General features: G+C 46.4%; 1 protein-coding gene across 1 annotated transcript; it reads left to right on the top strand.

The window, feature by feature from the left end:
- The first annotated feature begins 116,860 nt into the window (after window positions 1-116,860).
- On the top strand, window positions 116,861-274,051 carry WSCD1 (WSC domain containing 1). Its single transcript, XM_055001680.1, has 8 exons — window positions 116,861-117,281; window positions 130,850-130,964; window positions 133,123-133,307; window positions 165,019-165,140; window positions 238,486-238,663; window positions 264,911-265,075; window positions 272,107-272,307; window positions 273,699-274,051. The coding sequence occupies exons 1-8, from the start codon at window positions 116,861-116,863 to the stop codon at window positions 274,049-274,051; spliced, it is 1,740 nt and encodes a 579-aa protein (XP_054857655.1).
- The last annotated feature ends 14,307 nt before the right edge of the window (window positions 274,052-288,358 follow it).

The raw sequence follows: 288,358 nt of genomic DNA, 5'->3' as shown, positions 1-288,358 counted from the left end.
TAATCAACAAAGTGACTGTTGCCTTGGATTTACCAAAGAACTTACGTCACGTGCATGATACCTTCCATGTCAGTCTGTTAAAAAAGGCTCCCTCTGCAGACCAGTGGCACACCCGTGCCCCTCCAATCCCAACTTTAATTGATGACCAAACCCACTACGAAGTTCAACAAATATTGGACTCTAAACTAAAAAGAAATCAGCTGTTTTACCCTATCAGATGGAAAGACTTTGATTCTGGGTTTGATGAGTGGGTGAATTCTATACATGTTCATGCTCCTAGACTAGTCAAAGCATTCCACTCTCTCTACCCACATAAACCTGGGGGGGAAGCATCTTAGAGGGGGCAGAATGTCAGGTCCAGAATGCTTTCTTGTATGCCTTTGCCTAACCGACTCCATTTTTAATCCTTTCAGTGTTTAAGTGCTCTCTTCACAGGTGCCAAGGTTCCCAGGCAGCTATCTCACAGAAAAAGGATTGTTTTGGCTACCAATGTTCCACCATGAACCGGCCTTGAAGAACTTTCGCTTTCCTAACTTCAAAGGGGTTGTTTTGAGAACTGTGGGGGGAGGTTGGGCCTGCTGTGATCTGTTACTTTGTACCTCATGCTTTGCCTGTCATTGGTAATAATGCATATGTACCATCCTGAATATTGTATTCAGGCTAGTGGACTATAATGAACTAATTCTTCAGTAAAAACCTTTTGGAAACAATGGACTGTTGTCTGATTGCAGAAGGTAGTCTGGAGTAAGGACATTATCTAGTCACAGTTCTGACACATTAGACCTTCATGGATCCCAAACCGGAAGTCGCGTCTACAGATGTTGTCAGTGCAGAGTGCCTACTTCAATGCATCTCTTTTATTTAAAACAGCACGTTTCCAGCCTTTAAGAAAATGATAGCTGTACAAGTCTGTGGGCCATGCCTGATTAAAACTTAGTAAATAGGACTAAGTAGATTTTCCTTGGAGTAGAGCATCATAATCTTTATCTAGTAAAATCTTTCCCTCTTCTCCTTTATTTTGGCTTGGAGTAAGTTCCATGCATACTAGATATTCTTTTCTTCAGAGCACACGTCATCTTCCATTAAACCTTCTATTTACACAAGATCAACATTTTTCATGGGCTCTTGTGAAAGTGGAAGAGGAAGCATACACAGGAATCATTCATAGGATATAAACCAACATGTTTAAGTTTTTTTTTTTAAAAAAAATTGTACTACTTATGGGGAATGGAATTTCTTTTTCTAAAATTCACTTTTTTAGATAAAGACTTTGAATCTTCTTATTCTCTTTTTCTCTTTCAAAAGAAGAATTTCTTCTTAATTTGTCTTTGATTTTTTTTTATAGTTTTCTGTTACATTTCTATGCACCCCTTTGTAACTTCAACCCTTACAGATTGTTACATACCACAGGGTACTCTAGAAGGAGAGCAGGAAGGTTTGGGAATACACAATGCTTCTGGCCTTCTGCAGAGTGAAATTCTAAAATTCTGCAGAACCCCTTTCCTGTTCCTCCTTCCTGAATATCTCTGTGGGAAAGATTCACTCATTGATGATGCTGTTCACTGCTGGTTACGGGTTACCCCTCAGTAGGAAGGAAGGAAGGAAGGAAGGAAGGAAGGAAGGAAGGAAGGAAGGAAGGAAGGAAGGAAGGAAGGAAGGAAGGAAGGAAGGAAGGAAGGAAGGAAGGAAGGAAGGAAGGAGTATTTAATGATGTTCCTTTTAGTGATTTTAATGGTCTTCATAAAAAGAAAAACTGGAGACTGTTTCTGGCACACAGCTTTGTTGCTTTTGCTTTAATTTTATTTTATGTTGGTTTTTAATCTTTTTAAATACATCTTGAGGGTCAAAGGAGAGACTGGAATGGCAGGATATAAATAGCTGAAAAATAAATAGGTTCTTTGAAGATGCAGATTTTTTCCTACAATGATCTAATCAGACTCAGCAGAAGCAATTCTTTACTGTGCTAGGTAGAGGTGTTAATTGAGATTCTTGAAAGGCAGGCTAGCCTCGTCCATTTCCTCATCAGGTTATCTTCTTGCCAACCAGTCGGTGCCCTATGCTGGGTTTGCTATGAGCATTTTTGTCACCTACAATTTTCTGAGAATTAATGGAATGGATTGTATGATGAAAATGCCTGCTTCTCTCTTTTGGTTCAGGAAGCCATTGTGACAGCTGCTTTATAAATGCAAGAGACTTTCTTACTCATTCGGTTTTGCCTCTGAAAGATTTTAATGCTTATTGAAGGGTTGTAATTAGGGGTGTGCAAGCCAAAAATTTTCGGCTATAGCCGAAAGTAGAAAGCCGAAAGAAGATTCTCTATCGTTAAAGCCGAAAGCCGAAACAAGAATCTCTTTCGGCTTTCGGCTTTCGGGATTCTTTCGGCATTATTTCGGCATTCTTTCGGCTTTTTTCTATGGGAAAATGCCTCCGTCTTCCAGGACGCCTGGAGGAGGCATTTTCCCACCGAATAAGCCCAAAATTGGTGGGGATCTTCCTCTAACCCTTCTCTAACAACCACCCAAGTTTCAGAGAGATTGGACTTTGGGGGGCCATGTTATGGCCCCCCAAAGCAGGTCCCCCCATCCTCCCATAAGAAAGCCAAGGAGCAACATATTGTTAGCATGCTGCTGCTGATCTTTCTTCATTATTTCCTATGGGGAAAAAATGAAGAGGCAGGCTTCCTTTGCCAGAGGTGGCATTTTGCATGCAAAATGCCCCCAAGCCCTCAGGGGCCCTTCTCCCACCCCTCCTCCCACCCCCCACCAAGGCTCAGCCTGCTCCCACTTGGGGGGGCCATTTCATGGCCTCCCCAAGTAGGTGCTCTAATCTCTACCACTGACAGCTGGGGGAGGCTTGTGTTGCCAGGGGTGGCATTTTGCATGCAAAATGCCCCCCCAACCCTCTGGTGCCCTTCTCCCACCCCTCCTCCCACCCCCCACCAAGGCTCAGCCTGCTCCCACTTGGGGGGGCATTTCATGGCCTCCCCAAGTAGGTGCTCTGCTCTCATCTCTACCACTGACAGCTGGGGGAGGCTTGTGTTGCCAGGGGTGGCATTTTGCATGCAAAATGCCCCCCAGCCCTCTGGGGCCCTTATCCCACCCTTCCTCCCACCCCCCACCAAGGCTCAGACTGCTCCCACTTGGGGGGGCATTTCATGGCCTCCCCAAGTAGGTCCTCTCAGCCCCTAAAGTCCACCCCTTACAGCCCCACACAAACCCAATTCCCCCCCAGCTGCCACACACAGACCCAAATCCCCACATTAGCCCCTCACAGACCCAAATCCACCCCCACCTGCCCCACACCCATAACCCCAGGAACAGGCTGGCAAAGGCCAGCCCTCTCCCTTTGTTCCCTATGCTGGGAACTTCTAAACTCTCTTTCCCTGGGCAATTCTGCACAGCCCAGGGGTGCCACAATGGTGGGCACACTTCTGAGTGCCAGCTGGTCCCTGTGAAAGAGCACCTGAACCACAGACACGCTCCCTCAAATTCCCCCACCACCTACAGAGATGGCTGGCCAGCCAGCCCCATTGTTCCCTATGATGGGAACCAACTGCACAACAAAGAATAAAACAAGAACAACACAAAATAAAGTTTTAAAAAAATTATATTCTCCCTTCCAAAGTACAAGTAGGCAAAGCATTATGACACATTACACCAGCAGTCCCCCACACAGAAAAATTAAAACAAAACTCACTTAACATCAGAGAATCACAAAGCATGATTCCTGTCAAAAACACTTTATTTCTTGAACAGCTTTAGGTTACACAGCAGGGGGGAACACCAAAGGGCATGGCAGCACTATCTTACACAAAAATAACACAACTTACTTAACATCAGAGAATCACAAAGCACAATTCCTGTTAAAAACACTTTATTTCTTGAACAGCTTTAGGTTACACAGCAGGGGGGAACACCAAAGGGCATGGCAGCACTATCTTACACAAAAATAACACAACTCACTTAATATCAGAGAATCACAAAAACACAATTCCTGGCAAAAACACTTTATTTCTTGAACAGCTTTAGGTTACACAGTAGGAGGGCACAACAGGGCATGATAGCAATGTACTACAAAAAATAATACAACCCACTTCACCGTTTTTGACAGCAATTGTGTTTGTGTGATTCTCTGATGTGAAGTGAGTTGTGTTATTTTTGTGTAGTACACTGCTTTCCTGCTCTGGGGGGCATTTTGCATGCAAAATGCCTCCCCTGGCAACACAAGCCTCCCCCAGCTGTCAGTGGTAGAGATGAGAGCAGAGCACCTACTTGGGGAGGCCATGAAATGCCCCCCCCAAGTGGGAGCAGGCTGAGCCTTGGTGGGGGGTGGGAGGAGGGGTGGGAGAAGGGCACCAGAGGGTTGGGGGGCATTTTGCATGCAAAATGCCACCCCTGGCAACACAAGCCTCCCCCAGCTGTCAGTGGTAGAGATTAGAGCATCTACTTGGGGAGGCCATGAAATGCCCCCCCCAAGTGGGAGCAGGCTGAGCCTTGGTGGGGGGTGGGAGGAGGGGTGGGAGAAGGGCCCCTGAGGGCTGGGGGGCATTTTGCATTCAAAATGCCACCCCTGGCAAAGGAAGCCTGCCTCTTCATTTTTTCCCCATAGGAAATAATGAAGAAAGATCAGCAGCAGCATGCTAACAATATGCTGCTCCTTCGCTTTCTTATGGGAGGATGGGGGGACCTGCTTTGGGGGGGCATAACATGGCCCCCCAAAGTCCAATCTGTCTGAAACTTGGGTGGTTGTTAGAGAAGGGTTAGAGGAAGGTCCCCACCAATTTAGGGCTTATTCGGTGGGAAAATGCCTCCTCCAGGCGTCCTGGAAGACGGAGGCATTTTCCCATAGAAAAGCCGAAAGAAAGCCGAAAGAATCCTGAAACGTTTCGGCTTTTTTCTTTCGGCTTACCGAAACGTTTCGGCATTCCCCGAAACGTTTTGGCATTCCCCGAAAGAAGCCGAAACACTTTTGTTTCGGCATTCTTTCGGCATTCTGAATGCCGAAACGCACATCCCTAGTTGTAATATTATGGAAGGGGACTTCTGTCTAGCATCACTGAGACTTTCTTGATGGAGGAGAGCTCCCCCATCCATCCAATGATAATCTATTTTGACATTCGGTTTCGTTTTCTCGGCCATGTCGGATGCTCCTCTCCGCAGGTCCGAGAGGAAGCGCCCGAGCAGCCTGACCGGGCGGCTGATCTGCGAAGATTAGCCCCCAGGACTCCCAGTGAGGGAGGCAGGGTCCGGGACGCAGCGGGAAGAGCCCCCTGAAATCGATGCGGGGGTAAATTGCCCGTTTGTTCCTATGGAGGCCGGCAGACGTGCGTGGCACCTCGAGTGCTGCTGGGCCATGGAAAACGGCAAAGAGCAGAACTAGGCGGAAGCCTGTAAGTAAGCGAATCCCTTCTGTTATTACAAGCGCACGCGAAGGAGTGGTGGGATCTGAAGCTAAGAAGCTAAGAGGGGGAAGTTTCTTCCCCCTCGCTGAGTTTCAGAATTTGGTCAGCGGTCCCCCCCCCCTAAAATGGCAGCGAAAAAGCAGAGTCACGCTTTGGGCAAGTCAATCTCGGCTGCCCTGCAGGGGAAAGGAGAGTCGCTCGAGGACTTGGTGAAGAGGTCGGTTATCGAAGCCGTAAAGCCCTTTGTTGACAAGCTGAATGAAACAGATCAAAGGGTGGGCTTAATTGAGAGTGAAGTGAAAACCATTAAAGAAGCAGCGGGGGGGGGGTAGAGAAGTCTGCTCGGGAAAATGCGTCACTCGTGAGGGCAATGAATAAAGAGTTAAAGCTGGTGGAGAACCAGCTGATCGGGCTACAAGTGGAATGAACACAGATAATTTTGCGCCTCCAGAATGTGAAAGAGGAGGAAAATGAGGATTTATGGGGTCTGGCCTCGGAACTATTGGCGACACCCGCGAGGGCAACTAAAGAAGAGGTAAAAAGTGCCATTTTGGAAGTCCGTTGGGCTTCTTCAAAATATGCAATGAAGCGTCAGCTGCCTCGCGAGATCATCATCGATTTTTCATCTAAGAGGGATCCGAGACACTATCCTATACAACTCATACAATGCGGATCTGGACTTTCTGGGTAATAAAGTTAAGATACTGAAGGACATCCCATTCCTAGTTCGGAAAAGGAGATTTAAGTATAAAAGGTTTGCAGCTCTTCTGAGGGAACGTGGAATAAAGTATAAATGGCTTTTTCCGGAAGGTATCTGATTTAGTTACAAAGATCAAGCTTACAAGATAACATCAGAAGATCAACTAAGGGATTTTAAGGACAAAAATCAAGAATTTCAGCAAGACACCAAGCAAGAAGAAAAGGATTTGAAGTCTGAAGGGGGGGGGGAGGGAACGAGCACTGCAGTTGCAGTTGCTCAGAGAGAACTGTGTCCGAGGCCCGGGGGGAGGAAGACTTAATTTGGATTGTAATCTGTATTTTGCAAGGTCAACCACTCCATCAATATTTTACAAAGTTTTAATTTTTTAATAATGGCAGTATTATTTGTAGTGTAGTGTTGTTATATGTTGCTGTTTTTTTTTCTTTCCTTCCCCTGCCCCCCTTCTTTCCCTCTGTATTGTTAGTTAATGTAGGTAATAAAAAATAAAAATAAAAATAAAAAAAGATAATCTATTTTGACATATATCACAGTATGAACTATATCAGAGAGGCAAGAGGATCATCTTCAACTAAAAGATCTCAGGTAGCAAGTGTTGGGAAATGCCCTTCTCTGCTTGAGACCTTGGAGAATCTTTGCCAATCAAAAGACAATGCTGAGCCAGATGGACCAATGGCATGACTCAGTATTAGGCAGCTTTCACTTTGAAGGATTGTCTCCTCCTTCCACATGTCCTTATGTACCAGCTATGGTTTTCAGGCAGCCATCTGTTGGTTATCCCACCTTTGAAGGTGGCCCATCTGGCATCAACCAGAGCTCAGAGCTTTTCCATTGTGGCCCTTGCTCTATGGAATGAGCTCCCTGAAGAGATGAGGGGATCTCCCAACTTGAAGCACTTCTGGAGGCACTGTAAAGTCTACCTGTTTGTCAGGGCTTTTGTGGGGGTTTGAAGGACAAGCATCTTTTAAGGAGGGGAAGGGAGGGATTTGGGGTGGTTGTTTTACTTTGTTTTCAACATTAAATGTTTTAATCTGTTATTGTAAGCTGCCTTGAAACACAAGGAAAGAGAGGGTTAAAATGCTTTAAGAAATAAATCTGATAAATATGTGTTCAAGTAAGGAGGGTCCCACGGTTCTGGTGTGAAGCACATGTCATTGCAAGCTGAAGGTCCTGCTTTCATTTTCTGGCATTTCTATTGAAAGGACCGGAGACCCTTGAGAGTCACTGTCAATTACAGTAGAACATATTGATCGAGATAAATCACAGCCACAGTCCGAACCAGCACCATGCATGGGGGAATTGGGAATAACTCCCAAATCCTGCCTGACTGTTACATAGGACACCCTAGGCCCAGCCTGGGCATTCTGTAATGTGTAAAGAGGCTGTATGAAGCTTGCTGGGTGATGATGAGTTAGTCTTCCTTTTTCAGAATAACTTACCTCACAGGTTTGGTGCAAGAACAAATGAGGAAGGTGGAGCCATGTACACACAGCTTGGTTCTCTTTGGAGGAAAGGTAAGGTTCTAGATATATAGAAAATTAAACCAAACCAATTAGGTGTAGAATCGATGTGAAACCCAACCTCTTGATGTGAATACTCTCCAGAGATTATGGAAGTGACTCCAGTGAAAAGAAGCACTGGAAGAGTTCCTTTTCACTTGAAAGACAATTGATCTGCTCTCCAAAGGAAAAGGAGATTTTAAATGAGTTTTACTCCCAGACAGAAAAGGCCAATGCTTTTTTAAAAAGTCTTTCTGAGCCTAGATGTGAAAGGAGAAAAAAATAGGAAAAACATGTATCTGAAAGAAGGATTTAAAAAGATATATACAAAATGATCCTGAAAGAACAACTGTTTTTTCCACAGGCATTAGTTTGGAAAGCTTCATTGAAGAGAGAGACATTTTTGAAATGTCACGGCCAGTTACCAAGCAACAGCCTCTCTTTCCCTGATGCAGTGGTAGCAAGATTGTACTTTGGAATCTGGGAACATGCATCAGAGAAGGGGAGGCAGTTAAGGGAAAAAAGCGATAATACTACCCTTAGAAAATGTTCTGAATGGCAAAGGATGGTTTGGAAGAAAACATTAAAATGTGAGCTACCTCCACTAGCATTCTTTAGCACTTTTCTAACATTGCATTTGATTTCTAAATTCGTTCTGATTTTTTTCCATGATCACTATTTTTGTATACTGTAAAGTGTCTTGGCCCAACGTTTGTTTTCTAAGACGATATAACAATATTTAAATACATAAGTATTTAAATTTAAAAAATGAATTAACTAGTAACTGTTCACATTTTTTAAAGTTTAGAGGTCTTCTGAAAGCTACAGAAGTGGAGGAGAAATAAGAGAGAGAGAAATTTTGAATTCAAATTAAAAGATAGTATAAACTTCAGGAATCTCTTTATTCAAAAATCATTGGAAAATCACCCCCAAATGGATATGGGAATAAGAATGAACAGGGGAAGAATCTGACTTCCAATATGAACACTAAGGAGAAAAAATGTTTAAAGTCCCTGTATGAGCAGCCATTTTCCTTATTCAGGGACGTCAGGAAAGCACAACTGGCTGGCTGTTCATTATACTTCTCTAATGCAATGTAAAAACATTATTTAGTGAGATATTTTTATTATCATATTAGCATATCTATCTGGATTTTTATTGTGACATTCAAAAGATGTTGCATTAGAGATCCTTCATGAAAATCTGGATAATTTTTAAAGGGCTTTAAAGGATCTTATGCTCAATATCTACACTTAACAGCCACCAGAGAACTGCAGTAAGCCGTTCTCTGGTTGCCCTTTTCCAGTGACCCATAAATTGCAAAACCTCTGGAATGCACCCAAAGACATTTTTAAAATTATCTGATGTTTTGATGTTTGTAACCTATGTTGACATTGGGGGAACTGGGGGTAGAAATTGACAACTGGTTTAGGCTGCTCAGTACAAGTTCCACAGATCAGTTTTCCAGTTGATGGGTTGTCCAGGAAAGGGGAAGGAATGACCCAGATTTGATTGTAGAATCCAGTAGGATTTCAAAACCTTCCCTTACACACTCAAGCATGCATACACACACAAACCTCCCCCCTTTCTGTGCCTGTGTACTTTACAGAGTACCATAAAGCAGATCTCTACCCCAAGAAGCTTACAGTCTAACAATTTAGACAAGGAAGGTGTTCAAATGTCGTTCATACAAGCTCTCCAGAGAGAGAGGGGGAGAGAGAGAGAGAGAGACTTCTCTGCAAACTTGCTTGCAAATTTGATATCTGCATATAATAATAACATTCAATTTATATACTGCCCTTCAGGACAACTTAACACCCACTCAGAGTGGTTTACAAAGTATATTATTATTTTAGATCATGGATTTGAATTTGGATTATTTCACTTACATGTTTTCTGATGGTTTTCCATTGTCTCACCCCCCTCTGCATGCACTTTACTTATGTGCTTTCATAATCTTAAAAAGGCTTTCTAATTTCTCTGTTTTTGACTGATTCCAAACTCCATTCTTCTAATTCTGGGTTATACAGAGTCGTAGTCCATTTGTTGGGGGACAGCGAGGAGGAGGAGGAGGAGTCCTAATTGGTATGACTGTCTAGTGCCCTGGAATACTATGCTAATGAAGGTGAAATTCGCTAAGTTAGATTAATTGCTGTGCCTTGACTACTTCTCCTTCAGATGCCAGGGAAGTGGGGAATGGTAACAACAAAAGCTGACCCATGAAGGAGCATGGCACACTACTATCTCCCTCATTTGGGAGTCTGGATCTGTATGATCACTGTTGCTCTCAGTGTGTCTGCAGCTTGCTAATTGCTGCTGTCAGTTCCCAATAATGAATGACTCATAGTCAGCCCTGGTAACAAAAAAAGGGCCCCTGATTTAATACCATTCACAATGGCAACTTTGTTCTGCCTCTGCCTCTGCAAAAGGGGGAGCGGGTGATTTTTTCCCCCACAAGATGCTGATGTGTTTTAGCCTCTGTTTCTGCAGTGGGGACTATGGAACTGTGATTCTCTCAGACCACTCTTGGGAGCCTACTGAGCGGCACATTTTATTTGTCAAGTTGCTGGGGCTGCTTTCACAAGAGACTCTTAAAGGGATGTAGATTTCCTACATCTGAGCTATTATGCTACTGTGATACACATTATGTGCAGTCAAACATTAGCAGTTTTGCTCTGTTGGAAACAAGTGGGATGGGCCGATTCTCAGCCTCCATCTCTCTATTCTTCCACTCCATGCTGCATTTTGCAGCTCTGTAATTTCAGAAGAACTGGGAAAATTTTGAAAATGAATTCTAGAATCAGAGCAAGCAAAGCCTTCTGAATTTTTTCTCTGCTCTGTGTTATTGATATACACATGTACTGCAAAAAAGAGAGGAAAAATCTGATCGTACATAATATTGCACAAAGATTTTTTTGGTACAATGTTTTATTGATGCTCACATGTACTCCCATGCATCGGTAAAATGCTGCACATAGAAAATTGGAATAGCACTGTGTATACTCCCAGATCAAGAGCATTATCAATGTACATAGGTGGAAATGACAAGGCAGGAGGGGATGCAGGAACAACAAATGGAACACTCTGGTAGATTGTGGAAGCAAAGCACTTGGTATAAAATACAGAAAAACAAATGGAATGATGGAGGTTTCCTAATAGACCTGCTTGGGGAAGCAAGACCTGATGATCTGGAACTCTAAGGACCAAACAAAATCCTCAAGTTGAGGGGAATGATGTATACCAGACCATTTCTATGCATGATCAGAAACTCCTATTTGTTCACACATGCCAAAGCTGGATAATACTCACATTGCAGTATTTACACAATGTGGTGACTGTGTGCATCAGGATTGTGATCTCTTCCACCTTATTCATGGTTTGTGCACAAAGTTTGTAGCAATTGAAAAGGGTTTTTGTGGCTTGCTAGAGCTAGGAGTTAGTCCTGGGAGGAAGGTCAAGAATTGGGTTGGAGGGGAAAGAGTGCATGATCCAGTAAACTTTCTGAGGCTTAGTAGGTCTGGTAAATACTTGGATGGGAGACCTATCAAGAAAATTTCTAAGACAAGCATGATATAAAAGTGATAAATAAATAAAAATGACGATAAACAGTGAAATCCTAAGTACCCTTCTAAGTCTGCAGAAGTAAATTGGCTTAGTTGGGTGTGATTCTGCTTAGGATTGTACTGGAAATTTCCCATGGAATTATGAGGGCCTGAACAGATGCAGGACAATGGTCTTTAAGGATGTCAGCCAGTGCAGTCATTGGGAAACCCTTCCAGGCTTGATGGAAGGTAGCTATGCATTAAAACTAGTCTGCCTCAATGCAAAATGCAGGGACCCTGTGAGCTGATACAGCAGATGCTTTGTGAGTAGAAGGTCCCAGATTCAGTCCTAGAAAACTCCAGTTAAAGGATCTCTGTTAACTGAGCAGGGAAAGGACCCTTTGCTATCTGAGACTGTGGTCCCCCACTACCAGTAAACAGGATGGAGCTTCAGCATAAAGCAGGAGCCTTCTTATATCTGTATAACTGTCTGTCTGGCATCAAGAAAGCTAATTATCTCCTGGACTTCACTGTCATGGCTTTTTGGACCTTCATGAAACACAGTCACTCATTCCTGCTATTTGGCAGGAAGTAGTCAATGCCTTTTGAGCTTTTGCTAATGATATTGATTTCATCTAAGCAGAGAGGGATCCATTGTCATCAACAAACCACAATGAGGCAGGCAGGTCAACAAAAAGCTCACATGAAGGAGGTAACCTCAAGCAACAGAAGGACTCCAGGCTAAAGGACGTACACCTCAGAATTCACCCTGGCAGACATCTGTGACAGTCTGTGGGATTATTCCTGATGATTTCATTTGCTCTCTGAAGTGGATATTTACAATTGTTGGCAAACATTGTAGCCCAATTGTGGCATTATAAAGAGAAAAATCAGAGAAAGGCTGAAGCACCAGTCAAGATGGTGAATGCTGAAAAGATCAAAAATAAAAAAGAAACTGAATAGCCTACTTGCCTCAATTAATCCATGTGAGGCTCATCTCCATTCCTTGTTTTCCCTGATCATGAAACTGCTGGATGAAGCTTGAAACAGCAGGCGTCTCGTGGTGCGGTTGCAGGCGCCTGATCCAGCTCCCTTGCAGAAATGAAGCAGGCCTTGGGGCTGCTTGAGTGGGAGAAATCCTGGGGAGCCCTTCTGTCTGCCACTGTGAGTTCCATGATGGAAGAAAAGTGGGATAGAAATTATATAAATAAAAGAGAAGATCTGTACTGTATCAGACCGAAAGTCTGTGTCTAGGCTAAATCAAAAAGAGTCCAGTAGCACCTCTAAGACTAACCAACTTTATTGTAGCATAAGCTTTCGAGAATCACAGTTCTCTTCATCAGATGCATGGAGGGCAAGAAGAAACTGGTCAGATATATAGGTGGAGAGGGGAGGGCGGAGTAGATGCAAACAGTAGCTTCTGATATGGAGATCAGTTTGCTTCTGTTAAGGAAGTCAGTTACTTCTGATAATGAGATAACCATTCATAGTCTCTATTCAATCTTTGTTTCGGTTGTTTTTAATATGATTGAATATTTTTCAGATGTTGCCCATGTAAGGATTTGTTCTTCCAGCTATTTAATCTATTCTCAAACTGTTTCTTCTTGTATTCAGCCTTTGTTTCGGTTGTTTTTAATATGTTCTCTGTTTTCACAGCCTGAAGTAATTTTTCTGTACTTCTACTGATGTAATCATTCAGGCCTCTCTTTTCTTCTTCTACTACCTGATGTACTTGTAACAGTCCTCTTCCACCAATTTTTTTGTGGTAAATATAGCCTGTTAACATCACTTTTTGGGTATAAAGAGTGATGCATATTCATTAGTTTATGCATTTTTCAATGATGATGATGATGATGATGATGATAAAATCCCATAAAATCTTTGCCTGCCACTCACTTCATGTGCCCTGGCCTGGATAGCACAGGTGAGCCTGATATTGTCAGATCTCAGAAGCTAAGCAGGGTTGGCCTTGGTTAATAATCGGATAGGAGACCTTCAACAAATACCAGGGTTGCAAAGGCAGGCAATGGCAAACCACCTCTGTTAGTCTCTTGCCATGAAAACCCCACCAGGGGTGGCCATAAGTCAACTCTGACTTGAGGGCACTCTCTACCACCACTACTTCACATACTGGTTATTTTAGCATGCTATCTACTCCTTTGGTGCATTTTAACTAACAGTCTTTGACTTTATTTTTCAAGAGCTATTTGTTTCTGTAGTAAGCCCCATTTGGCTCTACAGCTGCTGGTTGCAGACCCTGTTCCAGTGTATCAAAAATGAAAATGACTAAGGATTTCAGCAGCTAAATAAGCCTACATCAGCATCATGTTCAATAATACTCTGAAAGAGTATTATTTTGGGAAAGAATACAGCAACTTTATCAGATTGCTCATTGAGTGTACCATGGATTGGAAGCCAGTTTGAGAGGCAAAAAAAAAAGAGGGAATGCTTGATTCAGTGATGAAATCTCATTACATCCCAAAATAGCTTAATACAAATTAGATTAGCAGCATCTATAACCATAAAAGCAAGTAATAAAAATTCCAGCAGGAGAATACATGTGCTATTTAAAAAAACTACTAATCACCCAAAGGACTTGGAAAACAATTACATTTTGGTCTACTGCCCAAAACTCAGAAGATGAATGGATGTGAGGAGGACAGTCTCCATCTGAGAAGGCCCTGCACCTTGTAGGCCCTATAAAAGGTGGGGTTATAAGGATGGGACTTGGAGATCTATTACATTGTGGACATTACAAGAAAAACATGGAAATAAGACATGTGCATCCTGTCCCTATTCACTCATCAATACCAGTCTCATTTCCAGAAGTTTGTGTGCGGATTGTATGGGCAGGGAGAGGGGGGTAGACAGAGAAGAAATAAAATGGGAGATTTTTCCTAATGCATCCATTCTCCTTTTGAAATCAGACCAGGTCTCTTGGTAATGGTCAGCATTCAACTGAACTTCAGCTGTTGTATGGTACGGGGAGATGTTGGTGGGGCTCAGCCCCTCTCGGCAGGAAGTAGAAGAATAAGTTGTCAGAAAGGGTTTTTCTTGCCACTCTCATTTGCACAATGGCATCAAAGAAAGATGATGATGATGATGATTTGAAAAAAAGAAAAATAGAACAGAGAGAGCTGTATGGATCCACAACATGGTTTGAGTTTTTTAGAAGACAATTAAAAAACAAACAGATTACTCACTGTCATTTCTAAAATTTTCAGTTGGAATGCAAAGCAAGTCTGACTGTAGTCTATGAGACATTCTCATCTGACACAGCCATCTGTAAAAATGCACTGATGGGGACCCCCCCTCTCCCCCCAAATCAAGGGAAAAATTACATGAGGAAGACCCTGAAAACATCTCTAGTTCATCATGTCTGTAGACCCAACCTCATAAGAAAAAGCTGAATGCTTCACAGGGCAAACTGGAATGTTAAAACAGCCCTTCCTCCCCAGGTCGTTGTACTATGATATCACACTTGCTGCATGATTGACAGTGCAATTCTAAGCAGAATTATACCCATCCAAGTCCACTGCATCCAATGGACATAGAATGGTATAACTCTGATGAGGATTACTTGATAGGAATAAGGAACGGAGAAAAGCCCTTTCTTCTTAAGCACAAATCCTCCCCCCCCCACCTTTGAACAGAAAACATCAACTTGAGTGTGAAAAGGCTGGGAACATTGTATATAGTTTACATATCATCTAGACACTACGGAAGGCACCAGATTAAGCTGCAACATGAAACAGTTACAAGGTCGAGGCACTAGGAGTTGTCGGGGAGGAGAGAGAGAGAAGAGAGAAGATGCCTGTAGAATGTCTGTGGCAACAAAGCACTTATGGTATGAATGATGTGATATTAGGGCACAGCATTAACAATGGTTAACTACATAGAACAATGGCATGGATGTAGAGGTACAGACATGACAATTACACTATAGTTTGAAAAGCTGGGGGAAAGAATCACTCTCGTTTTTAAAGGATGGGCAGCACCAGAGCAGCAGCTGAGAGTTGCCATGTACATGAACAAGGGGAGCAATTTTAGACAGATCTTTGGAAAATGTCTCCAGAATTACTTTTAAAATGTTGTGGAGATGACATGGTTTGAAGTAGATATTCAGAAGCTCCTGAAACCTTATGTGCTAAAAACATTCACTTCTGACATTTTTTCAGCACTTATCATAATTTGTTCCTAGCTGTTGTTTGAAAGGGTTAGTGTTTGCAAACGATTTCACTCACTGTGCCAACTTGATGCCTGGGAGGAAGTGTTTTTTAAGTAACAGTAAGTCTTTATACTGTCAGACGATGGCATTCCAGACACGAGAGTCTGTCTTACTCCCTTCTGCAGGAAGACAAGGTCTTTTGATTTCAAAAGGTTTTATTTTGAAAGACAGCATTCAGGCCCAGATGTCCATATTCCAGGATTTGAGATCCTAGCTGAACAAGGCATTGTAAGGAATGAGATACAGTACAGAAGTTGTTACATTTCACACTCTCAGCCCATCCTCCCCCCAGAGTTCACATAGCAGGAGAGTTCTCTGTGGGAACACTGGCCAAGGTCGACTCGGCTCGAAGAAAAGATAAGACAGTGTCTTGTCCCATGGAAACGGCTCCTCACAGGTGGGGCCTGGAGGGAAAAGAAGACTAAACACTAAAGAATTAAACATGGTGTTACTTAGGTTGCTTCTTTTCAGGCAACATACACACAGACCCTGACATGTAGGACTGGCAGATCCCCTTACCCTTCTGGCAGGGGTGTGAGGGACCCAGCACTTACCTCAAGGACATCCTCTTGCACGCACTCCTGGCATGGCCTGATGATGCCAATTCTGGGAGTGACATAATCCCACAGGCCCTAGGAGTGCTCTGGGCCAGTTGGGGCCCCCAAATGGGCTGAATCAGCCCAGCACAAAGCCTGGGAGCACTCTCAGGGCTTGTGCAATGATATGACAGCTGCTGTAGCACAGCAGTTAAGTGGTTTGGCTGCAAATATACACTCTCATAGAATCATAGAATCATAGAATCATAGAGTTGGAAGGGGACATACAGACCATCTAGTCCAACCCCCTGCCCAGTGCAGGTTCAGCCTAAAGTATCCCTGACAAGTATTCATCTCACGGTCAGAGTAGTTCAAAAGTGGAATCAGCTGCCTAGGGAGGTGGTGAGCTCCCCCTCACTGGCAGTTTTCAAGAAGAGGCTGAATGAATACTTGTCAGAGATGCTTTCGGCTGATCCTGCACTGGGCAGGGGGTTGGACTAGATGGTCTGTATGGCCCCTTCCAACTCTATGATTCTATGATTCTATGGTTGTCCCGTGGGAAGCAGTACTGGGCAGGGCTCTGCGGCAGCAAAGACTCCCCCTCCCCAAAAATCACCTGTGGGGGCTGTGGAGGAGTCCAAAGAGCTCTTGCCACTGGGGGAAGAGGAACTCTTTCAAATGTTTGAGGAGGAGGAGGCTGAGGGATCCATGGAGGAATGGTTTGGATTCAATGAAACATCCATTCCATCCCCAGGGCTGGATCAGGGGTTAGGGGGCAGGATAGTCTGCCCACGGCGCTGCCAGGGAGGGGGCACCAGGAGCAGCTGCCAGCTGCCAGGAGTGCATGGGTGGCAGCATGGGCAGCCTCTCAGCCCCCCGTGCTGCCTTTCGCCTGCCCCGAAGGACAGGGGGCGGCCAGCTTGCCACACACCCCTTGGCCTGTAGGGCAGGCAAAAGGCAGTTTGGGCAGCTGTGAGGCCACCCACGCCATTCGCCTGCCCCACAGGTCAGGGGGCGGCCGGCTTGCCATGCCTGCTCCACGGGGGGGGGGGGCAGGTGAATGGTGCAGGCGGCCTCGCAGCCCTCCATGCTGCCTTTTGCCTGCCCTGCAGGATATGGGGTGCGGGGCAAGCTGGGTGCCCCCTGTCCTGCAGGGCAGGTAAAAAGCAGCCCAGGGAGCTGCAAGGCCACCCGCATCATTTGCCTGAGGGGAGGTGAATTGCATGGGTGGCTTTCCAGCCCCGCACGCTGCCTCCATCTCTCCACCCTGCATGATGACATCACCAAAATGATGTCATCACGCTGCACCGGGAGTGCGTGCACACTATGCACACACACAAGGGGTCAGACTAGGGTTGCCCTGGACACCAGCAACCCTAGATCCGGCCCTGCCTGTCCCCATCCCAAGTTCCTAGTGCTGTCCCTGTCTGCAGTCCACCCTTCACTCCACCTTCCATTGCCTGCTTCGCAGCACCGCCAGCAACCCTTCATCCTCCCTTCCCTGGAAGAGTTAGCAGGCCACAGTTCAAATCGGCCACATGGAGGCACTACCGGGTTCTTCCAAATGACCCCCGTGTGCTGTGTCTGTGATGGGCTGGTGCGCAGGGGTAATGACCCGAAACACCTGTCATCGACAGTCCTGACCAGGCACCTGAAAACACACCACCCAAGCCTGTGGTCTCCATCCTCGGCCAGCGAAGCATCCGTTAGGGGGAGACAGAGGGATACCAGCTCCTCTGAGCAGGGATCAGTGGGATGATCACCGGAATCTCCCTCCAGGTCCAGATGTTATTTTGACCGCGCTTTTCATGGGAGAGAATACTCTTATCTATTTCCCCAGCCAGAGACCTTGAAGAGGTCTTCTCACAGCAAAGTTCTCATCGCCCTGGAAGATGGGGGGAGGCTGGGAGTGAAGGGTTTGATGTATCATATGTTGTGCTTTCTTTTCCCATTCTCGACAATGACTGTGTTCAGCTAAGGTCCATCCTGGGCCTTGTAATATGGATACTTGTATCAGAGCCTAGTCATTCAATAAAACCTTTTGAAATCAAGAAATTGTGCTTCTTGCAGAAGGGGGAGATGAACTCTAGATAACAGGGATTCTATAGTCTGACATTTTGTCGAGAATCCCACCTTTACTCCCCCAACCCCTCACCCAGGGAGGATGGATACCAGTGGGAACCTGACTGATCTGTCTGTGCCTGGACAGGAGGGTGCCGGGACTACTGAACTGCCTGCCGGTGGTACCGGGCAGGATCGAGCAACTCGAGAGGGAGCTCGCCCTTGAATGAGTGGGATCCATGAACGTGAACAGCTGATTTAATTGCCAACTCCTCGGCAGTGGGGCTCCAGACCCCGGGAATCCAGGGAGAGGTGAGCTGGCACCATGTTCTCCCGCTCGATGATTGATCTAAGTCGGACCGTCGGGTCGACGGAGCAGGGAGCAATGGGAGGACCTGTTTGGGAAACGGGTCACCTATCCACGCTCTCGGCGGGCGCTACTCGGGCCAGCCCCCAGCAATGGTTTAGATGGGATGCGCAGGCTGGGCATCTGGCGGAGGATTTCCAATGGAGGGAGGCCAGTGGGCCTCAGAACTGGGAGACTATGCTCAATGAACTTTTAAGTTGGGATTACACTGATGTGGGCTCAACTGGAACTTGGGACATTGGTGCAGGAGCCCCAGAGGCAGACCCACATTGGAACCGATTACAAAATCAAGCTCATGTGGTTCAGTATGGAATACTGGCCGTTACAGGAATGGCTAAGGGCTGGATGGCTAGTGCTGTGGAAGGGCAGGAACCCCCAAGGGAAACCTTGGCCAGTGAAGATTGGTCACCAGGAGTTTCAGGTGACGCTGCGGAATAAGCGGATAGACAGCAGTGCGACTCAGAAGAAACCCTACTCGGGCTGGATCAGACCGGGCCAGCCGAGGGGGAGGAGGTGGATTACGGCACTCCTGCTTATTACCGGCGGCTAGAAAGCCGGCTGAGTGCAATGGAAGGAGACCTGGCCCAAGCTGTCTATCTAATAGGCCTGCTGGTGCAAGGAGATGGCTCTTAAGTCAGGCAGGCAGGAGGGGCGCATGCTCAAGCGCAGCAAGGAGATGGCTCTTAAGCCAGGCAGGCAGGAGGGGCGCATGCTCAAGCGCAGCCGGCCCCGGCGCTGCCTGCTCCAGGACCCCAGTCAACAGTTCAAGCCCAGCCGGGACTTCAACAACCGGTGCCGCCACCAGCTACTCAAGTTCCACAGCCGCAGCCACCCCCGCCGCCACCTCCGGCTCCAGTCCTGCAACTGCTGCCCCAGCAGCCGCCGGTGCAACCTGCACCAGCCCCTCAAACTTTGCCGCCACCGCCGCCACTGCCGGTGCAGTTAGGGCCAGCCCCGCAGCCTCTGCCGCTGCCGCCACCTCCAGTGCAACCCGTACTGGCCCTGCAGCCTCTGCTGCCACTGCCACCTCCGATGCAACCTGCGCCAGCCCCTCAACCTTTGCCGCCACCGCCGCCACCGCCGGTGCAGCCCGGGCCAGCCTCACAGCCTCTGCCACTGCCACCACCTCCAGTGGAACCCGTGCCGGCCCTGCAGCCTTTGCCGCTGCCACTGGTACCCACCTTGGGTCCGCTGCCACAGCCTCCAGCAGGGCAAGTAGGGCCTCCAAGGAGACCGGCTAGGCCAGGAGGGCAGGCGCCGGGGGGGGGCAGCGAGACCAGCCCCTAGACCTCAACAGATCCTGGGGTGAGTGCCAGCTACCCTCCGACCCCAGCCGCAACAGCCACCACAGTTTGGCCCTCCGCCACTAGCCCAGGGACGGCAAGGTGGAGCGGAGTTACCTTTGGGATGGATTAAGTTGGAGGCTACCTTTGACGGAGATACCCACAAATTGGGATTTTTCGTGGTACAAGCCCTCCAGTTCTTCAATCGATGGGGCTATTTATTCCCAGACGAGGAGAGCCGAGTCACCCATCTAGCATCCAGACTAGAAGGCAGGGCAGCAGAATGGTAGGTGACTCTATATTATTTGGGGGCTCCAGAACTGAATACTTTACAAGACTTTATTGCTGCAATATGAAGATCCCTTGGAGGAGGAGAGAGTGCGCACCGAGCTACAAACCCTCAGACAGGGATCTCAGCCAGTGAGAGAGTATGCAGCCAAGTTTCATTAACTTGCAGCCAAATGTCCCCATTGTGAGGAGGGGACAAAAATAGTGATGTTCCGTAATGGGATGAATCCCAGGTTGCTCGATCGAGCCTTAATGCAAGATGATCCCCCCCACCTTGATGGGATGGATACAATTAGTGTGTGAGGTGGAAAATCGCACCCAAGTAGTCCGCCTTGTGGAGCAACAGCAAGCAATGGCAAATAGAAGACCCCCGGGCATAGCGAGAGGGGCTCGTGGAGCACAGCCGGCTAGGGAGCTCGAGAAACCCGGTGGAGACATGGCCTTTGTTTGCAGTGTGGGAACAGCGGGCATTTCGCAGCCCAGTGCCCTCTTCGAGCGCAAGCTCAGCCACCTCCCCCAGCTGCTCGCCCAGTTCTGGCCCCGAGAACCAGTCAAGGCAGAGGAATGCCCAGATGGAGCCGCCTAGATAAAGGACTGGAAGCCGAAGAAGTGCAGATGGAACTTGATGTCCATTTTGTGGAGGAGGATACGTCCAGCCCGCAATCGGGAAATGAAATGGATCTGTCGTGAGAAGGCCCCAACGGCAGATCACACAGGTGTCCACCCCAGCAGAGGTGAGAGAGAGAGGGGCCATTTTATTCGTTCCAGTAATGTTAACCAACCCAAGAAGGGGAACTCATATCTGGGTGCAAGCTCTAATTGATTCGGGATGCTCAAGAGACATTATTGCACCCGCCCTGGTAAATGGCTTGGCGTTAGAAACCCACGAACTTAAAAGCCCAATTATTTTTGAACAAATGGATGGGTCCAATATGAACCCTGCTCTCCGAGAAACGGAGCTGGTACCCACGGGAATGGGCAAACATCGGGAGACCCAGGCCTATATTGTCAGCCAAGCGGCCAAATATCCCCTCATCCTAGGTAGCAGATGGCTGTGGGACCATAACCCTTATATTAACTGGGCCAAAGGCATGATTGTGTTTGATCGGAAATATTGCAGCAATCATCATTGGCAAAAGGACTGGGGGGAAGAATCCTCGCTGACCTCAGAAGTAGTGTTGCTCTCCGTGGAAGACCTTAACCTAATTCCGGTGGAATACAGAGATTTGGCACAAGCTTTTAGTCAGGAGGAGGCGGATAGCTTACCACCGCACCAGAAAACTGATTGTGCGATTGAATTGATCCCAGGAGAAAATCTGCCAAAAGGAAAGCTTTATTCCATGAGCCCAGCCGAGAGAGAAGAGCTCCGAAAGTTTATAGATAAAAACCTGGAGAGAGGATTTATCCGACTGGCTAGCTCCCCCCATGCTGCCCCAGTGCTATTCGTGAAGAAAAAGGATGGGGGGTTGAGACTTTGCTCTGATTTCCGCGGCATCAATGCTGTGTCCATGACCAATGCCTACCCAATTCCCCTGATTCGGGACCTGCTAAGCGTGGTGGCGCAGAGTAAGATCTTTTCAAAGGTGGACTTAAAAGATGCTTATTTACATGTTAGAATCAAAGAAGGGGATGAATGGAAAACCGCGTTCAATATGCCATTAGGCCAATATGAATATCTAGTTATGCCTTTTAGCTTATCTGGAGCACCTGCTGTTTACATGTCAATGATCAATGAGGTGCTACATAAATTTTTATATAAGACTACCTGGGCTATCGCATTTCAGGACAAGGCTTAAAAATGGATCTGGCTAAAATCCAAGCCGTGAAGGAATGGCAAGCCCCTACTACCCGAAAGCAACTACAATCTTTCTTGGGCTTTGCCAATTTCTACAGACAATTTATTAAGGGGTTTGCCCAGATCGCCCTCCTGTTAACAGATTTACTAAAGACAAAAGGGAGGGGAGAGCAAATGGCTAAACCCATGAGCAAGCTTAGGTGGGGGCCGGAAGGCCAAGCGGCATTTGATAAACTGAAGGACCAATTTACTTCTGAACTGGTCCTCCAGCACCTGGACAAAAACCAAACCTTCATAGTGCAAGTGGATGCGAGCGATGTGGCCATTGGCGGAGTCCTCTTGCAGAGAGGGGAGGACGGAAAAGTACGGCCCTGTGCATACTTGTCTAGAAAGTTCACTGAAGCTGAGCGTAATTGGAATATCTGGGAGAAGGAGGCTTTCGCGGTTAAATTAGCCCTTTCTACGTGGCGGCATTGGTTGGAGGGGGCACATCAGCAGTTCGAAGTGTGGACGGACCACAAAAACTTAGAAGCTTTGCGCACCCGCCGAAGTCTTAATGCTAAACAGCTTTGGTGGGCTGAATTCTTCTCAAAGTTTGATTTCACCCTAAAGTTTCTTCCAGGCAAATCCAACTTCTTAGTGGACGCACTTTCGTGCATGCCCCAATTGCAAAGCAGAAGGGAGGAGACTATTGATACTGTTTTCTCTCCCTGTCAGTTGGGAGGTGTGGTCACCACTCGTAGCCAAGCCTCCAAACAGCAGAGTAAGCCAAGTGGGTGAAGAGCTAAAGTGAAAAGCGAGGTGGAAAAGGAGGGGGAGCGAGCGCCCACAGGAAAAATATCTCAAACGGCAGCGGGAGACTGGATTAAAGAAAACAAACTTTATATTCCCGCTAGCCTCAGGAAAGAGGTGTTACAGCAATGTCATGATGCCCGCACCGCCGGCCATTTCGGTTATTTAAAGACTTTACACTTGGTTCAAAGGCAAATTTGGTGGCCAGGAATGAAAATGGATGTGTCACAATATGTGTCTTCCTGTCCTACTTGTATTATGGCCAAGCCTAGAAGGGGGAAGCCTCCTGGACTGCTACAGCCCCTGGAAGTTCCCAATCGGCCTTGGGAAGTGATCTCTATGGATTTTATCACTGATCTACCCCCCTAAAAAGGTTGTACTTGTATTCTAGTGGTGGTGGATTTGTTTTCCAAACAAGCTCATTTCATTCCATGCACCACCGTGCCTACAGCTAGAAAGCTAGCCAGTTTGTTTATGAAACTTATTGTAAAACTGCACTCTTTTCCTTCCTAGGTGATTTCAGATCGCGGTGGACAGTTCGTTGCCAACTTTTGGCAGGGGCTTTTACAACTAGCGGGCATTGAACAAGGATTAAGCTCCGCCTACCATCCCGAGAGTGATGGGCAGTCGGAAAGGCTAAATCAAGTGCTGGAGCAATTGGAGCAAGGTGTTATATTAATTTCCAGCAGGATAACTGGACCGACCTGATCCATTTAGCAGAATATTTGTATAACAATTAGATCCACAGTTCCACAGGAGAAACACCTTTTAAAATTGTGCATGGCTATGAAGGAGTCGCATTTCCATTCGACATACAACCTGAAAGCAAGCAAGCAGGAGACTTAGGAGATTGGTGGACCTCCATCTCCAAGCAATGGACAATAATTCAAAAGACTCTGGCCAAAGCGAAAGCAGATTATAAAAAATATGCTGATCGCCATCGTGTGGAGCAGTGGGAATTGCAACCTGGAGAAAAAGTCTACATCTCCACCAAAAACTTTAAAACAGAGCAAGCCAGCAAAAAATTAGGTTTGAAATATTTGGGGCGCTTTAAAATCAAAAAAGTCATAAACGGGGTGACTGCAGAACTTGAACTTCCAAAAAATCTATGCCATATACACCCCAGGTTTCACATTAGCACCACCCCCAGATGAATGGCAGAATGGTGGTGCCCAGAAGGCACCACCCCCAGATGAATGGCATCCTGAACAACCGATACCCCACCCAACTCTTGTTGATGGCCAAGTACACTATGAAATAAAGGAAATCTTGGACTCAAAACGCAGACATAATAAGCTCTTTTACCTAATTAGGTGGAAAGACTTTGAGGAGGGGTACAGGGAATGGGTGGAAGCTTCTCAAGTCAGAGCCCCAAGGCTCCTTGCTAAGTTTCATACTAGGTACCCTGACAAGACGGGAACAGGAGGGTGAGAGGAGGAGTCTTAAGGGGGGCAGAATGTCAGGATCTGTCATGTTCTTAACCTGAGTTACGCCATATTAAATGGGTAGTTGTTAGTCTTTCTCTCCCTCCAGGTCCAGATGTTATTTTGACCGCGCTTTCCATGGGAGAGAATACTCTTATCTATTTCCCCAGCCAGAGACCTTGAAGAGGTCTTCTCACAGCAAAGTTCTCATTGCCCTGGAAGATGGGGGGAGGCTGGGAGTGAAGGGTTTGATGTATCACATGTTGTGCTTTCTTTTCCCATTCTCGACAATGACTGTGTTCAGCTAAGGTCCATCCTGGGCCTTGGAATATGGATACTTGTATCAGAGCCTAGTCTTTCAATAAAACCTTTTGAAATTAAGAAATTGTGCTTCTTGCAGAAGGGCGAGACGAACTCTAGATAACAGGGATTCTATAGTCTGACAGCCCCTATCCGTTGTGGAGGGCATGGGCTTCCAAAGGCTGCTTCAGCACTTTGCCTCATGGTTCTCCATGCCATCATGGTGCACCATTAAGCATCGAGTCCTGACTGCCCTCTACCAGTCCATGCGAGACATGTTGCTAAGGGAGCTGTCAGCCGTCAAAGGCTGTACCGTCTACTTCATGGCCGACGTCTGAAATGGTTGCCATCATGGATACCTTCCATCAACGCCCAGTGGTGGCAACCAGAGGACCTCCACCGCCCCCAACCAAGAACTGTCACCCAGAAAAAGGTGCCATGCTTGACACCAGGCTACCGGGTGGTTCCTCTCCAGGCCCAGGGGTTGGACAAGGTCCATACAGGGAAGAACATCACCACCACCATGAAGGTGGCTCTGAGGGAGTGGACGGCGGGGGTGGAAGGGTTTGTCCGTGGCTTCATGGTGATGGACACTGGAAGCAACATGTTGGCATCCCTGAAAGAGGCTTCCCTAGCTGGTCTGGTGTGCATGGCGCACAAGCAACACCTGGTGATGAGGGACATGCTCGGACTGGGGAGCAAGCCAAGGGACAGCTGGGACAAGGGAACCTTGTGGATGCGCAATCTGCTGGAGAGCTGCCGCCGCATCGCTTCCCACTTCTCCCGCAGCATCAATTCTTTCCATGAGCTGTTCCAGAAGCAGGGGGAGGGGGAGGACCCTGAGCACCAACTCTTTCAGGACCTGCCCACCTGCTGGAACATCACCTATGACATGATCTGTTGTCTGGTGGAACAGAGGGGCCCGTTGCAGGACATCCTATCATCCACAGACGTTCTGAGGAGGGGAGAGGAGCTGAGCCCCAGCTCCATGGAATGGAGAGTCCTTGACCAGATGTCCCGGATGCTGAAGCCCTTTAAGGAGGCCACCGAGCTCCTGTGCTCCTACGAGGCCAGCCTGGGTCAGGTCATCCCCCTGATCCATGAGCTCGATCAGTTCCTGGCCAAGGAGCTCGAGCGCAAGAAAGAGAGCTGCTCCCCAGGGTCCGGGATTTTGTGAGGAGGATCCAGGCATGCTTGGCCAAGCACTTGCATCCTCTGTGTTACAAGGTGCCGTACCAAATGGCCTCCCTCTGTGACCCACGGATCAAGGGCAGCATCGCCATGTGGGCGAGTCAGATGCTACTCTGGAAAAAGGAGCTCTGCAAAGTGGTGCTCTGTTACCAGAAAGAGAAGGCCGGCCTGAGGGAACCGGGCAGGGGAGAGGGGCAGGTGGCAGAGAAGGAGGAGGAGGAGGAGGAGGAAAGGTGGGGGGAGTTGGGAAGAGAGCCATGCCAGGAGAGACCCTCCCAAATGGCCCCATTTGATCTCTGGGCCTCGTCGGTGGGCTGCGTGGTTGGCTGCAGCACAGTGGGCGCATCGCTCGCAGTGGAGGACTCGGCGGGGGCTATGGTGCGAGAGTACCTGACAGAGCCCACCGAGCCCCCCCACTCTAATCCCTTGGAGTATTGGGTGAGCAAGTCTTCCATCTGGCCAGACCTGACTATCATGGCAACCAACATCCTGTCCTGCCCTCCCACCAGCGTGCAGAGCAAGTGGGTGTTCTCCCACCTGGGAGACCTCCTCCATCCCTGCCATGCACGTCTGCACCCGGACCTGGTGGACATGTTGACCTTCGTGATGGTCAACCTCAGCCTCCCAGGGCATCCCTCCTTGGACCTGGACCTATCGTCCTTCTGAGCTTCCCCAAGTCTACTGTGGCTCTTGGCCAAGGTGCTGTGCAGCGGGCTCCTGCACTCCTCAGTTCTCGGGGCTGCCTCCATGGCTGGCAACCCCTGGTCCTCCTCTCCCAGACAAATTCCCTGACAGCCCCTCTGTCCACCTCTCCCTCTCTTGATGGCAACTCTATGACCCCTCCCCACAATATGTCCAGCCCATCCTGTCCTCTAGCTGACAATTCCCCTGACGGTCCCTCTTTCATCTTCGCCATCTGCGGTTGCAACCACTCCAACCCCTCCCAACTACCTCTCCTCTCCTCTCCTCCCCTGCCCACCCCACCCTTTCCGCGAAGGCCAGATGGTGGGTAATGTCAGCTGCCACCACTACCCTACTCTGCTGCTGCTGCTGATTGTGGTAGGGTAACACAGCATGGGGCCCCCTATCTATGGGCTCCTGCTGACCCCTCTGGGCATGGGGGGGATGGGTCCCTCCCACCTTTTCCACGAAGGCAGGAAGGTGGGTGATGGCTGCTTCTGCTGCTGACAAGATCAGTGGCTTTCAAAGATGAAGGCTCCCAAATCTTTGGATGTTCCCCAGTCCTGCTCTGCAAGGCGGCCAGGAAGTGGTAACCCTTTGTCCCTGTCTCCCTGACAAGTTCACCATCCCTCTTCGAACCTCACCCGCTCTTGAACCACTCCAACCCCTCCAAAGGACATCTCCTCTCCCTCCTGTCCTCTCCGCGAAAGCAGGAAGGTGGGTGATGTAAGCTGCCGCCGCTGAACACATCAGTGGGTTGATCGGAAGAGGCATCACAACTGTCGGGATCTCCCAGCTCCCGGTCCTTCTTTCGACTTCTCCCTCTCTGGGACCAGTCCAACCCTTCCCAACGAGCTCTCCTGTCCTGTCCCTCCCATCCTTTCTGCGAAGGCAGGATGGTGGGTGATTGTCAGCTCAGCTGCCGTCGCTTTTGGCCACGAAGAACAGCTCTGCTGCTGCTGCTGCTGCTGCTGCTGATACTGCCCTGTGTTGCTCTATCTATGGGCTCCTGCTGACACCTCTGGGCATGGGGGGGGGGGAATGGGTCCCTCCCATCCTTTCCGTGAAGGCAGGAAGGTAGGACGTGTCCACTGCTGCCACCAGCCCATGACTCAGTTACTTTCTTGGCTCATGGCTCTCCGAGGAAGGGTTATTCCCAGTCCTGCACCATGATGCAGCTGGTGGCTACCCGTTGTCCTCTGCCCGGCAAGTTACTGGATGTCCCCTCTTTTGACCTCTCCCTCTCTGGAACTGCTCCGACTCCTCCCAATGACCTCTCTTCTCCTGCCCACCCCATCCTTTCCGCAAAGGCAGGAAGGTGGGTGATGCCAGCTGCCGCTGCTACCTGACTCTGATGCTGGTGGTGGTGGTAGGGAAACAGCACAGGGGCCCCTATCTATGGGTTCCTGCTGCCCCCTCTGGGTGTGAGGGGGAATGGGTCCCTCCCACCCTTTCCGTGAAGGCGAGAACATGGGTGCTGTGCTGCTACCACTGCTTCTTGGCATGAGGGGCAGCTCAAAAGCTTTTGCAGATACAGTTTTGCAGAAAGGTAAGGTGTGCCCCCATCCATGGCACCTGCTGTTGGCCCTGTGCATGGGGGGAATGGGTCCCGCAACTCACTTACTTTCCATGAAGGCAGGAAGGTGAGTGATGCTGGTGATAGCCTCCACTGCGACACAGGAGGGGAGGAGAAGCCTCTCCAGCAGATGTCTGCGCAACCCTTCAGGGTGGATGTTGGGGTTGTCCATCCCAGTCATGCTGCGCAATGCGGCCAGGAAGCCTTTGTCCTTTTCTCCACATCAACTCCCAACTTTCCCTCTATTGACCCCTCCCAACCACCTCTCCTGTCCTGTCCATCCCATCCTTTCTGTGTAGGCAGGAAGGTGGGTGATGCTGATGGGAGCCTACACCACTCATTTGAAGTGCCTGTCCTGCCTGTTCAGGAAAGGTATCTCTGAGTGGTGTGTGGACTGCTCTATCACCACTTAGTTCCTGGGGCTGCTGGTCCCTCTTTCAACCTCTCCCTGTCCGGAACCCTGACCCTGACCCTTCCCAACTTCTCCTGTCCTTCACATCCAGCCCTTTCCATCAAGGCAGGAAGGTGGGTACTGCCTGGTGCTGCTGGTTTTGGCCATGAGGGGCAGCTCTGAAACAGTTGCTGTATGTTCTGAGCAGGGGGGAACGGGTCCTGTGCCATGACAACCATCCTTTCTGCAAAGGCAGGAAGATGGGTGATGCGGGGGGCAGCCTACAGCTGCACACGTGGGCACCTACCTGTTGTCCCCCATGATGGGGGGAGGGCATCCTCCACCACCTCAATGGCCAGCACGTGAGCCTCCACTTCTACACATTAGGGGTGGGCCCCATCTCCCACCCGTGGTTCTTTCCTTCCAACTTTCGAATGACGGGATAACACAGACAGTAATGCGATCCACCTGTCTCCCCAATATCCCTGAACATGGTATCGGTCTCTCCTGTCTATCCAATACAGGTATTGGATAGTTCCATGTATCCATGCATCCCTTTATCCTATATGCCTAGCCCGTACAGCTATGCACCTATCTATTGAGAAACCTATCTATCCTATGCACCTAAACATCCAGTGCTCCATGTCCAGCCGGTGCGTTTGTATGGTGACAGCCTCTGCACCACGTGCGGTGTGGACAAGAGCATTGGCTCCAATGCCATAATGTCCCCATCTGGTGGATGTGTGTTGGTGTCTCTGACCCACCAGGGTGTGTGTTTGTGTGTGCAAGGCCTCCGCGCATGCCATCATGTCTTGCTGGAGGGTTTTCTTTGCAGACTGTTGCTGGGTCATTTGCTTATGCGGTGGGCAGCTGCAGGCATACTGCCTTGGAGGAAAGTAGCCTCAGGGAGGCCTGGTGGGCGGGCACATGGGGGTGCCACCGGCCAGCGGCCAGACCCCCTGCCCATGAGAGGGGAGGCAGCCCACCTTCAGATCCACCGCATGGGGCCAAAGTGGACTGGGGAGGGTCGCTCTGTTTGTATTGATTGGGAGTTTCCTTGGGGTGTCTAATTTGGGAATGTATAACTCCGAGATCCAAACTGCAATCTTGACCAAACTTGGGTGATGGCTGGAGGAGAGCCTGCTGCATATTCCCTGTGAATATGGGCTCTCTAAGTGCTAAGGGGGGCACTCTGGCACCAACAAACACCAAACACCAAATACGTTCAGGAATGGGACATGTTCGGGTCCAGTTGGCTGTTCGTGTTCATCGTCGGGAACAAACACCGAACAGCCTATTTGGGTTTTTTTTCCCATTCGTGCCCATGTCTACTGCTGCCTAGACCTGAGGGCCTTCAATAAAACCAGCACCAGAGGAGCTCAGCTTGAAGTGTGATGCTGACGATAGACAAAAACAACAAAGACAACTGTATGCTGGGGAAGGGCAGAGCAGGCAAATATGCCTTTAGCTCTGCCTATCCAGCAAAGCCCTCGGATGCCTAGGAAACGCCCAACTGCCTTTCCTTCTTCCGGCGCTGCAAATGCGGCCCCTGTCCAAGCTGCGGTGCTGCCGTCCAGGTGGGCCGAAGTATTCTCGCCACTGCCTCCTAGGCACTGCCGCTTCTTGAATAAGCAGAAGGGGGGAAATGTTGGAGGGGGGGGAAATGTCATTAGCATGTCACTATCACTTCTTGCTAAAACCTGACAGTGACATCATTGGTCTAGTATTTCCCAATCTCTTTGATGGTGGCATTTTCAGCTTTTAGCCAAACGTACAGCAACAACTGTCCGGCACTTGGTTGGAGGGTCTCCTCAGGGGTTGGTTGCTTGACCACTTGGCTTGTGAGGGAGTGTGGAGCTGGAGCACAAGGCCTGCACAAAGTGAACTGGTGGATCCAACACTGAAGCTCTGCCAAGATTCAGCCTAAATGATGGTCTCTGAGGCAGGTGGTTGGGACAATCTTGCAGGCTCTGGTGGAGAGATCTCAGGTGCTGCTTGGTCATGGTTGGCAGGGGCATCACTTGCAGACTCTGGTAGCATGGTCTCTGGTGCATGGCCAGCCAGTGCCTCTGCAGCACCAGGCCCATCCTGGCCTTGCTGGTCCTCAGGCTCTTCTTCTTTTTTAAAAAAAATATTTTATTAAATTAATAAAGCATCCATATACAATAAAGTTGAAGCAGAAGAAGGCTATAACACAAATGTATAACATACAGCTAAATACAGAGATTTTCTGGTAAATATGTTGCATCAGATGGTTAACCCTTAGTTTGGATATACCAGTCTTGACAATGTGTTGTACTCATATATAGTTAGTAGTCATATATATTTGATGTCATTGATCAAGAATATCATGAATATCATGATACTGAGGGCTGCAAATCATTTTTGCTAATAAACTCAAAAAAAGGCATCCGTTTTGCGTAAAAGTTTGTTTTTTTGTTAGGTGTGTCAGATAACTGAATCATGTCAGTTATTTTTTCAATAATAAACTGGTCTCAGACCGTGAATACCACTGTGGAGTTTGTTTGTTCCAATTGTGAGCAATCAATGTCTTTGCTGCTATCAAAAGGCTTGTTATGAGATGTCTACGTATATTTGGAATCTTAACTTCTTGCCAATAATCTAGAAAAATTATTTGTGGACTCATAGGAATTTTATATGACGTTATATATTCAATCTATTTTAGTATGTCACCCCACAACTTGTTGAGTTTTCTACATTGCCACCAACAGTGGACATAATTACCTATTTCTCCACATTTCTTCCAGCAAAGGGATGAATGGGACGATGTGATCATTGAAAGTTTTTTTGGTGTATAATACCACCTTGTTATGATTTTAAAAGTTTGGAGTCTAGCATTAATTTTATGAGAGTTAAATAAAGAAGAAGACCAAATTTAAGCCCATTGGTCTTTTGTTATTACTATATTACAATCTTGCTGCCACTTATCTTGATAAATATATTTTTTTGGCTTAGTATTTTGTATTATGATGTTATATACCTTAGAAATTAGCCCCTTTCTTAATTTGTTACTAGAGTCTAAATGATTTTCAAATTCTGTTTTAGGTTCTTGTAGTATATCAACTAATTTTATTTGTGATGCCATATGTGAAAGTTGAAAATAGGTGAACCATGGTATAGAGGCTTGAGTTTTTTTGTTCGAATTCCTCTTTTGTTTGAAGACCTTTAACTGTCGATAAATCTGTTAGTTTTGTTAAATTTAGTTGTTTCCAGTAATTTCTTATTGTTTGAGGGAACCAGTCTTGAAGTAAAAATGTAGAGTAGCGTGATATTTTGGTAGTGAATTTTCCTTTGTAGGAGTCCCATGTTTTAACTAAATGTGTTAAAAACATATTATTATTAACTTGCTGTGACTGAGAACTGCATTTACTCCATAGGACTTCTTGAATTGTCATTGAAGAATGTAAATGTTTCAAAGTTTGAGTCCATTCTAAACTTTCATTATCTCTTAATATCTGTACTATTTTAGCAAGGTGAATAGTATTAGCATATGTTATGCTAAATTACTAAAAAGGTGAACAGAAACACTTTGTCGGATTTCTGGGAGAAATTCAGCAAAGAGGAATTAACAGAATTCCATTTAACAACCCTTGAATTTAGGGGATGAAACACCTGGCTGTAGACTGGCCTCTGAGTTCTGCTTAGGCACTCCACTTCACCTCACTTGCCACAACACCTAGACAACACTGATACTTGGGGAGCAGGCAACATATGCCCTCATGGTCCTCACCCCAGTGCCTTTCCTCTACTTTTCCTGGGGTTTGCTCCCTCCCTCTCTCACTCTGTATCTTCCCCACACCATGCCTTTTGAAGACTCTGCCAAGTGTACACCCTCCTCTAAAAAGCTGCTTTCTGTGATTCGACCCATCCTCCCTCTCCCTCTGACTCATCCACCAAATTCAACTGCTCCCTAATTCACAGCCTGCCAGTGAGCCTCAGCTGCCTCAGACCCTCTTCCAATCTCTGGGTCATTGTGCCCTGCCACACTCCCCGTCCTTCTCTCACCTACCCAGTTTGCCTCTGCCCTCCTTTGTCTTCCCCTCTTTCTGCTTATAATGCTCTGTTCACACACACAAGTGGATTTCACCGATGGATGGAACACAACTGAATACTGCAATTACTGAAGTCCTGCACTGAACTGTATTTTAAAGTCCTCTCTCTCTTCATGCCTTTTCCATACTTTCCCCCAAACATCTCTTTCCCCCTACATGTTAGTTCAAGAGATGCATGTTTACACAGATGTAAAAAGTCCTGCCTTTCAGTCAAGGGAGAAACATGTGTGGACAGTATGTCACCTTTGCTTCATGGGTAATGTCACCTTGAATTATTGAAAGTTCCCAATCCTACTCTCACACTCTAAACAGGGATGCATAGCAGGGTGGATCCCACCTCTATCCTACTAACTCCACTGAGCAAAGTCTGAAGTCTTTCTTCATCTTAAGGAGTCTTCCTCCCACAGAAGAAACTTTTCCATTGGAAGTCTCGTTGGAGGATGCTTGGGCCCACCCTAGCATTTGGCAGGAGAAGACTTGTCAGACTATGGAATCCCAGTTATCTAGAGTTCGTCTCCCCCTCTTGCAAGAAGCACATGGTCTCTTGATTCTAAAAGGTTTATTGAAAGACTATGCTCATGATACAGGTGTCCATAATCCAAAGGTTTTGGAGGCCCTTGGCTGAACGAAAGCTTTGTTGAGAATGGCATGCAAAGCAAAAGTTACAGTACTTCAAACACCCATTCCCAGCCTCCCCCCAGTCCCGTCTGCGAAGGCATGAGAAGACAAGGACATCAAGGTCGTTGGCTGGACTGGATAGATAAGGACTCTTCGCTCCCATGGGTATGAGTGGCCTGGACGACACCTGGGCCTGGAGGGAGGAAAACTATACAACTACTGATTATAACACAAGTTAATATGGCGTAACTCTGGTTAGAGAACTGACATCCTGACATTCTCCCCCCTTAAGACCTCCCTTCACCCCTCAGCTCCTGCTCTGTCAGGGTACTTTTTATGGAACTTAGTGACCAGTTTTGGGGCATTTACATTGGAGGCCTCCACCCACTCTCTGAACCCCTCCTCAAAGTCTTTCTACCTGACCAGGTAAAAAATCTTGTTATGCTGGCGTTTTGAGTCCAAAATCTCCTCTATTTCATAATGTACTTGGCCATCTATAAGAGTTGGGTGGGGCACCGGTTTCTCAGGATCCCAGTCATCTGGGAGAGGTGCCTTTTTGAGGAGACTGATGTGAAAAGTAGGATGGACTTGACGGAGATTCTTTGGCAATTCTAATTCCACAGTCACCTTATTGATAACCTTTTTTATTGGGAAGGGCCCTACATACTTCAGTCCCAATTTCTTACTGGCTTGCTCAGTTCTGAAGTTTTTGGTGGAAACATACACTTTGTCTCCAGGGCATAATTCCCATTGCTCCACATGATGGCGGTCGGCATATTTTTTGTAGTCCGCTTTAGCTTTGGTTAAAGTTTTTTGGATTACAGCCACTGTTCCGTGAGGGAGGTCCACCATTCTCCTAGATCCCCCAATCACTTCGACTCTGGGCTAATTTCAAAGGGGAAAGCTAAACCATCATATCCATGAACGATTTTGAATGGAGTTTCCCCCGTTGAGCTGTGGATCAAGTTGTTATACACGTATTCGGCAAAATGAAGAAATTGAGTCCAATTATCCTGTTGAAAATTAATATAACATCTGAGGAATTGTTCTATAACTTGATTAATTCTTTCCGATTCTCCGTCACTCTTGGGATGATGGGCGGAGCTTAATCCTTGTTCAATTCCAGCTACTTGTAAAAGCTCCTGCCAGAAGTTGGCAACAAACTGTACTCCCCTATCCGATATTACCTTGGAAGGAAAAGAATGCAGTCTTACAATATGTTTCATGAACAAACTGGCAAGCTTCTTTGCTGTTGGTATTGTTGTGCAAGGAACAAAGTGAGCTTTTTTGGAAAACAGGTCTACCACCACTAATATGCATGTGCAACCTTTTGAGGGGGGTAGATCTGTGATAAAATCCATGGAAATGACTTCCCAGGGCCGGGAGGGGGTTTCCAGTGGTTGCAGAAGCCCTGGGGGTTTGCCTCTTCTGGGCTTTGCCATTATGCAAGTTGGGCAGGAAGCTACATATTGGGAGACATCTTTTCTAATACTGGGCCACCAGAATTGCCTTTGTACTAGGTGCAGAGTTTTTAAGTACCCGAAATGGCCTGCAGTTTTGGCGTCGTGACATTGCTGTAAGACGTCTTTTCTCAGGCTAGCTGGGATGTAGAGTTTGTCTCCTTTAAACCACTCTCCGCCTGCAGTTTGTGTCATTTTTCCTGTGGGCGCTTCCTCCCCCTCCTTATCCACTTCGCTTTTCACTTTTCCTTTCCATCCCTCGAGGATTTTCTGCTTTCTCATTTACTCTTTGGTTGCCTGGCTGCGTGTAGTTACCACACCTCCCAATTGGCAAGGAGAGAATACAGTGTCAATAGTCTCCTCCCTCTTGCTCTGATGTTGGGGCATGCACGAAAGAGCATCTGCCAGAAAGTTAGATTTGCCGGGTAGAAAGTTTAAAGTGAAATAGAACTTTGAAAAGAATTTGGCCCAGTGAAGTTGTTTAGCGTTAAGGCGCCGGGGAGTGTGAAGCGCTTCCAGGTTTTTATGATCAGTCCACATCTGGAAGGGGTGACGGGATCCCTCCAGCCAGTGGCACCAAGTGGTGAGAGCTACTTTTACTGCAAATGCCTCCTTCTCCCACACATTCCAATTCCTTTCTGCTTCTGTGAATTTTCTGGATAAATAGGTGCATGGCCGTATTTTATTATCTTCCCCCTTCTGCATGAGGACCCTGCCAATGGCTGAGTCACTGGCATCCACTTGCACTATGAAGGCTCGATTCTCATCATGGTGCTGTAGGACCGGCTCTGTAGTAAATTGGTCCTTCAACTTTTCAAACGCTAGCTGACAGTCTGGGCCCCACCTTAGTTTTGCCATCGGCTTAGTGGCTTGATCTCCCTTCCCTTTCGTTTTCAGCAGGTCAGTTAGAGGGAGTGTAATCTGGGCAAAACCCTCGATGAACAGTCTGTAGAAATTTGCAAAGCCCAGGAAGGATTGCAATTGCTTCCGGGTTGAGGGCGTCTGCCATTCTTGTACTGCTTTAATCTTGGCAGGATCCATTCTTAGCCCTTGCCCCGAGATACGATAGCCTAGATAATCCAATTCCTTCTTATGCAATTCACATTTAGACAACTTGATTGGCAGTTTGTGGTGCATAAGGGCTGCCAATACTTTCCAGACCAATTTTACATGAGATTCTTTATTTTCTGAATAAATTAAAATGTCATCAAGGTAAACAACTACTCCTTTGTAGAGGAATTCATGCAAAACTTCATTGATCATCATCATGTAAACTGCAGGGGCCCCTTTTAAGCCGAAAGGCATTACAAGATATTCATATTGGCCTAAGGGGGTGTTGAACGCGGTTTTCCATTCATCCCCTTCCCTTATTCTGACATGAAAATAAGCATCTTTGAGATCTAATTTCGAAAAGATCTTACCCTGCGCCACCACACTGAGTAGGTCTTGAATCAAAGGAATGGGGTAGGCGTTGGACATAGACACAGCATTAATGCCTCGGATATCCGTGCAAAGCCTGAGTCCTCCATCCTTCTTCTTCACGAACAACACTGGGGCTGCATGCAGGGAGCTGGCGGGGCGAATAATAATAAGAACTTTCCAAGTTCTTATCTATAAACTTTCTGAGTTCTTGCCGTTCTGCTGGGCTCATGGAATATAACTTTCCTTTGGGGAGCCTTTCACCCGGAACCAGTTCAATGGCACAGTCTGTGTTGCGATGGGGAGGTAATCCATCTGCCTCCTCCTCACTAAATGCTCGGGCCATATCCTGGTATTCCGGTGGAATTAGATTTAACTCCTCGGTAGTAAGGAGAGCGACCTCCAAATTAGCTGAAGCTCCCTCGCCCCATTCAGATCTCCAGTGATTCTTTTGACAATATTCTCAGTCAAATACCATCATCCCCTTTTCCCAGTTGATGTAGGGGTTGTGATACCACAACCATCTACTCCCCAGGATGAGCGGGTACTTGGCTCCTTGGCTGACTACATAGGGGCGGTTTTCCCAGTGCTTGCCCATCCCGGTAGGCACTAACTCTGTTTCCAGTATGGCTGGGTTCATGTTAGAGCCGTCCATTTGCTCGAAAATTATAGGGGGCTCTAGGGCATGGGTTTCCAACCCTAACCCATTCACTAGTGCCAGAGCAATAATGTCTTGTGAGCACCCAGAGTCTATCAAGGCTTGTACTCGCACATGCATTCCCCTTTTTGGGTTAACTAATTTAACGGGGATGAATAATATGGCCCCTCTTTCTCTCACCTCCTCCAGGGTGGTTCTCTCTTTGATCTCCCGCTGGGGGCTCCTCACGACAGATCCTCCTCATTTCCCGACTGCCCGATGGAGGTTTCGTTGTCCTGGGTCAGGACTTCAAACTCCACTAACACCTCCTGGGCCTCTAATCCAGTATCAGGATGTCCTTTTTTGGCTTGCCCTCTACCCCTTCCGGCCCATGGCACGGGGACTGGTCGTGCCAGTGGAAGCTGGGGGATCTGCGCTCGACGAGGGCACTGCGTGGCAAAATGCCCACTACTCCCGCATTGTAGACATAGCCCTTGTCTCCACCGAGTCTCTCTGGCTCCTCTCATTACGGGAGTGCCACATCCTCTACCCTGGATTGGAGGGAACCCGACGAGACCCAGTGGCCTGCTGCTGCTCTACCAGGTGGACTACTTGGGTGTGGTTTTCCACTTCACACGCCAGTTAAATCCAGCCTAGGAGCATTGGTGGTTCATCTTGCATTAGTGCCCGATCTAAAAGTTTAGGATTCATTCCGTTACGAAACAGTTCCACTTTCACTGCCTCTTCATAATGTGGGCACTTGGCGGCTAGCTGTCGGAACTTGGCTGCATACTCTCTTACAGATTGCTACCCTTGCCGAATGGTTCGGAGTTTGGTGCAGGCCCTCTCACCTTCCAGCGGGTCTTAGTACTGGGCTCTCGGTGCCGCTATGAAGGCTTGTAAGCTTCTCAATTCTGGGGCCCCCATATCGTAGAGAGTTACATACCACTCTGTCGCTATGCCTTCCAGGCTGGCCGCCAAATGTTTTACTCGGCTTTCCTCATTCGGGAAGAGGTGCCCCCATTGATTGAAGAATTGCAAAGCCTGCACCACAAAAAATCCCAGCTTACGCTGCTCCCCATCAAACATAGCTTCCAGCTGTATCCATCCCATGGGTAGCTCTGTTCCACCAGCAGCTAACGCTTCGAGGGGTTGGACCAGTTGATGGGGCAGCAACTGTGGTGCTGGGCCTCAAGCTTCTGGCAGAGTGGGCTGTTGTGGTTGGAACAGTACCCCCCACTTTTGGCACAGGTCTCTGCAGCACCCTCAGGTTCCTGGTGGCGGTTGAGGTTGGGGGGGAGGTGGTGGCCAGAGAGGGGCGTGCGGGCGGACATGTGGCCCCGCTCCCCCAGGTGGTGGTGGAGCCCTTGGCCACGGCAGGTGAGGCACTGGGAAGTGGGGCAGAAACATGCGAGGTGCTGGTGCCGCCGGGGTGGCCGGCCTGGTCCCACTGGAGCAGCTGGTGCTATTGGACCTCCTGCCGCCGGCACCACTGGGCCTGCTGGTGGAATCACGGGGCCTACTGGCCCGGCTGGAGCTGCTGGCACTGGACCTCCCAGCACGGCGGTAGTGGCTGGACCCGGTGGAGGTGGTAGTGGAATTGGTGCCCTCGAGGCAGGCGGGGGCAGGTGGCTGGACAGGGGCTGGTGGAGCCGGCAGGGTGAGGAGCAGGCGAGGGGCTGCTGGGGCCAGCCTTGCAGGTTGCACCGGTCCGGCTGCACTATCAGGACCCTGAAGGCCTGTCGCCCCTGTAGCATCTCCCAGTGCCAAGCTCGTATCTCCCGTAGACCCCTGGACCATCAGACCTATGAAATAGGTGGCTTGTGCCAGATCCTCTTGTATTGCATCCATTTGTGCCTCCAAGGCTCGGTAGCGGTCTTCTTCTTGGCCATTCGGGTCCTCCTCAGCATCCTATCCAGCTGTCTGCAGTAAACCCTCCTCCCAGGCTCTCTGTACACGATCAGCCCACTGCACCCCCTCCTCCAGAAAGTGGAAGCCTCCAACCTGTGGACCTGGGGCTGCGGGGGTCTCAGAAGCGGACGGACCAGGCCTCTCCGAAGCACTCATGACCCAGCTTTTGACGATCCTGGTCACGGCAAGCAATTCATATTGCAGCACCTGGGCTTGGTCTTTCAGGGTGCCCCAACACTCCTCACCCACCAGGGCTCCCGACTCACTATCCCAGGTTCCGACCGAGCCCACATCGGCATAGTCCCAGCTCATTAGCTTTGTCCGGGGTGCGGTCCAGTCCTGGAAGCTGCCCCCCTTGCCCGGCGGGGAACACTCCACTAAGCAACCCGTGGCCTCGTCCCAGTGATACTGGGGAAGGGTGCTGATTCTGGCAGCTCCCGCGGAGAAAGTGGACATCTGGCCAGTTTCTCAAACCGGACCTTCAGTAGTCCCCAGGCTCTCCAACACTGGGGCTAAACTCGAGTCAATCATAGATCGAGAAAACATAGTTCCATGACGTCGTTCCTGGCTATCCCGGGGTCGTGGACCCCACTGCCGGGGCGTAGGCACAGATGTCACAGGGATGAAGCCTCTCCCCGCGCTGACTCTGGGTCGTGCTCCTTCCCAGCTCTCTCTTGCCTGCACGGTCCCACCGTCAGGCAGCATTAAGGGCCCCACACCCTCCGTTCCAGGCTCAGACGGGTCTGTCGTAGTAACTCCAGTATCCATCCTTCCTAGGTGAGGGGTCGGGGGAGTAAGGGTGGATTCTCAACAAAATGTCAGACTATGGAATCGCAGTTATCTAGAGTTCATCTCCCCCCTCTTGCAAGAAGCACAGGGTCTCTTGATTCCAAAAGGTTTATTGAAAGACTACGCTCATTATACAGGTGTCCATAATCCAAAGGTTTTGGAGGCCCTTGGCTGAACGAAAGCTTTGTTGAGAATTGCATGCAAAGCAAAAGTTATAGTACTTCAAACACCCATTCCCAGCCTCCCCCCAGTCCCGTCTGCGAAGGCATGAGAAGACAAGGACATCAAGGTTGTTGGCTGGACTGGATAGATAAGGACTCTTTGCTCCCATGGGTATGAGCAGCCTGGATGACACCTGGGCCTGGAGGGAGGAAAACTATAAAACTATACACAAGTTAATATGGCATAACTCTGGTTAGAGAACTGACATCCTGACAAGACTGTTGTTACTGGGATTAGTGTCCTTGTGAGTAGGGGATATTAGCAGCAAGGAGGAAGGCTATACAAGAGGGGTAACAACAGGATAACTACACCAGTATTTACAGGGTTCCTCCCCCAAGGTAGCAGACAAGACTTGGTGCTTTAAGGTGAAAGAGTATTTTTATTTAAAGAGGAAAAACCAATATACACACTAGAGGCAATTAAAAATGGTTCACACACACACACACACACACACGGAGTCCTAGGAAGCTAGCCAGCAATGGGAATAGAGTGAGGGGGGGGGAGTATCTTTACCAATCTCGGAGAGTAGTCCACAGAGGAAGAGCTTCAAACATCCCATGTTCTCTGCCAGGAAAGAGAGAGAGAGAGAGAGAGAGAGAGAGAGAGAGAGAGAGAGAGAGAGAGAGAGAGTCTTAGGGAAAGTGGCCCTAAGGGAGCAGCAGTTAGATCCAGGAAAAGTGCACAGTTTGAATGGGGCAAAAGCCCTGGTTCTTATAGGGCAAAATGTATTTTGAGGCTGGAGAGCCCCCTCAGCTATTGGAGCAAAGACCCTAAAGGTCAGTTCCTGGGAATTACAAAGGTTTGATTACTTTGATTACTTGCTGCTAGGGTGTGTAAAAAGAAATGCAAAGTCTCTCCTGCTGTCTCACAAAGGGGCAGTTTGCTAATGAATCTTCCTGGAGCTGGGTTAATGAATTTAGATATTAAAATGCATGTTCTCAGAGACAAATTAAACTTATCAGTGCTGGTTGATTGATCCTCGATCTTAGGGTGGGGATTCCATCAAGGAAGGAGGGTATCGGAACGTGCTAAGTGGGGTGACACAACAAGACCCTTGCTTATCACAGCTCATGCCTGCAGCTGGGTAGGCAGTAAATCAAACCTCAGTCCCCTGCATTAGCATGAACATTCCTTTCATGCCTTAATCTCCCAGGTGGGACTCAGCAATGCTGGCTGGAATTCCCCCTGCTGCAGATCAGGCTGCATTAATTCACAGGCAGCAATAAAACAGCTATTAAATGTGGTGGAGGCCGGGGACAATTGCTTACACTGCTTACATCTTGGGAGTAGAACTACCAAAGAGAGTTAAACCAGTCCCCAAGAAAAAACTAAACATTGCGATGAGTAGAATCTGAGCATATGGTTTCTGCCAGGTCAGATCAAAGGTCCATCTAGTTTGGCATTCCAATAGTGTCAATAAAAGGTATCAAGGAAAGACAACAATTTTGCAGCTTCTGTGCAGATTGAATGAAATTTTGCACTGTAACATTGCTGTTGAAATGGAGGGGAGGGGTCTGTTTTGTGACTGGTGTTTTTAGTACATGAAATAGAGATGATGAAAAAGGAATAATAAATGCGAATTTGGCATTTTTTTAAAAAAAAATAATGGCACCATTATGCTATTGTTTTTATAACCTGGATTTCTAAAACAGCTTTGTGGAACATTGTCAAGTGATGCAGCAAGATTTTTCATGAATCACAGAAGTAAAGATGGGTGCAGGTGGGTATCTGGGGAGAGAGAATCTTAGGTAGGTCTAAAGTTGAAATGAAAGTACATCCTGGAATCTATGTTGAAAGCTTTCATTCAGCTCTGGGCCATGTAAAACAAAGACACAATGCCTTTGAGCTTATGCAGAGTATATTTCCCAAAAACCGTGCATTTCCCAGATACATTTCAGAAATCATCACAAACTTTTAGATTTGTGATCAAATTGTTGTTCTTTGGAGCACCTTTCCAGAAATCCTCAAGAGCTGCTGAAAACTTGTGGAGAATTAGAGGTCTCAAAAGGAGGAATTTTTAACAGCTTCCCATTCAAATCCTTGACATGACATCAAACCAATCCAAGCCTGAAGGGTGGATACAGTTGCCCACCAAACTATCTTCCCTTTTCTGGAGCTTAAAAAGAAAAAAGAAAATGGTCAAGGCACCGATCATTTCCTTGGACACTGAAATAATTGCCAGTGACATTTTGCATCTGGTACTGCTGTGCTGAGCCATGGCCGAGTGAGTCATTTAGGACCCTGGAGAGCTCCGGGCTTCTTCGTCCTTTTTTTTTTTTTTGCTGGCCTGCAATGGGCATGTGCAGAGTAGGTCTGCTCTCTCACAGCTTTGTTAGTTACTGATATAAACAGCTGGAGGTATTCAAGTGCACTGCTTAGAGACAAGCAAGGCAGCGATGGGGGAGGGAGGATGCGGGAAGATTACGGCTTCTGTTGACTGAAATCTGGGTGGCAGAAGGAGGATTAGCTGCGAAGGGCACCAGGAGATGGATTTATCTGTTTTCCAGTGATGCATTACAATTTGGGGTGATGTTGACTTGGCTTTCCAGGGACTTTTTCCTCACTGGAATTGATCTGCAGCTTGACAAACCAGAGGTGAGTGTTTCTTTGGTTTTTCCTGGCGCATGGTAAAGCCTTTGCAAGCCATCATTCATCTCCAGAATGGGAACGAGACAACTTTCCCCCCCTCTTCTTCTCCATCTGCTGCAGTTACCCAGCTATTTGTAAGAGTATCTGGTTTATTCAAATGGCATATTAAATATGTGGGGTTCTGCAGTGTTGCCAGACTGGTGACTGAGATATCCATCATAGAACAGCTTGAATATACCAGATTTGGGGGGGGGGGGGGGGTCACTGTTATCTCTGTGTGCTCCAAAAATGGCAAACATAGTATGGTGCTTCTTTGAAGCACCTCCTTCCTAACATGCAGAATCATCTCCCAATACTTTATAAATAGCATCTATTTCATTTTTCACTTAGTGGACATTGCAGTCTTTCCCAAGCACCAGACAGCCTCTGGAAAGATACCTTTGTAATGATACTGTTTATACCATTCAGAGAATCAGGTCCTTCAAAGCAGCTGCGATGCAGAGCCCCTTCCCATGGTTGTCTGTTGGGGAAAATAAACTTCTTTATGCCTGTAGCATCAGAACTATATTGGTTTGCAAAAATAAGGAGAGGGAATGCATTGTGACTCTCAAGACCTGGCATTCAAAATGAGAAACAGGTTTGCTTTCTGGGATTTTATTTTCCTAGGCTACAAGTTTGCTATATTTCCCCCTCCCTTCTCCTGCTTTTTATTCAAGGATAGAAGACAAAATCTCCAGGCACCAGAATATATTTACCAAAGTACAACTCTGTGTGTATGTCTGTTTCTCTCTATCCCAGTATAGAGAGAATACCAGTATATTTGCTTCACTCCATAATATGGTAATTTTGTTACTGACCTAGAAAAAATAACGTCGAGTGCATGGTTAAGGCAGGAATATATTTCCACATTGATGCACTCTACTAAGGCTTTTCTTGAATGAATGGATAAAAAAGAGAGAGACTCTTCTAAAGTCTTCCGCTTCTTCAGCCTGTGGCACTTGCTTCTCTTTATTTCTTCAGCCATTCCTGTTTCTACCAGGTGAGCAATAACTGTGGTAGTCTTAAGAGTGTTTCAGAGAATGGATGTTTGCAATTCAACTTTTCACAAAATGAGTCAAACAAAGGGAGGTTGGCCTCAGATTTTTACTGCTTAGTAGCTGGTGAGCAACCCAGGTTCATCTTGATGGTCTAAGCAAAGTACTCTGCAATCACTGAGAGAAGGACCATTATGCAAGCTGGGCATGGGGGCAGGGAGTGAGGGTTGTAACAGGCTTAAGCCGGCAGCTTTGGAGAGGAATAAGTGTCTGAAGAGTTAGTCTGAACATAGTAGGGGTGAGGTAGGTTGGCAGCTTCCAGCTGCAAGTACAGGATTATTCTGTTCACCATTTTCTCTCTCTCTCTCTCAATGGAATGCCACAGCCTCTGATGAGCACCCTGTTGGTGTTTATCTGGCCCATTTCTATGTTGCCTTTCTGCCAGTGCATCCAAGGTGGTTTACAATCCAGAATATTTGCTTACATCATAATGTGCCCCATGTCAAAGGGAAAAGAGGACATGAAGGTAATTGGGAAACAAGCAGACTTTGGGAACAGCTCCTACATCATTGCAGCATATACCTTTGACGTTTTCTGCTTTCTTCTTTGGCACTCAGGTCTCTCACTGAGACACAACTGTTGCTTCCATATTCTTTGCTCTGCTATTTCAGTGTTGCCCTTGCACCTTCCTCAGGACCTCCCAGAGTCTTCTGTACTGCTGCAGTCTCCCTCTTCTCCAGTCACTCCCATTGAAAGTAGATCCCATACCAGCTGTCAGATGTGGATATTTTTTTAAGTGCTTCAGCTGGAATGAGGAGTTAGGAGTAGCTGCTCTGAATGTGATGCAAAACAGACAAGGATGAAAATAAGCACCAAAGACCATACAATATTTTCAAAATTATTGAAATATTTTGGGGAGAGTATAGGAAAAATTAAACACTTCAGGATGGGTTTTGCTAGATAATTATCTTTTTCAGAGGTTTAGAGAAGAAAGCAAACCAGACAAAGTTGGGGGCTATTTTGTTTACAAGTTAAAAGGAGGATGTGAAAAAGAATTATAAAATCAAGCATGGTCCCTCTCACTCTTCCTCCAAGCAGGTTGGGGTGGCATACGTGGTTCTCTCCTCCTCCGTTTTATCCTCATAACAGCCCTGGGAGTTAGGTTAGACTTGGAGAGAATGACTGGCCAGATCATCCAGTAAGTTTTATGGCAAGTGAGAATCTGAATCCAGGCCTCTCCAGTCATATTCCAGCACTCTAACCACCACACCACATGTGTGTGTGTACAATTTCATGTGATAGGTACTAGCCTAGATGGTTTTAAATTCACGGAGTTGATCAATTAGACAGTAACATGTTTAAAAATGGTGCACCTCTAAATACCAGCAGCTGCGGGTTAATGCCTTGGTTTTTGGTTCCCCAGGGTGGCAGTCTGGCCACTGTAAGAAACATAATGGGCTTGCCAGCTTATGTTGAACTTTTCTTAAGTTCTTATGACACTGTCAAAACTTGTTGGTAGGATGATGATTTTAGCCTAACTATCAAATATATTCATTTAACTTAAAAGTAATTTGGGGTAGGGAAGAGGAGAAAGTTGGAGATGCTGCAGTAGCAGCCAGTAAGTTTTCTGCCCAGCAGTTTAGAAAAAGAGAACTCAATCTAGAAAGGTCCACAACCATTCTCAAGTTGTTCTGGCGCTGAATCCTATAAGCCATAATGACTAGAGAACCTCCATGCTCAGAGGTACAGTTTCAGGTGGCAACATCAGAGGAAGGCCTTGGTCTCTCAGCTGTTTTCTGGCCCTCAAGGGGGCAACTGATTGGCCACCATGCAAGACCGGAAGCAGGACTAGAGGGACTACTAGGGACCTCAGCAGAGCACTGCTCATGTGCTTACAAGGGGTCACAAACTGGGGGGAATCTGTTCTTGGTGTAGCTACAACTAGTAAAATGCACCATCTTCTTCGGGGGTATGTTCCAAAGAGGATCTGTCACAAGGGCTTCTGTGCCCCTCCTCCTTTCTCCCATTCTAGTCTCTAGGATCACTGAATCAGTGGGGCAACAATGCTAGCACAGTTGGAGGCAGGGTAAAAGCACTGATGGATCAGCATTCATTTGGGCAGACCAGCACTCAGTGCAATGGACAAGCTGAGCTAACCCACCCAGTTCTCTCCGTTCCCATTGCTTTTTGCAGTGTTTAATTTGAGAACACACTGGGTGGGGTGGGGTGGGGAGGGAATCTGTGTTTGGAACACTTGGAAAGAATGGACATCAAGAACAGTATAAGTCATGATGCCTCCCCCCAAAAAGGTGAGTTGACTCCCTGGTCCCTTGCCTTTGCAAGAAAAACAGGAGTGGTCCAAGGAGCCAAACCAGCTTCAGATCTAGAAAAGAGCAAGAGTCCAGTAGCACCTATGTGGTAAGGTATGAGCTTTCGTAAGCCATAGCTCACTTCTTCAGATACTGAACATGGCTACCCATCTTGATCCAGCTCCAGATCTGAATGCTTTACATTGAACTCAGGATACCATTTAGAGAGATGGACACAGGGAAAGAGAATATGCACATCATGTTCACCCTGTCTTTTCTCTGAAGCACTCAGGGCAGCATGCATGGCACTTCCTTCCTCTGTTTCATCCTCACAACAACTTAGTGAGGTCAGTTAGGCTGAGAGAGTGACTGGCCCTGATGAACTTGAACCAGGTTGTCATAGACCCTCTTCCATCTTTCTTTCTTTATTACAGTCAGCGACCAGAGAGGAATGAGATCAAAACGACTAGAATATAGCATATATAAAATACAACAAGAGTGTAACAAGTCTATATGTGGATACATAATTTCATAACAAACACTAACTTGCAAAATTAAAAGAAGTCCGTCAGGACCAATCAAAAAATTAAAATATACTAGTGCAATGCTACTAAAAGGCCAGACTATGCCAACTAACATCTAACAATTTAAATCAGGACTTACTATAAATGGAGATAAGGGTTTGCACAACACCAGACAAAGTATGGCTAAAATGACGTGTTAGATATTACAATCAATTCTTCATCAACATTGCCAGGCAAGATGTGAAAAGATCGAAGTTTAATTGCTTGGGAGCAAATCTTGGCTACCTGCCGAGTGGTCTCCATACTTTCATCAGACAGAAGCCTTCTTATGTTGACCAAGTCAGAAGTGTCTGTAGAACGCTCCAGTAATGGAAGGATATGCACAGCGTGGATCACATTATAGAAAGGACAGCAAAAGAACATATGGGCCGTCGTCTCTGTCTCACCACTATTGCATGGGCATAGTCTCTCTGCCCAAGGGATCTTACGGTATCTGCTCTCGATGATTGCAGATGGCAGAGCGGAAAATCTAGCCAAGGTGAAAGCTCTTCTTTGGTTGTTATTTTCCCTCTTCCATCATTGTTCTGGCTTTCTTATTGCAGTTATCAGCTAAGACTCTGAAAATGGAGGAGGGAAGAGGGTAGTGGGAAATGAGAGGAGATGCACATTGGGGTTCATGAGACCCTCCTTCTGAGGGTTGGATCCAGTACAAAGATCACATGAGATTGTAGATCTTCCTTAACAACGCTTCCCTCCAGCAGCTATTTCCTATTGGAAAAATTATTCCTGGGGTCATATGGAGGAACAGCCACATGGCTCAGTACCCTGCAGTGAGAAGGGAGAAGAGGGCAGACTTTCTCCTGTCTTCCTGAGATGGCAGGAAAGGCCATCCCTTTTCCCATTGTAGCCTCCCAACCCACCCAGGCAGCAAACTTTCCTGGCATCAGAAAGGACTGTGGGGCAGAGGGTAAGCAAAGAAGTTCTGTAATTCATAGCACCTTCTGCTTACAGATCTCTGGATCCAACCCTGAATCTTGGAGGGTCTGATGTTGCCTACAAAGCCTCTTCAGGCTGGGGGAATTGAAACTACGAGATCATTAACTTGAACTCTGTCACTTTGGGTCAACGGTATCTTCTGGTCCCAACAATACAACACACCAGTTGATCGAGCTCATATAACTACTTCATTCATTTCTGTAATGTTACTTTTTATTTCAAGTAAGTGAATCCAGTTCCTTGCTCCAGTGCTTCTAATGTTCACGTAGCAATCCAGATTTGCACATGAGCAGAAATTCTGTTTACTTCCCCATGTGCTGCATGGGTGGTTTTATCCTTTGTGCTCAAGGACATAGCTGTCTGATTCAGGAGTGCATATTTTCAAGCTGGGGTTTCAAATAAATACATTACTGAGAATCTACAATTTCCTCATAACTAGGGATGAGACTGGTTTGATTAAAATATCCTCTTTTTTCCTACTTTTGCATCTCCTGTGTGAAAAACAGATCAGTGAGTTTTAGTTTTGCACCATTTTCCCATTCTCATATGTTGAACCTGACCCATCAAAATGGATACATGTTTCAACTATATTCATGAAACAATTGCCTAAAAGGGGGAGTGGCTAGATTGTGTTTCTCCCTCCCATCCTTCAAGGAGATCAGAGCAGCATACACCCTTTCCTCATTTTATTGTCACAACAACCCTTTGAGACAGGATAAGCTGAGGAGTGATTGACCCAGTGAGCTTCATGGCAGAGTGGGAATTTGACCTCAGGTCTCCCTAATTCAAGTCCAGCACCTTGACTGCTATACTGCCCACACTCACTTAACAATGACAATAAGAAAAATGAAGTGGACTGAAGCTCCAACTAATGACAATACATTCATTCATAAAAACATTCATTTAAAAATCAGCATAAAAATCAGCATAAAATCAGCATAAAAATCGATTCATCCTTACTCATACCTCTTGTCTGTGTACTTCAGTGCGTACGAATTGCTCATAACACAATGGCAGAAGTTCAAGGAGAACATTCATTTTAAGTTCAGAACCTTTTCCTCTACTTATAAAAAGCATACCTTGAATAAGTAATGATGTTGTGAATTTACTGGAAATGGTTTTCTGCTATGGGTTTGGTCTACAGTGGTAGGCCTTGTGGAAGCCAGTGACAATGAAAAAGACCATGTTGAATGCACCAGGAATTTCTGATGAAGAAGCGAAAAAGAACTTCCATGCCTCCTTCTCTCCCTCTGCAGCCCCCAAATGCTTCCCAAACTGGGGAACCACCAAGAAGAGCATAGGGGGTAGTAAGAGATCTGCACTGGAAGGGGCAAAAATCATCCTCCCATCCATTAGTACTCATCTAGCACCTGATCCACCCCAATGTTTCTTAATGATGTAGACATATTCTTAATTGAACTTCAATGTAAGGGAAATGGCTCAGTTCAAGCATCCATCAAGGCTTTGGGGAGGATGGAAACTCTGCCCTACCCAATTGGAGAGAGTGGGCAGGCATGTGTCTGTGTGTGCAAAAGAAGACCAATTTAGATTCTGAACAACACAGAGAGAGGCAGACAGATACTGCTGTGAGTTCAAAGAACCAACTCTGGGGTACAGGATCTCCCCTCTGGGGATCTAATGTGGAGGTGATGGATCCAGTACCCTGTAGAAGTGTCTCTTTTCTTTAAGAGTTTCTCGCTGCTACATGTGGGGTGTGTGAGACAAGAACTTAAAGTTAGAAGTGTGCAAAATGAAACAAATGATCTGGAAATACACCCAGAATTCACTGTTTCATTTCCTTTAAGTGGCTTCCAGAACAGCAAACCAAATCCAGGAAATTAAGTTATAACAGCACCCTCCAACCCAAAAGTTTGTGTCTTTCATTTTGGTTCTTACCTGCACAGTAGTACCACAGGCAGGCAGGCAGTGGTGGGCCGGCAGCATCCTGCATATCTTAATGGCAAGTTGACCAACCAATCAGATTCCAAGGAGAGACACTAAACCTGTAGTGTTATATCAATTAACAATGTTGGCAGGAAGGGGGATGTGCATGGTGTGCATGAGTGCATTTTTTGTTCTCTGCTTCCTGGGAAATGGCATTGTCTCCCTATCCATCGGGATTCAGAGGAGCACTGTCACTCCTTTCCACCCATCAGCTTCAGAAAAGTTTGTTCAACTTCATTGGAAGGGAGGGCAGATGGGGCATCTTGCTCTCTTTTGGGGGGGGGGGGGCTTCTCGGGCATTGTCTCCCTGCAAATCAAGTCCTAGGGATATGATCCTTCCTTGCCTATCGGTTTCGGAACACAGGGAAAGAAGACACAATTAAAGCAGTGGAATAGTTGGCTCAGCATGTTCTCACCTTGTTCTTGCATCTGTATCAGTGAGTGACTGCTTGGAACCTGCGGACTGGAGCTTTTTCACTTTCAGGTATGCCCTTTCATCCCTGTTTCCTTTCCTTTATTTTTATTTTTCTTTCTGAAAGTGGGTGGTGGTGATGATTCAGTTAGGGGATGCTCAGGAGGAGGGAAAGGAATTTCCACCCACCCACCCCCTCATTCAAATCACCATCACAACACAATACTCATGTGGGCCTGGGAGGAGGCCATAGGGTTGCCCATCTTGCCACTCTCTGATGCATTGCCTGCCACATCCCCTGGGGAGCCCAAGCCAAACTCTCCCAACTGGAGTGGGAGAAATCAGATACTGTGCCATGTAAGGGGATAATGGGCCGTGGTGTAGTCTACACCATGGTGACTCTTCTATGTGGTTAACTTTTGCAATTGGAAAAGTAACATTGTGTATCATGGTGGGCATATACTGGAGTAATTTTATACTGTTGGGTTGCATGCTTGCCATAAGGAGGATGGCTTTGCTGATGGATTTCACAGTTCAGGAGGAAGAATAGCAGAAAACAAGGTCGCCCAATGACTGCCTTATGCTATGTACGTGAGTCTGTGTGGGCCTTGGACTAACATCTTCTGTTGCCCTGCAGGGGTGACACTGGCAGACAGCATGGGAGCATAGTCTGGGTTTGACCTCCACTGTTGGCTCCAACACCTCTGGTGAGCTGGAGTTCATGGAGGGGTAGCTCAAGGTTTATGCTTGGGTAGTTTAAAGATCAATGTGTCTGTCTTGCTTTTAGGGCCCTTTGTTATTTGTCATGTGAAGAAGTACTTAGGAGGACTCACTTTGAAACAAACTGGTCTCCTAAGGAGTACCGTAGCAATGCTGTTCAGCCCAGGGAGTGGTCAGTTTCTCTTGGTTTGAACATTCAGTAGACAGGACCATCACATACACATTAGACAGACAACACTGCAGCTGAGGTGTACTTAGACTTTAGCATCCTTAGGTCGCAGGAGTACAGTGCTGTTCTAGCACACATAGTGAAGAACGACACTCCCTATGAGCAGCAGGCCACTTAAGAGGGGCCTTGTGGTACAGTAGTTTCTGAAGGATGCTAAGAGAGGGAGGGGTCCAGGGAGGCAGAGGGTCTTCCATCTGCCTCTGCACAGAACCAAAAGTGGAGCAGCCTGCAGGCACCCTTAGGGGTGGCCAAGAAGCATCGGCCCCTGAAATGGCATTGTCACTACTTGGCACAACTGAGACTGCTGCTGCTATGCCACCTGCATGGGCTCTACAGAAAGCTGGCACAACTCAGCACAGGCCTTCCACTGCCCCAGAACCTCTGGCATCTGTTGTGACTCAGTAGCAGCTGGAGGAAAAGAAGAGCAGTCATCTGGTGTGATTTTGGTGATGACATGGAGGAAGTCAAGCCAGCACTCACAACAGTGGAACAGAGGCTTCTGGAGGGGCTGGAAGAGAGTTCAGTGACTGGTGCCCCTTCTCATATTCCTGTGGGGTCCAGCAGTCCTGAGGTGGGGAGGGAGAGGAGCCATGGGTGTGTGGAATAGGAAGAGGTGGAGCTGTTTCTTGAGGACATGGCACCTCAACCCCTTCTTCTGAGCAATCCCTCCTGTCCCTTCCAGGCAGACTGGGTCTTCCCCAAGTGCCTCACAGGGGGTAGCTTGACAGACACTTGCTGACATGAGTGGGTGAGGTGGCGGCAGCACAACCTCTGCAGGATGGAAGTACTTCCATAAAATAGAGGACCCTTACTATGCCCCGTGCCACCTCTGCAGAGTGAGGGTCAGCCAGGGGACAGATCTTGCTCATCTCTCCACTTTTGTTCTTAAGAGCCATTTGGTGCTTCTTCAAGCAGAGAGAGTCATGATGTTGGTAAGGTGGATGCCCGGCTGCTGGCCACAAGGGTGAGGACTGGTTCCCCAACCTTCACCTCCAGTTCTCTTTTGTCCAGATCTCCAGTAGCCAAGAGGTACCAAACATCCCTGACCTTGCAGGTAGGCAGCCTCTGAGTGGGCTCAAGTAGGCAACCAAGAGGGTCACTCACCTCAATGGTGACATGATCACCCTTGACAGCAGACCCATCAGCACAGTGGAGGACATCAGCTTCCACTGGCTTCTCTGTGATGTGTTCCCCTGGTACATGATCCCCACTTGCATGTCAATGAGCCAAAACATAGAGCCTACCCTTTATAAGGCAGCCAGGGAGTATATGAATACACAGTTGTCCCAAGCTTTGGAGAGAACTATGCACTTCACATTGGAACTTTGGACAAGCACAAATGCTCAGCGTGCACACCTCTCTCTAACTGTGCATTGGTACCATCCCCTTAGCACTCAAGGGCTTGGGTATCATTTGCATTTACTGCACATCCCACCTTCTTCTCCTTGTCATGAGAGAAGCCCCACTCATGCCATGCTTGAGCACCTAGTGGCTAAGACTAACATCACACAGAGGATGAAGGAGATTCTCACCCAAATACTGTTTGTCCTGAAGCACTTCCAAGACTTCACTGAGGCACTCTGTGATGACATGAATAGCCTGGGTCATGTAAATCCTTTGATGCAGGAGCTCCAGGGAAAGCTAGACAAATTCTTGGGTGGCCCAAAGCAAGACCATGCTCAGCTGCTTCCAGTAGTGCCCAACATGGTGAGAAGGCTGGAAGATAGAGTCAGCTGTCAACTCCAGCCTCTCACCAAGGTAAGGGTCTACATTCTGGCTACCATGTGTGAGCCCCGCTCCAAAGGTGTGGGTGCCCTTGTAGCCAATGCTCACTCCCTTTGAAAAACAAGCTCTACAGGGAGGTGAGGCAAGTGCAGGCCATGAGGGCTGTCCTCCCAGGGACAAGGACAGGGGTGAAGGAGACAGCCAACCCATGGCATCCCTTTATCCAGGGGAGTCATGCTCCCTAGCCATCACCTTGCAGAAATTCTTCATGAATGTCTTGAGATGGGCACATGACTCCAGTGGGAACTGGAGGAGCAGGAGCAAGATTGGTCAGAGGACATGGTTAGGGACTGCCCTGCAGAGCCCTACAAATTGCCTGACACTGATCCTTTGGAGTACTGGGCCAAGAAGGAAGCAGTCTGGCCAGACATCTCCCTTATGGCATGCTGCATGAACAGGTGTTCTCACAGAGGGGCAACATTGCCACCTATCACCGGTCATGGCTACTCTCCTGGTGTGTAGAACAGGTGGTCTTCCTCAAGGTCAACCTCCCACTCACTAACTTCACATCTCTGGACTTGAGGGATGCTTAGGAGAGTGGCAGCAGAATCAACCTGCCCCCCAAGCATCCTCCTTGTCCATTGGGGCTGGGAGGGGAAAGCTTTTCCCAATTTTCTATGTAAAGGAAAAACCTGTCCTGTGTGATTGGCCTTGGAAGCCAACTTGGAAACAGGAATCCCAAAGTAGCAAAACATACACCAATGTGGCTTGTAGGCTTATAGGACAGGTGGAAAAAATCCCAGCTCACCCAAAAGGAGGCCATTTCCACGTATCCTTAAAGAGACAGCCTATTAACCAAATGCTGGCAGCTTTCCCTCTTCGCCCCTGACATCTCCATTTTCAAAATGGTTGCAGGCTGTTTGGCTTCTGTTTTTTCAGCACCTTTTAGGGGACCTTTTTGGGGATAGTGCATCCCCAGAAAAGGCATTGAACGTATTTCATGTTTGTTTGTTCAAATATGTTTCACACCAGTTCATTCAGCAAAACTGCATTATCACTAAAGGCTCCTCTTCTACGTGTTGTGCTATGTTGTTAACACTTGAATCTTTCCTTCCCACTGCAGATCTCTCATCAGTGGCAAAAGAAGCATCCCCCTCCCACTGGAGATACAGGTAAGGGATTCTTTCTAACCACCATCACTTCCCCCCTTCATTGCTGTGTCGCTGAGAGAAGCCTCCTGAATATTTAAGCAGTGGTGGTGATGAAAAAGACTCCTTATTTATTTCTAGGCAGATGATCCAGGGGCTGCCCTGCAGAAATCCTCCTCCATCTACACCACTGAGTTTCACAGAGAGGCTAGCGAAGTGTTTGTTTCCAACATTCACTGTAGTTTCCCCCTTTCCCCTTCCTCTGGAAACAGACACAGATAGATGACTTGCTTTCTGGTTGACAGTGACTGACACATCTGCTGACGGAGTTCCCTTTCACATTTCAGACTCCTGTCACAGGTTCCTTCCACAGAGTCCAATCCACACCAGGAAGCACAGGAGTGATGTTGGCCCAATGTTCAGGTCTGAAGGTGAGTATGGTCGGTCAGCCAGCCGGTGTACGACTCTCTGGGGTTCTGCCACCGCCAGTGACCATCCCACAATTGGTGCTCCACCTCACCCCCCCCCTAAGTTATTGAAGTAATGCTTCCCCATCCTTTGTCACCTCTATACTTAAGATTACAGCAGCAGAAACTTACCCAGACAAGGAAAGATTATACGAATCCAGCTGTGTCTTTTTCTAGTGGAGACCGTTCAGTTTTGCAGGCAACAGGATGGGAAGAACATAGTTGGGAGGCGTTGGTGCAAGGGCCGTATATGGGTGAATACACTTCTGGTTTGGAAATCTGCCCTCCAGCACAGGCTTGCACTGCAACAAAGGGCAGGATTTCCAGCTGAAGATACAGCACTGAACTCAATGTTTGTTTCCCAGCAAATGTCCTGAAGAAGTATCCTACAAGGAAATGGGGCCTGTCTCCTGATCAGCTGTTTTGGTTGTTGCTGGACTGCTGCCTTACTCATTCTCTGTTCTTTCCTACAGGTTTCTTTCCTGACTGGCAGTGAACTGCTTCAAGGAACTGCAGCTGGATGTCAAAGAGAGGGTGGGCTGGATTGTTTGGGGTCATTGTCATTGTATCTTACGTTCCAAAACCTAGAATGTGTCATATGTCTATTCCCAGGTAACTTGCTGAGTGTACTCCTTAAAAATGTTACATAAACCACTACTGAGTGTGTAAACGCTTAATTTTGTGACTCGTCTGCATTAGGAAGCATTTTGGAAACAAACAATATCTTTAATTAACAAAATTGCAACAAGAACAACAACACAACAACAACTAGACCACCTAATCCAAATCTGTCATCTTCCATCCCAGTCCTATTACTTATTGGAAAAGTTCGTGACTATGAGGATGGGGGTGGACCCAGAATGTCTATAAAGGTGGGGATGCATTACTCTTGGTAGCCTGTGCTGCTTCTGGAGGCGGTAACATCCCCAGCTTCCCCACCACTAGCCTCTGCAACATTGCCGAATGCCCTGCCTCCTGGAGGAGTAGCATCACTGCTGTCACTGTGTACCCACAAGGCAGGGCCCCCAGTGCTCCCTAAGGAGGGCCACAAATCATCCTCATCCTCATCTTCTTGAGGCTCAGGTGATGCTGCTTAGTTTAGTTTATTACATTTTTATCCCACCCTCCCCGCATGCAGGCTCAGGGCAGCTCACAGCACATTTAAATTCAAAAATTTTAATATACAATTAAATCCCAATAAAACATATAAAACCAAATCAGAAGATACTGGCATCAATACTCACATAAGCGGCTGTACTGAAACTACAAAATGCAGAGAGTAGAAAGAAGGATTGATCATACTCCGAGCAGCACAGCAGGGGCACAGGCAGTTAGACACCATCTAGCCTCAGCCATAGGCCTGGTGGAACAACCCCATTTTACAGGCTCTGTGGAACTGTAACAAGTCCTGCAGGGCCCAGGTCTCCAGTGGGAGTTCCCCCAGACTGGGGCCAGGGCCAAGAAAGTCCAGGCTCTGGTTGAGGCCAGATAAATGTCCCTGGGTTGGGGACCACCTGCAGCTGCTTGTCAGCCAAGTGCAAGGCTGTGTACATATTAGGAAAACTGTGGCATACATTTCCAGTGCACTTTCTTTCCCATGGTCACAAGCCAGAGGTTACTGGGAGGTAAAAACGGGAAAGGGTAAGGTGAGGTTACATCATAAGCACAAAGATTTGAATGAGTGCTGTAGTACAAGGCATAGGTGGTACAAGAAAACATGCATGGGCAATGGGCATCTTGAGGAAAGGCCAGCCCCCCGATGTTCAACCCAGTGAGGAGCCCTCCTTCCTTTCCCTCGACCCACAGAGCACACACTATGAAAAAGGGAATTTTGAGGGAAAGGGATTTTTGTCCCCTTTGTGAAATCAATCAAAAATTAAAAAAGGACTTACTCCACAGCCATTCTCTGGCTCTGAGCACCTTCTCATGGACTATCTGCTGGGCAAAGTCCCTCCTCGGCCTGTCCCCTGCTGGAATAAACAAACCAACATACAATTTCAGCATGAATACATGCTGCAAATCTTGAGAAAAAATATACAGTACATAAGGAGGAAGGTGAAGAAGGAGGGGTTTCATTGGCGGGGGCTTATTGTCTGGCCCTGTGCCCAGTTTTAGGAAGGGGAGTATTCATTTACTCCATCCAGCAGTCAGCAGCCACCATCAGGGGTTTTTTTTGGGAGGGGGGAGCACCAGGCATCACTGGGGAAGGTAGCAATAAGTTCTAGTTTTTACTGCATGGATGAGACCCTGTAAATCCCTCACAGAGGATGTCTGCGTCCGCCAGCTCCAGGAGGCTGTCTAGTATTTCCCTAATGGCCTGCAAGTCTTTGTCTTTCCAGCTGTAAAGGTTCTCTGGGAGGAAAGGTATTGCTTACTCCTCATTGCGGCATCCTCCTCCTCCTCAGCAACTGCTAGTGCTGCTCTTCTTTCTTTGGGCACCGTTGCTGCTGCCAACTGCCTCCACCAATGCCTCTCTCCACATGGCCCCTTCATCAGCCAGTCGAGGCCTGGTGTCAGGTCTTGCCAGGTATTTTCCCCAAGCTCTTCACTGCATCACTCAGGTGTGTGAGTCAAAGTTACTTTATTAAAGAAGAATACCAGTATCAAGATGGTCAGACAGGATCATCGGCTGAAGTGACGCAATGGTAGCATTGGGAGGAGTAGCGAACACCCAAGAAGATAGAATTAAAATTCAAGAAGACCTGAATACTCTGGAGAAGTGGGCAGCTGCAAATAGGATGCAATTCAACAAAGACAAGTGCACAGTATTCCATCTGGGCCACAAAAATGGGAAGCACAAATACTGAATGGGGGAGACACTTCTGGGCAGTAGTATATGTGAAAAGGATCTTGGGGTAAGAGTGGACTGTAAACTAAATATCAGCAGTCAGTGTGATGCGGTGGCAAAAAAGGCTAATTCAATCTTGGGTTGTATCAAAGGGGCCATAGCGTTGAAATTGCATGAGGTCATAGCCCCTCTCTATACTGCCTTGGTCAGGCCACACCTGGAGTATTGTGTGCAGTTCTGGAGGCCTCATTTCAAAAAGGATGTGGACAAAATCAAGAGGGTGCAGAGGAGAGCAATGAGGATGGTCAGGGGTCTGGAGACTGAGCCCTACGAGGAAAGGCTGAGGGCCTTGGGAATGTTTAGTTTGGAGAAGAGGAAATTGAGGGGGGACATGATACTCTCTTTAAATATTTGAAAGGCTGTCATTTGGAGGAGGGCAAGGAGCTGTTCTAGTTGGCAGCAGAGGGTAGGACCTGAAGCAATGGGCTTCAATTACAGGCATTAGGAAAAACTTTTTCATGGTCAGAGTAGTTCAAAAGTGGAATCAGCTGCCTAGGGAGGTGGTGAGCTCCGCCTCACTGGCAGTTTTCAAGAAGAAGCTGGATGAGTATTTGTCAGAGATGCTTTCGGCTGATCCTGCACTAGATGGTCTGTATGGCCCCTTCCAACTCTATGATTCTATGATTCTATGAAAGCAAGGTTAATTATAGGACAAAGTCCACCCCCCCCCCCAAGTGGGAAAGAAAGTCCATTAGGATTTTGGCACACTGAGTCAAGGAGCCCGGAGAGAGGGGAGGAGGGAAAAGATGAGCTCTGCTCTGTCTCTTAGTTGGTGGAGTCTTGGCTGGAACTTCAAGGCCATGTTCACAGGCCGGCCAGGAAACGGTAACCAAAACACCTGCAAGATAAGCAGCTAGCAACCAGTCAGCAAAACAGGTTCCCTCTGCATGTTCTCAGACATACACTACACACTACAGCAAGAAATTCATAACACATGATAGCAGGGCTTTTTTTCAGCTGGAACATTGTGGAATGGAATTCCTGCACCTCTTGAAAATGGTCATATGGCTGGTGGCCCCGCCCCCTGATCTCCAGACAGAGGGGAGTTTTGATTGCCCTCTACGCCACTGGAGTGGCGCTGGAGTGGTGCGGAGGGCAATCTAAACTCCCGTCTGTCTGGAGATCAGGGGGCGGGGCCACCAGCCATATGACCATTTTCGCCAAGGGTGATTTAAACTTTAAAAAACTCCCCCCTTGTTCCAGCTGACCCAAAGTGACATCATTGTATGATCCTGAGTTCCACCACCTCTTTTACCAGAAAAAAATCCTTGCATGGCAGATATGCTGGAGGTGTATCTGACACCTGGGACACATGCCTGCTTGTCAGTTCATCACCTTCCCTTCACTTGGTGTGTTATGATCTGGTGCCATAAGCAAGTGGCTGGTAGAGGGGTTTTGGGAGGGAGTCGGAGGCTAGAGTTTAGGGGCCATTGCATTCTCAGAGACATGAAATGTAGAAGGCCAGAGCTTTTACAGGGCTTCTCCACTGTATGGGGGTTCCTTATGAGTGTTTCTGCAATTCTGCTGATTGCTCACTGTAATGTTGTAACACGAGGAGTGGAGGTCAGCTGAGTTTGCGTGGGACTTTTTCCAAGCTGCAAGGATCAATATGATTTTATTCTGGTCTTTTTGGAGGAGTGGCTTGGAGCAGCAAGTGTATTTGCAGCTTGGGTCTCTACCCAGCTCAAGTTTCTCCACTCTACCCTCATAAATCTCTCCACTCTAGTCTCAGGTTAACACACAGGAAAAGGTACACAATTGCACCTTCTCCCATTTATCAGTGCAATGATAGGGGGGAAAGGGGGAAATACATGGAAACGACTTCTTCCACAAAGCAATTACATCCCCCTCCCCAGGGAAAATAAATGTTTGAAGTCCAGTACCCCAAGCACATTCCCTGCCACCATCCTAAAGTCTGGAAAGTGGGGATTGCAAAAGGTTTTCTTTGCACCAAGGAGGGGAGCAGATGGCACTGTTGGCATATGGCCAATTCCTTTCTGTTCACTTTTACACATAATGCAAGGAAAGGCCAGCAACCTACATCCAAAGCATATTCTCTTTGTGCAGGTTTGAGCGGGGAGGGGCATCTGATTCCTGGGCTGCTACAGAGGCTCATGTTATGCAGATTAGGGTGAAAATTTGAAAATAATAAATAATTGTAAAAGGAGAGCTGCAGTGAGGAAGACCCAGCCATGTGGAACAGGTGCCTGATTTAGTGGCCTTCTGCTGCAGCACTGCAGTTCTTCGTTAGATGCCACCACTGTGATTAAAGAAGTCTTCCTAAAATAACAAGCTGAGGACCGCCAAGAGGAACTTCATCCTGCTCAGAAAGACTTCCAGGCTTTTCTGGGCTTTTCTGATTAAAACCATTAATCCAGCATTAAAGAAAGGGAGACAATGGAAGTGCCACATGAGTTGTACACACACAAGTCTTTTCAGATCAGTATTCCACATTGAAGGACTGATCTGGTCAGATTTTAAGACTTGACGGCAATCAGACCACCATGTTAGCATTACCTCCTTCGATTCCCATCAATGCTGGGTTGACAGTTTAATTCAAAGTGGAGACTAGGAGTGCTGGGCTAGGGCTCTAGCCTCAGCCTCCAGTTCCAGGGCTGCTGCCAGGCCCTAGGGCCAAGCTCAGTGGGCACCGCAGCCGAGGGCACACAGAGTCATCACCTTTTCAGTCCTCCTTAATTCTACTTTGGAGGCACAATGAGTCTTCCTGTTGTGGTGGCCACCACAGGTGGTCATGGGGTGAAGTGCAAATGCAGTCCTCCTGGTTTACTTGTAGAAAGCAGTACTTGGTGTGGCTCAGGGGCAGCAGAGAGTACTTTTGCTCCCCCAGATTCAGCTGTGGGGGCTGAAGACACAGCACCCAAGCCTGTGGTCTCTGTCCTCACCCAGTGAAACATCCATTGGGGGGAGAAAGGGGGCGACCAGCTCTTCTGAGTGGGGATCAGTGGGAGTGTCACTGGAATCCACCCCAAGCAAGAATCCTTGCCCTGAGCGTGATGCTGTTGGGAGGGGAGCACTCAGGCAGGCCATGCTCGCGGAGGTTGTCCCCTCGGGGTCTGGGAATTGCCCATATCCATCGTGGAGTGTGTGGGCTTCTACAGGCTACTAAAGCATCTTGCCCCTTGATTCTCCATGCCATTGCCACGCACCCTTGCCCGTTGATTCCAGCAGGTATCTCGAATGAAGGCTGCCACATTTGGGTCAGGTTTAGCCAGGCCTACTCCCACTGCTAACAGGCTTCTGAGGCCTTGCTAGGCCTTCCTGGCACAGCCAGATCATCATGACACCTCCTTTCTGCAAAGTCAGGAAAGTGGGTGATGCTGGCGGCAGCCTCCTTTGGGCACTTGCACAACAGCTCAGGAGCTGTTGCACATGTGGTTGAGCCACACGGTGCCCCTATTCATTGCAAACACTGTGCCCTCTGAGCAGGGGGGAATGGGTCCCTCAACTAATGTCCTTCCTGCAAAGTCAGGAAGGTGGCCGATGTCAGCTGCTGCTGCTGTCCCTTTTCTGTCTCTCCCTCTCTGGAACCACTCTGACCCATCCAAGCAATGTCTCCTGTCCTGTCCATCCCCTCATTTCCGCGAAGGCAGGATGGCGGTTGGTGTCTGGCGGTGCCGCCCAAACTGTTATGAGTAGTGCCCGTACTGCCTGCACAGGTGAGGTATCTCGGAGCGGTGTGGAACTGCTCTGGCCCCCCTCATTTCTCGGGGCTGCTGGTCCCTCTTTCTACCTCTCCCTCTGTGGAACCACTCCAACCCTTACAAACAACCTCTCCTCTCCTGCCCATCCCCTTCTTTCGCCAAAGGCAGGACGGCGGGTCATGTCAGTTGCCACTTCATGAGGGACTATCCTATTACTGCTCCCTCCTTGGTCACAAGGGGCAGCTCAGTTGCAATCGCACAGCCGAATGTACTGTATAGGGATACAGTCGGTTGCACAGCATGGCGGCTCCCCTGTCAACAGGACTGGACCTCTTTGAGCCGGGTGGGAATGTGTCCCGCGACTCCCGTCCTTTCCACAAAGGAAGGAACATGGGTGATGGCAGCTGCTGCTGCTGCCCTATTTCTTCCTCTCCCTCTCTGGGACCATTCTAACCCCTCCCAACTACCTCTCGCTTGGGAGCTTTCTAGTTACCAGTCCATACCTCTCCCTCTCAGGTACTGTCACGAGTCCCTTCCCCACCACTTGCACCACCCCATCCCCTCCTTTCTGTGATGGCATGGAGGTGGCTGATGCCAGCAGCCACTGACTTGGGGTCTTCCAGTTCTTGTTGCACAATCTTCCAGGTGCAGCTCGTCGCCATGGCCAGAAACCCTTGGTCCCCCTCTCCCACCCTGACCACTTTGTGTTCCCTCTTTCCTCCTCTCCCTCTCGGGTACGAGTCCCTTCCCCACTACTTGCACCACCCCATCCCCTCCTTATTGTGATGGCAGGGAGGTGGTTGATGCCAGCAGCCACTGTCAGATCAGGGTCTTCCAGGCCAATCACAGAATCTTCCAGGTATGGCTCGTTGCCACGGATGGAACCCTTTGGTCTCCCTCTACTTAACCACCCAGCAGCCGCAGTCAACAACCACCTTGCTGCATAAGTGGATAGTCTGTCTGCCTCTGACCCAGAGGCCTGGTGGGCAGGCACATGGGGGGTGCTGCTGGCAAGCAGCCAGACCCCCGCCCCCTGAGGGGAGGCAGCATGCCACTGCCACCCTGTACCCACCAGGCCTGGCTGCCGCAGTCATCAACCACCTTGCTCCATAAGCTGCTAGTCTGTCCGCCTCCAACTTGGAGGTCTGGTGGGCGGGTACATCAGGGGTGCCTCTGGCAAGCAGCCAGACCCCCCGCCCCCTGAGCTGAGGCAGCATGCCACTGCCTCCCCATGCCCATCAGGCCTGGTGGCCGCAGTCATCAACCACCTTGCTGCATGAGCAGATAATCTGTCTGCCTCCGACCTGGAGGCCTGCCAGGTGGGCACATGGGGGGTGCCGCCAGTGAGCAGCCAGAACCCCTGCCTCCCCGTGCCTGCCAAGCTCAGCAGCCGCAGTCATCAACTACCTTGCTGCGTAAGCGGATAAGTGTCCGCCTGTACATAGGCCTGGCGGGCGGGCACACGGGGGGTGCTGCCGGCCAGCAGCCAGACCCCCTGCCCCCAAGAGGGGAGGTGACCCACCTTCAGGTCCACCACCTTGGGCCAAAGTGAACTAGACTGGCTCCATTTGTATTGAATGGGAGTTTCCTGGGGGCATCGAATTTGGGAACGTATAACTCCGAGATCCATACTTCAATCTTGAACAAACTTGGGTGATGGCTGGAGAAGAGCATGCTGCACATTCCTGGTGATTATGGACTCTCTAAGTGCTTGGGGGGGCACTCTGGCACCGACGAACACCAAACACTGAATACATTCTGTAATGGGGCATGTTTGGTTCCGGTCGGCTGTTCGTGTTAATTGTCAGGAACAAACACCAAACAGCCTGTTTGGGGTTTTTTCCCCCTTCGTGCCCATGTCTATTTTGGTGCCACTGTCAGTCAATCACTTTCTTCCACAGATTTGTCTGTCTGACCAATCCACGGTGACAGACAGTGACGATGCTGAGAATAAGGCCTTAGGCTGATATAAACCTCATTTTAAATTATATTAAACCCAGAATTAGTTGTCCTCTCTTTCTGGACTTTTCAGTTCTGAAGTTCAAAGTAACGAGCTGAGAGGATAGAGCTGAGTCTGATCCCACTGGCTCCTTCTCCTTCCTCAACTAATGGGTTCACTACTTAGTAAAACAGAAACTGGGAAATCTCCAGGATGAAAGGAGGATCATTGGAAGGGGGATTTGTAGCTTGAAAAAAATCATGGCCTGCATCTTCCTAGAGTGAAGACATGGGTTGGCCAAAGAAATGCACCAGTCCAGAAGCACCATCTTCCCCTTCCATCAGGGCACATGGACAGTTGGTCATTGTAAAATTCCACTTGAAGGGATTGAAGAAGTGGTCTGTTAACTAATCAAACTTCAACAAAGCCCAAGAAGACTTCAATCATTGTCTTTTCAGGCTTGCTGCTCTCTTTCTGTGTAAATGGTAAACATTGGTAAACAATGAAACCCCAGGTAGTTCAGTTCCCACTAATGTAGGTTTATCTTCAGGGTTGTATAATGCCAACACACACACACACACACACCCGTTTCGACTGCCAAGACACTACTTTTAAAAAACCAGTTCTCTATAGACTGCTGTGGCAGGTCTTTGGCCTACTCACCCCTGCCTGCTCACACAGCAAAACAAAAAGTTATGGGAAATAGAGGTCCATTTGCATGGGGAGCGGGGAGGATTGTTGCTGCCTCTCTCCCTGCACTTGGATGGTGGAGAATGGCTGTGATTAAGGTGACAACACCCTGTTTTGTAACAGAACCCTGAAATGGAAGGATTCGCTGCTGCTACCCCTTATTATGTGACTGGGAACAAAACTGCAAAGAAGTACAAGGAAACATGATAGCCGTTGCTCTGCTGTGCTGGTTGGACTTGTGCCACACTGCTGCTACTGTTATGCCAGCCTGTTTCCTGCCATATAGTAAGTCCAGCCACCAACATTCACCTTCCTTGGGAGTCCATGGTAGTCTATGTGTAGTGTACTTAAGGAAAAATGTGGGGGGTTAGCAGTTTAAAGGGAGGTCTATGCTTTGTGAAATTTTGGTGCTGTTGGGTGAAAAAACAGCTGCCCTAGAACTTCATTTTCCCACTCACTCTTTGAAAAGAACAGCATGCACCTTGCAGGCACGCAATGGGCAGAAACTCATGATAACAGAAAAAAGCAAATAGATTCAGTCTGAACCGGCAACAACCCACCCAGAATAAACCAATAACAGAACAGAATTCATTTGGAAACCCTGGATCCGGAACTGAAACAAAAATTCTCTCAGTGCACACCTCTACTTAAAGTTACTCCTTTCTTTTCGCCTTAAGCACTCTGCATGCTGCCATTTACATTAGATAAAGGGAAATCCAACCCTCCAAACAACATTTAAGCTTCATAAGAATGCTCTTGAAATGTCCCTCCAGGGGTTTCTTGTGTAGGCAGAGTTGGTTGGATCAGAAGGGGAGCGCTTTGGGGAAGGGGCATCAGTGACCAATGATTTTGTTTAACTAGCTTTGCCTGGTTGTTTTGAATCTATCTTGATCAGTTTTGGGGTACTTTTGAGTTTTACAGATTTATTAGGGCCAGATTACATTTCTAATTAGTTGAGTCAATGTTTATTGCTCATACAGCCCTCAAGGGGGAAAATAACACTCCCTGGAGCCATGTTAGGTTGTGGGAAGGCTCAAGCCCCTCCCCACATGCTATGATCCTGGTCCGAATTGGGCCCCTATAGTGACTGGAGAATTAGTTCTCAGCAGCTGCTGTGTGTCTGAGGAGAGTGAGAGTCAGGTGGAAGGAACCCCTCCCGATGTGTTCAGAAACGTTACCTGTAGTGATAGTTCAAAATTGGATTTTAGTTTTTGCAAAGCACTGTTGTACTTGTCGAAGGCTTTTTGGTGCTACACCTCTGAAGATGCCAGCCACAGCTGCTGGCGAAACGTCAGGAACTACAATGCCAAGACCACGGCAATACAGCCCGGAAAACCCCCAACAACCACTGTTGTACTTGCTGCAAGTTGCTTAGGTGACCTTTTTAGGCGGATATAAGTATGTGCATGTGTAGATGTCGTCAAATTGCAACTGATTTATTGCAACCCCAGCAAGGGGCTTTCAAGGCAAGTGAGAAGCGGAGGTGGATTGCTACTGCCTTCCCCATCCAAGTACCAACCCTGCTTAGTTTCTGAGATCTGACAAGATCAGCCTAGACCATGTTGCCATCCTTTCCTTCTAAGTGGGTAGACAGCTTAAATAAATAAAATGAGAAAATACAAAAGAAGCTTGTGTTCTTTTAATAGAAACACCTCTTATTTTTAAAAGCCTTTTTTTTTTTTGTAAAGTTGGGGTAAGTCTGGAATGGGAGGGTGTACCACTGACATCATCCATCATCTAAGAAGAGGGGGGGAAACAACTCTGCCTGTATCTTCCCCACTCCCTTCTAGGGCTTGTCATAACAGATATATGTATGCACGTATAACGGGGACTGCTTTTGATCAGAAGATGCAATCAAGGAGAGAGTCAGTGTGGTTTGGTAGTTAAAGTTGTGGATTAGGGTTAGGGATACTTGAGTTCAACTCCGTGTTCTACCAAAAAACTTGTTAGATGACTGTTTCATGCACTCTTTCTCAGCTGAACAAAACCTCATTGGGTGGTTGTGGAGATAAAATGGAGGAGGGAAGACAACTTTTTTTGCTGCTCCTTAGAGGAAGTGTGAAACAAAAGTTTGGTTGGGAAATAGATAACGGAGGGCTAAACCCCTGCACTTTGATCCAAGTACAAGCCAGTGGACTGCACAGCTGCTGTTGTCCTTTAACAATGCCTGGGAAGCCCCATGCATAGTTTTCCAGGTATCCTGTTTTGGTCTTTATACTTTAAGAGATCAGCCTCTTTCATTCAACTAAGCAAGCCTGTGTCTGGTCAGTGCCTGGATGGGAAATCTCTGGGGAATATTGTTTGTGCCAGAGTGATGCAGTGTTTGAGAGTCAGACTAGTTTACACTACCTGTTGTGCCAGGGAAGCTTGCCTAGGCCAGTCACTCTCAACCTAACCTGTCTCACAGGGATATTGTGAGGAGAAACTGCAGGAGAGGAAAACAACGTAAGCTGCTTTGGGCCCTAATGTGGAAAAATGTAGGGTACAAATATCAAATTAACTAAATAAATAAGATCCAGAGGAGTTAGCAGTGTTAGTCTGTAGTAGCGAAATCAAAAAGAGTCCAGTAGCACCTTTAAGACTAACCAATTTTATTGTAGCATTCTCGAAAGCTTATGCTACAATAAAATTGGTTAGTGTTAAAGGTAAATAAATAAGAGAGATGGTGCTGTGAGTTCCATGGAACTAAAACCAGAAAGTAATCTCTATTAGAAATGGGCACGAACAAAAAACCCCAAACAAATCGCGAGGTTTGAGGTTTGTTCAGTTTCACGAACCACGAACTTCGATGAACAGCCAATTCATGAGCCAGTTCATGGGAGCCCAGGACGGACCCCTTCATGCTCAGAGAGCCCAAACTTGGAGAGAGTTTTCAGCAGGCTCTCCTCCAGCCACCCTCCAAGATTGGACAGGATTCCAATACAGATCTCCTAGTTATAGACACCCAAAGTTGGCGCCCACAGGAAAGTCTCATTCAATACAATTGGAGCCATCAATACCAATTGACTTACGGCTCCATGTCAAGTGAGGAACCATCAGACATGGGTAATGTCGGTGGCCACTCCCTCTGTGAGGGCTCGTGGAGGTGGTCAGCCAGTAGCCTCCCTTCTCGGGGGCGGAGGGGTTGGCTGCCAGCTGGTGGCACCCCCATGTTCCTGCCCGCATGCCCCTATGGGCAGCCACTGCGTACAGAATGTGGGTGATGTTAGTGGCCACCCCCTCTGTGTGGGCTCGAGGGGGCGTTCAGCCAGCCGCCTCCCTTCTCTGGGTGGGGTTTGGCCGCCAGCTGGTGGCACCCCCTTATGTGCCTGCACACGCCCCTACGGGCGGCCACCACATCAGGACAATGGGTTTTGTCGGTGGCCGCCCCCTCCATGCAGGCCCATGGAGGGCAATCCTCCATGGATTTCCTGTGAGGAAATAAAGGAGAGAATGATGTAAGATGCTTTTAGACCCCACTGCAATTCTGCCAGCGCATAACTATACCCATCCCCGTGCTAGGGAAGAACAGTACCCATATCCTGAACATGGGGACATCGACAGATCCCTGTCCCTGTTTGGACAGAGAGAAGTGTTAGTCCTGCTTATGGGGTGGGGGCACCTCCCCCACCCCAGGACAGTGGAATAATGCAATAGAATCATGTCCACAAGTTGTGGAACCGACAGAAGCCCTCCACACCTTTCCTGGCAGACCGGTGGACACCTCCCCCATAACCCATGGTCCGGCCATGGAGGACTTCTCTGTGGGCAGAGAAAGAGCAGCTGCCTGTCAAAACACCCTGTGGAGGATGCGGCCTCCAACAAAGCCCATGGTCCAGCCGTGGCAGGCAGCTGGCACTGATGCAAACCTTTCCCCTTGCCATTGGGAAGACTGAGTGATGGACCCGGCACCAGATGGGACAGGTTCACAAAATAAGGGCCCCACACAGAGACCAGGCATCATAGCCTCCTCATCTCACACATGGGGGCCATTAAGGATGTGGCCACAGACTAAACCCATGGTCCATCCATGGTGGGCAGCTGGCACAGATGCAAACCCTTCCCCCCAGCTGTTGTGGAGAGTGAGTGATGGACCCAGTACCAGATGGGACAGGTTCACAAAATAAGGGCCCCAAACAGAGACCAACAGGGACCACCAAAACCCACCTTCTGGATGTGGCAGCACCGATGGAGCCCCTGCCTTTGGTTGGGGAAGGGAACAGATGGTTCCCTTTTCCTCCACATGGAGACTGCAGGGCAGCAAAGCTGAACTACGCTCATGCCCCCTGCCAGGGAGGGACCAAAAGGAACCAGAATCCACCTCCCAGATGTGGCAGCAGGAACAGGGACCTACTGAACCCACCTTCCAGGGAAGGGAAGGGACAGATCGACGGATCGACAGATGCCTCTGTCTTTGGGCATCTCCCTCACCCCGGGATGTGCATGGAAGGGACAGAAGGAAGGACAGATTGATGGATGCCTCCCCCATAACCCATGGTCCAGCTGTGGTGGAGTCTTCTGTGGCCTGAGCAAGAGCAGCTGCTGAAACACCCCGGGGGAGTGGCCGCCAACAAAACCCATGGTCCAGCCATAGTGGGTGGCAAGAGTGACTGGCACAACATCACTGAACATGATCAAAACAGTGTCAGGCCCCCCACCACCCTAGAAGACATGACCTCCGACAAAACCCATGGTCCAGATGTGGCAGCAGTGAAGGATGCCTTGCCCAACCAACCAGGAGGGACAGGATTCAGCATCAGGACAGGGGGTAGGGAATCCTAATAGTTGCATGCAGCAGCAAAACCTATGAGCTGGCCATGGCGGTGGAGGGCCATTCTAAGTCCCACTGATAGGCGGCCCTCCCACCATCCTGGACAGCTTCATGCTGAGGAGCGGCTGCCACCAACATAACTCATAGGCCCCGTGCCTACTGCTTGACTCTTTGGCCTAGCTTAATGTGTTCCTCAGCTGAAGGCTCACAGCAATCCTTTTTATTTTGTTTCTTAATTCTTCTTTCTCTGAGCACCTGTCCCCCTTGGGAAGGTGTGTGGATGGTAGGTTAGGGGGCTTTTCTCTTGCCAGAGGAATAGTAGCTGTTAAAACCTTCCATTGGGGACTGAATGACGAACTTAGTCCCACACATGGGGCCCATGAAGGTTGCAGCCACCGACAAAACCCATGGTCCGGCTGTGGCACGCCGCTTGGGTGAGTGGAAGACCGTGTCCCATGCTGGGGGATCATGGCCCACTTATGCATGGGGGCCATGAAGGATGCGGCCACCAACAAAATCCATGTTCCGGCCGTGGTGGGCAGCTGGCACCAACGCAAACCCTCCCCCGCATTAGGGAGAGTGAGTGACGGACCCAGGACCAGGCAGGGCAGGTACAAAAAAAATGGGCCCCCAAACGGAAACCAGCAAGGACCTACAGAACCCACCATCCGGGCATGGCGGGTGGGATACATCAACAAAATAAGGCCTCCACAGAGAGAACAAGGAGCAACACAGCTGAACCAGGCCCTTCCCCGCCCCCACAAGAGACTGACAAGGGCAGACAAAACTCACCATCTATAGAATCATAGAATCATAGAGCTGGAAGGGGCCATACAGACCATCTAGTCCAACCCCCTGCCCAGTGAAGGATCAGCCTAAAGCATCTCTGACAAATATTCATCCAGCCTCTTCTTGAAAACTGCCAGTGAGAGGGAGCTCACCACCTCCCTAGGCAGCTGATTCCACTTTTGAAGTACTCTGACCGTGAAAAAGTTTTTCCTAATATCCAGCCAGGACCTTTGGGCATGTAATTGAAGCCCATTGCTTCGGGTCCTACCCTCTGCTGCCAACTGGAACAGCTCCTTGCCCTCCTCCAAATGACAGCCTTTCAAATACTTAAAGAGAGCAATCATGTCCCCCCTCAACGTCCTCTTCTCCAAACTAAACATTCCCAAGGCCCTCAGCCTTACCTAATAGGGCTCAGTCTCCAGACCCCTGATCATTCTTATCGCTCTTCTCTGCACCCTCTCGATTTTGTCCACATCCTGTTTGAAGTGAGGCCTCCAGAACTGCACACAATACTCCAGGTGCAGCCTGACCAAGGCAGTATACAGAGGGGCTATGACCTCCAGCAATTTTGATGCTATGGCCCCTTTGATACAGCCCAAGATTGAATTAGCCTTTTTTGCCACTGCATCACACTGACTGCCCATATTTAGTTTACAGTCCAATCTTACCCCAAGATCCCTTTCACATATACTACTGCCCAGAAGTGTATCCCCCATCCAATATTTGTGCTTCCCATTTTTGTGGCCCAGATGGAATACTGTGCACTTGTCTTTGTTGAATTGTGTCCTATTCCCAGCTGCCCACTTCTCCAGAGTATTCAGGTCTTCTTGAATTTTAATTCTATCTTCTTGGGTGTTCGCTACTCCTCCCAATTTGGTATCATCAGCAAATTTAATGAGCAGCCCTTCCACTCCTTCATCCAGATCATTGATAAAAATATTGAAAAGTACCGGGCCCAAAACCGAGCCCTGCGGCACCCCACTGGACACCTCCCTCCAATTTGATGAAATGCCATTGACCACCACTCTTTGAGTGCAGTCCTCTAACCAGTTCCGTATCCACCGAACTGTCCTATAGTCCACTCCACAGTCTTCCAGTTTGCCCATCAGAATGTCATGGGGGACCTTATCAAAAGCTTTACTGAAACCCAGATAAATCACGTCAACAGAGTTCCCCCGATCCAGTAAGCTAGTCATTCGATCAAAGAAGGAAACCAGGTTGGTCTGGCAAGATCTGTTAGGAACAAAACCATGCTGACTTCCCCGGATCACTGAGCAGTCCTTCAGATACTTACAGATTGATCCCTTTAAAATCTGTTCCAATATCTTCCCAGCAACAGAAGTCAGACTGTCAGGCCTGTAGTTTCCCAGGTCATCCTTCTTCCCTTTCTTAAAGATTGGGATAACATTCGCTCTTCTCCAATCTTGTGGCACATTCCCAGTCCTCCAGGAGGCCTTGAAGATGATGGACAGGGGTTCTGCAAGTTCTCTAAAAAGTTCTTTCAGCACTCTTGGGTGCACCCCATCCGGCCCAGGGGATTTGCATTCATCCAGTGCAGCCAGATGCCTCTCCACAACCTCTCTGTCAATGTCAATTAGCCACTCAGGTGTCCTGCCACATTTTCTACTATCTCTAGATGTGCCTGAGTTCTTCAGGGAGAAAACAGAGGCAAAAAAGTCATTAAGCCTGTCTGCTTTTTCTCTGTCCTGCATCAGAGTTTCTCCATCCACTCCCAACAGCGGTCCAATTGCCTCTTTTACCTTGTGTTTGCTTCTCACATATCTGTAGAAGTTTTTCTTATTGTAGCGAGCCCTCCTGGCCAGACCCAGCTCGTACTGAGCTTTGGCCTCTCTGATGGCTGATCTGCAGTACCTAGTAACCCTCATATACTCCTCTTTAGAGGTCTGCCCTTCTCTCCATTTCCTGAACATTTCCTTTTTCTCTCTTAGCTTATTCTGGAGCGCTCTGTGCATCCACATCGGTTTCTTGGAGCCCTTACCATATTTCCATCTTGCTGGGATAGTGAGGGCTTGAGCTTGCAAAAGCTCGTGTTTGAGAAGGGCCCACCCTTCACTCGCTCCTTTTCCTTCCAGCACACTCCCCCACGGAATGACTCTCATCAAGCCTCTGAGTTCATCGAAGTTGGCCCTACGAAAATCTAACCTACGAGTCTGGCTATGAACTTCCTTGGCCCCCTGCAGCAACTGGAATTCAAGAAAAACATGGTCACTTCACCCTAAGGTCCCCACCACCTTCATCTCATCTACCCATTCTTCCCTGTTGGTTAATATCAAGTCTAGTATGGCCGAGCCCCTTGTAGCTTCCTCCACCTTTTGAAAAAGGAAGTTATCGGCCAGGCAGGTCAGGAAATTGCATGATTCATGACGCTTTGCTGAGCCTGTCTCCCAGCACACATCAGGGAAGTTGAAGTCACCCATAATTACAAGGTTCTGATGTCTGGATACTCTACCAATCTGTTCAAAGAGGCCAGCATCCGTTTCTTCTCGCTGGTCAGGTGGTCAAGTTTTAGTTAAACAAAATTTCCTCTTAGTTTAACTAAAACTAAGAAGAAACTTGATTCTTGTCCCGCAGGTTATTTTGCAGTAAAGGAAATACGCTTTACACCAAGAGTTTATTTGTGGCTTCGCAAGCTGTGAGCCTTGCGAAATGGGACAATTTAGCCAGGCAAACCCGTTGCCAATCTCCTGCCGGGAGCAGCCGGAGAGAGTGGGTGCTCCCCTGTCCTTTTGATTTGACCCTCGGCATTTATGAATAAAGCTTTGGATTGCAGCAGCGGTCTTTTGGCGTGTCCTTAGTGTGCCTTTGTCTTGGAGTTTGGGACCGTTCCCCCTGTATTTTTGCCATGGGAATCATCCCACCAAGTCTCAGTAATTCCTACTATAACATAGCCCTCTGTTTGCAATAGAAGCTCAAGCTCTTCTTACTTATTGCCCATACTTTGGGCATTGGTATATAGACACTTGTAGCCTTGTACCTTTGTTTGACCTGTCCTACCCAGGTGGGTCCCCACTGTTTCCACTTCATCATTGAAATCACCATGTCGATCGTCCCCTGCCCCTTGCGGCATCAGTTTAAAGCTCTCCTGATGAAGTTCTCCAGGTTCGTTCCAAAAGTTTTCTTCCTTGCCCTTGAGAGGGGAAGCCCATCATGTGCTAGAAGGCCTTCTCTAAGAAAACTTATCCCATGGTTCCAGAACCCAAAGCGCTCCTGCCAGCACCACTAACTCAGCCAACGATTCACCTCAAGTATGGTCCGCTCCCTGTGTGTTCCTCTTCCTGTGACCGGAAGGGTAGAAGAGAATACCACCTGAGCCCCCAATGTCTTCAACTGCCTTCCAAGAGCTTCATGATCTTCTTTAATTCTTGCAACAGTATTCGCAGCTGTGTCATTCATTCCCACATGAATCAGCACAAACGGGTACTTATCAGCAGGCTTGATGAGTTCCGGCAGCCAGTCGGTAATATCCTGAATTCTGGCCCCCGGCAAGCAACACATCTCTCAGAATAGGGGATCTGGCCCAGAGACATGGTGTTCCATACCCCTGAGCAAAGAGTCCCCGACGACTACCACCTTCCTTTTTTCCCCACTTCCTTGTGGCCCCATTTCTTCTGCACACCCTCTTCCAGATCTTTGCAGTTCTCCTTCCACTCTCATCTCCGTCACCATCTCTAGCACTTCAAAATGATTCTTGAGCTCAAGTGGACCAGAGCAACTTCTTCATTGATGTCTTCGGGTTTGTACTGTAGATCTGAGAGGAGGCTCAGAAGGGAGATCGGCTCTTTCCCCTCCTCCTTGACTTTCCTCTTTTTGGCTGCGCATTGATCTCCTGAAGGGTGGTGATCCTCTCCTCCAAGCTCTGAACCTTTTCTTCCAAAACTCTGACCAGCTTACACTTCTGGCAAGTGAACTCTGTCTTCTCTTCTGGGAAGAAAACAACCATGGCACACTCCATGCAGGTGACTGCGAAGGGGGCTTCAGTAGACATGATTGCCTTCCAAATATATACCTAGAGTACCAGCAGAACAAGTATACCAGCAGAGTTTCAGGTCCCCCAGGCAGATCCCCAGGCTAAGAGCCACTGGCCAAGAGCCCTTTAGCTCTCACCCTCTGGCAAGGAGGAGCCTTTTGTTTCAAAAGGTCACTTCCTGCCTAGCCCAGCAGGGCCCCAGGACAGTAGGGGGCGGGGCTTGTAACCAAGAGCAACAGCAACCAGCAGCAAACATCAGCAATTCACTCAGCCCCCAACAGCCCCACACAGAACTTAACCAGAACCACTCTCTAGCAAGCTACACAGAACCCACTCACCCTCAGCTTCTCACACAGTAGCTAGGAAAGGCAAAGGGCAAAAGGCAGAAAGACAACAACCCCTTACCTTCTAACAGCAGCTCTCCACCATGTGCTCTTGCCTCAGCCCAGGTGCTTCTGCTCTGCCTCTAGAGAAGGGAGGGACAGACGGACAGATCAACGGACACCTCCCCTAAAACACATGGACTGACCATGGTGGCAGCAACAACAACAACATTAGATTTATATACCGCCCTTCAAGATGATTTAACACCCACTCCGAGCAGTTTACAAAGTATGCCATTATTATCCCCACAACAAAACACTCTGTGAGGTGGGTGGGGCTGTGGGGTGGGTGGGGCTCTCTCAGCCCAAGGTCACCCAGCTGGCTTCAAGTGGAGGAGTGGGGAGTCAAACCCGGCTCTCCAGGTTAGAGTCCTGTGCTCTTAACCACTACACCAAACTGTCTCTCCAAGGATGGAACCCATTCCCCCCGTGGAGAGGAGACAGTAGGTCCCATTAGGGGCCATAGAAGGATGCAGCCACAGACATCACCCACCTGCTGGCTGTGGCAGCAAGGATGGAACCCCTTCCCCCCTGATGCAAAGGAGACCGCAGGTCCCATGGATTGGTGTCCCTCCCACCATGCTCTACCATTTTACATGTAAAGCCACCCTTTGTGTTGAGGAGGAGCAGTGGTCATGGACATCATCCAGCTGCCGGCCTTGGTGGCAACAATGGAACCATAGGTCAAGGGGAGGAATAGACCAGGTACCACGAGAGGGGAACCTCCCACCATCCTGCACAGCTATATGTGCAACACTGTCCCTTGTACTGAGCAACAGCGGCACCAACGGAACACTGACATCACCTATCTGCCGGCCATGGCAACAAGGACAGAACCCCTCCCCCCCCTCTGGGGGTGAGAGATCAAGTCCCATGGATAGGGGCAAGTTGCTCCCAGAAGAGACAGAGACATCAATACCCGTTGCGTGGGAGCCCTATACTACCACACACAGACACATGACCTGAGCTGGCAGGACAGTTGCACCAAATAAAGAGATAGTAGCATCAGGCCATCGCTGGAATGGCACCATGACACATAGGAGTCATTCAGAAGGGTCTGGAAGTACTGCCAGAGTGGGAGACTGAAAAAAGGGACAGGTAGCTAGGGAGATCTGATTACTGGCCGAGCTGTGTTGGGCCTGGAAGACAGTGTGAGGGGTGAAAAGTGGTCAGGGACAGATCCAAGAGGAGGAGATGTTCAGGGGTTGTTGCTCCAAACCCACACCATTCCTCCTGAGATCGCTAGAGCACCATCCCACCACACACAGAGAACTGGCCCAAGCAGGCAGAACAGGTGCACCTAATAAAGAAATGGCAAGCAAATAAAAAATAAAGGAACCAGGTGTCAAGTCTGTTGCCCACTGTCCCTCCATATTGTTGCCCAGTGTATGATATGTTGCAATAGCCTCTTGCACCTGCTTCCCTTGTTGCCTTCCAGATTCCAGGACAGTCGAGCCCTTATCTCGGATGGCTCGCCGCAGCGGCCTTGGGACAGCTCCTTCCATCCCACTACTGATTGTGTTCAGCTGGGAGAGCCGGAGGGGTGGAGGAACATGCAAACAGGTTGATATAATGTATCCTGTACTCAATGCGTCATTCTTAACAAGAGACCTGTGTACAGCCAGACGCCTTTGATAGCTTCTGTGTGTCCTATGGACATATGTATTGAGAAGCGTGTGATCTCTCAATAAAGACCCATTTACTCAAGAGAGCTTGGATTTCTTGCTGCAAGGGTTGGGAGTCACCTTCAACATATCCTGTCTACCATAGACTGACATATTGTTAAGAATCACCTTTACCTCCGAACCCGTAACACGGAGAGATGGCTACCGGCTTTTCATCGACTGAGCCGCTCGACCTGGGAGGGATGGATGTGGAGGACATTTCCCTTCAACTGGTCTGGCCCCTGGAACAGGTGCCGATGGCCGGGCATACTTCTGTGGGGACTATTCCCTGGAGTGGGGCCACACACCTGTCATGGTCCACCTTGTCCACCCGGAGACAATGGACCCCTCGGCCGAGGGAGAAGGAGCGGTGTCGCAGGACTTTATTTGCACACTACTCCACGGGAAAGGGGCTCAGCAGCGGTCTGGACCCCCAATTATCACCCATCTCGGAGACACAGCCGGGGCGAGAGGCCAGGGTGGATTACACTTGGAAGACGTTCCAACTCTCCATGGATGCGGAGGGTCAAGTGATAGCCAGCGGCGGCCAGAAATTCTGGTGGGACGAGGCGGTGGGCCATTACATGGAGGTGCCCAGTCCGCATGAGAGCTCGGCCGCCAGAGGCCTGGAGCCCCCTTTCCAACTCCTGACCGGCGCGAGCCAGATACCATCGCAGGAGCTCCGGCGGTGGGAACGGGTGTATCTGGAGCAGGGGGTACCCAAGCCAACCGAGGGTGCAGAGCAGCAAGGGGGGACTGTTTGGATGCCCTCATGGAACAAGGTGATGTGCTACGACCTGCTAGCAGTGACTGGCCTAACAAAGGGCTGGTTGGATAGCTTCCGTGGCGTCCAACACCCCCTGGCTTCCGACGAGTTTGTTGAGATCGGAGACCCAGGAATATACCCCACAGCTCCCAGGGAGGGTGAGGGGCCCCCGGCAATCCTGTGCACCCCCCTCTGGCCCCATTGGATGCAGCACAACTGGTGCTGCCGGATGTACAAATCCCCAGAATTGTGGAATATGCGAGCGAGGGGTCCCAGGAGTCTCGCTCCGCCGGCTTGACCGAGTATCACGATGCCTCTGGGACGCCCATTGGGGAAGGGACAATGCAGGACTCAGGGGCCCCCACTGAACCCGACTTTTCACTGGAGGAGTGGGAATGGGCATGGCAGATGTAACATGACTGGGAAGAACAACTCCACTGCAAAGCCCTCCAAATGGCGGGAGGGCCAGATCGTGTGGAAGAGGAGCACAGAGCCGCCCAGGCTGAAGAGGCGTGATACGCCGCATTGGAGGCCCAGGTGGTGGCGATGATGAGAGAGTTGGCACAGGCGGCGCACCTAATGGGACTTAAGATGACCCAGCCAGTTGGGCCCCCCAAAATTACCCATCCAGAACTCCCCCTGGAGGAATCATAGAATCATAGAATCATACAGTTGGAAGGAGCCATACAGACCATCTAGTCCAACCCCCTGCCCAGTGCAGGATCAGCCTAAAGCATCTCTGACAAGTATTCATCCAGCCTCATCTTGAAAACTGCCAGGAAGAGCTGTTGCTTCCACCACTGCCCCCCACCACCATCCCACCGGCCCTGAGTAGCGCCCGAACCTACCACCACCCACTGGTGTCAGTGGGGATCAGCATGAGGGGGCGGCTGGACCCAGGCAGGGACCACTACCAGGGCTGCCGCCCGGCCCCACCCCCACCCAGGGACACCAAGAGACCAACAGGTGGCCCCCCAACACGTACTCAACATGGCAAGGGGGGAACTGGGACAGCGCCCCGATCTTCCGAGGGACGCACGCAGGAGAACCCAGCCTGTAGCTCCAGCCCCAGCACCTAGGGGGCCACCCAGAGGACCTCAACTCCCCCAGGGCCCCACTGGACTACAGGACCACTGGGCCGTTGGGCCAACCCGCACCCCCCCTTACCAGGTGGGGGGGGGGTACTCAGACAAGAGAGCAAGGGGAATGGAACTGCCATTAGGCTGGATTAAGCTGGAAGCCACTTTCGATGGAGATCCTAGGAAACTGGGATACTTCATTGTGCAAGCGCTGGAATTCTTCAACGAATGGGCCCATCTGTTCGCATCAGAACAAAGCCACGTTACCCATCTGGGGTCCAGATTGGGGGGAGTGGCAGCGGAATGGTATGTGACCCTGCACGACACAGGAGCCCCTGAGCTCTACAATTTGCAAGCATTCATTGAAGCATATAATTCAGAGTGAAGTCGAATTTGGAGAAGAATTCTGCCCACCGGAGTTGCTCAGCATTGAGCCGGCGGGGAGTGCGAAGTGCTTCTAAATTTTTATGATATGTCCAGACCTCAAAAGGGTGGTAGGCTCCCTCCAACCATTGCCTCCACGTTGTGAGCGCCACCCAACTATTGACGGCTTGGACCTTTGCAGGGTCCATTTTCAGCCCTTGACCTGAAATGTGATAGCCAAGATAATCCAGCTCCTCTTTGTGGAATTCACACTTTGACAATTTGACAGGCAGTTTATGTTTCAATAACGCCTTTAGTACTTTGCAGACTAACTCGACATGGGACGATTTATCTTGAGTATAAATCAAAACATCATCTAGGTACACCACCACGCCCTTGTACAGGTATTCATGTAGCACCTCATTTATGAGCATCATGTACACGCTTGGAGCGCCTTTCAAGCCAAAAGGCATATTGTCCCAGGTGCGTATTGAAGGCGGTTTTCCATTCATCCCCCTCCCGTATTCTTACATGGAAATAAGCATCCTTCAGATCTAATTTAGAGAAGACTTTACCTTAAGCCACCACGCTGAGCAAGTCTCTGATCAGGGGGATGGGGTAAGCATTGGACATGGAGACGGCATTAATTCCCCAAAAATCCGTGCAAAGTCTTAATCCCCCATCCTTTTTATTTACGAACAACACGGGAGCTGCATGGGGAGAGCTGGAATCCTCTTTCCAGATTTTTATCAATGAACTTTCTCAATTCCTGGAGTTTCGCCGGGATCATAGAATATAGTTTGCCTTTCGGCAGTTTCTCCCCTGGCACAAATTCAATGGTGCAATCCGTGGTGCAATGTGGAGGAAGTTCATCTGCTTCTTCCTCACTAAACGCTTGGGCCAGATCTCTATATTCCTTCGGGATGCTTACTAGCTCTTCCTCAGTGAGTAATGTGGCTTCCAAAGGGGAGGGTGCCTTCTCACCCCATTTTTTATCCCACTCATGGTGTCGGCATTGGTCCCGGCTGAAGATCACCATCCCCTCTGACCATTTAATGTAAGGGTTGTGGTCCCAGAGCCAGCGACTGCCGAGGATTAAGGGGTATTTGGCCACCTGGCTGACAATATAGGGCCGGTTATCCCAATGCTTTCCCATGCCCGTGGGTGCAGGCTCTGTTTCATAAGCTGCAGGACTCATGCTGGACCCATCCATTTGATCAAAGACTATGGGGTCCTCTAAGTCATGGGTTTCCAGACCTAACCCATTCACTAAAGCTGGTGATATGATATCTCGGGAGCACACTGAGTCTATGAGGGCTTGCACCTTTACGTGTGTTCCCCGCTTCGGGTTTACAAGTTCAACGGGCATGAATAGTATGGCCCCCCTTTCTCTCACCTCTGCAGGGGTGAATTCCTTATCGACCTGCCGTTGGGGCCCTTTCACGGCAGATCCTCCTCGTTTCCCGACTGCAGGTACTGCGATCCCTCTTGAACTTGGTAGATGGTCTCCCAGGGTATTTCTTCTGCTTCCAGCCCCATGTCTGCCTTTCCTCGCCTTGCGGGCGGCTTACGCTCAGCTCTGCCCGTGCGAGGGGCTGGGATCGGCCTAGGGGCTGTTGGTTCCGCTGAAGCTCTAAAATGGCATTGGGTTGAGAAATGTCCACTATTTCCGCACTGCAAACATAGGCCCTGCCTCCAACGGGTATCTCGAGTCCCTCGAGCTATCCCTGTCTTCCCTGGAACTCCTCGGCCCCTTCCAGGGGCAGGGGCAGACCTCTGGGCACCGCCTAGTTGGTGTTGCTTCACAAGGCGGACAACTTGAGTACGATTTTCAACTTCACACGCCAGTTGAATCCAACTGAGGAGTGTGGGTGGGTCGTCTTGCATTAACGCTCGATCCAGAAGGTCTAGATTTAATCCATTCCGGAATAATTCAATTTTTACTGCCTCATGATAATTGGGGCATTTGGTTGCTAGCTGATGGAATTTAGCCGCGTATTCCCTCACTGGTTTGCAGCCTTGTCAAATGGCTCTTAGCTCCATATGAGCCCTCTCGCTTTCCAGGGGGTCTTCATATTGCGCCCTCAGAGCAGCTATGAAAGCTTGCAAGTCCCAAAGTTCCGGTGCCCCCATATCATAAAGGGTCACATACCATTCCATCACTATCACCTCCAGCCTGGAGGCCAAGTGAATGACCCAGCTTTGATCCGTGGGGAACAAGTGCCCCCACTCATTGAAAAACTGCAACACTTGTACAATGAAAAATCCTAACTTTCGTGGCTCGCCATCAAAAGTAGCTTCCAACTTAATCCACCCCATTGGCACCTCCACCTCCCAGGCTCGAGTTTTGGCTGATAGTCCAGCAGGGATCGGGTTCACTCGGGGTTGGGGTGGGTGTAGGAGGCCTTGTGGAACCTGTCCATTTGGTACATGCGAGGGCACCAGTGGAACTCGCGGTGCCGGGGCCAGTGTTGGTGTTTGTGCAGGCCTCGGATGGGGAATGTGTGGTTGTCCCGGAGGAGCAGCTGAACCCCGTAGCTGATCTCTCGGCCGACCTGAGTAGGGAGCAGGGGCCGCTGCTGGCTGTCGGGGCTGTGGAACTGCCACACTCCTCCCAGTAGAGGGCCCCTTAGCCCCTGTTTGAGTGCCCACTGGCATGAGCGGAGGCAGTGGAGGCAACATAGGGGCCAGCGCGGAGGGCCCTCGGGCTGAGCAAGCATAAGTTCCATTAGTTGGGCCACCTGGGCTAGCTCCTCTCTCATGGCCTCCACCTGGGCCTCTAAGGTGGCATAACGAGCCATTTCCGGTGCCACCCTTTGCCTCCTATCCCCTGGGGCCATCATAGCTGCCCGGCGGAGTTCCTCCTCCCAAGTTTGTTGCATCTGCTGTGCATGCTCCCAGTCTTCGGCCAAGAAATCAGGTGCAGTCCCTGCAACCAGCGTCAGTGTGGTTTGTAACCCCACATTTTGAAAGTCTCCAATGTGGGTTCCCAACACATCTTGGTAATCGCTGGAACGTGATGAGGCAGACCCCAAAGAACCTTCTAAGGGGTCCCCCCCCAATTTGTACATCCCACGGAGCCGACTGCACCGTGCTTAGACAGCCGGCTAGGGCCTCCTGACTCAGTCCTGCGGCCTCTAAGGGTATTAATGGGTGTTGAATTCCCAAAACACTGTCCAACACTTGGTAAGGCCAGATACCGCTAACACATCGTAGCGCATCACCTGGACTTTTCCCATAAGAATATCCCAACAATCCTCAGGCTGGCCAGGTCCAGCCTCCAGAGTTGACGGATCAGCATGGCCTGTCTCCACGCTGTCCCAGCTCTGAAGTTCTTGCAGTGAAATCCATAAAACATGAGATGCTCTCATCTCACTGTCGAGCAGGCCCGGCTCCTCCACAAAACACCCCACCACCTCGTCTCAAACTTAATTTGGAGCCACACTGAGCCTCATGGCGGGAATTGCCGCCGTAGCCACTTGTAGCATTTCCCACACCAGATCCCTTCCGGTAAACCTCCCTTGGGCTTCTACGATGGGTGGAAGGTGTGGATCCACGCTGCTGGGACCCATTCCAGCTGAATAGCATGTAAACATCGTCCCTAAATGCCACTCTCTATCCTCTCTGGTCCTTGGGCCCCATTGTCTTGGTGTAGGTATGGAAGTCCACATCAAATGGGATGCTCCCCCCTGGAGAATGGCTCCTAGCTTGGCCCAAGAGACATCTCCCGCCAGTGCCGATTGATAGCTCCCAGAAGGCAGAATAGAAGGGGTCTCCCCAGCCACCGCTCCCAGAGCAGATGGTTCAATTGGTGTATACCCGGTAGCCATCCTTCCAGGGTGCGGGGTTAGGGAGAGATGTGATTCTCAACAATATATCACTCTATGGAAGGCAGGATACTCTGATTTCATCTCCCACCCCTTGCAGCAAGAAATCCAAGGTCTCTTGCGTCAAAGGTTGAGAGCATATATATATTCAGAAGGTACAAGTGTCCATAGATAATCCAAAGGCTAAAAGAAGCTTTGGCTGTACACAGAACTCTTGTTGAGAATGACATGTTAATGGCTGGTTACAGTATATCAAACCCTCCAGTCCACCCCACCCCCACCTGCCCAGGGAATGTGAAAGTAACAGCTACAAGGTCGCTGCGGTGAGCCATCTCAGATAAGACTGCCTTGGGAACCAAAGCTGCTACTGTGAACCTGCACATAAAAACAATACTGGAAAAGTATAGCAAGTGAGAAAGCAAGATGGAAGTGCTGTGGGTCACAGTCCTGACATAAAAGACCCAATAGTATTCGAGCAAATGGACGGGTCTAGTATGAAACCCGCACCCTATGAAACCGAGCCAGTCCCAACAGGGATGGGGGAACACTGGGAAGCCCAAGCCTGCATAGTCAGCAATGTCGCAAAAGGCCCCTTGGTGTTGGGGAGCCGCTGGCTCTGGGATCATAATCCCTACATTAAATGGTCCACCGGAATGATCGTATTTAAAGGGGACAAATGTGCAGCACATGCATGGGCGAAAGTATGGGGAAAGGAATCCCCCTCCCCGTTGAAGGTCGTATTGCTCACGGAGTAGAAGGAGAGGTCCACCCCCCTCGAGTATCAAGACCTCCGCTTAGCGTTTGATGATAAGGAGGCCGACAAGCTCCCCCCGCACTGAAATACAGACTGTGCTATCGAACTAGACCCTGGAGAAAAGCTTCCTAAAGGCAAACTATACTCAATGAGCCCAGCAGAAAGACAGGAGCTGAGGAAATACATTGACAAAAATCTGGAGCGCGGTTTCATCCGACCAACCAGCACCCCCCATGCGGCGCCAGTCTTGTTTGTCAAAAAGAAAGATGGGGGCCTGCGCCTATGCATGGATTTCAGGGGAATAAATGCCATATCCATGTCCAACGCATACCCATTCTCCTTGACCCGAAACCTACTAAGCATGGTGGCCCAAGGACAAATCTTTTCGAAGTTGGACTTAAAAGCTGCCTACTTCTGGGTCCGGATAGGGAGGGGGGATGAATGGAAGACCGCATTCAACACCCCCTTGGGACAATTCAAATACCTGGTCATGCCATTTGACTTGAAAGGCTCCCCAGGTGTGTACATGAACCTCATCAATGAAGTACTGCTTGAATACCTGTACGGGGGGGGGGGGGGCGTTACCTAGATGATGTGCTTGTCTATACAGCAGATAAGAAAGCACATGTAGAGTTACTTCGGAAAGTGTTAACTGCTTTGATGAAATACAAACTGCGGTGAAACTATCAAAGTGTGAGTTCCACAAAGAGGAACTAGACTTCCTAGGGTACCGCATTTCCCATCAGGGGCTAAAAATGGATCCTGCCAAAATCCAAGTGATAGTCGGGTGGGTGGCACCCCAAACCAGAAGGCAATTACAATCCTTCCTAGGATTTGCCAGTTTTTATAGGCCATTTATAAACAACTTTGCCCAAATAGCCCTACCCCTAACAGATTTACTGAAAACCAAGGGTAAAGGACTACCAGACAAAAAACCTAGCGCAAAGTTACACTGGATGGAGGAGTGCCAACAAGCCTTTGAGAACCTAAAACAAAGGTTTATCTTGGAACCGGTGCTACAGCACACGGACGAGAACCGTAAATTCATAGTGCAAGTAGACATGAGTGATACGGCAGTAGGCAGGGTCTTACTACAGCCCGACGGGGAGGGAAAGCTACGCCCTTGTGCCTATCTGTCCAAAAAGTTTTCAGACACCGAATGCGACTGGAGTGTATGGGAAAAGGAAACGTTTGCTGTAAAACTCACCCTCACTACATGGAGGCAATGATTGGAAGGGGCTAAAAACCCGTTTGAGGTCTGGACAGACCATAAGAACCTGGAAGCTCTACATGCTCCCTATAAATTAAATGCCAAGCAACTGCAGTGGGCAGAGTTCTTCTCCAAATTCAAGTTTACCCTAAAATACCTCCCGGGGTGGGCTAACTTCCTAGCTGACGCCCTCTCGCACATGCCTCAGCATGACAGCCAAAGGGAGGAGTATTCTCACCCACCCAACTAGGGGGAGTGGTGACAACATGCAGCAAAACAGCAGAAATGCAAATCAGCCAGAAACCTGATCTCTCAGAGTGGAGGGAGAAAGTAAAAGCAGAAGTGGAAAGGGAGGGGGGAAGCACCCCCATGAGCGAGCTAACATAAACGGAGACTGGCTAATGGTACCTAGGCAGTAAACTCTGTTTACCACACAGCTTGCGGAGTGAAATCCTACAGCAATGCCATGACTTCAAACTAGCTGGCCACTTCGGCTACTTAAAGACCCTCCACTTAGTACAACGACAATTCTGGTGGCCCAACATGAGATAAGACGTCTCTCAATACGTGTCCTCCTGCCCAGTATGCATCATGGGGAAACCCAGGAGGGGAAAAACCCCAGGGCTGCTGTAACCCCCGGAAACCCCATCCAGACCGTGGGCAGTGATTTCAATGGACTTTATCATGGACCCACCACCTTCCAAAGGGTACATGTGCATCCTAGTGATAGTAGACCTATTCTCCAAACAAGCCCATTTCATACCTTGTACTACTATCCCCACTGCCAAGAAACTGGCTAATCTGTTTATGAAACATGTAGTAAGACTTCACTCTTTTCCTCTAAAGGTAATCTCGGACCAAGGAGTGCAATTCATTGCCAACTTTTGGCGGGAGCTCCTCCAAACTGCAGGCATTGAACAAGGCATAAGCTCTGTCCACCATCCGCAAACCGACGGATAAACCGAACGCACTAAGTAAGTGCTGGAGCAGTTCTTATGTTGCTATATCAATTATCAGCAAGATAATTGGACAGACTTTATCCATTTAGCTGAATACGCATACAACAATGTGGTCCATAGCTCAACCGGAGCCTCCCCCTCCAAAATAGTCCAAGGATATGAAGGAACAGCCCTACCCTTTGCAACCAACCCCGAATCCCAAAAAGCCAGGGATCTAGGGGAATGGTGGTCTACATTAACATCCCAATGGGAAGTGATACAGGAGACCCTGAAAAAAGACAAGGAGGATTACAAGAAGTTTGCCGACCAGCACCTCACTGAGCAATGGAAACTACTGCCCGGAGACCAGGTGTATGTCTCTACCAAGAACTTCAAAAGCCATGCAAGAAACTGGGACTCAAGTACCTTGGCCCCTTCCCCGTCAAGGGGGTAATCAACGATGTTACCGTGGAACTAGAACTCCCAAGAAACCTATGCCAAATCCACCCAATTTTCCACTTTAGCCTCTTAAAGAAAGCCCCCGCCCTGGATGAATGGCATCCAGAAAAATGAGTTCCACATCCTACCCTGATAGATGGTCAAGTCCACTACGAAATAGAGGAAATTCTGGACTCCAAACTTAAGAACAAAAAACTTCATTACTTAATTAGGTGGCATGACTTCGACGAGGCATTCCGGGAGTAGGTCGAACACTCCCACGTCAATGCCCCCCAACTCACAACCAGCTTCCACAAATGATACCTGGACAAGCCAGGACCTGGGGGGTGAGGGGGGCCTTTGGGGAGGCAGAACTGTCAGGTCTGTTGCCCACTGTCCCTCCATATTGTTGCCCAGTGTATGTTATGTTGCAATAGCCTCTTGCACCTGCTTCCCTTGTTGCCTTTCAGATTCCAGGACAGTCGAGCCCTTATCTCAGATGACTCACTGCAGCGACCTTGAGTCAGCTCCTTCCATCCCGCTACTGATTGTGTTCACCTTGGAGAGCCGGAGGGGTGGCGGAACATGCAAATAGGTTGATATAATGTATCCTGTACTCAATGCGTCATTCTTAACAAGAGACCTGTGTACAGCCAAATACCTTTGATTGCTTCTGTGTGGACATATGTATCGAGAAGCCTGTGATATCTCAATAAAGACCCATTTACTCAAGAGAGCTTGGATTTTTTGCTGCAAGGGTTGGGAGTCACCTTCAACGTATCTTGTCTTCCATAGACTGACACCAGGTGAGCCCTCAACTGAGGTGTCCATTTAGATTGGCCCCAGTGACTGGCAGTGGCCCTGAGACCGGGCAGGGGAGGAAGAGCCCTACCACCCCACACAGAGAGACCTGACCTGAGCAGGTAGGACAGGTGCACAAAATAAAGAGATGGAAAGCAAACAAAAGCAGAAAGAACAAGGTAAGCCCTCAGCCAAGGTGTCCACTTAGCTTGGCCCCAGAGCGAGTTGGTGGCCCTGAGACTTTGAGCCCGCATCAGAGGTGCTTGGACCTAGAACTGAAGACCCTGATAGACTGGGGTGGCTCAGAGCCAAGATTAGTCCAGGTCCAGGGAGGGATAGCCAAACAGGTGTCAGACTGTGGCTAGATAAGGCGCTCTCTGCAAGGTTCCCTTTAAAAGCAAGAATAAGTCCAGTGTCTGGCAAAAGAAGTTTTATTGCAGATAAGGTCCATTATAGTCCACTGTCCTGAATAGAAGACTCAGGATGGTACATGATCATTGTTACCAATGAAGAGCAAGCATAGGATACAGAGTAATAATACCCATCTGGAACAGCCTCCCCCCACAGTTCTCAAAACAACATCTTTCAGTCCTGGGAAGCTGCTCTCCTTCAAGGCCAATGCTTGGTGGAACGGTGTTAGACACAACAATCTCCTCTGGTGGGCATGCTGCATGGGAACTGGTGCACCTGGGGAGAAAGCACTTAAACACTAGAAGCATTAGAAAATGGAGTCAGTACAGTCTAGATATATACTGGACCTGACATTCTGCCCCCCTTAAAATAGATCCCCCCCTGGCTTATATGGATAGCGAGCATGAAAAGCTTTGGTTAATCTAGGAGCATGAACATGTGCAGAGTTCACCCATTCATCGTAACCAGAATCAAAGTCCTTCCAGCGAATGAGGTAAAAAAGCTGGTTTCGCTTGAGCTTAGAGTCCAAGATTTGTTGTACCTCATAGTGTATTTGGTCGTCAATCAAAGTTGGAATGGGTGGAGCTTTGATGTGCCATTTGTTGTCGGTGGGAGCTCTCTTTAGAAGGCTGACGTGGAACGTATCATGCACATGGCGCAGGTTTTTGGGCAAAGTTACAGCAACAGTTACTTTATTTATTATTTTGCGCACAGGAAAAGGTCCCAGGAATTTTAGAGCGAGTTTGCGGCTGGTTTGAGCTAGCTTTAGGTTCTTTGTGGAAATATACACATGATCTCCAGGTTGTAATTCCCATTCGGCCACACGATGGCGATCTGCGTATTTTTTGTAATCCAGTTTGGCTTTTTCAAGGTGTTTCTTAATAAGAGTCCACTGCTGCGCCGCCTCCCCCCACCATGAAGATACATCTGGCAGTTTAGAGGAATGGAGAGGGGGTGCGTCTAACGGGAAGGGATCGAAATGAGTCCCGTACACGATTTTGAATGGAGCCTCTCCCGTTGAAGCGTGTACACTGTTGTTATAGGAGAATTCGGCTAGGGGGAGAAGGTCCACCCAATTATCTTGTTGAAAATTAATGTAGCAACGAAGAAATTGTTCTAAAATTTGGTTAGTCTTTTCGGATTGTCCGTCGGTTTGTGGGTGGTGGCTTGAACTGATGCCTTGTTCAATATTCAACATTTTCAAAAGCTCCCGCCAGAAGTTGGCAACGAACTGTCCGCCGCGATCCGAAATCACCTTGGACGGAAAAGAATGTAATTTCACGATGTGTTTTAAAAACAGATCCGCTAGCTTTCGCGCGGAGGGTATAGCATTACAGGGGATAAAATGTGCTTGCTTGGAGAACAGATCTACCACCACTAAAATACAATTATGTCCTTTTGAGATAGGTAGATCAGTAATAAAATCCATGGATATTACTTCCCAGGGTCTGTTTGGTGTTTCCAATGGTTGCAGGAGACCCGGAGGCTTCCCTTTCCTGGTTTTGGCGCTGAGGCAAACAGGACAGGAACTAATGTATTGGGAAATGTCTTTGCGCATGCCCGGCCACCAGAATTGTCTTTGGACGAGATGCAAAGTTTTTAGATACCCATAATGTCCAGCAGTGGGAGCATCATGACAGCGCTGCAAAATTTCCAGTCGGAGGCTGTCTGGGACATACAATTTGCCCCCGGCCAACCAATCCCCTTGTGGGGATTGGGTCAGTTTGCTCCGCGGAGCTCTATCCCCCTCCTTCTCTATTTCAGCTTTAAGTTTCGATTTCCATTCCTGGTTGGCTGGGAGGGGCTGTTTGGCGCGGCTGCGAGTAGTCACCACGCCCCCAAGTTGCTTAGGCGAGAAGACCGTGTCGACCGTCTCCGCCCGTTTGCTCTTATGTTGGGGCATGCGCGATAGGGCGTCCGCCAGAAAGTTAGTTTTGCCCGGGAGATAATTTAGAGTGAAGTTGAATTTTGAAAAGAATTCCGCCCACCGCAATTGCTTGGCATTCAGTCTGCGTGGGCTCCGGAGGGCCTCTAAATTTTTATGGTCTGTCCAGACCTCAAAAGGGTATCGTGCCCCCTCCAGCCAATGTCTCCAGTTAGTAAGAGCTGCTTTTACTGCAAAGGCCTCCTTCTCCCACACATTCCAATTCCTTTCCGCTGCAGAAAATTTTCTAGACAAGAACGCACAAGGACACAATTTCCCATCCTCCCCCTTCTGTAGCAAAACCCCCCCTATCGCCGTATCGCTGGCGTCGACCTGTACTATGAAGGGGGATTGTTCGTTGGGGTGGGAGAGGATGGGTTCTGTTACAAATTGTTCTTTTAGGCAGTCGAAAGCTGTTTGGCAATCGGGGGTCCATTGTAATTTGGAAGAGGGTTTCTTAGCTTGGTCCCCTTTATCTTTGGTTTTCAGCAGTTCTGTTAAGGGGAGCGTGATTTGGGCGAAATTTGCTATGAAGTCTCTATAAAAGTTGGCAAAACCCAGGAAGGATTGCAGTTCCTTACGGGTGGTGGGCGTTTGCCAATCTTGTATCGCCTGTATTTTGGCTGGATCCATTTTCAGACCCTCTTGGGAGATACAATACCCAAGGTAAGTGAGTTCTGTTTTATGGAATTCACATTTGGACAATTTGATGGGCAGTTTATTCCTCATCAAGGTGGCTAGGACCTTTTGTACCATTTGAACATGTTCTTCCTCGGTGTCCGAATAAATTAAAACATCATCAAGGTACACCACCACCCCTTTGTACAGAAATTCGTGTAGAACTTCGTTTATCATGGACATGAATACAGACGGGGCTCCCGTCAATCCAAAGGGCATAACTAAGTATTCATATTGTCCGAGGGGCGTATTAAACGCGGTTTTCCACTCATCCCCTGCCTTGATACGAACGTGGAAGTAGGCATCTTTTAGATCTAATTTCGTAAAGATCTTACCTTGGGCCACGACGTTGAGAAGGTCTCGGATGAGCGGTAGAGGATAGGCGTTGTTGGTGGATACTGCGTTCAGTCCTCGGAAATCCGTGCAGAGTCTGAGTCCTCCATCCTTCTTTTTTACGAAGAGGACCGGAGCGGCGTGGGGGCTAGAAGCTGGGCGGATGAACCCACGTTGAAGGTTGGTGTCGATGAATTTCCGGAGCTCTTCGCGCTCATGGAGACTCATGGGGTAGAGTCTCCCTTTGGGTAGCGAGGCTCCTGGTAAAATTTCCACCGCACAGTCCGTTCGTCGATGCGGGGGTAGAGTGTCCGCTTCCTCCTCCGAGAAAGCGTTTAGAAAAGGCCAGTAAGGTTCGGGTATTTGGTTGACTTCTTCTTGGGTAAGGAGGGCCTTTTCTTTCTGAGTAGGGTCTTCGCCCCAGTTTTGATTCCAACGGTGATTTTCACAGTTGGCGTGACTGAAAGTAATGCATCCCTGTGCCCAGTCTATGTAGGGATTGTGATCACATAGCCATTTGCTGCCTAGGATTAACGGGTACTTGGCAGTAGAGCTGATGACAAAGGACCTCTTCTCCCAATGTTGTCCCATGCCTGTGATCACCGGGATGGTTTCAGTTGTAACAGGATTCATGTTGGTACCATCCATTTGTTCAAAGATTACTGGATTTTGTAAATCCCGAGTTGGTAAAACCAGTCCATTGACTAGAGCAGGGGCTATGATGTCTCTTGAGCAGCCCGAGTCGATTAGAGCTTGCACCCGAATGTGCATTTTTCTCTCTGGGTTGATCAGAGTCACGGGCATGAATAAAATGGACCCAGGTGGCCGGTTCGGTGCAGGAACGGGCTTGGGGCGGATCTGTCGTTTGGGCCCTTTTACGACAGATCCATCTCGTTTCCCGACTGGGGGCTCTCTGGGTTGACTTCTGCGTTTGGGGAAGCGGGGTCGTATTCCATAACTTCTTCCGCTTCTAGTCCCCTCTCTGAGGCGGGCCTTTGGGAAGCGCCGCGGCCTCTGTTCGCTCGAGGTGCGGGAATCGGGCGTTGGAGAGTAGGAAATGGAGCAAGGGTTGGGCGCCTTAGTTGAAGCGGAGGTCTTTGCACAGGCCGGTAGGGGCATTGTGCTGCAAAGTGACCGGCTTGTCCGCATTGCAAACACAGCCCTTGTTGCCATCTAGCATCTCTCGCTCCACGGGTGGCGTACCCAGCTCCCCGTCCTCCCTTCTGCAAAGTCAAGGGTCTTCTTTGCCCCGTTTGTTGTTGTTGTTCAACCAAACGGACTTCCAAAATGCGATTCTCAACTTCGCATGCAAGTTGAATCCAACCCAACAAGGTAGGGGGATTGTCCTGCATGAGAGCTCTGTCCAAAAGTCTCGGGTTTAGTCCTTGCTTGAACAGGATGATTTTGGTGGACTCCTCACACCTAGGGCATTTGGCAGCCAATTGTCGGAATTTCGTGATATAGTCTCTCGCTGACATGCTGCCCTGTTTAATGGCCTGCAATTCTGTTCGGGCCCTGGTTTCCTCTAAGGGGTCTTCATATTGTGCTCTAATAGCATCTACCAACCCCTGGAGAGTATCGAGTTCTGGGGCCCCGATATTATATAGTCCTACGTACCAGTCCGCTGCTTTCCCTTGTAAGCGGGAGCCGAGATGTTCAATTTGGCTGGCCTCGCTGCCGAAGAGATGTCCCCACCGGTTGAAGAATTGCACAACTTGCACTAGGAAAAAGCCCAGTTTGGAGGGATCCCCATCAAAAGTGGCTTCCAGTTTCACCCAACCCATTGGGAGGTCTTGCCTCGGAGCCGGTGCTGGGTAGAAGTCCGCCGGAAGCATCAATGGCACTTGAGGTATGGGGGGACCCGGTTGTGCTATCGGTGCTGGCTGTGCTGGCGGTGGCATCACCGGTTGAGCCGGGGGTAGCGGCCTCGGCTGGGCTGGCGGTGGTGCTCTCGGCTGGGCTGGCGGTGGTAGTCTGGGTCGAGCAGGCGGCTGCAATCTCGGTCTGGCTGGTGGCAATGCAGGAGGTGCTGGCCGTAGCGGTTGAGGTGTTTGCAGTTGAGGCCGGTGCGGCGGAGTAATGATCGGCCGCTGAGGGGTGGGTTGGTGGGGTCGTAGTGGTGTAGGCCCCATCGGTTGGTTCGGAGGTGGTCTTACGGGCTGCTCCCGTGGCAAACGTATCGGCTGCAGCGTCGGGGTTAGTTGTGGTCGAAGCGGAAGGGGCCGCAGCGGCGAAGGCTTAATGGGTAGTGGGCCGCGCGGGCTTGCCCCTCTTGGCGTCGTGTCTCTGGGACGCACAGGCTGGTCTTGGGGCGCCGGTAGAATTTCCCCCGAGGTTTGCTGAATAGGAACCACTTCTAGCGGTCGTTGCGGTAATTCCTCCTCAGAAGGGGCCGGGAGTTCTTCCGTCTGACCCGGCCGAACTGTTGTTGGAGACGCGGGAGGGTGTATCACTGTCGTCTCGGTTGGACGGGTTGGTCCCTCTTCTTCTCTTGGCTCCTCCGCTGGAGTCTCCTCGGGAGACGGATCCCCGTCCAATTTAGGGGGTTCCGTTGGAGTCTCTCCGGGCACCTCAGCTGGAGTATCCCCGCTCGGCGGAGTTTCGTTCAGTCCAGGGTGTTCCGCGGGCGATTCTCCCGGTTCTTCAGGGTAGGCTTCCTCCTCTCCCGAAGGTAGCGGCTGCTGCGGGTCGCCCTCCACTGGATAGGACATGACACTTTGAAGGGTGGCAATTTGTATCGCCATTTCTTCAGGCGAGATTCTCTCTCCTGCCCCCATTGACGAGATTAGGTGAATGGCATGAGCCAAACTTTCCTCCATATCGATTAGCCTAGCTTCCAACTGTTGCATTCGGCTAGGATCCGGTTGCCCCATCACGGAACCTCCCTCAGTTGTACTCACCGGGGAAAACGGCCCCCAGGGCGGAGGATCGCCTTGATCGACTCGCGATCTCGCTGCTAGAATTCCTTTGGCTAGGCCCGTCACGGCCGAGATGCCGGAGTCTACAGCATGGGTACGGCTTTGTATTTGCACCCAACTTTGCTCAGGAACTTCCGTTGGCTCTTTCCACGGGGCAAGTTCCGAATAATCCCAACTCAGGGCGCCGCGGTGAGATGTATTCCCGTCCGTCCGTTCGGTCGTCCGGTTCCAAAACAGCCACGGTTGGCTGCTGTCCAGCTCAGGGACCGTCTCTAGGCTTCGGCGCCCGTCCATCGAAACTCTTGGATGTAGCCCTCCGGCCCGGCGTTCCCGTGTTTCTCGGGGTCGGGCTCCCCACTCCGACGGGGTGGGTAGCGAGAGCAAGGGAAGAGCTGTAGCCCTCGGCCTTGTCCCCTCACTGCTGAGGTCGATGAGAGGCGGTGTAGGCGTCGAAGCACCAGCCCCGGCCGGCACCTGCGATTCTTGGGGTTGCACTGTTTGACTGTCGGGGGACGCATACGGATCAAACAAAGGATCCCTGTCCGGGACTGCCTTGGAATCCGCTGGGCCCGACTCAGGCATGATTGGTAACAAAATGTCAGACTGTGGCTAGATAAGGCGCTCTCTGCAAGGTTCCCTTTAAAAGCAAGAATAAGTCCAGTGTCTGGCAAAAGAAGTTTTATTGCAGATAAGGTCCATTATAGTCCACTGTCCTGAATAGAAGACTCAGGATGGTACATGATCATTGTTACCAATGAAGAGCAAGCATAGGATACAGAGTAATAATACCCATCTGGAACAGCCTCCCCCCACAGTTCTCAAAACAACATCTTTCAGTCCTGGGAAGCTGCTCTCCTTCAAGGCCAATGCTTGGTGGAACGGTGTTAGACACAACAATCTCCTCTGGTGGGCATGCTGCATGGGAACTGGTGCACCTGGGGAGAAAGCACTTAAACACTAGAAGCATTAGAAAATGGAGTCAGTACAGTCTAGATATATACTGGACCTGACAACAGGTGGAGGTTGACCTTGACGAAGGACAACATGTTTACTAGGTCTGGGTGTAGGCATGCATGGTGGGGACAGAAGAGGTCTCCCAGGTGGGAGAACACCCACTCGGTCTGGACACTGGTGGAAGGGCAGGAGAGGATGTTAGTGGCCATGACGGAGAGGTCCAGCCAGATGGCAGATTTTTGGGCCCAATACTCCAGGGGGTTCAATTAAGCGGGCTCGGCGAGCTCAGCAAGGTATTCGTGCACCATGGCCCCCGCAGAGTCCTCCACCATGATAGACGCACCTGCTCTGCTGCTGCCAACTGCCCAGCTGACTGACAAGGATCAGATTTCGAGTGGGCCCATTTGGAGTGCGCTCCCATAGCCTAGCTCGTTTGCCGCCACCTCCTCCTCCTCCTCCTCCTCCTCGCCCCTGCCTCTTCAGTCTGGAACCTGTGCAGCTCTCTGCGGAGCTCCTTCTTCCACTCATGCAGTTCACCCTCCCGCATGGTGATGCTGCCCTTGGTAGGGGGGGGGGGGTCACAGGGTCAGGCCAGTTTGTACGGTGCCTCCTGAAAGAGAGGGTGCAAGCGGGCGGCCATGCCCACCTGCAACCTCCTGATCAGGTCCCTGACCCTGGGGAGAAGAGCTTCCTCATGCTCCAGCTCTTTGTTCAGCACCTGGTCCAGCCTGTGGATCAGGGAGATGACCTGACCCAGGGTGGCCTGGTAGGAGCAGAGGAGCTCGGTTTTGTCCTTAAATGGTTTCCGGACACGCAACATCTGGGACAGGACAAGCCAGTCTGCAGAGCTGAGACCGAGCCCTTCTGCAGCATGGCCACCAATGACATTATGTCCTGCACTGGGCTTTTTTGCTCCACCAGATCATGTTGTAGGTGGAGTTCCAGTGGGTGGGCATGTCCTGATACAGGTAGTGCTCGGGATCACCCCCCTCCCCCTGTCTCTGGAGCAGCTTGCACGAAGAGTTCACACTGCGGGTGAAGTGGGCAGCCACACGCCAGCAGCTGTCCAACAATTGGTGCATGGCCAACGTTTCTTCGTCCCTGGCATCCCTGGGCTTGCTACCTAGCCCGAGAGCATCCCTCATGACCAGGTGCAGCTTATGTGCCAAGCAAATGAGGCCCAGAAGGGAGGCCTCTTTCAGGGCCGCCAGCATGTTGCTTCCTGCATCGGTGACCATGAAGCCATGCACAACCCTACCCCCACCCCCGGCGCCCACTCCCTCAAACTCACCCTGATTGAAGATGCGATGTTCTTCCCTGTGTGAACATCATTCATCCCCCGTGCCTGGAACAGAATCACTCTGTAGTCCGGCCCCAAGGGTGGGGGATACATCTCTCCCCCCCCCCACATACACATATGTATAAAACCTTGCAAAAAGAAATCTTCATGTGATTGCACAGATGGTTTTATAACAAATTTCTTGATGTGTCAATAGTTTCTTTGTGTTAGAAGTTGAAAGAGATCACTTTATAAGCCAGTATGGTGTAACGGTTAGGATTTCAGCGGAGGAGTTGGAAGGTCCACATTCATATCCCCTCTCTGTCATGAAGCTGGCTGAGTGACCTTGTTTGTTTGTTTAAAATATATATACTCTGCCTTATCTCTACAAACTCAGCAGAAGATGCAGGATGCAGAGATCGCAAATGTCCTCAATTTAAAACCAATACAGAATTAAAATATGGGCTAAAAGCTGGTATACAGAGTTAACACAACCACAAAAAAAGTTTACCTTTCCACCCAATGCCCCCTGGAACAGATCAGCCTTGCACCGAGGACGAGTCTTGACTGGGAACCAGTCACTGTTTCTCTGCCTAGCCTCCCTCTCAGGGCTGTTGCAAGGATGATATCAATTACACTGCCTTGAACTCCCTGGAGAAAAAGGATAAACATAAAATAAAAAAGGAACACATCAAACATAAAGGACCCTTGATGCAATCATATCTATAATCACATGAAGGTCTTGTCCTTGCTTTGCAGAATTTTCTCAATGGGCACAACGGTAATGCTGAGGAGGGAAAAGCTTAGAGCATCCTATAATGGAGGAGACAGAATTTGGATGCAGTTCTCATACATGGCGTTCCACCAGTATTCCATTCATCCCTCTGCATACCACTTTAGGGTCTCAAAAAGGCCAACCCCCCTCCTAACTTTTTCTTTTGGAGAAAATCCTCAATATTCCTAATGTCCCAACATTCCATCCCAAGCGAAAGTAAGCTTGCTCAGTTCCATTGGTCTGTTCAGTGTAGGTGTTTCTTTTCTTTTTAAAATTCATTTTTCTCCATCCCAAGAATTATGTGAAGATCATTGCTCTATTTGCAGGTGGCCCCATTTTTTCTCCTACTGTTAGGCACAGGAGACCTTCAGCTTTGCTGCTGCATGGAGTGGAAATAGCAACCCACCCATAATTTACAGGAATGGAACATTTTTTTAAAGGGAGGAAATACTAAAACAAAGCAGGTCCCTAAACATAGATGTCTACAGCAGTCTTTATAGTTTGCTTTTGGCTTGCTACCCAGGACTCTGCTTGTATTATAGTAATCCAGACTTCTCTCCTTGAAAAACTGCGCAGAGGGGAAAATGAATGTCTATATCCAGAAGGCAGGCTGTAAGCCAAATTCTATTTTGGTTAAGTATTGAAATTATTTTCAAGCTTGAATACATTTGTCCTCAAAGAGAGCTGGCAGAGGAGAAAAGCAATATTGAATGGATCCACAGGATTCTTTCCCCCACAAAATTGTTCTTAATCTTCTTTTTAATTCAGATTTTGCCGCAGCCCAGAGATTTAACTTCAGTGACAAGGATTAAAATTTAGTAGATTTTCTGGGCCTGGGGAGGAGATGGTGTGGTGTTTGGGGGGGTAGAGTGTTGGACTAAGAGTGTGGAGGCCTGGGTCCAACCCCATGTGTGGTCACACAAACCAGCAGGTGGTTCAGTTATCTGTGGGCTAAACCATATCTTTAGGTTCAGTTAGTTCTAATTCCATTTACTCTCCAAATTACTTACAGAATTCATCATTAAGACAAAAAGCATCTTAAACCAACTCATCCACACTCAATCAGTGTGTGAGAATTTTGCACATGTGCAAAAAGTCAATGGCACTTTAGTGGGCTGTTACAAAGGAATATGATGTTGCAATCTGCCAAATAGCAATGAACCGTTTAATGAGATTGCACTGTACATTATGTGCAAAAATGAAGAATGCATATTGTACATGCATGATACACCCTACCATACAGTTTCACTGACCAGCCAGTTCTTCACATGGATATATATTGACTATAAGGAAATTGCTGGTTTTTCATTTTTGAATTGGTTTTTTCCAAGTGCCTGGGGGAAATGCATTCCTACTAAGCATACCATTCCTTTGTGCAAGCATGCACACACATACTAGAGATGCTTGAACACCTGCCAATTCAGCTTTCATCTCATTCGTCAGTCACAAAGAGGGAGCTGTTTTTTTGATAATCAGTTTGGCTGTTGGTTAAGCCATTTGTGGCTGTTTAGCAGGATGTTTCACTGTATTCTTTCCTGACCATGCAGTACAGCACCTCAGATTTCTATGCTCCTCACATAGCCCAATTGAGTTCTATTAGCCCCTCCCCATCCTTGCAGCCTAACTACTCCCCTCAGCAGGCAATTGTGACACTGAGAGATCTCTGTCTTTTGGTGCTACACCTCTGAACGTGCCCGCCACAGCTGCTGGCGAAACGTCAGGAACTACAATGCCAAGTCCACAGCTATACAGCATGGAAAATCCGCAACAACCATCGTTCTCTGGCCATGAAAGCTTTCGACAATACAAATTGTTTAAATAGACAACTAGATCACTCACAGATCATAGGAATTAGTCATAAACAAAAGCTGTGTTTCAATAAAATTCTACCCTTCAGTGTGTGGACTAATGCCTGCTGATTGGATTGAATTGGCAGCATTTTTGCACATGCAGTTTTGCAAAAACCCCATGTTACCAGAATTGCAGATCACTCGTGCAATAAAGAGGTGATACTAATAAAGATAAAACATGTTTTACTAATAGTGTTGCGTATGCCTAAAATAACACACACAAACAAGATACATACAAGGAACTAGGAAATAAAGAGTTGGAATAATAGAGCCGGTTGCATTAGCAGGAGAGCCCACTTGAGGTTGACGGAACTGGGTATACTCACCTGGTCACAGCGTGGAAGAAAGATGTAGCAGCAAAGCTTGGTGGTATCTAATGCCTGCACTAGACCCGTAGAGAGAGAGGCAGTGGAGGTTCAGGACGCGCACCTCATGGCTGGGGAGGCCGGCTTAAATACCCCAAAATGTACCCTGGGGCAGGTGCCTTTTCCTGTGGTTCTCAAAAGGGGAACAAAGGCTTAATAGCTCTACAACTACCCTTGATGGGCCACTTTAGTGTCTGATTGTAAGACTGTGACACCTTGGGAAGAGGGGACAAAAGAGGGGAAGGGAGTGCCAGGCAAGTTGATTGGATCGGCCAGGAAGCCAGCACTGTCTTGACGGCATCAGCTCTGGAATGCAGTGGCTGCATTGAGATGTGTCCATTAGCTGTTCTGGACCGTCAGCACTTAGCTTCCATTCCGGGGCAGCTTCCAAGATATGCAGAGCAGGGTGAGGTCGGCCACTGAGGACGTGACCGGCTCGCTTTCACGAAATGGCAGCCTCAAAGTAAACTGTTCAAGCTGGCTCTTTACTGCTTGGGAGATGGCTTCTTCCTTGGCATGGCTTGGGCTTGCTAGCAGGCTGCCCAGTGGCGAGGGCAGACTCAGTGACTGGCCTGCAAGGGGCTCTCCATGGGAACTGACCAGGGGGTGCCTGGCCAGGCTCATGGAGACTCCCTCCAGCTGGCACTGTGCTGCTGGCAGCGTGGCTCTGGGCCCAGGTGAGATAGGTGCCCAAGGAGGCAGGAGGCAGACATGGATGGCACAGTCCATTGCAGCAAGGAGAACAGGAAATAGGCATGGGCAATGCTGCCCCAAAACAGAGTCTTTAGTAGATCTTTAAACAGAAACACAGGAAACTGACACAGTTCATGGCAGGCGTCATAACAGGAGGAGGAGGGGGTCCTTGGCAACACCCAATGCAAATATGTTCAGCAGGCATTCATGGCTATTCAGCAGGAACCAGACAGGCTGAGTGACTAGCATGAGTCAAGCTTATTGGGTTAAAAGTTGTCAGTCAGATATGAATCTGACTGACAACTTTTAACCCAATAAGCTTGACTCTTGAACACTTTCATGGCAAAATTTGCAGTGTCCCTTACACTTCTGGATGATGGAACAGTGTGAGTCTTCCATGTTTGTTTAAAGCCCATTCGTGCTGTCAAAGAGTGCATGAGAAGTTCATACTTCCACCTGCCTCTGCCAGCAAAAAAATGAGAAATTACCAAGAAGGTACCTCAAACATCTCAGGGACCTCTGGTTCTAACCTCATAGCAGCAGAGCACGTGTTCTGAGGAGGGCTATCTGTCAGGCTAAGGCCATAGGTAGATGTACCTCAAAACATGGTATTCCTAGCTAGTGAGGAAAGATTACTAAAGCCCTGAATGGAACAGGTTGGATTTGGATTCCTAGATTCAAATCCATCTTGTTGAGCAGCCTGCAACAGTTTTCATAATAAGAACATAAAAAGAAGACTGCTGGATCTGATGAGTGGTCCACCTAGTTCAGCATCCTGTTTCACACAGTTCCCCTTGAGGGCCAACGAAAAGGATACATGGGCTAAGGTCTTCCCTTGATGTTGCTTCCAAGCACTGGTATTCAGAGGCTGACTGCTTCTGAATATGGGTTCCATTTAGGCAGCAAGACTATGAGCCACTGAGGGAAATACCTTGTATGAATCTGTCTAACCTTCTTTTAAAGTTATCTATGAGTGTGTTCATCACTACATCCAATGGCAGTGAGTTCCACAATTTAATAATTTGTTGACTAAATAAGCATTTACTTTTGTCCATCTTCAATGTATTGTCCATTGATTTAATTGGGTACCCAGAAGTTCTAGTATTATGGCAGAGGGGAAAAAAGGCAGGCTGGGTGATCAGCTCATGTCTGACTTACAACTTCTCTATCCACTTTCTGTACCCAGGGCCGTCTCTTCAATTGAGGTGCAGCTGGCCCCTGCCTTGGGCACTGAACTCTGAAGGAGGCACTGTGCTCCCCCCCCCCCCAAATGACCGGAGTTCCCTGCAGTGTGCGCATTCCCATGCACTCATGCAGTTCTCCTCTCTTGGCGCAAGGCATTTCTTCTGGAGTGCAGAAGGGCAGTCCTGTCTTCCTGCTCAGCCAGTGCCTGAGGAGCTTTGAGTTCAGCCCCATCGGTGGGGACATTTCTCTTTCTGCCTTTCCCCCCCCCTTGGGCAAAGCTTCCGGGAGCAAGAGACACTCTAGCTAGCTGGGGAGCAGCGAGCTCCCATCTGACCTTTTGTCCCCCTTGTTCCCTTCTTTCATTCTTGCTTTCCCCCCCTTCCATGTATTAAAAGGAATGACAAGGGGATTGCTCATTGGAAATAATAGGAGAGGCTTGAAGGCCCATTGGAGATAATGGGAGCCAGGGGTGCCAATTTGCTTGCCTGTGCTCCATTGAAATGCATCACAACACAAAAAAAGTTGCAAAGAAAATGTGGAATGGATTTTCCGTAAAGGTCTCTGGGACCAGATGGAATACTCTGGAAGTGGAATGACAGCCCCCAAAGTGCAATTATGGTCCCTAGCTGTACAGTTTGTGCTCCAGGACCAGAAGGACAGGTTTCAGAGTGGAATGACAGTCCTTGAAATAGGCTCAGTGCTCTGGGACGGGAAGGATAGCCCCCAGAGTGCAGTGCAATGACAGCCCTTGGGAGTAGAAGCAGCATTCTGGGACTGGAATGATAGGCACCAGATTGGAATAACAGACCCTGGGAGGAGCAGAAGTGTTCTGGGACTGGAATGACAACTCCCAGAGTGCAAAGACAGCCCCTCAGAGCAGAATCTGTGCTCTGGAAAGGAATGACAGGTTGCACAGTGGAATGACAGCCCCCAATAGTAGAACTTGGAGTGGAATTACAGGCACCACAATGGAATGACAGCCCCTGGGAGTAGCAGAAGTTTTCTTGGACTGGAATGACAACCCCAGAGTGGAATGACAGCCCCTAGGAATAGAATCTGTGCTCAGGGACTGGAATGACAGGTCAAAGAGTGGAACAACTGCTCCTGGGAATATGGTCAGGGTTCTGGGACTGGAATGACACTCCCTGTCATTCTGCACCCACTGCCATTCCAGTCCCATTCCACTGATTCTTCTCCCAGGGACTGTCATTCCACTCTGGGGTCTGTGTTGATAGATCAAGATGGGTAGCCGTGTTTGTCTGTAGCAGTAGAAAAAAGCAAGAGTCCAGTAGCACCTATAAGACTAACAAAATTTGTGATAGGGTATGAGCTTTCATGAGCCACAGCTTCACTATTGGACTCTTGCACTTTTTTTGGGTTGTAATGCACTTCAATGGAGCCCATGCACGTAAATTGGCATTCCCGGCTCCCATTTTCTCCAATGAGCCTTCAAGCCTCTCCCATTATTTCCAATGGGCAATCCTGTCATTCCTTTTAGTACAACCCTTTCCCTCTCCCCAGCTGGCATCAATTCTACTTCTCACCTTTCCTCAGGCTTTTGGGGGGGAGCTGCTTTTGGTGGAAAGAGTGGCTGGTTGTGTGTGCACTGCCACAGAGGAAGGAGAAAGTGATGTAAGACACACACAATTCCCTTCCAGTCCCTGTGTGACAGGTAGGAGCAAATCATTGTTGCTGGGTTTAAAGTTGTTGTTTGAAATTCTATTACTTTCCTGCCCCCCTCTCCCTTTCGTTCTCCTTCCCCCTTGCTATTCTCTGATCTCAATGCTGTTCCCCCTTCACTCCAGCAGAGCAGCACCCCGCACTGCACCCCCCTCTTTATCGCCTTCCTTCTCTCATTCCCTAGTTTACATATATCACCCCACCTTCCCACTCTCCCCCAATAGTTTATTTCAATATTTATACACCACATGCTTAGCTGTCAGCTGCCGTTCACTTCAAACCCAAGGGTGGGGGAGAAGGATGAGCATGGAGGGTAGTTCCTGAAAGGGATCTCTGACAAAGGTGATCAATATTTTAAGGCTTGGAAAGGGTCGGAGGGAAAGAGAAGGCTTCAGCTCAGTCCCCCTTCCAAACATCTCTCTCCTCCAAGTGGGCCCTGTAAGAGAAGCCCTCCTTCTACTGCCAAGAGTCTCTGGGTTCAGAGAGAGGTGGAAAGAAAGAGAGAGGGAAACTTTTCTACACACACACACACAAAAGGAGGTGTGCTCAAAACTTCAATGCAAGTTGCTGTTTCTGCTCACAAAATAGATTTTTGGGTCACAATAAGAAAAACAAAGATTGTTGTTATTCTCACGTGTATTTAAAAAATTAAAATTTAAAATTTAAATTAAGAAATAAAAATTAAATTTAAAATGTAAAAAGTTTCAAGTTTTGTGCTTTTCATTTGTCCTACATTTCTTCTGTTTTTAAAAATTGGTTAGCCAAGGGTGTGTGCAAGTAGGTATCTCACCTCAGGCACCAGAAACCCTGGCACCGGCCCAGTCTCTACCCTATGCATCATTTTATAAAACTTCTATCACATCCCCCTAAACTAAAAAAATCCCAGATGCTTTAGTCATTCTTCATAGGAAAGGCACTCCAAGGTACTTCATTGTGTGTGCATGCCTGCGTGCCTGCATGTGTGTGTGTGAGAGAGAATTGCTGAATCCACACATCCCTGCAATACAAAGGGAGACGTCCGGATAGTACTACTATGGAACAACACAAGTCCGGGAATATACGTACAATACAACAGTGCATAAATATTCAAATTTATATTTGTGTAAAGTGCCAAGTGCAAGTGAATAAGTAAATAATCAATAAATACAATTTCATAAATAAATAAATATGTAAACGAGATTCTGTCCGAGTCCAAGTCTGAGTCTTATTTTACAGAAATCCTTTATCAATCATAAAGTTCACAACCATATGAGCGAGGGTCAAGAGGGTGACTTCCAGTCCAAAGCAGATGGTAACTGGGTGTGCCGACGGGCTTATGCATGCATGTTAAACATTCCCGTTTCGCATCTTCTTCCAGGACACAATTTATTGGAAAGTCACCAATAGCATGATTCTCCTCTGTTCTTCCTCAAACCACATGCATTTGAATTTTCAAAATGTTGTATATCATTGAAATAGCTAAACTATTTGAATGATAGTGTCTTCCTGGCACAATTTCGGACTTCATCGTGCCATGATTCTGCACTCATGGCGCGATGACATCAGAAATTGTGCCAGGAAGAGGCTATCATTCCAACAGTTTAGTGCTATGCTGGGACATGTGGATTCAGCCAATGAGAGAGAGAGAGAGAGAGAGAGAGAGAGAGAGAGAGAGAGAGAGAGAGAGAGAGAGAGAGAGAGAGAGACTGGGCCACCTGAAATAAACTTTCTCTACTCCTGTGAAGAGAGCACCTTTCTCAGATTTTCTACCTTTCTTATATATCCATGAGAACTTCCATTCATCATCCCATGTACAACCCATGGAGAAGTCAGATGCAATGCTTTTAACCATCAATGGTATTTTGTGTTAATGGCAATGATGTTTTCTTTGCTAAAAGAGATACTTAATTTTTTACAGGCCGATATTTACAGCAGTCACTCCAACTCAGTGTTTTTGCAATTGGACTACAATGCACTTTAATGACAGCTGTTTCAATCCTAAATACATGTGAAGATAATTTACTTCGGTCCCTGTTAAATTGCACTAATGGAATCTGGCACTTTCCCATCAACAATTCATTCCATTTGTTCTTTGTAGGGGGGGGTTAGAAAATATGCTCAAATGGACACAAAACAAGAGTCTTTTATTTCAGAGCCATTAAATGTCTTTCAGCAAGGTGGAAATGAATGTTTGTTCTGAATGGAGAGGGGAAAATGATTCATTATTACTGTCCCGTTTAAGTGTCTCCTGCTAGAAAGGGGATGGTTTTTGATGCTGTTGCAGGCAATTCTGTTTATAGCCACCCAACACTTCTATCTTATCTGTGCTGTTAATTTTACTGTGGGTCAAGGCCAAGTCAAAATTATTTGTAGTCTCACCTGAACCATTAACACTGAAGCATTTGGGAATGGACCTAGCCAAAGGTGCACTTAGAACAATGGCTCCCTCTGTGTTCCTTGTCCCTCCGTTAAGATTCAATCCACATTAATTTTTCCACCAACAGAAGGCACTTCTGTAAGGGGAAAAGGACTTTCATGTCTCACCCCCTCTCACTTCAGTCGATTGATCTCCTCAAAACACTGCACCTGGGGAAGAAGGGAGGCCAGGAATGGCAGGAGGGGCAAATTGAGGGTCTGCAGTAGGAAGAAAAAATTGGCAGGAATTACACTTCCCTTTCCATTAGTGCAAAATTAGTCCAAACCCCATCTCTCCATGATTCATTGGGTACGTCCTTTTTCCTGTGTCTCCTGCTTTCTTATGCCCCAGAGTGTATTTGCTTTGTCATTTCTTCCTATTTATTTTTAAGTTTGTCAACCATTTGAGTTCTCAGGTTTTTGCTGCTGGTTTTCCTAATTCACTTGTATTGTGTGTGCATGCTATACAAATTTTTATAATTTTATATTTAAGCAGTATGTGGATCTACAATTTATGGCGGGGTAGGGGAATCAATCCAAGGTAACAGATAGTGACAGAACCATACAGAATCACATGGGCAGCAGGGAACAATTAAAATGTAGTTATCCAGGCTGCTATTATATGACACTAGCAACAAAGCCCGTTGTGGGGGAAAATACAACAGGCTCTAGAAAGGGGAGGGTGGGCAGGCAGGTATTCCCTCCACCTCCATCATTGATCCTGGCTGGATGAAGGCAGGGGGAGTGGGCATGGCCTCCTCCTCTGCACCTGATCCTGGTCAAGTGAAGGGGGGTGGGCATTGCCACCTGCTTCACTCCTGACCCTTGCCACAATGGAGGACCAGGGAGTGGGCGAGGACAATGAGAACAGAGAGCCCAGAGATCTGAGTGGAGTGTCTGACCTACAGCAGATGCACAAGGAGATGGAGGAGGTCAGGCAGATGGTGTTGGAAATTACGGACAGAATGTCTGAACTGTACCTAGCCATGTGGGCTTGCAGAGGTGGAGGGGAGGGACCGGTGAGGCTTCCCAACCAAGGAGTGGCCCTGGGCAGATTGCCTCCAGATCCAGTCACACCTGCTCTCCAACTGGGCCCAGCACCACCAATTCTCCCAGTGGGCCCAGCACCACCCATCCTCCCAGAGGCCCCAAGACCATGAGTTAGAGGAGTGAGGGTCCCACGGGACTGGAGCCCACTGCATCTGGCTTGGTATAAACTGGAAGCCTGTTTTGACGGAGACCCTAAGGAATTGGGCTATTTCATGGTGTAAGTGGGGGAGTTCCTAAGTGAATGGGGCCACACTTTCCTAGACGAAATGAGCCAAGCAAGCTACACAGGGACTTGGTGGGAAGGCTTAGCAGCTAAATCATATATGACTCTATACTCAATCCAAGCCCCAGAACTGATGAGCATGGATGCATTCATCCAGGCACTTAAGGAGCAGTACAAGGACCCTCTCGAGGAGGATAGGGCGAGAACCCACCTGAGGTGGATAAGGCAGGGCCACTATCCAGTCCAAGAGTATGCAGCAGAGTTCTGAGAGTGTGCAGCTAAACTGAGGGACTGGAATGGAAGGAGTGAAAATGGAGCTTTTCAGAGCTGGCCTGAACCCCGATCTGGTGGCCAAAGCAATGGTGCAAGATGACCCTTCTGGGCTGGATCCAACTGGTTTGCGAGATCAAAAATTGGGAGGAAATAGTGAAGTTGCTGAAGTTGCAGCATCAAACTGGTCAGCGAAAAGGATTGGTGGATGCCCGACCCCGGGAACAGGGGAAACAGCGAGCCAACACTCCCTTGAGCAAGAGAGATTGGAGAATGAGAGAAAGGCTATGTTTGAGATGCAGGGAAGTGGGCCACTTTGACACTGAGAATTTGGGAGAAGGAAAGAGCCACCTGGAGACAGAGCTGAAGCTGAGGAGGCTACCAGAAAGGCATTGGAAGGGGCAGCCCCAACCTACTTCTAGGAAGGAAGCCCTGGCACCAGAGGAGTGAAGAGATACCACGAGTGAAGAGCTCTTGTCAGACAATGAAGAGAAGCCACAATCGCCGACAGGAAATGGTGGAGACCTGCTGTGAAAGGCACCCGCCAGCGGGTCACAGAAGTCCCAGTGCCACAGAGGGTGAGACCTAAGGGAGCGTTGCTTTTCATAGTGGTCACTTGTTATACCCCCAGAGAGGGATGAACATCAGGGTAAGGGCCTCAATTGACTTGGGGTGCAGCAGAGACTTGATTGCCCCTGCACTTGTGATGGGGTTGGGCCTAGAAGTGATGAAGCTACCTGAGCCTCTGGTGTTTGAAAAGATGGATGGGATGGTGATGAAGGGGACCCCCCCTAGTTACAAAACTGAAACTACCCCAGTGGGAATGGGGGGAAATTGGGAGGAAAGGACTGTCAGGGCTTGCCGTGGCCACCACTGGGCAGGGCGCCAGGCAGTCTGCTCCTGACATCAGAGGGGTGTCAGGGATGCTGCAGGACCCTGCTCTGTGAAAAGAGGAGTGGTATACATCACCCAGACTCCCTCTCAATCCACTCACTGGTCTGCTCAACCTGTGCCACTCACCCCCTTTAGCCTCTGGCATCTCTGGCATCTCCGGCATCTCCGGCATCTCCGGCATCTCCTCCTCCTCCTCCTCCTCCTCCTCCTCCTCCTCCTCCTCCTCCATCCACTCTCCTCCTGGCCTTTGCTCTTGCTGTGCTCAACTCCACTCCATCACTCCTACTCAAACCCACCACCTCAGAGCTCTTCCCAGCCATCCTTTATAGGGCTTCCTTTCTCTGCCCTGCCCTCCTTCCAGCCTGGTCTTGGGCTGTCCCAAGTAGTTGCAGCTGGGGTAGCTGATCTGGCTCCACTGACCAGCACCAGCTGTACCTTGTTCTCGGGCTGCCAAGCCTCCCTGTCTCTGCTGATTGCCGAAGGCAGGTCCAGCTGCAGCCCCCTGGCTGGCTGCCAGTCCTCCCTGGCTGAGCTGACTGCTGAAGGCAGGCCCAGCTGTGGCCCCTTGGCTGGCTGCCCAGCTCTTCCAGCAAAGTGCCTCGAGCAGCTCCACCTGGAGGGGCTTAGCTCTTGGTATCTCCCGGGCCAGGCTACTATCCTCTAGCTGGGGCGTGGCTCTGGGCTGTTGGGGCTGCTGCTCCTTCTCTTCAGGTAAGGGCTCTGTGTGGGCGACTGCTGGGTCCCCAATCCCACTGTCCCTCCCTTCCTCTGCTCTGCTTAGCCCCCTTTCCTCCCCCAGGGGGGGGTGGGACTAGCTGGTCTCCCTTTGTCTCCTCTCGCCTTCTGAGGCCTTGGGGCCTCGCCCCTTCCCCCTGGCACAGGCAGGTTCTGGCTCTGTTTGCCAGTCAGAGTGGTTGAACTGCTGCCTCCCGGCTGCCCCCTGCCGCTGCCTCCCGGCAAGTCTGAGGGCTGGGCTGCTGACCCCGGACAAGGACTTTTGTGGTCTGCCTGGCCACCAAGTTCCCTCTGGTGTTGGGAGTAAGATGGCTGTAGGACCATGATCCCTTCATGAAATGAAAGGCCAGGGAGCTGTTTCCTTTCTGAAGATTGCCATAACCATGTATGGGATGTCAAGTGGTGTCAAGACCCTCCCCCCTCCCCGAGACTGTGTGTTTAACTATGGAGTAGAGGGAGAGCATTCCTCCAGAGTACCAGGACTTAAGTCAGGTGTTTGAAGAGGAGGCAGCGGATGAATTACCTCCTCACAGAGCTACAGATTGTGCAATCGAGTTGATCCCAGGGACTAAATTGCCAAAGGGGAACATATACTCGATGAGCCTGTGAGAAAGAGCGGAGTTAGGTAAGTTCATTGATAAAAACCTGGTGTGAGGTTTCATCCAGCCAGCTAGCTCCCCCCATGCTGCCCCTGTGCTATTCAGAAAGAAAAGGGACAAGGACTTGTGATTGTGCACAGACTATAGAGGAATCAATGCGGTCTTGATGTCAAACGCCTACCCCATCCCATTGATCAGAGACTTGTAAGGGTTAGCAGCTCAGGGAAAAATATTCACAAAGCTGGACCTCTGAGATGCAAATTTTCAAGTGAGAATAAAGGAGGGGGATGAGTGGAAGACCGCTTTTAATACCCCCCCCCCGGGCAATTTGAATATCAAGCCATGCCTTTCCAGTTGCAAGGGGCCCCAGGGGTGTTCATGAATCGAATTAATGAAGTTTTACACAAGTACCTTTATAAGGGAATGATCGTTTATCTTGATGATGTGATGGTGTATTCAAAGGATTATGAGTCCCATGTGAAATTTGTGTGGGAGATTCTAAAAACCCTGTACCAACACAAACTGTATGTGAAACTGTCCAAGTGTGAGTTTCATAAAGAGGAGCTGGATTTCCTGGGGTACCGAGTATCAGGGAGAGGCTTAGGAATGGATCCAACCAAAGTAGAAGCTGTGCTCGGATGGGAAGCCCCTAAAACGCGGCAGCAGCTACAGTTATTCTTAGGGTTTGCAAACTTCTACTGACCTTTCATAAAAAATTTTGCTCAAGTTGCCTTGCTGCTTACAGACTTACTAAAAACCAAGGGCAAGTGCTCTGGGAAAGTGAAACCAAGCACCAATCTGGCCTGGTCTAAGGAGTGCCAAGCGGCTTTTGAGGAGTTAAAAACTCGTTTCTGAAGATTGCCTGTTCATGATACAGGAGCTGCCTGTTCATGATACAGGTGGATATGAGTGATGTCACTATGGGAGGAGTCCTCCTGCAGGAGGGGAAGGATGGGGAAATGATCCCCTGTGCTCATGTGTCCAAAAATTTTTTGGAGGCTGAATGGAATTGGGCAGTATGGGATAAGGAAGCAGCAGCAGTGAAACTGGCCATAAGTACATGGAGGCACTGGCTGGAGGGGGCCAATGTGCCGTTTGAGGTGTGGACTTATCATAGAAATCTGAGACATTGTGAGAGCCTCGCAGACTGGGAGCCAAACAGCTGCTCTCGGCGGATTTTTTCTCACAATTCAACTTTGTTCTTAAACATTTCCCTGGGAATGCAAATTTTCTGGCAGACGTGCAGTCCCGCCTCCGTCAACATGACAGCCAATGGAAGGAAATGGTAGACATGATGTTTTCCCCCACGCAGTTAGGAGGTGCTGTGATTACCAGGAACCAAGAGGCAAAGAGGCCTTTCCCTTTCTCCCCCCCCAGAAGTGGGAAGAGAAAATTAAGGCGGAACTAGAAAAAGAGGGGGGGGGATCGGCCTGAGGACTTAGAGAAAGGAGGAAAAGATTGCTGGTATAAGAACAACAAAATGTATATCCTGCCAGGATTAAGGGGAGAGATCTTGAAACACTGTCATGATGCCAAATTGGCCAGGCATCTAGGTTATTTAAAAACACTGCACTTAATAAAAAGACAGTTTTGGTGGCCAGGAATGCAGGAGGATGTATCGCAATACATATCCACGTGTCAGACCTGTTTAATGGGGGAAAAGAGGAGGGGGGAACCAGGACTATTACAACCTCTAGAAACCCCACCTCAACCCTAGTCCATAGTTTCCATGGACTTCATCACTGACCTTCCCCCAAGCAAAGGGGAAACAGTGATTTGGGTGGTGGTGGATTTGTTTCCCAAACAAGCCCATTTCATCCCATGCTCTAAGTTGCCAACAGCTAAAAAGTTGGCCATATTATTCATGCAACATGTAGTAAGACTTCTTTCAATGAAGAAGTGATAACAGCAGAGGCCCACCTGGATAGGACAGATCAAATAAAGGTACAAGGCTACAAGTGCCTATATACCAATGCCTGAAGTATGGGTAATAAGAAAGAAGAGCTTGAGCTTCTCTTGCAAACAGAGGGCTATGATATAGTAGGAATTACTGATACTTAGTGACTGGAATGTGGTAGTGGATGGGGATGAGATGTTTAATAAAAACCGGAAGGGTAGAAGAGGAGGTGGAGTAGCGTTGTATGTGAAGAGAAGGCTTGATTGTCAGCAAGTTCTGGAGAATGTGACAGCTCAGTTCTGGAGAATGTGACAGCCCAGAGGAAAGTATATGGGTGGAAATAAGGGGAGGAAGGACAAAGGGTATTGTTGTTGGAGTCTACTACAGACCACCTGGTCAGGAAGAGGAAATGGATGCTGCCCTCCTTGAACGGATTGGGAGAGTATCCAGACATCAGAACCTTATAATTATGGGTAACTTCATCTCCCCTGAAGTCTGCTGGGAGACAAGCTCAGCAAAGCGACAAGAATCACGCAATTTCCTGACCTGCCTGGCCAATAACTTCATTTTTCAAATGGTGGCGGAAGCTACAAGGGGCTCGGCCGTACTAGACTTAATACTAACCAACAGGGAAGAAATGGTAGATGGGGTGAAGGTGGTGAGGACCTTAGGGGGAAGTGCATGTGCTTAAGATTCATACAAGCTTTGTATAAATATATTGCCTTCTGATATGTAATTTGTAATTACATATGTAATATGTAATTTTATAGTGAATTGTTTGTTGTCTTAGATCCTTGTATGCCATTAAATGTATTTGATTTGATTTGATTTGATTTGATTTGACTTAACATTAAACAACAGGGAAGAAATGGTAGATGGGGTGAAGGTGGTGGTGACCTTAGGGGGAAGTGACCATGTCCTCCTTGAATTCCAATTGCTGTGGGGAGCCAAGGGAGTTCATAGCCAGACTGATAGGTTAGATTTTTGTAGGGCTGACATCAATGAACTCAGAGGCTTGATGAGAGTCATTCCGTGGGGGAGTGTGCTAGAAGGGAAAGGAACGAGTGAAGGTTGGGCTCTTCTCAAACATGAGCTTTTGCAAGCTCAAGCCCTCACTATTCCAACAAGACGGAAACATAGTAAGGGCTCCAATAAACCGAGGTGGATATACAGAGACCTCCAGAATAAGCTGGGGGGGGGGGAGGAAATGTTCAGGAAATGGAGAGAAGGACAGACCTCTAAAGAGGAATATATGAGGGTTACTAGGTACTGCAGATCAGCCATCAAAGAAGCCAAAGCTCAGTATGAGCTGGGTCTGGCCAGGGGGGCTTGCTACAATAAGAAAAACTTCTACAGATATGTGAGAAGCAAACACAAGGCAAAAGAGGCAATTGGACCGCTGTTGGGTGTGCAAGGAGAAACTCTGATAGAGGACAGAGAAAAAGCAGACAGGCTTAATGACTTTTTTGCCTGTTTTCTTCCTGAAGAACTTGAGCCCATCTAGAGATGGTAGTAGACATGACAGGACACCTGGGTGGCTAGTAATCCCAATCTTTAAGAAAGGGAAGAAGGATGACCCAGGAAACTACAGGCTGGTCAGTCTGACTTCTGTCTAATATCTTCTGACTTCTGGGAAGATATTAGAGCAGATTTTAAAGGGATCGATCTGTAAGCATCTGAAGGATCGCTTAGTGATCTGAGGAAGTCAACATGATTTTGTTCCCAACAGATCTTGTCAGACCAACCTATTTTCCTTCTTTGATTGAGTGACGAGCTTACTGGATTGTGGGAACTCTGTCGACGTAATTTACCTGGATTTTAGCAAAGCTTTTGATAAGGTTCCCCATGACATTATAATGAGTAAACTGGAAGACTGCGGACTGGACTATAGGACAGTTTGGTGGATAGGGAACTGGTTAGAGGACCACACCCGAAGTGTGATGGTCAATGGCATTTCATCAGATTGGAGGGAGATGTCCAGTGAGGTGCCACAGGTGCCAGGTACTTTTCAATATTTTTATCAATTATCTGGATGAAGGGGTAAATGGGCTACTCATTAAATTTGCTGATGATACCAAATTGGGAGGAGTGGCAAACACCCAAAAAGACAGTTAAATTCAACAAGACCTGAATACTCTGGAAAAGTGGGCGGTTGTGAACAGGATGCGATTCAACATAGATAAGTGCACAGTATTACATCTGGGCCACAAAAATGGGAAGCAAAAATACTGGATGGGGGATACACTTCTGGGTAGTAGAAAGAGATCTTGGAGTAAGAGTGGACTGTAAACTAAATATGAGCTGTCAGTGTGATGTGGTGGCAAAAAAGGCAAACTCAAGTCTTGGGTTGTACCAAAAGGGCTATTGCATCGAAATCACAGGAGGTTATAGTCCCTCCCTATACTGCCTTGTTCAGGCCACACCTGGAGTACTCTATGCAGTTCTGGAGGCCTCACTACAAAAAGGAAGTGGAGAAAATTGAGAGGATGCAGAAGGGAGCAACAAGAATGATCAGAGGTCTGGAAACAGCCCTACAAGGAAAGGTTGAGGGCCTTGGGAATGTTTAGTTTGGAGAAGAGGAGATTAGTTTGGAGAAGAGGAGATTGAGGGGGGACATGATTGCTGTCTTTAAAATTTTTTAAAGCTGTCGTTTGGAGGAGGGCAAGGAGCTGTTTCAGTTGGGAGCAGAGGATACGACTCGTAGCAACGGGCTTAAATTACATGCAGAAAGGTACCAGCTGGATATTAGGAAAAACTTTTTCAGTCAGAGTAGTTCAAAGGTGGAATCAGCTGCCTAGGGAGGTGGTGAGCTCCCCTTCACTGGAAGTTTTCAAGAAGAGGCTGGATGAATATTTGTCAGGGCTGCTTTAGGCTCATCCTGCATTGGGCAGGGGGTTGGACTAGAAGGTCTGTATGGCCCCTTCCACCTCTATGATTTTGTGATTGTGCGATTCTGTGAATACTCCATTCATTTCCTGACAAAGTGATATTGGATCAGGGATCACAATTCATTGCTGAGTTTTGGCGCAAGCTGATGGAAATAACAGGAATGACTCAAGGTTTGAGTTCAGCATACCATATCGAGACCGATGAACAATCTGAAAGGGCTCATCAGGTCCTGGAGCAATTTTTAAGATGTTACATTAATTATCAAGAAGAGAATTAGATTGATTTTCTTGCCTTTGCAGAATATTGTTGCAATAATAGTCTTCATAGCTCTACAGGAGCATCCCCCTTCAACTTCAAACGGGCTTTGAAGGTAAACCCTTGCCTTATGTGAAAGATCCCCAGCCGGGAGTGGAGGAGGTTCTCAGTGCTTGGTCGAACTCTATCATGGAACAGTGGGATCTAATAACAAAAACTCTGGGAAAAGCCAAACAGGATTACAAAAAACATTCAGACCGTAACCACTCCCCCTGCTGGGATCTGAAACCTGGAGATGAGGTTTATGTGTCCACTGTCAGGTCTATTATCCTTCCATCTTTCTTGTCTTGCTGTAATTATTCAGTGTGTGTGTGTGTGTGTGTGTGTGTGTGTGTGTGTAGTTTTTCACACAGGCCAGTTCGCTCCTGGGAAGACAGCGTGCTTATCTCAAATGGCTCACCACAGCGGCTTTGGGACGGTTCTTTCCTATTCTCCCACTGACTGACTATGCCCAGCTGGGTCCTGCGGGCGGGGGGATCCCAGGGAAGGACTGGAACTTTCTAGCAAGCCTCCCCTACATCATTCTCAGCAAGAGATCTATGTACAGCCAGTCGCTTATAGTGCTTCTGTAGAATCTAAGGACATATATACACTTTAGTTTTGATTTTTCCAATAAACAACCTTGACTCAAGAGAGCTCGGATTTCTTGCTGCAAGGGGGGAAGTCAGCTACTACGTATCCTGTTTTCCATAGCCTGACATCCACAGAAAAATCTCAAAGGGGAACAACCGAGCAAAAAGTTGAGATGGAAGTACATCGCACCTTATAAATTCTTGAAATAATAAATGTAGTGGTGGTTAGACTTACCAAAGAATTTAAGACACATTCACCCAGTATTCCACTTCAGTTTATTGAAGAAAGCCCCGGAGGCAGACACCTGGCACCCGAAATCTAGAGTCCCTCCCCCACTCATGGTGTATGAACAACCTCATGATGAAATGGAAGCAGTGTTGGAGTCAAAATGGAAAAGAGGAAAATTGTTTTACCTCATTCAGTGAAAGTACTTTCACCAGAGTCAGAATGAGTGGGTTCAATCTAAAGATGTAAAAGTTAAAAGACTCATAGAAGCTTTTCACAGACGTTATCCTGATAAACTGAGGGAGGGGTGATTTGATTATAGATGTAATTTGTGTGTGTGTGGGGGGATAATGTCAGGCAGACAAGCCAGCCTGCCTTCCATACCTGTGAATGTATTTCTACTGGGGGGAGGGGTAGTAGGGCAGCTTTCCTCCTTCACTGTATCTTGGCTATGCTTTGCTGGAGCCGAGTGGTGTTATCAGTGCAGCTGGAGCGGCGTGTCTGGGAACAGACCTTGGGAATTTCAGCTCTGCATCTCTTCCAGGACGTTTGCACCAACTTCAACTGACTCTTGTTTGGACTGGGGGGAGGGGACTGGAGGTATGACCTCTCAGGGAAGACCTGGCTTTAGCATTCCAGGCAATTACTCTGTATTCGTGCACTACTAGGGAACATTATCTAATAAACACCTTTAACTCATACAACTATGGTTGATGAAGTGGAGAGTCTGAGAGAATCCCCTAGCCAGGCCTGACACTGTGCACTGCTAATGCGACTCCTATGCCCTTTTCACTGAGTCCAGTTACAAACTGAGCCAGCAAGAACATGCTCATCACTAATGAAAAGCACCATTTAAGTAAAGAGTGCTTAGACCACTGATCCATATTTTTTTGGTAGGGCTCCAAATTCTCATACACTGGTTGTTGGTCACAGCCTTGGTATTCAAGATACTTTAACTGAAGATGATAGAGATTGAACCTTGGAGGCAATGTATGGCAAAAATATGTTGTCCTGCTTGTATAACTTGATTTCCCCACACTGGTTCTTTGGAATCTTTGGTGCTCCGTCCGGAGTGTGGGCCAGACTTGGGATTCAGACTCCTCCGGCGTAACGTGATACTCCACTAGGCAGCCGGCCTTCTCATCCCACCAGAACTGGGGAATTGTGCTGGCCCATGCAGCATTCGCGGTAGCATTGGACGCTTGCAAAGCCTCCCATCCTGGATCTTCGTGGGCACCCGGGGTCTCTGCAACTGGGGGTAGCTCTTCTTGGCCACTAGCTCCAGTTGGGTGGGAAAACATGGTTTCCCGGCTAGATAAGGCCTTCCTGCCTCCCTGGGAACACAGCTGTGAACCTGTGGACAGAAAACACTGGAAAACTACAGCATGAGAAAACATTTGAAAGCAATATGGCGTTACTGTGGATAGCAGGCCTGACAGTTTATAGAGTGGTTTGCATTGTAGACACATGCTGCTATTTATATGGTATGGTATGGTGTATATATATATTTAAAATGCTCTTTATTTATCTGTATTAAATATGTGTAAAATGTACAGAAGTTGTTTACACAGATGACATTAAAAATGTATGCAGGAAAGTTCAGCTCATGGAAGCACAACATAAAGAATCAAAAGTTCAGTTCACACAAAGGAAATTGAAACAGAAATTTCAACAGGGCCAAGAAATTCAAAATCAAGCTTGCCTTGAATGGTCACCCCCCCCCCCCACTCACACACACACATATGCAAATGAACACATTCATAGCTTGGGTGTGTTCTTAGGTCCGAGCCTCCTTCTGAATTCTCAGGCAGAATCCTGAGAACTAATCCTGCGGAGGGGCCACTGCACAGTGCTTTGCAGGCTGACGGCCCCAGGTGCAATCCCCAGCATCTCCAGTCAAAAGGAACTGGTTGTTTGTGACCTGGAAGACCCTTGCCCAAGACTCTGGAAATCTGCTACTAGTCAGAGGAGATAAAAATACTGACCTTGGTAGATCAAGGCTTGACTCAGTACATGGCAGCTTCATGTCTTTGTCTTGTCATTTAACCCAAATGTTCTTGGGGATGGCTCACAACATAGTAAATAGTTACAAATATATTAAAAGCCCCACCCAAACACAATATAGAAGAAGATTAACTTAATACCACTCCCTCCACCATCAGAAATCCAAATTAAAGAATATGCACAGAGCAGCTAACAAAAAAAACATGAGAAGGACAAATGAAGCAAAAATAACAACAACATACTACAGCAGAAACACTGCCAGAGTAGATATAAAATAACCTCCACCTTGGAGCAAAACTGCACAAATAAACTGAAGGATAAATAAACTATTTAACAGAAAGCCCAGGTAAACAAAAGGGTCTTGACCTATTGCTTGAAACTTGCATGTAGCAGCACCAGGCAAATAACTGGTGGGAGATCACTACAGACTTGGAGTGCCATAACTGAGAAGCCTAGCTTTTGATGTGGGAGGTCAGTCTCACTGCTACTCCCAGTGGAGGATGCAGCTTTGCCTGTGATGCAGATTTTAACTGTAATAGTTGGACAGGAACACCTTCAGGTATTTCAGACCATTTAGGACTTTGAATGCAAAAACCAGCACCTCTAGATGCCAAAGATGGTTGATGTTTCAGCTACCATTGTTGATTCTCCATCTTACAGTCTTTCTTGAAAGAGAGCCAGAGGAGTTAGCCATGTTAGTCTGTAGTAGCAAAATAGTACTACTTTACTATCTTGAAAGAGAAGAACCTAGACTCTGCTGTTAGGCCTCCCATTAGCTGCCTGGGGAGGAAATTCCATGCACCCAGCCACATTTTTCCACTCGTAAGCATTGAAGATTGAGAGAAAAAAGGTTTCCATATAATGACTCTGTAGGATTTTCTTCCAGGCAGTCTAGAGTGTTGCCTGGAAGTAACATATCATCACCAAAATCCACCTTTCTCAGGCAGAACCCCTAAATCTTCTAACATTTGCTGAGGTAGTATTACGAACCCTCTCTGCAGTACATATCTCACAACTCCCTCTCCAAGTTATTGTAATGCACTTTGTGGATGCACTACCTTTGAAGGCTTCATATGATCTAGCTTCAGTTCATCCAGAATGCAGAAGAAAGAGAGATTTCTGATATAAGATTCCAGAATACAACTCTAATTTTGTATGAACTTCACTGGTTGCCTATACAGCCTAAACTCAAGTTACAAGTACTTCACTTTGGAGTACTAAGACAATTGAGTATGCATCTCCTCATCTATGTACCACTGCACACTTTAAGATCAAATACAAGCAAGTTTTTGATATGTCCCTTGGAGAGAGATTTTGGCCTAGTGAAAGAACACGTGCTGAAGGCACAGACTCTGAAGAAGCACCATAAAAATATTATGATAAATAAATAAATAAATAAATAAGGCCCTAGATTTCGAGATTCTTTACATTTCAAATGATCTCAAGGAGTAGATGTTGAAATAGATCCAGAAAAGTTAGCCGTGTTAATCTATAGTAGCAAAATAGTAAAGAATCCAGTAGCACCTTTAAAACTAACCAAGTTTATTGTAGCATAAGCTTTTCAGAACCACAGCTCTCTTTGTCAGATGCTTGGAGGGTATGAAAAACTGTCCAGAGATGTATAGGTGGTGAGGGGAGGAGGGATAGGGTGCAGGGAGTGAGGGCCATGTAAATGTAAATCAGTTGCAAATAGATCTTCTTCTGGGTATTGAAATAGACCTTCTTCCAGCTGAAGTCCTAGAGAATTGATGCCAGTCAGACTAGACAATAGGGATGCCAGACCCCCAGCAAGGGCAGGGGATCTTCCGCCTCCACACCCCACACCTCACCCCCACTTACCTGGCCAGCAGGGGGGTGCACACCTTCTGTACTCGCTCCCCTGTGGCTCTGCGCGCTCTTGTTCGCAGCAGCCACCTGGATCAGGGCCATTTTGGCCTGGATTGGGTTCATTGTGGAGCATGGGAATGCTTCTGCCCTCAACAGTGGCCCAAAACTCACCCTTTTCAGCTCAAATTGAGCTCATTTTGGGCCCATTTTGACATGGATCAGGCCCATTTTGGGGCACTGTGGAGCACAGGAGCACTCCCACACTCTGCAGCAGCTCAAAAAAGGCCCAATCCATGCCAAAAGTGTTCCATTTTGTGTGCTGTGGAGTGTGAGAGTGCTCCTGCACTCCACAGTGTCTTGAAACAGGCCCGATCCGCACCAAAATGAGCTTGAAACGAGCCCGATTTGGGCTGAAATGGGCACGTTTTGGGCCACTGTGGAAGACAGGAGTGCTCCCATGCTCTGCAGTGGCCCCAATTCGAGCCCCTGTGGAGTGTGGGCATGCTCCCAGGGGGCGTGTGATGACATCACTTCCTGGACATCACCACCCCCAGAGGTAAGTGCCAGGAGCCACTCCCCCGCCGGGAGGTTGAGAGGGTCTGGCAACCTTAGTAGACAATGCTGAGAGATGGGTCTGATATAGCATAGGTTCATATAGCCTTTTAGTCACTGAAAAGATGAAATTACATGTCTTTCCTGCCTATGCTAACAATGTGTATATGTGCATTGATAAAACACAACAAAGTGCTCCCTTGATATAAATATATGTATGATCCCATCAAGATCTTACTAATGCACAGGCAGAGCAAGCAACATGAGCTCTAAAAGAATCAAAAGTTAAAATGATCCCATAATGGGTTCCTGATAACTTTACTTTCTCCTAATGAACAAGACCAGAGAATCTGGAAATTCAAAATCCAGCCAAACCTGAAGAAGAATTTTGGAAGCATTTTTAACTTCAGTTCACCTGAGTCCCCATAAACAGTTTGAAAGATTTATTGATCTTATACAGATTTTTTTGTTCTTATTTTCTTTTTAGATTACCCCATTAGCAGTTTAGTTATGTAGGTTGGAATTATTGCTAATCCTGTTGTGATCTGTTATTTATAGTTATTGTTCTCTGCCTATTAAATTCTGTAGTGAAAACTAGGTTACAAAATTTGCAAAATTTGTTCTAGGAAAATACTGTCCTGTAAAAGATGCCTAGATGATGGTAGCCAAGAGCAAGTGTCTTCAAAACATTCCCAGGGAGTATCTTCCTCTTGAGATAAAATAACAGGAGTGATGAGGGAGGGCCTACACAGTTGAAGATCTGTGTTTTTACCTCCCTAATCAAACATTATCACAGGACTTTTGTCTTTAAAGTGTAGAATGATAAACAACAGATGGAGGAGCATTTAGCTAAAGAGAGACAAGCATGTCATGATAAATTGTTTGCTGGAATTCAACAAATTTTGGCTTTCATATTGCAGATTGTGGGGCTTTGGTAAGTGAAATGCAAAGGGTCTCACTGAAGAAGATGCCTGCCATGTTCAGCAGCAAGAGTTCGGGCCTCCTCAAGCCCCAGAATGTTCTGGAAACAGAGGACAATGGATATGTACCTGAATGAGATTGCGGAAGGAAATGTGTCTGAAGGAGGACTAAGATAATGAGATGAACCGATGGGAGGACAAAGCAAGAGGCTTCAAGGCTGTTCAAAAGTTGTAAAAGAGCCCTGGTTCCTGCAAGGGGCATGGCCAAACCTTTTTTCAGACCACAGAAGTTTCTTCGAAGGACACAGTTTCTCCTTTTTTTCCTCACAGCAGCTTACCTGATGGCAGGCAGTCTTTTGCTTCTGCAGCGCTCTCACTTGGTGCTCCAGCACAATACTCGTGGGACTTCTGGAAACCAGCCCCTGCCCATAGTCATGTTAAGTGCTGGGAACACAGACAGCAGACTGGTGCAACATTCTCATTTAAGTCCAAAACTTCTGGTGAATATGGAAATGCTTCATGGGCCAACACCAGTCCCTAAGTATGGCCCAAGGTGGTTGATGTCCCGAAATTCTGAAGTGAGACAATTGCGAAGGAAGTGGTTTCTCAGGTTTACAAATGAACAAGAGCCAATGCAGGTGACAGGGATGAGAGTGGCAAAACCGGCACCTGAAAACAGAGGTAAGAGTTCCCAGTGGGAGGAGGGAAAATAGGGCACAAGTTATCAAAAGTAGGGCAAAGATTATGAACATGCGACCTGCCTAGTGCATTTTGGAGATCTTCTCTGGGCTTCCCCAACCTTCAGAAACCACAAGGGGAGAAGTTCTTTTCAGTGGTGGTCCCTCATTTATGGAAATCTCTCCTCAGATATATTAGGATGTCAGTCCTTTTAGGTGCTGTGTTAAAAATTGTTAAAATAATTTAATGATTTTGCTACTGATGGTTGTTGTGGGTTTTCTGGGCTGTATTGCCGTGGTCTTGGCATTGTAGTTCCTGACGTTTCGCCAGCAGCTGTGGCTGGCATCTTCAGAGGTGTAGCACCAAAAGACAGAGATCTCTCAGTGTCACAGTGTGGAAAAGATGTTGGCAGGTCATTTGTATCTACTCAGGATGGGTGGGGTTGAGCTAAGTCATCCTGTAAGAGTTTCCCAGGGTGTGGAATACTAATGGCGGGAGGCTTCACTGTATCCTGAGGAGGTTCTTTTGCATATGGATTGGGGCTTGATGTGCTAATCTTCTCTGCAGGGCTATTGTTGAGTATAGAGTGTTTTGTTAGCCTGGTGTTTTTCAGAACTGGAAACCATGCTCTGTTCATTCTTAAGGTTTCTTCTTTCCTGTTGAAGTTTTGCTTATGCTTGTGAATTTCAATGGCTTCCCTGTGCAGTCTGACAAAGTAGTTGGAAGTGTTGTCCAGTATTTTGGTGTCCTGGAATAAGATACTGTGCCCTGTTTGAGTTAGGCTATGTTCAGCCACTGCTGATTTTTCAGGTTGTCCAAGTCTGCAGTGTCTTTCATGTTCTTTTATTCTTGTCTGGATGCTACGCTTTGTGGTCCCGATGTAAACTTGTCCACAGCTGCAGGGTATACGGTATACTCCTGCAGAGGTGAGGGGGTCTCTACTGTCTTTTGCTGATCGTAGCATCTGTTGTATTTTTCGGGTGGGTCTGAATACTGCTTGAAGGTTATGCTTTTTCATAAGCTTTCCCATCTGATCAGTAATTCCTTTGATATATGGCAAAAACACTTTTCCTGTAGGAGACTGTTTTTCCTTGGTTGTTTGATTCATCCTGGGTTTGATTGCTCTTTGGATTTCATTTCTGGAGTAGCCATTTGCCTGAAGTGTGTGGTTTAGATTATTAATTTCCTCATTGAGAAAGTGCGGCTCACATATCCGTCTTGCACGATCCACGAATGTTTTCATTATGCCTCTTTTCTGTCGGGGGTGGTGATTGGAGTTTTTGTGTAAGTACCGATTCGTGTGAGTTGGTTTCCTGTAGACCTTGTGACCTAACTGAAAGTTTGCTTTGCGGATGACCAAGGTATCCAGAAATGGGAGTTTTCCCTCGATTTCTTTCTCCATTGTGAATTGTATGTTCAGGTGGATGTTGTTGAGATGATTCAAAACCCCCATCAATTCTTCCTCCCCATGGCTCCTAACTTTCAGTTAGGTCACAAGGTCTACAGGAAACGAACTCACACTGATCGGTACTTACACAGAAACTCCAATCACCACCCCCGACAGAAAAGAGGCATAATGAAAACATTCATGGATCGTGCAAGACGGATATGTGAGCCGCACTTTCTCAATGAGGAAATTAATAATCTAAACCACACACTTCAGGCAAATGGCTACTCCAGAAATGAAATCCAAAGAGCAATCAAACCCAGGATGAATCAAACAACCAAGGAAAAACAGTCTCCTACAGGAAAAGTGTTTTTGCCATATATCAAAGGAATTACTGATCAGATGGGAAAGCTTATGAAAAAGCATAACCTTCAAGCAGTATTCAGACCCACCCGAAAAATACAACAGATGCTACGATCAGCAAAAGACAGTAGAGACCCCCTCACCTCTGCAGGAGTATACCGTATACCCTGCAGCTGTGGACAAGTTTACATCGGGACCACAAAGCGTAGCATCCAGACAAGAATAAAAGAACATGAAAGACACTGCAGACTTGGACAGCCTGAAAAATCAGCAGTGGCTGAACATAGCCTAACTCAAACAGGGCACAGTATCTTATTCCAGGACACCAAAATACTGGACAACACTTCCAACTACTTTGTCAGACTGCACAGGGAAGCCAATGAAATTCACAAGCATAAGCAAAACTTCAACAGGAAAGAAGAAACCTTAAGAATGAACAGAGCATGGTTTCCAGTTCTGAAAAACACCAGGCTAACAAAACACTCTATACTCAACAATAGCCCTGCAGAGAAGATTAGCACATCAAGCCCCAATCCATATGCAAAAGAACCTCCTCAGGATACAGTGAAGCCTCCCGCCATTAGCATTCCACACCCTGGGAAACTCTTACAGGATGACTCAGCTCAACCCCACCCATCCTGAGTAGATACAAATGACCTGCCAACATCTTTTCCACACTGTGACACTGAGAGATCTCTGTCTTTTGGTGCTACACCTCAGGAACTACAATGCCAAGACCATGGCAATACAGCCCGGAAAACCCACAACAACCATCGTTCTCTGGCCGTGAAAGCCTTCGACAATACATCGATTCTGCTACTTCTGCATTTACATTATTTAATCAGTAGCTGCTTGATATTTTATATCCTTGTGTGCTACTCTAGTTTATAATTTTATTATTTTTTGTTTGACAATAAAAGGGCATTGAAATGTGAGGGCAGAGGAGCTGAGTTGGAAAGCTGTGTCATGTTCACAAGAATTGACTTCACTTTTGAACTGAGACAAAAATCATGGTTGGGGGCATACATTCTGCAAATACGTTGTGGCTCAAATCCCTCTTCCTGGCAATCATTTAAATCAGTGATTGCAAAGGGGTGATGAAAAGATCAGATACGGAATGAAAAGTGTAAAGGCAGCAGCAAAATTTAAGACTGGAAAAAATCTAAATGGGAAATCCACCTGCTGTTCCCAGCAGTTGTGTGTTGACAAAGAATAAAGAAATTGTGAAATTATCTGCTTAGCTGACTGAGCAGGAAATCAAATACCTCATTCTTTATAGAGAATGTATCAATTTCCATATGGTTGGATCCAAATTATTGTGAACTGAACTTTGCTTGTGGTACAAAACGTTCCCATTTCCCCTTACTCTGAAGCTCACTGCAACTCCCCCAAAATGTTCAGGAGACATCCCAGAATAATGCCAAATACAAACTTTGGGCCTGCAGTAAGACAGGGTGTTGCCCTCCCTTCAGAAGGCAGGTGCTTTCTCAGGCAGAAAACTAACATTGCCCCCAATCCAGTACATACAGGGATTTGTGTCTGGTAATCATTTCTGTCTTTTTAATGTTATGTATTTGTGTAGTAGTAGAACCAATAGCAACAGCAGCAGAAGCAGCAACAACAACAATCAACTTTTATTTAAGAATATTCACAAGCTGCCATAAAATGATCAGGCTGCTCAAACATTAAATTAAAACAGAAGAGAACATTACAACAATTAATCTAATTTTAACATAATCCTAACTCAGTAGCAGAAACAAAAACAATTTAAAACTTCACCAGCCATAAACCATTTTAAAACAAAAGCTGAGAGAGCAAGCAAAAATAAAATCATGAACAAAATAACTTTGGATTATCAAAGCACCAGAATATGATGCAATATAAAATATAATATAAAAACAAAATGAGACCCTAAAACAGGGCTGCCAGTCCCCTGGTGGAGGAGGGGGATCCCCTGCTCCCAGCCTCTACCCCTCTAGTCGCCTCTAGAGGTGGGCACAAACAGAAAAAAAAATGAACATGATGTTAATTGTTCGTTGCCATCCATGAACAGGGACTCATGAACAACCACGAACATGGCCCTGTTCACGAATGTGGCCCTGTTCATGAACAGGTTCATGGTTGGCTGTCCATGGGGGCCAGAAGGCTCTCCTCCAGCCATCATCCAAGTCAAGATCCCTACTGAACCACTCCCAGAAACCTGACCTGAGCAGGCACCAGGAAAGGTACCAATAAGAAGGTACCAATAAGCTTGGCTCCAGAGCCTGGCGGTAGCCCTGCAACTTGAAAGTGTAGATCCGTATGCCACCACACACAGAGAAAATTCAAGCTCCAATGCACTCTCTCTATCAAAATGCCAACAGCAACTGTCTCTCCACTGTCTGCAAAGTCAGAACTGGGAGCTCCCCTCCCCCCTGGTCTTTGCTCCCTTGTTGTAACAAATTTGGAGCTCCACACTTGAAAGGAAGACCTGCCTATCAAGCTAAATTGGGCTTAGATTGGGGTTTCCAGGGCAACCGTAGGAGTTCAGACAGAGTTCAGACAATCCCTGCCTAAGTTGCCAAGGGAATTAATTGCAGGTGCCAGACTGTCTGGCTTGATGAATATCAACAAACAGCAATGAACGAGGCTTGCAACGACCACCTGTTTGTTTAGAATGGGGCCTCACGAACAGCTTGTTCGCGAACAGCAGATTGGGCTGTTTGTGGCTTTTTTTGTTCGTATTGCTGTTCGTGCCCATCTCTAGTTGCCACTCACCTGGCTGGCTGGAGGAAAAGGCCCGGAGGAAGCAAGAAATCTCTTGGGCCAACTTGCAGAGGGCATGCTCCCCGCTAGGCATGATGATGTCATGCCCAGAAGTGACATTATTGTGCCCAGTGCTGAGAACATGTGTGCGCTTTGTGCACACACAGAACACTAAGAAAATAACTGCTAGGTATTCCTCTCCCACTGGGATGGTAAGGGGACCTGGTAACCCTACCCTAAAACAACAGCAACAGGTCTTAAAAACAGGTAGTTGACATCCTCCAAAAATCTCTTCTGTCTCAAACAAAGTATTGAAGCAGAGGAAGATAGGATAATACCACTGGGTAAACAGAAAAGTTGGGTGCCTAACCATTAGTTCAGGGGACAGAGTTCACAACTTTTCTAATCACCTCTGTTAGAGGCTCTAGGTGTATATGAAGATGCCTCTAGCAAGTCAGAGCAAAGGACCATCAAGCTGAGAGATCCAGGAGAATCAACAGAGTCACATTCCTTCTGTCTGTCTTGGGAACAGGTCACCCACCAGGGCAACCAAGGGTCTTTCAGTTCTATAACCAGGCCTAAAACCATCCATCTAGTCCCTTTTCTCAGGAATGGAACATTTGGGACTAGTCAGTTGTTGAGACCCCCTGCATCCAGTGTAGTCTTCTTTCTAAGCTGATGCACCGCAGCACCACTTTTTAAAGGCTGGGGCGACCACCGTCTCTTTCATGCAGTCATTAACTACCTCTCGGATCCAGTCAAGCAGTCCTCCTCTCCTGGCAAACTTAAGCAGCCAGGAAGAGCAAGGGTCATACAAGCAGGTGGTAGATCTTAAACCTCCAATGATCCTGTCCACATCCTCAGACAGAATAAACTGTAAAGTATCCCAAACAACTGGAGAGATCAGCATGTGGTCTGTCACTGAGTCACGACCCATGCCTTTAAAACTGAACTCATGAAACTGCCTTCTTCTGAATCTAAGCTTACAATGTGCTACTTGGCAGCAGTGAATCTCTCTCCAGCATAGGACTGTCAACTCTGGGCTAGGAAATTCCTGGAGCTTGGGGAGATCAAAGTTTTGTAGGAGTGACCTCAGATGGGTATAATGTCATTGAACTCACATTCCAAAGCAGTCATTTTCTCCAGGGGAACTGCTCTCTGGAATCTCTCAACCCTATTCCAGCACCCTCAGTCCCCTGCCCCTCAGTTATTTGAAGAGTGAGAGAAAAAATGAGTGTGAAATGGTACTGATGGTGGTGACTCTCTAGAAACTTCCCCCCTAACATTTATGTTAAAGACCATAGAGATTGAGGTGGATTCATAGGGATAACCAGAAAATGATGTCCCATGCAACTGGGGTTGCCAACCTCCAGGTGGGGCCTTGAAATGTCATAGAATCATAAGAGCGTAGAGTTGGAAGGGGCCATACAAACCATCTAGTCCAACCTCCTGCCCAGTGAAGGATCAGCCTAAAGCATCTCTGACAAATATTCATCCAGCTTCTTCTTGAAAACTGTCAGTGAAGAGGAGCTCACCACCTCCCTAGGCAGCTGATTCCACTTTTGAACTACTCTGACTGTGAAAAAGTTCTTCCTAATATCCAGCCGGTACCTTTGTGCATGTAATTTAAGCCCATTGTTTCAGGTCCTACCCTCGGCTGCCAACTGGAACAGCGCCCTGCCCTCCTCCAAATTACAGCCTTTCAAATATTTAAAGAGAGCAATCATGTCCCCCCTCAACCTCCTCTTCTCCAAACTAAACATTCCCAAGGCCCTCAGCCTTTCCTCATAGGGCTCAGTCTCTCCGGACCCCTGATCATCCTCATCGCTCTCCTCTGCACCCTCTCGATTTTGTCCACATCCTTTTTGAAGTGAGGCCTCCAGAACTACACACAGTACTCCAGGTGCAGCCTGACCAAGGTAGTATAGAGAGGGTCTATGACCTCCTGTGATTTCGATGTTATGGCCCCTTTGATACAACCCAGGATTGAATTGGCCTTTTTCGCCACTGCATCACACTGACTGTTCATATTTAGTCCGCTCTTACCCCAAGATCTCTTTCACATATACTACTGCCCAGAAGTGTATCCCCCATCCAGTATCTGTGCTTCCCATTCTTGTGGCCCAGATGTAATACTGTGCACTTGTCTTTGTTGAATTGCATCCTATTCACAGCTGCCCACTTCTCCAGAGTATTCAGGTCTTGTTGAATTTTAATTCTATCTTCTTGGGTGTTTGCTACTCCTCCCAATTTGGTATCATCAGCAAATTTAATGAGCAGCCCTTCCACTCCTTCATCCAGATCATTGATAAAAATATTGAAAAGTACCGGGCCCAAAACCGAGCCCTGCGGCACCCCACTGGACACCTCCCTCCAATCTGATGAAATGCCGTTGACCACCACTCTTTGAGTGCGGTCCTCTAACCAGTTCCCTATCCACCGAACTGTCCTATAATCCAGTCCACAGTCTTCCAGTTTGCCCATCAGAATGTCATGGGGGACCTTATCAAAAGCTCTACTGAAATCCAGGTAAATCATGTCGACAGAGTTCCCACGATCCAGTAAGCTCCTCACTTGATCAAAGAAGGAAACCAGGTTGGTCTGGCAAGATCTGTTAGGGACAAAACCATGCTGACTTCCCCAGATCACTGAGCGGTCCTTCAGATGTTTACAGATTGATCCCTTTAAAATCTGCTTGATATCTTCCCAGCAACAGAAGTCAGACTGATCGGCCTGTAGTTTCCCGGGTCATCCTTCTTCCCTTTCTTAAAGATTGGGATAACATTAGCTCTTCTCCAATCTTGTGGCACATCCCCAATCCTCCAGGAGGCCTTGAAGATGATGGACAGGGGTTCTGCAAGTTCTCTAAAAAGTTCTTTCAGCACTCTTGGGTGCACCCCATCCGGCCCAGGGGATTTGTATTCATCCAGTGCAGCCAGATGCCTCTCCACAACCTCTCTGTCAATGTCAATTAGCCACTCAGGTGTCCTGCCTCATTTTCTACTATCTCTAGATGTGCCTGAGTTCTTCAGGGAGAAAACAGAGGCAAAAAAGTCATTAAGCCTGTCTGCTTTTTCTCTGTCCTGCATCAGAGTTTCTCCATCTACTCCCAACAGCAGTCCAATTGCCTCTTTTACCTTGCGTTTGCTTCTCACATATCTGTAGAAGTTTTTCTTATTGTAGCGATCCCTCCTGGCCAGACCCAGCTCGTACTGAGCTTTGGCCTCTCTGATGGCTGATCTGCAGTACATAGTAACCCTTATATACTCCACTTTAGAGGTCTTAGTTTATTCTGGAGCTCTCTGTTCATCCACCTCCGTTTATTAGAGCTCTTACTATGTTTCTGTCTTGTTGGAATAATGAGGACTTGAGCTTGCAAAAGCTCATGTTTGAGAAAAGCCTACCCTTCACTCACTCCTTTCCCTTCTAGCACACTACCCCACAGAATGACTCTCATCAAGCCTCTAAGTTCATTGAAGTTGGCCCAACAAAAATTTAACCTACGAGTCTGGCTACGAACTTTCTTGGCCCCCCACAGCAACTGGAATTCAAGAAGGACATGGTCACTTCCCCCTAAGGTCCCCACCACCTTTACCTCATCTACCAATTCTTCCCTGTTGGTTAAAATCAAGTCTAGTATGGCCGAGCCCCTTGTAGCTTCCCCCACCTTTTGAAACAGGAAGTTATCGGCCAGGCAGGTCAGGAAATTGTGTGATTCATGACGCTTTGCTGAGCCTGTCTCCCAGCACACATTGGGGAATTTGAAGTCTCCCATAATTACAAGGTTCTGATGTCTGGATATTCTACCGATCTGTTCAAAGAGGGCTGCATCCATTTCTTCTCGCTGGTCAGGTGGTCTGTAGCAGACTCCAACAATAATACCCTTTGTCCTTCCTCCCCGTATTTCTACCCATATGCTTTCTACTGGGCTGTCCACCCCATTCTCCATAACTTCTTGACAATCAAGCCCTCTCCTCACATACAACGCCACTCCACCTCCTCTTCTACCCTTCTGGTTTTTCTTGAACAACTCATACCCATCCACTAGCACATTCCAGTCATGGGAATCATCCCACCAAGTCTCAGTAATTCCTACTATATCATAGCCCTCTGTTTGCAATAGAAGCTCAAGCTCTTCTTTCTTATTACCCATCCTTTGGGCATTGGTATATAGACACTTGTAGCCTTGTACCTTTGTTTGACCTGTCCTACCCAGGTGGGTCCCCACTGTTTTCACGTCATCATTGTCCAGGAATTACAACTGATCTCCAAAGTATAGAAATCAGCTTCCCTGGAGAAAACGGCTACTTTGGCAGGTGGGTGCTATAGTATTTTACCATGCTGAGGCCCCTCTCTTCTCCAAACCTCACCCTCTCCAGGCCCCCCTAAATATCCAGGAATTTCCAAAACCTGGAGTTGTCAAACCTATGTCTAAGAACTCTTCATCAGGAAGTGATATCACATCCTCTGTGTTGCTCTAGGTATTTCTCCAGTCTCTATGGTCAAGACCTGGAAATGATGCTACTTTCCCCTGTAACTTCATCCTCCTCAGGCACTGTCTCAGATATTCTGACAGTTGCAAGCAGTGGACTGGCTGAATATATCAAGTTCAGTATTGTCTATTCTGGTTAGCAGCATGTCTCCAGGGCCTTGGGTCTTTCCCTTCACCTCCTATCTGATCCTTTTAACTGGAGGTTCTAGGAATAGAACTTGGGATTTTCTGTGAGCAAAGTGCATGCTCTGCTGCTGAGCCATGGACCTTCCCAGAGCTGCAAATGGCAGGGATAAAAATGTATTAAACAGCTTCTGCAAGGTCATGGTGTCATATACACAACACCCTACTCTAGGATATTTTGCTATTGTTCCTGTCAAGACAACTTTGGGAGGTGGCAGTCTGGTTTCAGACTCATGACTTGAGAAGTTGTGTTGCTTTCTATCCGGTTTTGAACTGGATAGTCCAGTATTTTCCCTTTCTTTCCAGTAAAAAACTGAGAAAATACTGGAGATATAAATGTCCAGTATTTTCTAATTCAGTAAGCCTGTAATCACTGTGGCCAGTCTCCATGCATGCACTCTTTCTTTCCCCTGTGGCTTGCTAAACTGATGGCAGCCCCATCCACTTGTTTTCCAGAGTAGTCAGGAAGGTTTGAAAGAACCAAATCCACCACTCATCAGCTAGTCAGGACACTCCTGAAGAAATCTTATTAGGTTGACTGAAGAAAGCTGAAGAGAGAGACTTCTGTGGCCAATTGGCTTTCCATGCTTGTTCCAGCTGATGATGATGGCAGAATTGAATCTTCTAACGAAAAGTAAAAAAGAGATCTTGGAGGTCATGACAGGGAAAAAACCTGTAGAATTCAGATGCAGCAAATCCCTTGGAGGGTGTTTTTTGGACAGTGTGCCTTGCATCTGTATTTTTTTATTTTTTGCGCAGCCCTGATGACTGCAGGTGCTTTACTGCTATTAAGTAATTTAAGGCTGCAAGACTACGCACATTCACCCATGAATAAGGGCCATTGAGCTCATTGAGGGTTGCTTCTGACTGAGTAAACATGGTTAGGATTCCATGGTAATTCTCCTAGTAATTTCTCTGTTAAACAAGGGCAGTGTAGCAGTACTCATTGGTACTTAGTATTGGCATCTTTTGGGAGGGAATTGGTGGACAGTGCAAACTTATGTATGAATACTGGCACATTTTTTAAAGAAAGCACTGGTTAAACATATGCTGTTTCCCTTTCAGGATAACGGGGATTTTAAATAGCTTTGGATGGATTGTGTCTCTTCTTATGTTCCTTTTATACTGTATAAAATACAATTTGTTAGACTATGCAGATTTACTCCTATCTAATTACTTCATTGATTTCAGTGGACTTAGACAAAGTACCTTCATAACTGTACATTATATGAAATATAATCCTGATGTTAGAGATGTATGATTTATTTAAAATTTAGAATTTTTTTTTAAATTTAGAAATTTACAGCAGATTTGTAAGGCTTTAGGGTGCCACAGACTCTCTGGCCTCACTCTCATAGGCAGGGCTTTTTTTCAGGGGGAACAAGGTGGAACGGAGTTCCGGAACCTCTTGAAAATACTTGGCAATAGTGCTGGAAAATAATATTATTTCAAAGAATCCTGTGTATTTTTTCCTCATTTCTCTCTTGAGAGTTCCACCACCTCTTTTCCCAGAAAAAAAACCCTGCTCATAGGTAAGGTAAACCTGGTTACAGACTGTATCACTTTCAGATTCAAAAGAAAACACTCATATTCAAAACAAACAAGAAATAGGAGAGCCAATGTGGTGTGGAGGCTAGAGTAGTGGACTAGGATCTGGGAGACCCAGTTTCAAATCCTCCTTCTGCCATTAAAGCTTGCTGGGTGACCTTGGACCAATCACACATTTTCAGCCTAATCTGCCCCACAGGGTTGTTGTGAGGATAAAATGAAGCAGAGGAGAACTATGTAATCCACTTTTGGTCCCCAGTGAGGAGAAAAGCAGGGTATAAATGAAGTAAATAAATAAAACAAAACAAAGCCTTCTGCATATAGAAAACTTGGTGTCAGGGAGATCTCCAGCTTAATCTTTTTCCTGGTATGCTATTTTTCTGTGCATGCTAAGTGCTAAGATCTCTGCACAGATTTTGGTGTCATATTATACCCCATCCCGAAAGGTTGAATAAAGCCTAGGGGAGATGGGAACAAACTGAAAGAGAGTGAGAAAAACTGACATGATCCAGCAGCCATGGCAAAACATCTGGAACATTTAAATATACTTTATATTTTATTACTTGAACACTGGAGAACATAATATGATCAGGAACTCGGTTGTTTTGCTCTCAAGAAGATATAAAATAGCAGTATAAAGAAATGTAACCTATTTTTAGCTTTGTCTGTTGAATTTCTACCTGCTGCACAACCATTTTAAACCCTGAGAACCTTTAGGTATTAGTATGAATTAAACTGGGGGTGGAGGTGATAGAGTACAGCATGTCAGACTAGGACTGGGTAAATCTTAGGTTTCTGGGACCAAAAAAACTGGTTTAAGGCATTTGCAGGCTATATGGAAAAATACATTAACAGTGCCATGCTAGTATCTTTTACAGCTCATTATTCTAGTTGCTCAGATCAATTTAGCTATGCATAAAGAATTTATATATAGTTCATTATTGGTGATAAAAATGGGAAAGAATACAATATTAGACAGTATGCCCTGAAGTGTTTAAGATGGAAATTGTGGGCTGCTCATTTTATTTATTTAGAAACTTTATAAGCCACATCTCCGGATATGTTCTCAGGACAGCTAACAAAAAAGAAATGCAATGCAACAATAAAGCGCTAAGGAAAAACCAAAATATAAAATCTATCAATAATAAAACTGTCAATAAAACCACTGTAAATGGTCATCAAAACAGCAAAGAAAATCTCTCTCTTGTTGGACATTCCATGGAACACATCAGAAATAGCTGGCAAAAATCAAAGGTAGAATAATAGAATCATAGAGTTGGAAGGGGCTTTACAGATCATCTGGTCCAATCCCTGCCCAATGCAGGAACAGCCTAAAGCATCCCTGACAAGTATTCGTCCAGCTGCCCCTTGAAAAATGCCAATGAGGGGGGACCCCCCACATCCCTAGGAAGCCAATTCCACTGTTTAATTACTCTTAGTGTGAACAAGTTTTTCCTACTGTCCAGCTGGTACCTTCCCTTCTACAGTTTAAACCCATTGTTTTGAGTCTTATCCTCTATAGGCCTGAGTCATGCTTAATGGCTGGGGTTACCAACGTCAGAGTGGGTCCTGGGATTTTCCTGGAATTACAACAGGTCTTCAGATTACAGATATTAATTCCCCTGGAGAAAATGGCAGCTTTGGAGAGCAAACTATATTGAGTTCCCTCCCCTCCCCAAATTGTGTTCTCTCCAGGTGCTGCCCCCAAATCTCCAGAATTTCCCAAACCAGATTTGACAACACTATTAAGGCAACACTTGTGGTCCACTGTGGAGCTCAAGTGAATGGCAAGTAAACAGGGAGGAATACACGTGAGTCTCTTCACTTGCCAGGCAAGTGTCATTCGTCACTTGTAGCTTGGCCCTGAGCGGTCACAGGGAACAGAGGAAGGCAGATGTGAGGTGTCATGAGGGAGTGGGAGACCTGGCAGACCTAGTCATGACTATCAGGCTGTCACATTACACTTTTTTTTATGTTATGCAAGTAGGGGCCATGAGGAATCACTGAGGGCATTTGGAAGCCCCCCCCCCCATGTCACAAAATATTCCCTCTTCAGGTCTTGGATCCAATGACGCACAACAGAAAAAAATAAATGGACAGTGTAGTTCTAATTGTGCAAGATCTAGTGTAACAACCAGAGCTTTCCTGCCTGTATGTTACAGTGCCCAGAAGATCATGCAAAAGCAGACACAGTGAGTGGGGATATAGTAAGTATGACTTAGTGCAGGTGGCTAATGCAGCCTTTTTGCTATGTTTCTGCTTGTATAAGTGCTCTAGTGCAAGCAGAAATTTTGCAGTAGGTGCAACTGAATTACTTTATGAGTACTCAAGGCCTTAAACAAGCCAATTTCCCCCTCTTCTGCATGTTGTCCTTTTATAACTAACTTTCAATTTTTCTTAAAATACCGTTTTTCCAGGAGCAAGGTCAGTCCTCATCACCAGATTGTTTTTTGGGTGGCTTTTTTGAAGGTGTTAATTTATGAAGTTTATTCTTCTGCAGTCCTGGGAATCTTCCAAGTGTGTAGAAACCTCTGTTTTATCTGTGGGTGGCCTGGTTTTCCCAGTTTTGTGATTGGCATGAGCTCACAGTTTACTGTTAGATGTAGTAATGTTACCAGGAAAAGGAGATAAAGAGAAACAGAATAGCAGCCAAGTAACATCCTTGCAATGTCAAGGTCTGCCCTGAATAGAAAGATTCTCCTTTTATTATTTTATTAGATCCTTTATCAAATATGATGAGGCTGTTAGCTGAGCAAAAGAGCAGGCTGCTCTTCTACAAAGCCGACCTTAGATTTGCATTCAAATGCTCCTATTGACAAGATTATTTCTAATGGTTGTTTTCATGTACTCAAGGCACTTATATTGGATGCTTTGGTGATGATTCCAGAGAGAGGACTTTGAAAGGTGCAGTGTTTTATGACTTGAGGAAAATGACAGTTTCTCACTGCCAGGAAGCTTGTGCTGAGAGGTAAAAGAAAAATATGTATCTACATACTTTTATTTTCTCTATATTTACTGTTCTGTTTATATCATCAGCAAATGGAAGGCATATATAGATCTTAAATCTTTTTATCATTTATTTCATTTTTAAAGGTGCTGCAAACTTACAAAGCTACCTTGTACTTGAGGTAGACCATTGATCCATCTTTTTATCTAGTATGTCTTTATTCCAGCTCTCCTCTAAGAAACTCACAGCAGTAATTCTCCCCTTTTTATCCTTAAACCAAACCTGTGAGGGTGAATAGGCTGAGAATTTTTGACTGGCCCAGAGTCACCCATAAAGCCTCATGGTTGAGTAGGAATTAGAACCTGAATCTCCCAGATACTTGTCTAACTCTTAACTATGTGGCTGTACAAAGTGAACTCTTACTGTAGCCCTGTTCACAAATTATAGTGAATGAACATACATTCCATGTACAGGGTACATTTGATTTTTGTTTATACTTGCAATAAGTAATTCTCATTGCATGTACAGCTGAATGTATGATTTAAAGCACATATGTATCCAGGTCTGGTCCTCTGTTTCATTTGTAAAGTGAACACATCCTGGCTCTTTCTTACAAACAGATGTATGCATTTACATTCTGGACATATATGCATTCACTGTAACTTATGGACAGGGCTACTGACAACCAATGTTGAACTAACTGATCATTGTGGGACATTATTTAAAAAGTGCAAGAATGGAACCTCCCACCACTGAAAATGCGGACTAGCTTTAGTATTGTCAGCTCTAACTATCAGAAGCTGACAATACAGAGACCTTTCAAGCAGCAAGTGCCAAGGACAGACTGAAGCTGGGCTTTGTGCAGGAAAACCTGCATTCCACCGCTGGTGTATGGCCCACCATGAATTAATAAACATGAGCATACATGACTATCACGTTGAACCATTTCTTCCAAGTCTTTCAGAATGCTTTATCAGTTTGTTGACAATTCATTTTCTACCCTGAGACATAGAGATCCAAGATACTAGATAGAAGCCTTTCCTATCTCTGCTTTTGAAATGCTGTGACCAAAATCAGCAGATATTTACATTAACTGCATGATACAAAATCCTTGGGTTGTGTCTATGTCTCCCTTGAGGACCTGTAATCAGACATGAGTTGTGAGTTCCCTATTCGGAACTCTTTGCCCAGAAGCACAGGGGCCCAACTTAAATTTGGAACATAGCAATATCTCCCCCCACCCATGCATTGTTTGCTGACCTGGAACAGCCTGAGGGGGACAATACTGGCCTGTTAGGGGACTCATGCATACTGGTGGGGTGCACACAGGTTATCCCAACATAGCAAGTAGCACACGCCATTTCAGGGTTGGAGCACGGTGTAGAGGAAGCATAAGCACCCCATGGGCTGTGGTCCTGATCTAAATTGGACCTCTGTGTACATAGGAACTAAGTACTCAGTGGGGAAACTTGTGCATGTGATTGAAAGTCCTAGAGGCAGACCTGGACACAGCCCAAGGGCTTGGCAACATGTAGTTAGGCCCTTCAACCTAGGACTTTCCTTAGAACAGCCTGTGTTCTACTGCTAAATGATTTTATCATTGCTAAATATAACAAAAATAATACAGTTTGGTGGGCCGCTTAAGTTAGGATCAAACTAGACATGCAGGTTTTTAAAGAGCTGGGTCCAGATCCCCCAGCCCCAACTCATGTTCCCTGCAGCCACACAGCAGCTGTGGAGAATGATTGTTTTAAAAACATTTGCATGTGTCAAAATATCAAGAGGGGGGAGTTATTTCCCTGCTTTTACTGCTCCATGTGCACAGAATACTTGGAGCAGCAAAACAGAGACACCTCCCCTCACTATTTTGCAAAATGGTTTGAGTGGGGAGGAGCCCTTCTTCTCCTCTGTTGGTATTCTGAGACCATTTAAGCTCTCTTTTATTTTTAAACAGCCATTCCTCACAGTTGCTGTCTGGCTGCAGGGAATCTGAGTTGGGTCTGAGGAAACTGGACTCAACTCTTTAAAGATCTTCACACCTAGTTTGATCCTTAGTGTCCTTAAAATCATTGAGGAATACAGGTCTGGTTTGAACCAAATCCTCTCTTAAGAATTTAATTTACAATAGTCAAATTGCTGATTTTTACCATTTTTGTGGTGTTTTATGGCTGTTTTATAGGGCATATACTTATGCTGGCTTGGAGTATGGAGCAGAATGCTACTGTGGAAACAAGTTACCCTTGACTGTAGCAAAGCAGGAAGAGTGCAACAATGAATGCAAAGGAGAAAAGGGAACCATCTGCGGTGGAGTGAACAGGCTCTCAGTTTTCCGTGTGGAGGAACTGTGGGCTGGACCCAAACGACGTAAGTGGTGTACGGCTCCTAAGTGAGGATATATTTCCACTAGGGATGGGGAGTGGAGTGCCCAATCACAAGAATGGGGGAGATGAGACATGACATGGCTGATGCAGCCATTGAGTTGATATCTAGAATATTTGACCCTTCTAAAGGTTCAATAGTGCTGTCTATTCCATTTTTATTCCACTTTTTCTCCAACAAACTCAAAGCATCCCACATAGAGCAGCTCCCATTCTCTATATCATCCTCACAACCAATCTGAGAGAGAGCGAATGGCCCACACTCCTTCAGTGAATTTTGAGAGAGAATGAACATTTGAGCCTAGGTTTTCACAGTCTTCTTCCAACACCCTAAACCATTATGCTCCTTAACATGGTGCTCATGTATTCCATGGTGACTGCCATTGTTTTTCCTGGTACTTACTTGCTTCTTTATTTATTTATTTATTTATGTCATTTATATAATCCACCTTTCTCACTGAGTCTCAAGGTGGATTACATAGTGTGAGATTAATAAACACAAGTTTACAAATACATAGCATTAACAAGAATCCAATTCAGAGTGGAAGAAATGCTGAGACAGAACATAAGCAATTCTAGGGCTGACATTAGACAACATGAAGCACAGGTAGCTCATAGGAGCACATAGTTAAAACCACAGATAGTACGTAAGGCAACATAGTGGTGAAGCCCATGGTCTTAACTCATTAGCAAAGCATCTGAGACCCACTCCCTAAAATACAAAAGCCTTTTGGAATAATTTGGTTTTGCATAATTTACAGAAAGCTAATAGAGTGGGGGCTCTCCTCACTAGGGGTGTGCGATTTGGGTTTCTGATTTGGGTTAAAAACCCGAATCGGACCCATTTCGGGTTGATTCTGGTTTTCCGAATCGGGGCCAGTATGCTGGCCCCAATTCGGAAATACTGAATCAGGCATTTCTGAATCGATTCGGGTTGATTTGGGTCAATTCGGAAATGAGAGAATCACCATTTTGCTAGCCGTTTGCATTTGCTAGCCATTTGCATTTGCTCCGGGATTTCCGGGAAGCTGGGGGGGCATTTTCTTTCCGAATCAAACCAAACTTAGTGGGGACCTTCTTCTAACTCTCCTCTAACTATCTCCCATGTTTCAAAAAGATTGGACGTTGGAGGGCCATGTTATGCCCCCCAAGAAGGTGCCCCCATCCTCCTACACTCTCCATTATTCTCTATGGGGAAAAACAAGTCATTTTCTAGGTGGCTTGGGGTGGCATTTTGCAAGCAAAATACACCCAACTTTCAGGGGACCTGCTCCCACCTGTCCTCCCACCCTCCACCAAGGCTCAAGCAGATCCCACTTTGGGGAGACATTTTATGGCCTCCCAAAGAAGCTGCTCTTACCCCCCTCCTACTCCATTGTTTCCTATTGGGGAAAAAAAGAATCTTGTCTGGCTAGGGGTGGCATTTTTCATGCAAAATGCCCCCAACCTTCAGGGGACCTGCTCCCACCTGTCCTCCCACCCTCCACCAAGGCTCAAGCAGATCCCACTTTGGAGGGCCATTTTATTCCCCCCACAGGTGGTTCTCCTGCCATAGCACTTAATGTTTTTCTACTGTGGGGAAGACTTCCACACAGCAAAAACATATGGGATTGGGGCTGCCAATGGCCATAGCCACAGTCCACCTGCACCCAAATTGCCAAAGACCACACATCTCCTCCCCAAAACTTAACCTCCCCTGTGGCCAGCCACTCTCTCTCTCTCTATTGATTCCTGTTATGGGAAAATCCAGACTCCCACAGCAGGAACCCACGGAATGTGGCATCTATGGCCACAGGCACAGGCCCCCTTTTAAATCCACCCCACCACACAGACCCACACAGACCCAAAGACACCCTCCCCAACATTCCCACACTGGCCACTACCCCAAGAGCAGGCTGGCCAGCCTTCCCCCATTGTTCCCTATGATGGGAACTTTTAAACTCTCTTTCCCAGGGCAATTATGCACAGCCCAGGGGTGCCAGCTTGTCCCTGTGAAAGAGCACCTGAACCACAGACACCCTCCCCAAAATTCCCCCACCACCTACAGAGATGGCTGGCCAGCCAGCCTCATTGTTCCCTATGATGGGAACTTACTTCACACCAAAGAAGAAAACACAAACACACACTGAATAAAGTTTTTAAAAAACGATTTTCTAAATTTCAAAATACAACTAGGCAAAGTATTGTGACACATTACACGATCAGTCTCCCACACAAAAAAATTACACAACTCACTTAACATCAGAGAATCACAAAAAGAAAAATTACTGTCAAAAACTCTATTTCTTTAACTGATTTAGGTTACACAGTAGGAGGGCACAACAGGGCATGAAAGCAGTCCACTACACAAAAATAACACAACTCACTTCCTGTGGGGTTGGGGGACCTGGCCCACTTCCTGTCCTGGCCTCCAGCCACGGGGGCTGGTGGGAGGTGCGGGAGTGGTGTGGGGGGCACTGGGCGAGTGGCACTGGGGCCCTGGGGGAGAGGAAATGTGAGCCAGGTGATGCTGGGTGACTGCAGGCATGCTCCATGGCCACCCAGGGCCTGGGGAGCCTTCAGCGGCCTTGGGGCGTCCAGGGCTACCTGGGCTGCCACCAGGCGGTATGGTGCATCCTGTGGGCATGTGCCACAGCCATTGGGGGCCTCTGTGCCAGGGCCTTCATGGGCCTCAGCACAACAGGGACCGCCTAGCACACTGTCTGAGTGTGCATCATGGCCTGTGGGCTCACGCCACAGCCTCCCCGGGACCTCTGTGCTGGGGCCTTCTAGGGCCTTGGTATGCCTGGGGCTGCCCATGATGGTGCCGGGTTGTGCGGCACAGCCTGTAGGTGTGTTGCAGCCACCAGCCGTGTGCTAGGGCCTGAGGAGAAAAAAGAGGGGAACGGTCCAAAACAGCAAAAAGGAGAGACGTCGAAAAACGAGTCAACAGACCGTATAGAACAGCTTCAATTGTATTTGTGATAGAGGCACAAAAAAGCCTTGGGCAAAGAAAACAAAGGGAGAGCGCCCGGATTTCACGGCTGCTCTCAACAGCAATTAAGCGAGGACAAAACAACAAAGGGAGAGTACTCAAATTTCTCAGCTACTCCCAAATAAAGCGCCCCGTCGGGAGTAGCCGAGAAACCCCAGTGCTCTCCCCTTGCTTTCTGTTCTCCTTACCTAATTCCTGTTGAAAGCAGCCACCAAGTCGGGGCGCTTTATTTGGGAGTAGCTGAGAAATTTGAGTACTCTCCCTTTGTTGTTTTGTCCTCGCTTAATTGCTGTTGAGAGCAGCCGTGAAATCTGGGCGCTCTCCCTTTGTTTTCTTTGCCCAAGGCTTTTTTGTGCCTCTATCACAAATACAATTGAAGCTGTTCTATACGGTCTGTTGACTCGTTTTTCTTTTTTTTTTTGAAAATTTTTTTATTGGGTTAGAATCCATTATTTTCACATTTACATTCAATTTTCCCCAATTTTTTCATCTCTAACCCCCTCCCTTTCCCCCCCTTTTTGTTGACTTCCAACAGCTTTCCAACCCTTTGTCCCCTTTCCCTTACTTTTATTAGCTTCCTCTATCTAAAACATATATATATTCTCCATTATTCTAAGCAGTACATCCTTAACTATTTTTAACATTGTATGCCCAAACTGTAAGTCTTTGTTTCCATCTTAGATAAACAATTTATCCCATTTTTCAATAACAAATATTTCTATATATCATAAACCATATAGATCATACATTCGTTTATATCAAACAATTTGACTTATTCTCTATATATTACTCATTCTATCTTTTTATAATAATTCTATATATCTCTCCTCACGTAGTCAATCAATTTGACCCATCTATATCTTCAGACATTCAGTTTGGTACAAAACTTACCAGAAAGAAAGAAAATATTGTTAGTTAATCAATCCTTATATTTAGTCCTTATAATTAATTATTTTCTCTATATTCTGTTTGTTAACCTATATATATCTATATATAAATCAATCTATTAATCTGACTGCTTATTAATTCGCATTTATCTCTTCTCCCCCCGGTAAAGTCTCCCCCCTCTACTTCAATGTTTCAGTAGTTCTCAAACTGCCACAGTTTTCCTCCCACCTCCCATTTCTTCTCCAAGTATTGTTTCAGCTTCTCCCAGTCTGTGTTGAACTGCCCTGAGTCCAGATCTCTCAGTTTTCTTGTCATCTTATCCATTTCAGCCATATACAGCAATTTGTAAATCCAGTCTTCAATAGTTGGCACTTCTTGTATTTTCCATTTTTGCGCATACAAAAGTCTAGCTGCTGCTGTCATATAAAATATCAACGTCCTGTGTTGGGCTGGAATTCCCTCCATTCCCAAGTTCAGTAGCAGGAGTTCTGGGTTCTTATTAATTTGAAATTGTAAAATTTCACTCATTTCTCTTATTATTTCCCCCCAGTACTGCCTAGCTACCTCACACGACCACCACATATGATAGAGGGAGCCCTCATGCTTCTTACATTTCCAGCATTTATTAGAAGTATTCAAATTCCCTAGCGCAATCTTCTTTGGTGTCATGTACCAACGATAGATCATTTTGTAGATGTTCTCTTTAATATTAGTACATGTCGTTGTCTTCATTGTAGTTTTCCACAAGTATTCCCATGCCTCCATTGTTATTTCTTTATTAAAGTTTATAGCCCATTTCACCATTTGTGTTTTAACTATCTCATCCTCGGTATACCACTTCAACAGTACTTGGTATACCTTGGATATTCTTTTCTTATCTTCTTTAAGAAGGGTCTGCTCTAGTTCCGAATTCTCTATTCGTATACCTCCCTTTACAGAGTCCGAATTATATAAGTCTCTGATCTGTCTATACTGGAACTGTTGACTCGTTTTTCGACGTCTCTCCTTTTTGCTGTGTGCTAGGGCCTGCCAGGGGCCTCTGCACCAGGGGCCTCCAGGGGCCTCAGCGTGCCCAGTACTACATGGCTAGGTGCCAGGCAGCATGGTGCAGCCTGTGGGCATGCCACAGCCTACTAGGCACATGCTGGGGCCTGCTTGGGGACCTCCATGCTGGGGGCACTCCCAGGCCTTGGAGTGCCCGGGGTGGCCCGGGCTGCTTCCTGAGCATGCAGCGCGACTCACAGGCTTGAGCTGTGGCTTGCTCGAGGGGGCCCTGGCACCAGGGCTTTCCTGGGCTCTGGCACACATGGGATGCTGCCCATGTCGCTGCCTGGCTGAGCAGTGCAGCTTGCCAGTGTGTGCTGCAGCCTGCTCAGGGCCTCTGTTCTGGCAGCTTTCCCAGGCCTTGGTGTGCCTGGGGGCAGGTGCTGCAGCTGGCTTGGGGGGGCATGCTGGGGGGCTTGCCCTGACCATGGCCCCTGGGGTGTGCTGGCGCATGGTCCTGGTGGCCCACCATGCCAGCTCGGTGGGGGTCTCCACCCTTTCCAGCCCCTGGCCTGGGGAGCCCCAGCTGGGGTCACCCTGAGCAGCTGTGACGATGGTGCTCCTGCCACCATCTTGTCCCCCCAGGTGGGCTGCAATGGCATGGCGCAGAGGGAGCAGGGCAGCCCTGGGTGTGCGCCAGCCCATCCCAATTGCAGGGCTGCCAGCCCCAAGGTCACAGTGGTGTTGGTGAGCATTCATGGAGCTGCCTTGCAGATGCGGGTGGTCCTTGGTCTTTGATTCATTGCAGGATGGCACCAGGCTCCAAGAGCATGGCAGTGGCCACCACTTCCCAGCAGGGCCCAGTGATGAGGGGCATGGTGGTGGCCCCCAGTAGATTGTGGTGGGAGCCCTGCAATGCCTCCAGTAGTGGCCGAGCCGTGGCAGCAGGAAGCGCTGTGAGTGCCCGGTCACAGCCCCCACCAAGGGAGCAGTGATGCAAGCAACCATTCAGGGCCTCTGGGAATGCGTGGAGGCCCTGATGGCAGTGCTGATTGAGAACAGTGACCAGGTCCCCACTGGGGATCATCCTGTGGGCAAGTGGTCTGCCAGCCAGACCCCCAATGGGGTGGCCGGCAGGAAGGCAGGCTTGTGGACACTCGCCTCATCAGCTGGGCACAGGGCTGACCACCCACCAGCACTGAGAAGCCCATTGCCAAAAGCCAGCGAGGCTGCCAGAAAAGCAGAGGACTTGTCGAGCCTGGCAGCAGTGTGGGAGAGTGACACAGAACAGGAGGCGAGCTGGGGGCAGTCCCGGGCTTCAGGGCAGAAGTCTCACAAGACACGGCAGAGGAGTTGGAGCCGGAGTTCCTCATCATCTAGGGCTTCGAAAAGTGAGTCATCAGGGGACAAGTATTGGGAATGAGGGGACGGGATTACTGGGAGAGAGCAGCCTATGCCCCTGGACTGGCAGACTGTGCGTGGCAGCACCGCAGTGCGTGGCAGCACTGTGCCAGCACCCCGGGAGAACCGACATGGGAGCGCGGGCCTCTTGGGAACACTCTCGTCCTGCTTGTTGCAAGAAGTCCCCACAGTCAGTGGGCTGCGAGGAGGCCCCGTTGGGTACCATCTGTCCACTAAAGGGTGGGAACACATCCTTAATGGGTATTATGTGGATGTGTTCACTCTGCTCTAATCTGAGGAGCCGTTTGGGGACTGTGGATGCTCCCAGAAACACAAGAGGCATGACAGGAAGCGCCCAGCCGAACACACTTTTGCCAACTGGGTTCTGGGTTACTGTGAGTACGTGGGGGTGATGCAGGCATCTTACCCTGAGTAAGCTTTGCATCTCATCACCCACATGAGGGAGGTGGCACAGATCAAAGTGTTCTCAGGCAACCAGGCTACGTTAAGGTATGATGAAGGTTTTCGGAAGAAGACATCCAGTAAAGAGCTCACCCATTGGGATCAGGCGGACAGTATGGGCTGGCTATGGGCAGCAGGGGCATGGGAGACTGGCCTTGGGCCAAGGGTTTGGGGTCCAGGTGCCAGGCAATCAAGAGACTGTGTTGGGAATTCAATGTGGGGGGCTACCAAAAGACGAGATATCGCTTTGACCATGTGTGCAAGGATTGCCATGGCTGCCACCCCCAGCGGGACTGCCCCAGGGGCACCGGCTCCCAGCGGCCCTTTTGTGGGTGAACAGTGGGAAGCACAGCGAAGGGAGATGACGGGAACCGAGCAGCTCCTGGAGGAGGCCAGGGTAGTGCCACCAATGCAGGAAAAAAGTGAAGTTGGTAGCCTGGAGCACTGGTGCACTCTCACCTGGATGCCAGTTTCCCTGGCTGCGCTGTGGCCTTTGCTGCAGCAGCACACTAACCCGAGTGCTGCCATCTTGCTTTGGGAAGGGTTCACAGAAAAGTTCAGAATTCCATACAGGGGCCTACGCATGGCCACGGATGCACCCAACTTGAAATCGGCACGAGATGTCCCAGAGGTGGTGGCAGCCAAGATCCGAAAGGAGGTGAGCGCCAGGTGGGTAGCAGGCCCATTCGACTCTCTGCCCATCCTGAACCTGAGAGTGTCCCCTCTTGGCATGGTCCTAAAGAAGGCACCTGGCAAGTTACGCCTTATACACCACTTGTTCTACCCAAAGGGTACCTCCATGAATGATGCTATCCCCCCAGAACTCTGCACTGTACATTACTCTTCATCTGACCAGGTGGTTAATTTGGTGCGGGCCTGTGGCCATGGCGCGCTCATGGCTAAGTGTGACATCTAGTTGGCCTTCTGGCTGCTGCCAGTCCACCCTGAGGACTGGTGCCTGCTGGGGTTCAGATTTCAAGACAGGTGGTACATGGATAAAACCATGCCTATGGGTTGTGCTGTGGCCTGCTTGGCCTTCGAGACCTTCAGCAACTTCCTGGAATGGGCACTAAAAAATCGAGCTAGCTCCTCTTTCATCTCTCATTATCTGGATGATTTGTTCATGGTGGGGCCAGTGAGCAGTGGCGAATGCCAGAGGCTCCTGAACCTTTTCCAGGAGTTGGCCGTGGAGCTAGGTGTCCCATTGGCACAAGAGAAGACCGAGGGCTCCTCCACCTGCCTTGTGTTCCTGGGGATACAGATAGATTCCATACATGGCTCCTGCAGCCTACCCCTGACAAGCTGAGTGTCAGACTGTAGCTTACCAGAAGTTGCAACTTAGCCCACCTCTTGCAATAAGACAAAAGTCCATTGATTTCAAAAGGCTTTACTGAAGATTGTCAACGAATGGAGTACACATTCTAAGATACATTGATCTTAGCTGAACTGTAGAATTGTTACGAATGCCAAGCATAGGAATAGGTACAGAATAAGCAGTTCCCCTCAGACCCCATCCTCCCCCATAGTTCTCAAAACAAACGGCCCGAGGGTGAGAAAAGGAAAGTTTCTCAAGGGCGGCAGGAAGGTGGAGGTATGCAGATGATAACAATCCCTCTCCCTCTGCCAGGCTCCCAGCAGCAGTCTTCCCACCTGCAAGAAGCACACTTGACACACTGACAAAGTTAAAATGGAGTCTCTTTGGCTTAAACACAATCAGAACCTGACATTCTGCCCCGTCTAAGATGCCCCTCCCCCAGGTTTCTGAGGATATTGAGTGTGGAAAACTTTTAGTAATCTGGGGGCAAGAATATGAATGGCTTCCACCCATTCGTTATGGCCAGGTTCAAAGTCCTTCCATCTGATAAGGTAGTACAACTTGTTGTGTCGGATCTTGGAATCTATAATTTCCTCCACTTCATAATGTATCTGTTCATCAATCAGGGTAGGAATCGGTGGAGTTAGATGAATGCCATTGGTTAGAAGGGGGAGCTCTTTTTAGTAAGCTGACATGGAATGTTGGATGAACATGACGCAAGTTCTTTGGCAAATTAAGTTCTACGGTCACTCTATTAATCACTTTACGAACAGGAAAAGGTCCCACAAATTTCAGGGCCAATTTACGACTGGTTTGATTGATCCTCGAATTTTTGGTGGAAAGGTAAACAAGATCTCCTGGGTGTAATTCCCATTCGGCCACACGATGGTGATCTGCGTATTTTTTACAGTCTCATTTAGCTTTATCCAGATTTGACTGAATTAAAGTCCATTGTTTTTCGGCATCCCCCCACCAATCTTTTACATCTTTGGACATTGTTTGAGTGGGTGGAGCGTCAAACGGGAACAGCATAGAGTTGTAGCCATATGTTACTTTAAAGGGTGTTTCTCCACTAGATCCGTGTACACTGTTATTGTAGGAAAATTCCGCTAGGTGCAAGAGGTCGATCCAGTTATCTTGCTGGAAATTAATATAGCAACATAGGAACAGTTCTAATATTTGATTTGTTTTTTCTGATTGCCCGTCAGTTTGTGGATGGTGGGCGGAGCCAATACCCTGTCCATGCCCAGTAGTTGCAGAAGCTCCCACCAGAAGTTGGCAACAAATTGCCCGCCGCAGTCAGAAATTACCTTCAACGGAAAAGAGTGCAATTTTACAACATGTTTCATGAAAACGTCCGCTAGTTTCTTTGCTGAACGCACTGTGGTGCAAAGGATGAAATGAGCTTGTTTTGAAAATAAATCCACCACCACCAGTATGCATGTATGGCCTTTGGAGGGAAGAAGGTCTGTAATAAACTCCATTGAAATAACCTCCCAAGGTCTGCTTGGGGTTTCAAGGGGCTGTAATAGTCCAGGAGGCTTCCCTTTTCTAGTTTTGGCACTTATGCATATTGGACAGGAAGCCACATATTACGAAATGTCCTTCCTTGGGCCTGGCCACCAAAACTGTCTTTGTATTAAATGAAGTGTCTTTAAGTAACCAAAGTGGCCAGCAGTCGGAGCATCATGACCACGTTGCAATACTTCTTTTCTCATGCTAGCTGGGACATAAAAGTGATCATTCCATAGCCATTCTCCTTGCTCGGATTGAGACAGTTTTTCTTTGGGTATATCCTCCCCCTCCTTTTCCACCTCGCTTTTCAGTTTTTGCCTCTACTTTTTTTCTTCCTGATGATGCTGTGCCGCATGGCTACACGTCGTGACCACACCCCCTAGTTGCGTTGGCGAAAATACTGTGTCTATTGTCTCCTCCCGCTTGCTTTTCAGTTGGGGCATGCACGAAAGGGCATCAGCTAAAAAGTTTGTTTTGCCCGGTAAAAACTTTAAGGTGAAATTGAATTTGGAGAAGAATTCTGCCCATCTCAGTTGCTTAGCATTTAGTCTCCTGTGGCTACACAAAGCTTCTAAGTTTTTACGGTCTGTCCACACTTCAAAGGGGTGTCGCGCCCCTTCCAGCCAATGTCTCCAAGTGGAAAGCGCTGCCTTAACTGCAAACGCTTCCTTTTCCCAGACATTCCAATTTCTTTCTGATTCTGAAAACTTCCTTGAAAGATAGGCACAGGGCTTAAGGCTATCGTCCTCCCCTCTCTGCAGCAGCACTCCTCCTATTGCCGTATCGCTGGCATCCAATTGTACAATAAATGGGCAAGTTTCATCAGGATGTTGCAATACGGGTTCTGAGACAAATTGCTGCTTTAAAAGGTTAAAAGCAATTTGGCATTCTGGGGTCCAAATTAATTTGGATGAGGGTTTCTTAGCCTGTTCCCCCTTATTCTTGGTTTTCAACAGTTCCGTGAGGGGAAGCGTTATTTGGGCAAAGTTTTCTATAAATTCTCGATAAAAATTGGTGAACCTCAAAAAAGATTGTAGTTCTTTACGAGTAGTGGGGGGTTGCCAGCTTTGTACTGCTTGAATCTTGGCTGGATCCATTTTTAGCCCTTCTTTAGAGATGCAATATCCTAAATAATTCAATTCTGTTTTGTGAAATTCACATTTGGACAGTTTAATGGGTAGTTTGTTGTACATGAGGGTGGTTAATACTTGTTGTACTAATTTCACATGTTCTTCTTCTGTTTCTGAATAAATTAACACATCATCTAGGTAAACCACTACCCCTTTATATAAAAAATCATGCAGAACTTCATAGATCATGGACATGAAAACCGAAGGTGCTCCAGATAGGCCATATGGCATAACTAAATATTCATACTGTCTGAGGGGCATATTAAACGCAGTTTTCCACTCGTCCCCTTCTTTTATACAAACATGGAAGTAGGCGTCTTTTAAGTCAAATTTCGTAAAGATCTTACCTTGTGCCACGACGTTGAGAAGATCTCTGATGAGCGGAATTGGGTATGCATTTGTGGAAGACCGCATTGAGACCTCTAAAATCAGTACACAGTCTTAGTCCTCCATCCTTCTTTTTTACAAAAAGTACGGGTGCTGTTAGCTGGCCTGATAAATCCTCTTTCCAAGTTGGTGTCTATAAATTTGCGTAGTTCTTCTCTCTCTAAGGGACTCATTGGATATAATCTCCCCTTGGGTAATTTGGCTCCCGGAAGGATTTCTATTGCACAGTCAGTCCTCCTATGGGGAGGTAGGGCGTTTGCCTCTTCTTCTGTGAAAGCTTGCAAAAATGCCCGATATTCCTTTGGTATTTGGTTGATTTCTTCCTTGGATAATAGGGCTTCCTCCATCCGAGGAGGGCTTTTGCCCCAATTTTGGTTCCATTGATGGTTTCTGCAGTCTTCGTGCCAAAATGTGATGCTCCCCACCGCCCAGTCAATATCCGGGTTGTGGTCCCACAACCATCGACTGCCCAGGATTAAGGGGTATTTGGCGGTGGGGCTAATTACAAATGATCTCAGTTCCCAATGTTGCCCTAACCCAGTGATTATGGGCTCAGTTTCAGTGGTTACAGGATTCATGTTAGAGCCATCCATTTGTTCGAAAATGACGGGTATTTCCAGGTCTCTTACTCAGAGCGCTAGTCCATTAACTAGAGTGGGTGCAATGATATCTCTGGAGCATCCAGAATCAATGAGCGCCTGTCCTCGAATATGTGTTTTTCTGTCCGAATTCACTAGTGTGACAGGCATGAATAAAATGGACCCTCTTGCTCTTTCCACCACCGGGATGGAAGGTTTTTTGATCTGCCGTTTGGGTCCTTTTATGACAGATCCATCTCGTTTCCCGACTTCGGGCTGGCTGGGTCTTCTTCCCCTATTAAGGCTGGCGAGTCTGTCCATGACTTCTTCTAACTCCAATTCTTTCTCTAGGGGGTTTCTGCATGCTGCACCTCGACCTCTAGAAGTTCTGGGAGCGGGCGTTGGGCGATATGGTGGGGGAAAGGTTGGTGGAGGTTGTACGCGCGGGTGGGAGTGGAGCTCGTTGAACCGGCTTGTATGGGCACTGCGCTGCAAAATGGCCACTTTGACCACAATGCAGGCACAATCCTTGTTGCCATCTAGCTTCTCTCACTCCTCTGGTTGTGGATCCTACACCTCTTCCCCCTCAAATAATAACCAACGTTCTTCGGTGCCCAGTTGCCTGCTGTTGCTCTACGAGACGCACTTCCTGCATACGGTTTTCCACCTCACAGGCCAATTGTATCCAACCTAATAAGATCGGGGGGTTGTCTTGCATGAGTGCTCGATCCAGTAATTTAGGATTCATGCCTTGTTTAAACAGAATTATTTTAGTTGACTCTTCACATCTGGGGCATTTAGCCGCTTATTGCCGGAATTTGGTAACATAGTCTCTGGCAGACATGTTGCCTTGCCTTATGGTTTGCAATTCTGTACGGGCTCTATCTTCTTCTAACGGGTCTTCGTATTGTGCTCTGAGAGGTGCCACCAAGCCTTGTAAGGTGTCTAATTCCAGGGCTCCCAACTCGTATAAGGTTACATACCATTCTGCTGCTTTTCCTTGCAGTCTGGATCCCAGATGTTCGATTTGACTCGCTTCGTCCTCGAACAATTATCCCCAACAATTAAAAAATTGCAGAGCTTGTAATAGGAAAAATCCTAGCTTAGCAGGATCTCCGTCAAACATAGCCTCCAACTTCACCCACCCCATCGGTAGTTCTGGTTGTCGAGCGACTGGGGTTGGAGCTGGTAAAGGTAAATACTGTAAGGGTACTTGCCTCGGTCTTGGTTGTGGATCCGGGTGCCTCAGGATAGGTTGCGCAGGGTGTAGCGGGACTGGAGGTACTTTTTATATATATATATATATATATATATATATATATATATATATATATGTTTATTGCTTTTCCGGCCGAAGCCATAAGCCATACAAACACCAACAAAATATGAACTGTACACTTGAACATACCCAAGACTGGAGGTACTTGATAGGGCCGGAAGGGCTGCGGCGCCAGGCCCCTTGGTAGGGGTCACGTGGCAGTTGCTCCTGTGGCAGCGGAAGCCTCGGGGGTTGTTCTTGCGGTTGAGGTTGCAAGGGAGGCGGCTGCTCTCATGGTTGAAGTAACAGTCGAGGCAGTTCCCGAGGCCTCTCTTGGCCCAACACCCTTCTTTCCTCCGGGTGTCCCACTGGTTGATGATTGTCGTCTTGAGGAGGTGGAGGAGGTCCTTGCAGAAGGTCGTCTAGCAGAACATCTGGTGGTCCTTGCAGGGGATCGGGCGGCGGCGGCGCTGGCCTTTGCCGGTCTTCCTCTGGCGCTATCGAGGAGAGACTTGTCCCTGGGCTGGCATCAAGATGGGGGAGCCCCTCTGAACAGGCGCCGTTTGTTGTTGCACTAGCTGCTGTATGGCTGCCACCCCTTGGCTCACCGAAGCTCCAGGATGTTCACCCAGCACAAATATAGAGCAACATGGTAAGTAGTAGTACCAACGAAAACAGTTTCCCATGTAACAACAATGTCTCCCTATTTTATTTTACATTAAATAAGTAATTCAACAAGAAGCTATACCACATATAACAGTCGTGGAAAAATTATTTTTACAGGCGTTGTATATGCTCAAAAGTCAATACATAAAGTGTCCAGTGCTTCAAGTGCTCTATTGATATTGCAACAGATATTAAAGTGCAAATGCTTCCTAGCACCATATGTACACTAGTCCTCCCATCCAAAATCAAGCTCGCCTTGTATTCCAACTGAAATCGGGTATAGTCTGTAGGTTTGTTCCAATAAACTGCGTGAATCACAGATTACAAGTAAACCCTTGTTGTATTCTTTTGGTGTACATTGATAATTCTGTGACATCAATTTTCTAACGGAAGGTCCAGATCCACATTGAATCCGTTTCCAAAGCTCTTTCTCAAAGAACACAGTTGCTGGAAAAACATACAATAATGCATATTATACACCATCTACCAATAAAATACATGTGTTTACAATTCAGTAATAAATATTACATATACTCACTCAAGAGTTCATACAGCTGGATCGAGTAATTAAATATTTTCTCTTTTTGATAAGATTTATATGCACCAAACTGAATGCATAGAAGAGTTAAATAGATTGTTTATGTGAGTTATATAGAATTACTATAAAAAGATGAAATGAGTAACATATAGGGAACAAATCAAATTGTTTGATTTAAAGGTGGAAAATTTTTATGGTCTATGACATAGGTTTATGATATATGGAAATATTCAAAATTGAAAAAAGGGATAAATTGATTATCTAAAGACGTACAGTTTGGGCGTGTAATAAGTAAAGGAGTTAAAGATGTACTGCTTAATATAACGGAGAATGTATAGTTGTTTTAGACAGAGGACTTTAATATAAGTAAGGGAAAAGGGACAGAGGGTGGGAAAGCTGTTGGAAGTCAACAAAAAGGGGGGGAAAGGGAGGGGGTTAGAAACGAAAAATCAGGGGAAAATTGAATGTAATGTAAAAATAACAATGCTCTAACCCAATAAAAAAATTTTTCAAAAAAAAAAGAGTTCATACAGCTACCACTCCATGCTAATCATTAATTTTCCAATTTTCCACCATTTGCAATCCATTACCTCCTAATCATCTTATCTACAGCAGCCCATCCACGCCCAATTAGCACACTATCCTCCCTTAAAGTGATCCTCGTTTCTATGAGTTACTAACCTAGAAAGCAGGTAAAGTCATTAGCTATGTTCAAACCATTAGGTATAAGACTATTCAGCTTATGAATCCAGAAGGTCTCCTTTTGACGAAGCTCTCTCATTGCCGCCACATGATCCCTTTTATGAGTCCTAAACAGCACAGTGAAACACATATCCACCTCACTGTGCTTCTTTTCCTGATAATGTGGTACCAACGGGGCTTCCGATACATTGTTCTTTATTCTGGATTGATGCTCACTGAGTCTAATTCTGACAGAACGTATGGTGCTGCCCACGTATAATAATCCACATGGACATTTTAATAAATACACAACTCCCTCAGTATTACAGTTGACAAACTCACATGTGGCATATATCCCCAATTGTCTCATGTCATCTAAACTCATGATTAAGGAACACTGCTTGCACCTCCCGCATTTATATAAGCCTTTTGGTAGCCCAGTGTCCACCTTGTTAATACTGTGGCTTAAATCAGAATGTATAATAAGGTCCTTGATATTCCGTGTCCTTCTAAATGCTACCAATGGGGGAGTTTCACAGCCCGGAATATCATTAACGAGTGGCCAGTATTTCAAAACTTCTCGTCTAATGGCGTTTGCCCTACTACTATAGTCAAAGACTCCAACAAAACGCTCCATACTTGCACGCTCCTTTGACTTTAATAAATCTTTCCTATGTACCTCATCCGCACGTTGCCTGGCTGTGAGCAATACCCTCTCTGGATAGCCCCGTTGTTTGAGATTCTCCTGTAGTCTATTACTCTCGATGTTGTAATCAGAATCCCTAGTAGAATTTCTTTTTATCCATATTCCTCGGAGGAGGTGGTAGCTCGGGACCAGGGCCAAATTACACCCTTTCCCGCAGCTCCTACTGCTTCCTCTTCCTCCGATATTCCAGCAAGGATTCCTTTAGTTAGGCCCGTCACCACTGAAATTCCCGCATCTACAGCTTGGGTTCGACTCTGTAATTGCTGCCAACTCTGATCAGTTGACCCCCGCTGTCCCACCTGTGGCACATTCCACATAGCCACTTCGGTATAGTCCCAACTCATTAAATCGCGCCGAGTGGTCTCCCAATCCTGAGTGTTGTCGGCGCCTCTGGGGTCCCACTCCTCCAGTTGATCAGATCCCTTGTTCCACACAAACCAGGGTTGATTCCTGGCCCATGCCTCGATCGGCGTTCTGGACTGTTTGGGCAATTCCCAAATGATACTAGGTCCTTCTTCCATTGACAAACCGACTGTCCGTCTCAGGTCAATGAGCAACCGGGAGAACATTGTACTTCCTCTCCTCTCCCTCGTTTCCCTAGGTCTGGAGCCCCACTGCCTTGGCGTAGGCAAGGATATCAGGGGTTCCGCCGTCGCCCACAGTCGAGCTCCCAACTCCTTCTGGACATCCTGGGTGCCAGCTCGCTCGGCTGCAAGGGGATACACTGTAGCAGGACCAGACTCCGTTCCCGCCGGAACAGGTTGACTTGTTGTAGCAGCTTCCTCGCCTCCCGGGCTGGAGACATACAGATCAAACAAAGGGTCCCTGTCGGGCTCGGCCTTGGTATCCGTCTCCTCCGGCCAAGGCATTGGAACAGAGGTGTTTCATAACAAAATGTCAGACTGTGGCTTACCAAAAGTTGCAACTTAGCCCACCTCTTGCAATAAGACAAAAGTCCATTGATTTCAAAAGGCTTTACTGAAGATCGTCAACGAATGGAGTACACATTCTAAGATACATTGATCTTAGCTGAACTGTAGAATTGTTACGAATGCCAAGCAAAGGAATAGGTACAGAATATGCAGTTCCCCTCAGGCTCCATCCTCCCCCTTAGTTCTCAAAACAAACGGCCTGAGGGTGAGAAAAGGAAAGTTTCTCAAGGGCGGCAGGAAGGCAGAGGTATGCAGATGATAACAATCCCTCTCCCTCTGCTAGGCTCCCAGCAGCGGTCTTCCCACCTGCAAGAAGCACACTTGATACACTGACAAAGTTAAAATGGAGTCTCTTTGGCTTAAACACAATCAGAACCTGACACTGAGAGACCTACAGGAGAAAGTGAAATCTGCGCTTGGGGTGAAAAAGAAGACACTGCAGGAGGTGCAATCTCTCCCAGGCAGCTTGAACTTCGCTTGCAGAGTGGTTGCACCTGAAAGGCCATTCTGCACCCGCCTAGCCATAGCAACGGCTGGAGTAATGGCACCCCATCACCACATTTGGATCAACAAGTGGCTGAAAGCAGACCTGCGAATTTGAGACACCTTCTTGCAGAGCTACAATGGCATGTCCTGGTGGTGCGTGTCCCTTGATTTGGGGGCGTCTCTCCAAGTGCTCTCGGATGCCATGGGGGGTCATGGGTTTTGGAGTGTACTGGGAGGGCTGGTGGTGCTCACACAGATGGCCAGAGGCCTGGAAGGAGGAAGGCATTCTCAGAGACCTCATGTTGTTGGAGCTCTTCCCAATCCTGGTCGCGGTAGTCCTCTGGACCGACCAATTTTGCAACAAGAAGGTCATCTTTTGGTGTGACAATCAAGTTGTGGTCCAAGTGGTGAACCAGCAGACATCACACTCAGAACAAGTAATGTGACTGGTGCGCAAGCTGGTCCTCCTGGGCTTGCAGCACAACATCGTATTTGGTGCGTGACACATAGCCAGGGTGGACAATGTTATAGCAGATGCCCTTTCTCGCTTTCAGGTAGACAGGTTTCGGGGCATGGCATCAAATGCTGAGCACCACCTGGACCCCTTCCCAGAGGAGCTGTGGGAACTTGGGAACATCAGATCCTGCAAGGCGTTCTGAACTCGCTGGCACCATCGAACAGGTGAGCTTACGGGGCAGCTGTTTCAGCATTTGTGGCATTCCTGTTTGAGCAGCCCAGCTGAGCAGAGCGTGAGGTACCTGCGGAGGCATTCCTAGAATACCTGGCATGGATGGATGAGAGAAGGCCTTCTAGAACATGATGGGCTTCACCTCTCAAGGGAAGGGAAGAAAACGTTTGGAACGAACCTGGAGAACTTCTTCAGGAGAGCTTTAAACTGATGCCGCAAGGGGCAGGGGACGATCGAAATGGCAACTTCAATGATGAAGTGAACACAGTGGGGACCCACCTGGGTAGGACAGGTCAAACAAAGGTACAAGGCTACAAGTGTTTATATACCAATGCCCAAAGTATGGGCAATAAGAAAGAAGAGCTTGAGCTTCTATTGCAAACGGAGGGCTATGATATAGTAGGAATTACTGAGACTTGGTGGGATGATTCCCATGACTGGAATGTGCTAGTGGAAGGGTATGAGTTGTTCAAGAAAAACCGGAAGAGTAGAAGAGGAGGTGGAGTGGCGTTGTATGTGAGGAGAGGACTTGATTGTCAAGAAGTTATGGAGAATGGGGCGGACAGCCCGGTGAAAAGTATATGGGTAGAAATAAGGGGAGGAAGGACAAAGGGCATTGCTGTCGGAGTCTGCTACAGAACATCCGACCAGCGAGAAGAAATGGATGCTGCCCTCTTTGAACAAATTGGCAGAGTATCCAGACATCAGAACCTTGTAATTATGGGTGACTTCAACTTCCCTGATGTGTGCTGGGAGACAGGCTCAGCAAAGCATCATGAATCATGCAATTTCCTGACCTGCCTGGCCGATAACTTCCTTTTTCAAAAGGTGGAGGAAGCTACAAGGGGTTCGGCCATACTAGACTTTATATTAACCAACAGGGAAGAATTAGTAGATGAGATGAAGGTGGTGGGGACCTTAGGGGGAAGTGACCATGTCCTTCTTGAATTCCAGTTGCTGTGGGGAGCCAAGGAAGTTCGTAGCCAGACTCGTAGGTTAGATTTTCGTAGGGCCAACTTCGATGAACTCAGAGGCTTGATGAGAGTCATTCCGTGGGGGAGTGTGCTGGAAGGAAAAGGAGCGAGTGAAGGGTGGGCCATTCTCAAACACGAGCTTTTGCAAGCTCAAGCCTTCACTATCCCAACAAGACGGAAACATGGTAAGGGCTCCAAGATGTCAGGGTTAGAGTGTGTGTATGTAACCAAAGAGACTCCATATTAATTCTTTCGGTATTCTAAGTGCTTTGTTCACAGGTGCCAAGATGTTCCCAGCAGCTATCTCACAGAAGAGGATTGTTTTGGCTATCGCTTTTCCAGCCTTGGGAAACTTTCGCTTTCTCAGCTCCAAAGAGATTGTTTTGAGAACTATGGGAGGAGGTTGGGTCTGCTGAGATCTGATACTTTGTACCTCATGCTTTGCCTGTCATTCGTAACAATACACGTGTACCAGCCTGGATATTGTATCTAGGCCAGTGAACTATAATGAATACTTTCTTCAGTAAACTTTTTGAAAACAACGGACTCTTGTCTGATTGCAGAAGGTAGTCTGGAGTATAGACATTATCTAGCCACAGTTCTGACATTTTGTTAGGAATCACACTTTTCCAATGCCTAAGCCAGAGCAGACGGATGCCAAAGCCGTTCCCGACAGGGACCCTTTGTTTGATCCATATGCCTCCCCCAGCTCTCAAGGACTGGAACCTCAAGGACCCGTTCCAAGGGGGACGGGGTCCTCCATTACTACGATTTATACTCTCGCACCCAGCAGAATGGATACCCGGCCCATCGCCGCAGCAGATCCGTTGATATCCTTGCCGACTCCGACGCAGTGAGGTTCGAGGCCAAGAGACGCGAGAGAAAGAAGGGCAAGTACAGTGTTCATGCAACCCCCGATGGACGGTCGACGGAGTTTAGAAGTAATTGCACAGCATTCCAGTAGCCAACCATGGTACTACTGAAACAGAGAAGCCGACCAGTTGGAGTGGGAAATGTCCCACCGCAATGTATTAAGTTGGGGCTATGCAGAAGTTACCCCGTGGACGGGGCAACAAGACCTGAGTGAACACACGTGGATACAATTACAAAGCCGAACCGTAGCGATTGACACTGGAATTTCAGCGGTTATGGGATTAGCGAAAGGGATCTTGGCAGGGAGATCACAAGAAGAGCAAGGTGCAGGGGCCCAAGGCATGGGAGAAATAAGACCTTGGCCCGGGGCAGCCTGTGCGGAATCATATGCTGAATACGTGGAGACCTCGCAAGCTACCGAGGAACCACCTTATAAGTATGCCGACACCGAAACCACCGCAGGGAATTCGGGTCATGTACAAATCCTAGAGGAAAGGCTGACGAGCATGGAAGAGAGTCTGGCCCATGCAGTCCACCTCCTGTCTGTACTCGTGGTTGGGGGTTCGGAAGAAAACCGGGAATTGCCAGCAGGCCTGCACAACATCAGTCAGAGCCTGTCTAATTTACAAAAGTATGTCCCAAGGACTGAGGTTGGAGCACCAATTCAACCGCTTCCAGTAGAGGATATACCGCAGCAACCCGATGAACCACCGGATCCCACCCCGGAAATAAGTGCGGATACCTGTGCTGACCCAGATGTGGAAGAAGTAGAAGATGAAGTGGAAGAGAACGGAGACGGTGGGGGATTGCCTTTAGAGGAACCTCCGACAACCCCGAGGGGTACACCGCAACGTCCACCAGGAGAAGCTCCTGACATCACACCGCCAATTCTTCCGCCAACAACGTCCCAGGCGGGGGGGCAACCCTTTCTACCGAGATTGATGGCGCCGCTGCAAAGAGGCACCACTCCGTGTCTAACTCCACTGCCGGGACTGATTGGAAGGGGAACCACTCCTCAGCCGCTACAAACGCCTGGGCCAAGAAGAACCCCCATCCCAAGGCAAACGATCCCAAGAGGCCTTCCTCCCCCATTACAGCCCGTGCCGCTACAACCAGTACCACTATTGCCTGCACCACGAGGGACGCCCCATCACTGCTACAACCTGCGCTGCTGTTGCCCCCACCACTTCAACCCATCCCAAGAGGGCCCCCTCCGCCGGTACAAACAATTCTGGGGGGCCCTCCTCCACGGCTCTCACAACCGAGGCCCCAACAACCTCTGCTTCAACCACTGCCGCAACCGGTACCACTCGATTACTATCCGGTGCCAGCGCCAGCAGCCAGACCACAGGAATTACCGATGGGTTGGGTAAAGCTGGAAGTCACGTTTGATGGAGATCCTTCCAAGTTAGGATTTTTCCTCGTGCAAGCCTTACAATTCTTTAATCGGTGGGGACATTTGTTTGGAGATGAAGCCAGCCAAATCGAACACTTAGGATCTTGTCTTCAAGGAAAAGCTGCAGATTGGTATGTAGCTCTTTATGATGTAGGCGCCCCCGAGTTAAATACGCTTCAAGTGCTAGTGGATCCACTACGAGCCCAATACGAAGATCCTTTAGAGGAAACAAGAGCTGGGACGGAATTGCAGTCCATTAGGCAAGGCAACATGTCGGCTAGAGACTATGTTACAAAATTCCGACAGCTGGCCGCCAAATGCCCAAGGTGTGAGGAGTCCACCAAAATAATTCTGTTCAAACAAGGCATGAATCCCAAGTTGTTGGATAGAGCCCTCATGCAAGATAATCCTCCCACCCTATTGGGGTGGATTCAGTTAAATTGTGAAGTAGAAAACTGCATGCAAGAAGTGCGCTTAGTTGAGCAACAGCAACACGCTGGACAAAGGCGCTCTTCTGTACTAGTGAGAGGAAGCAGAGGTGCTGGATATGCTACCAGAGGAGCGAGAGATGCTAGATGGCAACGAGGGTTGTGCCTGCAGTGTGGCCAAAGCGGTCACTTTGCGGCACAATGTCCATACCGGCCTGTGCAAAGAACTCCGCTCCAACTAAGATGTCCAGCCCCCGCCGCTCTACCTGCACCAACCCGACCAACGCCAGCTCCTAGAACAACAAGAGGCAGAGGGGCTTCTCGTAGATATCCTCCCGAGAGAGGGTTAGAGTTATAAGAAATAATGGACTATGATTCAACAGCTCTAACCGGGGAGGAAAATCCAGAGAGTCCTGCCTCGGGAAACGAAATGGATCTGTCGTAAAAGGACCCAAACGGCAGATCAAATATCAGTCAGTTCCTACTTTGAACAGACCTCATGGGTCCATACTCTTCATACCAGTAACATTGGTGAATCCAGATAGAAAAACGCATGTCCGCATTCAAGCTCTCATAGACTCGGGCTGCTCTAGAGACATTATTGCACCGGCCCTAGTGAATGGATTAATACTCCCCATTAAAGAGCTGGAAACTCCAGTCATTTTTGAACAAATGGATGGCACCAACATGAATCCTGTCACTACTGAAACCGCACCAGTCATCACAGGCATGGGACAGCATTGGGAGACAAGATCGTTCATCATTAGTGCCACCGCCAAATATCCGTTGATTCTGGGAAGCAGATGGTTGTGGGATCACAACCCATACATAGACTGGGCAGTTGGAAGTATCACTTTTTCCCATGATACTTGTAAAAATCACCGTTGGAATCAAAATTGGGGTAACAACCCTACCCTCAGTGAGCAAGCCCTTCTAACTCAAGAAGAAATCAACCAAATACCCAAACAGTACAGGGCTTACACCCAAGCTTTCACTGAAGAAGAAGCCAACTCTTTACCTCCCCACAGGAGGACAGACTGTGCCGTGGAGATATTACCGGGTGCATCTTTGCCCAAAGGCAGACTGTATCCCATGAGTCCTAACGAAAAGGAAGAACTCTGTATATTCATGGACACCAATCTTCAAAGAGGATTTATCCGATCTGCTAACAGTCCGAATGCTGCTCCTTTACTTTTCGTTAAGAAGAAGGATGGGGGACTAAGACTTTGCACAGACTTTAGGGGACTAAACGCAGTATCCTCCAGCAACGCCTACCCCATCCCACTCATCCGAGATTTACTCAACATCGTGGCGCAAGGTAAGATCTTTACAAAATTGGATTTAAAAGATGCTTACTTCCACGTTCGTATCAGAGCAGGCGATGAATGGAAAACCGCTTTTAATACGCCCCTCGGCCAGTATGAGTATTTGGTTATGCCGTTTGGCCTGGCCGGGGCCCCTTCAGTTTTCATGTCCATGATCAATGAAGTATTGCATGAATTCTTATACAAAGGAGTAGTAGTGTACCTAGATGATGTCTTAATTTATTCAGAATTGGAAGAAGAACATGTAGAGCTCGTAAAGAGAGTTCTGACTACTCTAATGTGTAACAAATTACCCATTAAACTGTCTAAATGTGAGTTTCACAAAACAGAACTCACTTATCTGGGATACTGTATCTCTAAAGATGGTCTGAAAATGGACCCGGGCAAAGTACAAGCTGTACAAAATTGGCAAACACCCACTACCTGGAAAGAATTACAATCCTTCTTGGGCTTTGCCAACTTCTACAGAGAATTTATAGCGAACTTTGCTCAAATAACACTCCCCCTAACCGAACTGTTAAAAACCAAAGACAAGGGGGACCAAGCCAAAAAACCAAGTGCCAAATTGTCCTGGATGCCGGAGTGCCAAGCGGTGTTCAATCACCTAAAAACTCAGTTCGTTTCTGAACCCGTCCTACAACACCCTGATGAAAATCACCCCTTCGTAGTACAGGTTGATGCCAGTGACACTGCGATTGGAGGCGTCCTCTTGCAGAGGGGGGAGGACGGTAAACTTAAGCCCTGTGCCTTTCTATCTCGGAAATTTTCTGAAGCTGAAAGAAATTGGAATGTTTGGGAGAAGGAGGCTTTCGCTGTAAAAGCAGCACTCGCCGCCTGGAGGCACTGGCTAGAAGGAGCCCGTCATCCTTTTGAAGTGTGGACAGACCACAAAAATTTAGAAGCCTTACGCAGTCCCAGAAGACTAAATGCTAAACAACTGCGTTGGGCGGAATATTTCTCTAAATTCAATTTCACGTTAAATTTTTTGCCTGGCAAAACTAACTTCCTTGCCGATGCTCTATCGCGCATGCCCCAACACAAGAGCAAGAGGGAGGAGACTATTGACACTGTCTTTTCGCCTACGCATTTAGGGGGAGTGGTGACAACATGCAGTTGCACAACCCAACCTCCCCAACCCGACCAAGGGTGGAGACTAAAACTGAAAGCTGAAGTGGAAAAGGAGGCGGGGAACGTACCCAAAAATAAATTACAACAATCTGAACAAGGAGAATGGCATTGGGGAGATCGCTTCTATGTACCCAGCAGTTTAAGGAAAGAAGTATTACAACGCTGTCACGACGTCCCTACGGCTGGACACTATGGGTACTTAAAAACGCTCCATTTAGTACAACGGCAATTTTGATGGCCGGGCATGCGCAAAGACATTTCTCAGTATGTAGCGTCATGCCCCATTTGTCTTAGTGCTAAATCCTGCAAGGGCAAACCGCCGGGACTGTTACAACCTTTAGAAACACCAAAGAGACCATGGGAAACAATATCCATGGATTTTATTACCGACCTACCCCCCTCCAAGGGTCACAATTGTATTTTAGTCGTAGTGGATTTATTCTCCAAACAAGCTCATTTTATACCTTGCACCACTATACCTTCGGCTCGAAAACTGGCAGATATTTTTCTAAAACACATTGTAAAACTACATTCTTTTCCATCAAAGGTGATTTCGGATCGTGGCGGGCAATTCGTTGCCAACTTCTGGCAGGAGCTTCTACAATTTATGGGAATTGAGCAAGGTTTAAGTTCACGCCATCATCCGCAAACCGACGGACAGTCTGAAAAAACTAATCAAATATTGGAACAATTCCTCCGCTGTTATATTAATTTTCGACAAGACAACTGGGTTGATTTGCTTCCCCTAGCAGAATTCTGGTATAATAACAGTGTACATGCCTCCACTGGAGAAACTCCCTTTAAGGTCGTTTATGGCTTCCACTTCAAACCCTTCCCGTTTGAAGCGCTCCCCCTTCCTACTTCAGTAACCAAGGACGTTTCAGACTGGTGGGGGGAAGCTGCTCAACAATGGACTCTAATTAAAAAACACCTCAACAAAGCCAAACAGGATTACAAAAAATACGCAGACCGCCATCGTGTGGCCGAATGGGAATTACAACCAGGAGACCTTGTTTACCTCTCAACTAAAAATTTGAAAGTGACTCAAACCAGCCGCAAACTAGCTTTGAAATTTCTGGGACCCTTTCCTGTTCGTAAAGTAATCAACAAAGTGACTGTTGCCTTAGATTTGCCAAAAAACTTGCGCCATGTTCATGATACCTTCCATGTCAGTCTATTGAAAAGGGCTCCACCAGCAGACCAATGGCACACTCGAACCCCTCCCATCCCAGCCTTGATCGATGATCAAAACCATTATGAAGTACAACAAATTTTGGACTCTAAGCTTAAAAGAAATCAACTGTTTTATCTTATCAGATGGAAGAACTTTGACTCTGGGTTTGATGAATGGGTGCACTCTGTACATGTTCATGCTCCTAGGTTAATCAAGGCATTCCATAATCGTTATCCACATAAACCTGGGGGAGGGGCATCTTAGAGGGGGCAGAATGTCAGGGTTAGAGTGTGTGTATGTAACCAAAGAGACTCCATATTAATTCTTTCAGTATTCTAAGTGCTTTGTTCACAGGTGCCAAAATGTTCCCAGCAGCTATCTCACAGAAGAGGATTGTTTTGGCTATCGCTTTTCCAGCCTTGGGAAACTTTCGCTTTCTCAGCTCCAAAGAGATTGTTTTGAGAACTATGGGAGGAGGTTGGGTCTGCTGAGATCTGATACTTTGTACCTCATGCTTTGCCTGTCATTCGTAACAATACACGTGTACCAGCCTGGATATTGTATCTAGGCCAGTGGACTATAATGAATACTTTCCTCAGTAAACTTTTTGAAAACAACGGACTCTTGTCTGATTGCAGAAGGTAGTCTGGAGTATAGACATTATCTAGCCACAGTTCTGACACAAGAAACCAATGTGGATGCACAGAGAGCTCCAGAATAAGCTAAGAGAGAAAAAGGAAATGTTCAGGAAATGGAGAGAAGGACAGACCTCTAAAGAGGAGTATATGAGGGTTACTAGGCAGAGCAGATCAGCCATCAGAGAGGCCAAAGCTCAGTACGAGCTGGGTCTGGCCAGGAGGGCTTGCTACAACAAGAAAAACTTCTACAGATATGTGAGAAGCAAACGCAAGGTAGAAAAGGCAATTGGACCGCTGTTGGGAGTAGATGGAGAAACTCTGATGCAAGACAGAGAAAAAGCAGACAGGCTTAATGACTTTTTTGCCTCTGTTTTCTCCCTGAAGAACTCAGGCACATCTAGAGATAATAGAAAATGTGGCAGGACACCTGAGTGGCTAATTGACATTGACAGAGAGGTAGTGGAGAGGCATCTGGCTGCACTGGATGAATACAAATCCCCTGGGCCGGATGGGGTGCACCCAAGAGTACTGAAAGAACTTTCCAGAGAACTTGCAGAACCCCTGTCCATCGTCTTCAAGGCCTCCTGGAGGATTGGGGATGTGCCACAAGATTGGAGAAGAGCGAATGTTATCCCGATCTTTAAGAAAGGGAGGAAGGATGACCCGGGAAACTACAGGCCGATCAGTCTGACTTCTGTTGCTGGGAAGATATTAGAACAGATTTTAAAGGGATCAATCTGTAAGCATCTGAAGGACCGCTCAGTGATCCGGGGAAGTCAGCATGGTTTTGTTCCTAACAGATCCTGCCAGACCAACCTGGTTTCCTTCTTTGATCGAGTGACCAGCTTACTGGATCGGGGGAACTCTGTTGACGTGATTTATCTGGATTTCAGTAAAGCTTTTGATAAGGTCCCCCATGACATTCTGATGGGCAAACTGGAAGACTGTGGAGTAGACTATAGGACAGTTCGGTGGATAGGGAACTGGTTGGAGGACTGCACTCAAAGAGTGGTGGTCAACAGCGTTTCATCAGATTGGAGGGAGGTGTCCAGTGGGGTGCCGCAGGGCTCGGTTTTGGGCCCAGTACTTTTCAATAATTTTATCAATGATCTGGATGAAGGAGTGGAAGGGCTGCTCATTAAATTTGCTGATGATACCAAATTGGGAGCGCTAGCAAACACCCAAGAAGATAGAATTAAAATTCAAGAAGACCTGAATACTCTGGAGAAGTGAGCAGCTGTGAATAGGATGCAATTCAACAAAGACAAGTGCACAGTATTACATCTGGGCCACAAAAATGAGAAGCACAAATACTGGATGGGGGATACACTTCTGGGCAGTAGTATATGTGAAAGGAATCTTGGGGTAAGAGTGGACTGTAAACTGAATATGAGCGGTCAGTGTGATGCGGTGGCAAAAAAGGCTAATTCAATCCTGGGTTGTATCAAAGGGGCCATAGCATCAAAATCGCAGGAGGTCATAGCCCCTCTCTACACTGCCTTGGTCAGGCCACACCTGGAGTATTGTGTGCAGTTCTGGAGGCCTCACTTCAAAAAGGATGTGGACAAAATCGAGAGGGTGCAGAGGAGAGCGACGAGGATGATCAGGGGTCTGGAGACTAAGCCCTACGAGGAAAGGCTGAGGGCCTTGGGAATGTTTAGTTTGGAGAAGAGGAGGTTGAGGGGGGACATGATTGCTCTCTTTAAATATTTGAAAGGCTGTCATTTGGAGGAGGGCAAAGAGCTGTTCCAGTTGGCAGCAGAGGGTAGGACGCGAAGCAATGGGCTAAAACTACATGCACAAAGGTACCGACTGGATATTAGGAAAAACTTTTTCACCATCAGAGTAGTTCAAAAGTGGAATCAGCTGCCTAGGGAGGTGGTGAGCTCCCCCTCACTGGCAGTTTTCAAGATGCGGCTGGATGAATACTTGTCAGAGATGCTTTAGGCTGATCCTGCACTGGGCAGGGGGTTGGACTAGAAGGTCTGTATGGCCCCTTCCAACTCTATGATTCTATGATTCTATGATTCTATGATTCTATGAGGGTACGTGTCCACGACCATCAGGACGTATGTGGCAGCCATCTCGTTCTTCTGCAAAACCACGGGGCGGGTCGACCCGACCAGCAGTTTACTGGCCTAGTGGGCCATGGCTTGTTGGGCCCGCTGGGAACCTCCCAGCCAAGATTTCCGGTGGCCCATCACTGCAGATATCTTACGGGTCATACTGGGGTGCCTCCATGGGATATGGCATTTATCCTTCGAGGCCATGTTGTTCAGAACAGCCTTCTGTCTCACCTTCTATGGGGCCTTTCGTGTGAGTGAGCTGGTGGCAGTGTCAGCTGGGGACTAGGTTAACAGGGCGTTGACATGGAGTGACATGTCGCTGGAAGGTGGTGGGTTGCGGATCAAGGTCTGGTGCTCCAAGACAGACCAGCAGGGGTTCAGAGTGGTGGTGTGGCTCCACCCAACGGGGCAAGGGCCCCCCTGCTCAGTCTGTGCAGTCAGGGAGTACCTGTACAGGCACCCAGCCACAACCGGCCAGTTCCTGGCTCAAGCCAATGGCAGATTACTCACAAGGTACCAGTTCACAGCTGTTCTGAGATCCAGCCTGAAGGCGGCAGGCCTCTCACTGGCCGAGTATGGCTCTCACCCATTCCACATTGGGGCAGCCACCACAGCAGCCGAAGCGGGGTTGTCCACTGACCGCATAAAAGCAATTGGCAGATGGGCTTCCAGAGCGTACATGGGTTATGTCAGAAGTGATTATACTAACATTGTGTGATCTAATTGCAGGCACGGCATCCCCTGAGGAGCAACGGCGAAAGGCTGGCAGCAACATTCAAATGAGCAGTACAGCAGGAACTCTGGGGCCAGGGGGAAGCAAATGGCCCCCCTGGGGATCTCCAGGGCCAGTTGAGCTGATTGCCTTCAGGAGCCAGGAAGGAATTTTTCCCACAGGGGGCCAAATTGGCTGGGGCCCCTTGGGGTTTTTTTGCCTTCCTCTGGTCATCAAAGTCGGGAACCCTGGTGGTAGGAGGTGGCTCCACCTTCCTTGGTTGCAGCAGTTGGAGCGTTGATGGGAGTCAGGCCTTCAGCCTTCCTCTTGTAGTGATTTTGAGGTATTGGGCTGGATCGCAACATGGTGAGTGGGCCTTCAGGACTGCTCACCCCAATGCAATGGTCGCCTGGTCGCCTGGCAGGGCTGGCGACAGAAGCAATGGCGACAGAAGCAATGGTTGCCTGGCAGGGCTGGCGACAGAACAACGTGTGCCGAGGTGTACCAGCAGGAGGCTGGCGGCTGATGCATAGGTTGGCAGCCTGGCCCTCCAATGCCAATGGGGATCTGTACCCAGATGCCAGGCCAATGCTCCATTCAGCTGTAATCAATAAAGTTTTGGCCATTTCTAACCCAAAAAGGTGTCTGGTGTGAGTCATTCAGCTGGAACGAAGTCTGACATAGCACATAGGTGACAAATGCCTTGCCCATAAAATTCTGCAATAGAAGATTTAATTTAAAAGAAAAACAAGGAAAGAAAGCTGAGAATTCACAGAACCAGTTGGCGTAACCAGATACTGTTCTTATGATATACAATTTCCAAAAAATGTAAAAAGCCTCCTGGTGGTAGGGGAAGAAATGGCTGCCGTAGGGATAGGCTCATGGAAAATAGCTGCTGTATAGATGAGAAAACCTGAACTTGCCCACCCACACTGTAGCCACAGGGGCTTTAGTGTGATCTTTCCCAAAACTTTGCAGCAAAACCCCTGGCGACACACAAATGCACCATGATGCTGTGCAGAATCAGGAGGGGGGGGGGAACCCTGCTTCCTAACAGTATTGAACCTGAAGCAGATACTATATGCAACAGTGGCCTAAAACAGACATCAAAATTTAATCCCTTTGCTTATCCGAAATTTCATGTTGGAGCTAAGGCTATTGTTGAGTGAATTTCTATTGCTCTATTACTTTACTGTTCGGGGGGGGGGGGTTCACTCTGCCTGCAATCCATGCCATCTTCAATTTAACTAGGAGAACTTTTTCAATGAATTCTAGAACTGGAGCTTGGACACTTGATGCAGCTTCTTTCTTCTCCCTTGTGTCTTTTTTATCCTCCCCATATTATCCATATACAGGAGCACAGTAATAATATAGGATCACATGCTTTTCTGCCATGCTTTGCCATTGCAAATGTGCACATCACCAGTGCAGAGGCAAAGGAATGGAATGAACTCAAAGCTGTGGATTTTTTTTAGGGGAAGAATGTAGGGTTTCTAACACATCATTTCCACACTGAAAAAGCCCAGGTGATTAGAAATATAGAAACATAGAGCTGGAAGGTATCCCAAGGGTCATCTTGTTCACAATGCAGGAAATTCACAGCTATCTCTCCCTCCTTCATCTCCCCCAGTGACCCCTACTCTATATCTAGAGGAAGGCAAAAAAACTTCTAGAATCACTGGCCAATATGACCTGGAGGAAAATTCCTTCCTGACCCCAAAGTAGCAATTTCCATTACCTTGGGCATGTAAGAAAGGGCCAGAGAGCCTTGCACCAGCTCATCCCTTCAAGCCCCCCCCCTTGATCCATGTATATTTATTTCAAGTCATAGACTCATCATACTGTCAAGTAGCCATCCAGCCTCTTCTTAAATTCCTCCTACAAAGGAGAGCCTACCACCTCCTGAGGAAGCTTGTTCACTGAAGAACCACTCTAAATGTGGGGAAGTTCTTCCTAACATTTAGCCGAAATGTCTTTTGATTTAATTTTAATCCATTGTTTCTGGCTCGCCCCTCTGGGGCAGCAGAAAACAACTCCACTCCTTCCTCTATGTGACAGTCCTTTATTTGCCTCCTCTCTAGGGTAAACATACCCAGCTCCTTTAGCCTTTCCTCATAGGACTTGGTTTCCAAATTCAGACTTCCAAGATCATCACAGACATTTGCATGGGTACTAATTGTAGGGTAAGGAATATATTGATGGATGTGGAGTTGAGTAAAGGTTATGCTAATCGTTCTGGGGGGATGGCCGAACTTCAGGGGATACTCATCTGAAAAGGAATCTAGGGAGAGAACCAGAGACTTTCCAAGAGATGTTTTTGAGTGAACAGTGGTATGTGATAGGAAGTATCTGATTGTCCAAGAAGAATATAAGCACAATGTACCAAATTCTGTCAGCTATTTGTCTCAAATCACAGCAGCATTCCTGACCCTTGCTTTGCTCCCTGTTGGACACTTTTCATTCTCTCCTGAAAGGAACAACTGCCATGTTTCTAAATGAGGTCAGTGCAGCTGGGCATGCCAAAGAAACTCTGGAAATTAGTAGAAATCTTAGGAAAGACTTGGAATCTCTGTGCGTCTAGGTCTCATATTCAGAGACCTTCTCATTGAACATTAAAGGGGAATGTGAACTGTGAGTTTGGGAGATGAAAGCCAGATGGGTTGCCATGTTTGTCTGTTACAGCAAAAACAAGCAATAGTCTTGTGGCACTTTAAAGACTAATGTGTTTTAATTCTAGCATTTTGTGTAAATTAAAGCCCACCTGTTCAGATACATGTTGTGGAACCTCACAAGGCAGACATATATATGAGATTAAGTAGGGGGGAAAGGAAGAAAGGGGGAAAATCCACGTGCAGCACAAGCCTGGACTCAAATGTAAATTGGCTTTTTGAAACAGTACCATTGCACCGCACCTGTGGAATTTAATTTCAGTTCTGCTGAACCAACCCAGACTTAAATAGGCTGGGATTTGCTAGAAATTGTGCATTCCTTTTGGTTTGCAGGCTTCAAAGCACATTTTCTCAGTGTTTATGGGCCTTTTCACACTGCTTATCTTCAGTCGCAATGAGCCGGAACATTGCACAAAAAACGCGGAAGATCGCGTTTTCTCACGCGAGATTTGCACGACATCACATTTGCGCGATCTTCCGTGTTTTTTGTGCAATGTTCTGGCTCATTGTGACTGAAGGTAAGCAGTGTGAAAAGGCCCTATCTCTCTCAATGCTGCTTATTACTTTCAAATGCTGAATTTTAAAAACTATCTATCTATCCATCTATCTATCAATCATCGTCTGTACATTTATTTTAGAATGTGAAACTAGTATCATTCCCTAGCATAGTGAGAGCCCATTGCAGTTGCTGTTTTCTTAAGAAAAACTTATTTCCTATCCCACAGGGCAAAATAGTATCTATCGAGGATGCTTTCAAGTGCCAGAAAATTTAACAAACACCTTGCCAGCTACTTTAATACACTTCAATTTGACGGTGGAGATGTGCTCTGAATTTTGCTCCAAGAAAGTAAGAAAATTCTTTCTTTTCTGGTCTTTCTGTCTTTCTTTCAGGTTTTAAAGACTATGCAAAATATATCCATCTTTGTGTGTCTGGACTCTGCTGCTAATAGAAAGAATAAATGCAGCCCTAAGCTATGAATGTCTATGATGACAAATACAGCTAGAACTGTCGAAGGCTTTCATGGCCGGAGAACGATGGTTGTTGTGGGTTTTCCGGGCTGTATTGCCGTGGTCTTGGCATTGTAGTTCCTGACGTTTCGCCAGCAGCTGTGGCTGGCATCTTCAGAGGTGTAGCACCAAAAGACGGAGATCTCTCAGTGACGGAGAGATCTCCGTCTTTTGGTGCTACACCTCTGAAGATGCCAGCCACAGCTGCTGGCGAAACGTCAGGAACTACAATGCCAAGACCACGGCAATACAGCCCAGAAAACCCACAACAACCACAGCTAGAATTGCTTTTTAGCAGGGTTGAGAATGTGTTCTTGTTCTTTTTATACTCATTTATATTTTTGTCATTGGTTTGGTTTCTCTACACTTTGCTGTTGGTTTTATATGTTCATTTGTATGCTTTATTTTAATAAATCATGTAAACATACTGTTATTTTTATCCCACTTTCCTTCAATTTCAGAACACAAGGCAATGTGCAGAGTAGAGGGCAGGGAAGATATCTCCTCAGGAGTCTCTCATTTAGACATTGACCAGATGCCAGATTTGTTTAGTTCCCATGTGTTGCTATGCCATGTACACACCAACCCCACATGGGAGTTCCATGATGCTATACTTGCTGTACTGATGCACACATAACATTAATTAAAAACTGGATTGGGGGGTGGGGTTTTCTGCTCTCACAGTGTGTCTTAAGGGCCAAGTACAGAGCCAGTCAGGAAGGCCCCTCAACCCCTGAGAGGCGAAGGGAGTGAAAGGAGGGAGTTTTGTCATCCTGCATCTCCTCCTCCCCCTTCCTTCCAGAGGTCCCCCTCTGTATGCCAGTTTGGAGAACAGCCACCTGTTGCCCTCCTTTTCAGTCTCTGGCCATCAGCACTGTCTACTCTAGGGCTGCCAGTTCCCCAGTAGTGGGGAGGATCCGCCACATCCACCCTCCACCCCAAGCCACCACTCACCTGGCCGGGGTGGAGGGTGGGAAAGGTGGTAGAACAAGCCTCCTGGTGTAGTGCAATATGTCACTCCCAAGAGCAATGTCATCACACAGACCCCGGGAGCACTCCCACGCTTCACACTGGGTTGATTTGGGCCCTGAAGTGATATCATTGTGCTGCACCAGGAGAGCATGCTTTGCACACAAGCAAGAAGAGGGAAAAGGTGAGTGCCATGCCCCCCCACACACACACACTGGGAGGGTAAGGGGCCCTGGCAACCCTACTCCCATATGCAGAGGCAGTTTTAGTGATTCTAGGACCCTGGGGAAAGTCCAAGATGGGGCCCCAGTGTCACTTTTGACCCCCCCTCCTTCTAGGCCCAAGGAGGGGGCAATTATCTTCCAGCATAAGGTAGGTGGAACCATTACTAGAAGCCCCTGACTGAGCCCTGGATGGAACAAGCATGAGTGGCTGTCATTGTAAGCAGGCAACCTATCCCCAAATGAGCCAGCCACAGGAGCTGGCTCCTTTTTCTTTCTCTCCCTCTGCCCACCTCAAGTTTGGAAATTCCTGGCAATTTGGGGGTACAGCCCTGGGGATGACTGAATTTGGAGTAGGGCAGGAGCTCAGCAGGAATGGGATGCTGCGACTTCTGGTTTGGGATCATAGTGGTCTGATGCAGCTCAGGGAGCTGGGCTGTCCGAGCTGCTGTTTGTGAGGGATAGTGGGGTGCAAGATCGCCTGCGGCCCCCTGTTCTCAGGCGGAGAATAGGCAAGAACGCTCAAGACCCTGAGAGTGTGTTTGATCTCAGCTGTGGGGGGGGGATCTATGCAACGATCTCCCACCCAGCCTTGAGGTCCCGCTCCAAGAAGGGTGGCAGAGATCTCTGCAGCAGCTTTGGAGTCATTGATTTGACATAAGACCATCATACCCAAGCTTCAGTAACTAACTTGGACTAATTTGAGTAATGAAACAGTGATTACAACCCGCAAAGAAACTAGTAAGGTAAAGATTGCTATCTCTCTTTTGAAGCTAAAATTTGATAAACGGAACTCAAGCTAAGTGGAGGATAAAAAATGGGAACGCTTTAAAACTCTATTGGTTATTTTCCAGTAAACGACCTAATAAAATAGAAGCTTTTATAGAAGAATTAGAGCAAAAAAAGGACTATTGTTTACATACCTGCGGTTTAAGAGAGATAGTGAAGTGTGGGAAACCCGAAAGACCACGAGAAGTGCTGTGCAGTAAAGATGGAACAGGAAGTGCGTCAATGTAATAGAGCAATGAGCTAGAAGCGACTGTTAAAGGGCAGACTGGAAAAAGGAAGTACGCGATTTTGGAAAAGAGAAAGGGTACGACCTCATTATAAGCGGAAGTGGGCTATCTTGGAGAAGGGTAAGGGCAGAATCTTTGATAAAGAATCATAGAGAAAAGATGCCCGCCATTTTGGATATCGGAAGTGTTAAAACTGTGAAAAATTGGATGAAAACAAATTTTTAAACTTTGAAAATAAAGTATCTACACCACGGAGTTACGGAAGAGAGCAGACTCGTGGGAGTGAGGAAAAAAGGAGTGGCAGTCGGCGTTGGACAGTCTCGATAAGAAAGTGGTGGAGGGAAATAAAGAGATCAAAGATATGATTAAAGAGATGATAAAAGATCTGAAAGAGACATTTAAATTAGAGGTGGCGGAACTAACAAAGAGTATTGATGAGGTCAAGAAAGAGTTGCAAACGGCACAGCAGAAAGTTAAAGAAGTGGAGGATGTAACTGATAAGTTGTCTTCCTCTTTTAAGATAGAGACTAAGGGTCTGAAAGGAAGAATGGCCATGATGGAATGTAAACACATGGAAAAACAACTCAGATTTCGTGGAGTCCTGGAGGTAGAGGGGAAATCAACCCAAGAGCAAATTTCAGAAATACTGGCAGAATTTCTAGGCAAGGAAGTAGAGGAGGTGGCAGCTCTTCTAGATGTGGCGTACAGAATTAATTCGAGATATGCAGCTCAAAGAAACCAACCAAGAGATATGATTGTGCAATTTACTACAAAAAGAGTAAGAGAAGATATTGTCATTAAGCAATTTCAAGACCCTTGGAAATTGATGGGAAAAGGGTGAGAATAATGAAGGAATTGCCCAGGGAAGTTTTGTTGGAGAGGAAGAAATACAAAGAATTGGTGCAAATGTTGAAAGAGTTGAACATCAGGTATAGATGGGAAATACCAGAGGGTTTGAGTTTTGAATCTCAAACGGTTAGGAAAATTATCAGATCTGGACACGAGATGGAGATGTTTCTGCTTGATAATGAAAAAGGCTTACCTAAAAGATCTAGAATTTGATTATGGAATGTAAAATAATATCTTGGAATATAAATGGACTGAATTCACCGTCTAAACGCAGAACTACTTTTCACTGGCTATATAAACAGCATTGCAATATAATTTGTTTACAAGAGACCCATATTAAGAAACTAAATGTGAAATATTTAAAAAATGTCAAATTGGGGAGAGAATTTGTTGCTGCATCAAAGCAAAAAAAAAGAGGCGTTGTTTTGTATATTAAAGATGAGCTGCAACCAAAATTGGTATTTAGTGATGTAGAAGCCAGATACATAGCGGTGGAAATTATTTGGAAGGAAAAAAAATTGATGATTGGGATCTATGCACCAAATGGTGCTAAAGATAATTTTTTAAAGACTTGCAGAAACAATTAGATGGATTAACTTACTCACAAATAATCTTGGCAAGTGATTTTAACGGAGTTATGAATTTAAATGATGATAAAAAAAATAAAGGGTGCTCAAAAAAAAAGAGGACTATTGCCAAAATCTTTCTTTGAAATTAAAGATCAGGAAAACTTGGAAGATGTTTGAAGAAGAAGTAACCTTAAAGTAAAACAGTATACCCATTATTCGGCAAGGCATTCGACATTATCAAGAATCGATATGATCTGGGCTGCTAAAGACTTGGTTATATGGACTAAAGATGTAGAAATAATGCCCAAAGTAGGCTCAGATCATAATCCAGTTATGTGGAAATTTGGGGAAAGCACCAAAAGACGAGAATGGAGAATAAATGAAGATTTGCTGCAGCAAGAGGGTAATACAGAGATATTACAGAAGGAAACCAAATTCTTTGTACAGTATAATTTAGATAAGACTGTTCCAACATATAAAGTCTGGGATACATATAAAGTGGTTATTAGAGGAGTTTTAATGGATTTAAATGCAAGAAACAGAAGGAAAAAAGAAGAAAAGAGGAAAGAAATTGTGGAGAGTATCCAAATTAAGGAACTGCAATTGAAAAAAAGACCAGGGAAAAAGACATTTCATCAAGAAATAAAAATTTTGCAAGAACAATTAAAGGCATTGGAGAATAAAGAGCTGGAATGGGAGCTGAAGAAATTAAATCAAAAATCATTTGAAGGTGCGAATAAACCTGGGAAATATTTAGCGTGGCAACTGAAAAAGAGAAGGGGAAAAAAGGTGATAACTAAGATTCAAGAAGAAGGGAAGATGTTAATGGACCAATCAGCTATAAGCAGAGCATTTTTTAAGTTTTATGCAAAATTGTACCAAAAGAAAGAGGTAAATTCGGATGCTATTGATCAATATTTGAGTAAAATTCATTTACCAAAGATATCAGAAAAATGGAAGGAAAAACTGAATGCCGAAATAACAGAGACGGAAATAAAGGAGGCGATACAGTCGACTAAATTAGGAAAGGCACCAGGACCAGATGGAATTATGGCTAAATTCTATAAAGTATTGACAAATGAACTGGTGCCTTTCCTGAAAGTAGTGATGAATGAAATTTTAAAAGGGCAAAGGGTCCCAGAATCCTGGAATGAAGCTAACATATCATTGATACCAAAAGAAGATCAGGATTTGAGTAGTGTTAAGAATTATCGACCTATTTCATTGTTGAATAATGATTACAAAATATTTGCGAAAATCTTGGTGGAGAGGTTAAAAGAATGGCTCGTTGAATTCATTACAGAAGAACAAGCAGGATTCCTTCCGAATAGACAAATTAAAGACAATTTAAGAATTGTAATAAATGCAATAGAATATTATGATAGACATTGTGAGAAAGAAGTTGGTTTCTTTTTTGTTGATGCAGAGAAAGCTTTTGATAATTTAAACTGAAATTTTATGTTTGCCACAATGGAAAGACTGCAACTGGGAAATGAATTTATTCAGGCGGTGAGAGCGATATATAAAGACCAATGTGCAGCAATTGTAGTAAATGATGATCTAACTAAAAAGCTGGAAATAAGAAAAGGTACAAGACAAGGTTGCCCACTATCCCCATTGTTGTTTATTTTGATTTTGGAAATGTTATTGATTCAGATAAGAGAAGATGATGCTATAAGAGGCATAAAGATCAAGGAATTTACTTACAAGATTAGAGCTTTTGCGGATGATGTGATGGTTATTGTTGAAGATCCAATACAAAATATGCTGAAGTTTCTTGATAAGATAAAGGAATTTGGAGATTTGGCTGGGTTTTACGTGAATAAGAGAAAATCAAAGATATTATGTAAGAACATGGTCAAACAAAAGCAACAAGAATTGATGTAAATTACTAATTGTGAAGTAACACATAAAGTAAAGTATTTAGGAATTGAGGTTACTGCAAAGAATATTGATTTATTCAAGAATAATTATGAAAAGTTATGGCAGCAGATTGATAGAGACTTGATTAAATGGAATAAATTAAATCTGTCATGGCTGGGAAGAATTGCTGCAGTAAAGGTGAATGTGTTACCACTGATTATGTTCTTATTACAAACAATACCAATAATTAGGGACAGCAAGCAATTTGAAAAATGGCAGAGGAAAATATCGGACTTCGTATGGGCAGGCAAGAAACCTCGATTAAAGATGAAAGTTCTGTGTGATGCTAAAGAAAGAGGTGGACTGCAATTACCAAACATCAGACTGTACTATGAAGCTGTGTGTTTGGTGTGGCTAAGAGATTGGATGTCATTGGAGAACCGCAAGCTTCTAACTTTGGAGGGTTATAAGAAATTGTTTGGTTGGCATGCCTATATGTGGTAAGATAAATTAAAAGCAGATGCTATGTTTTTACATCATTATATTAGAAGAAGCCTCTTCACGATCTGGAAAAAGTACAAGAACTATTTGGGTGAAGGTATCCCTGCATGGGTGGTACCGTTTGAAGTTATTGACCCAAGAGCTATTTATAATAAAGAACAATGTTTGCCATATAAAGAGATATTGACAATGGAACAAAATATGATTAAAATTAAAACAGAAGAAGAGTTATCTTTATACTATGGATGGTTCCAGTATAGGCAAATTAAGGATTTATATAACTCAGACTGCTCAAAAGGGGGAATTAGATGGAAAGACTCGGAGTTGGAGGAAAATATACTACAAGAAAGTAAGAAGATATAAAAAAATTATAAAATACTTTTGAAGTGGTATACAGAAGATTAATCCGTTAAAGTCCACATGGTGAAGTGGGCTATCAACTGTCAGAGAGATATAACAATGGAATCATGGGAGTATTTGTGGAAAAATACATTACAAATTTCAACTTGCACCAGTATTAAGGAGAATGTTTACAAAATGATATATAGGTGGTATTTGACGCCTAAAAAAATAGCGTATGGAAATGCTAAGATGTCAAATAAATGTTGGAAATGTAAAAATCATGAAGGATCATTGTATCATATGTGGTGGACTTGTGAGGTGGCTAAACAGTACTGGGGAGATATTTTAGAAGTGATGAATGAAATTTTGCAGATATAGATAACAAAGAACCCACAACTATTGCTACTGAACTTAAATATGGAAGATGTTCCTATGCAGTATAGAACATTATTATTTTATATGACAACAGCGGCAAGAATATATGCGCAGAAATGGAAGGTGCAAGAAATACCATCTATTGAAGATTGGATACAAAAATTGCTGTACATGGCAGAAATGGATAAAATGACAAGACGGCTGAGAGATCAGAATTTAGAAGAATTTTTTAATGAATGGGGGAGGTTAAGACAGTACTTAGAGAAGAAGTGGGATGTAAAGGGAAAACTGTGGCAACTGGAAAGTTATTAAATTTGGAGATTAGGAGATATGAAACTTTATCTGATAAAGGGAAGTTTTAACTATTGTTAGTTTAAGATTAGAACTAGATTTGAAATTAATGGATATTATTTAGTATAGTAAAGTAAAATGTTATAATGATATGTAGAAAGAATAGATCAAGTAATAGATTTTGTTATCGGGTTGGAAAGCTGTTGGAAGTCTTAGAAAAAGGGGGGAGGGAAAGGGTGGGGGAATATAGATATTAAGGTTTTAATAGATAAATGTTATTTGTAAATTATGCTCACCTAATAAAAATTGTTTTAAAAAAAGGAATGGGATGCCATAGTCTGCCCTCTAAAGCTGCCATTTCCCCCAGAGGAAAAATTTGAAATCTAAACAAATATACATTAACTCCATCCCCCACAATATAGAAGCAACACAAATAGTTTTAAGAAATAGGCTTGCCATTCCCCCAGTGGGAGTGGAGGCCCCTCCACCCCCAGCCTCCCACCAGCTCTCACCTGACTGGCAGGGGAAGAAAGGTGCTGGAATGCAGTGCCTGGAGCAAAACATGCTTCCACGATGCTCCAGAGCACCACTGCATGTGCCTATGTGGTGCCAATAATGACATCATTCCTGGTGTGACACGGAAGTAGTGGGTCGTACCGGGGGCCAAGTGAGTGAAAATCCCTCACTCAGACCCTGGCATGACCCATTATTTCCACATCAGCCAAGAATGGCCTCATTCCTGGAGTTACGAGGGGCACTGTGGATCATGCACGCACAAGGTAAGGTCCCTTTGTGTGACCCCCTCTGTGCCCTCCTCAGTGACCTGTGGCCCCCCAGTGACCTGTGGCCCCCCAGTGACCTGGCAACCCTCTTAAGTTGCCATTGCTATCAACCACAACAGTGTTGCCAGTTTTCAGGTCTTGGTTTCTGTCAGTACAAGATGATTGTATGTGTGAGGAGGAGATAACAGGGCCCTTCCCAGGGCCATTTTGGCTTTGAGGAAGGACTCATTGGTCTAGGCCTAGCAGCAACCATAGGCAACTTGCTACCATGGAACTTGTATGCCTCACTCAGGACTGGCTGCCACCCCACAAAAGTGTGTGGTGTAGTGGTTACAGTTTCAGACTAAGATCTGGGTAACCCAAGTTTCAGTCCTCTCTCTGCCATGGAAACTCCTCCTTGTCAGACTGGCCTCCTTGTCCAGTCACACATATTCATCCTAACCTACTTCTCAGGACTGTTGTCAGGATACTTTGGAGGAGGGGAGAATGATGTAAGCTGCTTTGGGTCCCTATTATGTTGAAAGACAGAGTATGTATGAAGTAAATAAGTAATAATTATAGTTGAAGATGGGGGCAGATAAAAGGTGGGAAGGACAGAAGGAAGCAGAGAAAGGTTGCTAGGAGGTGAGAAAGAGGAAATAGTGTGGGAAGGGAAATACAGAGAAAAACGAGGAATCCTATGCAAGTCCTTGCAGGTTCCCCACGTTACTGCTGGGCCCAGCCTGTCAGCCAGCACTGCACATCCAGGCCACTGTTCTCCTTCACAGAAGCTGCTGGGGGTGGGAAAACTGAAGACACGGAGGCAGGTGAAGGTAAGTTGGCTGGTGGGTGGGAAGGAGAAAATAAATCAGGAAAATGGGGGGAGGTATGGGTTCTTTCAGGGAAGGGAAAGAGGGAAGAGTGGGGAGCTCTGCCCCTGTGTTCTTGTGGGTCCCCTCTCTTTTTTATAAAAGTATTAAAGGAAACCATACCAAGCACAGAAAACCTAGGAGGTATAACAAAAACATGATGCAAGTAGACAGAAGGTAAAAGAACAGTTTCATAACAACAATAACAACAACAACAAAAGGACTATGAAAAGCAAATCAGAAATCTGTATGACATTGTTAAGAATGTATAGAGCACAAAACTTGTAAAAATAGTATGAGATATAGAAAATGTAACAATTTCTGCACTGCCTGACAGCAGACATATCCCTGGGGCGGGATCAAAGCTTACTCTCAATTGTTTCCCAGTTTCTGTCCTATGCCGTGTTTACTCTCATTTGGAGTAGGAGGGAGGGTTCAGCCATGCTGGCTGCCTTCCAAGACAACTTCCAGCAGTCCTAACAACTGGCTCACTCAGGCAAAGACTTAGAACTTAATGTTGTTGTTTCTCCTCCTGACTAACCGGAGGGACTAATGTATACATTTCAGGAAGACTGAAATTCTGTATCTGCATAGTGAGAAGCAAGGCTTTTAAAACCACTGATACCAGCTTGACATGTAATGAAGGACACTGCCCCTGATACCCTGTGTCAGACATAACATATGCACATGTGATTTGTGGGTTGTCCTCAGGTCCTGAATGTGCTGACTCCAATTTGGATCAGGACTGGGGCATGCATGTATCCTTTTTCCCAAACTGAAAGAATATCAGGTGGGTGCTACTAGGCCTGTTAGAGAAACCCACATGTATATACTAGGGAACATTTCATTAATTTGTCTTCTAGATATAACAATTAGTTAACTCTATTAAAGCCCAGAAAACACATCTTATCTAATTACTAGGTTGTGCCAGTTTCTATGTTTATTTTTGTTCCTTGTGATGCAGACGCCTCTAACCCTCCACACATCCTTGAGTCCTTCTGTGTAGAGCACAGTGTGTTTGGAAAACAATGGTACTGTTATGCTTCATATTAAGTGAAGATTCAGATAGAAATGTTGGGTAGTGGTGGTGGAGAGTGCCCTCCGGTGGGGCTTCCATGGCAAGAGACTAACAGGGTGGTTTGCCATTTCCTGTCTCTGCAACCTGAGTCTTCGTTGGAGGTCTCCCATCCAATACTAACCAACGCCAACCCTGCTTAGCTTCTGAGATTTGATGAGATCAAAGCAGAAATATTGTGTAGCAATAGTCATTCTTTCAAGATTGCAAACCTTAGGCATTGCCAATGTAAACCTATCAGAGTAGCTCCATTTTTAGGTAATAGTGAAGGGGATCATATATTTTGTCTAAAATAGAAATTTACTCTCAAGGCACCTTCTGTCAGGCTGTGGCATTCCAGTCGGCCAGCTACTGCCCCCTTCCCTTCTGCAAGACGACAAAGTCTCTTGATTTCAAAAGGTTTATTAGAAAGACAGCATACAGGCCCTGGGTCCACATTCCAGAACCTAGACAGTCCTAGCTGATCACAGGCTTTGCTAGGAATGAGGTACCTGATGAAAGCACTTACATTTCAACCCCTTGGTTCCCATCCTCCTCCCCCCCCCACCCAGAGTTCCCAGTGCTGAGCGTTCGGAGGTGAGGAAACGGGAGTCTCAAGGTCGGAGCTGCAGACATAAGATAAACTTGCATTCTCTCCCACGAAAGGAGCCGTCTCCTGGAGGGAAGGAAAGGCTAACAACTAACACATTAACATGGCGTAACTATTGTTCAGTATCTAGATATTGGAAAGGAAATAGACTAGACAGCTATACAGATTGACATAGCAAACTCTAGGCATGATGTACAAGAAAGAAACCACATTGTTCAGGGGAAGAACTCTGAATACGAGATCCTGAATATGACAGATTCTGACATTCTGCCTCCCTTAAGGCCTCCCTCCACCTCATCCTTTCCCCGTTCTTTCCAGGTGTGTTGGACAGCTTTCAACAAAATGTCTTTGCAGTTAGGTAGACCAGAAGATTCATGGCGTATGTGGTTAGAGGTCACAAGTTCTTTCTTGTCCTTTTGCAGTTGGGTAACGTTTAGGATTGCAGAGGTTCTCTGGTTGCTTGTTACTTTGTTTGGAAATGACCTCCAGCACTTTATGGTTATCCTATTGGAGGTGTATTTTGAGTTATAGTTTCTGTGGAGGCACACTTTGGTTTTAGCTGACAAAGTTTCTGGTTGAAGACGGCGGTATTTAGTAGAAATTCCACATTCTGTTGTTGCTTTGATCCTAGCCTTCTGAATTATAGTCCATTGCTGTTTATTTAGGTTGTTATTTTGTTTGCTGTTTGGTTGTATATGCAGATGAGGCTCTTTCTGGTTTATTGTAAAGGCTGTTAGTACAGCATTGGAGGTGCAGTTGTCTGAAAGGGGTCGCTTTTGGTCAAAGGCTATAGAGCCCCCCCAGGATTGAATAGGAATCCTCAACGGCCAAACTCTTCCCCCTTCAGGGATATATGTAATAGGACACACATAGAGTGAGTCAGTTGCTGTCATTTTTGACTTCCAGGTCTGCATTTGAATTAAGTGTAGAGTCCCTTGAGAATGAAAGTGATTCGTGGGGTGGTTATTGCTACACGACGGAGTACCCCCCTAAACCAGTCTCTTCTTGCCAGTGGAGATTTCTTTCGTTTGGGTATTCGCTCCCCCTCTTTCCCTATGCTGCTTTTCCCTCGATCTCTCCACTTCCCCTATCTGATTGGCTTGAGGGATGCTTGGTTACTCCTTGCGACTCCTCCTTCTCCTGCCCGAACAGAGAAGTTAATAGTGATTGTCTTTGCTCTCCCTCTTTGGGGCATGCACAAAGAATTGGATTCGCCTGGAGGAGATGTGAGGGGGAAATTAACTCTTGAAAGAACTCTGGCCCATGGAGGTTGTTTTTGGATCGTATACAGAATCCTCTGGGTTTTCAGATTTCGTTTTAATTCACATTTGCAGGACATCTCCTCCAGCTTCATAGTTAGGGCCTTTTTAACAACAAAAACTCTGTGTTTCCACACAATCTGGCTACACTTATTGTTGCCATTTAAGTGTTGCAGGATTTGTCTAAAGGCAGCGCCGTCTGTCACTTCTGCAAATTCGTTTGCGGGCCCAATGGCTAGTTCCCCCCTCCCTTCTTGCTGGAGTGAGTTTGTAAGTGGGAGAGTGGTATGGGCGCCACCGTTCCACACAATGGAGGAGGGAGTAAAAGGCTTACCGTAATTAGTCGAGATCACAAAAAGTTGCAGTCGCCCTCGAGTAGGGGGGGGGGCTTGCACAGTTCTAATGGTAAGAAAAGCAGTAGTCCCTATGTTAGGTTCCTGTATTTTGGACATGTGACCATGCCAATTCACGTTAGTTTTGGGAAATTCTTCTTTCCAAACTGCACCCTTTGCCAGATTTGGCTTCTGGGAGATGGGAAAATCGTTGGTAAAGTTATTGATGCTCCTTTCCAGTCTAAGGTCCATTTTCCCCGTTATTTCCTTTTATATACAATTTTGTTATTGCTTGGAAAAAACCGTGCGGGGAAATGAAAGTTTTTATTAGAAATTTCCTCATTTTCAGCATGGATGGGCGTGCATTGGGGCCAGCCATTCGTTCTGCAACAATTTGAGAGTTCAGTTTGGATTTGGGGGATATCCCTGGTATAATTATAACAGCCATCAGGCCTCTCACCTTTCCCATTGTGAGTTTCCTTAGGAATTCCTCCGGTTGGGCTCTGCTTGTTTCCTGGCGATGAGTTTTTGTTTCAATAGTTGAAAATTCAGCGTTGCCTTTGTTATAGCGGTGTCCAGTTCCTTCTCCAGCCGTTTTTTGTCTCGCACCCCATTTCCTCGGTTCCAGCGCAGGGACAGAGGTGATCAAATTGGAAGCGCCAGGGAGAGACCATGGGAAAGGCTTGGCATGTGTTGTTGTGCTAACGGTTTATACTGACCTCCTTCCACATAAAAACTTTGCTTCCATTGAGTTTTTTTAACTCCGTAGTTTTCTATGGCGTCCTTAGCCTTCATATACTTTGCACAGCTTTCTCCGTTAGGGAAATGATGACCCCACTGGATGAAAGGTTGGAGCACTTGCATAATCACGAATCCAATTAGAAATATTTCTATTATGCGGGTATTTTTACTCAAAGTCCTCTTCAAATTAAACAAGTTTCCCGGTGCCTCTCCCTTTTTCACTTGGGTCGGGGCTGGAGCTCTCGGCGGCATTAGGAGTTTCCCTTTCAACAGCACTGGTCCCAGTCCTTGTCGCTGCTTTAATTGTGCCTTGCCAGATGGGCGCTGCTTGGAGCCTTTTGCCCAAGTTTGCATTCTCGTAGGACTGAGAGGTCTCTCCTCTCCAAACGCCGGTTGAGGCACGGGTGGCGATAGCGACAGTATCAGGGTGCGTGGAGGTTGCAAGACAGGTTTCTCTTCGGGCTGGCTCTGTGTTCGAGCCTCGACTTGTTGTGTTGCCGGTACGGGCTGCGTTCGGGGAGGCCATGGCAACAGTTGTGGTTGTGACTGCCTATTAGATGCTTTCCTCGCTGATTGTTGTGTGGACACTCCCGCCTGGTTTTGCGTTTTCCTCAAAACTAGAAGTCTCTCCTCCCCGACCTGTTCCGCCCTGGGCGGGTGTGTTTGCAGGCCAGAGGTAAGCTGCTGCTCCTCCGGGAGAGCAGGCGCCCCGCCAAACCAGTGCTGCATGGGGTCTCTTGCTCTGGTTTGCATCCCAAATGAGCCAAGAGGTCTCTCCTCCCCCTGTACTGGTTGTATTATGGGTGCCGGTTGAGCAACTTGCTCCTCTTCTCCTGAACTCAGTGATGGCTGTTGAGAAGGTAGCTGTAGAAATGAATGAGGCCTCTCTTTTTCCCCAGAATGTGGTAACAACTGAGGGGTAGGCGCCTCCCCATGCTGGGGCGTAATTGGGGCCTTAGCCCTGGCTCGTTCTCTCGGCTTTGGCTGCCCCCTGGGCGGTGGCTGCTGTGACTGTTGGGCAGGTACTTTCCTCTGTGGCCGCTTCACGGGTGCTCTTATCCGGGCTTGCGCCTTTACCACCTCTTCGCCCAGTGATTTTTGTAGCAGGGGTAGCGGCTGAAGGATTTGTCTCTCTCCTCCCAGAGAGGTTGGTGGTGGTTGCGGTTGCAGGGTAGGTGCCTCTGGAACTTGGGTTAGAAGTTGAAGCTTGTTCCGCTCCTCGCAGGACTGGTCCTGCATTGGGGCTTCAACCCCGGCTCTCAGTCTTGGTTCTAGCGACTCGCTGGGTGCCGGTGGTTGCAGCTGTGGCCATGGCTGCTGGACTGGTGCTGTCCCCAGCAGCCACTGTGGCCCTGATGAACTGAAAAGTCCCTCCTGCTCAGATGCCCTTTGCCGCATGAGTGGAGCATCTCCATTTGGCTGGGGGGCCTGCTCCTTCTCGTCGGGCACGGGCACCTCTGAATGAGGCTTTGCTTCACTCCCTAGTCCAGACTCCTCACCTTGTGCGGAATTTACTTCTCCAGCCATCCCAGCGTTGCTGTTGGGGTCAGGTCCGAACTGGACCAGGATGGTAAGCTCGTTCCCCTCCGCACCGATTATAGACAGATCAATCAAGTCTTGCTTGGTATCCATCTCCTCCGGGTGAGTTGAGAACGGCATTAGCACCGAAGTAGGATTCTTGACAAACTGGATTTGCCCCTCCTCTTCTGAGACTAGAGACGGCTGTGGAGAAGGTGGTGGAAATGCTTGGCGCAAAATATTCTGGCCTGAGGTTTGATGGATCCCAGGCTGTGCCGGGGCCTCCCACAGGGCTGGAGTGGATGGAAATGGGATTTTCCAAGCTGATTGCCCCACTACTGCGACTGCTCGCGTGGTCACCAGCAGCGACTGCAAGGCAGGTAGATCCCAAGGTAGGCACTGCATCCCGCTCAGGAGCAGTCCCACTCTTCTGGAGACTGGCTGTGACTGCGGGCTCCCCCTGTGCTCAGCGGCCGGCCCTTTACACACGAGATTAGTTGACCTGGAGACCGGCCGCGGCTGCAGGGCTTCCCCGTGCTCAGCAGTCGGCCTTTTGCATACAGGATCCATTGGCGCCACTTCTGCTTGGCTGTCGGAATCCAGCTCTCCTTCCTCACCTCCGTTGACGAGAAACTTGCAGCCCGGCGTCTCACCTGGTTTCCATAACTCATTGGGCTGGCGGGTCTTACGACGAATGGCCACTCTTTGGGCGGCACTCTCTGTACTTTCTTCCAAACATCCCAAAGGCACTTCTGGCGCTTTACTTGGGAACTCCTCGGCTGCTGCTGAATAAGCTTGTACGCAGTCCGGGGCCTCGAGTTCCACTCGTGAGGCCTCCAGGACCAGGAGACTCTCTCCCGAGGCATCGTCTCTCACCGTGGTTCCACGGTCTGTCTTCAGCATCCCTATGCTCATCTCCCTCACGTCTTTTGACAAGGGATTCGTGGCTAAGTCCTCATCCGGCTCCCTTCTTAGGTCCCAAATAACGCTGGGGCCCTCTTGTTCCATCGACCCGACGGTGTGTCTTACATCAGTTATCGAATGAGAAAACATAGAGCCCGCTCGCCTCTCCCTCGCCTCTCGAGGCTGGGAGCCCCACCGCCGCGGTGTTGGCAGTGAAATTAAATAGTCCTTCCCGGTAGCTTTGTGCCTCTTTGGTCGGGCACCAGCTATGGCCGAGTCGGGCGGTTCCACTCCTCTGCCCGGGAAGTGCTCCGTCCGAACGTCAGGAACAGGTTCCCTGTCCCTGTCCTCGTATGGCTCCCAGGCGCTTTGTCCGCAATCCTCACTCTCTTCCGCCTCTGTTGCCCTTTCCCGTAGAACTGGGAAGGGTCTCTTCCAAAGCAGCCAGCCCATGTCAATTTCGGCTACGTATATCGGAATCTGTTCCACAAACGCGAGATCAGGCAGCAGGGGACAATCCACCCAGTCCCTGGTCTCTCTATCCCAGCGAGACCATCGATGAGCATCAGGACAGTCCACATCGGCTACCTCCCCTCCTAAAGCTCCGGGCCCCGGAGTCTCCAGCTCAGCTGGTAGATTCTGGTCAGCCCCCCAGCAAAGGAACGTGGGGGTGATGCAGCCTTCACTAGCTGGCATCCAGGGGTTTAGTAGCAGAGTCCGCTAGATGACACCTCGCCTCGTGCGGTTGTTCAGACGAGCGCCTCCTCTATTCGCTCTGTCCCAGGCGGGCTGTAGAACAGAAGATCTCACTTCTTCCATTCCAGGTACGGACGGTTCTCTCAAAGTCTCTCCGGTATCCATCCTTCCCAGGTGAGGGGTGAGAAAAAGTGATTCCTAGCAAACTGTCAGGCTGTGGCATTCCAGTCAGCCAGCTACTGCCCCCTTCCCTTCTGCAAGATGACAAAGTCTCTTGATTTCAAAAGGTTTATTAGAAAGACAGCATACAGGCCCTGGGTCCACATTCCAGAACCTAGACAGTCCTAGCTGATCACAGGCTTTGCTAGGAATGAGGTACCTGATGAAAGCACTTACATTTCAACCCCTTGGTTCCCATCCTCCCCCCCCCCCCCAGAGTTCCCAGTGCTGAGCGTTTGGAGGTGAGGAAACGGGAGTCTCAAGGTCGGAGCTGCAGACATAAGATAAACTTGCATTCTCTCCCACGAAAGGAGCCGTCTCCTGGAGGGAAGGAAAGGCTAACAACTAACACATTAACATGGCGTAACTATTGTTCAGCATCTAGATATTGGAAAGGAAATAGACTAGACAGCTATACAGATTAACCTAGCAAACTCTAGGCATGATGTATAAGAAAGAAACCACATTGTTCGGGGGAAGAACTCTGAATATGAGATCCTGAATATGACAGATTCTGACACCTTCTCTCAGCCTTTCAAAGAGGTGGTCATTAGTCCAATACTTTAAAAAAAATCCTTAGACAAAAATGATGTAATCAATTATTGCCCAGTCTCTAATCTGTCCTTTCAGGGAAAAGTAGAGCAGTAGCTGACCAACACCAGGTCTTCTTGGACAACTCTTGTACTCAGGACCATTTTCAGTCTGATTTTAGGCCAGGCCATGGGACACACACAGCTCCAATGGCCTCTAGTTGATTACCTCTGCCTGAATGTAGACAAAGGCCATGTTTCATTGCTGCTCCTGGATCCATCTGCAGCCTTCAGTTCAGTGGAGCTTGCCTTCTTGTTAAGGCATTCAGAGGCAGAAATAGGTATTGAGGGATGTGCCCTTGACTAGTTTAAATTATTCCTCATAGAAGAGACTCAAAGGGGTTGCTGTTGGAGACCAGCTATCTCTAGAGTGAGAGTTACCTTGTGGGGTTCTACAGGGCACAATCTTTTCTCCCATGTTATTCAATCTCTATGTAAAGCCTTTAAAAGAACTCATCTGTAGCTATGGAACTGGATGCCATCAATATGCAGATGGCACCCAGCTCTGTTTCTCACAATCCTAGTCACCACGGGGGAGCAGTAGAGATCTTTGGACTTTGCCTGATGGCTATGGAGAAAAGGATGAAAGCAAACATTGAAACTGAACCTGAACAAGACAGAAGTGATGTTGGTTGGGAATGCAGAGATCTTTTGTTTTGTTTTTGGAAAAACAAAGTAATAATAAAAGAGATATAGAAAGGAAAAAGGGATTATATAACATAGTTGAATAACTATTATTGTTATATGTAACAGAATTTGGCTCTCCCGGCAGCAGCATAGCTGCTTGAGCTGGGAGCCGTCCTTTGCAGTTCTGCCCGGAGGGAGGGACAGACTCCCTTCCCGGGCATACAGGGCTTTGGCTGGGGATGGAGCCATGTGCCTCTGCTTTCCCAGCCCCAGTTGCTTTGCTCGTTCAGAGGAAGCAGGAGCTCCTTTGCTCAGCCTCCTTGAAAGCAGCAAAGTGATGATACTGCCAGCTGCAGGCTTTCACAGCAGCGGCATTTTCAGCATGATGGTGTAGTGGCGGCTGACCCATTTGGAGGCAGCAGCGGTGGCTGCCTGAGTGAGGCTGGTGTGGTTGTCATCACCAGTGGCTGCAGAGGCAGCATTGACGGCAGCAGCAGCTGTATTTTCCTGAAAGCAGGGAGGCCGGCTGCTGCTGCTGCTTTCAAGCCGCCTGTGGAAGCAGAGTGGCAAACTAAGTGGGGGTTGGATTTTAAGCCTGCTTAGGCTAGAGGCCCTCTTATTGGACACATGAGGTGGTGTGGTGGTCGGGGCCACAGGGGAAGGGTGCCTCAGGCCCAGCAAGGCCATGGGTTATAGTGTGCTGTAGGCCATGATAGGGTCATGGGTACAGTGGTGCCACAGGCCCAGACGGGACCGTGGGGGGCTTAGACTGGGCTGTAGGTGACTGGTGCCTCAGGCCCAGTTAGGGCCCTGGGGGATGGGCACAACAGGCCTCACCAGATAAGGCCCTGGGTGAAGGGCACAACAGGCTCTGACAGGGCCCCAGGTGTTAGGGGCCCTGGTCTACTTCTGTGCATACTGTCATTTGTGAAGACTTTTTACACCTGTCTCTCTTTTTGCTATGTGTCGCCCTCTTTGGGTCAGGATTTAGGGGGGGGAATTGAATAGGGCACACAAATAGAAGGGTTTTGTAGGTCCAATCTGTTCTGGCCTGGCTGTTAATTTGGAGTGGCCATTTTGTTGTTAAAAGCCAGTTTAGTGGCAGCCATTTTCTGTGGCAGCTGTAGGGCTGAGTGCTGGTGTCACCTGTTGGGGGTTTGCAGAGAATTGCCATTCACCTAGGCAGCTTTTGGGGAACTACACTGCGGTTAGCAGCTGTACCAAAGTGGTTAAGTAGTGTGGCTATAATTAGCCCCTCTGCTCCCTTTAATTGGTCAGTCATATAGTTTGGGATTAATTATGCCACCTAAAAAAGGGGGAGGGCCATCTAAGGGCAAGCAGCCTGCTAAGTGGCCTGCTCCTAGGAAGCTTCCTCCAGCTCTTTCTTCCTCCAATGAGGAGGATACTGGACCAAGTATGAGGGGGAGTTGAATCGTCTCACTGCACTTGAGGAGGTTAGAGGTGGCTCTGAGCCATCGAGGGCGGCTGCCAGGGTGCAATGGCCCTCTAAAAAGGTTCCCAAAATGGCATTACTCAATGATCTTTTCACTCATATTTCTGCTTTGGAGGGTTCTTCTGGTGTGGCGTCGGGTGAAGACAGCAGTAGCCAAGTGCCAACTGCATCAACTGAGGGAGTTGTGGAGGTGGAGCAGGAGTGGCCTGCAGACAATGAACAAGTGGCTATAGCGGTCGAGCCGGTGGTATCAGAGGGTAAGTCAGCCCAGCCTCAGCAGGCTTGCTCTTGGTCATGGAGCCCTTGGGGTCAGCCAGCTGCTTCTGGGTCCACATCTTCCACACCTACATTTACATCTTTAGTGTATGCATGGCCCCCTGTGGGTCAACCTTGTTGGCCTGGGTACACAGGTGGGTCATTGAGTCAACAACAGGCACAGGTTGCCCTTACCCAAGCCGGTTGGAGCGGTGGGGATTTCCAGGCCCTCCACCAGCTGGTGGTAGGATGGCCTTCTAGCTATGGCCTTCAATGGGGCCCCTTCCCATATGGGTCCCCCACATACGGCATGGTTCCATACAGGGCATTGCCATTTGGGGAAACCACTTTGCCCCTGGGTGACCACTTAACACAGGCCACTAGGGATAAGATAAGATTATAAAAGGGGAATATGAGGACGTTTTTACTCTTCAGGGAGCTGGAGAAGAAGGATAAAGACAACTTGGATGAGAGGGACAAGGAGAAGATTAGACATAGGCGGGTTGACTGTACTTGGTCACATTGGCTTCCTGGATTTCGTATCTATGCTGGTGTATTGGCCAGAACGCAGCCCTAGAGGGCTCTCTCCCTCTTCCAATACATGAACATTATATACAGGGGATACACTGATTTTGAGAGGGTGGCTTGGCTGCAGTATGATGAAGAATTTCGCATGCATGTGGCCATTAATCCTGGCCTGCCATGGGACCAAATCTACCAGCAGATTTGGCTGCAGGTAATATCCCCAGCTAAACCTAACCTAGGGGATAGGTCTGATAGTGGTCACCTGACCTTGCAAGCTACTGGTAGCCGCACCCCTGTGGGGCAGCAGGTTCAATTCCGGCTGCTGTGTTGGGACTTCATGTCCAAGGGAGTGTGCAACAGGAAGGCAGGTAAATACAAGCACAAGTGCTCTTCCTGTGCCGAAGCTCACCCATAGGCAGCTTGTCTCAAGGCCATGCAGGGCAGTAAATGCTCAGGGAGCGGAGGTGGTCAGCAGGCATCTGGTAAGGGGGCCCAGCCCAGTAAGACTGAGGGTACTTGAGTGCCAGCTCCAAGATTACCCAAGGCACCAGGATGCTGCTTATCTACTTTCTGGTTTTAAGTTTGAGCTTCATATCCCTTCCAGGGCTCTCAGACACCTTTCATGGCAGCCAATCTTAGTTCGGTGGCTGGCATGGAAGTTGTGGTCCGGAACAAAATTCTGAAGGAATGTGCAGAGGGCAGGGTTTGGGGGCTATTTAATGTCCCTCTGGTCCCTTCCTTGAGAGTGTCACCAGTGGGGGTGGTGCCAAACAAGTCACCACTTATCTTTTCCCAAAGGGGGCTTGGTGAATGATGGCATTCCCAAGGACCTCTGTTCAGTGTATTACACATCCTTTGACCAAGCGGTCAAGGTTGTGTGCCGGTGTGGGATGGGAGCCAAAATAGCAGTGTGACATTAAGTCTGCCTTTCGTCTGCTCCCAGTTCACCCAGAAGACTTTGAACTCCTGGGGTTTTCATACCCACCCACAAAGGTGGGTATTGCGGGAGGCGTTAGACCCTCAGGCAATTGAAGGGGCCTGGTATAAGGCCAATAGAGCCATCAAAAACACTTCATGGAAGGCTTGGGGATTTATTTGCCACACCCCAAAATTAGAGCCGAATTTGCCTACCTCTACTGAGGCAACGGTGTACACATGTCAACGGAGGGCCACGAGATATTTCTTGATGACCTATGGCAAGGGCTTCAGTTGGCTATAAGCCACCGGTGGGGTGTGAGGGCCTAAGCAGAGGCTTGGCCCTTGTAGTGGCAGGAGAGTTTTGGGAACAGGGAGCAGCCTGGTGAGCACTCAGTGGTGCTTCCTCATGGGTGGGGAAACAGGGTCTGCCAACAATGCGGTATGCTTGTGACAGCTACCATAACATGGGCAGATGCCTGTGGGGATCCCCAGGGACCTTCTCTCATGCTGTACGGCTGGGATGTTAGGTGCTTGATGGCCGGCCAGGTTGCAGCCATTCCAGGGATGGCCTACACGCAGGGCTGTGGAGTTCATCCAGACAGGTCAAGGCGGAGGACCTGTGCTGACCTCATGCCTTGACCTGTACCGCTTAATTGGCCCTTGCCGTGGTTTATGTTTAAAGTTACGTTAATAAACGGATCTTTAGTTCCAAGCCTGTGTCTGTCTCTTCATTCCAGCTAGGGTTGCAATATATGAACCAGAGTATTTCTTCCCACCATCCCCTTCATCAATTTTTTAAACACTTTTTCTGAGATACAATAGTACTTACTTATATTGAAACACATTTATAGTCATGATTTTATATTCAACGTTTTGAGTTTCAGATTCAGTAACTGATTTACTGATAATTGCTGTTAGTTTTCAACTATCTCCCTTCTGAACCACCTATAAGTTCTGCAGTACAAACCAGAAGATGTGGACTAAGGCGACACTCTAGTCCACCGGAACTCAAGAGTTGTTTTGAGGTGCTTGAGATGGTGATGGAGATGAGAGTGGAAGGAGAATCACAAAAACCTAGAGGAGGTAGTGAAGAGGGCATGGGACCACATGGAAGTGGAAGAAAATGGAAAGTGGTGGTCATCAGGGACTCTCTGCTCACAGGTACGGAACATCATGAGTCCAGGCCAGATCTCCTACTCTGAGAGATGTGTTGCTTGCCAGGAGCCAGAATTCAGGATATTACAGATGGACTGCTGAAACTGATCACGCTGAATGATCAGTACCCGTTTGTGCTGGTTCACGAGGGAACGAATGGCACAGCTGCAAATACCATTGCAAGAATTAAAGAGCTCTTGGAAGGCAGTTGAAGGCAGTGGGGGCACAGGCCGTATTCTCTTCTATCCTTCTTGTAAAAGGAACACAAAGGGAGCAGACCATACTTGAGGTGAATCGTTGGCTGAGGTGGTGGTGCCGGCAGGAGTGCTTGTATGTGAGGAGAGGGCTTGATTGCCTGCAAGTTCTGGAGAATGTGGTTGAGAGCCTGGTGGAAAGTATATGGGTATAAATAAGGGGAGGAAGGACAAAGGGTATTGCTGTTGGAGTCTGCTACAGACCACCTGACCAGGGAGAGGAAATGGATGCTGCCCTCCTTGAACAGATTGGTAGAGTATCCAGACATCAGAACCTTAAAATTATGGGTTCCCTTCCCACTGGGTTCCAACTTCCCCAATGTGTGCTGGGAGACAAGCTCAGCAAAGCGACAAGACTCACACAACTTCCTGACCTGCCTGGCTGATAACTTCCTTTCTCAAATAGTAGAGGAAGCTACAAGGTGTGCGGCCATACTAGACTTAATATTAACCAACAGGGAAGAATTGGTAGATGGGGTGAAGGTGGTGGGGACCTTAGGGGGAAGTGACCATGTCCTCCTTGAATTCCAGTTGCTGGCAAGGAAGTTCATAGCCAGACTCATAGGTTAGATTTTCATAGGGCCCACTTCAATGAACTCAGAGGCTTGATGAGAGTCATTCTGTGGGAAAGTGTGCTGGAAGGGAAAGGAGCAAGTGAAGGGTGGGCTTTTCTCAAACACGAGCTTTTACAAGTTGAAGCCCTCACTATTCCAGCAAGATGGAAACATGGTAGGGGCTCCAAGAAACTGATCTGGATGAACAGGGAGCTCCAGAATAAGCTAAGGGAGAAAAAGGAAATGTTCAGGAAATGGAGAGAAGGACAGACCTCTAAAGAGGAATATATGAGGGTTACTAGGTACTGCAGCTTAGCCATCAGAGAAGCCAAAGCTCAGTAGGAGCTGGGTCTGGTCAGGGGGGCTTGTTACAATATGAAAAACTTCTACAGACATGTGAGAAGCAAACGTAAGGTAAAAGAGGCAATTGGACCACTGTTGGGAGTGGAAGGAGAAACTCTGATGCAGGACAGAGAAAAAGCAGACAGGCTTAATGACTTTTTTGCCTCTGTTTTCTTCCTGAAGAACTTGAGAGCCAATCTAGAGATGGTAGTAGACATGACAGGACACCTGGGGGGGGAGACTAGTTGACATTGACAGAGAGGTTGTGGAGAGGTTGTGGAGAGGCACCTGGCTGCACTGGATGAATACAAATCCCCTGGGCTGGATGGTGTGCACCCAAGAGTGCTCAAAGAATTTTCTAGAGAACTTGCAGAGCCTCTGTCCATCATCTTCAAGGTCTCCTGAGGACTGGGGATGTGCCACAAGATTGGAGAAAAGCGAATGTTATCCCAGTCTTTAAGAATGGGAAGAAATATGACCCGGGAAACTACAGGGTGGTCAGTCTGACTTCTGTTGCTTGGAAGATATTAGAGCAGATTTTAAAGGGATCTATTTGAAGGATCACTTAGTGATCTGGGGAAGTCAACATGGTTTTGTCCCCAACAGATCTTGTCAGACCAACCTGGTTTCCTTCTTTGATCGAGTGACCTGCTTACTGGATCGTGGGAACTCTGTCGATGTGATTTACCTGGATATCAGTAAAGGTTTTGATAAGGTCCCCCATGACATTCTGATGGGCAAACTGGAAGACCGTGGACTGGACTATAGGACAGTTCGGTGGATAGGGAACTGGTTAGAGGACCGCACCCAAAGAGTAGTGGTCAATGGCGTTTCATCAGATTGGAGGGAGGTGTCCAGTGGGGTGCTGCAGGACTCGGTTTTGGGCCTGGTACTTTTCAATATTTTTATCAGTGATCTGGATGAAGGGGTAAAGGGGCTACTCATTAAATTTGCCGATGATACCAACTTGGGAGGAGTGGCAAACACCCAACAAGATAGAGTTAAAATTCAACAAGACCTGAATACTCTGGAGAAATGGGCGTTTGTGAACAGGATGCAATTCAACATAGATAAGTGCATTTGGGCCACAAAAATGTGAAGCACAATTACTGGATGAGGGATACACTTCTGGGTAGTAGTGTTTGTAGAAGTGATCTTGGGGTAAGAGTGGACTGTAAACTAAATATGAGCAGTCAGTGTGATGCGGTGGCAAAAAAGGCAAACTCAGTCTTGGGTTGTATCAAAAGGGCCATTGCATCAAAATCGCAGAAAGTCATAGTCCCTCTCTATACTGCCTTGGTCAGGCCACACCTGGAGTACTGTGTGCAGTTCTGGAGGATTACTTAAAAAAAGGATGTGGACAAAATTGAGAGAGTGCAGAAGAGTGCAAAGAGGATGATCAGGGGTCTGGAGACTGAGCCCTATGAGGAAAGGCTGAGGGCCTTTGAGTTTAGTTTGGAGAAGAGGAGATTGAGGGAGGACATGATTGCTCTCTTTAAATATTTGAAAGGCTGTCATTTGGCAGTGGGCAAGGAACTGTTCCAGTTGGCAGCAGAGGATAGGACCCGAAACAATGGGTTTAAATTACATGCAGAAAAGTACCAGCTTGATATTAGGAAAGACTTTTTCACGGTCAGAGTAGTTCAAAAGTGGAATCAGCTGCCTAGGGAGGTGGTGAGCTCCCCTTCACTGGCAGTTTTCAAGAAGAGGCTGGATGAATATTTGTCAGAGATGCTTTAGGCTCATCCTGCACTGGGCAGAAGGTTGGACTAGAAGGTCTGTTTGGCCCCTTCCAAATCTATTATTCTGTGATTCTGTGATTTTGTGACCTGGCAACCTTAAGAAGTGAACAAAGAATTTTTTAATATATTGGATCCAGTTTGGAAATAAAGCCAGAAAGTTTGAAAGGTCTGGGGGGGAAATGGATAAGCAAAATGGGTTGGACTAGAAGGTCTGTATGGCCCCTTCCAACTCTGTGATTCTATGAACTATATAATCAAAAAAACTTTCCATTTTTCCTGAAATTCTAGAATTGGCCTGCTGTGTATATAAGTTGTTAACTTTGCCATTGACGCATATTCATATAGTTTATTTGTCCATTCTATCAAATCTGGACAGGATTCTGCCTTCCATTTTGCTGCATATATATACTTGCCACTGTCATCATATATTTAAATAGTTTGCTATGTATTTTAAAGATATTACTTGATAAATAGCATATTTTTAGGGTTCAATGTGAAGCAAAATTTTACTATCTTTTGAACTTCTTCATGTATTTCTATCCAATATTTCCTTTCTTTCTTGCATGTCCACCACCTGTAATAGAAGGTTGTATCCATATTTTCACATTTCCAGCACTTTCCAGTATAATCGTTATTGGCTTTGCAATGTCCATCTAAAGAACATTTTCACCAATTCTCCCTTAATATTTGACATTCTGTACATTTAATTTCTTTAGTCCATAAATTTTCCCACTGGATCATATATATATATTGTCTCTGAAGTCTTGCATCCATTTTATCATTCAATTTTTTACTTGTTCTGATTCTGTGACATGTTGCAGTAAAATTTCATATACTTTTCCTAAGAGGTGTTTTGAATCTCCAGTGATTAGTTGTTTGAACACTGCTTTCCTCTCTTAGCCGACCATCATGTTTGGGTAGTTGATCTTTAAGTTTAGGGGGAAAGTTTGAAGTTATGTTTGAAAGACATTATACTCCCCACTTTCAATGGACTTTGTCTGAGTCATGCAGACTCTGTTAAGAGCCTAGGGGTTATAAAGAGTCCAAAGCTACTGCTAGAAAAGCTAATTAAGGCAGCTGCAAAAATGTTTTCTACATATTATCTACCCTGTAAGATGGTCCCCTACCTCATGTCATGGGAACATCAAGACATGACTATTGTAATGCATTGTATATAGGTCTTCCCTCTAAGTTAATTCAGAGATGCTGCAGTTCAGTTATTATCAGGAACTAGGAGGAGTATGAATATCACTCCCATTTTGCAGTTACTCAATTGGTTACCTCTCAGATATTGGGCTCAACTCAAGAAATTGGCTATTGTATGCAAAGTGTAAGGACCTGCCAGTTGAATCTCAATAACTTCACTGCAAGAGTCCAAGACTGCATGAGTTAAAGATTTATTGATGATCTCCAGTTCAGCATCCCAAAACGTACTTTGTTAGGGTCCATCCCCTTTGCTGGGTCCATCCCCAAGCTCTCCTTATGGAACTCACACTTCGACAATTTAGCATACAGTTCATTTGCATAAAGAGCACTCAAAATTTCTCTGACCAGTTTCACATGCTCTTCATAGCTGTCCGTGTAGATCAAAATGTCATCAAAATAAATATACAAGAACTTGTGCAATGCCCCGTTGATCAGGTTCATGAAAACTCCCAGCTCTCCCTGAAGCCTGAACAGCATTACTAAATACTTAAATTGCCCGAGGGGGATATTGAAGGTATTTTTCCACTTATCTCCTTCCTTGATACGGACTCTGAAGTAAGCATCTCTTAAGTCCAACTTAATAAAGATTTTCCTCTTGGCAACAACTCCCAACAAGTGTCTGATGAGGGGGAGCGGGTAAGCATTGGACATGGAAACAGCATTGATACTCCTGTAATCAGCACATTGTCTTAAGCCCCCATCCTTTTACTTTCGCAATAACACCGGTGCTGTGTGAGGGGAGCTCACAGGCCTAATAAAACCCCTTGCAAGGGTTCTTATCAATGAAATTGCAGAGATCCTTGCATTCTGCTGGGCTCATGTAATACAGCTTCCCCTTGGGAAGGGCCTGTCCGGGAATAGCTCAATGGCACAGTCCATGGCCTGATGAGGGGGAGCTCATCAGCCTCCTCCTCCTCAAACACTTGCCTCAAGTCCTCATAATAGGGTGGAATTGCTTAATTTCCTCCTGGGTGAGGCACAGTCTCCGGCATTGTAGGGGGTGGGGCCCCCACTTAAGGACCCACACATGCTATGTACAATTTTCTGCTGGGAAACACATTTGCTTCACTTTATGCTGGATGTACAGTTCATGATCCTGGAGCCAACACACTCCTAACACTGCCAGGAACTTAGTGGCTGAACTCACTATAAAAGCCCTTTCCTCCCAATGACTTCCCATCCCCAGCGGGGTAATCTCAGTCTCATAAGTGGGGTGGGGGCCTTCATGAGGGTTCCATCCATCTGCTCAAACCTAATAGACTCTCTTAACTTCACCAGGTTAAGTCCCAACCCCATTACTAGAGCAGGAGTAATTAATTCTCTGCTGCACCCTGAGTCTTTTAAGGCCCAGCTCCTGATATGACTCCCCTTCTTTGGGTTTACCCAGAACCCATCTCAGCCAACGATTCACCTCAAGTATAGTCCACTCCCTGCGCATTCCTCTTCCTATGACTGGAAGGATAGAAGAGAATACCACCTGAGCCCCCAATGTCTTCAACTGCCTTCCAAGAGCTTCATAATCCTCTTTAATTCTTGCGACTGTATTCACAGCTGTGTCATTCGTTCCCACATGAATCAGCACAAACGGGTACTTATTAGCGGGCTTGATGAGTTTCGGCAGTTGGTCAGTAATATCCTGAATTCTGGCCCCCGGCAAGCAACACATCTCTCGGAATAGGGGATCTGGCCCAGAGACATGGCATTCCATACCCCTGAGCAGAGAGTCCCTGACAACTACCACCTTTCATTTTTTTCCACTTCCCTGTGGGCCCATGTCCTCTGCATACCCTCTTCCAGGTCTTTGCAGTTCTCCTTCCATTCTCATCTCCATCACCATCTCTTGCACTTCAAAACGATTATTGAGCTCAAGTGGACCAGAGCGTCTTCTTTGTTGACGTCTTCAGGTTTGTACCGTAGATCTGAGATCTGAGAGGAGGCTCAGAAGGGAGATTGACTCTTTCTTCATCAAGGATGTTGGCTTTTGTGGATACGGCTCCTCCCTCCATTGATAGTCCATTGCCCCTCACCCTAGTACCACCTGATGCCGGAGACAGAGCAATTTCCGAACTTGCTCTTGGTTTTCAATCTCACACGCTAACTGAATCCACCCAAGTAGCGTGTGTGGGTCTTCTTGGATCGTTGCCTTAGCCCCCAAATCTGGGTTCAAGCCAGCACAGAAGAATTCCACCTTCACTGACTCATTCCAATCTTGCACCTTGGCTGCATGAGCTCTAAAATCCATTGTGAACTCTCGCACTGACCGATCCCCTTGCCTCATGTTCTTCAGCTCTTTGAGGGGGGTCTTCATATTGTGCCTTAAGTGCGCACAGGAAAGCTCTGACACTCTGCAGTTCTGGTGCATGACATACCATTTTGCTGCTGCTCCCCACAACTGGGAACTTAGGTAACTCACCCAGCTGGCTTCATCGTGGAGGGTGTGGCCCCATTCTCTGAGAAACTCTACCACTTGCACTAAGAAGTACTCCAGTTCTTTAGGATCTCCTTCAAAGTGAGCTTCCAGTTTGCATAGCTCTAACAGGTGTTGGAACGGCAGTCCCAGCATCTCTCTGGGTGGCTGTACTGGGACCCCTCCCTGCAGCTGTACCAGGAACCCTCCCAGTGGCTGGACCGGGATCCCTCCCTGCCACCCTCTACCAGGAATACCAAGCAGCAGCAACAGCTGCAGAATCCCTTCCAGTGGCCCTATACCAAGAATACGTGGTGGTGACAACGGCTGTGGAATTCCTCCTGATGGCCTTCCACTGGGTGCAATAGGTGACAGTAGTGGCTGTACTGGCGATGGGCCTCCTGGCCCAATGGAAATGTGGGCCCTCCTTCCCCCATCTGGGGAAGCAGGTGAGGTGGGCTTCTGGAATCTTGGTGGGTAGACAGCTTATCCTGGTGGGACAGCAGCTAGTAGTCGCCATTATATACTTTGTATGCATGTACTCATGCAAATGAGACTTCTCATCAACACATACACATTGTTTCTCAGTATTCTCAGATCGGCCCGATGTCCTTGTATTTCTTCCCTGGAGGTTGTCCCCAGCCACTCCGCCATCTCTGGTTCCTGTTCCAGATCCTCCTCTCCCTTGTGGATACCTTCTCCCCGATCTAATGGAGATTCAAACAGTTGACCTCATTGATGGTCTTGTTGTTCTGTTCCCCCCCTGGCTGACACCACTGGGGGACCGATGCCCCTTGGGGACCTTCCAACAACCCCGGGCAGCTAAGACCACTTCTTGGAAGAATGAATTGGGGCTGCTCCCCTCCCTCAACCAACACACTTGCACTGGTCCCACACTCCTCTGCGGGGTCTTCAAATTTGTCCTCTGTTAGGTCAAGGATATCCTTTCTCCAACCAATGGTCTGTACAAACAGTCCCCCCGCCATCAGTCCCATTGTTCTATTCTCCTCCTGGCCAACGCCATGCAAGGAGTCCGTCCCCGTGGGGTATGTTCCAATAGCCCCAGCCCACTGGGACTTCTTCTGGAGAGTCCAATCTAGGACAGCACCCTTCCTACAGCCAATGCAGCCACATTGGGACCACGCATGTCTGAGGGGACTCCCTCATTTCCTCCATCCAACACATTCATATTGGGCCCAAACCCATCAGCAGGATCTTCTGCAGTTCCTCCATCCAACATGCCTGTGTTGTGCTCATGTCTGTCAGTGGGGGCTTCAAGGTTTTCACCTGTTGGCACTGTAGTATCAGTACCCTCTATGCTGGCAGCCATGGCCCGGGTGATGGGAGTCAACAGTTGCTCAGGTCCAGCTCTGAGTGGTGAAGAATGATTCCTAACAATCTGTAAGGATCTGACCGTTGAATCTCAATAACTTCACTGCAAGAGTCCAAGACTGCATGAGTTAAATATTTATTTATGATACCCAGTTCAGCATTCCAAAACATTATTTGTTAGGAATAAAGTCTGATTCTCAATACCCAGTATATGTAGAGATTTAAACACAGCCCTGTTCCCCCTTTCTATCTACAGAGAATCTATCTACAGCAAACGAGAAGGAAAGTAGCTACAGTAGATATCTACAGGAAAGTGAGCTAAAAGAATAAAATCAAAGTCATGTATCTATGGCAATGGTTCTTTTCTTGCTAAAAGTTCAACATAGTCAGATAAAAGTTCAACATAGTCAGCTAACAGGATCTTTTACACACAAGATTTTACACAGCATGTCAACGAATATCAAGCCCAAGCATAACAGTTAACATTAAGTTGCTAAAGTATAGCAGGGGCTGCTAGACCATGAACCTTGTAAAGTATAGCTTATGGCAGGGGCCATGACCCTGACACAAAGCTCTTCACTCCCTTGATTCATCTTATGTATGAAACCACCTCTCTCTCTTTGTTGCACTGCAGCAGCTAGCCAAGACTCACATATTTCTCTAAGGTAACAGAAGAAGCCCTTTCTGGGACCTAAGGAAATAATGTCAGCAATATGGTTACAGAGGATCAGAAAGAGAGTTATACAGTAATTCAGTAACAAAGCATTATAGCTGAAGCTTCAGCATATTGTGGCACAAGCATTATAACAAACAGACAACCATGGCATGGCTATACACAGACATGACATACTGCCCCCCCGCAAGAGCTTCTTCTCTCTTCAAAGGGGTCCAGGTTTCAGGGGTCCATTCAGCTACCCCCCGCCGCAGGGAGGCGGAGCCAACCAGGTGGTTCCGCCCCAGGCGCCTGATGGACCCGGATAGGTTCCTGACGGAGCTTGGGCCATTACCCGAGGTGCTGGCTCACGCCCTGGCTGAAGAGCTGGTGGCTGCCTGGGATAGGGCGGCCACTGGAGCTTTGGACCATGTTGTGCCTTTGCGGCCTCTGACCCAGTGCCGATCCCGAGTGGCCCCCTGGTTCTCTGAGGAGCTGAGGGAGATGAAACGCCGGAAAAGACGCCTAGAGAGTGGTTGGAGGGCCAGCCGTTCCGATTCTGACCAAACACTGGTATGGTCTTATATCAAGAGCTACCTAGGGGCAATAAAGGAGGCGAAATCCAATTATTTTTCCGCTTTGATCGCATCTGCAGATAATCGCCCGGCCGCCCTGTTTAGGGTGACCCTACTTCACCAGGGAACACGGGAAGACCCTTTGCAGGGCAGGGCTGAGGATTTTGTCCAATATCTGCACGACAAGATCGCTCATATTCGGGAGGGTCTGGACTCTGACTGGGTGGGTATAGATGGGGGGACAGAGGTGGGTCTTGTGAATGTCATCTGGGAAGAGTTTGACCCTGTGACTCCCGAGGACATGGACAGGATACTGGGTAGGCTTAGCGCTGCTACTTGTTTATTGGACCCGTGTCCCTCCTGGCTGGTGGTGGCCTCCCAGGAGGTCACACGAGGCTGGCTCCAGGGAATTATTAACGCTTCTTTGCGAGAGGGTTTCTTTCCAGTGGCCCTAAAAGAGGCGTTGGTGAGGCCCCTCCTCAAGAAGCCTTCCCTGGATCCGGCTGTATTAGCAAACTATTGTCCAGTCTCCAACCTTCGTTTTGTGGCGAAGGTTGTTGAGAGTGTGGTGGCGCAACAATTTCCCCAGCACCTGGAGGAAGATGTCTATCTGGATCCGTATCAGTCGGGCTTCAGGCCTGGGCACAGTACGGAAATGGCATTGGTTGCATTGGTTGATGATCTCTGGAGGGCTCGGGACAGGGGTTGCTCCTCTGTCCTGGTCCTATTAGATCTCTCAGCAGCTTTTGACACCATTGACCATGGTATCATGCTGCGGCGGTTGGAAGGGTTGGGAGTGGGGGGCACTGTGTTGCGATGGTTCTCCTCCTTCCTCTCCGACTGCTCGCAGTTTGTGCTGACAGGGGGGCAGAGGTCGACCCGGAGGCACCTCACTTGTGGGGCGCCGCAGGGGTCGGTCCTCTCGCCCCTTCTGTTTAACATCTATGTGAAGCCGCTGGGTGAGATCATCCGTGGTTTTGGGGTAAAGTACCATTAGTATGCTGATGACACTCAGTTGTACATCTCTACCCTGGATCACCCCAATGATGCCCTTAACGTGATGTCCCGGTGCCTGGAGGCAGTACGGATCTGGATGGGAAGAAACAGGCTCAGACTCAACCTTTCCAATACCGAGTGGCTGTGGTTTCCGGTGCCCTGTTATAGCCAGCTGGTTCCATTGCTGACTATTGGGGGCAAGATTTTGGCCCCCACAGAGAGGGCTCGCAACTTGGGTGTCCTCCTGGATGTGCGGCTGTCGTTAGAAGATCATGTGTTGGCTGTGGCCAGGGGGGCTTTTTATCAGGTTCGCCTGGTTCACCAGTTGCGTCCCTTTCTGGATCGGGACGCCTTGTGCACAGTCACCCATGCCCTCGTTTCCTCCCGTCTGGACTACTGTAACACTCTCTACATAGGGCTCCCCTTGAGGACCACCCGGAGGCTACAATTAGTTCAGAATGCGGTGGCGCGGGCGATTATGGGAGCGAAACAGCGCGCCCATGTAACACCTCTCCTGCACGAGCTACACTGGCTTCCGGTGGTCTTCCGGGTGCGCTTCAAGGTGCTGGTTACCATCTTTAGAGCGTTCCATGGCTTAGGGCCTAGGTATTTACGAGACCACCTGCTGCCACCGATAGCCTCCCACAGCCCGGTATGCTCCCACAGAGAGGGCCTCCTCAGGGTGCCATCGGTCAAACAATGTCGGCTGGTGACCCCCAGTGGGAGAGCCTTCTCTGTCAGGGCACCTGCCCTCTGGAATGAATTGCCCCCGGAGATACGTATGGTCCCTGACCTACACACCTTTCGCCGTGCCCTTAAGACGTTATTATTCCAACAAGCGGGGCTGGCCTAAATGTGTTTTAATTGAGTTGTCCTGTTCTGAGTTAAATTATCCAATATGTTTATATTTTATATTCTTACTGTTTTATATTTGTATGTTTTATTTTGGCTGTACACCACCCTGAGTCCTTCGGGAGATGGGAGGTATAAAAATTCAATTAAAGTTAAAGTTAAAGTTTGTCAGGATACAGACCATGAAATTTCTTGATGAGTTTACGAGCATTCATGTCAGAGGAATTTATCCATTCTAGGTAGCTGGAGTCAAAATATTTCCAATGCACAAGGTAATAAAGTTTATTTTTTCTTTTTTGTAAGTGGATAACTTGATTTGTTGATATATGCCAATAAAGGCTAACTTGAACTTGAATAAAGTTTATTATATTTAAGCTTTGAGTCCAGAATGCTCTCTATCTCATGATATACTTGGCCATCCACCAGGATGGAGTGGGGGGCTCCCCGTTCAAGATGTCATTTGTCTGGAGGGGGAGCTTTCTTGAGAAGACTGAAGTGAAAGACTGGGTGGGTTTGACATAAGTTTTTTGGTAGTTCCACCTCTACTGTCACTTCATTAATTACTTTTTGCACAGGAAATGGTCCTAAGAATTTCCAGCCGAGTTTTTTACTGGGTTGTTCCCCTTGAAGGTGTTAAGTAGAGATGTACACATAGTCTCCTTTTTGTAATTTCCATTGTGGAGACAGTTTCTTGTCACCAAACTTTTTGTAGTCCTCTTTAGCTTTGTCTAAAGCTTTTTTAATGATCTCCCATTGTGTTGTTAGGTTAGTCCACCATTCCCCCAGATCTCCTGGTTGATGGGAAGTAGGAGTTTGTGTAAAAGGTATTGCAGTTCCTGCATAACCATGTGTAATCATGAAGGGAAATGTACCTATGGGAATGTGTACTGACTGGTTGTATGCGTACTCAGCGAAAGCCAGATAATCAGTCCAATTATCTTATTGATAATTGATGTTACATCTTAAGAACTGTTCTAATACTTTATTAGTTCTTTCTGTTTGTCCATCAGTCTGAGGATGATGGACAGAGCTAAGCCCTTGTTCAATCCATGTGATTTTGAGTAGCTCCTGCCAGAAGTTGGCAACAAATTGTACTCCGCGGTTGGATATGACCTTATTTGGAAAAGAGTGGAGTTTGACAACATGTTGCATAAACGAAGTAGCTAGTTTCTTCGCAGTGGGGATGGTAGTGCAGGGTATGAAATGAGCCTGCTTGGAAAACAAATCCACAATCACCAAGATTACTGTGTTCCCCTTGGAAGGGGGGATGTTGGTGATAAAGTCCATTGAAATGACTGACCAGGGTCTGGCGGGGGTTTCTAGTGGCTGTAGTAGTCCTGGGGGTTTCCCTTGACTGGATTTCCCCATGATGCATGTTTGCCAAGAAGATATATACTGAGAAATGTCCCTTCTCATATTTGGCCACTAGAATTGTCTTTGTGCCAGGCGCAGCGTGTCAGACTGTGGCTTGAACAAAAGTTGCAATCCAGACTACCCCTTGCAATGAGACAAAAGTCCATCGATTTCAAAAGGCTTTACTGAAGATAAACAACTGTGAGGCCCCGCCCCACCCCCAACCGCGCCCTCCTCGTGCTCCGCCGTCCCTTCCTTTGCCTCCAGGGGGAGGGATGAGTTCCCTCTGCCTCAGACTGGGCTGGGACCGTGGCTGCTCCAGCAGCCTCTGTCTCCAGCCAGCTGTCTCCGAGAACTTCTCCTTCCCTCTCTCTGTGCCACCTCTCAGTCAGCTACTCCTCCTCGGCGTCATCGGGACCTCCCCCTTTATAGCGGCTCTCCTCCCCGCCTCAGGACCCGTCACCAATCCCTGTGCATGCCACCTCCACCCTCTGCTCTCCCTCGGTTCCCCCCCCCTTCCCTTTGGTCACCGTGCCCGTCCATCATCCTCCCTCCTCACTTCTTCCTTGTCCCGCCAGCTGTCTCCTCTTCCCCGTTGATGGCTCGCCGGTGCTGGCCCTGCGCCAATCCCTGCCCGTGGCTCACACCGGCGAGCCCTCCCAGGAGCCGTCCAGCCAGTCAGGGGATGGCGTGGCTGGCTCTCCGTCCCGCCCCCTCGCCCCGCTGCCGGCCAGGCCCACTCCTGCGCCTCCGACCCGGACGGTGCGGGCGGCCGCCTCGGCGTTTCCTGGGCCGCAGCCCTTCCCCTCGTCGGAGCGGCTTCCCTCGGCGCGGCGGCCGTCCATGCCGGCCCGTGCGGCTCTGCTGACAGGGGCGGCGGTGCGGGTGAGCGCTTCCTTGTTTCGGCCCGGCTCGCCGTGCGCCCCGTCCATGCTCCCCGCAGGTAGGGGGTCCCCGAGGGGTGTTGGGGGTGTGTGGGGGGTGCGCAGGATTGGGGAAGGGAGTTCCGTGGGTGGGGAGGGGAGCTTTGCAGGTGGGGGGGGGAGCTCCGCGGGCGGCAGGGAGGCCGGCGTGCGCGCCCAGTCCGGGGCAGGAGGAGCCTGCTCCGGACACACCCCCTCCCTGGGGTTGGGCGCCTCCTGGTCCGCTGTCTCCTCATGGACCCGCGACATGTAATCCGCATTCAGATGGAGACGCCCTGGCCGGTGCCGTAGTTGGAAGCTGAAAGGGAGCAGAGAGAGATACCATCTGAGGATCCGTGGGTTATGGTCCTTCATGCGGGCCATCCAGAGCAGGGGGGCGTGGTCCGTGACCTTGGTGAAGGTGTTGTTGGAGAGGTAGAATTGGAGGGCCCCCACGGCCCACTTCACCGCCAGGGCCTCCTTCTCCACCGTGGCGTATTTGACCTCGGCTGGTTGCAGCTTCCTACTGATGAACAACACTGGATGTTCTTGGCCCTCTACTTCTTGGGACAGGACCGCTCCAAGCCCCACGTCCGATGCGTCCGTTTGGACGAGGAAGGGTCGGTTGAAGTCGGGGTTCCTGAGGACGGGGGCCGCGGACAAGGCTTTGCGCAGAGCCTCGAAGGCTTGTATTCGTTCGGGTCGCCATTGGATTGTGGAGGGCTGGTCCTTCCGCAGGCAGTCGGAAAGGGGGCTGGCTTGGCTGGCAAAATGGGGGATGAATTTGCTGTAGTAGCCAACCAGCCCCAGGAAGCGCCTCATCTGGCGCTTGGTCCGGGGTCGCGGGCTTTGTTCTAGCGTGGTCACCTTGTCGGGCACTGGGCGGAGCACCCCATGCCCCACTTGGTACCCGAGGTAGGTGAGCTCCCGGAACCCGATCCGGCTCTTGCTCGGGTTGGCTCGCAAGCCTGCTGCCGCCAACGCCTTCAACACCGTGTCCAGGTGCCGGAGGTGGGACGACCAATCGGGGCTGAATATGATAATGTCGTCAATATAGGCGCGGGCGAATCCCTGGCAATGGGCCAACACGTGGTCGACAAGCCGCTGGAAGGTCGCCGCGGCCCCATGGAGACCGAATGGCATGACTCGGAACTGGAATAACCCCTGTGGGGTGGCGAAGGCTGTCTTCTCCCGGTCTTCTGGAACCATGGGGATCTGCCAGTACCCCTTTGTGAGGTCCAGGGCAGATAGGTACTGGGCGGTTCCCAGCTGATCTACCAGCACGTCGGCCCGCGGCATAGGGTAGGCGTCAAAACTTGCGATCGCATTGACCTGGCGGTAGTCCACGCAGAAGCGGACAGAGCCATCTGGCTTGCCCACTAGCACAATAGGACTCCGCCAGGCGCTGCGGGACGGCTCTATCACCCCGAGGCGGAGCATGTCGATTTCCCAGCGCTTCAGAGGTAGTGGCCTCCAGGGCGCACGGGCCACCTGCCCTGGCGGGGTGGAGATGGAATGGGTGATCACCGTGGTCTGCCCCGGCTGCCGAGAGAAAAGGCCTGGGTTCTCCTGGAGCACCTGCTGCACTTGGGCCCGCTAGTCCCCCGTGAGCGCGGGGTCAAGTACCGGTTCCTCATCCGGGGGTCCGGCTGGGGTCCAAGGCAGCTCCCCAGCTAGGAGCTCGAGAGGTTCGGGGGACAGGTTGCACTGAAGGGGCTCTGCCTCGTGCCAGGCCTTCAAGTCATTAACATGGAGGCGTTTCTGCTGCCGGGGCGTCGCGCCGCACTGGACCTCGTAGGACCAAGGCCCCCGAACCTTGGTAATGCGATAGGGACCTCGCCAGGGGTCCCCCGGGCCCGGCCCCATGACTCGATGGTGGACCAAGACCTTTTCTCCGACCTGGAACCTTCGGGCCGCTGTTCCCCGGTCGTAATAAGCCTTCTGGGATTGTTGGGCTGCCTGGAGCCTCTGCCGGGCCTCGGCCCGACAGGCCTCGAGGCGCGCTCGGAGCTCCTGCACGTATGTGGGGACCGGGCGGGCCTCCGAGGCGGTCGGGGGGCCCATTGTTCCTCCACCAGCCCCAGTATCCCGCGGGGGCGCCGGCCATACAGGAGCTCAAAGGGGGCGAATCCCGTGGAGGCCTGGGGTGTCTCGCGTACTGCGAACAGTAGGGGGTCAACATACAGGTCCCACTGCTTGGGCCGGTCGTGGGCCATCTTATGGAGCATGGTCTTCAGGGTCTGGTTGAACCTCTCCACCAGGCCGTCGGTCTGGGGGTGGTAGATGCTAGTGAAGATCTGTCGGACGTGCAGCGTTCGGCATAGGTGTCGGGTGATCTGGGCCGTGAAGGGTTTCCCACAATCCGACAGCAGTTCCCTGGGTAGCCCCACCTGTGCAAAGAACCTTACCAGCACCCGGGCTACCCCTGGGGCCTTCATGTCGCGGAGAGGGACGGCCTCCGGGTACCGTGTGGCATAGTCCATCAGGACCAGGAGGTAGCGTGCCCCGCGGGGGGTGCGGGTTAAAGGTCCTACGAAGTCCATGGCCACCCGGGAGAAGGGTTCCTCCATGACCGGCAGGGGAGCCAAGGGGGCCCTGGCGGGACGGCGGCCGACCAGCCGCTGGCACAGGGGGCAGGCTTGGCAATAGCGCTTGGCCTCCTTAACTAAGCCTGGCCAGAAGAAGTGGGCCTCGATCCGGGCGGTCGTGCCCCGGGCTCCCTGGTGCCCGGCCCACGGGTGGTCGTGGGCGGCCTTCAAGACCTCCGGTCGGAAGGCGGTGGGGACTAGGAGTTGACGGATCTCTCTGCCTCTCTCCTTCACCAGGCGATACCAACGGCCCCCCTCCTGGATGACCCGCGGCCACCGGTTGGCTCGGCGGGGATCTAAGACTCGCCCGTTACTTACTGCGGTCGCCCGTCGCAAGCTCTCCAACGAGGGGTCTTCCATCTGGGCAGTGGCAAACCGTGGCTCCCTATTCCATCCCTGGAGTAGCTGCATCGAGGCCCCTTCTGCCCCCTCTCCCTCGTCTGGTTCCGATGGGTCGCTCACCGACGCCCCGGCCAGTGTCTCATCGCCGTCCACCGGCTCCGGGGGAAGGGCGGTCCGCATGGCTAGCCGGAAGTGGGGGGCGTCCCTCCCCAAGAGGACGGGGTAGGGCAGGGCGTTCACTCGAGCCAAGTGTGTCTCAAGGGTTTGGCCACGGTACGTCACGGGCACCTGGACCACTGGGCACTCCTCGACGTGGTGATGCACGCAGGCAATGGTGGCTTGGCGGACTACGGGCAGGTCGGGCGGCCTCCAAAAAGGCATCTACGTCGTCTTCTGGCCCTAACTTGGCCAGGTGAAAGGGCGGGCGGGGGTTGGCGCCTCCCCCGCCCCCACCGGCACCGGCCCCTGCCTGGGCCAGGGTCTGTTGGAGTCCCCGGATCAGGGCCGCCTGATCGTCTTGCTGCTGGCGGGCGAGAGCGGCCTGGGCATCCAGCTGCTGCTGGGCCACCTCCTTCAGCAGCTGGCCCTGATGCTCCGTGAGCCACTGCCCGAACTGGGTGAGATCCATGGCAGGGCTGGCCGGGGGTGTCTCTCCGCTCGGCTTCTGCAGCACTGCCGGGCGTATAAGGGTACGGGAGCTGCTCCAGCCTGCGGGGGTGGGTAGGTGCGGAAGCGGGTGCCTCACGGGTCCGCCGGTGCCTGCATTCTCCACCAGTTTGTGAGGCCCCGCCCCGCCCCCAACCGCGCCCTCCTCGTGCTCCGCCGTCCCTTCCTTTGCCTCCAGGGGGAGGGGTGAGTTCCCTCTGCCTCAGACTGGGCTGGGACCGTGGCTGCTCCAGCAGCCTCTGTCTCCAGCCAGCTGTCTCCGAGAACTTCTCCTTCCCTCTCTCTGTGCCACCTCTCAGTCAGCTACTCCTCCTCGGCGTCATCGGGACCTCCCCCTTTATAGCGGCTCTCCTCCCCGCCTCTGGACCCGTCACCAATCCCTGTGCGTGCCACCTCCACCCTCTGCTCTCCCTCGGTTTCCCCCCCCTTCCCTTTGGTCACCGTGCCCGTCCATCATCCTCCCTCCTCACTTCTTCCTTGTCCCGCCAGCTGTCTCCTCTTCCCCGTTGATGGCTAGCCGGTGCTGGCCCTGCGCCAATCCCTGCCCGTGGCTCACACCGGCGAGCCCTCCCAGGAGCCGTCCAGCCAGTCAGGGGATGGCGTGGCTGGCTCTCCGTCCCGCCCCCTCGCCCCGCTGCCGGCCAGGCCCACTCCTGCGCCTCCGACCCGGACGGTACGGGCGGCCGCCTCGGCGTTTCCTGGGCCGCAGCCCTTCCCCTCGTCGGAGCAGCTTCCCTCGGCGCGGCGGCCGTCCATGCCGGCCCGTGCGGCTCTGCTGACAGGGGCGGCGGTGCGGGTGAGCGCTTCCTTGTTTCGGCCCGGCTCGCCGTGCGCCCCGTCCATGCTCCCCGCAGGTAGGGGGTCCCTGAGGGGTGTTGGGGGTGTGTGGGGGGTGCGCAGGATTGGGGAGGGGAGTTCCGTGGGTGGGGAGGGGAGCTTTGCAGGTGGGGGGGAGCTCTGCGGGCGGCAGGGAGGCCGGCGTGCGCGCCCAGTCCGGGGCAGGAGGAGCCTGCTCCGGACAACAACCATTATAAGTCCACACTCCAAGATACAAGGATCATGGCTGAGCTAGAAATTGTTACGAATGACAGGCAAAAGCAAAGGTACAGAATAGCAGTTCCCTGCGGGCCCCATCCTCCCCCTCAGTTCTCAAAACAATCGGCCCAAGGGTAAGAAAGTGAAAGTTTCCCAAGGGTGTCTGAAAGGCAGATATATGTAGACATAACATTCCTCTTCTCTCTGTGAGCCTCCACCTGCAAAGAAAGCACTAAATATACAGACAGGATCAAAATGGAGTTTCTTTGGTTTAAACACTGTTAGAACCTGACATTCTGCTCCCTCTAAAATGTTCCTCCCCCAGGCTTAAGAGGATATAGAGTCTGAAATGCCTTTAACAATTTAGGGGCTTGAATATGAATAGACTCCACCCACTCATCATGCCCAGAGTCAAAGTCCTTCCACCTAATGAGGTAAAACAATTTATTGTGTCTAATTTTAGAGTCCAAAACTTCTTGCACTTCATAGTGGATTTGGTCATCAATCAAAGTAGGTATTGGTGGAGAGGTGGTACGCCATTGATTTGCAGGGGGGACCTTTTTCAGCAAACTGATGTGAAATGTAGGATGGACTTGACGTAAATTTTTTGGTAAGTCAAGTGCTTCAGTAACTTTGTTGATCACCTTGCGAACAGGGAAAGGTCCCAGGAATTTCAGAGCCAATTTATGGCTTGTTTGAGCCACTCTTAAGTTCTTTGTTGAAAGGTAAACAAGATCTCCTGGATGTAATTCCCATTCGGCCACACAATGGCGATCGGCGTATTTTTTATAATCCTGTTTGGCTTTGTTAAGATGTGCTTGAATTAGAATCCATTGTTGCGCAGCTTCCCCCCACCATTCTGACACATCTTTGGGAGCCGTTGGAGGGGGAAGAGCTTCAAAAGGATAGGGTTTAAAGTCATAGCCATAAACTACTTTGAAGGGCGTTTCTCCAGTAGAGGCATGCACACTGTTGTTATAGGAAAATTCTGCCAACGGTAGTAGATCAGTCCAATTATCTTGTTGAAAATTAATATAACATCTGAGGAATTGTTCTAATATTTGATTAGTTTTTTCCGATTGTCCGTCGGTTTGTGGATGGTGGGCGGGGCCCAAGCCTTGTTCCACACCCATAAGTTGGAGGAGCTCCTGCCAGAAGTTGGCAACGAACTGTCCGCCGCGGTCAGATATTACCTTCGATGGAAAAGAATGTAGTTTTACAATATGTTTCATAAAAATGTCCGCTAATTTCTTCTCTGAAGGTATAGTGGTACAAGGAATGAAGTGGGCTTGCTTTGAAAATAGATCCACTACGACCAGTATACATGTGTGGTTCTTGGAGGGGGGAAGATCAGTGATAAAGTCCATAGAAATAATTTCCCAAGGTCTGCTTGGGGTTTCAAGGGGTTGTAATAGTCCTGGAGGTTTCCCTTTTCACGTTTGGGCACTGAGACAAATTGGGCAGGAGGCCACATATTGGGAAACATCTTTGCGTAAGCCTGGCCACCAGAATTGTCTCTGTAATAGGTGAAGGGTTTTTAAATATCCATAATGGCCAGAAGTTGGGGCATCGTGACAACGTTGTAATGCTTCTTTTCTTAAGCTAGCAGGTACATAAAAACGATCTCCCCAAAGCCATTCCCCTTGTGCAGATTGAGTTAGCTTTTCTTTGGGCACTTTTCCCCCCTCCTTTTCCACTTCGTCTTTCAGTGTTTGTCTCCACCCCTGATCTGGGTGAGGAGGTTGGGCTGCACGGCTACGCGTTGTGACCACACCTCCTAATTGTGTAGGCGAAAATACTGTGTCTACTGTTTCCTCCCTCTTGCTTTTGAGTTGGGGCATGCGCGATAGAGCGTCCGCTAGGAAATTTGTTTTGCCAGGCAAAAATTTGATAGTGAAATTAAATTTGGAAAAATATTCTGCCCATCGTAACTGTTTTGCATTCAATCTCCTAGGGCTGTGCAAGGCCTCCAGGTTTTTGTGATCCGTCCAAACTTCAAAAGGATGATGGGCCCCTTCTATCCAATGCCTCCAAGAGGAGAGCGCTGCCTTGACTGCAAACACTTCCTTTTCCCAGACATTCCAATTTCTCTCTGATTCTGAAAACTTGCGAGATAGATAAGCACACGGTTTAAGGCTATTATCTTCCCCCCCCCTTTGCAGGAGCACACCCCCGATCGCCGTATCGCTGGCGTCTACTTGTACAATGAAGGGGCGATTTTCATCAGCATCATCGGTGTTGCAGCACCGGCTCGGATATAAATTGCTGTTTCAAAAGATTCAAAGCCAGTTGGCATTGTGGTGTCCATAATAGCTTGGAGGTTGGCTTTTTGGCTTGCTCCCCTTTGTTTTTTGTCTTAAGTAGTTCTGTGAGGGGGAGAGTGATTTGGGCAAAACTCTGTATGAATTCTCGATAGAAATTGGCAAACCCCAGAAAGGATTGCAGTTCTTTATGGGTTGTAGGGGTTTGCCATTCTTGTAGTGCTTTAACTTTGCCTGGATCCATTTTTAGCCCATTTTTTGAAATGCAGTATCCTAAATAACTGAGTACAGACTTGTGAAATTCACATTTGGACAATTTGATGGGAAATTTATTGCACATGAGGGTGGTTAACACTTGTTGTACCAATTGTATATGTTCTTCTTCTGTTTCCGAATAAATTAAGACATCATCCAGATAAACGACCACCCCTTTATATAAAAATTCATGTAATACTTCATTGATCATGGACATGAATACCGAAGGGGCTCCAGCCAGGCCAAATGGCATGACTAAATATTCATACTGCCCTAAAGGTGTATTGAACACGGTTTTCCATTCATCCCCCTCTCTTAAGCGAACGTGGAAGTAAGCATCTTTCAAGTCCAATTTCGTAAAGATCTTACCTTGAGCCACGACGTTGAGTAGATCTCTGATGAGGGGTATTGGATAAGCATTCGTGGAGGAGACTGCATTGAGTCCTCTGAAATCGGTACATAGTCTTAATCCTCCATCCTTCTTCTTGACAAATAGTACTGGGGCAGCATGAGGACTATTGGCTGGTTGGATAAATCCCCTTTCTAAATTGGTGTCTATAAATTTGCGTAGTTCCTCTCTTTCGATGAGGCTCATTGGATACAATCTGTCTTTGGGTAAGGTAGCTCCTGGAAGAATTTCCACTGCGCAATCGGTCCTCCTATGGGGAGGTAAGGTGTTAGCTTCTTCTTTTGTGAAAGCTTGTAGATAGGCTCGGTATTCTTTAGGTATTTGGTTGATTTCCTCTTGGGTTAAGAGAGCCTGTTCCATTAGAGTAGGATTGGTACCCCAATTTTGATTCCAACAGTGATCTCTGCAGTCATCTTGCCGAAAAGTAATGCTCCCGGTCGGCCAATCAATGTCTGGGTTGTGGTCCCACAACCACCTGCTCCCCAAAATCAGAGGATATTTGGCTGTAGAGCTAATCACAAAGGATCTCGTCTCCCAATGCTGTCCCATTCCTGTGATCACAGGTATTGTTTCAGTGGTGACTGGGTTCATATTGGAGCCGTCCATTTGTTCAAAAATAACTGGAGTTTCTAGTTCTTTCATTGGAAGGACTAATCCATTAACTAGAGCGGGTGCAATAATATCTCTGGAGCATCCGGAATCGATAAGTGCTTGTACACGAATATGAGTCTTTCTTGCGGGGTTAACTAACGTAACTGGCATTAATAATATGCACCCTCATGGTCTTTCCACTATGGGAACGGACTGTTTTTTGATCTGCCATTTGGGTCCTGTTACGACAGATCCATCTCGTTTCCCGAACTTGGGCTCTCGGGTCCTTCTTCTCCAATTAGAGCGGTTGAATTGAATTCCATAACTTCCTCCAGCTCCAATCCTTTTTCTGGAGGATTTCTTCAGGGGGCGCCGTGCCCTCTAGTAGTCCAAGGAGCTGGCATTGGGCGGTACGGCAGGGGAAGGGTGGTAGAGGTTGTACGTGCTGGCTGGAACGGAGCTTGTTGCACAGGCCTGAGTGGACATTGTGCTGCGTAATGGCCGCTTTGGCCACAATGTAAGCACAGTCCTTGATGCCATCTAGCTTCTCATGCTCCTCTAGCCGCGTATCCGGCTCCTCTTCCCCCTCTGACAATTATTGAAGTTCTTCAGTGCCCTGTTGCTTGTTGTTGCTCTACAAGCCGTACCTCCTGCAACCGGTTTTCTACTTCACACGCCAATTGGATCCAACCCAATAGTGTTGGGGGGTTGTCTTGCATAAGAGCCCGATCCAATAATTTAGGATTCATGCCTTGTTTGAACAAAATTATTTTTGTAGACTCCTCACATCTCAGGCATTTGGCAGCTAGCTGTCGGAATTTAGTTACATAGTCCCTGGCCGACAGATTGCCTTGCCTAATGGTTTGCAATTCCATTCAGGCTCTATCTTCTTCTAATGGGTCTTCATATTGGGCACGGAGAGCCGCTACCAAGCCTTGTAAGGTGTCTAGCTCTGGGGCCCCCAATTCATACAAAGTTACATACCATTCTGCTGCTTTTCCTTGCAGTTGGGATCCTAGGTGTTCAATTTGACTGGCTTCGTCCTCGAACAAATGTCCCCAACAATTGAAAAACTGAAGCGCTTGTACTAAGAAAAATCCTAGTTTCGAAGGATCTCCGTCAAACATAGCTTCCAACTTTACCCATCCCATCGGCAACTCTTGCGGTCTGGCGACTGGGGCTGGAGTTGGTAACGGATAGTACTGTAAAGGTGCTGAAGGGGCTGTCTGCATGGCGGCGGGAGTCTCGGGGGTTGCTCTTGGGGCTGAGGCGGTTGGTCTCTTGGTCGAAGTGGTTGCTCTTGCGGTTGAAGAGGAGGCTGCTCTTGAGGTCCCTCCTGGCCCCCGTCTCTCGGGGGTCCCGGCAGAGGACAATAATCATCTGCAGGGGGTCCATCATCTGCTGGGGGTCCCTGAGGGAGATCTTCTGGTAAAACATCCGGTCGACCTTGTGGAGGGTCAGGCGGTGGTATCACCGGTTCTTGCTGGTCATCCTCCGGCAAGAGCGGCAGGTCCTGATTCGCAGGGGGAACCTGACCTTGTGCCTGCGTTAGTACTGGTGAACCCCTCGGGATAGGTGCTAGCTGTTGGAGGGCTGCTATGCCTCAACCTATCGAGATCCTAGGATGCTCCCCAGCTTCTTGTCGTGACCCCTCACCTCGTCCTTCCATAACTAGCACCGATAATAAGTGCACTATGTGGGCCAAGCTCTCCTCCATGGTGCCAATTCTATCTTCCAGTCTTTGAACATGAATAGGCACCAAAGTATCGACATCCTCATAAGGCAATTCTTGGGGTAAGTCCGTTGGGAATGGTACTGCATCTGCATATTCTTCAGAGGAGGTGGTTGCGTGGGACCAAGGTAGAATCTGTCCCATTCCAGTGGCCCTGGTAGTTTCACCTTCCTCATATATGCCAGCAAGGATTCCTTTCGCTAGCCCCATTATTGCCGAAATTCCCGCGTCGATGGCCAAAGTTCGGCCCTGGAGTTTCTGCCAACTTTGATTACTTGATTCATGTTGCCCCGTCCACGTGGCGACTTCAGCTCATCAAGTCATGACGGGTGGTCTCCGAATCCTGGGTATTCTCGGTACCTCTGGGATCCCATTCCTCCAGTTGCTCGGATTCTTTATTCCACATGTACCATGGCTGGTTGCTGGCCCACGCCTCAATCGGCGTTCGGGAATGCCTGGGAAGCTCCCAAATGATGCTAGGTCCTTCCTCCATTGACGAACCGACCGTCCGTCTCACATCAATGAGCGACCTGGAAAACACCATGCTTGCTCTCCTCTCCCTCATCTCTCTAGGCCTGGAGCCCCACTGCCTTGGTGTAGGCAGAGATATCAGGGGTTCTGCCGCCACCCATGGTCAAGCTCCCAAGACCCTCTGGACGTCCTGGGTACCAGCTCTGTCGGGTGCGAGGGGATACACTGTAGCAAGACCTGACTCCGTTCCCCCTGGAATGGGTTGCACTGTTGTAGTAGGTTCCACTCCTCCCGTGTTGGAGACATATGGATCAAACAAAGGGTCCCTGTCGGGTGTGGCCTTGGTATCTGTCTCCTCTGGCCAAGGCATTGGAACAGATGTGATTCGTAACAAAATGTCAGACTGTGGCTTGAACAAAAGTTGCAATCCAGACTACCCCTTGCAATGAGACAAAAGTCCATCGATTTCAAAAGGCTTTACTGAAGATAAACAACCATTATAAGTCCACACTCCAAGATACAAGGATTATGGCTGAGCTAGAAAACCCACACCCAGGAATAATGGCTACCGGAGATAATCCGACCGAACCTCCTGCACCTGGATTGGAGGGTGAAGAGATTCCGTATTTGCCTGATGTTGGGGGATCACAATCGACCACGGCTGGAGGGATACCATGGAATGAGTTGGGTGCCAGACCTAGAATCAGTATAGGGAGAGGCATTCCCCCTGTGACTTTGTTACCAACACCTCGGCAGTGGGGCCCTCGACCCCGGGAAACCCGAGAGAGGCACTACGGGACCATGTTTTCACACCCCTTAGGAATGTTCCACCCGGATGCACCGCTAACCCCCGTTGCAGAGATTCTGGGGATAGACAGTGGCGGTGACCCGGTCTGGGAGGTCCTTCAATCCACTACGGGGGCCATTAATGTAGCCCGAATTAGGGTGATTCCCCAGTATGTATGGGACAAAGCAGCGGGGTGTTTGTTGGAGGCCCCGGCAGCACAGGACTGGGCAATTCCTCACCGCGAATTACAGAGCTGGGATAACCTCAATGTGGGGTCCATCGGGTCAGCCAACTTGGGAAGTGATGCTACCCAGCCCACTGGGGATCGGTGGAATGTCCTTATGGAAAAAGTACAAGTTATGCACTATGAACTGTTAGCTGTAACCAGCCTTACTAAAGTTTCACCTTTGGAGGCGGCAGGAAACTTCAGCCAGGAAACTCAGGAGGAGAATGTGTGCTAGGACAATTGGCCCCACTGGATTTACCCCTGGAGTTACCGGGAGGAGACGATCGAGTGGAAGGGTCCCTTGGTTCAAGCTCCTCAACCTCCAGTTATCATGATACAGTGGGCGAATTGCGAGAAGTGGGACTACAGACCAGCCCAACCCTGGGAGACGGAGTCGTCTCTGGATTTTCGGTGGAAGAGGTGGAAAGCGCCCAACAAGCTCAACATGCATGGGAGGAAGGTCTACGCTGAAATACGGAGAGGACAGCTGCTGAGGAGAGAAGAAGACGGGACGACGTCCATTATGCAGCCATGGAGGCGCAGGTAGATGCAATGAGAGGGGACCTAGTGCAGGCAGCCCATTTTATGGGACTTATGCTGGTGCTGTCTGCAGGAGCCTCTACCCAGCCTGTGGCAGCGACCACAGTACCATCAGCAATGGCAACCTTCTGCACCTGCCGTGGCCCCTCCAATTCCTGCACCTTCCGCACCTCCTGCCCCTCCTCCAGCGCAGCAAATGGCTCAGGCGGTGCCTGCAGCTCTTGAGCCCCCCGCCATGGTTCCGCAACAGCCTCCAAAGCAAATAGGAGGACAATTGGTCCCGGTAGCAGCAGGAGCCCTGCAACCCAGGCCTCAACCTAGGCCCATGCCACAACCACGGGCAATGCCTCCACCGCAGCTGCAGAGGGTTTATCAAGTTCCTCCAGCAGCTGGGCCTATTCCCCACCAAGGAGTCGTCCCGGTACCTGCTCTCCCAGCACTGTATGCACCTAGGAGGCCTGCCCCACAGATACCCTTCCATAACACTCCTCACCGCGTGATTCCAGCAATGGATGAAGGGCGAGGGACGGAGGTACCTATGGGATGGATCAAGTTGGAAGCTACTTTTGATGGGGAGCCCAGAAAATTGGCATTCTTCATAGTGCAAGCACTACAATTCTTCAATGAGTGGGGACATTTATTTCCCATGGAGCAAAGCCGCGTCATTCACCTAGCATCAAGGCTGGAGGGAATAGCGGCAGAGTGGTATGTAACCCCGTATGATATGGGGCCCCTGGAACTTTGGGATTTACAAGCATTTATCGCTGCACTGAGAGCCCAATACGAGGACCCCCTAGAAAGTGAGAGGGCTCGCACAGAGCTAAGAGCGATCAGGCAGGGATCCAAACCCATCCGGGAGTATGCAGCCAAATTCCGTCAGCTGCTAACAATGAAGGAGACGATGTATTGTCGAAGGCTTTCACAGCCGGAGAACGATGGTTGTTGTGGGTTTTCCGGGCTGTATTGCCGTGGTCTTGGCATTGTAGTTCCTGACGTTTCGCCAGCAGCTGTGGCTGGCATCTTCAGAGGTGTAGCACCAAAACACGGAGATCTCTCAGTGTTGAAGTTTTGCTTCAGCTTGTGAATTTCAATGGCTTCCCTGTGCAGTCTGACAAAGTAGTTGGAAGTGTTGTCCAGTATTTTGGTGTCCTGGAATAAGATACTGTGCCCTGTTTGAGTTAGGCTATGTTCTGCCACTGCTGATTTTTCAGGTTGTCCAAGTCTGCAGTGTCTTTCATGTTCTTTTATTCTTGTCTGGATGCTACGCTTTGTGGTCCCGATGTAAACTTGTCCACAGCTGCAGGGTATACGGTATACTCCTGCAGAGGTGAGGGGGTCTCTACTGTCTTTTGCTGATCGTAGCATCTGTTGTATTTTTCGGGTGGGTCTGAATACTGCTTGAAGGTTATGCTTTTTCATAAGCTTTCCCATCTGATCAGTAATTCCTTTGATATATGGCAAACACACTTTTCCTATAGGAGACTGTTTTTCCTTGGTTGTTTGATTCATCCTGGGTTTGAGGTACATTTGGAAGGCAATCAGGTCTACTGAAGCCCCCTTCGCAGTCACCTGCATGGAGTGTGCCATGTTTCTTTTCCTCCCAGAGGAGAAGACAGAGTTCACTTGCCAGAAGTGTAAGCTGGTCAGAGTTTTGGAAGAAAAGGTTCAGAGCCTGGAGGAAAGGATCACCACCCTTCAGGAGATCAAGGAGGGAGACAATTTGATTGACAACAACCTGGGGGCTCCGCACAGCCAAGAAAAGGAAAGTCAAGGAGGAGGGGAAAGAGCCGATCTCCCTTCTGAGCCTCCTCTCAGATCTACAGTACAAACCCAAAGGCGTCAACGAAGAAGATGCTCTGGTCCACTTGAGCTCAGGAATCGCTTTGAAGTGCTAGGGATGGTGACAGAGGTGACAGTGGAAGGAGAACCGCAAAGATCTGGAAGAGGGAGTGCAGAAGACATGGGACCTCATGGGAGTGGAAAAAAACGGAAGGGGGTAGTCGTCGGGGACTCCTTGCTCAGGGGTATGGAACGCCATGTCTCTGGGCCAGATCCCCTATTCTGAGAGATGTGTTGCTTGCCGGGAGCCAGAATTCAGGATATTACTGACCGGCTGCCAAAACTCATCAAGCCTGCTGATACCCGTTTGTGCTGATTCATGTGGGAACGAACGACACAGCTTCGAATACTGTTGCAAGAATTAAAGAGGATTACGAAGCCCTTGGAAGGCAGTTGAAGACATTGGGAGCTCAGGTGGTATTCTCTTCTATCTTTCCAGTCACAGGAAGAGGAGCACGCCGGGAGCGGACCATAGTTGAGGTGAATCGCTGGCTGAGATGACGGTGCCGGCAGGAGTGCTTTGGGTTCTGGGACCATGGGATAGGTTTTCTTAGAGAAGGCCTTCTAGCACATGATGGGCTTCACCTCTCAAGGGCAGGGAAGAAAACGTTTGGAACGAACCTGGAGAACTTCATCAGGAGAGCTTTAAACTGATGCCGCAAGGGGCAGGGGACGATCGACATGGCGACTTCAATGATGAAGTGAACACAGTGGGGACCCACCTGGGTAGGAAAGGTCAAACAAAGGTACAAGGCTACAAATGTTTATATACCAATGCCCAAAGTATGGGCAATAAGAAAGAAGAGCTTGAGGTTCTATTGCAAACGGAGGGCTATGATATAGTAGGAATTACTGAGACTTGGTGGGATGATTCCCATGACTGGAATGTGCTAGTGGATGGGTATGAGTTGTTCAAGAAAAACCGGAAGAGTAGAAGAGGAGGTGGAGTGGTGTTGTATGTGAGGAGAGGGGTTGATTGTCAAGAAGTTATGGAGAATGGGACGGACAGCCCGGTGGAAAGCATATGGGTAGAAATAAGGGGAGGAAGGACAAAGGGTATTGTTGTTGGAGTCTGCTACAGACCACCCGACCAGCGAGAAGAAATGGACGCTGCCCTCTTTGAACAAATTGGCAGAGTATCCAGACATCAGAACCTTGTAATTATGGGTGATTTCAACTTCCCCGATGTGTGCTGGGAGACAGGCTCAGCAAAGCGTCATGAATCATGCAATTTCCTGACCTGCCTGGCCGATAACTTCCTTTTTCAAAAGGTGGAGGAAGCTACAAGGGGTTCGGCCATTCTAGAGTTGATATTAACCAACAGGGAAGAATTAGTAGATGAGATGAAGGTGGTGGGGACCTTAGGGGGAAGTGACCATGTCGTTCTTGAATTCCAGTTGCTGTGGTGAGCCAAGGAAGTTCATAGCCAGACTCGTAGGTTAGATTTTCGTAGGGCCAACTTCGATGAACTCAGAGGCTTGATGAGAGTCATTCCGTGGGGGAGTGTGCTGGAAGGAAAAGGAGCGAGTGAAGGGTGGGCCATTCTCAAACATGAGCTTTTGCAAGCTCAAGCCCTCACTATCCCAGCAAGACGCAAACATGGTAAGGGCTCCAAGAAACTGATGTGGATGCACAGAGAGCTCCAGAATAAGCTAAGGAAGAAAAAGGAAATGTTCAGGAAATGGAGAGAAGGACAGGCCTCTAAAGAGGAGTATATGAGAGTTACTAGGTACTGCAGATCAGCCATCAGAGAGGCCAAAGCTCAGTACGAGCTGGGTCTGGCCAGGAGGGCTCGCTACAATAAGAAAAACTTCAACAGATATGTGAGAAGCAAACGCAAGGTAGAAAAGGCAATTGGACCGCTGTTGGGAGTAGATGGAGAAACTCTGATGCAGGACAGAGAAAAAGCAGACAGGCTTAATGACTTTTTGGCCTCTGTTTCCTCCCTGAAGAACTCAGGCACATCTAGAGAGAGTAGAAAATGTGGCAGGACACCTGAGTGGCTAATTGACATTGACAGAGAGGTAGTGGAGGGGCATCTGGCTGCACTGGACGAATACAAATCCCCTGGGCCGGATGGGGTGCACCCAAGAGTGCTGAAAGAACTTTCCAGAGAACTTGCAGAACCCCTGTCCATCATCTTCAAGGCCTCCTGGAGGACTGGGGATGTGCCACAAGATTGGAGAAGAGCGAATGTTATCCCGATCTTTAAGAAAGGGAGGAAGGATGACCCGGGAAACTACAGGCCGGTCAGTCTGACTTCTGTTGCTGGGAAGATATTAGAACAGATTTTAAAGGGATCAATCTGTAAGCATCTGAAGGACCGCTCAGTGATCCGGGGAAGTCAGCATAGTTTTGTTCCTAACAGATCCTGCCAGACCAACCTGGTTTCCTTCTTTGATCGAGTGACCAGCTTACTGGATTGGGGGAACTCTGTTGATGTGATTTATCTGGATTTCAGTAAAGCTTTTGATAAGGTCCCCCATGACATTCTGATGGGCAAACTAGAAGACTGTGGAGTGGACTATAGGACAGTTTGGTGGATAGGGAACTGGTTGGAGGACCGCACTCAAAGAGTGGTGGTCAACAGCTTTTCATCAGATTGGAGGGAGCGCTAGCAAACACCCAAGAAGATAGAATTAAAATTCAACAAGACCTGAATACTCTGGAGAAGTGGGCAGCTGTGAATAGGATGCAATTCAACAAAGACAAGTGCACAGTATTCCATCTGGGCCACAAAAATGAGAAGCACAAATACTGGATGGGGGATACACTTCTGGGCAGTAGTATATGTGAAAGGGATCTTGGGGTAAGAGTGGGCTGTAAACTGAAAATGAGGAGTCAGTGTGATGCGGTGGCAAAAAAGGCTAATTCAATCCTGGGTTGTATCAAAGGGGCCATAGCGTTGAAATCGCAGGAGGTCATAGCCCCTCTCTATACTGCCTTGGTCAGTCCACACCTGGAGTATTGTGTGCAGTTCTGGAGGCCTCACTTCAAAAAGGATGTGGACAAAATCGAGAGGGTGCAGAGGAGAGCGACGAGGATGATCAGGGGTCTGGAGACTAAGCCCTACGAGGAAAGGCTGAGGGCCTTGGGAATGTTTAGTTTGGAGAAGAGGAGGTTGAGGGGGGACATGATTGCTCTCTAAATATTTGAAAGGCTCTCATTTGGATGAGGGCAAAGAGCTGTTCCAGTTGGCAGCAGAGGGTAGGACACGAAGCAATGGGCTAAAACTACATGCACAAAGGTACCGGCTGGATATTAGGAAAAACTTTTTCACCGTCAGAGTAGTTCAAAAGTGGAATCACCTGCCTAAGGAGGTGGTGAGCGCCCCCTCACTGGCAGTTTTCAAGATGAGGCTGGATGAATACTTGTCAGAGATGCTTTAGGCTGATCCTGCAGTGGGCAGGGGGTTGGACTAGATGGTCTGTATGGCCCCTTCCAACTCTATGATTCTATGATTCTATGATTCTATGATTGCTCTTCAGATTTCATTTCTGGAGTAGCCATTTGCCTGAAGTGCGTGGTTTAGATGATTAATTTCCTCATTGAGAAAGTGCGGCTCATATATCTGTCTTGCACGATCCACTAATGTTTTCATTATGCCTCTTTTCTGTCGGGGGTGGTGATTGGAGTTTTTATGTAAGTACCGATGGTTTCCTGTAGACCTTGTGACCTAACTGAAAGTTTGCTTTGCGGATGACCAAGGTATCCGGGAATGGGAGTTTCCCTCTATTTCTTTCTCCATTGTGAATTGTATGTTCAGGTGGATGTTGTTGAGATGATTCAAAAACCCCATCAATTCTTCCCCCCCATGGCTCCAAATGATAAATGTATCATCCACAAACCGGAACCATACACTAGGTTTGTGGGGTGCTGATTCTAGAGCTGTTTTTTCAAAATGTTCCATGTAGAAGTTTGCTATAACTGGGCTGAGAGGGCTCCCCATGGCCACCCCATCCATCCAGCTTATGAAAAAGCATAACCTTCAAGCAGTATTCAGACCCACCCAAAAAATACAACAGATGCTACGATCAGCAAAAGACAGTAGAGACCCCCTCACAGGAAAGAAGAAACCTTAAGAATGAACAGAGCATGGTTTCCAGTTCTGAAAAACACCAGGCTAACAAAACACTCTACACCCGACAATAGCCCTGCAGAGAAGATTAGCACATCAAGCACCAATCCATATGCAAAAGAACCTCCTCAGGATACAGTGAAGCCTCCCACCATTAGCATTCCACACCCTGGGAAACTCTTACAGGATGACTCAGCTCAACCCCACCCCTCCTGAGTAGATATAAATGACCTGCCAACATCTTTTCCACACTGTGACACTGAGAGATCTCTGTCTTTTGGTGCTACACCTCTGAAGATGCCAGCCACAGCTGCTGGCGAAACGTCAGGAACTACAATGCCAAGACCATGGCAATACTGCCCAGAAAACCCACAACAACCAAGGAAGGAGACCCTCACAGGAGAAAGGAAATAATATAAATCTTGCTTCAATTTAAAGTACAATTGCTAATAATCACTTCTGTTGTTTCATATATAGTCAATTGGATTCGCTTCTCGGCCTTTTGGCTAAGATCAAGTGTAGTGAAGATTGACTGGTGACCAAAATATATCAAAAGAACTCGATGTCGTTAGGATTCATATAACAAGGAAACAAAAGTTCGGGAGAGATACATAAAGAGACCATACCGTATCTTCTCTGGGTGTAATTGGTCCTGTTATCCAAAATAAAGTCTCTGCCAAAGGCAATTGTTATTTCCTGTTTCTTCTTTCAAAATAAACACTATGCCAAAAGCAATAGTTGTGTCCTGTTTCTTCTTTAGTTATTTATACAGTTGCTGCTGTGAAGCTTGGCAAATCACAGCCCTACGCCCAATCTGGGGCTGGCTGAAAAGCTCAGATTTCGCAGAATTTCTTCCTCAGGGGCGTGGTATAAGAGGACACTTATCATTGTTGTCACAAATCACTACAGTAATGTTCCCAGTTAGTGGCAGCTGTATCTTCTTAGGCGCGTCATCCAATTGACTATATATATGAAACAATAGAAGTGATTATTAGCAATTGTACTTTAAATTGAAGCAAGATTTGTATTATTTCCTTTCTCCCGTGAGGGTCTCCTTCCTCGTTAGCAGGTTTACATGGGAGTTGCCACTGTTGTTTGCTTTAAATTCCGTCAGCTAGTGGCCAAATGCCCAAATTACCAAGAAGGAGTAAAAACTGAACTGTTTCGCAATGGACTGGATCTGGAATTATTGGATCAGGCTTTGATGCAAGATGATCCACCCACTCTGCTAGGGTGGATCCAGCTGGCATGTGAAGTGGAAAACCGCACCCAAGTGGTCCGTCTAGTAAAGCAGCACCAAGCGGGTGGTGTCCGACGACCTCCCCCTCCACCCTCTGGAAGAGGCAGAGGAGCGCCAGGAGGGCCTGGGATAGCCCGGGGGACATGAGACACACGATGGAGACAAGGATTGTGCTTCCAGTGTGGGAGTAGTGGGCATTTCGCAGCACAATGCCCACTTCGAATTCCTGTCAATCCAGCTACTCAGAGACCGGTTCCAGCCCCGCGCATGGGAAGGACGGAGCGAAAAAACCCCACGCGGTGTGGACGCTCCGAAGCTGGACTGGAAGCTGAGGAAATACATGGACAGAACGCCTACCAAGCCCAAGAACCAAGTACATCCTACTCACAGGTGGGAAACAAGGAGGAACTGCTGTAAAAGGGCCCCCACAGCAGGTCGAAGAAAAATCAACACCAAAGGAGGGGAGAGAAAGGGGGGCCATACTGTTCATGCCAGTAGTACTGGTAAACCCAAAACGTGGAACTCATGTAAGAGTACAAGCCTTGATAGACTCTGGCTGCTCCAGGGACATTATATCACCAGCTTTGGTGAATGGACTAGGGTTGGAAACCCATGAGTTAGAAACTTCCATTATATTTGAGCAAATGGATGGATCCAATATGAACCCGGCCACTTACGAGACTGAGCCGCTCCCAACTGGTATGGGAAATCACTGGGAAAGCAGGCCCTATATTATAAATCAAGTGGCCAAATATCCTCTCCTTCTGGGCAGCCGCTGGCTCTGGGACCATAACCTGTACATCAAGTGGTCGGAGGGCATGGTCATATTCAGCAAAGAGCAATGCCAGCACCATGAGTAGAGCTTGGAGTGGGAAAAAGAAGCCCCCTATCCTATAGAAGTTGCTCTACTCACAGAGGAAGAACTAGACCATATTCCGCCCGAATATAAGGACCTAGCGCAAGTTTTTAGTGAGGAGGAAGCTGATGAGCTTCCCCTGCATCGCACCACGGATTGCGTCATTGAGTTAGTACCAGGAGAAAAATTACCCAAGGGTAAACTTTATTCAATGAGCCTAGCAGAACGTCAGGAGCTACGAAAGTTCATCGACAAAAATTTAAATAAGGGTTTCATTCACCCCGCCAGCTCCCCCCATGCAGCTCCAGTGCTATTCGTGAAGAAAAAGGACGGAGGACTTAGATTGTGCACCGACTTCTGTGACATTAATGCTGTCTCAACATCTAATGCTTATCCCATCCCTTTGATTCGGGACCTACTCAGTGTGGTGGCGCAGGGTAAGATCTTCCTCCCTCCAAAAACCATAGGTGCATACAAGTTGTGGTGGATTTATTTTCAAAACAAGCTCATTTCATCCCTTGCACCACAGTGCCTTCAGCAAAGAAATTAGCAGACATTTTCAAGAAACATATTATAAAATTACACTCTTTTCCATCAAAGGTAATTTCTTTTTTTTTTTTTTGAAAAATTTTTTATTGGGTTAGAACATTTTTATTTTTACATTACAATCAATTTTCCCCTAATTTTTCGTTTCTAACCCCCTCCCTTTCCCCCCCTTTTGTTGACTTCCAACAGCTTTCCCACCCTCTGTCCCTTTTCCCTTACTTCTATTAAATTCCTCTGTCTAAAACAGATATACATTCTCCATTATATTAAGCAGTGCATCATTAACTCCTTTAATTATTATACACCCAAACTATACGTCTTTAGATAAACAATTTATCCCATTTTCCAGTTTTGAATAATTCTATATAAACCTATAAAAATATATAAACCATAAAAATTTCCCACATTTAAATCAAACAATTTGATTTATTCTCTATATATTACTCATTTCAACTTTTTATGGTAATTCTATATAACTCCTCAGATACTCAATCAATTTAACTCTTCTATACATTCTGTTTGGTGCATATAAATCTTGTCAAAGAAAGAAAATATTGTTAGTTAGTCAATCCTCATGTTTAAACCTTATCATTAATTATTCTCTATCAGTTAACCTATACATATCTATATATATCTCAATCAATTAATCTAACTGCTTATAAATTCACATTTCTCTTCCTCCCCCGGTAAAGTCACCCCTCTCTTTTATACTTTTATTATATTTCAGTAGTTCTCAAACTGCCACAGTTTTCCTCCCACCTCCCATTTCTTCTCCAGGTATTGTTTCAGCTTCTCCCAGTCTGTGTTGAACTGCCCTGAGTCCAGATCTCTCAGTTTTCTTGTCATCTTGTCCATTTCAGCCATATACAGCAATTTGTAGATCCAATCTTCAATAGTTGGTACTTCTTGTACTTTCCATTTCTGTGCATACAAAAGTCTAGCTGCTGCAGTCATATAAAAAATCAACGTCCTATGATGGGCTGGAATTCCCTCCATTCCCAAGTTTAGCAGCAGGAGTTCTGGGTTCTTATTTATTTGAAACTGTAAAATTTCACTCATTTCTCTTATTATTTCCCCCCAGAACTGCCTAGCTACCTCACACGACCACCACATATGATAGAGGGAGCCCTCATGTTTCTTACATTTCCAGCATTTATTAGAAGTATTCAAATTCCCTAGCGCAATCTTCTTTGGTGTCATGTACCAACGATAGATCATTTTGAAAATGTTCTCTTTAATATTGATACATGTCGTTGTCTTCATTGTAGTTTTCCACAAGTATTCCCATGCCTCCATTGTTATTTCTTTATTGAAATTTATAGCCCATTTCACCATCTGTGTTTTAACTATCTCATCCTCAGTATACCATTTCAGCAATACTTGGTATACCTTGGATATTCTTTTCTTGTCTTCTTTAAGAAGGGTCTGCTCTAGTTCCGAGTTCTCTGTTCGTATGCCCCCTTTTGCAAAGTCTGAGTTGTATAAGTCTCTAATCTGTCTATACTGAAACCAATCATAGTTAGGTGATAGTTCCTCTTGCGTCTTTATTCTAAGTTTAGATACTTCAATCTTAGTTATTTCTTTGTACGTTAAACATTGTTGTTCATTATCCACAGCTCTCGGATCTATCACCTCATATGGAACCACCCACAAGGGGGTTCCTTCTTGTAGGTAAGTTCTATACTTCTTCCAGATTGTAAATAGACTTCTCCTTACAAAATGATGCAGGAACATCGAGTTGACCTTTACTTTGTCATGCCATAGGTATGCGTGCCATCCAAAAATTTTTTTATATCCCTCTAGGGCTAATAGTTTCTTATTCTTTAATGTCATCCACTCTTTTAGCCAAACTAGGCAGATTGCATCATGGTAAAGTCTCAGATTGGGCAGTTGCATTCCGCCTCTCTCCTTTGCATCTTGTAAAACTTTTACTTTCACTCGAGGCTTCTTGCCTGCCCAAACAAAATCTGATATTTTCCTCTGCCATTTTTCAAATTGTTTAGAGTCTCTGATGATTGGTATTGTCTGTAACAAAAACATTACTCTTGGTAACACATTCATCTTAACTGCTGCAATCCTGCCCAACCATGACAGGTTCAATCTATTCCATTTGATCAAGTCTCTCTCTATCTGAGTCCATAATTTTTCATAATTATTCTTGAACAAATCTATATTTTTTGCAGTCAGCTCAACTCCCAAGTATTTCACCTTACTAGTTACTTCACAATCCGTTGTTTCCATTAACAATTGTTGTTTCTGCTTAGTCATGTTTTTGCATAATATCTTTGACTTCTTTTTGTTAATGAAGAAACCTGCCAAATCTCCAAACTCCTTGATCTTGTCTATCACTTTTGGCATGTTCTCCAGTGGGTCTTCTACAATTAACATTATGTCGTCTGCAAATGCTCTGACCTTATATGAATAGTCCTTTATTTTTATTCCTCGTATTTCCTCATCTTGTCGAATTTGTATCATCAGAATCTCCAATACTAAAATGAACAACAATGGAGATAACGGGCAACCTTGTCTTGTTCCTTTACTAATCGTCAATTTTTTGGTCAATTCATCATTCACTACAATTGCTGCAGTCTGGTCTCTATAGATTTCCTTGATTGCTCTGACGAATCTTTCTCCCAGTTGTAGCTTTTCCATAGTGGCAAACATAAAGTCCCAATTTAAATTGTCAAACGCTTTTTCAGCGTCTACAAAGAAGAAACCAACCTCTTTGTCACAACGCTTGTCGTAGTATTCAATAGCATTGATCACTGTCCTTAAGTTGTCTCTTATTTGTCTGTCTGGCAAAAAGCCTGCTTGTTCCTCCTCTATGACTTCCGAGAGCCACCCCTTCAATCTCTCCGCCAATATCTTCGCAAAAATTTTATAGTCATTATTGAGTAGTGATATAGGCCTATAATTTTTCACGCTAGTCAGATCTTGGCCCTCTTTTGGGATCAATGATATATTCGCTTCGCTCCAAGTGTCTGGAATTCTTTGATCCCTAAAAACTCCATTCATCACCTCTTTCAGGAATGGTGCCAGTTCATTGGCCATTGTCTTATAAAATTTAGCCGTAAGTCCATCTGGCCCTGGCGCCTTTCCTAGATTTGCGGATTGTATTGCCATATTTATTTCCTCATCAGTTACTTCACTGTTCAGCTTATTTCTCCAAGCTTCCGAGATCTCTGGAAGTTTGGTTTTCTCCAAATATGATGCTATTGATTCTTTGTTTACTTCTTTTTTATTATACAGCTTAGCGTAAAATTTATAAAAGGCTCTGCTAATGGTAGTCTGCTCCAAATACGTTTTGTTTTCTTCACAAATTTTATTTATTATTTTCTTTTCCCTTTTCTTCTTTAATTGCCATGCCAAATATTTCCCAGGTTTATTAGCACCCTCAAAAGCTTTTTGATTCAGTCTTTTAAGGTTCCACTCCAATTCTTTGTTACTCATTGCTGTTAACTGTTCTTGAAGAATTTTGATTTCCTGATATATTTTCTTTTTCCCTGGTCTCTTTTTTAACTGTACTTCTTTGGCCTTTATTTTCTCCTCAATCTCTTGTCTTTTCTCCTCTTTCTTTTTCCTTGCTCTACCATTTAAGTCCATTAGTATGCCCCTTACAACCGCCTTGTACGCGTCCCAAACTTTACTGGTTGGTACTTCTTTATTCACGTTGTATTGTATAAAAAACTTAGTCTCTCTTCTCAGTGTTTCCATATTCTCACTTTCCTGTAACAGGTCCTCATTTATTCTCCAGGCTTTCCTTTTTCTCCTTTTTCCAAATTTCCACATAATTGGGTTGTGATCTGAGCCTACCATCGGCATTATTTCTACCTCCTTAGTCCATAGCGCTAAGTCCTTTGAGGCCCAGATCATATCAATTCTTGATAATGTAAGATGCCTTGCAGAATAAAAAGTAAACTGTTTGGTTTTAGGATATTCTCTCCTCCATACGTCTTCGAGAGTCTCTTGTTGAATCAACTCAAAAAAAAGCTTTGGCAATAGTCCTCTTTTCTTTTGTGCTTTTGTAGTCTTTTTGTCTAATTCCAAATCTGTCACTCCATTGAAATCTCCAGCAAGAATTATCTGGTCATATACAAGATCGTCTAGGTGCTTCCTTAAGTCCTCAAAGAAGCTTTCCTTTGCACCGTTAGGTGCATAAAGTCCGACTACCAACACTCTCTTTAAGTTCCAATTACATTCCACTGCTACAAATCTAGCTTCCACATCTCTCATAATAAATTTTGGCTGCAGCTCCTCTTTTATATACAACACCACTCCTCTTTTTTTCTTGTTGGAAGCCGCTACAAATTCTTTGCCCAATTTTCCAGATTTTAAATATTTTACATCCTGTTTTCTAATGTGGGTCTCCTGCAAACAAACAATATCACATTTTTGTTTTAGTAGCCAATGAAAAATATTTTTTCTCTTATTCGGTGAGTTTAGTCCATTTACATTCCAAGATAATACTTTACACTCCATATTCATGGTTTTGTTGGTAAGTCTTTTTCATTGTCCTTGATAAATCTCTCCATCTCCCGCTCAGATCTGATGCGTTTTTTTGCCCCTCCAAACTCAAAGGACACTCCTTCCGGTAACTCCCATCTGTATCTGATATTCATGTCCTTCAAAGTCTGAATTAGCACTCTATATTTTTTCCTGTCCAATAACACTGATCTGGGCAGTTCCTTCATTATAATAATCGTCTTGCCATCAATCTCCAATGGATCTTGAAATTGTTTAGTCACAATCCTCTCTTTCATATTTCTAGTTGTAAACTGCACAATCACATCCCTTGGTAGTTTCCTCTGGGTTGCAATTCTCGAGTTCACACGATACGCCACATCTAGGATAGCCACAATTTCCTCCTCCTCCTTCCCCAGGTAATCAGCCAACACCTCAGTCATCTGTTCTTGCGCTGACTTCCCTTCCACTTCTGGCAGACCGCGAAAACGAAGCTGCTTCTCCATGTGTTTAGTTTCTGCAACTGACATCCTCCCCTTCACCAGCCTCATCTCTGTTTGTTGCGTGTCTATTAAATTCTCCATCGCGTCTTCTACTGTTTTAACTCTCTGCTGCGTTCCTTGTAATTCACTGCTAATCGTTTCCACACCTTTTTTCACTTCTGACAGCTCCGACTTTACTGTCTGTGTAACTTCCTTGACCTCTTTAATAAGCTCCAATTTCGTGTCCTTAAGTTCTTTCATCATGTCTATAAGTTTTTTGTCCAAGTTTTCTATTGCCGATTGCCACTCTTTTTTCGACATCGTGGGGCTTGCTTTAGCTCGCTCCCACGAATCTGCTCTCTTCCTCAGCTCCGTGGCGTATAATTAAACGTTTTCCTTTTTTTTAAATGTCCCAATCTTTGCCAAAATTAATTTTTTATATCCAAAATGTCGGGCGTCTTTTCTCTATGGTTTCTCTATGTTATTATAATCCAAGATGGCCTACTTCCTCTTCCGCTGAAGCCACGACCCTTCCACTTTCAAAGATGGCGATTCCCCACTTCCTGTCCTTTGGCAAGGGCCGCTTCCCTCCAGCCACTCTATTGTTGTTACGCACTTCCTGTCTCCCGTCTTCCCACAGCAGGTCTCGCGATGGTGTCTTTTTCCCACAGCTCCAAAACCACAGGTATTCAAAACAATAGTCCGAATTTTGTAATAACTTCTTTAAACTTAGTCTCTTTTAAAGTACAACTCCTGCCGAGTCTTCACCTCCTTTTCGCTAGTCTGTTGCAGTTTAAAAGTCTACTTTCTTTCCTCTCTGTTTTTGTCAATCTGTCCCGTTTCAAGAGATAGCGATCTTTACCTTCTCTCCAGCTTTCTCGGGTTGTAATCGCTGTTTCGATCTTAAATTCTCCTCTCGACTTCCCTCCCCGATCGAAGCTTGGGTATGTAGGTCTTATGCCAGCCGAATTGGCCCCAAAATTGCCGCAGAGATTATAGCCGACCCGTCGCAAGGTGGGACCTCAAGGATCGGGGGGGAGACTCCTTGTGTAGAGCCCCCCCTCGTCCGAGATCTAACTCACCCTAGGGTCTTGAGCGTTCTTTGCCTGCTCCCCGCCTGAGAGCAGTCGGCCGCGGGTTATTTTCACCCCTCCGGCCGGTTAAAACGGCAATCCGGTCAGCTCCACAAATGGAGCTGCGTTAGACCTCCATGAATCCCAAACCGGAAGTCCCATCAAAGGTAATTTCTGACCGTGGCGGGCAATTCGTTGCCAACTTCTGGCAGGAGCTTCTGCAGCTTATGGGCATGGAACAAGGTATTGGCTCCGTCTGTCAGGTCCAGTGTATATATAAACTGTACTGACTCCATTTTCTAATGCTTCTAGTGTTTAAGTGCTTTCCCCACAGGTGCACCAGTTCCCAAGCAGATTTCTCACCGGATGAGATTGTTTTGTCTAACACCGTTCCACCAAGGATTGGCCTTGAGAGGGAGCAACTTCCCAAGACTGAAAGATGTTGTTTTGAGAACTATGGGGGGAGGCTGGTGCAGCTGGGAACTGTTACTTTGTACCTCATGCTTTGCCCTTCATTGGTAACAATGATCGTGTACCATCCTGAGTCCTCTATTCAGGACCGTGGACTATAATGGACTTTTTCTGCAGTAAAGTTTCCTTATTCAAACAATGGACTCTTGTTTGCTTGTAAAGGGGAATCTGTAGGAAGATCATTATTTAGCCACAGTCTGACATTTTGTTACCAATCATGCCTGAGTCGGGCCCAGCGGAATCCAAGGCAGTCCCGGACAGGGATCCTTTGTTTGATCCGTATGCGTCTCCCGACGATCAACCAGTGCAACCCCAAGAACCTCAGGAACCTGTACCAACAGGGAACGGAGCTTCGACTACTACCCCGCCTCTCATCGATCTCGGCAGTGGAGGGGAAAGGCCGACGGCCACCGCCCTCCCCTTGTTCTCGTTACCCACACCTTCGGAGTGGGGACCCAGACCCCGAGAAACGAGGGAGCGCAGGGCCAGTGGGGTGCACCAACAATTATCCATGGACGGGCGCCGGAGCCTAGAGACAGTCCCTGAATTTGACAGCAGGAATTCTAGCAGCGAGATCGCAAGACGATCAGGGAGACCCTCCACCCTGGGGGCCGTTTTCCCCTGTAGCCGCAGCCGCAGGGGGTTCTACGATGGGACAACCGGGTCCAGGTCGAATCCAACAGCTGGAAGCTAGATTGATCGACATGGAGGAAAGCCTAGCTCATGCCATACATCTGCTCTCGGTGATGGTGGCAGGAGAGAGACCATCACCTGAAGAGATGGCCGTACAAATAGCTACACTACAAAGCGTTATTCCCCATCTGAGGGATTTTGTCCCGTGGCAGCTGCCGCACTCAAGTTACCCTGCTGAGGGTGAAGAGGGATCCTACCCCACTGGCGAGGACCCTATCGACCCTCCCACATTGGAAGGAGAGGAGGAAACCCGTCCTGGAGAACCGGGAGAAACTCCCGCAGAACCCCCTAGACCGGACGAAGTCCCGCCTTCCGGGGATACTCCAGTTGAGGTGCCTGGAGAAACTCCAACGGAACCCCCTAGACCGGACGGAGGTCCGCCTTCCGGAGATACTCCAGTTGAGGTGCCTAGAGAAGGGCCAACTCGTCCGACAACGTCGCCGGTGATACCCCCTCCAGCTTCCCCAATAACGATCCGGCCGGATCAGTTAGAAGAGCCTCCAGCTCCTCCAAGAGAGGGATCGCCACATCAACCACCAGTAATTATTCCCATTCAGCAAATCCCAGGGGAAGGTCCACCAGTGCCACGGGAACAGCCTCTGATTCCCAGATTAACGACGCCGGGAGGGGCAAGCCCGCGCGGCCCAGCACCCATCAGGCCTTCGCCGCTGCGGCCCCTCCCGCTTCGACCGCAACTAATACCTCTACAGCAACCGGTACGTTTGCCTCCAGACCAACCAATATTACCACCTCCTAATCAACCAGTGGGGCCTATACCACTACGACCCCGCCGACCCGCCCCGCAGCAGCCGATCATGGCCCAACCTATTCGGCCACCTCCACTCAACCGCTACGGCCAGCACCTCCGGTGTTGCCACCGCCAGCCCGGCCGTGGTTGCCGCCTCCAGCCCAGCCGTTACTACCGCCACCAACCCAACCGAGGCCACCGCCGCCAGCCCAGCCGGTGCTACCACCACCGACCCAACCAAGGCCACTGCCGCCAGCCCAGCCAGTTCCTACATTACTATATTAATTTTCAACAAGATAACTGGATTGATCTTTTGCACTTAGCAGAATTTTCCTACAATAACAGTGTACACGGATCCACTGGAGAAACACCCTTTAAAGTAATATATGGCTATGACTTTAAACCGTTCCTGTTTGACACTCTCCCCCCTCAAACAGCGTCCAGAGATGTAGCAGAGTGGTGGGGGGACGCCGCAGAGCAATGGACTCTAATTCAGTCAAATCTGGATAAGGCTAAATGAGACTATAAGAAATACCCAGATCACCATTGTGTGGCCGAATGGGAATTACATCCAGGAGATCTTGTTTACCTTTCCACCAAAAATTTAAGGATCAATCAAACCAGTTGTAAACTGGCTCTCAAATTTGTGGGACCTTTTCCTGTTCGTAAAGTGATTAATAAAGTGACCATAGAACTTGATTTGCCAAAGAACTTACGTCATGTCCATCCAACATTCCATGTCAGCCTATTAAAAAGGGCTCCTCCTCCAAATCAATGGCATTCCACTACTCCACCGATTCCTACTCTGATTGATGAACAAATTCATTATGAAGTGGAAGAAATTCTGGATTCCAAGATCCGACACAACAAGTTGTATTACCTTATCAGATGGAAAGACTTTGAACCTGGTCATAATGAATGGGTAGAAGCCATCCATATCCGTGCCCCCAGATTGCTGAAAGTTTTCCACACTCATCCTCAGAAACCTGGGGAAGGGACATCTTAGACAGGGCAGAATGTCAGGTTCTGGTTGTGTTTAAGCCAGAGACTCCATTTTAACTTTGTCAGTGTATTAAGTGTGCTTCTTGCAGGTGGGAAGACTTCTGCTGGGAGCCTAGCAGAGGGAGAGGGACTGTTATCATCTACATACCTCTGCCTTCCTGCCGCCCTTGAGAAACTTTCCTTTTCTCACCCTCGGGCCATTTGTTTTGAGAACTATGGGGGAGGATGGGGCCTGAGGGGAACTGCTTATTCTGTACCTAATCCTTTGCTTGGCATTCGTAACAATTCTACAGTTCAGCTAAGATCTATGTATCTTAGAATGTGTACTTTATTGGTTGACTATCTTCAGTAAAGCCTTTTGAAATCAATGGACTTTTGTCTTATTGCAAGAGGTGGGCTGAGTTGCAACTTTTAGCAAGCCACAGTCTGACAGAAGCCTCACGCCAGGTTTTTGTCAATGAAGACTCTAAGCTCCTCCCACTTCTCTTGGTTCATTAAATACAGCTTCCCCTTCGGAAGTTTCTGCCCAGGGATGAGTTCAATAGTGCAGTCCGTAGCATGGTGGCAGGGGGGAGCTCATTTGCTTCTTCCTCCTCATCACTTGTTTCAGATCCCAGTATTCCAGAGGGATCTGCTTCTTTTGCCCTTGTGTCAGCAACACTGGTTCTAATAGAGGGGGAGCATTTCGGCCCCATTCTGGGGACCATTTTTGTGCTTGGCATTCTCTTTCTTTGAAGACCAATAACCTCGTCTTCCAGTTGATTTGGGGGTCATGATCCCACAGCCATCTGATCCATAACACCAAGGGGTATTTAGTGGCTGTGCTTACTATAAATGATCTGGATTCCCAGTGATTTCCCAAACCCAGCGGGGTGGGTTCTGTTTGATAACCAGTGGGTTCCCCTTTCATGTGGAACCCATCCATTTGTTCGAATATAATGGGCTCCTCTAATTTGGTGGTGCCTAGTCCCAATCCAGTCACTTGAGCAGGAGCTATTAGATCTCGAGAGCAGCCCGAGTCTATTAATGCTTGTACTCGCATATGAGTTCCCTCTTTTGAGTTAACAACAGTCACTGTCATAAAAAGTAAGGTCCCTTTGTCTCTCACCTTTGGCGTTGGTTGGATCCAGACCTGCCATCGCGACCTTTTCACGGCAGGTCATTGGCATTTCCCATTTGCGGAGCATTTTGGTCCTCCTCCTCCTCGGAGGGTGTTTCAGTGGCCTCCAGGCCGGATTCGGGTTTACCCCATTTCTGGAAAGTCTTTTTGGGTGCTGTCTTGGTGGACGGTGCTGGTTCCTTTGGGATTTGGCTTTTCCCCATGGGGCCCCTTCCACTTGGGCACTCCACTGCAAAATGTCCAAACTCCCTGCATTGGACACATGGGCCTCATTGCCATCGTAAAGTTCTTTCCATTCCTGGAGGTTGTGGTCCCTTGCCGTTCTTTAGCTCCCGTACTTGGATGCGTCGGTTTGGATCCTCCTTGCTGATGCAATTTCATAAGTTTTACTGTTTGCTCCTGGTTTTTTACCTCACCCGGTAGCTGGATCCATCCCAGCCAGGTTTCAGGGTCATCTTGTATTAGAACTTTTGCCACCAAGTCTGCATTTAGCCCGTCCCAAAAGAATTCTATTTTCATTCTTTCCGTCCAGTCATGAATTTTGGCTGCATATCATCTGAATTCAACTGCATGTTCGCGCAGTGGCCTGTGCCCTTGCCACATCGTTTTAAGTTTGGTTCTAGCCCTTTCCTCTTCGATCTTCAAATTGGGCTTTCAGTGCCTGTACAAATGCATCTAAAGTTCCTAATTCAGGCACATTGACCACATACCAATCGGCTGCAGGTCCACTCAACTGTGATCCTAAATGACTCACCTGACTGTGCTAGTTTGGGGACAGGTGGTCCCAATTTTGGAAGAACTCTAACATCTGTACCATGAAAAATCCCAGTTTCTCTGGGACTCCATCAAAACTTGCATCAAGTTTTGGCCAACTGGGATTCATTCCCTGCATAGGCAGCACTGGTAATCCTAGCACTTGTATGTCATGGGGCCCTGCCAGGGGAGAACCATCCACCCATCCGGTGGTGGCAATACAGGTCCTGCTCCTGGTTGTGGCATCAGTAGCCTGTGTGCTTGGCCATTTTGGGGCCTCCATGTGGTGGAGGTACTATCCATCCTCCTGGGGGGGTGGTAACATGGGAACGCCCCCACGGTTGTGGTCCCGGCTGAAGTTGGTAGGGGGCACCCCCTAATTGGTTGCTGGGCCAGGAGAACTTGCAGTGGTCGAGCCCTTGGTTGCGGCATTGGAACTTGGAGTGGTAAATTGTGAGGGAGCAGGCCCGGTTGAGTCCCATCCAACATTCGCTGTGATGGGACCATAAGTGTTCCTCGGCCCGAAGATGCTCCTGTGGCTGTTGAGAAGAGTAGGCCCGACAACACAGGTTGCAAGAGTGTGCGCATTGGTATTATCTGAGGATGTCTCAGAATTAACAGTGGCTGTGCCGCAAGGGTAGTCCCAAAAGGCATATGCATCTGCAGCCTTGGCTGTGCTACCAGTTGAATTTCCTGGTTCCCTTGGGGAGGCGTAGTATGTTGTAACCTCCCAATCGGAGGTACCTGTAATCCCTTCTGCTGTGTGGTCGCAGGACCCATTTGCAATCCACTCTGCTGTGTGGTAGCAGGACTGTGTTGTAATCCAGGTTGTAGTGCCATGGCCCTCAGTAAGGGAAATCCTGTGATCGATCCCCCTCGTGGTGGGGCAGCGATTTGGCTTCCACTGCTCCTGTTTATCAGTAATCCAACTTGAAGTGGAGTTGCTAACACCCCTGGTGTTCCTTGTAGCAGCCCAGTTGATAGACTGCCTGTGATTCCGGGATCTCCATCATTCCCTCTGTAGGGTATTGAGTAGTCTCACCAGTTGTTACCCTTGCTGTAAGGGTCAGATTTCCCTGGTTCTTAGTTGTGGATGATTCGCACACCATGTGTTGCAAGTTCTGTAATAACTGTCCCATGTCTCGGCAGAATTCATCCAACTCCGCTCACATAATCATAAATTTCCATGATTCGGGTACAGTGATTCCCTCATCTGTCCCCCTGGGTTCAGGAAATAATGTCCATGCCGAGTCTCTCAGGACCCCCATTGTGCCCAAGTCGCCCAGTTCTTTTAGGCAGTGGGGGCCTGATGCCGAGGATGACGGTGACTCCAGTCCACTTCCCATCTCAGTCTCCTCGCTGTCTGATGAGCTCTCTTCTCCATTTGTGCTTATCATCAGGTTCATAGAATCATAGAATCACAGAATCATAGAGTTGGAAGGGGCCGTACAGACCATCTAGTCCAACCTCCTGCCCAGTGCAGGATCAGCCTAAAGCATCTCTGACAAGTATTCATCCAGCCTCTTCTTGAAAACTGCCAAATATTTAAAAAGAGCAATCATGTCCCCCCTCAACCTCCTCTTCTCCAAACTAAACATTCCCAAGGCCCTCAGCCTTTCCTCGTAGAGCTCAGTCTCCAGACCCCTGATCATTCTTGTCACTCTTCTCTGCACCTTCTCGATTTTGTCCACATCCTTTTTGAAGTGAGGCCTCCAGAACTGCACACAATACTCCAGGTGCAGCCTGACCAAGGCAGTATAGAGAGGGGCTATGACCTCCTGCGATTTCAACGCTATGGCCCCTTTGATACAACCCAGGATTGAATTAGCCTTTTTTGCCACCGCATCACACTGACTGCTCATATTCAGTTTACAGTCCACTCTTACCCCAAGATCCCTTTCGCATATACTACTGCCCAGAAGTGTATCCCCCATCCAGTATTTGTGCTTCCCATTTTTGTGGCCCAGATGTAACACTGTGCACTTGTCTTTGTTGAATTACATCCTATTCACAGCTGCCCACTTCTCCAGAGTATTCAGGTCTTGTTGAATTTTAATTCTATCTTCTTGGGTGTTTGCTACCGCTCCCAATTTGGTATCATCAGCAAATTTAATGAGCAGCCCTTCCACTCCATCATCCAGATCACTGATAAAAATATTGAAAAGTACCGGGCCCAAAACCAAGCCCTGCGGCACCCCACTGGACACCTCCCTCCAATCTGATGAAACGCCGTTGACCACCACTCTTTGAGTGTGGTCCTCCAACCAGTTCCCTGTCCACCGAACTGTCCTATAGTCTACTCCACAGTCTTCCAGTTTGCCCATCAGAATGTCATGGGGGACCTTATCAAAAGTTTTAATATATCTTCTTCTGACTCATCTCCTAGATTTAGTATGGGGTGTCACCCATACAGAAGCGATAGTCTCTCCAGCTCCTCCACCTCTGGGTTCTCCTCATATGACATGGTGTCTGTAGTTAGCTCCAGAAGGGTACAGGGAAAAGAGAAGAATGGGACCTGTCAAAATGTCAGTCCCTGGTAGGTGGACCCCTCAAGCCTATCCTCTGTGAATACACGTTGCTTCCAGCAGAGTCAGCTTTATTAGGATCTATGCAGTTCAGGTCTGTTCTCCATCACGGAGCTTGACAGAAGTGACAATTCAAATCAAGCAATCTATGTTATAGTTGATTTTTCCCGCACTCCAAATGACAGTTATGTTTTGGCACGCAAACCTGGAAGAGTTCTGTGAGAACATATTATGTTATGACTTTGTATTATGTATACAATGCCTACTTCCCAGCATCTGGGAACAGGAGAGAAAATTAGAATCTAGACACATCAAGGTCACTGCTAGCCAAGACTTGCCTGTTTCTCTAAGATAACAGAAGAGGCCCTTTCTGGGACCTAAGGAAGTAATGTCAGCAATATGGTTACAGAGGATCAGAAGGAGAGTTACATAGTAATTCAATAACAAAGCATTGTAGCTGAAGCTTCAGCATATTGTGGCACAAGCATTATAACAAACAGACAACCATGGCATGGCTATACACAGACATGACAGCTGTACTGTAAAGAAGTGGTCTCAAAAAGATGGATCATTCAAGAGAAAGGGACGATAGACTTTACTACTATATACTGTCTTTTGCTGTAAATATGATCCTACTGGAAAGGCTAAAGTGTCTGACATCACCTATCTGTTGCTGACTGTCATAGCCCAAAACTTGGTGTGATTCACATGCCTCTGCTTTTATATGCTGATGACACAGTTTTGCTGCCTTGCTCTAGAATTAGCTTAAGATGCTTGCTGACTCGCTGTATCAATTTTTTTTTCTAAAAACAAGCTTCAGCTGAACTATGACAAGTCAAAAATCATAGTTTTTTCTAAAACTTGGAGACCATATAAATGGGCCATGGATGGGAATGAGATAAAAAAAGTTAAATATTTCAAATATTTATTTTCAATATAATGTGGCTTGGTCCACCCACTGCAGGTATGCAGCGAAGACAGCTGACATTAGTACATCAACTATAGCACTTTTTTTTTACTCCAGAGGTAATCAATTTTTACCAGCTGCTTCAAAAAAATTTAAATTTGAAGTGATTTCACAACTATTGTATGGTATTCCAATCTGGATTAGGGCCTTTGATTGGGTCATCAAACACGTTCAATCTAAATTTTTGCAAAAAAATTCTGGGCCTACCAAAGTGTTTTCCATATGCAGTTATTTGCTTAGAAACTGGTTTCATTTTAGTGGAAATGAGGGCCTGGCTTATGACATTTAAATACTGGCTAAGGTAACCTAGAAGACTTTGATAAAATGGACAGAGTTATGGTGTTTTATATGATTACGGCAGCCAGAATGTGTTATGCACAGTTGTGGAAGACTCAGGAGTTACCATCTGTGGAAGACTGGATTTTGAAAGTTTTGAATATGGCAGAAATGGACAAGTTAACAAGGAGATTGAAAGAACAAGAAGAATTGGAATATACATCAAGCTGGGAAAAATTCAAGACATATGTGGAGAAAAAGTGGGACATGAAGGGGAAATTGTGGTATTTGGATAGTTGTTAAGGGGAGATAGAAACTTACTTAAGGTTAAAAGGGGGTATATTATTATATTTTAATGGATTAGTATAGAGTTATAGAGTTATAGTATTGTAGTATTATAAAGTTAAGAGTAAGATAGTATAATTATTTGGAAAAGAATAAGATTGAATAACAAGATTGTATGGGTAATAGGAAGTATATATGATATTTCAGTGATGTAACAGAAGTAATAGATTTATAATATAGATAATAGGTATTTAAGGAATAGTATATCATATATATATGTGTGTGTGTGTGTGTGTACTTACTATATACTTATATAATTGTTATACTCTTAATTTAGATAAGTATTATATCAAGATAGTTAATACAAGTAGATAGATTAGACATATATTATATATATTATAATAGATTTTAAGAATTTATATGATATATGATATATTCTTTAGATTAAGTTGGGGATGGAAAACTGTTGGAGTCACTAGAAAAAGGGGGGAAAGTATGGGGAAAATGCAATGGGGTGGAAAATGATAATGACTTGTATGTTTATATTTGTAATCCCATCTGTAATGATTCCAAGTAAATGTGTGCATGTGTCTTTAAATGCTTGGTTTGAGCTAGGTGAAGAGTGGGGGTAAAAGAGAGGAATGAGTGAGCGATATGATTGGTTGACTGAGATTGTGGGCGGAGTGAATGCAGTTGAGACTGAGAGTGCAGGGAGAAAGGGGGGAGAGAGAAGAAAGCAGGCTAGCTGTGTGCTGCCTGAATATGTTGGAGTGTTTATGAGAGAAATATAACCTGTGTGGAACCTGAACTGAGCACGTTTGTGAAAGGACACTCAGTCAGGCCAGCTGTGTGAATGAGAGTAAATGAAGTAACTTTAAGAACTAAGAACTACTTTTATTAAACCAATACGCTTCTTGAAAAATAAACATTTATTTTGTTTTATTATATCCCAGTGTAGCTGTCATTGCTATATCCCATTCATATCCTCAGGGCCACATAGAACCACGAAGGAGCCTGATGCTTAAACATGTTACCAAAGGGGCAATTTGAATAAAATATTTTGGAATAATACATTCCTGGTGGCAGCAAACTACCCAGAGGGTGTAAGGGGAAGATTAAAAGAAAAATCTACCCCAAAGAAAGTGAAGTTCATAACACCATCCAATAAAAATTCTTTTAAAAAAAATAAAAATAAATACTGGCTAAGGTTACATTATAATTGTGACCCTGGGAGCTTTATATATCAAATGCTTTCAGAGTCCAATGTGTCAAATTGATCAGCGTATATTGTGGAGAAAATTAAAGGCATGGGTATATCTGTGGACTCACTGTCTATGTTAACTTCAAATGCTGCATTTCAACAAATTAATAGTAGGATGCTAAATACTGAGCGCCAGAAGTTATATAGCCTGGCTACTAAAACCTGCTCTCCCCTGAGCTTTGAAATTCCTCTCACTGTAGGGAGGATGGCTCCATATTTATCTTCCCTGCAGGTGCCACAACTTCATAGAGCATTTTCTTTGGCCAGGTGCAATGCTATGCCTTCAGCCATTCTATATGGCAGATTTAATAGGATAGCCTATTCCGCTAGATGCTGTTTACATGAACAAAAATGTGTCGAGTCAATTACACATGTTCTTTTGCATTGTCATTTGTATGCTGGTATATGTCAAACATATTTAAAATCTGTTCTAGCTAGTATGATGGATTGCTCTGACTCACTCAAAGTCTATAGACTGTTTAACGATCCCTTTTCTGAGGTCACCGAGAAGGTGGCTAAGTTTCTCCATTCCGCTTTGAAGTTGCGTCAAAGGATATCACAGAAAAAAGCTATAAGTGTATTTATGTATTTGTAATGTAGTATCCTTTTAATTTTGTTTTTTCCTTTTTTGTAAGTGGATAACTTGAATTGTTGATATATGCCAATAAAGGCTAACTTGAACTTGAAGTGTCTGAGGCTTTTCCATTTAGAGTCTCTCTAGATAAAAAAGAGACCTCAACAAGCTCAGAAGAATGTGCACTAGTTCTCCACATGGAGCCACAAAGTTGGCAAAATGTTCCATGTACTGTTTTATTGAGGGAAACGGGCTTGAGGGGGAAGGCAGGAGCAATCCCTCCTCTTGGGGTGCCCTTCTGAGCTTGTTTGATGTCTCTTTTTTGGAAAAAGAGGGGGACCACCAGGTTTGATTTCCCACTCCTCCACTTGTAGCAGCAGGGTGACCTTGGGTCAATCACAGCTCTTTGGAGTTCTCTCAACCCCAGCTACCTCACAGGGTGATAGTTGCATGGATAATAATCTCATACTTTGTAAACTGCTCTGAGTGGCTCTTAAGTTGTCCTGAACGGTGGAGTATAAATCAAATGATGTTGTTGTTAAAAAGAAGCAGTTCCCTTCAGCTGACATCTGAAGGGAGCACATTAAAGCCAGAGCATGCCCATGCAGAAATATATTGTCTAACAAGACGCTTAGAAAAGAAGACAACTGGAGTGGCATGACAGACATTTATAAAATTATGCACAGTATAGAGAAAGTGGGTTGAGATAACTTTTTCTTCCTTCCCCATAATAATAGAACTTGTAACATCCAATGAAGTTGATAGGCAGTAGACTGAGGATGGACAAAGACTAATTGAACTGTAGAATTTATTGCCAGTAGAGGCAAAGATGATCATGAGCACAGATGGCTTTTAAAGGGGATTCAACGTATTCATGACAGATAGGCTGCTGGACTAGATGGACCACCAGCTAGATCCAACAGGGGGCTTCTTATTGTTTTTTTATGTCAACCAGTACCTTGATTTCAGCTCCAACGTGAACTGGCAATCCCTCAACGTCTCTGTTTTTAAATATTTGAGAGTTGTTTCCATCCACCAGCCCCTGGCCATGATTAGGCTGTTGCATTCTGAACCAGCTGCAGTTTCCAGGTTGTTGCCAAGGGCAGTCCAACCGAGAGCATCCATATGTGTTGCTTGCACTACCAGTTTGTTTGTTTTACCCTTTTAATGCCAAAATAAAATTAAAATGTGTCAGTGTAAAGGAACAGAAAATGTCTTACAAATAACGAATCACAGGTTTACATTTCATACCAAAGAAACCATCTCAAACCAGGGATGTTTACATTGAAATGGTGGGGCTTTATTTCAAGTTCTAGATGAATTCTTTGTTGTCTTGTTGAATTTGACATTCTTTTTTCACCCCTCCCCTTTCACCTTTCCTAGGAATTTCCCCTGGCTGTCATCAGAGGATCTCATTGCCACTGTGGCTTCCCCACAATTCAGTTTCCATTACACAACAGCTCAGACAGGTCCCTCTGCAGAAGGCTACAGAATATAAGTGGCATAGCTGAAATGCCAAGGGTGAAGGACTACTGTCTTGTTTATCAAACTCCAGTCCAAGGTAAGAGACAGACCGACAGAGATATGTTGATGATATATAGATACAGCCATAGCTGTTTTAAACATGTGCTAGGTATTGTACACCATACAAATGGTGCCTACATGCTGGCTCAACTGTTTTAGAAGCTGGTGTGAAAGTCCACATGACAGCTGCCGTCAACATTTCCAATAAAACAAAATCTGAGGCCCCCATGGTATAGTGGTTAGTGTCTGATCTATGGTTGTTACCAGTGGGGAAGGAGGGATTTCTTTTTCTGAAATTTTCTTTTTTAGATATAACAATAGGTTCCTCTTACTCTCTTTTCCTCTTTAGTTTCTCATTCCTTTATCTCTGAGGGGTTTTTTTAGCGATGGGATAGTGTAGATTTTCTCACCTGTGGATTTCTGTGTATCGTTGTGCTACTGTAATATGATACAAAGGGTAAAAACAGTTTGATGGTAGCAAGGAAATGTTCAGACAAGTCCTGGCTTGTGTTTGTTTGTTTATTAGCTCATCTTGTTCTTAATTTTTCAGTTGTAGTATATAAATAAATAGATAACTTCTTAGAGTTCTAAACTGAATCTTCTTTTTTAAATTTTTTTTTTACTTAGTTTATATAATTGAATAACAGTTAACATTTCAACTTTCAAACAATGTAAAACAAATCAACAAACATAATACATGTAATTCTCAGGTATTAGAACAATGTCTGAACATTAACTTAGGGCAACCAAAAAAAAAGATAAATGTTTAGGAGGATGTATATCATTGATAATTAGAAATTCAAAAAACGGAAACCATTTAGTTACAAAGTTAGATTCTTTTGAAAGGGGTTGTGATTGACTAGTAAGGTCCGCAATTCTTTCTTGGATAAAGAAATCCCATAGCTTAATTAACCAATTCTCAATAGAGGGGATTTTAGATGAATTCCAGTTGGACGCTAATAGAGACTTGGCGGCCATCAAAAAGTTTCAAATTAACTCTTTCCTTATTTCAGGAACATCTACAGATTCCCAATGGTTAAAAAAAAATAGTTTTAGATCAAATGGGATAGAATATCCAGTGATATCTTGTATATTTGTTAAAATTTCTTTCCAATATTTCTCAACGTATGGGCAAGCCCACCAGCAATGTGCGAACGTGCCTACTTTGCCACACCCTTTCCAGCAGAGTGGAGAACGCTTTGGATAGATTAAAGAGAGTTTTGGGGGGGTTAGGTAACATCGATGCAGAATTTTATAAGACTGGACTTTAGCAGAAATAATATTAGATTGTAGTAGATTGGAAGTCCAAATCGCTTTCCATTGTGCTACAGAAATATCTGAGTTACAGTCGAGCTACCAATTTTGTTGGTACTTTAGAGGTTTGGATTCAAGTGTGCTTAAGAGCAAATTATATAATTTAGATATTAGCCCCTTTTGAGTCAAGGTTTTTTGATTGAAAATAATCTCAAAGTCTATCAGAGGGGTGTTAAAGATTTGTGCTACCTTAATGTGGTTCATCATGTGGGCTAATTAGAGGTATGTAAACCATTGTAATTTGTGTTGAAGTCTTTCCTCTATTTCTAATTTGTCTAATATGCCTTTGGATGAGGAGATATCGATTAGCCGGGTTAAGTCATTTTGTTGCCAAGTTTTTGCAAAGCCTATAGTGTGACCAGGGAGAAACCAGTTTTGGCCCCAAAAAGATGAATATCTTGATATGGTGGGTAAGATCTTTTTCCTATGTTGGTTCCAATTTGTCAGCATATCCTTAAAAAAAGGGTTATCAATCTTTCCTGTCAATTGATTTTCTTTACCATTCCAAATTAAGCTTTGAATTATTGATATTTCTTTATTTGGGTGTATAGTTTTAGTCCAATCTGAAATGCTTGTAGATTTTAAAATTTGTGTGATGTTTAATAATCTAATTGCAATTTGATACATATTTAAATCTGGGTAGTTGAATCCTCCATCTGAGTGTTTTAGTCTGAGAGTCTTAAAGGCTATTCTGGGTTTCTTTCCGTTCCATAAAAATTTGTTCAGTAGTTTCTGCCAATTTTTCATAATTTTTTGAGGGACCAATAAAGGAATTGCACGGAGAAAGAATAACAATTTTGGTAATACAAAAGTTTTAATTATGTTATATCTTTCGAACCAACTGAGGTTCAATTTATTCCATTTATTTAAATTAATTTTGATTTTATCAAGAGCAATGTCGTGATTGAATTTCAACAAATTTTTCAGATCAGTAGGAATGTTGATGCCCGAATAGGTTATCTGGTCAGGAGACCATTGATAATTGCAGTTCTTTTTAATCCAATTAGATGTGTTAAGATGCATAAAAACTGGTAGAAACTGAGATTTGTTATAATTAACCATCAGACCTGAGATCTGGCTAAATTCTTGTAATATTTTTTGAAGGGGTTTGAATGATTGTATAGGGTCTACTAAGTAAATAAGTAAGTCATCTGTGAACAGACTTAATTTGAAATTGTTTAAAGTTGTTGATATACCTCGGATTTCATTTGTGTCTCTAATTTTTTCTGCTAGGGGCTCAATAGAAATGGCAAATAAAATTGGGGAAAGTGGGCACCCTTGCCTCGTGCCTCTCTGAATAGAGATCTTTTTAGAAACATTACCATTGATTTTTATTTGAGCTGACGGATGAGAGTATATGGCATCTATTAATCTTAAGAACTTGGGGCCAAAATTCATGTGTTTCAACGTTAATTTGAGGTATTGAATTTCAGTTGAGTCAATGGCCTTTTCTATGTCGAGGGACAGAAGGCCAGATTCCAAATTGTTTGCTTGGCAGTATGAAATCAGGTTTAGGGTTTTGTATATATTATTCATCAGGTCTCTGTTTAGAATAAAACCTGACTGGTCTGGATGGATGTATTGCGCTATAAAGGAGTTGATTCTTTTGGAAATAATCGTAGTAAAGATCTTATAATCCTGGTTCAAAAGAGATATGGGTCTATATGAATTTGGTTTAGTGCTGTCCTTATTTTGTTTCAAAATTATTGTTATATTTGCGTTTGACCAAGTTGGTGGCATTATTCCCTGATCTAAAATTGTGTTGCATGCATCAGCCAGGGGCTTGCTTAATTGTGTTGCAAATGTTTTGTAGTACTCAGCAGGATACCCGTCAGGGCCTGGTGTTTTGTTATTCTGTAATGATTTTATTGTTTCTAATACTTCCTGTTGGGTAATTGGGTTGTCTAGTAGATTTTTATGATCATTATCTAATTTTTTAAAAAAAATTCATGATTCTAGAAATTTTTGAATATATTTTTGGTTTGGGTATTTGGAAGAGTAAAGTTGTGTGTAATATTTTTCAAAGGTTCTTAGGATTCCCTGTGTTGTAAAATGTTTTATGTCATCAGTATCTGTTACTTTTGTGATATGATTCAATGATTTTTTTTTCCTTTATCTTATATGATAAAAGACATAAAGATTTGGGCGAATTATACCAGTAATTTTGCTTAACAAATTGGAGGTTTCTTTGAATTTTATTTATTTCCAGTGTTTCTAATAATTTACGTTGAGACAAAAGTTTCTTGTAGATTTTTTTACTGCAAGTTTTTTTATGGGTTTCTTCCAAAAGCTTAATATTGTCTTGTAGGTCCTGTTTCATTGCATTTCTTTGTTTATTTATATGAGCCGAAAGTGAGATTATGCAACCTCTGATTACAGTTTTTATCGTATCCCATAGGATACATAGGATACTCTTCTGTGTCATTATCCAGTAGGCCTTCTTCTATATACTTAGTTATTTCCTTAATTGCTGTTGGATTTGAAAGTAAAGATTTATTTAACATCCAAGTTTTAGGTTTGGATAGGTTGAGATCTATTAATATTTCGCATTGGACCCAAGCATGATCAGATAAACCAATATTGCCTATCTCTGATTCAATTAAATTATTAGAAAGAGATTTTGATGTGAAAAGGTAATCTATTCTAGTGTAGATATTATGCTTAGGGGAAAAATAAGTAAAGTTCTTTTCTGTGTTGTGTTGGTATCTCCATATGTCTATAAAGTTATTGTTATCAAGTATCTGCGCTAATTTCAAAATCGATTTTCCACTTTTCGGTTTCTCTTTTTTGGTTTTGGTTCTGTCTAATTTATGGTCAATAATATAATTTAGGTCCCCACCTAGTATCTGGATGACTTCTTGAAATTGAGCAAATTTATCCAAAGCGTTCTCTATAAAAGAAAGTTGGGTTTGATTTGGTGGATAAAGCGAACCAAAAGTAAATGTTTGCTTTTCAATTGATCCTTTTACAAAAATAAATCTTCCTTGAGAGTCTTTGATAATGTCTTTTAACTGGAAAGGTACCTTATTTGATATTAAGATTGATACCCCTCTCACTTTTGAAGTGCCAAAAGCATGGAATTGCTGCTGATAGAGTTTAGTAGTTAGGTTTTGTGAACGGGTTGGATGAAAATGAGTTCCTTGCAGAAGTATGATATCTGAACCCGTCTTAGTCAGGGCATTAACAATTTTTTTCCTTTTGATCGGATTTCCCAAACCGCGAACGTTGTAGGAAATAACTTTGATGCTCGATGACATCTTACAGTAGAACAATGTCTAGATAATAGAGGCTTAATCCTAAAATAAAATTTTTAACTAGATTGTTAACGATAGTTGTATTATAGAGTTGTTACAAACCTAACAAAAAGATAATATGCACCAATATATCTGCTATTACAATATTAATAATCACAATATTTGCAAATTCTAAATCCTTAGAATCAAAAAATTCAGTCAATATATACTCAACAATGAAACAGCTTTATAAGTTCAACTCTTTCCTTCCCCCCTCTCTTTCTTTTCTTTTTTATTTATTTATTATTATTTTTATTATTATTTTATTTTTATTTCTTTTATTTTTGTTTTTTTCTTTTTTCTTCATATAAATATATGTATGTATATATTACTAATTAATTTCCTATCACTTCCCCCCGCTTTACTCTCCCCTTCCTCCTCCCCCTTCCCCCTTTTTTATTTTTATTTTTTTCTCCCCTTTTTCTTTTTTTATTTATGTACACTTAATTAGTAACCCTAAAATTGCAAAATGTTTAACCAAGATAAATTGAACCTCAAAAAAGTAAATAAATAAATAAAGATAAAATAAAATGACACTATTTCAGTATCTCTAACTTTCCTACCTATAAACTTCAACCCCTTATGAACTACAAAATCAACTTTCAAATATATTCTGTGTAGATATATCTAAATGTGTATTTATTTATTTATTTATTTATTTATTTATTTATTTATCTTAAAAAACAAACCAACAAACAAAAACTATTTACCTAACTTTCTTCCCTTAACTATTGTATCTATAATTATAACCCCCCAAATAAAACTGTATATATTTATGAAATTGTATTGTAATGAAATATTACTTAGTGATTAATATACTAACAGTAAATTAAAGTTAATTTTCAACAAACCTGATCAAATAGTGTTCTCTTGGGCTAGTGTATAAAATACTCTAGCGTAAGGTAACTACCTACTCCTAAGGAACCACTATCAAAATGTGGGAGCAGTATCAAAGGAACCAAACCTACTCCCCCCCCCACTGGATATGATAATTATGTTTCTATTATCATCTTTATTATTATTTTTGCAAAATTCTGGCAATGCATTTCCACAGTGGCTATAACCTAAATTAAACGTTTTTAACTGGGATTTTACTCCCTTTTTGCTGAGAAGGTGAAATCAGAAGTTTTCTTTTGAAGCTTGTTTTATTGACCTCCATTGGAGACTCCAGGTTTAGGCTTTACAGGAGATGTTCTTTTTCCTCTGGATCTGAGGCTACAATCTGCTTTCCATTATGAATGATGGAAAGATTGGTGAAATTCACCCATTTATAGCGTACATTAGCTCTTCTTAACACCAAAGTTGCAGATCCCAGCTCCTTTCTCTTGGATAGCACTTCATTGGGCAAGTCAGAAAAGATATTTATAGTCTTATCACTGAAGAGTAAAGGACCTTGTGTCCTGGCTCATTCCATAAGTTGCTTTTTAATATTTAGGTCCTCTAGTTCTATAAGAATGTCTCTTGATGAATTCTTTGCCTTAGCCACCTTTTCAGAGCTGATACGGAAAGCATTTACAATCAGTGGCTTCCCAGTTTCTTGCAGGTTTAGTTGCTTTCTTAACCAGCAAGTTAGAGTTGAAATTAAATCATTGTTGTTAAGTTGGGATTCTTCTATTCCGCGTAACTTTAAATTTCTCCTCCTTACAGCCACTTCTAGATTCATTATTCTTGCTTGAAAAGAGTCAGAAGACTCTTGCAGATCGTGAATATCACGCTGGGACATTAAAGCCATATCTAATGCATTATCGACTTTTGCATTTGTTTTAAGTAGTTCCAACTTTATATCAGCCAGCTGGTTTGATAAAAGCTGTATTAGTTCAGACATTTGCCATACAAGAGCTTGCTGCAATTGTGCCAATTGTTTATCAAGGGGTGCAGAGAAAGTATTTACCACTGCGCCAGCTTCCAAAGTTCCATCGGCCATTTTGTCTGCTTCGTGACCGCAGCTTTGCTGTGCGACGGGAACTGCTTCTGATAAAAGTGTTTGCTGTCTTTGGTACAACCTGGTCGGCGATTTTTTCTTCCCCGACCCTTGCTTCCTCATTCCTTTCTTTTTTTTGCAGTAGCAGCTTTATTTTGCGTGTTTCCAGGCTGGGGGGAGTCGGAGCTCCTTCAACACACGTCCATCTACTCCGAGACCGACACCACGCCCCCCTGAATCTTCCTCTTCATGAAAGAGTAATTGATTCCACTGAACAACCCTGACAAGGATCAGAGAGGCCGGGGATTGACTCTTAGCTGTGCCATAAAGCTTGCTGGGAGACCTGGAGATGGCATCACATTCTCAGCCTATCCAACTTCACAGGGTTGTTGTGAGGCTACAATGGGGAAGAGAGTACCCAGTGAGTTTTGGCAGGAGGAATTTCATCTTGCCCAGAAAGCCTTCTGTATTTGGGGCTTTCCTAATTAAAACTGTTAACCCAGCATTAAATGATGGAGAGGTATCAGGTATGTTCATTATACACTTGCACATGCATGCACACCCAAGTATTTCCAGGTCAGTATTCCATATGGAAGGATCAATATGGTCAGATTTTTTTTATTTTTGGGCATACCAATGGGATTCTCTCCTTCAGCTTTTCCTGCCATTGTTTTATTTTTGTCTGAGTTTTCCTATGTTTGAGGAAGAACTCACTGGATTGATGGGTTTTTGAATATGATGCGGGTTTTGGTTAAGCACAAGTAGAGCCTCATTTCCCCAACTTCCAGCCTTGAAAAGAACAGTGTGCATGTGCAACTGCCCAATGCTCGCTTTTTTAAAAAAAAAATTATTGGATGGGTCATTATACAAATATAAAAACATACACAGTTAATTTTCCATCATATTGTAATACCCCCCACCCTTTCCCCCACCCTTTCTGTTGACTTCCGACAGTTTTCCATACCCTTTATTACCTCTTAAATAAAACCTTAACCAAGCTAAAATATATATAATATAGTAATACCTATCTAATGATAAATACCATTATCTAACATTCCATATCCTTTAGTACTATCTATCCATAATATCCAATAACCTACAATATAATATGTCCCCTATATTAATAGCTATATACTACGTTCTAAGAATGGGTCATAGTAATATATTTTATACCATTGCATATCTTTAGATAGCAATAAAATACATATATCTATCATATCTATAATGTTCAAAATTATTAATATCCTTTATATTTTTATTGAATTCATGACATTATAACCTAGTAAATTATAACATATTGTGCCTACATATATCAATAAAATGGTATATTATCACAAACTAGATTTTTTTACCTCTAATATAATATAATGATTACTACCTCTATATTAATTCAAAGTAACAGAACACTATCCTCCCCTCAGAAAGTATCCAAAGACCACACCTTCCCTTTAATGTCCCACTTTTTTTCTATGTAATTCTTGAATTTCTCCCAACTTGTTACATACTCTTCCATAACTTCCTCTCGAAGTTTCCTTGTTAGTTTATCCTTTTCAGCCAAGCTCAATGTTTTTAAAATCCAATCTTCCACCGATGGTATCTCTTTTGTCTTCCACAGCTGTGCATAAATTATCCTAGCCGCCGTAGTCATATAAAATACCATTATTCTGTCCATTTTGTCAAAGTCTTCTAGGTTCATACATAACAATAACAATTCTGGGTTTCTAACAACTTTTTTCTTCAATATCTCTGACATAGCGTCTACTATTTCCCCCCAGAAATGCTTAGCTTTTTCACATGTCCACCACATATGATAAAAAGAACCCTCACGCTTTCCACATTTCCAACAGTTATCTGACATCTGACTATTTCCACTGGCTAGCTTTTTTGGCGTGAGATACCATCTATAAATCATTTTATACACATTTTCTCTTATCGTGGTATGTGTTGATATCTTTATAGTATTTTTCCACAATTTCTCCCAAGCTTCCATCAATATATCTTTATTACAATTTATTGCCCACTTTACCATTTGAACTTTAACTGTCTCATCTTCTGTAAACCATTTCAACAAAATCTTATACACTTTAGATATCAATTTCCCCCCTTGCAGTAGACATTGTTCCAATTCTGAATTTTCCACTCTAAACCCTTCTTTCCTCTGATCAGCGTCATACAAATCTTTTATCTGCATATATTGAAACCACCCATATTGAAATGGCAATTCATCATTATTTTTAATATTGTATAAATTCTGATCCACTCTAAGAATGTTCTGATATGTCATCCACTCCGCTCCTTCATAGTCAGTTTTTGGATTCACAACCTCTGCAGGTACAATCCACATTGGTGTTCTTTCATTCAAATATTGCTTGTATTTAGTCCATACTGCAAATAGACTCTGCCTCACAAAGTGATGCAAAAACAGCGCATCAGCCTTATTCTTTCCATACCATAAATATGCATGCCATCCAAAGGTTTTATTGTACCCTTCCAATATCAATAATTTATGATTTTCTAACAACATCCAATCCCTCACCCAAACTAAGCATATGGCTTCATGATATAGTTTCAAATTTGGTAATTGGAGTCCTCCTCTTTCCTTTGCATCATATAACACCTTCATCTTCACTCTAGGCTTTTATCCTGCCCACACAAAGGTTAAAATTTTTCTTTGCCGTTTTTCAAATTGCTTATCATCTATCACAATTGGAATTGTCTGCATTAAAAACATTATTCTTGGTAACACATTCATCTTAATTGCAGCAATATGATCCAACCACGATAGATTTAACTTATTCCACACCATCATGTCTCTATCTATTTGGTGCCAAAGCTTATCATAATTGTTTTTAAATAGATCAATATTTTTTGCAGTCAACTCAATACCTAAATATCTTATTTTATGAACCACTTCACAATCCGTTATCTTCATTAACTCTTGTTGTTCTTGCTTAGACATATTCTTACAAAGTAGTTTAGATTTCTTCCTACTTATATAAAATCCTGCCAAATCTCCAAACTCTTTTATCTTCTCCATTAACCTTGGCATATTTTGAAGAGGGTCCTCCACTATCACCATCACATCGTCTGCAAAGGCCCTCGCCTTGTATGTACATCCTTTAATCTTCAAACCTTTAATTTCATCGTCTTCTCGTATTTGTCTATGTAAAATTTCCAACACCATCATGAATAACAGTGGAGGGAGTGGACGTCCTTGTCTTGTTCCCTTTCTTATGTCCAGCTTTTTTGTTATTTCTCGGTTGACAACTATGGCTGCAGATTGATTCTTATATATCACCTTAACTGCTTGAATAAACATCTTACCCATCTGTACTTTTTCCATCATTGCAAACATAAAATCCCAGTTCAAATTGTCAAACACTTTTTCAGCATCCACAAAGAAGAAACCAACTTGTTTTCCTGGATTTTTATCATAATATTCTATCGCATTCAATACTGTCCTCAGATTGTCTTTTATCTGCCTATCTGGTAGAAAGCCTGCCTGCTCCTCCCCTACAAACTCCACCAGCCAGGCCTTCAGCCTTTCAGCCAATATTTTCGCAAAAATCTTGTAATTGTTTGTTAAAGATATTGGTCTATAATTTTTTTACATTGGTTAAATCTTGTGTTTCTTTTGGTATTAATGTAATATTAGCTTCATTCCACGTTTCCGGCAGATCATCACCTTTTAAAATTGCATTCATCACTTTTTGCAGCAACTCTTTCAAATCTTCTGCCATTACTTTATAAAATTTAGCTGTAAGGCCATCTGGTCCTGGTGCCTTTCCCATCTTTGTAGCTTGTATCGCTTCCACAATTTCTAACGTTGTTATTTCAGCATTTAATTTATCTCTCAATTTCTTGGGCACCGTTGGTAAAATCAACTTTTGAAAATAATCCTCTATTGAATTCTTATCAATTAGTTTCTTCTGATACAACTTTGCATAATACTTAAAAAAAGCCCTCTCTATTGAATTTTGATCAAACAGTTCTTTCCCGTCTTCCACGATCTTACTAATTATTTCTCTCTTTTCTTCTTTAACTGCCACGCTAAATATTTCCCTGGTTTGTTAGCTCCTTCAAATGATTTTTGTTTCAGCCTTTTCAACTCCCATTCCACCTCCTTATTTTCCATTGCTTTTATTTGTTCCTGCAGTATTTTAATTTCCAGTTGTATTTTCTTTTTACCTGGTCTTTTCTTTAATTGCTGCTCTTTAAATTTGATTTTTTCTTGAATTTCTTTCAACCTCGACTCTTTGTTTTTCTTATCTTTGGCATTTAAGTCCATAAGACCTCCCCGAATCACAGCTTTATATGCATCCCATACTTGATAAATTACCACTCCTTGATCCACATTGTATTGTATAAAGCTTTTAGTCTCTTTCTTAAGAACATCCACATTAACATGACTACTTAACAAATCCTCATTTATTCTCCATCTCCTTTTTTTCCCTTTCGTTCCAAATTTCCAGAACACAGGATTATGGTCTGAACTAATTTTTGGCAAAATATCCGTTTCTTTTGTACATACAGCAAGCTCTTTTGATACACAAATCATGTCAATTCTTGAAAAAGATTGATGTCTTGCTGAAAAAAAAGTATATTGCTTAGCACCCGGATTCTGTTTCCTCCATACATCCTCTAAACCTTCCTGTCTTTGAAATTCAAAAAAGGATTTTGGGAGCTTACCTCCTTTGTTTCTTATCAAATTCGTTGTTTTATCAACTTGTGGATCTACCGCTCCATTAAAGTCCCCCGTCACAATTGCTTAGTTGTTGCCACAAATTGCTTGCCTAATTTTTTACTTTGTAAATATTTTACATCTTGTTCTCTTATATGGGTTTCTTGTAGACAAATCACATTACATTTTTGTTTGGCCAACCAATGAAATATTGCTTTTCTCTTTGAAGGTGAATTAAGTCCATTTACATTCCATGATATTAATTTGTATTCTATAATTACAGTCTAGTTGATTTTGGTAAGTCCTTTTCAAATTCTGTCAAAAACACATCCATTGCATGTCTTGATTTGATGACTCATCTCACTGATTGAAACTCAAAGCTCAACCCCTCTGGAATTTCCCATCTGTATCTTATAGTCATTGTTTTTAATTTTTGAGTCAGGTCTCTGTATTTTTTTCGGTCTTGCAAGACCGATCTCGGTAACTCCTTCATAATTTGAACACACTTCCCTTCAAGTACCAATGGGGATTCATAATGCTTTCTGATAATCTCCTCCCTCATTCTCTTGGTGGTTAACTGGACAATAACATCTCTTGGCAAGTTTTTTTGCTCTGCATACATGGAATTAACTCGGTAGGTAATGTCTAGGTTGGCAGCCACTTCTTCCTGCTCTTTACTTAAAAATTCCGCAATTATTTCAGTGATTTGTTTCAATGCAGATCCCGCCGTTACCTCTGGAATACCTCGAAAATGAAGCTGTTTTTCCATAGCTCTGCATTCCATTACAACAACTCTATCACTCACTCCCACTGCCTCTGCTCTTATACTCTCCGTTTTCTCCTCCACCTCTTGCACTTTTTGTTTCGTAGTTTGGAGCTCTGTTCTTATTTCATCAATACTCTTTGCCAGTTCTGCAGCCTCTGATTTTATTGCCTCTTTGATCTCTGTAACTAAATTCAATTGCAAGTCTTTCACTTGCTTCTGTAATTCCTGGACCATTTCTTGTGTTTTTTGTATAGTCTCATTTGTTTCCTTATTGCCCTCTGTTATTTTTTTGTGTAAACTTTCAATCACTGCCTGCCACTCTTTGTCCTTTTCCCCCGCCATTGGACTTGCCTTGGGACCCCACGAATCAGCTCTTTCTCAGCTCTGTCTTTTCTATTTTATTTTACTTAATTAGATAAGTCCAATAATATAAATGGGAAAGAGGAAAAATCATTTAATCTTTTGCAAACCTTCAAAATGTTGGGCCTTTTTTCTCAATGGTACTCTCTATGGTTGCCCTCAATTTTTCCCTTGTCCAAAATGGCGTACTCCGCTTCTTCTTTAAAATGTCAGGTACACTTTCTCTTTACTGAAGCCTTCTGAAGCCTTCTGCCCTTCCCACACTCAAAATGGCTAACTTCCACTTCCTCTTCTGGTCTCTTGTTCTGCTTTGTTTTTCTTCCTCTGTTCCTGCTGTCTTCCTGCCCTTCTAGCCACCACTCACTTGTATTACAGGCAGTTCACTTCTCACGATGTTCCAGCCTCCAGCCTCTTCCCAGACTCCCCCCTCGCGTCGGTATCTCCCAAACCACAGGTATGCAAAACAAAAGTTCCTTTTGCTCTTTTTAAGCTCATTAAGTCATTAAAATCACTTTCTTCACTCCTGGCCACTTTTTAATACCTTTTGCTTTAGGAATTTGTCTCTTTACTTTAAAACGTTTCAGTCCTTGAACAGAAATTAAGTCCGTTAGGGGAGATAGTGCTCTTTACTCTCTCTCAGTCTCATAGGGTTGTACTCACAACCTCTTTTGGCTCCCTTCTGGTTAAAATCTGTTTCTGAAGCTTGGATACGAAGATCCTATGCCAATTAAATGACTCCAAAAATTGCTGCAGAGATATTGGCTGCCCCTCTGGGAGGGGATCTTCAAAGCAGATGGAGAATCCTTGATTCAGAACCCCCCCTCTGCCGAGATCACACCCTCTTAGGGCTATTGAGCATCCTTGCCCAATTTCTACCTGAAATTGGGGGGCTGTGGGTGATCAAAGCACCCCACTAGCCCAAAAACAGCAACCTGGATGACTCAGCTCCCTGAGACACTTCAGATGTCCATGATCCCAAGCAGGAAGTCACAACTGCCCAATGCTCGCTTGAAGCATACCTTCCCCAAGCATTCCTCAGGGTCCATCAACATGGAACCACATTGTTGCATGCTCTCAAACCCTTGAGTCAATGGTTTAGAGAGAGGACTGTCTTTTGTGCAATTCTGGTAACATTGTGTGCAAAAACAGCTGCCCCAGAGCCTTGTTTCCCCACCCCACCCTGAAAAGAACAGAGTGTGTTTGCACATTTGTGATGCATTGGCAAACATGCACAGAACTGGCTGAAATTTATGAAAATGGGTGGATCCAGATCATGTCTGACACTGCAACAGCCAGAAGAAACAGCAATGGAATGGAATTATTCTTCGCACATGTGCACACACACACATACACAGAACAGAAACTGAAATGGAAATTTTCTCAGTGCACACTTCTAATTTGAATCCCGACTGGCCATTTTATGTGGATTTGGAGAAGAGTTCCATTAACTCTTTTTCTGCCTCGTGGGCTAATCTATAAGTGATAGGCTTCTTCTAAAATTTCTGAAGAAGAAATTAGATACAACAATTAAAATCTTTGATCAGATCGTTGACATACTTTTGTTTGCTAAGTCTTCAGGATTCCCAGTTTCAGCTCCCCCAGGCCATTTTTCTGACCTCAGCCCCCCATGAACAGCTCTTTATCTGCTTTAATGAAAGAGTAAACAGGTCACATTCTGCCCTAATGGAGCAAATACAAGGAAGGGAGGAATTTTTTTTTTTGAAAAGTTTTTTATTGGGTTAGAACATTATTATTTTTACATTACAATCAATTTTCCCCTAATTTTTCGTTTCTAACCCCCTCCCTTTCCCCCCCTTTTGTTGACTTCCAACAGCTTTCCCACCCTCTGTCCCTTTTCCCTTTCTTCTATTAAATTCCTCTGTCTAAAACAGATATACATTCTCCATTATATTAAGCAGTACATCTTTAACTCCTTTACTTATTATACACCCAAACTATACGTCTTTAGATAAACAATTTATCCCATTTTCCAGTTTTGAATATTTCTATATAAAACTATATATCATAAACCATAAAAATTTCCCACATTTAAATCAAACAATTTGATTTGTTCTCTATATATTACTCATTTCATCTTCTTATGGTAATTCTATATAACTCCTCACATAATCAATCAATTTAACTCTTCTATACATTCAGTTTGGTGCATATAAATCTTATCAAAGAAAGAAAATATTGTTAATTACTCAATCCTCATGTTTAAACCTTATCATTAATTATTCTCTATCAATGTTCTATCAATTAACCTATACATATCTATATATATCTCAATCAATTAGTCTAACTGCTTATAAATTCACATTTCTCTTCCTCCCCCGGTAAAGTCACCCCTCTCTTTTATACTTTTATTATACTTCAGTAGTTCTCAAACTGCCACAGTTTTCCTCCCACCTCCCATTTCTTCTCCAGATATTGTTTCAGCTTCTCCCAGTCTGTGTTAAACTGCCCTGAGTCCAGATCTCTCAGTTTTCTTGTCATCTTGTCCATTTCAGCCATATACAGCAATTTGTAGATCCAATCTTCAATAGTTGGCACTTCTTGTACTTTCCATTTCTGCGCATACAAAAGTCTAGCTGCTGCAATCATATAGAAAATCAACGTCCTATGATGGGCTGGAATTCCCTCCATTCCCAAATTTAGCAGCAGGAGTTCTGGGTTCTTATTTATTTGAAACTGTAAAATTTCACTCATTTCTCTTATTATTTCCCCCCAGAACTGCCTAGCTACCTCGCACGACCACCACATATGATAGAGGGAGCCCTCATGTTTCTTACATTTCCAGCATTTATTAGAAGTATTCAAGTTCCCTAGCGCAATCTTCTTTGGTGTCATGTACCAACGATAGATCATTTTGAAAATGTTCTCTTTAATATTAATACATGTCGTTGTCTTCATTGTAGTTTTCCACAAGTATTCCCATGCCTCCATTGTTATTTCTTTATTGAAATTTATAGCCCATTTCACCATCTGTGTTTTAACTATCTCATCCTCAGTATACCATTTCAACAGTACTTGGTATACCTTGGATATTCTTTTCTTGTCTTCTTTAAGAAGGGTCTGCTCTAGTTCCGAGTTCTCTGTTCGTATGCCCCCTTTTGCAGAGTCCGAATTGTATAAGTCTCTAATCTGTCTATACTGGAACCAATCATAGTTAGGTGATAGTTCCTCTTGCGTCTTTATTCTAAGTTTAGATACTTCAATTTTAGTTATTTCTTTGTACGTTAAACATTGTTGTTCATTATCAACAGCTCTCGGATCTATCACCTCATATGGAACCACCCACAAGGGGGTTCCTTCTTGTAGGTAAGTTCTGTACTTCTTCCAGATTGTATATAAACTTCTCCTTACAAAATGATGCAGGAACATCGAGTTGACCTTTACTTTGTCATGCCATAGGTATGCGTGCCATCCAAAAAATTTTTTATATCCCTCTAGGGCTAATAGTTTCTTATTCTTTAATGTCATCCACTCTTTTAACCAAACTAGGCAGATTGCATCATGGTAAAGTCTCAGGTTGGGCAGTTGCATTCCGCCTCTTTCCTTTGCATCTTGTAGAACTTTTACTTTCACTCGAGGCTTCTTGCCTGCCCAAACAAAATCTGATATTTTCCTCTGCCATTTTTCAAATTGTTTAGAGTCTCTGATGATTGGTATTGTCTGTAGCAAAAACATTACTCTTGGTAACACATTCATCTTAACTGCTGCAATCCTACCCAACCATGACAAATTCAGTCTATTCCATTTGATCAAGTCTCTCTCTATCTGAGTCCATAATTTTTCATAATTATTCTTGAACAAATCTATATTTTTTGCAGTCAGCTCAACTCCCAAATATTTCACCTTACTAGTTACTTCACAGTCCGTTGTTTCCATTAACAATTGTTGTTTCTGCTTAGTCATGTTTTTACATAGTATCTTTGACTTCTTTTTGTTAATGAAGAAACCTGCCGAGTCACCAAACTCCTTAATCTTGTCTATCACTTTTGGCATGTTCTCCAATGGATCTTCTACAATTAACATTATGTCATCTGCAAATGCTCTAACCTTGTATGAATAGTCCTTTATTTTTATTCCTCGTATTTCCTCGTCTTGTCGTATTTGTATCATCAGAATCTCCAATACTAAAATGAACAACAATGGAGATAACGGGCAACCTTGTCTTGTTCCTTTACTAATCGTCAATTTCTTAGTCAGTTCATCATTCACTACAATTGCTGCAGTCTGGTCCCCATATATTTCTTTAATTGCTCTGATGAATCTTTCTCCCAATTGTAGCTTTTCCATAGTGGCAAACAAAAAATCCCAGTTTAAATTGTCAAACGCTTTTTCAGCGTCTACAAAGAAGAAACCAACCTCTTTATCGCAACGCTTGTCATAGTATTCAATAGCATTGATCACTGTCCTTAAATTGTCTCTTATTTGTCTGTCCGGCAAAAAGCCTGCTTGTTCTTCCTCTATAACTTCCGAGAGCCACCCCTTCAGTCTCTCCGCCAATATCTTCGCAAAAATTTTATAATCATTGTTAAGTAATGATATAGGCCTGTAATTTTTCACGCTAGTCAGATCTTGGCCCTCTTTTGGGATCAATGATATATTCGCTTCGCTCCAAGTGTCTGGAATTCTTTGATCCCTAAAAACTCCGTTCATCACCTCTTTTAGGAATGGTGCCAGTTCGTTGGCCATTGTCTTATAAAATTTAGCCGTAAGTCCATCTGGCCCTGGCGCCTTTCCTAGATTTGCGGATTGTATTGCCATACTTATTTCCTCGTCAGTTACTTCACTGTTCAACTTATTTCTCCAAGCTTCCGAGATCTCTGGAAGTTTGGTTTTCTCCAAATATGATGCTATTGATTCTTTGGTTACTTCTTTTTTATTATACAGCTTAGCATAAAATTTATAAAAGGCTCTACTAATGGTAGTTTGCTCCAAGTACGTTTTATTTTCTTCACAGATTTTATTTATTATTTTCTTTTCCCTTTTCTTCTTTAATTGCCATGCCAAATATTTCCCAGGTTTATTAGCACCCTCAAAAGCTTTTTGATTCAGTCTTTTAAGGTTCCACTCCAATTCTTTATTACTCATTGCTGTTAACTGTTCTTGAAGAATTTTAATTTCCTGATGTATTTTCTTTTTCCCTGGTCTCTTTTTTAACTGTACTTCTTTGGCCTTTATTTTCTCCTCAATCTCTTGTCTTTTCTCCTCTTTCTTTTTCCTTGCTCTGCCATTTAAGTCCATTAGTATGCCCCTTACAACCGCCTTGTACGCGTCCCAAACTTTACTGGTTGGTACTTCTTTATTCACGTTGTATTGTATAAAAAACTTTGTCTCTCTTCTCAATATTTCCATATTTTCACTTTCCTGTAGCAAGTCCTCATTTATTCTCCAGGCTTTCCTTTTTCTCCTTTTTCCAAATTTCCACATAATTGGATTGTGATCTGAGCCTACCATCGGCATTATTTCTACCTCCTTAGTCCATAACGCTAAGTCCTTTGAGGCCCAGATCATATCAATGTAAAATGCCTTGCAGAATAAAAAGTAAACTGTTTGGTTTTAGGATATTCTCTCCTCCATACGTCTTCGAGAGTCTCTTGTTGAATCAACTCAAAAAAAAGCTTTGGTAATGGTCCTCTTTTCTTTTGTGCTGTTGTAGTCTTTTTATCTAATTCCAAATCTGTCACTCCATTGAAATCTCCAGCAAGAATTATCTGGTCATATACAAGATCGTCTAAATGCTTCCTTAAATCCTCAAAGAAGCTTTCCTTTGCACCGTTAGGTGCATAAAGTCCGACTACCAACACTCTCTTTAAATTCCAATTACATTCCACCGCTACAAATCTAGCTTCCACATCTCTCATAACAAATTTTGGCTGCAGCTCCTCTTTTATATACAACACCACTCCTCTTTTTTTCTTGTTAGAGGCCGCTACAAATTCTTTGCCCAATTTTCCAAATTTTAAATATTTTACATCCTGTTTTCTAATATGGGTCTCCTGCAAACAAACAATATCACATTTTTGTTTTAATAGCCAATGAAAAATATTTTTCCTCTTATTCGGTGAGTTTAGTCCATTTACATTCCAAGATAATACTTTACACTCCATATTCATGGTTTTGTTGGTAAGTCTTTTTCATTGTCCTTGATAAATCTCTCCATCTCCCGCTCAGATCTGATGCGTTTTTTTGCCCCTCCAAACTCAAAGGACACTCCTTCTGGTAACTCCCATCTGTATCTGATATTCATGTCCTTCAAAGTCTGAATTAGCACTCTATATTTTTTACTGTCCAGTAACACTGATCTGGGCAGTTCCTTCATTATGATAATCGTCTTGCCATCAATCTCCAATGGATCTTGAAATTGTTTTGTCACAATCCTCTCTTTCATGTTTCTAGTTGTAAACTGCACAATCACATCCCTTGGTAGTTTCCTCTGGGTTGCAATTCTCGAGTTCACACGGTACGCCACATCTAGGATAGCCACAATTTCCTCCTCCTCCTTCCCCAGGTAATCAGCCAACACCTCAGTCATCTGTTCTTGCGCTGACTTCCCTTCCACTTCTGGCAGACCACGAAAACGAAGCTGCTTCTCCATGTGTTTAGTTTCTGCAACTGACATCCTCCCCTTCACCAGTCTCATCTCTGTTTGTTGCGTGTCTATTAAATTCTCCATCGCGTCTTCTACTGTTTTAACTCTCTGCTGCGTTCCTTGTAATTCACTACTAATCGTTTCCACGCCTTTTTTCACTTCTGACAGCTCCGACTTTACTGTCTGTGTAACTTCTTTGACCTCTTTAATAAGCTCCAGTTTCGTGTCCTTAAGTTCTTTCATCATGTCTATAAGTTTTTTGTCCAAATTTTCTATTGCCGATTGCCACTCTTTTTTCGACATCGTGGGGCTTGCTTTAGCTCGCTCCCACGAATCTGCTCTCTTCCTTAGCTCCGTGGCGTATATTTAAACGTTTTCCTTTTTTTCAAATGTCCCAATCTTTGCCAAAATTAATTTTTTTTTTTTGTATCCAAAATGTCGGGCGTCTTTTCTCTATGGTTTCTCTATGTTATTGTAATCCAAGATGGCCTACTTCCTCTTCCGCTGAAGCCGCGACCCTTCCCCTTTCAAAAATGGCGATTCCCTACTTCCTGTCCGTCGGCAAGGGCCGCTTCCCTCCAGCCACTCTATTGTTGTTACGCACTTCCTGTCTCCCGTCTTCCCACAGCAGGTCTCGCGATGGTGTCTTTTTCCCACAGCTCCAAAACCACAGGTATTCAAAACAATAGTCCGATTTTTGCAATAACTTCTTTAAATTTAGTCTCTTTTAAAATACAACTCCTGCCGAGTCTTCACCTCCTTTTCACTAGTCTGTTGCAGTTTAAAAATCTACTTTTTTTCCTCTCTGTTTTTATCAATCTGTCCCGTTTCAAGAGATAGCGATCTTTACCTTCTCTTCAACTTTCTCGGGTTGTAATCGCTGTTTCGATCTTAAATTCTCCTCTCGACTTCCCTCCCCGATCGAAGCTTGGGTATGTAGGTCTTATGCCAGCCGAATTGGCCCCAAAACTGCCGCAGAGATTATAGCCGACCCGTCGCAAGGTGGGACCTCAAGGACCAGGGGGGAGACTCCTTGCGTAGAGCCCCCCCTCGTCCGAGATCTAGCTCACCCTAGGGTCTTGAGCGTTCTTTGCCTGCTCCCCGCCTGAGAGCAGTCGGCCGCGGGTTATTTTCACCCCTCCGGCCGGTTAAAACGGCAGTCCGGTCAGCTCCGCAAATGGAGCTGCGTTAGACCTCCATGAATCCCAAACCGGAACACAAGGAAGGGAGGAATTGATCTTCAGAGGACGTAGATGAAAACAGCTTACCTCCCACACACTACTGTAGCTCCAATTCAATCCAGGCATCCCTTCTGTTTCCATTTAATAAAAATACATTCGATTTGATTTGATCGTGTCTTTCAGCGTTTTATCTAGATTGACCTTGAGACAGGAAAACATCTTCCTGGTTTATAATAGTATTAGAGAGATCATTAAACATGGTGGTGTCTGCAGTGGCTTTGGCTAAAACTAAACAAGTGTCTGGCTTACCATGTCCTTACTGTTTTACCATCCATGTGCTTTTAAAAAGCTTCATGATACCGATCTATTTTAAATTTATATTGTGCTCTTCCTGATTGTATTGTTTGTATTGTGTCCCCAGAGTTGCTTGCTTTATAAAGATTTATATGGTGCCCGCTTTTAATCATGTTTTAATTCAGTTTTAACTAAGAGATGGGCACAAACAGAAAAAAAGAACATGATGTTCATTGTTTGTTGCCATCCATGAACAGGGACTCACAAACAACCACGAACATGGCCCTTTTCATGAACATGGCCCTTTTCATGGGGGCCAGCAGGCTCTCTTCCAGCCATCATCCAGTTTGGTCAAGATCCCTACTGCACCACTCCCAGAAACCTAACCTGAGCAGGCTCCAGGAAAGGTACCAATAATACATCTCAAGTCCCGGAGCCTGACAGCAGCCCTGGAACTTGAAGAAGTAGATCCATATCCCACCACACACAAAGAAAATTCAAGCTCCAAAGCACTCTCTCTATCAAAATGACAACTGTCTCTCCACTGTCTGCAAAGTCAGAGCTGGGAGCCCCCCTGCTCTTTGCTCCCTTGTTGTAACAAATTTGGAGCTCCAGACATGAAAGGAAGACCTGCCTATCAAACTAAATTGGGCTTAGATTGGGGGTTCCAGGGCAATAGCAGGAGTTCAGACAGAATTCAGACAATCCCTGACTAAGTTGCCAAGGGAATTGATTGCAGGTGTCAGACTGTCTGGCTTGACAAACAGCAACCAGCAATGAACGAGGCTTGCAATGACCACCTGTTCGTTTAGAATGGGGCCTCAGGAACAGCTTGTTCATGAACAGCAGATTGGACTGTTCATGGCTTTTTTTTGTTCATATTGCTGTTCGTGCCCATCTCTAGTTTTAACCATTTATAAATGCTTATGGATGGGCCAAAGAAAATATCACTTTAAGACTGGAGCTTGAGCATTTGAGGGCAACTATGCTTCCTTCAATTTATTTGAACCTAAAACACCCCTCCCAAGTTACCAATATATGAAAGTAACGATAAACCTCTGCAAAAAAAAAAAATGAGTCTGATTGTAAATGTAGTGGCAGCAAGTTTCTTTTCCTGTAGTGTTTTATTTATGCACCCACACTGCAAAATACATAAGAAGAATCTTGATATAAGAGCATGTTTGATTACTAATTTTTTTGCAACGTTTTATGAATGCATATGCATGCCTCAGGGATGCAGGAATGTGGAAGGAAAGCTCAGAGAAAATGCAGAGGAAAAATTCCTTTGCTTTGGCAAAATTTGAATATACAGAACAAATATGAATCCCAGCGTGACCCGGAAGTGTAAGTTCATGCCAGGGTCCAACTGGATAAAAATCAACCCCCAATCTACGGTTTGGGGCAAATTTTGACCAAATCAGACCTTGTGTCAGACTATGGAAAACAGATAAGTAGTAGCTGACATCCCCCCTTGCAGCAAGAAATCCAAGCTCTCTTGAGTCAAGATTGTTTATTGGAAAAATCAAAACTAAAGCGTATATATGTCCATAGATTCTACAGAAGCAATATAAGCGACTGGCTGTACATAGATGTCTTGCTGAGAATGACGTAGGGGAGGCTTGCTACAAAGTTCCAGTCCTTCCCTGGGAGCCCCCCACCCACAGGACCCAGCTGGGCATAATCAATCAGTGGGAGAATTGGAGAGAACCGTCCCAAGGCCGCTGTGGTGAGCCATTCGAGATAAGCACACTGTCTTCCCAGGAGCGAACTAGCCTGTGTGAAAAACTACACACACACATACACTGAACAATTACAGCAAAACAAGAAAGATGGAAGGACTGTGGATGACAGACCTGACACCTTGGCACAAACCATGGTTCCATGTTGCACTGGGAATTACATCATACCTGGCTCAGCACAGAAGTGCTCCAGAGTGCAAGCGTACTGTGCAAGCAAGATGAATCTCCAGATCAGCCCCCCCCCCATACCCTGCTTTCATGCTTGAGAACTTGAGCCCTTCTAGAGATTGTAAAAGACATGACAGGGCACCTGGGGGGCTAGTTGACATTGACAGAGAGGTTGTGAAGAGGCAACTGGCTGCACTGGATGAATCCAAATCCTCTGGGATGGATGGTGTGCACCCAAGAATGCTCAAAGAACTTTCTAGATAACTTGCAGAGCCTTTGTCCATCATCTTCAAGGCCTCCTGGAGGACTGGGGATGTGCCACAAGATTGGAGAAGAGAGAATGTTATCCCAATCTTTAAGAAAGGGAAGAAGAATTACCCAGGAAACTACAGGGTGGTCAGTCTGACTTCTGTTGCTCAGGAGATACTGGAGCAGATTTTAAAGGGATTGATCTGTAAGCATCTGAAGGACCACGTAGTGTTCCAGGGAAGTCAGCATGGTTTTGTCCCCAACAGATTTTGTCAGACCAACCTGGTTTCCTTCTCTGAGTGAGTGAGAAGCTTACTGGATCGTGGGAACTCTGTTGACGTGATTTACCTGGATTTCAGCAAAGCTTTTGATAAGGTTCCCCCAGACATTCTAATGGTTAAACTGGGAAGATGGATGTCTGAGAGCTGAGCTCTGTCCCACCCTGCTCCAAATTCCTCTAAAATCCACATCTTAACTTAATGAAAATCTGAAAAAGACCTTGAATACTCTGGAGAAGTAGGTGGTTGTGAACAGGATGCAATTTAACATAGATAAGTGCACAGTATTACATCTGGGCCACAAAAATGAGAAGCACAAATACTAGATGGGGGATACATTTCTGGGTAGTAGTGTTTGTGAAAGAGATCTTGGGGTAAGAGTAGACTGTAAACTAAATATGAGCAGTTAATGTGATGTAGTGCCCAAAAAGGCAAACTCAGTCTTGGGTTGCATTTTTTTTTATATATATATTTTTATTCTTTTTAACATCTAAAACAATAAACTACAAAAAACTACAATAGTACAAGGGAAGGGAAAGAAGGGAGAATAAGAAGAGGGGGAAGGGGGGTGGAAAAAAGGGGAAGGCAACTTACAAACACTAAACACTACACTTCAATGCTTTCCCTTCATACTGCCGTAATTAAAAAATAGCTTAATAAAGTAATGATGGAATGGTTGATCTTACAAAATACAAATTACAATTCAAATTAAATCCTTTTCCCCCCTCTGGGCCTCGGATGCAGTTCTCTCTGAGCAGCTACAGCCACAGCGCTCGCTGCCTCCCCCCTCCCTTCAGGCCTCAAATCCTCTTCTTTTTGCTTGATGTCTGGCCCAAATTATGGATCCCTGTCCACAAAATCCCCCAGCCGATCCTCCGAATTAATCTTGTAAGCTTGATCTTCATAACAAAACCCGATTCCTTCCGGAAATAGCCATTTGTAATTTATGTCACGTTCCCACAAAAGAGCAGCCAGCTTTTTATACTTAAATCTTCTCCTCCGAACCAAAAATGGAACGTCCTTCAGCACCCCGACTCCATTTCCCAGAAAGTCCAACTCCGCATTACATGAGTTATATAGGATATTGTCCCGGACCCTCCTGGATGAGAACTCAATAACGATCTTGCGAGGCAGCTGCCGCTTCATTGCATATTTTGAAGATGCCCGACGGACTCCCAAAATGGCGCTTTTTACTTCTTCTTTAGTTGCCCTCGCGGGTGACGCTAAAAGTTCCGAGGCAAGATCCCACAAATCCTCGTTTTCCTCCTCTTCAACATTCTGGAGACGCAAAATGGTCTGTGTTCGTTCCACTTGCAGCCCAATCAGCTGATTTTCCACCAACTTTAGCTCCCCGTTCGTTGCTCTCATAAGTGACGCATCCCCCCCGAGCAGACCCCCCTGCCCCACCCACTACTTCCTTGATGGCTTTCACATCGCTCTCAATCAAGCCCACCCCTTGATCTGCCTCATTCAGCTTGTCAACAAAGGGTTTTACGGCTTCAGTAACCGATCCTTTCACCAGATCCTCGAGCGATTCGCCTCTTCCCTGCAGGGCAGCCGAAACTGACTCGCCCAAAGCAGGACCCTGTTTTTTTGCTGCCATTTTAGGGGGGGACCGCCAATCTTCCGAGACTCTGCGAGGGGGGAAAAATCCGAATATTCTAAGCTTCAGATCCCACCACTCCTTCACATGCGCTTGTAGTAACAGAAGGGATTCGCTTACTTACAGGCTTCCGCCTAATCCTGTTCTTTGCTGTTTTCCATGGCCCGGCAGCACACAAGGTGCCGCACATGTTTGCCAGCCTCCATAGGGACAAACGGGCAATTTACCCCCTGCCTCGATCTGCCAGAGGGCTCTTCCCGTCGCATCCCGGACAGTCTTGGGTTGCATTGAAATCACAGGAGGTCATAGTCCCTCTCTATACTGTCCTGGTCAGGCCACACCTGGAGTACTGTTTGCAGTTCTGGAGGCCTCACTACAAGAAGGATGTGGACAAAATCGAGAGGGTGGAGAAGAGAGTGACGAGAATGATCAGGGGTCTGGAGACTGAGCCCTATGAGGAAAGGCCGAGGGCCTTGGAGTTTAGTTTGGAGTAAAGGAGGTTGAGGGGGGACATGATTGCTCTCTTTAAATATTTGAAAAGCTGTAATTTGGAGTAAGATAAGGAGCTGTTCCAGTTGGCAGAAGAGGATAGAACTCGAAGCAACGGGCTTAAATTACACGCAGAAAGATACCGGCTGGATATTAGGAAAAACTTTTTCACAGTCAGAGTAGTTTAAAGGTGGAATCAGCTGCCTAGGGAGGTGGTGAGCTCCCCTTCACTGGCAGTTTTCAAGAAGAGGCTGGATGAATATTTGTCAGGGATCCTTTAGGCTCATCCTGCACTGGGCAGGGGGTTGGACTAGAAGGTCTGTATGGCCCCTTCCAACTCTGTAATTCTGTGATTCTCTGATTTTGTGACCTGGCAACCTTAAGAACAGAACACAGAATTTTTTTAATGTATTGATTCCAGTTTGGAAATAAAGCCAGAAAGTTTGAAAGTTCTGGTGAAAAAATGGATGAGAATTTCAGAAGATTCCTATTTGTAATACAGATGAGTTTGACTAGGCTATATAACAGAGCACATCTGATTTGGAACTTTTCCTGGGGGAAAGGGGAGTCCTAAATTAACAGACAAGTATTAAATGTGTCCAGATACAGTTTTCTGTTCAACACAAAATTCTTTATTTAATGACAGCAGAAACACTTTGCCAGAATTGTAAGGTCATATGTCTAGAACAAATAAGGAAATTATCTAATCTGATCAAAAACAAGACTTCCAGCAATATGATCTAGAATATGATGTACCTTGAGTACAGGGGATGAATATTGTAAATAAATGCTTGTAGAACAAATCACTTGGGGAAAGGGGACTAGTCATTGCAGAAGGCAAAGTTAGCTTTCACAAGAACTGGACATAGATGCAAGGAAATAAATGTTTATAAATGTCCTCCAGCATGATCTACAGTTTAACCTCAGTTTATTTTCTACCTGGGCTGGGCCCTTCTGAACCCCAGTAAAGTGTAAATCACACACACACACACAACACATGTGGAGTCCCTGGCCTCAAATACCAGGGCCAAGCAAGGGTGGGCCTTACTCCATGTGAGGCTAGTGGGAGCCATTACCAGAAGATAACTGCCTGAACCTCAGACAGAACAGGCACAAGTGGCTGGTGTGCAGCTGGCTCCCCAAACCTGGAAAACTGCTCTTGTTCTACTTCCCTCTCTGTTGGGGCAGGGCCACAGGTATTTGGGGGAGCTGCTCCTGGTGCCCATTGGCTAAGACTGCCCTGGGCAGTGGGGGAGGGAGGAGTTAGAACTGAATTATGCAGAGCAAAAAGCAACCTGATACCTTAGCATTGACTGTGTTAAAGACATCTAAACTTGGTTACAGACACTCGATGCACTGACCGGAAGTTTCTCCCTACGAAATCCAAAGTGTTTGTCGCTCTGTCAAGCTTCCCCGGAGCTGGAAACACCTGGGCACGTCATCTAATAGAACACGCTACAGGATTCTACACAGGAAGCTACTACTTTGATGGGACTCTGTACAATAAAGGTATGGTGCTAACTGATCTAGCTTAATATGTGGTGAACTCTCCAAAGCTCTCTTTGGAATGGAAGTGGCAATTGCTAGCAACACTGGAGAATGAAAGTCCTCCCCTCTTGCCAAATTCTAAATAATTATTATTATTATCTCTCAGCAGCCACAACCCCCTGATCTGGCAGCTTGACCAACAGTTATTATTGGTTGGCACTGGGAGGAATGACTGTCTTCCCCTCCTATCCTTGGTAACTAGAATGGATCCTGCTATTGCAATGTCCAGAAGCACTGGATAATTCAGTTTTCCCAGGGCACCACATAGTCATAATATGGATATTAAATGACTTAGGGCTCCTAGTACCAATCAAGGATAGTTATATCCATTGGCCACCCTGAGTGGAAAGGGAAGCAAAACACTCAAAACTGAGGTGTGGATCCTCACTTCCCAGGGTAATGAACTGCCACAAGTCTCTTTGGTTAATCCTCAACTTGAGACTGAGAGATACATCTCAAGTCCTACCAGGTAAGCAAAAAGAAATCAGCCCTGCAAGGTAGACTACTTTGCAAACTGAGTTCCACAAAGCATTACTTGGGTAGTTGTGCCAAATTGGCCAGGGTACTGGACTCAAACCCAAATAACACCACAGAAGTATACTTGATAGAGTGTATTAACAAGAGTGCAAAGATTACCAACATTGAAGTGTACAAACAGGAAAGGAAAATAACAAAGATCAATAACTATCCTCAGGCACTAGTCAGATTTCAGTCCCCTGACACAAATGTAACCTTGTCAGGTTAAAAGCACAAGAGTCCAGAGAGAGCTCTAAAGTCCAAAATCTATCAGCAACAATCCTAATAACATAGTGCAGGTATCCACCAAAGCCACAGAATGGGCTAAAATGAGCTAAAATGAAGACCCTAGCTTTATTCCAGACTTCTTGTAGCTGGCCTGATCCTCATTAACTAATCAGGATCATCCCACCCAAGGCTCCTTGCTCTTAATGATGCAATGTAGGACTCGCTCTGGCCTCTGAACTTGAAGCTCTCATGTCGTTTTGCACCTGTCTACCTCTGAAAACTATGAAGACATGCTGACTGCACTTTTTCAGAGACAGGACCTCTATACTTAGCCAAGCCCAGAAATCTGAAGCTAAGATGTAGAAAAGCCAAGAAACAGTCTAGGGTTACCCAGTTTTGTGACAGGAAACTCCACGTTGTAGTAGTGGAGGGCCAAGAAGATGAAAAGCAAAAGGTAGGGAAGAAAAGGGGAGAAAGAATGGTCGCTCCTTGTCACCACCACAACTCTTGCAAGATTTTTTTTTTAATTGATACACACCTAGCTAGAGGTCAGGAAAAGTTGGGAAGACTTTGCTTGCTTCCAAGCATCTGCAGAACGACATCTGGAATTTTGTGGAAACTTCCTTCCTGCCCCTCCTCTATTCGACTTCCTTTTTTGATCCAAGCAGAACTAATTTGAAACAGACTCCAAATTCCTGAAAAGAAATGAATTGTTGGATTTCATGGAGATACTGATTAAAGAGGAATTAAGAGAATTCTTTTAACAAAGCTAGCTTGAAGCTCCTTGGCCATGCCAAATCACATGGTCTACTTTCCTTCTGGAAGTTTATTATTATTAACAAAGTCCTCCTGCAAGAAATGTGTTCATTTTTCTGTAGATTTGAAACTGATGAAAATGTTCTTGTTTCTGGATTTAAAAACTCTGAATTCTTACAGGAAAGTCCCTTAGAAAATAGTCTATATATTGTTAGGCATTCCTTACTTCTTTGTTTCAGGGGCAACACTTGTTTCTTTGCAAAGTGGGAGTCCATGATGGTTCCCCAGGGCAGACTGGCCATTAAAAAGTCCCAGTGACCTGATAGCATGGGAGCTGCCCCCCTTCAGAGCTGCCCTGCCCAGCCACAGCAAAGGATGGCCCTTGGCCCATGTGGGGTGCACAGCAGCAGCTGCCATGAGCCAGCAGCCTCATTTTCAGGATCTGTGCAAGCTAACTCATTCTCCCTCCCTCTGTCCTGAGGGGGGTGGGATGCAAGGAAAGAGGTTGCACTGCCAAGACACAGAGAGGAAGATAGAAGGGCCAGCCAAGCTGCCTACCACCCAGGAAAGAGGGTACTGGGGCTGGCTAAACCATGCATCTCATGCAGAGGAGGGTGCCTACCAAGCCTGCTTGGCTCATCCTCCCTCCTTCCCTTTCTCCTTACCTTGGGTGGTGGGATCGGCCCTTTCTAGGCCATTCCCCCCTCCCCCTCCACCCCTGTTGATGTCTGGCCCCTCTTGATAGAGTGAGAATGCCACATTTCCCTACATAAAGCTCATTGCAGTAATCTAATCTAGATGTTACTATTGCATGCACTGCAGTGGCAATATCTTTCCTGTCCAGGAAGGCCTGCAGCTGTCTCACCAGTTGAAGCTAGTAAAAAGCATCCCTTATCCCTGTTCCAACCTGCTTATCCAAAAGGATAAGCAACTTCAGAAGTACTCTCAGCTATGAAACTGCTCCTCTGGGGGGAGTGCAACCCCATCCAGAACAGAAGTCAAACCTTCCCCCTAGCAGAAGCATTTCCATTTTATCAGGAGTAAGTTTCAGTTTGTTAGGCCTCATCCATCCCAAAACTGCCTCCAGTCATCTTTTCATGGTTTTCACAGCCTTCCTGAGATTGATTGATTAGATTTTTAGCCAATTAGATTGGTGGGCCCGAGTGTCTTCCAACAGAGAGTTCCACCAGGTTGGGGCCAGGACAGAAAATGCCCTGGTCCTGGTCGAGGCCAGCCGAGCCTCCCTGGGGCCAGGGACCCCCAGTAGGTGTTACCTGCAGATCTAAGAGCTCTCCGAGGTACATATGAGGAGAGGCAGTCCCTCAGGTATGCTGGTCCCAGTCTGATGGAAGCACGAGATACAGCTGAGTGTCATCTGTATATTGTGGCAACACAGCCCAAATTTCTAGATAACCTTACCTACTGGTTTCACGTAAAAATAAAAGAGTATAGGGATAAGATGGAATCTTGAGGGACCATACAGACCAAAGGCCAAGGAGCCGAGTTGCAGTCCCTCAGCTCCACACTCTGAAACCTACCTTTGAAGTAGCATTGAAACCACTGCTGGACAGCACCTGAAAGCAAGACTCTGTCAAGTGTCTAAACTCCTAGCAGAGTCACTCAAGGTGGAATGGTCAAAGTTGAGACACCAGAGTTAGATGACTCCACCCCCTTCAGGAATCAACAATTACATCATCAGCAGATAATTAACAGTTCCAGTGGTGATGGGGGTGGTGGAATAATAGAATCATAGAGTTGGAAGGGACCTCCAGGGTCATCTAGTCCAACCCCCTGCACAATGTAGGAAATTCACAACTACCTTCCCCCACACACACACCCAGTGACCCCTGCATGCCCAGAATCCTTGAAGAGTACCGACTGGGCAACAGCAGTAGGGGAAGGTGACACTGAAGGAGGATCTTTCATAGACAACAGCAGCAACACTTCAGATAACTCTAGTTATTACTGCACATAAAGCAGCAATGGTGAGCCATTGTTGATCATCTCATATCTCAAAAACCCTATGATGAGACAACCCAAAACAAAAGATGGCACAGTGCTGGAAGATGACTCCTAGATCAGAAAGTTACTGGCGAAGAGCAGAGGACAGGTACAAATGGTGTTTGTCTTAAAGATGCAACCAGATTAAAGGCAAAATGACATTCAGTTGCTGATGTGAACAGATGCAAAAGGAACATCCAAAGCTGTATGACACACGTAATAAAAAGATGGAATGAGAATTATGAACCAATAAGCTCAAAATCATAAAATAAGAAATGGAACATTTAAACATTGAAATCCTGTGTGTGAATGTACTAAAGTGGATTGGATTAGGACATTTTTAGTCCGAGAATTACCAAGTATTTTCCTTCAGAAACAACAAACTCGGAAGAGACGGTGTTGCTCTTACAGTAAGGTGAGACATAGCAGAAGCAATCAGGAGCTGTAATTCAAAGTCTGATCAAATAATATCAGTCAGACACCATGGGAAGCATATCAGCTTAGGGGGTGCATTACAAAATTCCTGAGTTGAAAAGAACATGAAAATAACTGGTCTCAGAATTATTATGTGACTAGCAACAAAGCCCGTTGTGAGGGAAAATACAACTGGCTCTAGAAAGGGGAAGGTGGGCAGGCAGGCATTCCCTCCTCCTCCGTCACTGATTCCGGCTGATTGAAGGCAGGGGGAGTGGGCATGGCCACCTCCTCTGCACCTGATCCCAGTCAAGTGAAGGGGGCGGACATTGACACTTGCTCTGTGCCTGATCTAGGCTGGGTGAAGGGGGGTGGGCATTGCCACCTGCTTCACTCCTGATCCTGGCTGGGTGAAGGGCCTTGCTGCCTGCTCTGCACCTGATCCTGGCTGAGTGAAGAAGGGATGGGCATTGCCTCCTACTCTGCTCCTGATTCCAGCTGGGTGAAAGCAGGGGGAGGTCATTCCCCCTCTCTGCTCCTGATCCAAGCTGAGTGAAGACAGGGAGCAGACATTGCCACCTGCTTCACTCCTGATCCCAGCTGGCTGAAGGGCAGGTGGGCATTGCCACCTGCTCCGTTCCTGATCCCAGTTGGGTGAAGGTGGAGGGCAGGCATTGCTTCCTGCTCTGGTCCTGGTCCCAGCTGGATGAAGGCAGGGGGTGGCCATTGCTGCCTGCTCCACGCCTGATCCCAGCCTTGGCATTCCACTGTAGTATGCTCTCTGGAGGTCTGGCTGCCTCATCTGGGCTTCTATCCAGAGCAGCATCCTCTGGTGGCGCACCAGGGTAGGAAGTGAGTTGTCTTGAATATGCTTAGCCTTTTATATAGTAGGATATTCTGGAACAGTAACTCTAACCTGGGCATTAGAGATAAGTGCAGCTGCACAAAGAGGGACCTACTTTGGGGGTCTGTAAGATTGACTCCCTTTGTTCAATCTGTTCGAAATTTAGGAAGTCTTTGGATTAGAGAGAGGACTGTGTTCTCTGCACATTTGGTGCCATTATTTTTATATATAGCGCCCCAGACCCGTGACTAGATTCACTGTTGAAAATAATGGTTCCCAAAGAGGGGGGAAAGCCATGGATTTGACCCCTGAACCAATAATATCCTACCCAGAAATAAGCAATCACAATACCTCCCCCAAAGTCTGAATAAAAAATTATAATGATTTTTTTTTCTTTATGCACACCCTTAACATCTACACCCTCTCTCAGGGAGCCATTTACTGTCTCCTAGATCTGGTCCACCAGCAACCCCACACCCAGCAGATTTAACAAGCCAGGAGGGGCAAAGCTTCTACAAGCAGGTGATAGGTCTCAAATGTCTAGGAATCTTGCCCACATCATCTGACTGGACAAGCTGAAAGGTAAATAGTCACAACTGGACAAATTGGCACACGGGGACCATCTGATCCTGGCACTGCTAAATGAAGGGTCCAAGTAGAAATGGATTTGAGAGATTTTATCCACAAAGTGTTTAGGAAAATGATTCCAGCAGACTGCACAGCAATTCACCTCCCCCTGTAGGCCAGAGCCCAATAGGCCCCTGACCAACCGGAAGAGTTCTGCAGGTCCACACTTTGTAGACGCAATGGCGACAGAGAAATATTGTTTCTTTGGTACTATCACTGTCACAAAGTAAGCTTCAAAATGAGCTCTAGCCTGTGCCCCATTGGATTCATCCTGAGTCTCTCTCCACTGTCACTCTAGTCATCACCCTTTATATGCTAGTTTTTAATGGCTTTTAAATTGATATTTTAATTTGTAGGTCTTAAATTTGCTAGCCCTCTTAATGGTGCTGTGAGGGCATAAAGGCAAAGTAAAAATCTTGTTAAAGTATTGGATTTATATAAAATAAATCCAATACTTTAATAATGGTGACTAATGCTAATAAGGAACCCCTTTATTAAATATACAATTACCTTAACTGACTTAGTTAAGTCCTAGGAAGTTACAGTCATAGTAGACTGGGATTAACATGAACCTGAAAAATGAATCCTGATGTAGAAGCCTTTGGGTGGGTCAAGCTTGAGTGGTTGTAGTGATTAGAATTTGGAGCCCTATCACATTTTGACGACAAGGGACACACTGACCACCCCTGATCTGATTTTTTTTACCTAACTAAAAACAAATTCTTTAAATGAAAGTCACCATGTCACAAATGAAAAGTGGTGCATGTGTGGCTGTTTAAAGAAAAATCTTAGGTGGACACCTACTGGCCACTGCTATACCCTGCCTACAGCTTTGGGAGCACTGGAGGGACTTATGGTGTGTTTGTAATATTTGTAATATACAAGCAGACTCTAGTGGAATCACATTAGGATTGCCAGTCCCCCACTGGAAATGGGGGATCCTCTGCTCCCAGCTGTCTTGGGCTGCCACCATTGCTCACCAGGCTGAGGGGGGGGGGAGGCATGAGGAACCAGTTGGCCACATGCATTCCACCCAGGAGGCACATAGCTGAAATAGGCATGCATGCTCTTGTGTTGCTGGAAAACAATGTCATTTATGGAATGACACAGAATGACAGATAGCACTGGTGGTCATTTCTCTAAAAATCAGCCCCAAACATTAAGTGTCCACCACCACCTGCCTCTTCCACCCCCATCCTCCTGTTTGGCCCCTGGGATCCTGGCAACCCTGAGTTACATAGAGTCTTCTGCAGTCAGATAGCACCATAACGAATCCTGCACCAAGTCTACAAAGAGAGCAACAGCACCCAAGGATGTTTCAGCCATAGTCCGCTTACTGCTCCATCTGACTCTCTGAATTCAAGCTGTGAATTGTTTTTAATTCTCTCACTCTCTCTCTAGCTCTGAAGGTGTCACACTCTGAAGGCTGGACTCTAGGCCATCAAGGTGGGGGGGAACATTCACTGTCATTATGAAGCATTAATGTTACTTTTTCAGGGCCATGATTACTACCCATCAGATAACACTTTACACAAAATGATAGCAATAGAGTCATGCACAGATGGCCTAAGGTCATAACTATATACATGTATATTTAAAAACACAGGTTTTAAAGGTGAAAAAGATCACTGGAGAAGTAGGAGGACTGTTTGTGTCAAAACACATGAGAGTGGCAGAAAGGAAATTGAAATGTTTGATTCAGCCATCTTGTTGATACGGAATCCCTACAAATCACTTGTGGCAGAATTTAATCGGAAATGTGCTGGCCACCTTGGATATGCTACAGACCGGAACTGGAAAAGCAAAGGTAAAAAGATCTAGACTCCCTCCCCGTCAGGTCATGGAATAAAAATGGTCTTACAAATATGAAAATGGTAGCAGCCACTTCAATATTTGTTAACTGCCAGATGTACATTAGGTCTAAATCAAAATCCCCTCTCCCAAGATTCACAGCCCTCTTTGTGGGGACCCCAGTTTCGGCCATTTGAGTCTGTGAAGTTTTTCCCAATTTGTTTAAGGGAACGCATTACAAGGCCTCTTCGTGCTCAGCTCATTAGGAGTTCTCTCCTGCCCATCCAGTGTGACATTCAGTGCTCTAACTCTGAATTGTCCTCAGTTAGATCTGAACATCTAATCTGGCTGCTTGTGAAAAAAATCACATTCCCAACATAATTCCTGATTGGCTGAGATGATTTTGTGAGGGAAAAGAAGCCCTAGTGTCAGACAAAACTTGGCGCTAAAACATCTACTTAGCAGAACATTGAACAACAGCCCAAAAGAGTGCAAAAGCATAAGAATTTGGGGATCATTTTGGAAATATTTCAGACACCTCAAAAGTTCCCTTTTCAAAGCATGGTTTGAATTTCTTATCCCTGATGCTTTGATTTGAAGACTCCAAGTTTCATTGCATAATTCCTTGCATATTTCAAACCCACAATTTGTTAGTTTCCTAGCATTTCCTCTTCCCTAACATTGGATTTTCACATAAAATGTATGTATTTTTCAATGTTATTTGTGTCTATAAATAATCCTGTGTGTATATGTGTCTCTCTGTGTATATAATAAGATAAATGAGGTATTTTGTACAGATAAATTGTACATTAAAAACATGACTAAACAAAATAAACAAATCTACAAACCCAAAGTGGAAAGTGGAGAGATGGAACTTATTGAAAAAATCAAACACATGTAAAGAAAAAACTAAATACAGAACAATTGATTGCTCATTTTTGAGGGGTGTGGATGAACATTTCATGAATTCTAGTTATTTTATTTTTAGCCACTTCTCCAAACATTATTTTTAAAGGAATATACCAAAAACAATCAAATTATTAAATTATTCAATCCTTTAAAAAACGTTGATCAATAAATATAGCAGATAAAATCAGATTCAAAGCAACTATAAGACTAGCATAAAATATAGCAGACCAGGAGATACTATGAAATAGAATGCTCATAATAAGACTTTTTTCCAGCAAGGAACCTAAGCAAACATGAGCAGACAGCACTCTCGGAAGGCTCCTCTCCCTTGAACAAATATTTTCAGCTGATGCTGAAAGATATCCAGGCAAGAGCCATCTAGCTGTCTGTGGGAACAGCGCCCTGAAAAAGCCCCATCTCTGGCAGAGCTTTTTTCCCTGGTCCTTTCTTCAAATTTGTAGATGATAAGTAATTCTTCTTTGTTTATTGCCCCTATAGAATGGCCAGATTTCGTAAACAGCTATGCCTCATGGTGGGCTTCTCACGTCCTTGACTGGTTGAAATATGGGAAACATCTCCTTGTCATTCACTATGAAGACTTGAAAGAGAGCCTTTTGCCCCAGCTCAAAAAAATGGTGGGATTTCTGAACATCAGCGTGTCTGAGGACCGGCTGCTCTGTGTGGAAAACAACCGTGATGGGAATTTCAAGAGGTCAGGGGCCAATCAGAAGAGATTTGAACCATTCACAAAGGAAATGAAAGACTTGATCAATAAATATATTGTGATTGTGGACAAAGCTCTAAGAGACAGAAACTTTACTGGGCTGCCAAAAGAATATTTGCCCAGATGATGGCCTGTGGCTGGTGAGCTGCATTTTCAAAAATCCTAACCAAAAAAAGAAAACAAAACAAAAAAAACCCACAGCATTTTATAGCAGGAAAAAAGGCAAGATTTGTGTAGAGTCTGCTGATGAATGCAAATTCTGGACACTTGGATGTTCTTCAAGGGTACAATAAGTGCTATGAATAGCAAATAATGAAGGATGGAAATTGGGTTATAAACCTAGGCAAAAGCTATTCGCATCTGCCTGCGTGTGTCTTCTCTATAAATGGCTGCAAATGACAACGCATTTGTGCACTGTTAACTCCAGGAAACGACAACAACAAAAGGTCCCTTCATTTCATTCTAACTGCCTACTAGCAATACTTTATCATGAGTATTGAGAAGTTTTCTAGCAGTTTTGGCGATTCTAATGTGTACATTTTTTCCTGGCTTTTGTTTGTTTAAAACTCAACCTGATAAAAACTTTTAACTAATCAGTTAAAATGGCAAATAACTGGTTTCTTCATCTTTTTCCTTCGTGTAAAACTAATCCCCGTATTTATCCTTATATTCTACACTTGGGATACATCCAGAAGGTTGTAATTGGTGGTGGGGAGGGGGCTGTATTCATCTTTTATCTCTAACATTACTTATCAGAGTGGGGGATTCCCCTTTCTTTTCATGTGTCTCAAAAACAAGTAAATGTATAATTTCTTAATTTTGATGAATTAGAATTGTAACACCCTCAGGGGCAGATGTGTTTGAATTTAAGGATTTTAAAGGGGGGGGGGAGTTTCAGGAGTAGAGGCTTGTATCCAAAGTATTGTAAGTAGACTTCTGCTGAGATAATGGATCTTTGATCTCTCTTCATCCCAATCTGCTGCAACCTCTACACCACCTAAAACTACTGCACTAGAACATGTGATACAAGATTGGGGGGGTGCCACTCAAGTGCAAAATCATGGAGCACTCTTTCACAAACAGAAGGGCTTTCTGTTCATGAAAGGACACCTTTGAATTCAACTTACAGAACACAACTAATGAGTCTCAGTGTTTTTGCCTTGGCTGGGGGGGCTTCTTTCAATATGTAATATTTATTTATTTTCAGATTTTTAGACCAACTCTCCCATAAAATGAGCCCAAAGCTATTTACAACATTAAAAACACAGTAACTATTGTATATTAAAAACTAAAAAAAAATGTCTTCACAATTAAGGGGGTCCCACAAGTATACAACCAATAGTAAAACAACCAGGTGGCAAAAAATTTCATGATCTATCGTGGCTGGTTAAAGGCTTGCATGCTCTGTGGGACTTAGAAAGGTCCTGCAGGGCACTCATATTATTGGACAGACATTCCACCAGAATGGGGCCATCACAGAGAAAGCCCATGACCTGATAGAAGAGAGTCAAGACGCTCTGGGGCCAGGCAACACCAGTAAGATGAAGAACGCAGGTATTGTGGGGGATCATGTTGGGAGAGCCAATCCTCGAGGTATGATGGACCTAGATCATGTAGAGTTTTAAAGATTAAAACCAGCACCTTGAACTTGATTTGGAATCCAATTGGAAGTCAATGCAGCTGCCATAAAATGGGCTACGTAAGGACAGACCTTGATGAATCAGTCAGGATCCTAGCAGCTGTCTGAGTGACCTCTTCAGTTCTCTAAGTGTTATGCGCAAACTTTGTGCTTCTGTGGTATCTTTCTCTCTCTTAGCCAATCACAATGACAAAAAAATATTCCCGGAGTCCTGTTTGAATTGAAGCAAATAGATTGTTTAATTAAGCAATGGATGAGCTCCCACGGGAAGTAAAGGGACTCCCTCGTGCCCAGTGCTCATCAAGGCTACAATAGAAGTTCAAAGCAATTAATACCCTCAGGTTAATTATAATAATATTACAATATTCTAATATTTGTTATCTTATTGGCTCGTAGTCTTTGACACAGGTGTCTAGGGTTAGTTTGACTGGAAGACGCAATTCTGGGTCGGCTACCTACTTGGGGGAATTCCACATTCTGCAGCCCCTTATCTCGTCCTTGTGCTTGTTCCCCTTGGAAGGACATCTTTCCCTTTTGCCCACTTCCCTTTTGCCACTGTTACCTTCGACGGCGCCAAGGAGTCTCATCTTGGCAGTCTTGGGGCCTTCAGATAACTGAGGTCCATGGGCAAAAAGGAATGTTTCCCCACTTCTGCACTCTCTCTCTCTCTTTTGCAGCCTTGAGGGAGATAATGCCACAGGTGGCTGACCCAGCTTGCTGCATAAATCAGTTTCTACAAAAGGCTCTCTTGTATCGATTCCTATTGGAATCCTATAGGATAATATAACATATGTGTAATATTTTTATAGGTGCATCTCTACAAGCACATTCTTCTTTGGTCTTATTTCAAGTGTCATATTCTTACAGGTTGCATTACAAATACTACATTGGCTCCTGAGCATAGAAAAAGTGCAAGGCATGTAATACTGAAAGGCACAGAAGTGGTATATAAAATCCCTTTCTTCAAATCCATATTCCTCATAAGCTCCTCAGTATACCAGGAAGCAGGAGAGGAACAAGGGCCCAGAGGGTATCAGGAAGCAACCCAATTGATGCCCCCCCAACCTTCATTCCAGATCTTGGTAAGCATATCAAGAGAGCTGCTGGCTGGCCCTGAGAAATCCCAAACAGTGTTCTGGAAACCAATTGGATCCATAAGTCTCTAGGGGTGAGCATAAATCAGCCCTCCACCTTTGCAGAGGAGGGTCAGAAGCCTCATTCCAGCCTTCAAGAGGAAATAATCTGAGCATATCACTGGCTCGCATTTCACCAATTGTTGCAGATATATACCTGCACAAAAAAAATCAAATCCAGTAAATGACCTGCTTCTTGTGTGTGGGCTGAAACTATCTGAGAGAGAGTCCTAACATCACCATGGCTGACATAAAGTTCAAGGAAGCCCCAGATAAGGCAGAGTCTGTGTGGATGTTGAAGTCTCCCAAGACCACTAGTTGTAGGAAGTGCAATGTCCTCTTAGAGAAGGCCTCAGCAACCTCAGCAGGGTATCTACTGGTGCACTAAGCAGACGGTACACCAACAAGATAGTCAACCTCTCCCCACACCCCACACTAAGTTAATACACTTGCCAGAGATTTCTGGTGAGGGATCCTCTGGAAGGAAAAACCATCTTGGATAAGAACCACAACCCCACCCCCCACCCCTGTCCTTTAATTTGAGGTTGATGGAGGATTGAGTAACATGGAGCAGTCAGTTGAGTAAAGAGCTGAGTAAAGAGTAAATGAGGCTCTACCTCATCAGTGCACATCAAGCAAATGAGATCAAAACCACCCTGCAGGACAGAGATCTTATTCTTTATCAATCTGGCATTGCACAGCATCAAGTGCAAAGTGAAGAAAATCCCAGATGTCATACATAAGGACAGGACGAAGATTAGAAGGGTTCCAAGCATACCCACATCTCAAAACCCATCTTTGAACTAAATCTTGTCACACTGCACAGCCCTACAAATTACTGGGATGCCAACTACACGTCAACAATAAGATGTAAAAACAGCAGAATAAACTAGATGTACAATAAACAACAAAAACCAGCCAACACTAGTCAATTAACAACACTAATTGACTTGTCATAACAAAAATTAACATCAAAAGGTCAATTACAATATATACTTACAAAAATCCTTCTGAAAGGTAATAATAAACATATTAAACACACTGGAACCACCTAATAACCAGAATCACAGGCAAAAGCCCACAGTGCAGAGCCCATGGGAAAGTCTCGAATTCTCAGTCTTTCTCTCCGTAACAGATGAGAGAGAGAGAGAGAGAGAGAGAGAGAGAGAGAGAGAGAGAGAGAGAGAGAGAGAGAGAGATTGTGTTACTGGATCATAGTCATGCAGTGAATGGGGATAGTGAATGGAGATTTGAATCCAGGTCTCTTTGGTATATTTTAACTGATCACATCAGCCCTCAGATTTGACTACATGTCATTAGGATTGCACTCCACTTCCCTTTTCCTGTCCAAGTGGGACCATAATGTATTGAACTTTGGTCATCAACTTTAACCTTGTTGCTTCTAGAGTAAAGATCAGAATTGCAACAAAAAACCCTTGTCAAGGTATGATTGAAAAACCTTCAGGGCTTATGTTGGGGAATGGCATGGTGGGGAACATGGACGAGGCCCACAGCCTGGTAGTGGTGCATTGCTGCCCAGAGTCACTTGGCAGAAGTGGGAGACCATCCCCTGCAATGCTACAGGGGTCTCTGGGGAAATGCCCTCTGGCTTGTGGGAAGGGCCACCCAAGGAGAGTTCAGTTGTAGGCCAGTGTCGAAGGGGGGGGGGGAAGAGTGGCAAGGGACAAGGTGACAAAATACATCAGACAACCATGATAGAGATGAAAGATGCTACAAAGATGTTATTTATAGTCCACCTTTCTCACTGAGACTCAAAAAGTCAATATGATCAATGGCTGGGACATTCCAGAAACAATATAATAGGGTATGGATTGTAAAAATTTGAAAACAAGCAAAAATCTGACACAGAGCTGAAACAATGACGAATCAAACAAACAATTCAAAATGATATATTAAAAGTTGCAGAAACGTCCCAGTAGTAGCATACTTACAGCAACAGACAGTATGTAGTAGTATAGTCTACAGTTCCTAGCCCTTTCCCAAAACCTTTATCTGAAACCATTTCCTTTCAACGCAGTCCTATTTTATGAGTAAAGAAGTCCTTTGCTTCACACATCAGCCAAGAGAGGAAATTCAGAAACTACTCGCCTGGTGGGGGAAGAGTAAGCCCAATCATCCAGCTGTTTTGCTGTTGCTGCCCAAGACCTTACCAGTGGGATTCCTGCTTTGAATACTGTGGCTCTTAGCTGAAGCAGTCCCCTGACTCAGAGCTTCCCCTCACAGGATTGCACCAAGCTTGCATCATTTTTTTCCTGGGGAATTCTGGGATAAAGCCTGGGATCTCCTCCAAAGGGGCAACACCAAAGGGGCTTGCCACATTGAGGGAGCCACAGGGGGGGCGGGGGGCTTAAGGGCAAGGCCTGCTACTTACTTGTAAAAATTGGTATTGGGAGGTAGGGGTGTGAAGGGCCAGGTCACTTCGGGAGGGAAATCAGGAATACCACAATTCCGAAGCGGCAAGCCACTTTGGAATTATGGTATTTGACTTGCTTCGGTATGCTCCTTAAATATTTGGAGCATACTGAAGCGACTCCCCCACCCTCACCTCCCACCCCCCGGGGCAACCCCTCCACCCCCACCCACTTACCTTGCGCTGGAGGGAGAGGGGGAGGGGGATCAGCAGAGCAGCAGCGGGCCGCCACTGCCACCGCAGCCACTGCAGTTCAGCTGCAGCCGCAGCAGAGGCAGCATCACGTGGCAGTGGCAGCAGCAGTGTTGCATGGCGGAAGCAGCATCGCACGGTGGCCATGATGTCACTCGGCGGTAGCCACAGCCTAGAGCCAGCCGGCTCCTCTGCCACCGCACCACCTCCTGTCACACTGCCTCCAGTCCTTCGAGCCGAAGCCACCGCTGACCGCAGGGCCAAGGTAAGTGGGGGGGCTGTTTTGACGGTGTTTAAAGGGGCCCTTTAAACCAAGCCCCGAAGCTTTCCAAGGCATTCCGAATGCTTTGGAAAGCTTTGATTCAGAATTTTCTGAATCTTTACAGATCAGGTCTGATTCGGGATTTTTTTCTGAATCAGATTCCCGAACCGCACACCCCTACTGGGAGGACCAAAGGGGGTTGGGAGAGGGGCAATACAAGTTTTCAGCTACCACTGTCCTGGGAGGGATAACCAGTGAGTATGCGTCTAGGGGAGGGAGCTGCTATTCCCCTTGTCCTGAGCAGAGAGGCATATGGTGCTGGGATGCAGCCTGGCCTTTCGAGGAGAAGGAGGTCTGGCTGCTTGCTGGTGAGTTGTCTTTCAAGTCTGCTTTCCAGCCCAAAGAGATCTGGTTGCATAGAGGCTGGGCCCTTTGGCCTTAAGATTTTGCAACTGAATGCTATGTCAGTAAATGGAAAAACAGTGGCCATTCAGGAATTTACAGGATGGGCATGTCGATCTGGCATGTATTATGGAAACCTGGCTGGATGAGGCAGGGAGGTATAAGTATGACCCAGCTCTGCCCTCCAGGTTTCTTTGTACTGCATCAGGCTAGGCCAGGGGGACAGGGATATGGGCTTGTAGTGTTCTTTTATAATTCCATCCATCTATCAAGGTCCCTCATCCAACAGTCTGCCAGGTTTGTGTGTGTTTCCAAAAGTGGGTGGGTGACTGGGACAGGGTAGGGAATCTTCTGGTGTAGCATTCACCTCCTTCCTCTTTCTGAGCTAGCCAAGCTGGTCCCAGGTGTGTTGGTGGAGACTTCGATACTGGTGGTATTAGGTGGCTTCAACATCCATGCTGAGGCCAGGCTGTCAGGAGTGGCTCTGGATTTCATGTCCTCCATGACAGCTATGGGACTATCCCAAGTAATTACTGGTCCCACACACTTCGTAGGGCACACACTCAATTTGGTCAATTATACAGATAAGGAGGGTGATCTGTAGGTGGGGGCTTTAAAGCTTACTCCACTGAGTGGATAAGGGGAGTGGTAAATGCTTTCTTGAGAGTGGGAATTGTACCACTCATGCTCAAGGAGGTAGTAGTTAGACCTGTGTTGAAAAAATGCTCCATGAGCCCTACTACATTGGAGAACTTCTGGCCAGTCTCGAATTTTCCATTTAGGAGCAAGATGTTAGAACAAGTGGTTGCTTCTCAGCTTCAGGGATTCTTGGAAGAGACTGATTTTCTGGATCCATTTGAATCTGGCTACAGGCTAGGATTTGGAACAGAAACTGCACTGGTTGCCTTGGAGTCTCTTTACATGAGACCTCTAACATGAGGATGCTCAAGTGTAGGGAGGCATCATGCTAGCCAGGAAGTGTAGTTTAGAAAGACAGAGCTGAAGGCTCTGTCAATTTTACCTCTGTACAAGAGGGTAGTTTTAAAAGACAGAGCAGACAGAGATCACTCCTCAGATAGTTTGTTAATTTCATCTTTGCCTCCTGGAAGGCTCTGTCAATTTCACCTCCCCTTTGGGAAACTGTGGAGGTATCCCAAGAGAAACAAGTTAAAGAGAAAAGGTCATCTTTTAAAGGCACACTGCCAGCAGAGTGCCCAAAGTTAGCCAATCAGAGAGCAAGACTGCAAGGCGAGTACCATAGTTATTATGCCTTGCAGGTGTGAGGAAGGAAATCATTTTGCAAGACCAAGGAAGTAATGTGCTAATGAGATAGAATGCCCAGAGCCGGACAGTCCAAGGCCTTTGGCCTTGAGAACCTTCACACTTGCAGACACAGGCTGCACCTGATCGTTCTGGGAGCCATGGTGCCATCCAGCTGCAGCCTTCAAATGAGCACTCTTTCTCTCAGATCTCAAAAGGGGGGGGTGCAAAAAGGAAAAAGGCCCTAAACTCAAGTGCATCTAGCCAGTCATAAAAACCAAATTCCAAATGATTGCTTTCAAAGTTGTTCTGACAGAAAATCAACAAATGAGTTTCCTGACACCATCAGTGAAAAAAGCTTATCTGGAGGGGAACATGACAGAGGGACATTTTGGTGGTAGACCCATTATAAGCAGTCAGCCCAGCCTCCACCATTTTAATAGCAGTTTTATATATGGCTGCTTGTAATATTAAAAATGTTCAGGCCTCTGGAGTTAAAATGGCAGCTGTTTGGCCACCAGAGGACCTCTAACAGTTGCTACATCACACCCAAGAGAACCAGGCATGCAAGGAATGCCGCACAGGAATGCGGAGTGATTGAGAAGCGATTGGATTTACTGCCATCCCGCCCCCGCCGGTGCCTAGAGCAACAAAGGACTCGCAGAGTCACCCCCACTTAGCACATTCTTTTCTCTCCTTCCATGATGAGATCTCCTGTCCATGATTGAGGAGCTAATCAAATGACATTCATAAGTATATACAGTTGTTCCTGGAACAGTGCATTCCCCACCTAAATTCATTAAAGCCTTCAACAATAAATTCATTAACTTAGCTCTGGTGGACTTCTTCAGCAAACTACCCTTTTTGTGCAGCTCTAGAACTAGTTTGTATTCACATACCCCGGCAGCTGCCAATCAAAGTACTCAAGCCTTTTGTGTAACCCAGGAACTAACCATTGGAGTCTTTGTCCTAACTGCTAGGAGGACTCTCCTCCACCTCAGGGCACATTTTACCTATAAAAGTAGAATTCAGGCTCCATTCAAACCGAACACGTTTCCAGATCCACAAGTGCTGTTCCCTTGAGGTTTGCTTTAAGCCTCTTGCCTTGCCAAGGATGCTGGACATTTGAAGCCTCTCTCTCTCTCTCTCTCTCTCTCTCTCTCTCTCTCTCTCTCTCTCTCTCTCTCTCTCTCTCTCTCTCTCTCTCTTCTCATCGCAGACTGGACCCCTTCTCCAGGATAGGTAGATATATTTACTCCCTCTCACTATCCCCAATTTCTGGCTACATTTCCTAGGACTCTGTGTGTGTGTTTAATTATTTTCCCCAGTAATTGGTGTGTATGTGCATGAAGTTCTTGTGTTCAATAAAAGTTATTGTTTGATATTAAGCACCAGACTCACTGTTCTATTGTCGGAAGGGACCTGGTATACAAAGGTGACAGATCCCATTTACCGCCTCTCATATAGCCATCTTCCTTGCTTGCTAATTCCCCCATAAATCATATTTATTGCAAGGAGACCACTTGCAGTAACAAATTAATTGGTGGAGGAACACGGGCATCACCCTGTACTTCTATAGATCAGGACTGGCCAATCCTGAGATATAGATGTACAGACGTAGGGAATCGTCCCCATAAAACCAACAAAAATAACAGAGCATCTGAGCCTGGTGAGTGATTGAGAATCATGGGTGTGCCTCTTTAGTTGTCCCTGAGTTGGGAAGGGAACCTTTACCCTAATTTTTCTGTCTTTTACTCCCTGGGAATTGTTCCCATGCATTCTTTTGGTCTTTTTGTTGGGTGAGAAAAGTTAGGACATGCTTTCCCCAGCCCCCTCCATAAAACTTAGTGCCCAGCTGTTAGGAGTCAGGATAGGCTCCCTCCAGTTCATAGAGGTCGGGACGGGCCTCTCTAAAAGCCATAGAAAGAGAATTTAACAGTAAGAGTAAAACATGTGACTTTGAATTTTGGCCACCGTGCCACTTAACTTGAAAGAAATAAGCCAGTGAGCTATAGAATCTGTTTAAAATAGGGTTAAGCAATTATCTCGGTTGAGGAGTAGGCGCCCTCCCTTCTGAAGATTAGCCAGTTTGAATATACCTGACCGGTTGTCGAGTTTGGTTCCTAAAAGCCCTCTTTACCCTGTGCTCCGCTTAAACCCAGCCGAGCCACAGCTGTAAATTCCACTAAGTTCATCTTCCCCTTTGTCCACCCTACTGGATAGTAGGAGCAAGGTTTTCAAGTCAGGAGAGGCCTTTCCTGTCCCTGGACACTGGCTCTTTTCTCTAGGTTCACTCCCAGGAAGAAACCGGCAGTGGTGCGCGGATTGTTAAGGGCTCTAGGGTTGAGCATTCATGTAGTGTGAGCAGGGGCTCCTTAGGCCAAAGGAGTGTGGACTCTTTCCCGCCTAGATTTTCATTGTGGAAAGCTGCCAGTCTAAAACGGAAAAATGTTTAAGCAGAGTCCAAGTCTCAAAAGATTGGGAAGTGGGCATTTATAGGTAGGGGGGGAAATGTAAAAGTGAAGTCCAAGTCTTGAACAAATCAAGAAGTGGGCATGTAGCCAGGGATTGGAATCCCTGAGAAATTAATTCTTTACCTCTCTGATCTGACAAGTAGCTCAGTCTGGCACCTTCCCTCTTTTCTCTCTTCCGAAGTTCCATTGAGGTCGTGTTCCCCCCTTACAGGACAGTAACACCAAGGGTTAAAAACATCCCTGAGCAATTGTCATTTGTCTAGGTCCGTTGGCCTCCTGGCCATGGTACAGGATTTGTTAAGAACCCCAAGGGCTGAACAGAGCCACATAGAGAGAGTGGGAATAAGATCCCCTCCCGTCTAGACCTATTTTTGAAATGTTCAGGCAGAGCTTGAACACATCTCAGAAATGGATAGGAAAGAGAAAATATATAAATACAAAATAGGCTTTGGGGCTTGATAAAGCAAGCTCAGGAGCCAAAGAGGTTGCAGGCAGAATGATTTGATCTGTTTGTGGGCAAATGTGTTTCAATTAAGTTCACACCTGGCAGGCTGTAGAATTCCCTGGACAGGACCCCGCCTGGATTTCAGAATATCCAGTGCTTCCCAGTAACTTGATGGGCTGTAGAACCCCCCCCCCCCCGATGGTTTCTAATACCCTTGATCTTAAAATATCTAGTGCAAAAGGTAAATTTAAAAAGGATAAGTAAGGCAAGTAGCATGAAAGGAAATTTAAGGGAGGATACCAGTGTAAGGAAGCTGAAGACGTAAACTAGAAAAGAAACTATGAGAGCCTCAGTATTTTAGAACTCTTGGTCCCTTGAACACCTTAGAAGGAGAATTTCAGAAAGTAGTGTTTGAATTCTAAACCTAAAGGAAAACAAAAAGGAAAGAAAGAACAAAAAAGAATCTTGTGTAAGGGATTTTTGTATTTGTGTGCACAAGGAATGGTCCACCCAGCAGGAGTAGCAGCTGCAATCTGTTCCCCGTTTGTGTGTGGGTGTGCAAATTGTGTGTCAGAAGGGCCCCTTGTACCTTCTTTAGGAAGGTGTATGTTGTGGGTATTTCCAGGCTGGGTGGTGGTCTGGCAGATGACCCAGGACACAGTCTGTAACCTGGTGTTAACCCCTGGTACTGGGGAAACAGCAGTAGCAGATGTGGCCTGTTTTGTCTGCGAGACGTGCACCATACTTGACAGCCAAACTACAAGTGATGCCTTACACAGGTTGGACGCTTGTCAGCTTCCCTCAAGTTTTGATGGGAAATGTAGGTGTCCTGGTTTTACAGCTTGGCTCTCCATTAGAGCTGCAAGACCAGGATGCCTACATTTCCCATCAAAACTTGAGGGAAGCTGACAAGTGTCCAACCTGTGTCAGGTGTCACTTGTAGCTTGGCTCTGAGTTACATGCTGACTTACTCCCTCTGCTCCCAACTCCTGACCAGTTCAGTGGCTGGGGAAGTTGCTTGGTGTGTTAGTGTGTGCATTTGGAGGGTGAATTTGATTGCGGTTAGGTGAAACAGCCCTTCTGCTAAGAGTTCACCCTAGCCCCCTCTTTTGCTAGGTCTCCCAGCAAGGGACCTCAGACCTAGTGGATACAGGCAAAGGCTTATTTGTTGTATTGTCTTGGACTGATTTTTTTTTCTGGTAAAACTCTGATTTGGAACATTAAAATGGCCACCTGAGATAGGATAAACATGTTGCTGATATTGAGTAAAAAGGATGATAGTTTAAGTTAGAGAAATATGATTTAGTTTTGGAGAAAGGAAATCTAGCCTCCAAACTAGAAATGGCCCATGTTACTACAAAGGCCATCCATGATAGAGTATCTTCCCCAAAACAACAATTAAAGGAAGATAAGTAGCTGAATTTCTGGCTGCCCAAATGAATACCCAAAGGGCTGGGGTCAACCATCAGGCCTGTTGTGTTGGGATGGAGGCTCTGGGGAGTCAACTTGGTTTGCTTAGAGAGTTGATCACCTCTATTCATCCCAGTGACTTGCCAGGACACTCTCTCTTGACCTGCTTGTCTGTTAATGCCTTGGCCAAATGCCACCATAATCCAGACTGTGTAAAATGTACCCCTGTACCTCTAATTAAATTAAATAAAATGATGGGACACACTACAAATAGAGAAGCTCCCCAGAGAGGGAAAGTTGGAGAAGCTGTGCATTGGTCTGCCACTGAAGCCAGGGAGAATTACAGATCAGTTGGGACCTCTTTTCCCAGGTGACTGTGACTTCCTGGTGGGGGGGGGCACTTCACAGGTGTAACTGACTCACTGCCAAAAGGGAGCCAGGAACTCAGCAACATTAGAACAGAGTCTTTTAACCAGGACCCTAAGAGATCTGTACGGGCAGAACTTAAGAGACATGGCTCACTTATGTCCTCCTCAAGGCCTCCTTAAGAGAGTCAAAATCTGCTGCCTTGCCTTAAAGCCCAGTGGCTGTGTTAACCCCCTCTGCTCCTATTTGCCACAGCCACTGCTAGCGACCTTATTCTCCATAGCCCAGGAAGCTAAATTTGCCCAAACTTAAATTGAGAAATGGGAAAGATCATATTTCACACCCAGAACCCAGCACCAACGTTGCCAGAAACCCCTAAGGAAAACCTGGCAGACTTGCAAAATAAAGTCCAGGAACTCCTAAACATAAATAGGGAACAGAAAATAAAGGTATAAACTCTTAATAAGGAGAATCAAGAACTTAAACAGAAGTTAACTGCTTGCACAATAGAGAAAGAGCAACTCCAGGATGAATTTATTAAAATGCAGACTTTACTGGAGACACAGAAAAATGAAACTGCTACTTTAAAAACCCTGATGCAAAATCTAATAGACTCACATAAAGTTACTGAGGCTAGATTAAAAGCTTTAGAAGAACGATCAGTGATTGAAGCAGCTCCCAGCCCTACCAAAGGCAGTGAAACAAGTAATCAGGCACCACCACCTTCAATTCCTGCCACAGCTCCCATGCCCAAGAAACCAGAGTTCACTCTAGCCTCTGAGCATGTGCAGAGTTTAAAAGCCATTCTCCAAGCCATTGTCTTGGCTCTCATAGAACCCGTCACAAAATTTTGGACCCATATCTAGCCAAGTTATGTACATTGTGACTGTGCTTTTTTTGCAAAAATCCTGCAAACCAGGCAAACAGGAGTAAAAATGCAGTTCCCTTAAAAGACTTAAATTGCTTTAAAAATCCAGTGCTTGCAACTACACACCAGCTGGTTTTGTCTCAGCCTTCCCAAACCAGCAACTCTGAAGAAAAGGTTGTATTATGCCTGTGTGGTTTAATGCTGCTTGAATTAATTCAGAGACGTTTGTACATCTGTTTCCTAATTTTAAAATGCTCAAGAACCTCCAGCAGTAAGTGCAGTCATGAATGTAATAATGTTAGTGAGCAAATCCCAGAAAGACTCAGCAGCTAAAAGAGACTGTTCCCACTTAGCTCCACACTCCCACCCCTCATTGAAATGGAAAAACTGGTTAGACCAGGATTCTGACCTCCTCCCAGTTCTTCCTTTTGCCCTCTCCCAGGCTGAAATAAGCCCAATAAATGTGTTCACTAGTTCCCACTTAGCATTTGGAATGGAGACTTGAGGTCGAATCCCCCACAGCCCCTGTCCCTTTTCGTTGTGCAGTTCTAATTTTGTGTGTGTGTATGTGAACCTGGAAGAAATATTTTCATTGTTCCCAATTAAAAGAATGGAAGGGTGGGAGCAGGCTCGAGAGGTCCCAACTCACCAAGACCTCCCTGCCAAGCCTCCTCCCACGGCTGCTCAGCCACCTCAGGTGTCTTCCATTACGGTCCGGAAGCTTTGCTTAAGCCCCGCTCCTGCCCAGCTGACCATCAACTTAGCAGAAACATTTGTAGCCCTTTGAGTTTTGTCGTTTGCCTCAGTCTCCGAAACAGGGCGGGGGGGGGGGGAGAATAGCCTCTTCCTAGCCTGAGCAAGTGTTTTGGAAGCCTGAGCTGTCAGAACTGTGGCTAGATAATGTCCTTACTCCAGACTACCTTCTGCAATCAGACAAAAGCCCGTTGTTTTCAAAAGTTTACTGAAGAAAGAAAGCATTATAGTCCATGAGCCTGAATACAATATTCAGGATGGTACATGTGAATTGTTACCAATGACAGGCAAAGCATAAGGTACAAAGTAACAGATCTCAGCAGGCCCAACCTCCCCCCATAGTTCTCAAAACAATCCCTTTGAAGCTTGGAAAGCGAAAGTCCTTCGAGGCTGGAACAGCGGTAGCCAAAACATTCCTCTTCTGGAGATAGCTGCGTGGGAACGTCCTGGCACCGGGGAAAAAAGCACTCATGATACTGAAAGGATTAAAATGGAGTCTCTTTGGTAATAGTATACCTGAACATAGCATAGCATATTCTGAACATGACAAACTCCTATAGGAATATATGTGCAGCGATGTGTGTCTAAGTGTATGCCAGAAGGCAAAACTCCTCTCCCTTAGGTTGAATTAAAATGATTGTCTGGGTTTTTTCCTCCTCCTTTTCTTTCTACTTGCCCCCGTCTGCTTAGTGTTGCTTCCCAGAGGGGAGGGAAACATAGAACTTTTACCATTTTTTCCCCTTCTGCCTCAGGCCCCACTTACTAATAGCCTACCTTGCAGGAAGGGTGGTGCCTTTGA

This window comes from Eublepharis macularius, chromosome 17 (genome assembly GCF_028583425.1).
Source record: "Eublepharis macularius isolate TG4126 chromosome 17, MPM_Emac_v1.0, whole genome shotgun sequence".
Lineage (NCBI taxonomy): Eukaryota > Metazoa > Chordata > Lepidosauria > Squamata > Eublepharidae > Eublepharis > Eublepharis macularius.
This window is presented reverse-complemented; position numbering and strand designations above follow the sequence as displayed.

What these genes read in the sequence shown, in the direction of transcription:
- WSCD1 (XM_055001680.1), top strand. Translation starts at nt 116,861, where the DNA reads ATGGCCAAACCTTTTTTCAGACCACAGAAGTTTCTTCGAAGGACACAG. An exon ending in TTATCAAACTCCAGTCCAAG is followed by an intron (nt 238,664 to 264,910) that starts GTAAGAGACAGA and finishes ACTTGGTTACAG; the next exon opens with ACACTCGATGCACTGACCGG. An exon ending in CCGGAACTGGAAAAGCAAAG is followed by an intron (nt 272,308 to 273,698) that starts GTAAAAAGATCT and finishes TTGCCCCTATAG; the next exon opens with AATGGCCAGATTTCGTAAAC.